The 243,274-nt window shown below is 41.0% G+C and overlaps 6 protein-coding genes, 1 long non-coding RNA gene, 2 other non-coding genes and 1 pseudogene across 15 annotated transcripts; 3 read left to right on the top strand and 7 right to left on the bottom strand.

Moving 5' to 3' along the window:
- Positions 1-26,903: 26,903 nt before the first annotated feature.
- On the top strand, positions 26,904-93,033 carry RPGRIP1 (RPGR interacting protein 1). Its single transcript, XM_087859037.1, is given in 25 exon segments — positions 26,904-26,922; positions 36,515-36,647; positions 39,271-39,536; positions 40,679-40,769; positions 41,297-41,410; positions 43,286-43,391; positions 46,138-46,161; positions 47,216-47,362; positions 47,849-47,922; positions 49,910-50,055; positions 52,196-52,356; positions 52,784-52,927; positions 53,392-53,509; positions 56,248-56,700; positions 56,863-57,014; positions 57,469-57,811; positions 59,698-59,912; positions 59,915-59,941; positions 60,159-60,362; positions 62,349-62,487; positions 72,797-72,894; positions 80,973-81,165; positions 87,813-87,897; positions 89,846-89,976; positions 92,902-93,033. Coding segments are annotated over 25 exon segments (3,696 nt in total). The 3' UTR covers positions 93,015-93,033.
- Positions 61,149-61,529, bottom strand: LOC123783935 (splicing factor 3B subunit 6 pseudogene; annotated as a pseudogene).
- A 260-nt stretch (positions 93,034-93,293) lies between the features above and the next one.
- Positions 93,294-129,892, bottom strand: SUPT16H (SPT16 homolog, facilitates chromatin remodeling subunit). Its single transcript, XM_045784938.2, has 26 exons — positions 129,714-129,892; positions 116,219-116,311; positions 114,794-114,964; positions 113,610-113,762; positions 112,921-113,067; positions 112,129-112,280; positions 111,131-111,303; positions 109,567-109,657; positions 108,527-108,600; positions 108,279-108,391; positions 107,306-107,371; positions 107,097-107,192; positions 106,872-106,987; positions 106,631-106,784; positions 106,037-106,164; positions 105,393-105,528; positions 105,163-105,289; positions 104,813-104,931; positions 104,056-104,181; positions 103,611-103,723; positions 103,017-103,092; positions 102,020-102,189; positions 96,243-96,372; positions 95,477-95,606; positions 95,269-95,346; positions 93,294-94,605 (listed from the first exon to the last, which is right to left on the bottom strand). The coding sequence occupies exons 1-26, from the start codon at positions 129,777-129,779 to the stop codon at positions 94,460-94,462; spliced, it is 3,144 nt and encodes a 1,047-aa protein (XP_045640894.1). The 5' UTR covers positions 129,780-129,892; the 3' UTR covers positions 93,294-94,459.
- An 83-nt stretch (positions 129,893-129,975) lies between these two features.
- LOC123783936 (uncharacterized) lies at positions 129,976-135,124 on the top strand. The gene is made up of 3 exons (XR_006777340.2): positions 129,976-130,306; positions 134,344-134,438; positions 134,989-135,124. It is a non-coding gene; the product is annotated as an uncharacterized LOC123783936 (long non-coding RNA).
- On the bottom strand, positions 130,954-189,642 carry CHD8 (chromodomain helicase DNA binding protein 8). Of its 6 annotated transcripts, none has more exons than XM_045784929.2 (38): positions 189,540-189,642; positions 168,771-169,828; positions 167,528-167,899; positions 166,442-166,827; positions 164,981-165,095; positions 159,020-159,202; positions 158,871-158,939; positions 158,452-158,507; positions 157,830-157,947; positions 154,817-154,900; positions 151,898-152,035; positions 150,538-150,659; positions 150,150-150,393; positions 149,072-149,248; positions 147,923-148,066; positions 147,443-147,698; positions 146,173-146,383; positions 145,513-145,708; positions 144,882-145,049; positions 144,512-144,691; positions 144,263-144,373; positions 143,719-143,915; positions 143,321-143,520; positions 143,060-143,240; positions 142,880-142,969; positions 142,491-142,594; positions 141,230-141,359; positions 139,946-140,021; positions 139,421-139,475; positions 139,035-139,242; positions 138,366-138,574; positions 137,555-138,274; positions 137,176-137,327; positions 136,574-136,876; positions 135,407-135,520; positions 135,042-135,221; positions 134,532-134,648; positions 130,954-131,931 (listed from the first exon to the last, which is right to left on the bottom strand). In XM_045784929.2, exons 2-38 carry the CDS (start codon positions 169,611-169,613, stop codon positions 131,368-131,370), a joined length of 7,773 nt encoding a protein of 2,590 aa, XP_045640885.2. In that variant the 5' UTR covers positions 169,614-169,828; positions 189,540-189,642; the 3' UTR covers positions 130,954-131,367. The 6 variants fall into 6 exon arrangements, with proteins under 6 accessions (XP_045640885.2, XP_045640887.2, XP_045640890.2 ...); XM_045784931.2 differs by having other exon boundaries at positions 143,060-143,216; XM_045784934.2 differs by having other exon boundaries at positions 169,781-169,828.
- On the bottom strand, positions 135,721-135,809 carry LOC123783944 (small nucleolar RNA U6-53/MBII-28). Its single transcript, XR_006777345.1, has one exon. It is a non-coding gene; the product is annotated as a small nucleolar RNA U6-53/MBII-28 (small nucleolar RNA).
- Positions 140,556-140,665, bottom strand: LOC123783943 (small nucleolar RNA U6-53/MBII-28). Its single transcript, XR_006777344.1, has one exon. It is a non-coding gene; the product is annotated as a small nucleolar RNA U6-53/MBII-28 (small nucleolar RNA).
- Positions 189,643-192,395: 2,753 nt separating the features above from the next.
- Positions 192,396-210,095, bottom strand: RAB2B (RAB2B, member RAS oncogene family). 2 transcript variants are annotated; one of them, XM_045784845.2, is made up of 8 exons: positions 209,786-210,057; positions 209,488-209,559; positions 206,613-206,680; positions 199,534-199,616; positions 199,224-199,316; positions 195,591-195,702; positions 194,897-194,965; positions 192,396-194,023 (listed from the first exon to the last, which is right to left on the bottom strand). In XM_045784845.2, exons 1-8 carry the CDS (start codon positions 209,829-209,831, stop codon positions 193,916-193,918), a joined length of 651 nt encoding a protein of 216 aa, XP_045640801.1. In that variant the 5' UTR covers positions 209,832-210,057; the 3' UTR covers positions 192,396-193,915. The 2 variants fall into 2 exon arrangements, with proteins under 2 accessions (XP_045640801.1, XP_087715164.1); XM_087859038.1 differs by lacking the exons at positions 192,396-194,023; positions 194,897-194,965; positions 195,591-195,702 and adding an exon at positions 195,711-199,026 and having other exon boundaries at positions 209,786-210,095.
- A 7-nt stretch (positions 210,096-210,102) lies between these two features.
- On the top strand, positions 210,103-227,813 carry TOX4 (TOX high mobility group box family member 4). Its single transcript, XM_045784843.2, has 9 exons — positions 210,103-210,233; positions 210,445-210,513; positions 216,321-216,563; positions 217,436-217,696; positions 218,046-218,276; positions 219,775-219,855; positions 220,172-220,915; positions 221,872-222,035; positions 222,711-227,813. Exons 1-9 carry the CDS (start codon positions 210,228-210,230, stop codon positions 222,769-222,771), a joined length of 1,860 nt encoding a protein of 619 aa, XP_045640799.1. The 5' UTR covers positions 210,103-210,227; the 3' UTR covers positions 222,772-227,813.
- Positions 223,959-240,665, bottom strand: METTL3 (methyltransferase 3, N6-adenosine-methyltransferase complex catalytic subunit). The gene is made up of 11 exons (XM_045784844.2): positions 240,369-240,665; positions 229,189-229,406; positions 228,690-229,094; positions 227,180-227,355; positions 226,369-226,585; positions 225,959-226,146; positions 225,545-225,583; positions 225,260-225,368; positions 225,072-225,137; positions 224,817-224,929; positions 223,959-224,183 (listed from the first exon to the last, which is right to left on the bottom strand). The coding sequence occupies exons 1-11, from the start codon at positions 240,466-240,468 to the stop codon at positions 224,072-224,074; spliced, it is 1,743 nt and encodes a 580-aa protein (XP_045640800.1). The 5' UTR covers positions 240,469-240,665; the 3' UTR covers positions 223,959-224,071.
- Positions 240,666-243,274: the final 2,609 nt, after the last annotated feature.

The following is a 243,274-nucleotide window of genomic DNA, read 5'->3' as shown; positions in this document are numbered from 1 at the left end:
CTCATTTTTATCCATTTAACTATTGATGAACACTTAAGTTGCTTCCATATCTTGGCCATTATAAATAATGCTGCAATAAATATAGGAGTGCATATATCTTTTCCGATTAGTGTTTTCATTTTCTCTGGGTAAATAGCCAGTGGTGGAATCCCTGGATCATAAGGTATTTCTATTTTTAATTTTTTAAGGTACAGGCATACTCTTTTCCACAGTGATTGCACCAAAAATTTACATTCCCTGCCCTCCCCAAATTTACATTTCCCCCATCAGGCCACAAGGGTTCCTTTTTCTTCACATTCCCACCAACATTTCTTTATTTATGGTGTTTTTTATTTTAGTCATTCTGACAGGTGTGAGGTGATCTCTCATTGTGGTTTTGATTTGTTTCCTTGATGATTAGTGATGTTGGGCATCTTTTCATGTCTGTTGGCCATCTGTATGTCTTTGGAAAAATGTCTATTTAGGTCCCACTTTTAATAGGATTATTTGTTTTTTAGTGTTGAGCTGTATAAGTGTTTTTTGTTTGTTAATTATGTAGGCTCCGTGACCAATAAGGGGCTTGAATTCATTAACCTGAGATCAAGAGTCACGTGCTCTACCGCCTGAGCCAGCAAGGCATGCTGCTGTATTCTTTATGTATTTTGAATATCAACTCCTTATTGGATATATGTTTTGCAAATGTCTCCTCCCATTCAGTAGGTTGCCTTTTCCTTTTGTTGATGGTTTCCTTTGCTGTGGAAAAGTTTTTTTATTTTGGTGTAGTTTCAATAGTTTATTTTTGCTTTTGTTTCCCTTGTCTGAGGAGACATTATCCATAAATATTTTGCTCAAACTGATGTCAAAGAGATTACTGTCTGTATTTTCTTTTAGGAGTTTTACGGTTCCAGGTCTCACATTTATGTCATTAATCCATTTTAGTTTGTTTTTGTGTAAGTAAAGTGTAAGTGGTCCCATTTCATTCTTTTGCATGTAGCTGTCCAGTTTTCCTAATACCATTTATTGAAGAGACTGTTTTTTCCCCATTATATGTTCTTGCCTCCTTTGTCATAGACTAATTGACCATGAAAGTGTGGAATTACTGCTGGGTTTTCTATTCTGTTCAATTTTTCTATGCGTCTATAACATATTTTTTCAATTGCTATATCTTTGTAGTATATCTTGAAATCTCAAATAGTGATACCTAGTTTTGTTCTTCTTTCTCCAGATTGCCTTGGCTCCTTAGGATCTCTTATGGATTATTTGTTCTAGTTCTGTGAAAAATACTAATAGTATTTTGACAGGGATTGCATTAAATCTGTAGATTGCTTTAGCTAGTATGAACATTTTAGTAATAGTAATTCTTCCAATCCATGATCATGGCATAAATTTCCATTTGTTTATGTCTTCAATTTCTTTCATCAGTCTCATAGTTTTCAGAGTATAGGTCTTTCACCTCCTTGGGTAACTTTATTCCTAGGTATTTTATTCTTTTTGATGTAATTGTAAATAAGATTGTTAATTTCCCTTTCGGCTAGTTCATTATTAGTGCACAGAAACGCAACAGATTTCTGTATATTAATTTAGTGTCCTGAAGTTTTACTGAATTTATTTATTCTAACAGGGTTTTTTTTTTGTTTTGTTTTTTGTTTTTGGTGAAGTCTTTAGGGTTTTCTCTATGTACTCTGCATATGTCATCTGCAAATAGTGACAGTTTTATTTTTTCCTTACAAATTTGGATGCCTTTTGTTTCTTGTCTGATTATTGCAGCTAGGACTTCCAGTACAATGTTGAACAAAAATGGCAAGAATTGACATTCTTGTCTTGTTCTAATCTTAGGGGAAAATTTTTCAGTTTTTCAGCATTGAGTATGATGTTAACTGTGGTTTTGTCAAATATGGCCTTTATTATTTTTAGGTATGTTCCCTCTAAATCCACTTTGTTGAGAGTTTTTTTTTTTTGTCATGAATGGATGCTGAATTTTTTTTTTTTTAAAGGAATTTATTTATTTATTTGACAGATAGAGGCAGCCAGCGAGAGAGGGAACACAAGCAGGGGGAGTGGGAGAGGAAGAAGCAGGCTCCCAGAGGAGGAGCCTGATGTGGGGCTCGATCCCAGAACGTTGGGATCACGCCCTGAGACGAAGGCAGACGCTTAATGACTGCGCCACCCAGGCGCCCCTGGATGCTGAAGTTTGTCAAATGTTTTTTGTACATCTATTGAGATCATCCTATTGTTTTTATCCTTCATTTTGTTGTGATGTATCATGTTGATTTGTGGATTTTTTAAAAATATTTATTTTAGTGAGGGGATGCACATGGCTAGGTGGGGGAGGGGAGGCGAGGCGCAGAGAGAGAGAGAGAGAAACTTAAGCAGATTCCTCATTGAGCACAGAGCCCCACATGGGGCTAGATCTCAGGGCCCTGAGATCATGACTTGAGCCAAAACGAAGTCTGACGCTTAACCAACTATGCCACCCAGGTGCTCCCCGATTTGTGGATATTGAACCATCCTTGTATCCCTGGAATAAATCCCGCTTGATTGTGGTGAATGATTTTTTTTTAATGTATTGTTGAATTTGGTTGCTAATATTTTGTGGATAGTTTTTGCGTGTATGTTCATCGGGGATATTGGCCTGTAATTTTTTCTCTTGTGATGTCTTTCTCTGGTTTTGGTCTCAGGGTAATGCTGGCCTCATAGAATGAATCTGGACATTTTTCTTCCTCTTCTATTTTTTGGGGATAGTTTGAGAAGAATAGGTATTAACTCTTCTTTAAATGTTTGGTAGAGTTCACCTGTGAAGCCATCTGGTCCTGGACTTTTGGTTTGGGGGAGGTTTTTGACTACTGATTCAATTTCATTGCTAGTAATCCATCTGTTCAGATTTTCTATTTTTTTTTTCCTGATTCAGTTTTGCAAAATTTATGTTTCAAGGAATTTATCCATTTCTTCTAGGTTGTGCAGTTTTTCGCATATAAGTTTTTGTAGTTGTTGCTTGTAATCCTTTGTAATTCTGTGGTGTCAGTTGTTGCTTCTCCTCTTTAAAACCTGATTTTATTTATTTGAGTCCTACCTCTTTTTTTCTTGATGAGTCTGGCTAAGTGTTCATCAATTTTGTTTATCTTTTCAAAGAACCAGCTATTGGTTTCAGTCTCTATTTCATTTATTTCCACCTTGATCTTTACTATTTTCTTCCTTGTACTAACTCTGGGCTTTGTTTGCTTTGGATGATAAGTTTTTTGATGGCAGAGTTTAATTCTTTTTTTTTTTTTAATATTTTATTTATCTGAGAGACAGCATACTAGAGAGAGAGAGAGAGAGACCGAATGAGCCACCCAGGCACCCCGAAGGATTTAATTCTTATTACTCTCTCTATTCCCCTTGCTTACTACATATCCCAGGGCCTTACACGGAGTGTTTAAAATTTGTATTAATCAGTAACTTTTATTTATCAGGAGAAATTGTTATTTTTCTCAGGACACACAAGTAAACTGTCCTTTCTTTATTATATATTTTATATAGCACTTACTCAGGGGGACCAGAGGCTTGGTTGACCTGTAATTCATGTAACTATTGACTTAAGCAGAAATAATCACTGTTTAAAAGAGAACGTGGGGTCCCTGCGTGGCTCAGTTGGTTAAGGCTCTGTCTGCCTTCGGCTCAGGTCATGATCCCAGGGTCCTATAGGGCTCCTTGCTCAGCAGGAGCATGCTTCTCCCTCTGCCTGCTGCTCCCTCTGTTTGTGCGCATGCCGGCGTGCTCTCTCTCTCTCTCTCTGACAAATAAATAAAATCTTAAAAAAAGAGAGAGAGAGAGAGAGAGAGAGAGAGAGAGAGAGACAGCAGGCCCCAAATGGAATCACCTGTGCTGAGCCCGCATTACCAAACTGAAACTTAATACTTAATCTAATTGCAGTTTCATTCTCCCCCAGGAGTGTAATCTTAACCAGTAAGTCTGAAATTTCCTGATCAGCACCAGTGAGGTAATCCCCCTAATAGATCCTTTTGTCCTCCACAGGAAGGTGACCTTGCCTGAAATAATCCTTTTTCCCCACCATTTATGTCTTCCTTATGTCACCCCTTCTCTGCCTTTGAAAACCTTTCCTTCCTGTAACTCTTCAGAGCTCCTTTCTATTTGCTAGACAGGATGCTGCCCAATTCATGAATCGTTGAATGAAGTCAATTAGATCTTCAAATTTATTCAGTTGAACTTTGTTTTTTAACAATACTAACATGTTTTATTACTCATTGTTCTCGTAGAATAAAAATATCCATAAAATGTTAATGAAACCTACTTACTTTCATTTTACCAGAAATCTGTTTTACCACATGATCTTTGTCACGACCTACTGATTAACCAGCGCCGTATTTGATGCAAGAGAAGCACTTAAGAGACCATTTATGTTTTCAAGGAGTTCGTTCCTTAGCTAGGTGGGGTAGAAGTAGAAGATACAGGAAGAATTAACAATCAGGCCCTCTGTCAAGTAACTTAGAATTTACTAAGGATGGGAAAACAAGTGGAAAAAATAGCATAATACAAGGCAGAATGCTAAGCACCATGTTGATGACAAATCTTTATGATTCCGGTTTTAAGGCTTTGTAAACCTAGGTGGGCGAGATGAAAAGTAGGAAGTGCCCTTGATCTCTACTGCTTACTCTAACACCTTACAGTTCTAAAGTTGAACGCTTCTATTGGAGAAAGAAAGTCATGAGCCAGACCCCAGTAGTGGAGGTGGAGTGGGAGAAGAGGTAAGGAACAGAGAAGCAGTAACTCCTTACCTTGCACTAAAGAAAAAACAGAACAAAACTGAACTTTGGTTTTTAACTCAAGAAGTAATTATCTTTGAAGAAGGCTTTATGTGGCTTGGAGTTATTACCAGGGTAATGTATCCCCTGCTACCTTCCCTCCTCTCAGTTCCAAGCCACCTGCCAAGAAGAAGAAAGGAAAAGCAGCAACAGCTATGAAATGCCTGATGTACCTTTTCCCTAAGTTATTAGTTGAATGTTGTACTTGGTATCTGTCATCCTACATGCCCTTGTTGTACTTAATTATCTACCTTATTCCATTCAACAAGTCAAATGCGACTGTATTAGTCAATTGTCGTTGCCTCTCCTCCTCTGCATCCTCCATCAGCCAAGGATGTCCTATTGGAGAGTGAGGAGGTGGTCTCTGATGAATCCAGATGAAGCACTTAATTTAAACTTCACGGTGGGGCGCCTGGGTGGCACAGCGGTTAAGCGTCTGCCTTCGGCTCAGGGCGTGATCCCGGCGTTCTGGGATCGAGCCCCACATCAGGCTCCTCCGCTATGAGCCTGCTTCTTCCTCTCCCACTCCCCCTGCTTGTGTTCCCTCTCTCGCTGGCTGTCTCTCTCTCTCTGACGAATAAATAAATAAAATATTTAAAAAATAAAAAATAAAAAAAATGATAAACTTCACGGTGCTCTCTGATTTACCCAATAGTACTTTATAATTGTTTGCATTCATTTGGAAACCTTTCCGAATGTTTGCAATCTGTCTTCTACAGGCAATTTTATTCTGTCTGAAAAATAACACGATAAAGATATTGCACATCACTTTCAAGACCCTTCCTCTCTTACTGCATTCTGTTTCTCCCACACTGAGTCTGTCCCCCAAGCTGATTCTGTAAATTACTGCCATGGTAATCATCTGAAAGTATTCACTTTTTCATGTGTGACTCCCACACTAAAATCCTATAATAGCTCTATTTGCAGTCCTACATTTTCATTGTTTCATTCACAGCTCTTCTGTGCCTGGCCCTACCTTACCTATCAATGTTATCCCCTCCACAAGACCCTGAGCCTAGGCAAGCCTGCCGTCCTTGGACTCTAACAGGCCACACTGCAATTCTCTTTCCCCACAGTCTAACTATTCTTTAAAACCCAACTCAAGGGGCGCCTGGGTGGTGCAGTCGTTAAGTGTCTGCCTTTAGCTAAGGGCGTGATCCCAGTGTTCTGGGATCGAGCCCCACATCAGGCTCTTCTTCTAGGAGCCTGCTGCTTCCTCTCCCTCTCCCCCTGCTTGTGTTCCCTCTCTCACTGGCTGTCTTTCTATGTCAAATTAATAAATAAAATCTTTAAAAAAATAAATAAAAATAAAACCCAACTCAAGTCCCAATTAACGCTTTTAAAGAATATTGATGCTTCAACTGCTTATTCAATCAACCAATACTCCATGTGTTTTTTTTAACTTTAAGTGTTTTCTATATTCACAAAACTAGATATAAAGTAGTTCCAGGGGTGCCTGGGTGGCTCAGTCGTGGGGCATCAGCCTTCGGCTCAGGGCGTGATCCCGGCATTATGGGATCGAGCCCCACATCAGGCTTCTCCGCTGGGAGCCTGCTTCTTCCTCTCCCACTCCCCCTGCTTGTGTTCCCTCTCTCCCTGGCTGTCTCTCTCTCTGTCAAATAAATAAAAATAAATCTTTAAAAAAAAAATAAAGTAGTTCCAGTACTTAAGCCTTGTACCCCTTCTCAGACTCATTTCATAGTTATTGTTTACCCTATAACAAGATAGTACTGTTTTTTTCTGTAATCCTTTTATTTATGGACCCCATTCTGTGCTTGGTGTATGTGTGTGAATCATAAAATTTAATAGATTGATGATTTGACTCACTATCTGACATAGCATTTCATTATACCTATTTCTGTTTTCATTCTAAATGCCTTTGGCAGTGGGTAAAATCATACTAGGGGGATTTAGAATATAGACTCCAGTGAGTAGATTATTGATGATCTGGCTTCTAGAGTACAGATTCTACAAAAAAGACCTTATACACTGCTAATAAAATTATTGGTCACTTTGGTTGGATATATACCTTCTTAAGTCTTCCAGTGGTCTCCCCCCCCCATTATTTTAAAGCTTTCCATATGAAAATAAACTGTGTTCTTTTTTCTAATACTATGTGATTTTTGTAAAAATTTGAAATACAGATAAAGTGAAAGTTTCTATTTGACCCATCCTCCTAAAGCATTCATTCTTTACTACTTGGTGTACATCCGTACAGATCTTTAAAAAATATACGTATGGATTTATTTTTACCTAAATATTATCATAATCTGTAATCAGGGGCTTTTTCTTAATCTTTTTTTTTAAAGATTTTATTTATTTATTTGACAGAGAGAGAGACAGCCAGAGAGAGAGGATCACAAGCAGGGGGAGTGGGAGAGGAAGAAGCAGGCTCATAGCGGAGGAGCCTGATGTGGGGCTCGATCCCAGAACGCCGGGATCAGGCCCTGAGCCAAAGGCAGACGCTTAATGACCAGGCGCCCCTTAATCTCTTTTTTTTAAAAAAAGATTTTATTATAGAGTGTGTGCACATGTACAAGCAGCGGGTAGGGGCAGAGGGAGAAGCAGACTCCCCCCTGAGCAGAGAACCCGCCACTGGGCTCAAGGGGCTCAAGGGGCTCGATCTGAGGACCCCAGGATCATGACCTGAGCCAAAGGCAGGCACCTAATCAACTGAGCCACCCAGACACCCTCATCTATTTTTCTAAATAAACAAAACCCTGAGCTTAAAAAATTTTTAAGTAATAAAAAAAATGTTTACCCACAAAGCTTGAAAAACTTAGAGATTAAAGAAGTTTTGAATCCTGACATCCACTTAGTGGTTTTGAAATGGAGTAGTATTTGATTTTGAGTATTACTAGCCACCTTCAGATTAAAACTAACAATAATAGGTCTTTATCTCTGAGCGTTGACCCCTTTGCCTTCTCCTCTCTTTCACAGCAAAGTTTGGAGTAATCTGTCATCCATTACACAGGGATTGCTGGCCATTCCCAGCAAGTGGTGACCCCAACGTGACCATCTTGCAACGGACACTGTATGGATCGCCCAAAAACAAAAAGTCTGCACGCAGTAAGTTGGCATCGGCTCACAGCTGAGTTCGGGGAGATTTCAGGCTTTGGGTGTTTTTATGGAATTAAAAGGTCTCTAAGAACTCCAGATATGAGGAAAAACCTCTCTCTTGAACAGAGGCAGTATATTAAAGTCTTAAAGCAACTTTTGAAGGTTAATGGGGCTACTATAAATGAGAAACCGCTCCTTAAGGTGAGCGGGGACTCTGTAATGGAGGATCAACTTCAGGGTTTGTTAGAGGTTGTTATTGAACAGGACCCATGGTTCCTTGACTGGGGAACTTCAGAAGAATGGGAGAGAATTGGAAAGAGCTTGAAATGTCACCATAAACAAGGTAAAAAGGTGTCTCTTGCTTCCCTTACTATGTGGGGTCTAGTCAGGTCCACCCTGGCCCCTTTACATACTGAGGACACCTCAAACATCTTTAAAGAAAAAGAAGGGGAACCTAGGACTCCTTTGGCTCCCCAAATTAGCCCTTTAAGTTCTCAAGTTAGATCCAGCAAAGAGGAAGAGCTCCTTCCCTCCCCCACTAGGAAATTCCACCACCTTCCCCCCTTCATACCCACTTAGTCAATCCTTATTGGGGGCTACATCTGGGAAGCGATACTTACAGAGGACCATTTCCTAGGGAAGCTGGCTATAAAGACTACATGTGTTGGAATGTTGCTTAGACCATGATGGATTTCTATCTCTACTGTTTTCCATCAAGCCCTTTACTAACTACTTAAGCTACAAAATTGGATAATTTACCCTTGTAAAACTTCTGGTGTTTTCCATGGGTTAAAAATGGCGGGTTCTTCAAGGCAAGGTAAAATAAGGCATGACCTTCACAGCGTGACCTTCAAGGCACAGTATTTCAGTCCATACACTGGCACCCATCTTAGTCTAGAATGTGATGGGGAAGGTGGGGGTGGAGGGCAGGCCTCCCTCCTACAGGGGCCTATATCAGTGGAGGTGGTCATAGCGATTTTGTTCAGGGGATGCCTCGGGTCATTTGACACCAGGAACCTCTGACATATCCTGTGTGGAACGCCACCCAGCAGTGGGGGATTTCCTGGGTAATGGACCTTCTCTTTTCTTCAGTTTCCAAGGACTCACCCTTGGGGCGCCTTTTAACGCATTGGAAACAATTCAGATTGCAAAATTTAGGAAAGGATTGATCTCCTGTAACACTGCATGGCCTCAATGGGATCTGTCAGATCTCTTCAGTAGGAAAAGCTAAATGTGCCTATGGTACCCATTGCTAGTACATAGGCCTTCATTGCTCTACACCAGGACCCCAACCTAAGAGCCTTGCAGAATGTGTTTGCCCAAATGTGTTTGGCTAGTAAACTCCCTCCTGACATATTGGATGATAATTAGCCAAATAGGCCTCCTCGGAGTAAACCTAGGTTGCTGGAGGAAACCTAGGTTGCCAGAGGAAGGGGACTGTCAACTCTCTCTCCCTCCCTCCCTTCCCCTCTCTGTGTTCTTAATAGATGTGGGGGCTTCTCCCTCACTCTTTTCCCCAGTTAATGGCTATAATTGGAGGCAGCCATGGTTAAGTCCACCTCAGGGCGGGGACTTTAAGGAATATTCCCAAGCAGCTGCCAAAATTCCCTTTGTTTCAGGGAAATTCCCTGTCTTCTCTGGGCCAACACGGACTACCTGTTCCCCCTTGTTGGTGAGAAAACATGGCATTTGCTCCTTTGTTGGAGCTGATGAGCTCTAGAACCAGGAACCCTTTCTCTGCCTTCTGGAAGCACTTCACCTCTTCTGCCTCCCTCTCTCCCTGCCCCTCCTCCTGTTTCTGCACCACCTTGGGTGCAGCCTTTATAACTGGCTTCTAGACCGTCCTTGGTGCCTCAGGCACCATGGCTTCTTGTTCCTTCACTGTCAAGGAGCAAAGAAGAGCACCCCCTGGACCTAACATCACCCACTCTAGATTTCCCCAACAGTGTCTCAGGTAAAAATTGACAATGGGGAGGATCCAGGTGAAACATAAATCAGTATCTAAACTAAGTTAAGTTTGTCAGTTTAATTAAAATAGACATGTCCCTGAGCATTGACCCCCCCATTGCCTCCTCTCTTTCACAGCGAAGTTTGGAGTAATCTTTCATCCCTCAGTAAGGGGGTTGCTGGCCATTCTCGGTACTATGAGTCTCAGGACTGAAACCCACCCTCCCTAACACATTCACTCCAAGACTGTTCAGTGGGAAGGTTTAAAACCCCAGGGATCAAAAGAGGATTCTAATCACTTGAGGAAAGTATAGAATGGGTAACCATTCAAAAAGAATAGGAGCATTCAAATATTGATGAAGGATAGTTGGAAGGCAGGCAGGCAGGCACAAGGGACATCTGCCCTAGGAGGAAACCACCCTTAAAAGGATTTTACATCACCCTGAAGGAACCGTCCACCCTTTCCCATGTGATAGACGGGTGACAAAAAACATGATTGGATAACAGCCCAATGAGGGTAAATCAGATTAAAACAGCCTGCTAACGAGCCCCTAGACTTAGAAACTCCCGGTGGCAGCCCTCTCAGGTCGCCTCCCTCCTCAGGAGTTTTGTACTGCATCACTCAATAAACTTTACTCTTGCTTAATAAAGCTTGCTTTGCTGCCCACCAAAAAATAAAAATAAAATAATAACAGTGATAGATAACTTTTATTTGAAGTTACTATGTGTCAGGCACTTTTTTTCTTTTTTTTTTTTTTTAAAGATTTTATTTATTTATTCGACAGAGATAGAGACAGCCAGCGAGAGAGGGAACACAAGCAAGGGGAATGGGAGAGGAAGAAGCAGGCTCATAGTGGAGGAGCCTGATGTGGGGCTCGATCCTAGAACGCTGGGATCACGCCCTGAGCCGAAGGCAGACGCTTAACCGCTGTGCCACCCAGACGCTTAACCGCTGTGCCACCCAGGCGCCCCATTTTTCTAAGTGTTTTACACAAATTAGTTTATCTGGTGATTCTATTATCCCCATTTTAAAGATGAGGAAACTAAACCACAGGGAGATTAGGTAATTTGCCTAAGGTGGCACAGTTTTTGATGGAGCTAAGATTCTGATGCTAGGAAGTGTGATTCTAGAGTTGTGTGCATATAACCATTGTACAGCTATTAATAGTTTGCCAAGATGGAAAATCCTATCTATTTATTCAACAAATGTTTATGAAGTACATGCTATGTAAAAAGTATTGTGCCAAGTACTATGCAGGTCATAAGGACATAGAAGTAACCAAATAGTTGTGGTCCCTGACCTTCAGAACAGTCAAGTATTAAATGAATAATTAATTGCTCATAGTAAATTGTATTTAGTGCTACAAAATGTGAGTATGGGGTGCTGTGGAACCTGTAGTATAGGCCCTTAGCCCCTTCAAGGAGATATTGTGAAAATTTATGACTTAGGTTTTTTTTTTCCTGAAGGTTTTTAAAATTTTCTTTCTTATTTCCTTAATTTCTTTTCCCCCCTTCCTGCTAAATGTTTCTGCATCTTTTCCTTTGTCTTCTTTGCTCCTCTTCTAATTCTCATCCCATCAGTGACCCAAATCTGGTTTCTTGTAGGTTAAGCCTTCTTAACACACTTGCCATCTGTTCTCCTTCTGGCTCTGAAGCACAAGATTTTATCCTCTGGTAATTTTTCACTAGGCTAATCTTTATACAGCTTACAGAGTGCTTTTCAGTTGACAAGCCTTACATTTCACCATTAGAACTTACTTTACTATTATGGTAGAAATTGACCTTTTGAGCACACAGCTACATGTTATAAAAATGCTATGTGAACTGGTTCAGAACCTTTCAAATATGAAATTATATTTTATGTAGTAATTATCTTTCACATGACCCGTTATAAAGTTTACCCAGGTTTGTTTTTTGGTTTTTGTTTTTTTTTTTAAGATTCTATTTATTTATTAGAGCGGGAGCACAAGCAAAGGGAGCAGCAGGCAGAGGGAGGAACAGGCTCCCTGCTGAGCAAGGAGCCGGATGCAGCTCAATCCCAGGACCCTGGGATCATGACCTGAGCTGAAAGCAGAGAGATGCTTAACTGACTGAGCCCCCCAGGCATCCCTACCCAAGTATTTTTGAAACACAATTTTAGAGACCTATCTTAATGTCTCAGGAAGATTTCCAATAGAATGATTCTTTTTTTTTTTTTAAGGTTTTATTTATTCACTTGACAGAGAGAGAGACAGCCAGTGAGAGGGAACACAAGCAGGGGGAATAGGAGAGGAAGAAGCAGGCTCTTAGCGGAGGAGCCTGATGCGGGGCTCAATCCAGAATGTCGGGATCACGGGATTACGCCCTGAGCCAAGGCAGACGCTTAAGGACTGAGCCACCCAGGCGCCCCCAACAGAATGATTCTTATCCTATTCTTATCCTCGTCCACAACTCCACCCCCAGGATCCTGCCTTTTTGTCATTTCAATTTATATTCAGATACTAAAATTCAGAGCATACTCCCCTGCTCACTTCATTGTCCAAAGAATCCTGGGTACTGTTCGCTTCTAAAGAGTGGTGAAAATAGAATAGTAGGAGTTTAAAAAGAGTAAATTTTGAGAATGAAAAGAAATGCTGAATTGGGGATAACAATATCACAAAGAAAGGTAGCATGCATTTGAATTGGCAGATTTGAGCAATGGAGGACAGATCATTAAAATCCCTTCCCTGTTTTTAAAAATTTATTTTAATTCCAGTGTAGTTAACATACAGTGTTATATTAGCTTCAGATGTGCAAATAGTGAGTCAACAGTTCCATATATTAGTGCTCATCAAGATAAGTGTACACATAATCCCCATCACCTATTTCACTCATCCTCCCCAGCTACCTCCCCTCTGGTAACCATCCCTTTTGTTCTCTACAGTTAAGAATCTGTTTTTGGTTTGTCTTTTTCCCCCCATTTGTTTGCTGTTTTCTTTCTTAAATCCCACATATGCGTGAAATCATATGGTATCATACGGTATTTGTAATCATTTGGTATTCTAAAATACCTAGGAATAAACTAAACCAAAGAGGTGAAAGACCTGTACTCTGATAGCTATAAAACACTGATGAAAGAAATTGAAGACAACACAAAGAAATGGAAAGACATTCCATGCTCATGGTTTGGAAGAAGAAATATCATCAAAATGTATACTACTCAAAGCAATATACAAATTTAATGCAATCCCTATCAAAATACCACCAGCATTATTCACAGAACTAGAACAATCCTAAAATCTGTATGGACCCACGAAAGACCCCAAATAGCCAAAGCAATCTTGAAAAAGGAAAACAAAGCTGGCAGTATCACAGTTTCGACTTCAAGTTGTATTAAAAAGCTGTAGTGATCAAAACAGTATGCCACAAAATTAGATGCATAGATCAATGGAACAGAATAGCCCAGAAATAAACCCATAATTATATGCTCACTTAATCTTTGAGAAAGGAGGCAAGAATATGCTATGAGAAAAAGACACTCTCTTCAACAAATGGTGTTAGGAAAACTGGACAGCAACATGCAAAAGAATGAAATGGGACCACTTTCTTACACCATACACAAAAATAAACAGAATGGATGAAAGACCTACATGTGATACCTGAAATCATAAAAATGTTAGAGGAGAACACAGGCAGTAACTTCTTTGACATTGGCCCTAGCGATTTCTTTCTAGATATGTCTGCTGGGACAAGGGAAACAAAAGCAAAAGTAAACTATTGGGACTACATCAAAACAAAAAGCTTCTGCAGAGCAAAGAAAACAAGCAAAAAAACTAAGAGGCAACTGACAGAATGGGAGAAGATACTTGCAAATGACCTATCCAGTACAGTGTTAGTATCCAAAATAGATAAACAACTTACACAATTCAACACCAGAAGGAAAAAAAAAACCCAAATAATCCAATTTAAAATTGGGAAAAGTCCCTTTCCTTTTATTTAAGTCCTCAAAAGCAAAAGATAGCATAGTTAAGCTTGTCTGAGAAGGTTCCCAATAACTGAATCAAGTATCAGTTTTCAAATTTAAATTTAATCTTTGTTTAATCTCTACACCTAATGTGGGGCTTGAGCTCATGATCCCCATCCCAAGATCAAGAGTCCCATACTCTTCTGACCGAGCCAGCCAGGTACCCCTCACATTTAAATTTTTTTTTTTTTAAAGATTGTGTATATTTATTTGACAGAGCACAAGCAAGGGGAGTGAAAGGCAGAGGCAGAGGGAAAAACATTCTCCCTGCTGAGCAAGGAGCCCAGTGTGGGGCTCAATCCCAGGACCCTGGGATCATGACCTGAGCAGAAGGCAGATGCTTAATGCTTAACCTACTGAGCGACCAATTTAAATTTAAATTTAAAGTAAATAAACCTAAGGGGCGCCTGGGTGGCACAGCGGTTAAGCATCTGCCTTCGGCTCAGGGCGTGATCCCGGCGTTCTGGGATCGAGCACCACATCAGGCTCCTCCGCTGGGAGCCTGCTTCTTCCTCTCCCACTCCCCCTGCTTGTGTTTCCTCTCTGGCTGGCTGTCTCTCTCTCTGTCGAATAAATAAATAAAATCTTAAAAAAAAAAAAAAGTAAATAAACCTAAAACCGATCTATGGTGATGGCTGCATTAGTCAGTGAAGTTACCAAAAAACATTGTATTTCACACCTGAAATGGCCATGTGTAAAATACACCTCAATAAAGTTATTTTTTGAAACTGGAAGGAAAGGGGCGCTGAGGTGGCTCAGTTGGTTAAGCCTTTGCCTTCGGCTCAGATCATGATCCCAGGGTCCAGGACTGAGCCCAGCGGCAGGGTCTCTGCTCAGAGGAGGGTAGCCTCTTTTCCTTCTGCCACTCCCCCTGCCGCTCTGTCAAATAAATAAATGAAGTCTTTTAAAAAAAACGAAAAAGAAACTGGAAGGAAAAAAGGAAGTAACATTTAAAAATTTAGTCCCTTAGTCACATTAGCTACATTTCAGGTACCTAATAACCTCATGTGGCTAGTCAGTACCATTTTGAACAGCATAGGTCTACTACATAAAACTTTCCCATGCTGTTAAGAAATACTTTCTTAAATCTGTTTGAAAATACTGACAACAGATATATATACTAACCAAAATAGAAAACATGCAAAAATTTAGTATCCTTAACCTATCAGGGACTCTTTAAAGAAATATATAATGGGGGGGGGGTGGGAGAAACAGGCTTCCAGCTATGGAATGAATAAGTCACAGAAGTAGAAGGTACAGCGTAGGGAAGGTAGTCAATGGAATTGCAATAGCCTTGCATGATGACAGATGGAAGCTAGACTTGTGACCATAGCATAAGGTATAGAGGTGTTGAATCACCATGTTGTACACTTGAAACTAATGTAACATTGTGTGTCACTATACTCAAAAAATGTTTAAAAGATGAAATATACAGTGATAATATTTTTAACGTTCAAGTCAAATCGCAAAGAAATGCAAATTAAAACAGTGAATTCATATTTTCATTTATAAAGTAGATATTTTTTTAAAAGATATTTCTAATATTAAGAGAAGAAACAGATGCTGCTGATAGGCATGTAAAGGGTATGACCTTTCTGAAAGTTGGTTGGACAATTTGGCAATAAGTACCAAAGACCTTAAAAATAGGCATTGTCTTTAACTTCGTGATTCTAATTTTAGTAGTTCATCTTAGAAAAATAATTATGGTTGTAAGCAAGGTTTTATTTATGAGAGTTTTTAATGTGATATGGTTATATAATGACAAAAAAGTCAAAATGATTAAATAAGGTATGTATTTATAAAATAATAAGCAGGCTTTTAAAATCATATAATAGACCACTTAATACTTATAAATGTCTCTTGTTCATTACATATTGGTATTGAAAAATAATGACTTTTTTTTTTTTAAGATTTTATTTATTTATTTGACAGAGAGACAGCCAGCCAGATAGGGAACACAAGCAGGGGGAGTGGGAGAGGAAGAAGCAGGCTTCCAGCGGAGGAGCCTGATGTGGGGCTCGATCCCATAACGCTGGGATCACGCCCTGAGCTGAAGGCAGACGCTTAATGACTGCGCTGCCCAGGCGCCCCTGAAAAATAATGACTTTTTAAAAATAAAAGATGAGCAATTATATAGAGTAATCAAACCTATAGAAACAGAAAGTAGAAGCGTGGTTGCCAAGGGCTAGAGAGAGGGGAAAATGGGGAGTTGTTTAATGGGTAATGAGTTTCAGTTTTGCAAGATGGAAAAGTTCTGGAGATTGGTTGTACAACAGTGTGAATATACTGTTAAAAACAAAACAGGCCCCAAATGGAGCCACTTAGGCTAAGCCCCATGTCACCAAACTTGAGACTTGACTTAATTACAGTTTTGGCTTTCTCAGAAATGCAATCTTAAACCAATCAGGAATCCCCTAATTAGCACTAGCTTGTTAATCTGCCTGGTAGACCCCTACTGTCCCCAGTAGGAAAGCGACCTTACAATAACCAACCAGCTTTTTTTGTCTAGTATAACTTCCTTGTTCCTGCTTTCTTCTGCCTATAAAGGTCTTTCATTTTGCACAGCTTCTTGGAGCTCCTTTCTGTCTTTTAGATTGGATGCAGCCTGGGATGCCTGGGTGGCTCAGTCAGTTAAGTATCTGAGTCTTGATCTCAGCTCAGGTCTTGATCTCAGGGTCATGAGTTCAAGCACCAACTTGGGCTCCATGCTGGGCATGGAAGCTACCTAAAAAAAAAAAAAAAAAAAAAAGCAAAAAGACTGGACATGGCCTGATTTGTGACTTGTTGAAAAAAGCCAGTAAGATCTTTAAAATTTACTCAGTTGAGTTTTGTTTTTTAATAATACTTAACACTACTGAACTGTATACTTAAAAACGGTCAAGATAGTAAATTTTGTTATGTGTGTTTTACTACAATTAGAATTTTTTTAATATCAAAAAGATAAATGATCTTGTTTTTATTTTAAATATTATATATACTTTTATGCATACACAAATCAAAATAATAGCATTAGCTTTCTCTGTGTGATACGATTAGTACATCTCATTTTCTTCTTTTTATTTTTCTGTTCAAGTCTACCATCAACATGTATTACTTCTGTAATTAGAAAAATGTTATATCTCCCAACTCCTTTGTATGACTGAGGTTCCTTTAACATGGAGCAAGGCCTTACATTCCACATTTAAAAAGTAGATTAAGCTGGGGCGCCTGGGGGGCTCAGTTGGTTAAGCAGCTGCCTTCTGCTCAGGTCATGACCTCAGGGTCATGGGATGGAGCCTGTGTCAGGCTCGCTGCTTAGCAGGGAGTCTGCTTGTCCTTCTGCCTCTCCTTCCCCCTTTTTTAAATAAATAAAATCTTTAAAAAAAAATAAAGTACATTAAGCCTAGTGAAAAAAATATCAAATGGTCTAAATTCACTCTAAGATGTAACAAGAATAGCAAGGAGAAAAGCAGGAGGTACCTGGTTGCCTGAAAGGGGCAGGACTAAATGTTTAAAAAATTAACAAAAATCAGAGATACAGAAAAGAGAGAGCAAGATCACCAAACACAAACTTGGCCTACTTCAAAATTTTGCCCAGCACTATCTCTGGTTAGGTCATCCAAAAAAGGAGAGAAGACCTAAAATTTCTTCTGAAATAGCTTGAGCAAGAAGCAATTTCAGGTGCAGGAAAGGCCTCTGTCACTTAAACCTGGGAAAACATTGATTATCTTATTTTCACTGGGAAATTTATATGTTCTAGGTCATTTCTATACTTGCTACTTGTCTCCCTCAATTTTATTTTATTTTACTTTATTTTAGTTAAGTTTATTTCATAGGCTATAGGGGAAGTCACCTGAGGCCCATTAAACCTGTGTTCACCCTCTTGGGAACCTCTGCACTTCATGGCAGTAACCAGAATGGAGTTTCCCAAAGCGCACACCGAGTGTGCACAAAGGAGAGAATTTTAGATGACAGTCAAGACCATCTGCCACTTAATATATGGTATGAATGGAGTGACCACGCATGCAGAATTTTTAAGAACATCTAATTTTCAAATATCAAGTTCTGTTGCATAATTACAGCCCAGTGTTCAGTTTGGAAACTATGGTCACAGTGAATCGGGAGATAGACATTCTTTTACTTTCTGTCACATGTGGATTGAGCAGGCACTTTGATTCCTGGAGCAGGGTTTGTTTTCTTCAGAGAGATCTCCGGGCTCCCACTGTTGTTGCCCTTCGGGAAGAAATCTAAAGATCATTCTTCCAATACCAACAAATGTTATTAATCTCAAATCAAATAAATACGTTTTCAGCTTTGGTTTTAGTTGAGAAACTGGTATGTTAAGGGGTCATGTAGCTGCACTTCCTTCAACTACAGCGTGCGTAGAGAAAAAGCACAGCCTTCAAGCTCTGATCTACAAAGAGTTAATATCTTAAGAGCTAAACAGAACTGTATTAATTCCTCTCTTAATGAGCCAGGAGGACAAGAGGATTCTACAAGACCAGAGGACACCAGAACAGTCAGAAAAGAATTAGAGTGATCTCTCTGGAGGAAGCAAGAACTGTAAGTTTATATGTAACACACATAGTCCCCCCATTTCTTCGCCTAGGGTGTTTTTGAGAAGAGTGAAATAAGCGTATTAATTTTGTGTTGTATTGCCTGTCTCCCTGGCATCCAGGCATCACACCACTAGGTCACCTTTAATCCTGTCACCCTCTTGACTCCATATTTACCTAGTTGGCAAGTCTTTTCATTCTCCTTCCTCAATGTCTCTGTGATCTATCCCACTCTTCCATCCCCCTGCCACCCTCCTTCCTAGCTCAAGGCCACTTGCCTGAACCACAGCAATACCCTTACATTCCTCCTTTCTGCCGGTCTCTCTCACTCACTAATGCCAGATCAATCTTCCCTAAAGCTCTTCTGCCGCTCTAACTCTATTGCTCTTGTTCTCAAAATTTGAGATAATAATAATAATCGCTGCATATTATCTACAGAATGAATAACACTCCTCTGACTTATATACAAGGTCTTCCAAAATATGCCTCCTTTCACTTAAATTCCCACAGCTCTCTTTCTCAAACTCAGCATGCCTACCTGCTACTGTCCAAGACCACCCTGCTCTCTGCACACCCCTGACTCCATTCGGACAGCCCTCTCTGTGGAATATTCTGTATCTCCACCTGCCAAAATCCCTGCCAGACCCCAACGATCCCCCCTCCATTAAGCTTTACCTGGTCCTTCAAGTGAATGTGAATCTTCCTTTACACTCTTATTTTGCTTTGTCCTCTGATTGACTTTTTGTATCTTACCTGACAGTTAAGAATGTGTTTTTCTCATTTCCCCTCTTAATTATTCACTTCCTGAGAGCAAGGGCTCTATTTTTCCTCTCCCTGAAGCAACTGCACAAAATGGGCACACAGAAATACTTGTCAAATTTAGTTCAGTCCAAATTCCAGGGATTCCTGTGATTCTTTCTGAACATTCCTACAACCGATGCTACAATTACAGAGCCTGCACTTTTCTCCACAGCCTGTTTTTACCTCTGCTCCAAGTTTCTTTCTCAGTACTTACATCTCATTTGCTTCTATCCTCTTAACCATAAGATCAGCTCCTCCTGGGTTCTCTTGCTCACTATCAAAATATTTTTTAAAGGTCTATTCATAATTCGTCCCTTTCTGCCCCCAGACCTTCAATTCAAAGTAGCCCCACTGCAGCCCCCGTTTCAGGGACTTGACTCTTTTGGGGACCTGCTAAAGTTAATTCCTTGTAGTGGGAAGACTTGAATTCCCAATCCATATTCAATTGGAAATAGTTAAAACCCTACTTCTATATTTTGTCACGCAGGCATACTTAATGCATAAATTTTTAAAAGGGGAATATTTTTGCAGTATCATTTCCTGTGCAGTACTGAAATGCTACTGGCATTCCTTTGAGCAGATTTTCCACTTGATTTTTGAAATTTTCTTATTCCTCCTCTCTCCCACTCCAATCAGTGACACCACTATGGCTTTCATTTCACTGTGCTCTTGGATATAGAGGGGAATTAATACAAAACTTTGTAAAATCATTAAAGGCAATTCCAAAAAGGAAAACAATTTCTGCTACAGTCCAGTGTCATAATAATGCATCTGCTGAAAAATTATTATGCATCTGCAGGTACCGGGCACTGTGCTAAGCACTCTGTATACAAAGATGTCCTCAAAAAAAAAGCTTATGGACTAGTGAGGAGACATGATATGTAAGCACTATAGAGAACGGACTCATATTCACCAACACACAAGAAAATCATATATAGCATAATACAAATCAGTACCTTATACAGATAAATACAATGTGGACTTATCAATTGGCCAGAAACTAGCTCAGTGAACACAACAAAAACAACTAGCATTTACCTAATTTGAAGCCTGTACTAAATACCAACCAATATGCTTAGCTTTTTATAGGCATTATCCTAATTGATCCTCATCGTAACCATATGAGGTTAGTATTTCATCCCTGTTTTATAGATCAAGAAGCTAAGGAAAGTGGTTAAGTAACCTGTCCACGGTCACACGTGATGGAAAGATATGAATCCGTGTCTTTCTTATTCTTAGGCTCTTGATTATAGCCATGATTTACAATTTATTCTCTCCAAATTTAATCAGAGGTGAGTATAAAATCAGAGGTAGAGGAGCTGGCTGTATAATTTTAATTGCTAGTGTCATCAAGCCGTCTTTATGCACTATCACTATCAAAGGGTTGTTCCTTGTTCTCCCTCACCCGACCTTTGCCCCAGCGCACTGCAATTCTGAATATCACCTCAAGGGAATTCTTCTAGTTTTTCATTCCATTGAGTTCAAAACAATTGATAAACCCTCCTTACTTACATCTACTCTCCAGTCCTTTTTTCCTGAGAGATTAAATCTGGCTACTTGGCTGGATGTGGCTGTTCCTTTAATCATGCCTCCACTGACTCTCCTGGGTTTTCTTTTCTGGTATTTTGAGAGCCTACATGTCTTTATTCGAGCTTCTTTGACTTTGGTTTTAGTACTTTTCAGTTGCTCCATAGTGCCACACAGCTTTGGTGGTGTATTTTGGAATGGCCAGAAATGAGGACAGTCCTCTCTGGGCTCAAATAGTAAGGAACCACAGGATCTCTTCTGCTATAGTTCTATTTTTACAAATGGCTTCAGGTCCTGAGGACAAGGCCTGTAATGCAGTCACCTCTCCTTTTCCTTCACGTTGCTTCTCTACAATAGGAGGCTGGGAAGACTGGATAATTTAGCAAACTTGCAAAAGCCACCTTAAGGGGCGCCTGGGTGGCTCAGTCGTTAAGCGTCTGCCTTCAGCTCAGGGCCTGATCCCGGTGTCCTGGGATCGAGCCCCACATCAGGCTCCTCCGCTATGAGCCTGCTTCTTCCTCTCCCACTCCCCCTGCTTGTGTTCCCTCTCTTGCTGGCTGTCTCTCTCTCTGTCAGATAAATAAATAAAATCTTTAAAAATTTAAAATTAAAAAATTTAAAAAAAGATAAATTTAAAAAGCCACCTTAAATGTGAGATTTACTTTAAAACAGAATGGTTTGCTTGTTTGCTTCCATTCTAGACTAATCTTTTCTTTTTTTTTTTTTTAAAGCTCTGAGGGAATTTTTTTTTTTAAAGATTTTATTTATTTATTTAACAGAGATAGAGACAGCCAGCGAGAGAGGGAACACAAGCAGGGGGAGTGGGAGAGGAAGAAGCAGGCTCATAGCAGAGGAGCCTGATGTGGGGCTCAAACCCAGAATGCCGGGATCACACCGTGAGCTGAAGGCAGACGCTTAACCGCTGTGCCACCCAGGCGCCCCTGGACTAATCTTAGGACTATTGTCCAACGTGTGTAAAGACATCCACTTTTGGGTGATTGTTTAGTTTCTTTAAAATAGGTATGCTATAAAATTATGTCATTAGAAAGATCTACTTATTATGGTTTTAAAAAATGAAACGTTACAGAATGGCATACGAATGATCCAACTGAAGTTAAATTGTCTGGAAAGCAGATCAACAAGCGTTAATATTCTCTTCCAGTGATAGAATTTCTCTGTTTGTTCAAAGTAAGCTTGTAAACAAGCCTCTTCAGTTGACACGTCAAGCTAGCTTCTGCAGAAAGGGGTATTTGTTATACAGGACATAGGACTCTCCTACAGCACTTAAGAGCAGGAACAGAGACAGGCCTTGGAAAAGACTAGAGTCAAGAACAGAAAGCTTCAGGACTTTTTGACTCATCTCAGCCACTCAGTGTCATTCTCTCTCTTGATTTGTTTATTCAGTCACCTATTTATTCAGCATATGTTTATTAGAAGGCTTCTATGTTCCAGGAGCTGTTTGAGCACTGGGAAATAGAGGCAAACAAAATTAACTAATTTTCTGCCTTCAGAGTCCTTCTGCTTTAGTGAGAGAAGACAGAAAACAAATATAAATAAAAGAAGTTTTGAGTATAGTAAGTGTTACAAGGGAGATAAACAGGGCACCATGACAGTGTAACTGAGGAAGTGCTCACTTTAGTTATGAAGGTCAAAGAAAGTCCTCTTGGCAAATGAAAAGATGCTGAGAGACGGAAGGATAAGATGGAAACAGCCATGTAAGAAGCAAGAGAAAGAGTATTCCTGTAAAGGATGAAGGCTTTATTTTATTTATTTTTTATTTTTTTAAAGATTTTATTTATTTATTTGACGGAGAGCACAGGCAGGGAGAGTGGCAGGCAGAGGGAGAGGGAGAAGGAGGCCGCCGCTGAGCAGGGAGCCCAATGCGGGGCTAGATTCCAGGACCCTGGGATCATGACCTGAGCCAAAGGCAGCTGCTTAACCAACTAAGCCACCCAGACGCCCCAGGACGAAGGCTTTAGGGCAAGGAGCTTGATGGTTGGGGGAGCAAAGAGGAGGCTGGTGTCCAGGAGTGTTGTTTGCTAGAGGAGGAGATGTTCAAGGTGTGGATCTGAGAAATAGGAAAAAGGTCTGATCATGGAAGGCTTTGTCAGCCATTATAAGGAGTTTAGATTTGATTTGATTTGATTTGATTTGATTTGATTTGATTTGATTTGATTGAGAGAGCACATGAGCAGGTGGGAGGGGCAGAGGAGGAGAGAATCTTAAGCAGGCTTCATGCCCAGCACGGAGCCTGACATGGAGCTTGACCTCACAACACTGAGATCATGACCTGAGCCAAGATCAAGAGTCAGATGCTTCACTGACTGGGCCACCCAGGCACCCCAGATTTTATTTTAAATAAAGTAAAGCCATTAGGGAATTTTAGGCAGGAAATGCTGTGACCTGGGTTGTCTCACAAAGATCACTCTGGATGTTTCAGGGAGAATTGGGAGAGGAAAATGGGGCGAGCATTAGGAAAACATGGTAGTCAAGGTCAGAGGAATAGGTGGCTTGAATTGTACTGGTAACTGTGGAGACAGAGTAATATACTTTTTGGGAAATACCTGGATGACAAAAAGGGAAGAATCAAGACTTTAGGAACTAGTAGGATGGTAATGCCACTTATGGGGATGAAGACTGGGAGATCAGGTTTGAGAGAGAAATCAAAATTCCCGTGTGAGGGGCGCCTGGGTGGCACAGCGGTTAAGCATCTGCCTTCAGCTCAGGGCGTGATCCCGGCGTTATGGGATCGAGCCCCACATCAGGCTCCTCCGCTATGAGCCTGCTTCTTCCTCTCCCACTCCCCCTGCTTGTGTTCCCTCTCTCGCTGGCTGTCTCTATCTCTGTCAAATAAATAAATAAATAAAATCTTTAAAAAAAAAAAAAAAATTCCCGTGTGAGACAAGTGAGTTTGAGATAGAAACTCAGACAAGTGGGAATGTTTAAGAGACAGGAAGATGGGGCGCCTGGGTGGCACAGCGGTTAAGCGTCTGCCTTCGGCTCAGGGCGTGATCCCGGCGTTATGGGATCGAGCCCCACATCAGGCTCCTCCGCTATGAGCCTGCTTCTTCCTCTCCCACTTCCCCTGCTTGTGTTCCCTCTCTCGCTGGCTGTCTCTCTCTCTGTCGAATAAATAAATAAAATCTTTAAAAAAAAAAAATAAAAGACAGGAAGATGTACAAATCTGAAAGTCAAAGCTGGAGACAAAAATTCTGGAAGCAACAGTGTTTATTTATTTTCTCAAAATTTTATTAAAGTTCTAGTTAGTAAACATACAGTGCAATATTGGCTTCAGGAGTAGAATTCAGTGGTTCATTGCTTAGCTACAACACCCAGTGCTCATCATAACAAGTCCCCACCTTAATACCCATCACCCATCTAGCCCATTCCCCACCCACCTCCCTCCATCAACCCTCAGTTCTCTATCATTAAGAGGCTCTTATGGTTTGTTTCCTTCTCTCTTTTTTCCCCCTCCCATGTGTTCATCTGTTTTGTTTCTTAAATTCCACACATGAGTGAAATCGTATGGTAGTAGCCTTTCTCTGACTTATTTCACTTAGCATAGTACACTCTAGCTCCATCCATGTTGTTGCACATGGCAAGATTTCATTTTTTTGATGGCTAATATTCCATTGTACATACATGCGCCACCTCTTCTTTATCCATTTACCAGTTGGTGGACACTTGGGCTGCTTACACAATTTAGCTATTGTTGATAATGCTGCTGTAAACATGGGGGTGCATGTACCGCTTTGAATCTGTATTTTTTTTTAAGATTATTTCTTTCTTTATTTATTTATTTATTTATTTATTTGACAGAGACAGCCAGTGAGAGAGGGAACACAAGCAGGGGGAGTAGGAGAGGAAGAAGCAGGCTCCCAGCAGAGGAGCCTGATGTGGGGCTCGATCCCAGAACGCTGGGATCACGCCCTGAGCCGAAGGCAGACGCTTAACGACTGAACCACCCAGGCGCCCCTGAATCTGTATTTTTGTATCCTTTGGGTAAATACTTGGTAGTTCAATTGCTGGAGTGTAGGGTAGTTCTATTTTTAACTTTTTGAGGAACCACCTCCATAGTGTTTTCCAGAGTGGCTACACCAGTTTGCATTCCTGCATCAACAGAAGAGGGTTCCCCTTTCTTGGCATCCTTGCCAACACCTGTTGTTTCTTGTGGTGTTCATTTTAACCATTCCGACAGGTGTGAGGTGGTATATCATCATGGTTTTGATTTGAATTTCCCTGATGCTGAGTGACGTTGAGAATCTTTTCATGTGTCTGTTATCCATCTGGATGTCTTCTTTGGAGAAATGCTTATTCAGGTCTTCTGCCCACTTCTTAACTGAATTATTTGTTTTTTGGGTGTTGAGTTTGGTAAGTTCATTATAAATTTTGGATACTAACCCTTTATCAGATAGGTCATTTACAAATATCTTCTCCCATTCTGTAGGCTGACTTTTAGTTTGTTGATTGTTTCCTTTGCTCCACAGAAGCTTTTTTTTTTTTTTTTAAAGATTTTATTTATTTATTCAACAGAGATAGAGACAGCCAGCGAGAGAGGGAACACAAGCAGGGGGAGTGGGAGAGGAAGAAGCAGGCTCACAGCAGAGGAGCCTGATGTGGGGCTCGATCCCACAACTCCGGGATCACGCCCTGAGCCGAAGGCAGACGCTTAACCGCTGTGCCACCCAGGCGCCCCTCCACAGAAGCTTTTAATCTTGATGAAGTCCCAAAAGTTCATTTTTGCTTTTGTTTCCCTCATCCCCGGCGACATGTCTAATAAGTTGCTATGACCAAGGTCAAAGAGGTTGCTGCCTGTGTTCTCTTCTAGGATTTTGATGGTTTCCTGTCTCACATTTAGGTCTTTTATCCATTTTGAGTTTATTTTTTGTATATGGTGTAAGAAAGTGGTCATTTCATTCTTCTGCATGTTGCTGTCCAGTTTTCCCAACACCATTTGTTGAAGAGACTGTCTTTTTTCTATTGAATATTCTTTCCTGCTTTGTTGAAGAGTAGTTGACCATGAAGCAACAGTACTTAAAGCCAAAAGAGTGGATACTATATTCCAGGAAAAGAGTGTTGACCAAGGTGTGAGGCAATTCTACAGATAGGATTTCCCCAGTTATTCAGGCTATAGAGCAGAACATGGCCATACCAGAACTTCCAAGTATACATGATAGTTCTACCCATCCAAAGAGGCTAATTGAACTTTCTCAGTCCCATTTCCAACCATCTGAGGAAGAGAATCTGATTGGCCCAGCTTGGGTCAGTTGTCTACCCCTGGTCCAATGAACAATGACTGTGGGTCTCCTGGATCACAGACTATACACTGGTTACTGAAGGGTCAGTCCCTATAAATGGAGTAGGGAGACGGGGATCAGAGGATTCTTTCTTAGGGAAAGCGGGTGGTCACTGGCTTCCAGGATGAGCGGACACTTAAATATGACCCAAAATGATATGCATCAATTCTAAGATCAGAAAAACTGATTTCATTTTAAATAAGTAGGGTCAATAAATAAATAAATAAATAAATAAATAAATAAATAAAGGTCATTACTGAATACTTAGTCTTACCCCCCCCCTTTTTAAAGATTTTATTTATTTATTTGACAGAGAGAAAGAGACAGCCAGAGAGAGAGGGAACACAAGCAGAGAGAGTAGGAGAGGAAGAAGCAGGCTCCCAGCAGAGCAGGGAGCCCGATGCGGGCCTCAATCCTAGGACCCTGGGATCAGGCCCTGAGCCGAAGGCAGATGCTTAACAAATGAGCCATCCAGGCGCCCCTGTCTTACCCTTTTTTTAAAGTACCCTCCACACTTAATGTAGGGCTTGAACTCACAACCCTGAGATCAAGAGTCACATGCTCTATGAACTGAGCCAGCCAGGTACCCCAAAGTATTTTTTTTTTCATTTTATTTTAAGTAATCTCTACCCATAATGTGGGGCTTGAACTCACAACCCGAGAGCAAGGACCACATGCTCTACTGACTGAGCAGGCCAGGCACTCCTTAGTCTTACTCTTTAGTAAAGAGTGGTCAACACCACCACAAAAAAATGCTAGTGTATCATGTACAATCAAGAAAGTGTTGATAAATTCATACGTACAACTTAAGTACAGCCTGCAGAGGATATCCTAAAGTTGCATGTGATTGACTGGACTTGCCTTTATTTCAGTGTCCTCTGGGATCTCCTATAGCTTGGGAACGGATAGGACATCACCTCTCCGGCGGACAGCACATCGAAGGACCTATTTGAGAGATAGACAATTACCTCTGATGGTACCAGTGTCAAAAGGTAAATTGTGCCTGAAGATGGAAGTCTTTTAAAATCAAAACAAGGTTCAGTCTGTCATTGTGGGGCATCTTGCCAGCCTTCAGAGTGACTGCTTTGCTCTCGGCTCTTTTCCTCGATCTTCTCGACATTTTATTTCTAAATTCTTTTTTTTTTTTTTAATGATTTTTTATTATATTATGTTAGTCACCATACAGTACGTCCCCGGTTTCCGATGTAAGGCTTGATGATTCATTAGTTGTGTATAACACCCAGTGCACCATGCAATATGTGCCCTCCTTACTACCCATCACCGGTCTATCCCATTCCCCCACCCCCCTATTTCTAAATTCTTACAACAAAAGTTTTCCTATGCGAATTTAGGAGGTAAAGCTAAACACCACCACAAGGAAAGCTGAGAACAAATGAGTGGTCCATTCCTCTACCCACGTGATTAGGCAATTTAAGGTAAAAGAGCACAGCCCCACAAGACCTTCTTCCACGCTTACCTTAAGATAATTTAACTTTGTTCCTACTCTCCCACCCCTCAACCATAGTTACTGTTGAGTCTATTTTTACTTGATGTCACTTCTATAAAATTTTTTCAAGGGTAGGGTGCTTTATGCACTGCCCATGGGTGTATAAATGGGGAGGTCACTTTGGAAAAAAAACTTGACATTATCTAGTAAAGTTGAATATGCAATTTTACTTCAGGGTAAAAAATTTGCAGAAATTTTTGCGTATGTGTCCTAGGAAACATCTACCAGAATGGTCCTAGCAGTGTTATTCATAAGACAAAAAATGGAAACAACATAAATGTCCATAGTTCAGGAAATGAAATCACATTGATATATATTCATACAATGAAATAACAAATGTTTTCTCTTTATAATAAAATAAATCTAATTTTCTTTATAAAATTATAAAGAAATATAAGGCAGTTAGTAGTAATAGAACATTTAAGATAGTGGTCATTTCTGGGGGGAAAAGGGAATAGTTGGGTGGGAACTTAGAGATGGTTCTTTGTGTACTAGTAATGTTCTGTTTCTTAAGCTAATATGTATGTTTGTGTATACTTTGTTATTCTTCTTCAACTGCCCATATATGTTTTATTTCATTTATGTGTGAGATGTATGTGCTAACATTTTTATAATAATGTACGTAATGTATATTGTATACATTATATTATACGTAACAGTTTTATTGGGACATCACTTACATGCCATAAAATTCACTCTTTTAAAGCATATAATTCAGCAATTTTTACTATATTCACAGTTCTTTGCATTTATCCCACTCCTTTCAGAACATTTAATTACCCCAAAAAGAAGCCCTGTAGCAGACATTTCCCTTGTGCCCACATTCTGTCCCTGATAATCATTTATCTGTTTTCAGACTCCATCAGTTTGCCTATTCTGGACATTCTTTGTAAATGAAGTCATATCACATATGCTTTTTTTGTGAGTCTGGCTTCTTTCACTTGTCATAGTGTTTTCAAAGTTCATCCAATATTATAGCATTTATCGATACCTTCATTCCTTTTTATTGATGAATAATATCTCATTGTATGGGTATATCACATTTTGTTTATATATTCATCAGGTGGTGGACATTTGGGTTGTTTTCACTTTGGGGCTATTAAGAATAATGCTGCTGTGAATGTTCGTGTACAAGTGTTTTGTGTGGATATGTTTTCTTTTGTCTTGGGTATATACCTAGAAGTGGAATTGTTGCGTCATATGGTAGCTCTATGTTTAACATTTTGGGGAATGGCCAAACTATGTTTACAGCAGTTGTACCCTTTTATGTTCCTACCAACAATGTATGAGAGTCCCCGTGTTTTCATGTCCTCATTTCTTATTGAAGTGATATCTTGTGTGGTTTTTAGAAATTTGCTATTTCTCTTGTGGTTTTGATTTGCACTTCCCTAATGAATAATCACACTGAACATCTTTCATGTCTTTATCAGCCACTTGTATAGCTTCTTTGGAAAAAAGTCTCTTTAGATCCTTTGTCTGTTTTTAAATTGAGTTATTTGTCTTTATATTGTTGGTTGTAGGAGTTCTTTATGTATTTTGGATACAAATCTCTTTTCAGATATATGATTTGCAAATATTTTTCCCATTCTGTGGGTTGTCTTTTCACTTTCGTGATAGTGTTCTCTGAATCACAAAAATTAATTCTGATGAAGTCCAGTTTATACATTTTTTCTTTTGTCACTTGTGCTTTTGGGTTCATGTCTAATTTCACAGTGTCATATTTAACACTGCCTAATCCAAGGTCACAAAGGTTTACTTCTATGTTTTCTTCTAAGAATCTTGTAGTTTTAGCTTTTACATTTAAGTCTGTGATCCATTTTGAGTTAATTTTTTAAATGTTATGAGATAAGGATCCAACTTCATTCTTTTTTTTTTTAAGATTTTATTTATTTGAGAGAGAATGTAAGCAAGGGAGGGAGAGCACGAGCAATGCCGGGGAGAAGCAGAGAGAGAGGGAGAAGCAGGCTCCCTGCTGAGCAGGGAGCCCAACATGGGGCTCGATCCCAGGACCTCGGGATCATGACCTGAGCTGAAGGGAGACGCTTAACCGACTAAGCCACCCAGGTGCCCCGGATCCAACTTCATTCTTTTGCGTGTGTATATCTAGTATCCCAGCACCATTTGTTGAAAGAACGATTCTTTCCCTACTGAATTTTCCTGGCATGCTTGTTGGAAAGCATTTAACTGTAAATGTGAGGGTTTACTTCTAGACTCTCAGTTTTATTCCATTGATCTGTATATGTATCCTTTATCAATACTATGCTGTCTTGATTATTGTAGCTTTGTAGTAAGTTTTGAAATCAGGACGTATGGATCCTCCTACTTTGTTCTTTGTCAGGGTTATTTTAGCTATTCTGGGTTCCTTGCATTTCCAAATGAACTTTAGGGATCAGCTTGTCAGTGTATGGGGGGGAAAAGCCAACTGGAATTTTGATAGGGACTGCATTGAATCTGTACATGAATTGTGGAAACCTTGGCATCTTATCAATATTAAGTTTTGAAATCCATGAACATGGGATGTCTTCCTTTTTTTTCTTTTTTCTTTTTTTTAAGATTTTACTTATTTCAGGGCACCTGGGTGACTCTGTCAGTTAAGTGTCTGCCTTCAGCTCAGGTCATGATCTCAGGTCCTGGGATGGAGTCCTGCCTCAGGCTCCCTGCTCAACGGGGAGTCTGCTTCGCCCTCTCCCTCTGCCCCTCCCCCTACTCATGTGCAATCTCTCTCTCTCTCTCTCAAATAAATAGATTTTGTTTATTTGAGAGAGAGAGTGAGCATTGGGTGGTGGGACAAGCAGACTCTGTGTTGAGCACGGAACCTGGGCTGGGGCTCAGTCTCACAACCCTGAGATCATGACCTGAGCAGAAATCAAGTCAGGCACTTAACTGACTAAGCCATTCGGGCATCCCACATTGGTTGATTTTCATATATTAAACCAAGGTGTATTCTGGGGATAATTTCCATTTGATTATAGTTAAAAACCTTTTTATTTGTTGTTCAATTCAGTTTGCTATTATTTTGTTGAGAATTTTTTATCTATAGTTATAAGAGATAGTGATCTATAGTTTATTGTGGTATCTTTGGTGTTGGCCTCATGTAATAAGTTGGGAAGTGTTGCCTCTATTTTTTTGGAAGATTTTGTGAAAGATTGCTGTTATTCTTTAAATATTTGGTAGAATTCATCAGTGAAGTCATCTGGGCTTGGGATTTTCTTTGTGAGATATTGTTTTATTACAAATTCAGTCTCATAAATCTGTTAAGATTTTCCATTTCCTCTTGAGTCAGTCTTAGTAATTTGTGTCTTTCTAGGAAATTGTCTTTTCCACCTAGGTTACCTAATTTGTTGACATACAGTTGTTTTTTTTTGTTTTGTTTTGTTTTGTTTTAAGATTTTATTTTTTTATTATTTATTTGAAAGAGATAGAGACAGCCAGAGAGAGAGGGAACACAAGCAGGGGGAGTGGGAGAGGAAGAAGCAGGCTCATAGCGGAGGAGCCTGATGTGGGGCTCGATCCCACAATGCCGGGATCACGCCCTGAGCCGAAGGCAGACGCTTAACCGCTGCGCCACCCAGGCGCCCCTACAGCTGTTTTTTGTATTCCCATATACTTCTTTTTATTTAAGGTTGGTAGTGATGTCACCTCGTTCATTTCTGATTTTAGTAATTTGAGTCTTCTCTCTTTTATCTCAGTCAATCTAGCTTAAGTTTTGTCAATTTTGTTGATCTTTCAAAGAACCAGTTTTAGTTTTGCTAATTTTCACTATCGTTTTCCTGCTTCCTGTTTCATTTATTCCTGCTCTAATCTTTGTTATTTCCTTCCTTCTGCTTGCTTTGGGTTTAGTTTTCTCTTCTTTTTCTAATTTCTCAGGGTGAAAGTTAGTTGTTGATTTGAGATCTTCTTTTTTAAGGTAGGCATTTGTAGCTATAAATTTCCCTGTTATCTCTGTGTTAACTACATCCAATAAGTTTTGGATTGTGTTTTCATTTGCATAAGACATTAGCAATAAAACATGTTTTTTAAAAAAAAAAAGGGACCCATGGTGGGACCTAGTCAAACTGGGAGGTAATGAAAGCCACATGTCTAGAACTTGTTCAATGGTGCTGATGCTAAATGGATCATAATATTTTAATAAATGAAAAATCTAGGGGCACCTGGCTGGCTGAGTTGGCAGAGACTGCAGCTCTTGACCATGGGGTCATGAGTTGAGGCCCCAAATTGGATGTAGAGTTTACTTACTTAAAAAGAAGGGAAAAACCAAAAAAGAAAAATCTGTGTCCAGTATGCTCTTCAGCAGTGCGCAGCTTGGGATTTTGTGCTTCTCAAAGCTTTACCTGTTCCATGAAATGTGAGCTGGCTGAGATAATTTTCAAAGTCAGAAAAGTCATAGTACTAGTGACAGAAAACCCTGTGCAGGAACTAACCACCTAGAGAGTCTAGTCCCTTTTGAGGCCATCCACATGACCAAAACCCCAAAATAACTTAATATTTCTTCAGAAGAAGTGGCCAAAATGAAGGATGTACATATTTACTTTGTGGGGGGAAAAAAACTTGTGTAGGTTTTATTACAAACTGTGTCATATTTTCTTCCTATTACTTATGAAATAGCTAAAAGTAAATGGCTTATTATAAATGAAGATTTTCATAAAGGTTTATGGTCATGTTAAAAATTGTATTTCTAGTGATCATACTTTCTTTCCTGTTAAGCTAAGTGTGTCTGGCAATTAGCTGCATTATTTTATAAGTTCATTGGTTTGGAAGTTATAGCTTTTTTATTCCTCCCATTCTAAGCCATCTTGAATTTATTTTGGAAATTTTGCTTTGGGAGAAGAGAAGCTTTTTTTTTTTTTAATTGAAGTATAGTTGACATACAATGTTACATTAGTTTCAGGTGTACAACATAGTGATTCATGAACTCTTATGCTATTCCAAGTGTAGCTACCATCTGTCACTATACAACACCATTGACTATATTCACTATGTCGTAACTTTCATCCCTGTGGCTTATTCATTCCATAACTGGAAACCTGTTTCTCCCCTGCCCTTCCCCTATTTTGCCCATCCTTCTATCCCTTCCCCTCTGGTAACCACCAATTCGTTCTCTGTATTTATGGGCTTGTTTCTGCTTTTTGTTTGTTTTTTAATTTTTTATCTATTTTTCTATGATTATTTGAGAATGAGAGAGCATGAGCAGGGGGAGGGGCAGAGGGAGAGGGAGAGAATCTTAAGCAGACTCCTCACTGAGCATGGAGCCCAATGTGGAGCTCAGTCTCATGATCCCGAGATCATAACCTGAGCCAAAACCAAGAGTGAGAGGCTTAACTGACTGAGCCACCCAGGTGCCCCTTATTTGTTTTTTAGATTGCACATATAAGTGAAATCCTATTATATTTGTCTTTATCTGACTTATTTCAGCTACCATAATGCTCTCTAGGCCCACCCATGTTGTCACACATGGAAAGATCTTATTTTTTATGGCTGAGTAATATTCCATCATATATATATACACCACATCTTTTTTTAATGTTAATTTTTTTTTCAAATTTTTATTTAAATTCCAGTTAGTTAACATACAGTGCAGTGTTGGTTTCAGGACTAGAACTGAGCAATTCACCACTTACATATAATACCCAGTGCTTATCATATCAAGTGCTCTCCTTAATACCCATCACCCCTCTAGCCCATCCCCCACTCACCTCCCTCCATCACCCCTGAGTTTGTTCTCTATCTGTAAGAGTCTCTGTGGTTCATTTCCCTCTCTCTTTTTTCTTTTTTCATACCACACCGTCTTTATCTATTCACCTATCTTGGCTTGCTTCCATATCTTGGCTCTTCTAAATAATGCCAAAGTAAACATATGGGTGCATATATCTTTGCAAATTAGTGTTTTGGGGTTTTTAGGATAAATACCCAGTAGTTGAATTACTGGACCATATGCTAATTCCATTTTTAATTTTTTTGAGGAAACTCCATACTGTTTTCCACAGTGGCTGCACCAATTTACGTTCCTACCAATAGTGCACGAGGGTTCCTTTTTCTCCACATCTGCGCCAACACTTGGTATTGTCTTTTTTGATATTAGCCATCCTGACAGTTGTGAGTTGATATTTCATTGTGGTTTTGATTTGCATTTCCCTGATTATTAGTGATGTTGAATATCTTTTCATTAGTGATGTTGAATATTGTTGTTGTTGTTTTTAATTCAGCTTTATACCTAATGTGGGACTTGAACTCAAGACCCCAAAATCAAGAGTGGCATGCTCTACTGACTGAGCCAGCTAGGCAACCTTATAGTTTTTTGGTTTGGGTTTTGGTTTTTTCTTTAAGTAGGCTTCATGCCCAACATTGGGCTTGAACTCACAACCCTGAGATCAACAGCTGCATGATTTACCCACCGAGCCAGCCAGGTGCCCCACACACATCTTAGTTTTAAATATAATTCTCAACTAAAAGGAACCAGCCATTTGGGCAAGAAAAGTACAAGGTGAGCCTAGAACATCTTATTGTGTCAAAAAATATGGAAGATCTCCGGCCACCTGGGTGGCTCAGTTGGCTAAGTATCTGCCTTTGGCTCAGGTCATGATCCCAGGGTCCTAAGATCAAGCCCCATGTCAGGCTCTCTGCTCAGCGGGGAGCCTCCTTACCCCTCTGCCTGCTGCTCCCCCTCCTTGTGCTCTTTCTGTCAAATAAATAAATAAATAAATAAAATACTTTTTAAAATGTGGAAGTTCTCAAAAACTCATAGAGATATTTTAAAAAGACACCAGAACCAGCTGAAAAGGCTCCCACTGGCTGAATCTGGGACAATTTGGGACTCAAAATGAATAACGATATTGATGGATTATAACCCATTGAATAAAATAGGAATCCATGAGATTGCATAGATGTAAATAAATATATTAACAAATAAGTGTAGTAAACAGAAATCTTTACCTTATAGTATAATTCCAACTAATAAGCATAGAAGGAGTAATGGAATTAGAATTATACTGTGTGGGAGCGCCTGGGTGGCACAGCGGTTAAGCGTCTGCCTTCGGCTCAGGGCGTGATCCCGGCGTTATGGGATCGAGCCCCGCATCAGGCTCCTCCGCTGTGAGCCTGCTTCTTCCTCTCCCACTCCCCCTGCTTGTGTTCCCTCTCTCGCTGGCTGTCTCTATCTCTGTCGAATAAATAAATAAAATCTTTAAAAAAAAAAAAAAGAATTATACTGTGGTTATGTCCTTGTTTTTAGGAAATATACAATGAAGTGTTTAGAAGTAATGTGACATGTGTACAATTTACTTTCAAGTGGTTCCAAGAAATAATAGAGAATACATGTAATATTATATATTGTGAGATATATATATTTGGAAAACAGTTCGACAGATTTTAAAAAGTTAAACATATACCTATCTTATGACCCAGCTATTTCACTCCTGTGTATTTACCCAAGAAAAATTAAAACATGTCCACACAAAGACTTATACACAGATTTTCATAGCTGTTCTATTTGTAACAGACAAAACCTGGCAACAATTCAAATACCCACCAACAGTAAATGAATAAATAAACTATGGTATATCCATACAGTGAAACGCTACCAGCAATCAAAAGGAACTATTGATATAAGAAACACCATGAATGAATCTCAAAATAATTATACTGAGTGAAAGAAGCCAAACCACCCCCCCAAATAAAAAATAAAAGGAGTACATAATGGATGATTTGATCTATATAAAATTCTAGAAAATCAAAACTATAGCCACATAATGCCATATTGGTGGTTGCCTGGGGACTAAAGTGGGATTGGGGTTAGGATGGGGTGGAGAGGAATGGATCACAAAGGGGCACAAGGAAACTTGGCAATGATGGATATGTTAAATCTTAATTGTGATGGTTTCACTGTTATATACATATGTCAAAGTTAACCAAATTTTATACTTTAAATATATTCAGTGCCAATTATATACCAATTATACTTCAATAAAGCTGTTTTTTAAAAAAAACTTATCATTTCCAAAGGCTAGACCGGAGAGGTGATAGTGGTGACTGCTTCTGAGATTAAAGTTTTGAGCTCTTTCTTCCAGAAAAGCAGCTATATATTTTTTAAAGATTTTATTTATTTATTTATTTGACATAGATAGAAACAGCCAGTGAGAGAGGAAACACAAGTAGGGGGAGTGGGAGAGGAAGAAGCAGGCTCACAGCGGAAGAGCCTGATGTGGGGCTCAATCCCATAACGCCGGGATCACGCCCTGAGCTGAAGGCAGACGCTTAACCGCTGTGCCACCCAGGCGCCCCAGAAAAGGAGCTATATTTTGAGTGCTGGAGTTTTAGGATCTTTCCCATGAGATCAGAGCTGACTCTGGGCCAGTGAACACTCACACCCTTAGACCAAGCAGATGCTCTATGTCCAGGAGGCAACTTTGGGGACACTTTCCCAGACCACAAAAACAAATGAGATGACTCTTGGTAATCAAGCAAGCTTTCTATCCTTTTTCCTTAGCAAGAGTTTGAAGATGGTTTTGGGCACAGTCTTTGTCTAGGTCCACATTATTTGGTAAGGAGAAAAAACAGAAGAGTAATTAAAAAGAAAAATTAAGTAGACAGCTCTATTTGATATTTTTATAAAGGGAATGTACTTTCTAAGACTCTTAATCATAGGAAACAGACTGAGGGTTGCTGGAGGGGAGGGGGGTGGAGGGATGGGGTAACTGGGTGGTGGACATTGAGGGCATGTGATGTAATGAGCACTGGGTATTATACAAGACTGATGAATCATAGACCTGTACCTCTGAAACCAGTAATATATGTTAATTAATCAAATTTAAATTAAAACAAGAGAGAATGTACTTTCTAGATAGGACGTTGAGTCATACCTTATGCTGGAACAATATGGAATGATATTCCATATCCAGGAATGATATGTAAGATAAAGAGATCCATTAGCACACATTTCACATCCTTCCTGAATTTTCTCTCGAACACTTGAATCAAGATAGATTGAAGCCTTTTGGACAAGATGCGATGAGAGACCTGATGGGTTAAAAAAAAAATTACATGGAAAAATAATCCCTATTTACCCTTTCCTGGGACTTTAGGTAAGAATATAAAAGCTCAACCACCCTTGAGCAGAATGAGCCGGGAAGAGTTGGAGGACAGCTTGTTTCGTCTTCGCGAAGAACACATGTTGGTGAAGGAGCTTTCTTGGAGGCAACAGGATGAGATCAAAAGGTACCTCGTGTTCTCCTTAAGTCTTTAAAAGCTCGGAAGCAAAGGGGAACAGGGGCAAGTAAGAGAAGGATTAAGTAATTTTCCTAAAGTCACAGCTAGCAAGCAAGTGGCAGCGCTGAAAGCTCTTAACTCTGAAATCATACCATGTACAGTGACTTTACAACATTGGCTTTCAAAAGTGGGTCTCTCGGGTGGGGACCTGGAGTGTGGATAGATAATCAGATGGGAAGAAAGAGAGTTCTGAAAGTTCAGATTTTATCTCTAAGACATGTGTTGAGGATATTGGTGTCAATGTCTTCCAGCCAAAGACTAGCAGGAACATAGCTGTAGTTTGAGCAAGTTCGGTTTGTTATTCATTACAGCTAGAGAAATGCACATCATGGGGAACTACAGTCATCTCAGTGAGAATGTTGAAAAAATCTATTACAGGATTTGAGTTTCAGTTGGGTGATTTGTGGGAGGGTCTAAGGTAACAGGAGTTTGCTCCAGATTTGATATCATTAGAAAGCAGGGAAAATTCTGCGTTTGGATATCTCAGTAATTTTTTTTTTTTGTAAGATTCCATTTATTTATTGTCTGGGGGTGGGGGCGAGTGCATGCGCAAGTTGGGGGAGGGGCAGAGGGAGAGGGAGAAGCAGACTCCCTGCTGAGTCCAGGCCCCCTCAAGTTCATGACCTGAGCCTAAGTCAGACACCTAACCAACTGAGCTGCCCAGGTGCCCTGATCTCTCAGTAAATCTTATCTATAGGGGAGGTAGACTAGAGTGAGGCTAAAGCTGTAATTGGTTAGAATAGCAGTCACTCATTTACCAGGAAAAGAAAATATTTGGTATTTTGTGTGTGGCATAGTGACTTTGTTTTTGTCTTTGTTTAGACAAAATTATGCAGCGGCCTTGTTCAGTATCACTCTATCATGGTCTCAGTGGCCTTGCCTGATAGTGTTGTCCTGTGAGATTATGTCCAACAGGATAATAACATAGCCTAGCCATAAGCACCAGGCTCGCTTCGAACAACACTGGGAACTAGTTATGTCAGATCAATTCCCCAATGTCAAGACCAACTTTTTCCTTTCTCACTGGTAATCCCCAGGAGTGGTTCAGAGGTTCATTTAGAATCTACAGGATATAGGGGCACCTGGGTGGCTCAGTTGGTTAAGCGTCCGACTCTTCATCTTAGCTTGGGTCTTGGTCTTGGGGTTTGAGTTCAGGCCCTGCATTGGGTTCCAGGCCCAGCATGGAGCCCACTTAAAAAAAAATACAGATACAGGCTTCCATTGTATGCCAGCACTCTTCAGAGTGGTTTTGCATCGCGGAGAACTCGAGAATCTGGTGAAAGCAGAAGGTCACATAGGCCAAAAAATCTTGCTTCTTGATTGATAACCAAAAAATACTTGAGATTATAGATATTAAGTGGCTAAATTAGATTCCATCCCCCTGACCCCCCTGGCTTTGGGCAAATTACCTGGCTATATTTCATGACTTGATTTCTCTATCTGGATATAATGTTATATAGTAATAGCTAACTCCTACAGTGCTTACAACACACAGCACTGCTCTAAACACTTTACGTATATTAATTTATTTTATTTTTTTTTTTTTTAAAGATTTTATTTATTTATTCGACAGAGATAGAGACAGCCAGCGAGAGAGGGAACACAAGCAGGGGGAGTGGGAGAGGAAGAAGCAGGCTCATAGCGGAGGAGCCTGACGTGGGGCTCGATCCCATAACGCCGGGATCACGCCCTGAGCTGAAGGCAGACGCTTAACCGCTGTGCCACCCAGGCGCCCCTACGTATATTAATTTATTTAATCCTCATAACAATCTAATGAGGCGAGTGCTATTTTTATCTTTATTCATAGATGAGGAAACTGAGCACGAAAGGTTAATGCCATGCCAAAAGCTACATAGATAGTATGTCAGAACAGGCAGGGGGACCACAGAATGTGATGGCAAAGATTGAAAGCATGATTTTAGGTCAAGATGACAAGTAGTGGGGGTGCCTGGTTGGCTCAGTCTGTAGAGCATGCAATTCTTGATCTTGGGGTTGTGAGTTCAAACCCCACCTTGGATGTAGAGATTACTTAAAAAAAAAAAAAAAAGAAAAGATGACAGACTGATTGATTATCCACTATAAGTAAGGCTGGGTGTATACTAAGGGCTATAGAGGAGTAATCCTTAAAATTGGGCACATATACAGGGGTGTGCAGACAAGTGGGATGGGAGAAGTAAATATTAAAATTTCTTCTTATATTTAATTATCTCCCCTTTAAAAATCAGTCTTTTTATGTTGTAACATGACCACAGTTTATTAGGACAGAAGTAAATGCATATAATTTAAAAATAAATGTACAAATAAATATATTGAGGAGTGCCCCAATATTTTTTACTAAGACGGTGTAATCATTGCAATAGAATGGACAAAGATGGACACCACAATGTCCCTGCCCTCCAAGAGTTAATTGGACATAGAAAATTAATGTTTTAAAGTGCAAATAATAGACCACAGTAGATAATTTGTATCACAGATCAGTTCATGATTGTGTGCCACCAAATCAACTGTAGAAATGGTAACACAAGTTGACAGAAGGAGGAGCTGTTCCCACCGTCTCTACTTTTGCTCCTAGGATGAGAACAGCATTGCTCCGGCTGAGGGCGGCGGGCCGGGACCCGAGGGCGGAGGCGGCCGAGGCAGAGCAGCCGGCAAGGCGGCGGCGGAATGCCGGGTGGTGGCAGGCCCCCGCTAAGCACCAGCGCCCCCTGATGCATGGGCTGCAACCGCAGTTCCAGCGTGTCGGCCCCCCTGCTCCCCGATGCTGCCAGCCCCGGCTCCGCGCGGGACACAGACAGCTCCGCACCGCCGGTGCACCATCCCCCGAGAAACGCAAGAGGGGTGAGGTTCAGAACCAAGCTTCCAACAGCGCTGAAACAGTGGGAAAGATTTATGTGTCAGCCACATTTTCCTCTTCGCTGCTTTGTTTCACCCACCGCCCCATTTTGTCCTTTTGTTCCCGGTGCTTTCTACCTCCCTAGAATCTTTTTGTCCTTGGGTGGTTTGTCAGGTTCAAAATTCTCAGTTCAGCGTGAAGTACAGTGGAGGAAGAATCAGACAAGCGAAACAGGGATTTTGCTGGTCCGGTTCTGCAGTAGGCCTAGAAAGTAGATTAAAAGTGACGTTCATGTCCCACTCCAGTGTGAGTGGCAGTGACCTAAGACAGGTTCCTCTACAGGGACTATGGGAGCCTGGGCTAAGTGGCAGGGTCTCTAAAACTGGGGTTCTTCGCTTTTTGGGGGGAAGTGGACTCCTTTGAAGCCATGATCAAAGCTAGGTCTCCTTCCAAGAAAAGTGCACATACACGCAGTCAAAACTTTGCATACAATTCCACCAGTTCAGGGATGTCTAAAGCCCATGCCTGAAGTCCAGGCCTAGAAGTCCAGCTGTAAGTGAGCAGTTGCAATTTCTCTTCTTCCTGTATTCCAAATGGCTCAGTCTCTGGCTGCTGGAAACCCAACAGTGAATTTAATAAAATGGTTTGTGTAAATTTCCTTCACCTAGCCTACCCACCCCATGCGAATGGGGTGTGTTTACCCTGGGGATTCAATGTTAGATTTGTTTCATATGGTTCTGTATTTTCAAACTCCCTCCTGGAGCCAAATGAATCTTTGCAAAAACAGCTAAAAGTAGAAAAATTAAGTAAGTCTTAAGTTTCAGTTCAGTTTGACTTCAGCATTATTGAGTACCAGTTCCATACCAGGCACCAGAGATAAAGATGCCTTAGAGTTAGACATGCAGTCCCTTTCTTCTTTGCACTTTTCTTCTTCCCATTTATACTCCTGTACTTGGCAGATTGTAGTCCCGCTGGCTTAGTGAGTCTATAGTTGTACGTCTGTGCAAGCGTAAAGGCTGAGAACCTCTCCTCCGGCATCAGCGGTCTTTATGAGGATTTCCCCCAGGTCTCAAGGCTCCCTAGGTTTGGCACTTGGTGTTCTGGAGAAATCTGTTGCAGAGTCTGCATCTTCTGTCTGAACTTTCAGGGCCCAGTGACAGGCCGAGCTACACAGCCCCTCCCACATTCAAGGACCATGTGACAGATGGGAAGACCAGAGGTGAAACGCCCAGTGAACTGTGAGTTCTTCTCATTTATCCTGCACCGTTCCTCTTTCAGCTTTAATTGGAAGTACATCATTTAGGCAACAAGTGAATTGTTGGCATTTTCAAGTCTTCCCAGCATAATCGGAGAAGATGAAAGTCAGCTGTAGGTCAAATTTCAACTTCGTTGCTTAAAAATGGAAAATAAGCATCTCTCTGTCTTTGAAGGAAAGACAAATAAAGGCCCTTTCTTCATTGAAGGTATTCCCTCTCTTTCCCTTCTATTTTTCTCCTTCAGGTCATAATTCATTTATATTTCTGTTTGACACTTGAAAGCTGTATTTTGTAAGATTGTCCATCGCACATATCAAAATTATTAACTCCTCTCACTTCTCTTCATACATGTGAGAAGTCGGTTCTAAACCTCTGTAAGAGCAGTTTCTTTTTCTTCTTTTTGTGTGTAATATTCCTAATTCTAAGAGTCTAATGTCTTTCAGCAAAGTCATGATTCTGACTAAACTCGTTGGTCTGTGCATGCCTAACAGTGCTCATGTTATGACCAGCAATACTATGCGAGTGGAAGATCCACCCAAGTCTCCTGAGAAAATGTGGTCCAAAGATGAAGATTTTGAACAGAGGAGCTCTTTGGAGTGTGCTCAGAAGGCCACAGAACTTCGGTAAGAGAGTGGCATTCCGTGCCTCAAGCCATATGAACTAAAAAAGTAAGAGATTCTTATTTGTAGTTTTCCTCTGCCAGAGGAAAGGAGAATTCTTGGGATTAAATTCAATCTTAAATTTAATCTGAGAACTAGCCGTGAATTCCCATGTGGGTTAAGAAATGGATTCACCTAAAGAGAGTGTTTGTGTATATTAGGTTTGTTGTTTCACATCACAGAAGGAAGACTTTTTCATCCTCATCACCAGATAGGGGCTCTCAGCGCTCACTGCGCATCAGTTTTAGAGAACTTTTTTAAAAAGTAGACTTTATTTTTTAGAGAAGTTTTAGATTCACAGCAAAATTGAGCAGAAATTAGAGATTTCCCATATACCGCTCATCACCGTGCATCCACAGCCTCCCACACTATCAACATCCCATACCACAGTTGTATTTTTTGACCGTGGGTGAACCCATACTTACACATCATTATCATCCAAAGTCTATAGTTTACCGTGGGGTTCATTCTTGGTGTTGCACATTCCGTGGGTTTGGACAGATGGAGAAACATGTATCCACCATTGTAGTATCATAGAGAGTAGGTTCATTGCCCTAAACATCCTCTGTGCTCTGCCTGTTTATCCTTCCCTACCCCCTTACCTCTGGCAGCACTGATCTTTTTACTGTCTTTATGATTTTGCCTTGGCCAGAATGTCCTGTAATTGGACAAATACACTATACGGTCTTTTCAGATTGGCTTCACTTAGCAATATGCATTTAAGTTTCCCCCACGTCTTTCCATGGCTTGATAGCTTATTTCCTTTAGCACTGAATAACGTTCCATTGTCTGGATGGACCATAGTTTATCTGTTCACCTACAAATGATGTCTCGGTTGCTTCCACATTTTGGCCATCATGAATGAAACTGCTGGAAACATCCATATTCAAAGATAGTTTTCAATCTGGATACCTTTTAAAACCACAGAAGCCTGGAGGGGTGGTAGGTGAGTGGGGATGGGTTAAATGGGTGATGGGTATTAAGGAGGGCACTGTTGTGATGAGCACTGGCTGACGTATGTAAGATGAATCACTAAATTCTACACCTGAAACCAGTACTACTCTGTATGTTAATTGGAATTTAGATAAAAATTTGGAGGAAAAAAGAAATGTTCTATTCCAAAAAAGACAATAGTACGAAAATAAGAAATGATACATGAGGGAATACAATATAGAACATACACAAAAATAAATAAATAACATCAAAAGCTTGTATATCTTATAATTTATTTCATATGAACAGATCCTGAAAATTAAAAAAACAAACAAACCCACAGAAACTGGGCCCCACCCCAGAGCTTCCCTTTCAATTATTTGGCGGTGGACTTCAGGCAGTATAGGTGTAAAGATTTCCCCAGAAGATTCTAACAAGCAGCTAAGACTGGGAATCACTGAGATAGAGCCTAATGAACCCAAATCCACCTCAATACCTTAGAAATAATAAAGAAAATATGTTCTCCTAGGTTGAGAAATAATAATTTCCCCGGTGTTCCCCTCCATATCCATACCATTCTGGTTTCTCTGAGGAAACAGGACTCAGACTCAGCTGGACTTTACAAGGTTTATGGGAAATCGTGAGCACCATAATTTTAAAAATAGTTATTATGTTTTCTCAAACACAGAGTTTAGGGTTGGTGGTGTCTTTATTGAATCCCAGCTGATATGAGGGGAAATGGGAGAGAGATTATTTATTGGAGTGGACATTTGCTTCCTCCTTCTGGTATGCTGTGGGTGAGATAGGGCAAGAGGCAAGAGGAAGGTATTCTTGTACAATATTGAGGGAAAAGGTGTTTAATTCTGTCTATTCACAGAATGTCTTAGCACTGTCTTCTTTCTGCAGAGCTTCCATTAAGGAGAATATAGAGCTGATTCGGCTTAAGAAGCTCTTGCATGAAAGGAATACCTCACTGGTCGCAACAAAAGCACAGTTAACAGAAGTTCAGGAGGTGAGCTGCCAGGGCAGGGCAGTGTGGGATGGTCTGGGGTACCCTCAAATCTCAGACCCCCTGGCTTCCTTGGCTATTTGAGAAGCCCTGCTGGGCCTAATCAGGCATCCAGTTCCAATGGGGACTGCCTGTTGCCAATTTTGGGGGAAAAGAGTCAGTATTATTTTTTCCATTATATACATGGAAGACCACAGCTGAGAGAAATTAAATTATTTGTCACACAACTTATAGGGGATATTCAAATCCAAGCCTGCAATTCTAAGTCCATTCTTTTTCCAATACTTCCATTATCTCTCTATTATGAAGAAGGCTCAAGCCTTGCCTTCTAAGGTGGAATTAAGTGGGGTTAACTTGTACCAGAGTTAAGGTCCCAGCCAAGGCCCACACCAGAATGTAATTAAGTTGGGAAGCCAAGAGCAGTCACAGGGGAAGGGAAGGAGACGAGTCTCTCCTGAGGACTCTCCATGTGCTGGACTCTGTCCCAGCTGCTTACAGTCATGATCTCATTTAAGCCTGACAACACCCTCAATGTAAGTACATTTAATGAATGAGGGAACTGAGACTCAAAGAAGTAACTTGCATAAGTCATTAAAAATACTAAGGGGCAGAGCAGGCTTTGAGTCCGGGTTTATCTGGCACCAAGGCTCATGCTCTTTTCTCATTACCATACAAGAGAAATTCATAAATGAATGGTGTAAATAGGCATCAAGGGTCTAAGTGATAGATCAGCACCATTTTTTTATTGTATAAATATTTATTGAGTACCAGGGACTGTGCAAAGCACTGAGACACAAATATTACAAAGTAAGACAGCTCCTGCCTTCAAGGAACTTACCAGAGTGAGAGAACAAGTTGTGAACAAATACAGCTATCCACGTACAGGGTATTGGCAGGAACACAAGGACACAGAGTCAGATCTCCCAGAGATTGGGGTGCGGGATCCAGAAAGGATTCATAAAGGGGTATATTCATGAGCCAAATATTGGGATACTGAAAGATTAGCAGGTGTTAATGAGTATTCAAGAGAGGGGAGGGTTTTCCAGGGGAGGAGAGGTGTAGGCCAGGGCACAGAGGTGAGAAACATCAGGGACTGGATCATGGAAGCCTGATCAGGATTTTAGACTTTATCCCATAGACAGTAGGGAGCTGTAGAAAGGTTTTGAGTAAGTTGACAACATGGTCAGTTTTTTCCCCAAAGTGATCACTTTGCCTTTTTTTTTTTAATGTTTGAAATTTTTTGAAATACGTTTTAATAAAGATACTTTTAAAAAACTATTATAAAGCAATAATAATGATTAACTCTGAGTAGTAGAATTATAGAGGACTGGTATTATCTTTATATTTTTCTGAAATTTTCAACTTATCACAAAACCAGAAGGAAAGATCATCTGGCAGTGGAGTGAATGATACAGGTGCCTGGTACAAGTAAAGTGATCAGGTAAAAAATAGACTGCAGTGGTCCAAGAGACGTAGATGAGGGTCCCAACCAGGGCAGTGAGAGGGGCCCACAGAGAAAGGGCTGTATTGGGAACTTCCAGGAGATAGAAGAATGGACTTCATCACCAAAAGGGAATGGGTGGAGGAGAAGGGGAAGCGGAAGACGATTCCTGGGTCTCCGGCGTGGGCAAGAAGATGACGGTGGTGTCATTCTTCTAGATTGGGTACTTCTGAGGGGATGAAAGGCATCTTCACAAGGTCAGCCCCCAAACCTGTGTGTCGTAGAGAACTATGCATATGCTTGTATTCTTTTGGTTAATTTGGTAGCACTTACAGAATGTAGGAACATGGGAAGGAAGATATTTTAAAATTGTATGGGTAAATAGCAATATCTGTAGGATTACATTTTTTTTTTTAAAACCCCATCTATTCCTCCATTGCGTTAAAGGAAAAAAGGAAGCAAGCTGTTCTAAATCCTTACCCATGTTAGTGGTGGTAGTAGAGATGACCTAAAATGGTGAGTAATCACCCACCATTGTTTAAAATGCGGGGTTTCCAATTTGTTTTTCTCCAGCAGTTTGCCTTTCTAGTCATCCTTTCTTACACACGCACGTAAAAAAGTTTGCCTTCTCTTAATCCCTTAGCAGTACATATGGTGGTTGGTAGCACAGACTCCGGAGTCAGAAGGGCTGACTTGATGGCCCTGTGGCCCTGTGTCTCTGAGCAGGTGGCTTAGCTCTCTGAGCTCTGGGCTTCTCATTTTTAAGATTTCAGTAATAATAACTACCTCGCAGATATGCTGTGAGGATTAAATGAGATAATATATGTGAAATAATTATAATGATCTTAGTGTAACAGATAATGAAATACACAGTACTGCTCAATCAATAACAGCTGTTGCAGTTAGTTTGCTTAGTGTTGCCTTTTCTGTTTCTAACACTGGAAAGAAAACTTTCTGAAGCATGCTGAGTAAGAGATAGCAAGATTTTTCTTGGATATCCCACCAAATGCAATACAAATACGAATAAATGACACTTCATGCTTCTTAAAGAAATTGTGTTATCTGTTGCATTCACAGACCTCCTGGCAAGCTAGAGCAAGGGAAAAGTAGCAGCAATTAGTAAACAAGTACACAAATTGACTTGATTTATGAGAATTTTATTTTAGTGTTTAATGATTCATTAGTTGCGTATGAGAATTTTTAAATATCTCTTAAACTAACCATTTATACATTTGTATTACAGTGTAAATACCAAAACAAATATCGAGTTGATAAATCAGTAGAATAATATGTATTTCTTTCTTTCAGGCATATGAAACTCTGCTCCAGAAAGTACTTAATAAAGATTTTTATTTATTTTTTTTTTTAATGATTTTTTATTATATTATGTTAGTCACCATACAGTACATCCCCGGTTTCCGATGTAAGGCTCGATGATTCATTAGTTGTGTATAACACCCAGTGCACCATGCAATACGTGCCCTCCTTACTACCCATCACCGGTCTATCCCATTCCCCCACCCCATTAATAAAGATTTTTTGAAACTCTGTTTCTTAGTATAAGAGTAATAAAACCCAAAGAAATTCGTATTAATCTTCAAGTAACATAACACCAGAATTTAGCCAAGTAAATCGAAGTTATTATGACCTGTAATTTCTATTACGACAAATGCCCTATTACTGTGATCAGAAGATATTTATTGTGCCATTTTCATTAAACTGAAATATGAGATCTGAAATATGTAGAATAGTATTTTTCAGCCTATTGCTAGAGAGAATTATATAGCATTTGTTCAGAAATTTCTAAGTATTCCTCTAGCATGTATAAGGTGATGAAATATAACAAAGTTGTTGCATACCTTCTCTAATGTTCTTAAATGTTCAGCACCCTTCACTGCTGTGAGTGGGATGCGGGTAAAGCCAGGTGCGGGCAGAGTTCCCAGCATGAATAGCCACAGCTGTTCCTCACCAGAGATGTCCACCAGAACAAACGCACACTTACCTTCTAGAGTTAACATGTCACTTTGCTAGGTGCAAAGGGAAGAATGAATCACCCTAAGAAGCACTCAGATAGCTTAGAACATAAAGGCAGCTATGAAAATTGTCACTTCACTTAGAGCCAGGGTTTAATTTGAACCTCGGGAAAATTAATGCTCCAATTATGCATTATAGTTTCCTGCAGCAGAAAATCCTCACTAACAGGGAGACAATAATTCCTGAGAAACACTAGAGTGATAAACAAGGCCAGTTTACAGTACAAAGGCACCATGCTATTAATCAAAACCATTCTTGACATCCACTAGGGAATGCTAGGGTTGCTGGTATCTTGAGACCATTTCTGCTGAGTGATATGATCATTCCCAGAGCAACTTTCCTTTTGCCCCAGAATCAGGGAATCCTGAGTGCGGCCCATGATGCCCTCCTCGGGCAAGTGAATGAGCTCAGGGCAGAACTGAAGGAGCAGAGCAAGAAGGCTGTGAGCTTGAAGAGCCAACTGGAAGACGTGTCCATCCTGCAGATAACACTGAAGGAGGTAAATAACAATAATAATTGCAAGGTCTCAGTTGTAAGCATCAGTTGTAAGTTACATTTCAGTTTCAGAGATGTTAAAAAGTGTATCTTAGCAACACTATGGCTATTTCATTTTTTCAAATGAGAAAAATGAGGCTCCAAGTGGTTAAATAAGTTGCTCAAGATTACAACATTAGGAGGAAAACTGGGTTTTATACTCGTGTCTGTTCTCCAAAGTTTTTGCTCTATTATAATGTTCTGCTGCTTCCTTAACAGTAGAAACCGAGACACTATGAAAATTTGCTTCAGAGTATCCTCATTGTTTCTAATAAAAGTTTCTATTACACCAGTTGGTTCAAGTCTTTCTGGTTGAATAGCTCCTCATAGACATGAGACATGAACATAGAAAGCCTCCTACCCAAACCCCACTCTGCCACAGAAGAAGGGAGACAGGTGCAAGGCGATAGGTGTTACGACTTTATCTCAGGCACTCTACTGTCATTCTTAGTTTCAGGAGAGAGTTGAAGATTTGGAAAAAGAACGAAACTTGCTGAATGACAATTATGACAAACTTTTAGAAAAGTGAGTATCAAGTTTGGGTCCCAGAGCACTGTTTGTTATAAAAGACAATTATAGAAAAGTACCCTCACATTCTAAAACAATGTCTAGTGTGGATAAGGGGAAGCTGGTACTTGACACTGTTAGTGAGAATATAAATTGCTACAGTCTTTTTGGAAGGGAATTCGATGCTATCAAAATGTTAAACATGCATATACATGTATTTGCAAAGATAATGTATAATAAGAATGTTAATTACTACATTGTTACTAATAGTTTAAAAAAAGGTGGAAACATCCAAATTTCCTTTGATAGAAATTTTAAATAATGTTGCATCCCCACAATAAACTACTATGAAGCTGTTAAAAGTGAGGTAGACTTATATGTCTAAGATATATTATTAAAAGAAAAGTCAAGTTGTAACAGAATATGTTAATTCTGACTTCATTTATGGGGGATGTGTGTGTGTGAGAGAGGGAGAGAGAGAGAGAGAATCAGCAAACCTCTCATGAGATGAAAGGATTGGAGTAGGGCAGAGAGGCACCTTCACTTTTAATCTATATATTTCTGTATCATTTTAATTTTTTTACAACAAACATATTCATTTATTAATTTGAAATTTAAAATATCTGAAAGTTTAGGGGCATCTGGGTAGTGCAGTTGGTTAAGTGTCCAACTCTTGATTTCAGCTCAGCTCATGATCTCAGGGTCATGAGACTGAGCCCCACAGTGGACTCCGAGCACAGCGTGGAGTCTGCTTAAGACTCTCTCCTTCTGTCCTCCCCGCCCCACCCCCTGCTCTCTCTCTCTCTTAAATAAATAAATCTTTAAAAATAAAATAAATACCTGGAGGTTTAAAAAAAAAGTTAAACACGGCTTCTGCCTCAGTTAAAGTCAGTAGGGGATAGATTGGGGAGATGGTATGGGAGCATCGTGGGAATATCTGATGCTCTTCGACTCAGTGAAACAGAGTGGTGTGGGGATTATCCACTTTGAAGAGTCTGTGTAGCAAACATTACTATTAGCCTCTTCCCTTCATCACTCAGAATGTTACCTGCTTGGATCATCATGTAATGTATGGCTAGGAAGTGTCAAGAACATTTTTTTTTTTTAAGTAGGCTCCATGCCCAGCGTGGAGCCCAACGCAGGGCTTGAACTCATGACATTGAGATCAAGAGTCGGACACTTAACTGACTGAGCCACCCAGGCACCCCAAGAACTCTTAATACTAGCTTAAGCAAGCTGTTTTTAGACCACATTTATTCAAATGAAAAAAATAGGAAAAAGACATCTGCAGAAATAATAGCTTATCAATGTCACTTCACTTATGTAAATAAAGACAGACCTTGTGTGTTTTACACTCAAAATGGGTCTGCCCTGACAGCTAGTTACAGTGGTGTGCAGGGTACAGTCATTTAAAGGTTAGCTCCTGCCCTTCAGTATAGTAATTTATAATTTAGCTCAAAGGCAAGTATTCTCTAAACCAGCCATCGGTGAAGGTAGATAGAGGAATGGAGTAAGGAAAAGAGGAATATTTTGTTCCTCATTTCTTTGAAAGTTTATTTAACCTCTGCACCCAACATGGGGCTTGAACTTACATCCCCACAATCAAGAGTCGCATGCTCTTTGGACTGAGGCACCCAGGTGCCCCTGTTCCTTGTTTTTAATTCAGCAGACCTGAGAGTGTCTCGGTATACAGTACCTGAAGAAAGCTATCATGCTGGAGAAGTTCTTGGGAAATAGATGTGACTTGGGTTGTTTCCTCCCGTGTGATATCTGAGACCTAAACAGAAGTGATACTAAGGAGCTCCTCAGTAGGGCCCAGAAGTTCCAAGGCAGTTGGAAATGACAGTTACAGAGAAAGCAGGGACAGAAAAGAACATGTAAGGGAATGAATGATGTGCTAGGCCCAGGAGATGCTGAAACTGTGTAATAAAGACGTCACATCACATACCTTTGAGTGTTTATCCGACAGCTCTCTCCTTGCTCCTTACTTGCGTCCCATTTTCAGCATGCTGGACAGCAGTAATCAGCCTCACTGGAGCTCTCAGCTCGGAGGAGAACAGCTCCAGCAGCAAGTCTCTCAGTTGCAGGACCAGCTGGATGCTGAGCTGGAGGAGAGGAGAAAAGTCTTACTTCAGCTGTCCAGAGAGAAAGGTAGGTCAGGCTGTGAAGACCTTTCTCAAGGGAGGCATCCTCTACGTCTGGTGTGGGTGAGGGGAACTTGGGCCATCCATTTTTGTGTGGATCAGGATTAACTAGAATAAGAACACTGGCAATCAGATCAGATTTACAATCAAGAAAGCATGGCACCTACCTCACATGCAGAGGTTTTTATAAGTGATGAGCTTTCATTTGAGAGGATGGCAACTCTTAAATTTATTGTTTTTATTTATTTATTTGCTTTTTGAGAGAGAGAGAGAGCCAAGGCAGAGGGAGAGAGAGAGAATCTTAAGCAGGCTGCATGTCCAGCATGGAGCCCGAGGTGGGGCTCAATCTCACGACCCTGAGATCATGACCTGAGCCAAAATCAAGAGTTGAACAGTTGTTCAACCAACTGAGCCACCCAGGTGCCCCTTAAATTTGTTGTTTTTAAACATTCACTTTATTTATCGAAAGTGCTTTTTATTCTTACCAGTCATTCTAGAGGCGACTGGGAGTCTTGGCGTTTTGTTTTGTTTTGTTTTGTTTTGTTTTGTTTTGTTTTGTTTTAGCGCCTGATACCTCAAACTTCGAAGCAAATCACTGCTCTGGGTTACCACTTCCATTTTCCCCTGTCTTAACTCTGAGATCATAGTAGGTAGTTATTCTGAAGATTAATTAAATACTGTCGAAGAGACCTTTGTCTCACTTCTTTTTGCTAGGCTGGGCCTTAACATTTAGTCATGTCAAGGTTAGATTTCATTAGATTCCAGTATATTCACATAGAAGAGTGAAGGAAAAGAAGTATGATATCAAGGAAAATAGAGATAGGAACCATAAAGGGATAAAACTCAGGAGCACATGCTAAGGACCTTGTAGTATGTATGAGATACAAGTGAAGTATTGTACAGACCTTGGGATAATCTAGTCTAAAGTCCCCTCCCCTAATGCATGATAATGAAATGATCACACCAAATACTGATCACCTTCCTTCCCTGAAACACCCATACCCCCCCCCCCAAAATACATGCACGCAGAAATGGCCAAACGCCCATTCTCCCCCTGTCTAGGTTAGGATGGGACTGGGAGGTACCACAGGGAACCAATAGCATGGAAGTCAGAATGGAGTTGGGGAGGAGTTGGGAAGATACTGGTTTGGCTGGTGCTATCAAAAAGTTTGCACTGTAGGGGCACCTGAGTGGCTCATTCAGCGAAGCATCTGCCTTTGGCTCAGGTCATGATCTCTCAGGGTCCTGGATCAAGCCCTGTGTCAGGCTTCCTGCTCAGTGAGGAGTTTGCTTCTCTCTCCCCCTCTCCTACACCCTCCCACCTCATGTACTCTCTCTCTCTTATAACTAACTAACTAACTAACTAACTAACTAACTAACTAACTAACTAACTAACTAACATCTTTTTAAAAAAGAAAAGTTTGCACTGTAGAGGTGCCTGGCTGGCTCAGTTGGTAGAGCATACAACTCTTAATCTCACAGTTTTGAGTTCAAGCCCCACATTGGTTGTGGAGCCTACTTAAAGTAAAAATTAAAAACAAAACAAAACTTCATACTATCCCAGTCAGCCAAGTGGCTCTGTTTGCTGCTGGTGGTGGTTGTGGTGTTTTTGTTTTTGTTTTTGTTTTTGTTTTTGTTTTTGTTTTTGTTTTTGTTTTTACAGTGCCACAGGTGTTTTTTGTTTTGTTTTTGGAGTCCTAGTGTCAGGTCAGTTTACTGGGTCAATAAGCCAGAACCCCTTTGTAGAAATAAGACAGGATTGCTTCCCTAAGGATAATTTATAAAATGAGTTAAACATTAGTGGGAAAATTTGGGGCGCCTGGGTGGCTCAGTCGTTAAGCGTCTTCCTTTGGCTCAGGGCGTGATCCTGGAGTCCTGGGATCGAGCCCCACATCGGGCTCCCTGCTCCGCTGGGAGCCTGCTTCTTCCTCTCCCACTCCCCCTGCTTGTGTTCCCTCTCTCGTTGGCTGTCTCTGTCAAATAAATAAATGAAGTCTTTAAAAAAAAAAAAAAAGAAAAAAGAAGCTTCTTTAAAAAAAAAAAAACATTAGTGGGAAAATTTAATTTGCACTCGGTCCAACTTTAAGCATGGTTACTGATAACTACAGAGTTTCAACTTTCTGGATGATCCCCCCCCCCACCCCCAGCTCAGAACAAGGATCTGCAGCTTGAAGTCACCAATCTGCTTCAGAAGCATAAGCAGGAAGTAGAGATCCTCCAAAAGCAAGAGACAGTTTCCCAGTCTCCTGACAGACAATACAAACCAGCCTCTCAGCCAGCTCTGTCCCAAGACACTGATCCGACAGAGGTAAGAGCATGTGTAATCAAGCAAGTCCCCTGAACAGAGGGATCCCCCGTGAGGGATGTCTGGCAGAAATCCCTGGAAGAAATGATGGTTGAGGGCAGTCTTCAGAAGGCTGGGAGAAGGCAGAGAATACAGATAGCTTCATGAGCTCCACACATTTTCCCCACCCTTTCCAGCTCACAGCATTTAGAAAGCTTTTTCAGACGAGGACTTGAAATGATCTGCTGAGGAGCGAACAGCCATTAGAGGCTGTGTAACCTACTGGTGGACTGAACATGAGCAAGTAGGGGAGAGAGCCCTTGTGAAGTGATACAGTCCCCTTTCACTCCTGCTGCTGCTGTTTTACTGTTACCAACAACTGCTTTGAGAACAGTTATCATAGTGCCTCTCCAATTTCTATTCCCTCTTTCCTGTGCTTTTCTCACGATAGCCCTGTGAACCAAAAAACCAAGAAGAAAAGAAACTGTCCCAGATGTTAAGTGAGTTGCAAGTATCGCACGCAGAGACCACGCTGGAACTAGAAAAGACCAGAGACATGCTCATTCTGCAGCGCAAAATCAACGTGTGCTATCAGGTGCAAGAAAAGGTGGTACAGGAAGGGGGTAGATAAATGGGCGCTCGGGGACCACTTCCACACTGGGAATGAAGCGAGGCTCGGGTTTCCAGGGCTGTTGCGAGGCAATATGCTGCTCCGTGCAACACAGAACGTGCCATCCTTTGACGCACTTGAGGCCTCATACATGCCCGTGGCACCTTGGCAGTAGAAGCCAGTGAAGGGGCCAGCTAATGAAAACGGCGGATATGAAGCTTCTGGGTTCCAGTTTTCCCAGAATCAGGAAACTATTATCCTATGGCACCAATAGCATAACTGGTCCCAGAGGAGTCTGTGATGACCCCAGGATTTTTTTCCAGTGGGTCAGTCTCCCCTGTAAAGGAGAGAGTGGAGTCTCCTTTACCTGAACAAATGCCACCTTTTTATCTGGGCCCTTTGGTTCTGGGCCACTGAGATAGAAAAGTTCAGACATTATTTTGTTTCAGGAGGAACTGGAGGCGATGATGACAAAAGCCGATAATGAAAATAAAGATCACAAGGAAAAACTGGAGAGGTTGAATCAACTGCTAGACCTCAAGAATAATCGTATCAATCAGCTGGAAGGTATTTTGAGAAGCCATGGCCTTCCGATATCCGGCAAGTCTTAGTCCTTTGTTCTCATCTTGGACCCGTCACGTAGTTAATGCCTGTGTGGCCTCTGTGCACCTGCCTGGAAGGCGGACTTTTGCGTCTCCACGTGAGACATGTCCCTCGTGTTCTTTGTCCTATCATCTTTGGTGTTTTCAGACATAGTTAGCGGCTTCTTTTCCTCTTGCATGTCAGTGTCTTCCTCTGATTCCTCTTCCTTCAAGAGTTTCAACAGGGCCCAGCAATTACTGAATCTGTTTTGAGAATTGAGAGCATATCGCTGTCGGCCCCCAGGGTGGGTGTAACACACTCCCTTCTCTCAAGATTGTTTCCTCAACTCAGGCCAATATAGAGCTTTATCACTCATCTCTCATCATTCTTTTCTGTGACTTCTCTCTAAAAGTCTCTAAATTCTTTGTTGTAGTTTGAGGATGTCGACATGACAGGGTAACTGGCCAGACACTTATTGCAAATTTCATAGTGTGGTACTTCCTATATTTAGTACAGCCACTGCTGGTCAGGAGCTGGTCTCAGTCTCGCCTGTCAAGAATATCGGCTTTGTTATTAGACTCAGTTTTGAGAAACCTGACTCAAAATAACCAAATTCACCAAAGATGGATATCTATCTATCTATCTATCTATCTATCTATCTATCTATCTATCTATTTTTAAGATTTTATTTATTTATTTGACAGAGAGACAGCCAGCGAGAGGGGAACACAAACAGGGCGGGGGGAGAGGAAGAAGCAGGCTCCCAGTGGAGGAGTCTAATGCGGGGCTCGATCCCAGAACGCCGGGATCACGCCCTGAGCCGAAGGCAGACGCTTAACGACTGAGCCACCCAGGCACCCCCAAAGATTGATATTTAAATCAGAATGTTCATTTATTATTTTATGATAGTGGCTGTTTCATTGCTGCCGTGAAAATATCTGGAACTATTGTTCAGGGCAGCCCTCTCTCTGGAAAGCAGAATCAGTAAGCAGCTTACTTAGTGAGCGTGGAAATAGGGTAAAGGGAGGTGGGTCATGCTGGGGCATGATTTATCCATGCCAGGGCGAGTCTGTTAAAAAGTCACTGCCATGTAACAAAGGAAATCCTTCCTTGGATTGAAATTCTCATGTCTTTCAGATTCAGGGTCTTTCTGCTGGGACAGTGCAGGGTAAATACTCTTATCTACTTCTGAAGACTCAGTTGCTTTAATTTAACTTAGAGTTCTTTCATTCCTGGTAGGTAAGATTGAAGAGTTTTTCATATGTTTACCACTTAATTGTATTGTGTCTTTTGAGAATTGCCTGTTTCTGCCCTTTACCTGTTTCTTGATAGCATTTTATTCATTTGTAGAATTTGTTTATATGCTAAGATTATTAGCCCTGGGTCAGGTAATGCAAAACTTTAAATCTATTTTAGTTATGTTAATCTTTTTTTTTTTAAGATTTTGTTTATTTATTTGACAGAGATAGAGACAGCCAGCGAGAGAGGGAACACAAGCAGGGGGAGTGGGAGAGGAAGAAGCAGGCTCACAGCGGAGGAGCCTGATGTGGGGCTCGATCCCGGAACGCAGGGATCACACCCTAAGCGGAAGGCAGACGCTTTAACCGCTGTGCCACCCAGGCGCCCCTAGTTATGTTAATCTTATCAGTTAAGAAACATTAATCTAATCTTTGTATTCCATTTATTTTGGGCAGGAAGACATTCTGATGTGTTCAAATATTTTTATTCTATTACATTAACTCTTAATATAGAACTTTCATTATCGACACATTGTGATGATTCAAATACTCCCCAGTTTGAAGCAGACTATATATCCAAATTTCTGATTGGGTGGACATGGGAGGTAATGCACAGGTTTGGTAGACTGTCTTACATATCTTTTCATCCCTTTGCCAATATTTTCAGCCTATTTGCCGTAAGTTTTCTCTCCAAATTTTTACTCCATTACTCTTTGACTTACAGTGGATTTTTTTTTTTTTTTTTTTTTTGCCTTCTTATGTTGAAACCAAATTCTTAACAGAATGAAGATTCTTATGACTGATCTGGCTGGAAGGGAAATCACTTCTTGGTGGAGGCCGATGTCTTGTAATAGGCACTATGACTATAACTTGGTATTCTCTCAATGGCACACATCCCAAATTTTTGGAAATACTCCTATTTTGTGTTTCTAGTGCTTCTCTAACAATTTATTTATAGGACCCTGCTGTAAGATAAAACAACGATATCTGTAGATGAAATTGTGCTTCCAGTGTTTTCCTGAGCTTAGCATTTACTTTCCAGTCATTCATTTTGTATCTTCTCTCTAAAGCAGGCCCTGGGTTAGTTAACCATCAGAATTCAAAGCTCCTGCTTGTCATTCTTTTGCTTTTCCTTTTGAAGTACATGGTGTCTCAAAATCATCAACAATTTGGATTTTCTTCTTTTTTTTTTTTTTAAGATTTTATTTATTTGACAGAGAGACAGGCAGCGAGAGAGGGAACACAGGCAGGGGGAGTGGGAGAGGAAGAAGCAGGCTCCCAGCAGAGGAGCCTGATGTGGGGCTTGATCCCAGATTGCCAGGATCACACTCTGAGTGGAAGGCAGACGCTTAACGACTGAGCCACCCAGGCGCCCCAACAATTTGGATTTTCACATGATTTTTATTCTCCTTCTGTCCAACTTATTTTATCCTAAGGAAGAGCTCTCTATGCTTTAATGGATAGGCAGTTTTCTTTTCCCTCTAGAACAGCTCAAAGATGTGGCTTATGGCACCCGACAGTTGTCCTTATGTCTGGAAACACTGCCAACTCGTGGCGATGAGGAGGAAGTGGACATTTCCCTGCTGCATCAGAGTGAAAATCTTTTTGAACTACACATCCACCAGGCCTTCCTGACATCTGCTGCCCTGGCTCAGGCTGGAGACACTCAACCTACCACTTTCTGCACCTATTCATTCTATGATTTTGAAACTCACTGTACCCCACTAGCTGTGGGGCCACAGCCCCTCTATGACTTCACTTCCCAGTATGTGGTGGAAACAGATTCCCTTTTTTTGAACTACCTTCATGGGGCTTCAGCCCGGTTTGATCTGCACCAGGCTGTAGCCAGTGAGCACCACACCCTTGCCGCTGGATGGATTTGCTTTGAGAGGGTGCTGGAGACTGTGGAGAAGGTCCATGGTTCTACCATACTTACTGGTAAGTGCTGTCAGCTTCCCACAGCTCCCAGGACTGATGTGGAATTTCCCAGAGTCTCTAGTTGCTCTTCTGGTGGTTGTTCATTTTCTTCCTCTGCCTTTATTCTTAATCCCCGCCACACCATCCATATCCTCCATGCCTTTCATACTTTCTGCTATCCAGGAGCTGGTGGAGAAGACTTCGGGGTGCTAGAATACTGGATGAGGCTGCGCTTTCCCATAGGACCCAGCCTACAAGCAGGCAATAAGCGCAAGAAAGCTCAGGCCTACCTGTCAGCCAGTGTGTTTGGAACCTGGGAGGCCCAGGAGGATCAGGTGAGAAAAAAAGGATGTGCCCAAGCATCTCAAAGGAGCCACAGCCAAGCAGGTCACAAGAACAGCTCAATCTTCCACTCTCAATAAGTATCGGCTGAATGTGAATGAAGGAGAAAAACTGTCGTGCCACAACCAATCCAGATTCTTCCCTTGGTCAAGTTTGGGTTTGAAATGAAATCATACCCTTGGAGCTAGCTGCCTCCCCCTGCTGTGAACAAAATAGCTTCTCTGTTCCATTCTCTAAGATAAGGCTTGAGGGCCAGCACCCCTCTCAAAGAACTATCTGCCAGAGCCAGTTCGCAGGCAAGTGAAAGTCATTAGGTTTCTCTGTGACCCTGTCAGAAATCAGCAGTTCATTAGGTCATAGCTCTCCCTCATCAAGGATGCTGGGTTTCAGCTACAGCAACTCTCTCAGGCTGCCCTTTTCCTTCATCCAAGACCAACCTCTTTCCAGTCCAGATCGGAGACTTGGAAGCATCAGAATGAGCTGCGGGTGGAAATCACCAGATGCTACGGCCTCCAGAGTCGACGGCTGGGAACCCAGCCCAGTCCGTACGTCATGTACCGCTTCTTCACCTTTTCTGACCACGACACCGCCATCATTCCAGCCAGTAACAATCCGTACTTTAGAGACCAAGCTCGATTCCCATTGCTTGTGACTTCTGACCTGGATAGATATCTGAGGCGGGAGGCCCTGTCTGTGTACGTTTTTGATGATGAAGACTCAGAGCCTGGCTCGTACCTTGGCCGAGTCCAAGTGCCCTTGCTTCCCCTTGCACAAAACAAATCCATTAAAGGTGGGAGTTCAAGATTATTATATCTTTATGCTCTCCGCCCAGTGTTGTCTTCCTGTCTTACTTTTCTTTGCTTACTTGCTTGAAACAGTCTCTCTTAAAAAAACTTGCGGAGAGGGTTTTAGAATATGGTCAAGAGCAACAGCGCAGAAGACTTGGTGCCTCACTAATCCTATGGAAACATTGGTTGCTTCTGCTTTCTTTTCTTTCTTTCTTTCTTTTTTTTTTTTTTAGCAACAAAGCAAGATTCTTTTTTTTTTACAGTACATCCCCGGTTTTCGATGTAAGGCTCGATGATTCATTAGTTGTGTATAACACCCAGTGCACCATGCAATATGTGCCCTCCTTACTACCCATCACCGGTCTATCCCATTCCCCCACCCCCCTCCCCTCTGTAGCCCTCAGTTTGTTTCTCATAGTCCATAGTCTCTCATGTTTCATTCCCCCTTCTGATTACCCCCCCTTTCTTTATCCCTTTCTTCCCCTACTGATCATTCTAGTTCTTATGTTCCATAGATGAGAGAAATCATATGATAGTTGTCTTTCTCTGCTTGACTTATTTCACTTAGCATTATCTCCTCCAGTGCCGTCCATGTTGTAGCAAATGTTGAGAACTCGTTCTTTCTGATTGCTGAGTAATATTCCATTGTATATATGGACCACAGCTTCTTAATCAAGTCATCTGTTGAAGGGCATCTTTGTTCCTTCCGCAATTTAGCTATTGTGGATAATGCTGCTATGAACATTGGGGTGCATATGGCCCTTCTCTTCACTATGTCTGTATCTTTGGGGTAAACACCCAGTAGTGCAATGGCTGGATCATAGGGTAGCTCAATTTTTAACTTTTTAAGGGACCTCCACACTGTTTTCCAGAGTGGCTGTAACAAAGCAAGATTCTTAAGTGGGTAGACCCATCAACCTGAAGTCCATACATCCATCTCTGAACAAACCTTTTCTGACTCTGCAGTGCTTCCCAGTGTTTGTGTTTACTTAAGGCCTATTGTTTCTTAGCACATTACTAGATACAGACTATAAGCTGTGTCTGCAATAACTCTCCCATAATTCTCTTGCTTCTTCTAAGCACAAGTTAGACTTTCATGCCACATCATGACAAAGGCAAATTTCTTGGATCTTTTTTTCCCCAATATGGAGCTGACGTGAACTTAGGAAGAGTCAACTCTGGTTCCAGTATTGGGAGGGTGAGGCAGGGGTGTCTGTGCTCTCATTACCCAGTATGGATGGGTATAGCCAGTACCAACTATGTTTAACAAGCTTCTGGATGTTTCAGAAAGTATGTGAGGCCTCCCTCCTTCCAATACCACAAGAGCTTAAAAAAAAAAAAAAAAAGCCAACACGTTTGCTCACAACTCATTCTTTGCCAAAAAGAAGAGGCAGTATGGGCCATCTGTTAAATTAATCAGTGTTACAAATCAGAAGTCTGGCATTTAGAAGAAGCCGTTTTGCTGAGGTTTTTTTGGCTTTTGTTATTTTAGAAATAAGGACCACTTGAGTGTGGTCCTTATTTTTTTGGGAGGGTCTACAAGGTTTAGCAAGCATTAGGTAATAGTAATAATGCAATCATGTTTATTGGCTGGATGACTGAAGACAAGCAAGGTTTACCTTTCCATACGTCTTTGACTACCCCTTCCTGAAACCTGGAGATACCCATCTTCCCCTACAAATATTCTAAGTGAATATTAATATTCACTGCTATTTTATGTTACTTCTAAGTAACATAAAGTATGGTAACATCATACTTACGTAATGAATGTTAATTAATGACAAACAAAATACGGTAAAATTCAACATTGGGGAATAGATAAGGTGCTGGCTGGTAAATTCTTGCCTATTTCATGTGATCAGATCTTATGTGTCTGTGTGTTTCTCAGGTGATTTTAACCTCACTGACCCTGCGGGGAACCCTAATGGATTTGTTGAGGCGCAACTGGATTGGAAGTCTGTCTACCTACCCCCAGAGAGCTTCCTGAAACCAGAAGCTCAGCCTGAGGAGAAGGACACCAAAGACAGTTTAGAGCTCTCATCTGAAGAGGAAAAGGCTTCCTTTTCTCCCCAGGTAGCAGATCTCCACCAATCCTGTGGAGCATATTTGAGGAAAACAGTATTAAAATGGTAGTATAAGAAATGCCTTCTGTGAATGTCACGTGTTCGGCAGTCTTATTCTGCATCCCTCGTAGGGCCATGAGCCTACCGAGGAAGCAGAACCCTGGGTTTTATCGTTGGGAGGAGAGAGAGATGGCACCTCTCAGCTCTGTGGCAGGAGAGGCATAAAGTCTCATGCGAGGCTGTTAAACTCTCATCTTGTAAGGCTGTCTCTGATCCTTCTATTTAGGACCAGATGGCATTTGCTGAGATTCCCATTGAAGCTGGCCAGTATCAAGCTAAGCGAAAACCTCCGCAGGTAGGAGAAAGAAAGGAAAGGGAACACCAGGTTGCAAGCTACTCGAGAAGAAAACATGGCAAAAGAACAGGCATCCAAGGGAAGAACAGAATGGAATATCTTAGTCGTAACATCTTAACCGGAAATACACTACAAGTAAGGCCTTAGACACCCTGCAGGGTTAAAATATGGGTTGTAGTGTCCCCAGATATGTTATTCTCAGGTAGAAGCAGACACCCAAGATAAGCAGTAATCATGGTTTTTTGTGGCCAACATGTGTTTCCTCAAACACAACTAGTTTAATAAAACTCTGAACTGTTCACTTCATTTCAATGTAATTTAATTCAATAGCTTTTGGATTCTGCAATTTATACTAAGAATTTTACCAGTCTACCTCAAAGGTAGTCAAAATAAGTTAAAGAACAAGTATTTACTAAACATCTACTATATGCTTGATACTATCTTTTCTTCATAGGAAGCTGGATTAAAGTTACTATGTAGCACCTAAAAATATGTGAGATTGTAGATATTATATGATTAAATAACATGATTATATGTTATAATCATTTATATTGGTTGTATAATTATATTAATATATAATTGTTAATTTTATGAAATTATTATAATTATACAATATATATACAGTTAACCCTTGAACAACATGGATTTGAGCTACATATATCCACTTATACATGAAGGTTTTTTTCAATAAATACAGTATTATGAATATATTTTCACTTCCTTATGAATTTTTTTCTAATCTTTTTTTTTTTTTTTTACAAAAAGTTACAAGTTTATTCACATAACATATTCTAACACATATCAAAAGTTTCAAGCAGGTTCTTTTGAATAAAAAATTACAACATTCAGCATTAATTAAAAATAAAAGGGTGATGGTGATCATTTATGGGTTTTAGTCTAAAATGAAAATGCAGAAAACATTTATTTCGGTGGATCTGTGTTAATGCCATATTTCTCCCTGAGAAGCTTCAACTGCTGCTCTTCCTTCTTTTTTGTGTCCGTCTTCTGAAATGCGCTGTTGGCATTATAGCACAAACCCACCAGGTATCTGTTCCAAAAATGGAGTCCTGCAAGTTGATCATGTGTGTTCTTGGAGTTAAAGATGTCTTCAAAGACCACATAAGCTGTTCCTCTAGTTTTGGGTGTGTTTCCCACTCGGATTTGACGAATAGGTCCATATTTCCCAAATATATCATACATTTCTTCAGCTGTGATTTTGTATGGTAAATTTCTTATATATAAAATCCAATTTACTTCAGGTGGACATCGAACGTTCCACCTCTTGGCCGCTTGCACTGCCATCTTGGTGGGCTGATAAGGTTACTGCAGCAAACACTAGAATTCCTCTGGATAGCTCTGGAGCTCGCTCTACTTTTTTTTTTTCTTTTCAAATTTTTATTTAAATTCTAGTTAATTAACATATAGTGTAATATTGGTTTCAGGAGTAGAATTTAGTGATTTATCACTTACATCTAACACCCAGCAGTGCTCATCTCCACAAATGACCTTCTTTACACCCATCACCCATCACATCCCCCTCCCTCCCTCAGCCCTCATTGTTTCTCTATCATTTATTCTCTATTGTTAAGAGTCTCTTATGGTTTCTTTCCCTCTCTTTTTTTTTCCTTCCCATATGTTCATCTTTTTGTTTCTTAAATTCCACATATGAGTGAAATCATATGGTATTTATCTTCCTCTGACTGACTTACTTCACTTAGCATAATACACTCTAGCTCCATCTACATTGTGGCAAATGGCAAGATTTCGTTCTTTTTGATGGCTGAGTAATATTCCATTGTATATATATACCACATCTTCTTTATCTATTCACCAGTCAATGAATATTTGGGCTCTTTCCATAGTTTGGCTATTGCTGATAATCCTTATGATTTTCTTAATAACATTTTCTTTTCTCTAGCTTCCTTTATTGTAAAGATATATAATATATATACAGAATGTGTTAATCAACTGTTTATGTTATTGGTAAGGTTTCTGGTCAACAGTAAGTTAGTAGTTCAGTTTGGGGTGGGGGCCAGAAATTATACACAGATTTTCGGTGTCCCTAACCCCCATGTTGTTCAAGGGCCAACTGTAATTATATTTGTTGTCCTTATTCTGAAGCAGGTGAACTACACTGAATGGAAGCTCTCAGGGCTTAAGAGCTCCATAGATGATGGTTTAAAAAATCAGCAAAAGGAAGAGGAAATGACATCATCCCACTCAGCAGTGATGGAGAAGGAAGCCCTAAATCCTGTAAATGGTATTGTCTTTTTAAAATCTAATCTCCTGTTTAACATTAGATTACTTTATCAAGTCAGTTATTTACTTTTTTTTTTTCATCTTGCATTGCTAAACTTTTCATGGAAAATGAGTACCGAAGACCCTAGACTTAGTTTTATGTTACAAGTGTGCCAGTTAGGCCAACCGAGGCTGGAATTCTCAAAGTAGCTTTCTATGTATTTAAAGCTAGTTAGCTTGCCAGTTTAGTTACCTAGCAAGTATATCTTGTGAATTATAGTTAACAAAGAAATAGGAAGAGGAGTGTGATTGGTTTATTTGTGATGTTGATCCAAATTTTTTAAATTAAGGCAAAGCTTTTTGTGTTACAGTGAAAGTTAAACATGGTTTCAGGTTATAATATGGGCAAACTACATAATTCAGACCAACTCCCTCATTGATGACAACTAAAGAGGTAAAGTTAATATATTTTTTAAAGATCTAATATTTCTTAAAAGCATTAAATAGTCAGCAAGAGAGGGAAGAATTACATATCCTCGATCAGGGAAATGATTGAAGCCCAGAGAAGTGAGCTGAAACTGCTTCCGCCCTGAGACCTTACCAGTCTGGAAGAAGTGGTGGAGAGACAGAACCTTGCTTTTGGTGGACTTTCAGGGTAGGGAAACAGGATGCAGTCTGAGTCTGGTGTCTGCCCAGCATAGGGAGATGTCTGCCCTGGGCAGAACTGCCCACTTTGCTCTAGAACCCAGAAGGCAGCCCCATTCTGAGTCTCTTATGTTCTGAGAGGTAGCACTCTGCTTTCAGCATTTGCAGGGCTAGAGAGACAAGGGCTGACGCAGTGCCCACCAGAACTCCAGATACCGGAATTATCAGACACAGCCTTTGTAACAGCTGTGCTTACTAGCTTCGTGGAGATAAAAGCTGAACTTTAAAATGTCAACAAAGAACTGGAGCTATGAAAAAATTAAGACCTAAATTTAAAAAAACATTTTGTCTTAAAATAATTTCAAACTTACATAAGAGCTGCATGAGTAGGACAGAAAAATTCATATACACACAAATTCACCAACTTTTAGCATTTTTCCACTTTCTGCTTTATCATTTATTCTGAAGCATTTGAGAATAGGTTGTACGTCTCATGCCCCATTACTGCTATATATTTTAGTAAGGAAAAGAAAATTATATGACCACAGTCAAGTTATCAAGTTTGCAAACTTGTTGTGGATACATGGTACCTAATGTCCAGTCCATTCTCAGAATTTGCCAGTTGTCCCAGTAATGTCCATTATTAGCAGTCTTTTTCCCCTTATCTAATCCAGGATCGTACAGTGCATTGGGTCATGTCTCTTTAGTTTCCTTTAATCTGGAATAGTTCTTCATCTTTGTCTTTCCTGACAGTTGACATTTTTGAAGAGTATAGGTGAGCTGTTCTGTAGAGTGTTCCTCAATTTGGATTTGTCTGATGTTTCTTTGTGATTAGATTCCGGTTATGAGTTTTTTACAGGAATACCACAAAAGTGATACTGTGTCCTCCTCACTGCGTCACAGTAGGGGGTACATGATGTCAGTTTGTCCCATTATTGGCGATGTTAACTTTTATCACTTGGTTAAGAAAGCATCTTCCAGGTTTTCTCAAAAGTTATCATTATGCTTTGTAATTATTAAGTAAAGAAGATATTTTGAGACTATATAAATATCTTGTTCCTCATCAAATCTTGCTTGATAATTTTGGCATTCATTTATGGGCTTTTTGCCCGAATCACAAAGTCTTTACAAAATACATTGCAAATTTGGAAATGAATCAATAGAAATTATAGAACTGTTCAATACAGAAATTTATCAGAGGAATAGATGGGTCAAAAATAGATTAGATATGGGGCGCCTGGGTGGCTCAGTTGTTAAGTGTCTGCCTTCGGCTCAGGGCGTGATCCCGGCGTTCTGGGATCGAGCCCCACATCAGGCTCCTCCGCTGGGAGCCTGCTTCTTCCTCTCCCACTCCCCCTGCTTGTGTTCCCTCTCTTGCTGGATGTCTCTCTCTCTGTCAAATAAATAGATAAAATCTAAAAAAAAAAAAAACAGATTAGACACAAGTGAAGTGAGAATTGTTAAAAATATTCAGAATAAAGCAAGGAGGGACAACAAGATGGAAAATACAAAAGAGGAGAGACAAACATAAAGGATAAAAAGAAGAGGTCTTGGGGCGCCTGGGTAGCGCAGTCGTTAAAGCGTCTGCCTTCGGCTCAGGGCGTGATCCCGGCGTTCCGGGATCGAGTCCCACATCGGGCTCCTCGGCTGGGAGCCTGCTTCTTCCTCTCCCACTCCCCTTGCTGTGTTCCCTCTCTCACTGGCTGTCTCTCTGTCACATAAATAAAATAAAATCTTTAAAAAAAAAAAAAAGAAGAGGTCTAAACTACATTTAATTAAATGTAAAGAGAAAGAAGGGGACAGAGGCAATATTTAAAACGATAATGACTTTGATTTTTTAGAACTAATAGGAGCTATTAAGAGTCAATGAAATGAAATTCAATGAAAGTCATTTTTTATTTTTATTTTATTTTATTTATTTGACAGAGAGGGAGCACAAGAAGGGGGAGCAGCAGGCAGAGAGAGGGGGAGAAGCAGGCTCCCCACTGAACAGGGAGACCAATGCAGGGCTTGATCTCAGGACCCGGGGATCATGACCTGAGCCAAAGGCAGACGCTTCACTGACTGAGCCATGCAGGTGCCCCAAAAGTCAATGAAAGTTAAAAAAATTCCAGATATAAGGGTGCCTGACTGGCTCAGATGGTGGAGCATGTGATTCTTGATCTAGGAGTTGTGGGTTCAAGACCCATTTTGGGTGTAGGGCTTAGTTAAAAATATTAAAATTTAAATTAAAAATTTCAGATCTAAACATAAATGCATCCATCTAAAAGAAAACAATAAGGGCACCTGGGTGGCTCCGCCAGTTAAGTGTCCATTTCTTGATCTCAGCTCTGGTCTTGATCTCAGGGTTGTGAGTTCAACCCCTGTGATGGGCTCCACCTCCACGCTGGGTGGAGCCTACTTAAAAATTTTTTTTAAATAAAAAATAAAAGAAAGAGATAGCCATGGGTCCATTGGTAAGATGGATAACCGGCTTGTCCAATAGCTACAACTGTAGCCAGAAATCAACAGTAAGATACCTTCAGTATGCCAAAAGAAAATAATTAGCTGCCAGCAAAGAATTCTCTACACAACAAAAATATTCTTCCAGAGTGAAAACAGAACAAACATTTACAGACAAACCAAAATGGAAAGTTTGCTTCCAAGCTACATTTTGTTTTAATTTAATTTAATTTAATTTAATTTAATTTTAGTTTTTTTAAGATTTTATTTATTTATTAGAGAGAGAGACAGCCCGCAAGAGAGGGAACAGAAGCAGGGGGAGTGGGAGAGGAAAAAGCAGGCTCCTAGCAGAGGAGCCTGATATGGGGCTCGATCCCAGAATGCCAGGATCACACCCCAAGCCGAAGGCAGACACTTAACGACTGAGCCACCCAGGAGCCCCCCCAAGCTACATTTTAAGGTTCTTTAGGCTGAAGGAAAGTTATTCCAGAAGGAAACACAAAGATACAACGAGGAATGAAAAGCAAAGAATATGGGTTAGTTTAAATGACTGCATAAAGCAAAAATACAGCTTGTGGGTTTTAAAATATGTTTAAAATTAAATAATGTAGTGTGTTCAATGATAACCCTCAAAAAGTTATGTCCATCTCCTAAACCCCAGAGTTTGTAAATGTTACCCTAGTTGAAAAAAGATTTTTTTGCAGATGTAACTGAGCTAAAGATCTTGAGTGTAGAGATCACCCGGGATTATCTGAGTAAAAACACAAACACATGCAGAAAAGGAGGCAGTATAACCACAGAGGCAGAGTTTGGCTGGGGCCAGAAGCCAGAGAATGCCTGGAGCTACCAGAAGCTGGAAAAGGCAGGTTGTCCCGAGAGCCTTTAGAGTGAGCATAGACTTCCCAACACTGTGACTCTGGATCTCTGACCTCCAGAACTGTGAGAGAATAAATTTCCAGGTTTTTTTTTGTTTTGTTTTGTTTTCTCATGGATCTTTTCACCTTTACTTCTCTTAATATACTGGAGATACAGACATTTCATCCGGAACAAGTTTAAGTGACTTGTACATGTTTTATGTAAGCTGGAGGCAAACCAAGGCTAAAATAACATCTGGCCCAGCAACTAACGTCACTGAAAAGGCTCTTAGAAAGTTCACTATCACCTTACAGATCCATTGCTTTATTGTACAATGAATGACTCTACAGAAAAGAGACAAAAAGGGTAAGACAAGGAGATCTAAGCTACGTGTCACTACCTGTAGGAGAAGAGAAAGAAGGGAGACAGAGGTAGTGTTTAAGGTGATAAAGAAGTACTTTGCACCAGCATTCAGAAAATGAAATCTTGAGGGGAGCTGTTTTTTCTGGGCTCTCGGTTGTTACCCTCATTAGTTAGTTGTGGATTGCTTGTGGATTGATGATTTTCAGGAGCTTCTGGATTTGAGCATTAGATTCATCTGTCTTCATCCTAAGTGTCCAGAGGGGGCAGTTTTGAAGTTTCAAGGCTTCACACAGCATCTTTACTATATCACCAAGGAATTCTGCCCAGGTCCAGCGTGATCAGGTCCTGCTGCTGCTGAGGGCAGATGAGAGGTTTACACAACTAAAAGAAGTGATGGCACATCCCCACAATCACACACATCTCAGGTTACACAGTGGTTTCTTCAAAACCTTGCAAAGAACTGTAGTAATTCCTATGTGCGTCAGCCCCAGGTGCAAGTGTACCAGCTTGTTTTGTGTTGGAAACACTCTGATCGATGATGGCGGCCATCACTGGTTACGTTGCAGCATCCTAGCACCAGACCATGTAACTTACAGTGGGAGTAAGTCAAGCCCTCACACAGAAGTTCCATGCTGCCATCCTGTAAAGCATTCTTTGCAAAGAACAGGTGTGCCAGCTTCTGGTTGATGACCAAAGCTGAAGAGAGCTTCTTGCCACAGTTTACTGTGAGGTAATATTCTCCAGTGACAGCCTCTGACAGAAAAATCAAACCCAAAGAAAGAAATAATAAAGATCAGAGCAGAAATCAATGAAACAGGAAAGGAATAGAGAAAATCAATGAAGCCAACTCTGTTTGAAAAGATCAACAGACTTGATACGCCTTAAAAACAAAGCAAAACAACAAAAAAAACTTGATAAGCCTTTATCTAGAATGACTATACCAATTAAGATCCAACCAGAAATTGCTTAGTAATTAGGAGAAGTTTAAAGAGTTATTAATTATAACAGGAGATAGAACTGGGTGGGGGTGGGTGAGGACTGATGAGAAAGAAGTAAAAAGAATTCTAAAAAATATAGGAAGAGCAGATTTAAAGAGCATGCATTAATCCCCAGAGCTGAGACAGAGTACCGAAAGAAGAAATAGGTCTGGTAGACAACCCCTTTCAGGGCTGAAATCCAGACCTCACTGGAGGGAGTGAAGTCATATTTTATTGAATGGCACAGAAGTTTGCTGTGCCTGTACACCAAAACTCCAAGAAACTGAGAAGCTGACCTCTGGAACACTGCAAGTAAACCATTCACAGAGAGGTACCATGCCAGTGGCACTTCACTGCAAGGCTACTCTGGCTGGGTGGGTGGAGGGGAGAGGGGAGGATGTACCAGGGGAGCTGCCGACAGGGATGTGCCATGTACTACAGATGCCTGGAAACTGCTACAATTGGATGGTGCAGAAACCATGTGCTACTAGAAATGTGTTCTGCAGGAAACTGTGAGCTGTTGAAGCCAGGCACTAAGTCGCAGAAGCCTGTTGTAGGAGCCCGGTCTGCAAAGTGCTTCTCTTTTGCGGGAGTCTGCCTGTACACTGGAACCAGGAAGAGAAACCTTTTCCTCCTCCAGTGATCCTTCTGTGCTCTCTACTGACAAAACTTAACATGGTGCCATCTGGCAAAGAAGAGGTATTTACAGGGTCCAACTCTATCATTGCAAAGCAGACGATGAAGTTTTTATTTTGAGCTGAGAAACAGTTAATTGATAATTGGCCTGCTGATCAAGGGGAAAAAAAGAGCAAAGACACAAATTAGCAAAATCAGGAATGAATGTAAGGCCATTACAGACTCCACAATTAAAAGAACTATAAAATAATATTATGAACAGCTTTATGCAATTTAGATGGAAAAGACAAATTCCTAGAAAGATACAAATTACCAGAACTGACTCAGAAGAAATAGAAGATCAGTATTGACATATAAAAAGTACAGCCAAGAATTAGTCATTTAAAATCTTCCCAAATAAAAAAACCCAGTTCCAGATGACTTCACTGATGAATTCTATCAATATTTAAGGAAGAAAAAATGCTGATCCTTCATAGTCTCTTTCTGAGAGTAGTAGAGCAAGGGAAACTTTCTAACTGATTTGGTTATAAAGTGTTATTGTCTTGATACCAAAGCAAGCCTAAGACATAAAAAAAAAAAAAAAGCCAACTATAGACCACTATTCAACATGACTATAGATGCAAATCCTAAATGAAATATTAGCAAACTAATCCAGCAAAATATAAAAATATTAAAAGGGTTGCTCACCATGATCAACTGAGATTTATTCCTGGAGTGCCAGTTTAGTTTAATAGCAGAAAATTGATTTAACACACTCTATTAATAGAATAAAAGCTTTATTATCATCTCAATAGAGAAAAAAAGCATTTCACAAAATCCAACTCCTGTTCTTTTTGTTTTGTTTTGTTTTAGATTTTTAAAAATTTATTTATTTAGAGAAAGAGTGTGAGCATGGGGAAGGGCAGAAGGAGAGGAGGAGAGAGAATCTTAAGCAGACTCTGCACTGAGGGCAGAGCCTGATGCCAGGCTCAATTCCACAACCCCTGAGCTGAAACCAAGAGTTGGTCGCTCAACTGACTGAGCCACCCACGCGCCCCCCCAACTCCCAATTTTTTTTTTTTTTTTTTTAAAGATTTTATTTATTTATTTGACAGAGATAGAGACAGCCAGCGAGAGAGGGAACACAGCAAGGGAAGTGGGAGAGGAAGAAGCAGGCTCATAGCGGAGGAGCCTGATGTGGGGCTCGATCCCATAACGCCGGGATCACGCCCCGAGCTGAAGGCAGACGCTTAACCGCTGTGCCACCCAGGCGCCCCCCAACTCCCAATTTTTGATAAGAACTCTCACCAAACAAGGTAGAAGGAAATTGCTTCAAACTAATAAATGATAATAAAACCTGTAGCTAACATCTTACCACGTCGTAAAAGACTGAATGCTTTTCCCTTAAAATTGAGAACAAAGAAAGGATGTTTGCTTTAACTACCCCGTTTGAACATTGTAATAGAGATTTCAATCATTGTAATAAGGCAAGAAAAAGAAATTAAAGTCATACCAATTGGAAAGAAAGAAGTAGTGCTGCCTTTATTTGCAATTGACATGATTTTGTATTTAGAAAAAAAAAATCCACAAAGATTTTTTTAAAAACTAAAAGCAAGTGAACGATACTGCAGGATATAAATCAAGATACTAAAATCAATTATATTTCCATATTGTATCAGTGCACACTCTAAAATGAAATAAGAAACCAGTATCATTTCAGGATGCCTGGGTAGCTCAGTCGGTTAGGCGACTACCTTCGGCTCAGGTCATGTTCCCAGGGTCCTGGGATCGAGCCCCAAATCTTGCTCCTTGCTCAGTGGGGAACCTGCTTTTCCCTCTCCTCCTACCTGCTACTCTGCCTGTTTGTACTCTCTCTCTGTCAAATAAATAAATAAAAATTCTTTTAAAAAAACTTATTAAAAAAACAGTATCATTCCAAAAGAATAAAATATTTAAGAATAAATTTAACAAAAGAAATGCAGGACCTATATACAGAGAAGTACAAAAGTTCCTGAGAGAAATTTAAGAAGTTTAAAATAAATGAAGAAATATACCATGTGTATTGATTGGACCACTCATAATTGTTAAGATGACAGTTCTCCCCCAAATTTATATAGAAATGCAAAGAATTTAGAATAACCAAATAACCTTTGTAAAGAAACAAAGTTGAAATTTTTATATTACCTGATTTCAAAACTTACTGTAAATATAGAGTAATTCAGGCAGTGTAGTATTAGCGTAAAGATAGACTTACAAATCAGTGGAACAGAATTGTGATTCCAGAAATAAACTTTTACATTTATGGTCAATTGATTTTCCACAAAGGTCCCAGGGCAATTCAATATCTAACCTTTCCATAAATGGTACTAGGACAATTAGATATCAACATAGAGGGGAAAAAAAAATTAGACGACTACTTCACATCATACACAAAAATTAACCAAGATACATCATAAATCTAAATATTAGAACCAAAACTATAGCATTTTTAAAAGAAAACATAGGATAATAAACTATTTGACCTTATTAGACAAGACTATCTTAGCTATGACATCAGAAGCATGTTCCATAAAATTAAAAATTGATAAATTGGACTTCAGCAAAATAAAAAATGCATGCTCTTCAAAGGACACCATTAAGAAAATGAAAAGATCAGCTACAGTAGGAGAAAATATTTGCAAATCACATTTATGGTAAATGACTTGTATCCATAGTCTGTAAGGAATTCTTTTTTTTTTTTTTTTTTTTTTTTTTTTAGATTTTATTTATTTGGCAGAGAGAGAGACAGCCAGCGAGAGAGGGAACACAAGCAGGGGGAGTGGGAGAGGAAGAAGCAGGCTCCCCGCAGAGGAGCCCAATGTGGGGCTCAGTCCCAGGACTCCGAGATCACACCCTGAGCCGAAGGCAGATGCTTAATGACTGAGCCACCCAGGCGCCCCATGTAGTCTGTAAGGAATTCTTACAACTCAGTAAAAAAATAGCTAAACTTAAAATGGTCAATAGAAGGGCACCTGGGTGGCTCAGTCGGTTAAATGTCTGGCTCTTGATCTCAGCTCAGGTTTTGATCTCAGGGTTGTGAGTTTAAGCCCTACATTTGGGCTCCATGCTAAAAAATAAATTTTTAAATAAATTTGAACAGACATTCACTAAAGAACATACACAAATGGCTAATAAGCATACAAAAAGGTGCTCAGCAGCATTAGTCATTAGGAAAACGCAAAATAATATCACAATGAGATACCAGTACACCAGCCAGAATTGATATATTCCAGAGGTTGTACCACGTGTTAGGGAAGATGTGGAAAAACTGGAACCTTATACATTACTGGTAGGAATGTAAAACAGTACAACTACTTCGAAAAATATTTGGCTGTTTCTTGAAAAGTTAAACACATAGTTTACAATCCAGCAGTTCTCTTAAATGTCTATCCAAGAGAGCTGGAAACCTGTGTCCATCCAAAGACTTGTACACAAATCCTCATAGCAGCATTATTCATCATTCAGAATAAGGAAAGATGTCTTAAATAAAAAACAAAATGTACTAGTCATAAAGAAAATATTGATAAAGTTGACTACTTTAAGACTTTATTTATTTGAGACAGAGAGCAGGTTGAGCAGAGGGGATGGGCAGAGGGAGAGGGAACCCGAGGCAGGGCTGGATCCCAGGACCCGGGATCATGGCCTGAGCCAAAGGCAGCCACTTAACCGACTGAGCCACCCGGGTACCCCAAAGTTGACTACTTTAAAAGTAAGAATTTCTGTTTAGCAAGAGATTAAACAGGCAAGCTACAGAGTGGAAATGGTATTTGCAACACATGTAACAATCAATAGGCTCAAATTCAAAAAATATTCAGAACCCCAAATCAATTAGAAAAAGACAATCCAATAGAAACATGACCGAAAGATATGAAAGGCATCCTACAAAAAGGAATTCCAAATGTTAATAAAAAATATTAGGAGTGTCAAGGTCACATTACAAGAGAGCATGTGGGAGGGTAAGTATTGTTTGAGGCTGCCTTTGGAATGTACAGTCTGCCACACCCTGATTACACTGCTTTTTCTTGGCTTGGTCATTTTCTCCAGCCCCTACAAAAGGACCAACTTTCTATTTTCCTTCCTTCCATTCTTCCTTCTTTCCCTCTCTCCCTCCCTCCCCCCTCCCTCCCTTCCTCCCTCCCTTTCTCCCTCTCTCTCTCTCTTTCTCTCTTTCCTTCTCTTTCTTTCTTTCCTTCCCCCCCCACCCCCAAAGCACAGTCCTTATTTGACAAGCTTCTGAATAAGTGAATCTTTGGAAAAGAGGATTTGATTCTCAGTAAATGAACCCAAAACCTAGGTACTCAGAACTAGTGGCCGGATTGTAGACTGAAGGTGTAGGTACTGGGCTAGATGGGGTGCTTGGAAATAGTTCTGTAAGTGCGGCCTTTTCTCTGGCAGAGAAGGAATCCTGTGAACAAGCTTCTGAAGTCAGTGAAGCACCAACGACAGACAGTGATGACATAGTGACACCAGTATCTCTGAAATGTCCTAAGGCAGTAAGTACACCGGGAGATCACTGCGTATGAGACAAGGTTGTAAATAATGACATTGTGCTTAATGGCCGTGGAGGTGAAAATAATCCAGTTTTATTTTTTTTTAAAGATTCTATCTATCTATCTATCTATCTATCTATCTATCTATCTATCTATCTATCTAACTATCTATCAGAAAGAGAGAGAGCCCAAGTGGGGGAAGCGGCAGGCAGAGGGAGAAGCAGGCTCTCCACTGAGCAAGGAGCCTGACTCGGGAATCGATCCCTACACCCTGGGATCATGACCCAAGCTGAAGGCAGACGCTTAACCAACTGAGCCACCCAGGTGTCCCAATAATCCAGTTTTAATGGACCCGATGGGAAACTGAAGTTATTTAGTTATACGTACATGGTGAATGAACGGAGGTCTCTTGATACAGTCTCTGGTGAAAGGATCGCTTTCTTGATTTGGTAGAAACGAGGATGTGCTTCACTGCTTCTCTCCTTTCCTTGGGTCCCTTGCCTGCCTCACTCATTGTGTACTGTGATTTATCTCCAGCCTGAGGGATGCCCACTTCCTCAGTCCACCTAAGGAGAGCGGGTTTACTTTGAGAGGTCGAGGCTAGAAAAGAGGAAAGGATTCTTTGTGGGAAAGCTCAGAAAGATCATTCAGTTTCTGAAGTTTTTGACCTAACCTGTAAAACCTGAAATTGCAACTATTTATTAAACATTATCGCCTCAGATCTCTTATGGAACTAACTGGGGATCCCTACACGCTGAGTATCCATAGATGTATTTAACAGTCGTTGTATTAGACTCTTGTGGGGTTATAAGTGAGGTAGGAAACAATCTCTCTTGAGCGACTAGAATGCTCCCTGCACTTTTGCAGGTGCTCAGTAAATATTTGTTGAATGAGTGGCTGAATGAAAGATTGAAATCTAATTGAAGATTATGAACTTCATTAGAAACAATAGAAGTATGTGTAACCTGGAATCAAATGGTTAGATTATGTGATAGAAACTCTTAAGGTTTGTAAGAATTCAGAAAAGTGAAAGTATTGCTGCTTTTGTAGAGGTCAGAAAACTCTTCTTTGAAAGTCAGAACTTGTACTGAGGATTTGCAGGCAACTAAAGGTATTGGAGTGGGGAGAAACCACTCAAAATCAGGAGACTTAAACAGTTAAGATAACGAATACTTAAGTGTGTTTTCTTCTGAACTTTCATCTGTCATATCTTTCTTTAGCCATTACATAATTTAATATCTTGAGACATGCTTGTAAGACGGATCAGAGCCATAGGATGTTGGAACTGGACTATGACACCTTAGAGATCATAAAGGAAAAGAAGATTAACTAATCTAATGTGTCCAGGATATAGAGCTAGTTAGCAGAAGAGCTGATCTCCAACGTTTCTAAACCAAGCGACCTCTCAGATCAAATTAAAAAGCAGTCAGCTGGTCAGCAAATTTTTTTTTAAAAGATTTTATTTATTTATTTGACAGAGACAACAAGAGAGGGAACACAAGCAAGGGGAGTGTGAGAGAGAGAAGTAGGCTTCCCGCTGAGCAGGAAGCCTGATGCGGGGCTTGATCCCAGGATCCTGGGATCATGACCTGAGCCGAAGGCAGACGTTTAATGGCTGAGCTACACAGGCGCCCCAAGTTTTTGAACTACAGATCAGACATACTACATTTAAAATATTATTCAAAATTAAAGGCTCCTAAATAAGGTATCTTTCTGGAAAACCTTTGTGGACCCAAAAATGCTATTTGAGAAACTAAATATGAAAACTGAGCTTACTGGGGTGCCTGGGTGGCTCAGTCGGTAAGGCATCCAACTCTTGGTTTTGGCTCAGGTCATGATCTCAGGGTCTTGAGATAGAGCCTGCATCAGGCTCTGTGCTCAGCATGGAGTCCACTTAAGATTCTCTCCCTCTGCCCCTCCCCTGCTTGCACTTGCTCTCTCTCGTTCTCTCTTTTAAAAACAAAAAGAAAGAAAACTGAGCTTACTTAGCAAAAACTTAGTGTTATTATCAAATTAAATTCACAGCACAGACACATACAGTTGACCTTTGAACAACGTGGGGGTTAGGGACGTGACCCCCCTGAACAGTTGAGAATCCACATGTAACTTTTGACTTCCCCAAAACTTAACTACCTGTTGACCAGAAGGCTTACCCATTACATAAACTACCGATTAACACTTATCTTTTATGTTATGTGTATTGTATACTGTATTCTTATGATAATGTAAACTATAGAAAAGAAAATGTCATTAAGATCATAAAGAAAGATTTATAGTACTATACTGTATTTCTTAAAGGTTTTATTTATTTGAGAGAGAGCACGTGCACATGCGAGCTGGGAGAGGAGCAGAGGGAGAGGGGCAAGCAGACTGGTGCTGAGTGCAGAGCCCAGTGTGGGGCTCAATCTCACGACCCTGAGATCACAACCTGAGCTGAAATCAAGAGTCTGACACTTAACCGACAGAGCCACCCAGGTGCCCCTGTACTGTATTTATAAAAAAAAAAAAAAAATCAGGAGCACCTGGATGGCTCCGTCAGTTAAGTGTCAGACTCTTGATTTCAGCTCAGGTCTTGTTCTCAGGGTCCTGGGTCAAGCTCCCTGCTCAATGGGGAGTGTGCTTATCCCTCTGCCTCTGCCCCTCCCCCCAGCTTGTATGCTCGCGTGCTCTCTCTCTGTCTCTAATAAATAAATTTTTAAAAATTAAAACAGTCCACATATAAGAGGACCCAGGTCGTTCAAACCTCTGCTGTTTGAGAGTGGACTATACGCAATCATTATTGTATTTCAGAATAGAGGGGCATAAAAGATCAAAGGGGTTGAAGGACCAGAGATAACACTTGAGCTTTTTTTTTTTTGCTTTGTTATGAATAACATTAAACGGTACATGTTTTTCTTTTTAAAAGCTTCTTATTTTGAACTATAGATTTGTAAACAGTTGCACAAAAACGTACAGGCAGGTGCCAGGTACGATTCACATAGTTGTTTGCATTTTTTTCTTTTTTGAAACGAAAACATTTCTTTTTTGAAAAGAAAACATTTCACTGTTCTGAAATGTGCATTATCTTCAGTAACATTTTGGGAGTCCGTCCATGCTGATGTATTTGGTTTTTTCTACTTTATTTCTCATAACTGCTGATCAGTATCTTGTTAAAATAATATGTGACCTTTTATTTAGACAGACCTCAGTGGGCAATGCTGGTTGAAATTTTATGCTTTGTACTTGATACTCATTAACTCACTAAAGCTTCACAGCAGCGCTCTGAGTTAACTCCTTCAACAAGTAATTATGGAGTTACCTGTCTTAATATTTGCCAGGCTCTGTGGACACAAAATGGTGAATAAGACAGACTTTGTTTCCTTCCCTCTTGAATCCTACATTCTACAGAGGGAAAACAGATATCAATCAGTGAGCAAATAAATAAGATTATTTGTTGATTTTAAATACTATGAAGAAAATAATTTGAGGGGCGCCTGGGTGGCACAACGGTTGGGCGTCTGCCTTCGGCTCAGGGCGTGATCCCGGCGTTACGGGATCGAGCCCCACATCGGGCTCCTCCGCTATGAGCCTGCTGCTTCCTCTCCCACTCCCCCTGCTTGTGTTCCCTCTCTCGCTGGCTGTCTCTGTCTCTGTCAAATAAATAAAATCTTTAAAAAAAAAATAATTTGAGGGGTGCCTGGGTGGCTCAGTTAAGCATCTGCCTTCATTGGGCTCCCTGATCGTTGGGGAGTCTGCTTCTCCCTCAGCAACCCCCCTGCGCTCTCTCTCTCTCTCTCAAATAAAATCTTAAAAAAGAAAAAAGCATTTGAATAATAGTAATGGGAGGGGTTGAGGCACGTGGCTGGCTCAGTCACTAGAGTGTGCAACTCTTGATCCTGGGGTTGTGAGTTTGAGCCCCATGTTGGGTGTAGAGATTACTTAAAAGTAAAATCTTGAAAAAAAGATGGCAGTGGGAGGGGTTGAGTTAGGTAAAGTGTAAGGAAAGGCTTCTCGGAGGAGGGGATGTTTAGATTTTTTTTTTTTTTATTTGACAGAGAGAGACAGCCAGCGAGAGAGGGAACACAAGCAGGGGGAGTGGGAGAGGAAGAAGCAGGCTCATAGCGGAGGAACCTGACATGGGGCTCGATCCCAGAACCCTGGGATCACACCCTGAGCCGAAGGCAGACGCTTAACTACTGAGCCACCCAGGCGCCCCTTAGGAGGGGACATTTAAACTGAAATTTGAAGTATGAGAAGGGAAGAGATGGAGGGAAATTGTCTCAGACAGAGGAACTGGCAGATGGGAGGGCCCTGACATAGAAGAGAATTTGGTTTATCTGAGGTACTGGAGATCAAGAGAGGGTTATATGTCAATAAAACTGGGAAGGAAGAAAGGAAGGGAAGGGGAGGGAAGGGAAGAAGGAAGGGAAGGGAAGAAGGAAGGAAGGAAAGGGAAAGGAAGAACACTGCACAATAAACTTTCTTAGCCAGACTTTGTAAATGAGCCCTGACAGGAACAAATGTTTGATGACCACACCTCGTCACTTTTGTTATTATACAACCAGGTTAACTACAAGAAAAGTGGGAAAAGAGAAAAAAAATAATGTCACAGTGAACATCTCTGTTCAACATGTATCTTTGTGTATTTGGCCAATGTTTTTGTGAGATAGATTCCTAGAAGTGAAACTGCTGGTTTTAAAAGGAATGTACGCTTGAACTTTTGATGCCTGCCGCCAAATGATCAGCCCCCAAATGATACCACTGTCACCCTACAGTGGCCTCCCCCCCCCCCCCGAGAATTCTCAGTTCCTGATTTTAATGGAATGAGAGTGTTTGTAAGGGAAGGAGTCAAAAGTAATTTTGAAAAATTTATGTCCAGGTGGCTGGGAGAGGTAACGAAACAACGGAGGGGTATGCCAAATGCCAGGACCACGGGGGCTGGTGAGGCCAACTTGTGGTCCTAGAACGTAGGGAACTTACAGCCTGGGAAGTGCTATCCCCAGAAGTAGAATGTGACACAAATGTAAACTAAAATTTCCTAGTGTCCACATGAAAACTGTGAAAAGAAACAAGTTACTTTTAATAATATATTTTATTTAACCTAGTATATCTAAGATATTATGTCAGTATGAAATCAATATAAACAATTATTGAGACAGCTTACATTTGTTTTTTTCCTGCAAAGTCTCCAAAATCCTGTGAATTTTACACTGACAGCACATCCCAGTTCAGAGTAGCTACATTGCAAGTACTCAGTAGCCGCGTGTGGCTACTGGCTGTTGCATCATAGAGCATAACTGTGGGGCCATATTTTCCGACTGGAAATTGACATCCCTAGGCAATGGAATCAAAATAGCGGGTCCCGGCCAGCACTCAAAACAAACAAAAAGCAGGAAAAAATAAAATACAAAATAATAGTTTGCATCACACCTATTAAGATTGTTTAAGGAGACTTTTATTTCAGTGAATTCTTTTTATACACACATATAAATACGCATAGGCTGAGTTTTACAGTTTGAAGCTCACTGGTCTGGTGGTGGTTCATTTTTAACTATGGGGGAAAAAATGTCCATCCGCATTAAGCATTGGAGGCTCTTCTTTCCTCTTTTTTTTTTTTTTTGTAAGATGTTGCTGGAGATCGTTCAGGTACTTTTATAGCTGTGAACACTTTTCTCTTTCTTCCAGACCTCAGTGTTTCCTAAAGTGTGTTCTTTGGAAAATTAAGCCCAACCGTGTCCAGGAAAAAACAGAAGTGGTTGTATAGTCAAATATGTTTGGAAAAAACTACCTTTGTACCATCCTCTAGAAGTGTCCTGAGGCATATTAGCATGTTAAAGCCCATAAGTCAAGTTAGAGAAAGCTGATGACTTTGTTAATCTTGATTTTCCAAAATATGTTTTTTTAAAAAGATTTACTGATTTATTTTCGAGAGAAAGAGTGAGCGGGAGGAGGGGCAAAGGGAGAGGGAGAGAATCTCAAGCACACTCAGTCCCCGCTAAGCAGGGAGCCTGATGCAGGGCTCGATCCTGTGACCCTAATATCGTGACGTGAGCCAAAACCAAGAGTCAGACACTGGTGACTGAGCCACCCAGGCAGCGCCTCCAAAATGTATTTGATCACAGAACCACTCATTTGCGAAACACCTATATTTCAGACACACCTTTGAGAAGTTCTGCTTCATTTTTATTGAAACTATAGGGCATAGGGTTCTCAGCTTAAAAATAATTGCAACAGGGGCGTCTGAGTAGCTCAGTTGGTCAGCCGTCTTGGTTTTGGCTCAGGTTATTTTCTCGAGGTTGTGAGATTGAGCCCGCATCAGGCTCTGTACTCAGCGCAGAGTCTGTCTGCCTGAGATTCTCTCTCTCCCTCCGCTCTGACCCCCACTCACACGTTCTCTCTCTAAAATACATAAATAAATAAAATCTTTTTAAAAATGAAAAAAAATTGCAACAGTGGCATTAGAGAACTTTCTAGGGTGATGGTTCTGTATCTTGACTAGGGAGTTGATTACACACTTGTATATATTTGTCAAAACTGCACATTAGGTTTTGTATTTTACTGTGCATGTATTATACATAAATGTTAAAGAGTTAAGCAGAGGGACCCCTGGGTGGCTTAGTCGGTTAAGCGTCTGCTTCTGGCTCAGGTCATTGTCCCAGGGTCCTGGGATTGAGCTCCGCACTGGACTCCCTGCTTCTCCCTCTGCCCCTGCCCCTCCCCCTCTTGCCTCATGCTCTCTATCTCAAATAAATAAACTCTTTTTTTTTTTTAAGATTTTATTTATTTATTTGACAGAGAGAGAGAGAGACAGCCAGCGAGAGAGGGAACACAAGCAGGAGGAGTAAGAGAGGAAGAAACAGGCTCATAGCGGAGGAGCCTGATGCGGGGCTCGATCCCAGAACGCCGGGATCACGCCCTGAGCCGAAGGCAGATGCTCAACCGCTGTGCCACCCAGGCGCCCCAAATAAACTCTTCTTGAAAATTAGAAAATAAAAGTTAGGTTGTCAGCAGCCTCCCTAGGCAGCATGATTTAAGAGTGGTTTTACACTTTTTTAATGACAGTCACTGTAAGAAATACATTTCTACCTTGTGCCCAGTACAGTCATATATTAAAAAAAGCCTTAAGAAACAGGGCTTACTTTTACCATTTGCCCTGAACTCTCATATTTTCTGTTCTATTCCATCCCATTCTGTCCTAGTCTTATTCTGTTCATTTAAAAAAAGTGCTAGTGAAACCCACCTAGCTGACCCGTAAGTGTCAAAACCCACATTTTGGAAAACACAATAGTTTTCATGATGGGGACTGTAGGAGGGTTGTGCGAGCGCTGTTGAGAGGGCAACACCAAGTAGCTTTATTTTCACCCAGGTTGTTCCGATGTAGATTTGTTGAAGATTCCTGCCTTCTGGGGTTCCTAGGAGGAGACCCAGGAACTCCGCCTGCTTCCTAAGAGAAGCAAAGATGGGGGTGGGGGGTAGATCTTCGGAGAAGTGAGGGTGTCGGCCTGGCAACCTAGGGGACAGGAGAGTACGCCACGTGACAAGGGAGAACTGCGGCTGGTTGGGGCCATCCCAGATGGACTCCCTACTAGTGTCATGACAGCACTTGCGGCCACACCGTGGAAGGGGAGGACTTCACGTTGCCCTTAGCTTCTGTCTTGAAACTAGAGAGATGTCGGCCATCCCCCTGGTGTCCCTGACGCAAAAATGGACACAGGGACAGTGCAAAGAGAGGACGGAGGCTGTGGCAGCAACTCTGAAGTGGGGCTGGGAGGACTGGTGTTGCCGTGAGGGCCGGGCCGGTCGGCGGCCTGCTCTGTGGCGGGCACTTAGTGGGCGCCGGAAGCTCTGGGTGGCGGCTTTGCCTGCACACTGATTCTTAAGGATATGCGAGAGGGGGGCAACCCTCTAGGGTCCCCTCCCTCTTCGGGAGCTCTGTGCTATCGCTCGATAAACTTTGCTGCCCGCCGAATTAAAAATAAAAAAGGATATGCTAGATGGACTATGGCTGCGATTGCTGAGGGAGTAATGTGTTCACTGGATGGGGTCGAAATACTTGCAGCGTCGCTAACCTGCAGGAGACAAATAAGTGTTTTCCTTGTCAGGGTGCGGACAAGATGTGCATTGAAATCGTCTCCCTGGCCTTCTACCCAGAGGCCGAAGTGATGTGTGACGAGAGCGTAAAGCAGGTGTACGTAGAGTACAAGTTCTTCGATCTACCCTTGTCGGAGACGGAGACCCCGGTGTCCCTGAGGAAGCCCCAGGCGGGGGAAGAGATCCACTTCCACTTCAGCAAAGGTGAGGCGACCCTTGCGCTTCCAGTGGGGTGGAAGCAATCGTTTTATTGATCAAAGTGATATATGCATATGGTTTTACTTGTTTTTTGTTTTTTATTATTTTTAATTGTTTTTGATGTTCATTCCAGGGTAGTTAACATACAGTGTTACATTAGTTTTAGGTACGACATGGTGCTTCAGCAATTGTATGCATTATGCCGTGCTCCTTAAATCCCCAATGCCTATTTCCCCCGCCCCCCACCCACCTCCCCTCCAGTAACCCTCTGTTCTCCATACCTAAGAGTCTGATTTCTTGATTTGTCTCTTTTTTTTCCTTTGTTCGTTTGTTTTGCTTCTTAAATTCCGCACATAAGTGAAATCATATGGTATTTGTCTTTTTCTGACTGACTTATTTCGCTTAGTCTTACACTCTCTAGATCCATCCACAGGGGCTGCACCCGTTTGCATTCCCACCAACAGGGCAAGAGGGTTTCTTTTTCTCCACATCCTCGCCAACACTTGATGTTTCTTGTTTTTGATTTTGGCCACTCTGACAGGTGTGAGGTGATATCTCACTGTGGTTTTGATTTGCGTTTCCCTGGTGAGGAGTGATTTTGAACATCTTTTTCATGTGTCTGTTGGCCGTCTGTGTGTCTACTCTGGAGAATGTTCATGTCTTCTGCCCCATTTTTTAATTAGATTATTTCTTTTTTGAGTGTTGAGTTGTTCAGTTCTTTATGTATTTTGGATACAAACCCTGTACCGGGTATGTCATTTGCAAATATCATCTTCCATTCAATAGGTTGCCTTTTAGTTTTGTTGATTATTTCCTTCACTGTGCAGAAGCTTTTTATTTTGATGTAGTTCCAATAATTTATTTTTGCTTTTATTTCAAGTGGAGGGGCAGAGGGAGAGGAAGAGAGAAACCCAAGCAGACTCCATGCTGAGTGCCGAGCCCGACTCAGGGCTCGATCCCACAACCCCAAGATCATGACCTAAGCTGAATCAAGAGTTGGATGCCCAACCAATTGTGCCACCCAGGCACCCCACCATGTATCTCTTCTCATCACAATGCTATGAAACTAGAAATCAACCATAAGAAAAAAACTTAGAGCACAAATACATGGAGGTTAAATAACATTTACTAAATGATGAATGGGTCGACCCAGAAATCAAAGAGGAAATAAAAAAAATACTTGGGGACAAATGAAAATACAATGGTTCAAAACATAGGAGACATATCTAGAAAGTTGCTACGGCTGATATCTGAGAAATTACTGCCTGTGCTCTCTTCTAGGATTTTTATAGTTTCAGGTCTCACATTTAAGTCCTTAATCTATTTTGAGTTTGTTTTTGTGTATGATGTAAGAAAGTGGTCCAGATTCACTCTTTTGCATGTAGCTGTCCTGTTTTCCCAGCACCATTTGTTGATGAGACTGTCTTTTTCTTGTTGCATATTTTTGCTTCCTTTGTCAAAAAGTAATCGGCCATATAATCATGGGTTTTTTTTCTGAGCTTTCTATTCTGTTCCATCGATCTATGTGTCTGTTTTTGTGCCAGTCCCGTACTGTTTGGATTACTACAGCTTTGTAGTATAGCTTGAAATCTGGGAGATTGTGATACCTCCAGCTTTGTTATTCTTTTTCAAGATCATTCTGCCTATTTGGGGTCTTTTGTGGTTCCATACAAATTTCAGGAATATTTGTTCTAATTCTGTGAAGAATGCTGTTGGTATTTTGGTAAGGATTACATTAAATCTGTAGATTGCTTTGGTTAGCATAGACATTTTAACAATATTTGTTCTTCCAATGAATGAACATAGAATATCTTTCCATGTGTTTCTCTCATCTTCAATTTCTTTCATCTTCAATTTCTTTCATCATTGTTTTATATTTTCAGAATACAGGTTTTCACCTCCTTGGTTAAGTTGATTCCTAGGTATTTTATTGTTTTTGGTGCAATTGTAAATGGGATTGCTTTCTTAATTTCTTTTTCTGTTGCTTCATTATTAGTGTATAGAAATGCAACGAGGTGTGCCTGGGTCACTCAGTCAGTCAAGTGTCTGACTCTTAATCTCAGCTCAGGTCTTAATCTCAGGGTTGTGAGTTCAAGCCCAGTATTGAGCCTACTTAAATAATAATAATAATAGTAATAATAATAACAGTAAAGAAATGGAACAGATTTCTGTATATTGATTTTGTATCCTGTGACCTTACTAAATCCATTTATCAGTTCTAATAGTTTTTTGGTGGCGTATTTAGGGTTTTCTATATATAGTATCATGCCGTCTACAAATAGTGAAAGTTTTACTTCTTCCTTACCAATTTGGATGATTTTTATTCCTTTTTCCTATCTGATTGCTGTGGCTAGGACTTCCAGTACTGTGTTGAATAAAAGTGGTGAGAGTGGACATCTTTGTCTTATTCCTGGTCTGAGGGGCAAAGCTCTTAGTTTTTCACCATTGGGTATGATGTTAGCTGTGGGTTTTTCATATATGGCCTTTATTATGTTGAGGAACGTTCCCCTTAAACCTACTTTGTTGAGGGGTTTTATGAATAGATATTGTACTTTGTCAAATGCTTTTTCTCCATTTATTGAAATGATCTTTTATTGATGTGATATATCACATTGATTGATTTACAAATATTGAAACACCCTTGTATCCTGGAAATAAATCCCACTTGGTCACGGTGAATGATTTTGTTAATGGATTGTTGGAGTTGGTTTGCTAATATTTTGTTGAGGATTTTTGCATCTATGTTCATTAGAGACATTGGCCTGTAGTTCTCTTTCTTTGTAGTGTCTTTATCTGGTTTTGAAATCAGGATAATGCTGGCCTCACAGAATGAATTTTTAAGTTTTCCTACCTCTTCTATTTTTTTGGAATAGTTTGAGAAGAATAGGAATTAATGCTTCTTTAAATGTTTGATATAATCCACCTGTGAAGCCATCTGGTCCTGGACTTGGGTTTTTTTTTTTTTTTTTTTTAACTGATTCAATTTCATTGCTGGTAATTGGTCTGTTCGAATTTTCTGTTTCTTCCTGAATCAGTTTTGGGAGGTAATATGTTTCTAGGAATTTGTTTCTTCTAGGTTGTCCAATTTGTTGGTGTATAATTTTCCCTAATAGTCTCTACAATCCTTCGTATTTCTGTGGTGTCAGTTGTTTTTTCTCCTCTTTCATTTCTGATTTTGTTTATTTGAGTCCCCCTGCTTTTTGATGAGTCTAGCTAAAGGCTTATCAATTTTGTTCATCTTTTCAAAGAACCAGTTCCTGGTTTCATTGATCTGTTCTATTGGTTTTTAAAGTTTCTATTTCTTTAATTTCTGCTCTAATCTTTATTATTTCCTTCCTTCTACTGTTTTTGGATTTTGTTTATTCTTTTTTTAGTTGCTTTAGGTATAATGTTAGGTTGTTTTTTTGAAATTTTTCTTGCTTCTTGAGTTAGGTCTGTATTCTTATAAACTTCCCTCTTAGAACAGCTTTTGCTGCATCCCAAAGTTTTTGAACCATTTTGTTTTCATTCGTCCCCATGTATTTTTTAAATTCCTCTTAGATTTCTGAGTTGACCCATTCATCATTTACTAGCATGTTATTTAACCTCCATGTATTTGTGCTCTTTCCAGATTTTTTCTTGTGGTTGATTTCTAGTTTCATAGCATTGTCAGAAAAGATACATGGTGGGGTGCCTGGGTGGCACAATTGGTTGGGCATCCAACTCTTGATTCAGCTTAGGTCATGATCTTGGGGTTGTGGGATCGAGCCCTGAGTTGGGCTCTGCACTCAGCATGGAGTCTGCTTGGGTTTCTCTCTTCCTCTCCCTCTGCCCCTCCCACTTGTGCACTCAATCTCTCTCTCTCTCTCTCAAATAAATACATCTTAAAAAAAGAAAGAAAAGTTACATGGTATGACTGATATTTTTGAATTTGTTAAGACTCATTTTGTGGCCTAATATGTGATCTATTCTGGAGACTGTTCCATGTACACTTGAAAAGAATGTGTATTCTGCTGTTTTGGGATGGAATGTTCTGAACATATCTGTTAAATCCATCTGGTCCAATGTGTCATTCAAAGCCACTGTTTCCTTGTTGATTTTTCTGTTTGGATAATCTGTCCACTGATGTAAGTGGGGTTATGCATATGGTTTTAAAATATCAAATAGGCCTAGAAAGATTTTTAATTAAAATTAAACAGTCCCTTTTTCCATCCCTTCTCCACAAATGACTCCCTGTTGTCCGCCCTGTCCTCCTCAGTCCACTACACCTCTTTTCACTTTTTCCTATTTCTTGTTATTTAACTCCATGTTTCTGAGTAATATTTCTGTTGCAATTTCCTGACTCACCAAGTTTAGCTATTATCTGCTGCTTCCTATCATGACACATCAAATTTATCTCTTACACTATACCCATGTTCCCTTCCTCCCATATAGTTGGATCATAACTTTCATTTAATCCAATCTTGTTTCATTATGGATATTAAATATTAATTCTTACAGAACCAAGTAGTATGCCATGTTTGTAATACTTTTTTTATTATTTTGTCTCAATTTTTCATTTGCTCTATCTTCATAATGCCCATGGTAATTCTTCTCATACCCTCCAACAGCCTTCCCAAGTTTTCAAGTAATCAAACCTGTCAAATGTACCGGTTGTTTTCCTTGAAGACCTCTCTTCAGCCCACCGCTCAGCTAGTATCTTACTGCTGCCATTTGGAGAATTTGATTTATTTCTCTCCTGTACTGGATTTCTTGTCTCCTGGGTCCTCTGTCATCCTCTGATTCACTTTTATATTTTAATGGGTCATATTTTCCAGTAGCTTTTAAAGAAAGAGTACATTGGAAGGAAACATTTTGAGACCATCATGTATGAAATCTCTTTATTCTACTCACATATTTAATTGATAATTAGACCAAGTATAGAAATCTATTTGGAAAACATTTTTATTCAGAACTGCAAAGGAGTTGGTCCATGGTTTTTGCCAGGAGTCTAACCTTTGTATGGAAACTACCTCTGCCTGTCCAGAAGACTTGAACATTTATTTAGCTTTGTCTGTAGTGTTCTTCAATTTTAGAATAATGTGTACATTTTTCCTGTAATTGTTCTAGCTATTCAGGGGACTCTTTCAATCCAATCTGGAAGCTCATGGCTTTTAGTTCTGGGAAATTTTATTGCATTTCTTTGATAATTTTGTCCCCAGGATTTTCTCATTTTCTTAGAGTTCTTGATCTTCCAAATTCATTGTCTAATTTTCTCATTTTCTTCCTATGATCCTACCTCTACTTTTTATTTCTATTTTGGGGAAATTTCCTTAATTTGTTTTAAGATTTTATTTTTAAGTATGGCTCAGTAGGTTAAGCAACTGACTCTTGATTTTGGCTGAGGGACATCCTCAGGGTTGTGAGACTGAACTCCGCATCAGGCTCCATGCCCAGTGTGGATTCTCTCTCTCTCTCCCCTCCCCGCCCCGCCCCTTCCCCCTAGTCCTCTCTAAAAAAAAAAAAAAAAAAAAAAAAAAGATTTTATTTTTAAGTAATCCCAAGTAATCTGTACATCCAATGTGAGGCTCAAACTTACAACCCCAAGATCAAGAGTTGCACGCTCTACCAACCGAGCCAGCCAGTTGCCCCTTAAATAGGTGTAGTCTTTTTCTCTTTTAAGTAAACTCTACCCCCAACCTGGGCTCAAACTCACAAGCCTTGATCAAGAGTCTCTGCCAACTGACCCAGCCAGGGGCCCCCTCAATTTTCCTTAATTTTATCTTCCAGTCATTTAAAATTTATCTTAAATTTCTAAGAGCTGTTTGTTGTTGTCTATTCTTTCTTCCCCTCCCCTTAATTATATCCTGTCCTTATATGAGGTAGAAGTTTATTTCTCGTATAGAATAAATTCTGAGGGGGGCAGTCCAGGGCTGAGGATACGCGATCCTGGCAGGGTCCCAACTCCTGTCCTGCCTTCTGATCAACCTGGTGCCTGTCTTCCATCCTTTTGGTGACCCTGTCACCCTTAAGGGCTGCCGGGGAAGGGGAGGATGCCTCCTGGTTGGGCCTGTTAATCGTGTTTCACGGAACACACTAGCCAGAGCTCCGTCGTGTAGCCAGAGCTAGCTGACATAGAGGCTGGAACACAAGCTAGTGTATTGGGGCTGCAGCATTCCCGTATAAGAACGAGGAGGAAGGGGCGGGTGGGTGTGGAGACAGGCACCCTGAGTTGAACCTGCCGTGTAGAACTCAAACCTGTAGGTGGCCCTAAGATATCTGTCTCCCGGGATTCTTCCAGCTGTAGGGGGTGGGGGGGCACGTTTTTCTTGGGACAATGACAGAACAGCTTTCAGTGCAGATCGGAAAGCTTCCTTTTTATCAGGGTCAACAAAGTTTTTCTTAAAGGGCCAGATAGCAAATATTTTAGGCTTTGTGGACCAAATGGTGTCTGTCACAGCTGTTCAGCTCCGTCGCTGTAGTTGGAAAGCAACCACGGATAATAGGTAAACACATAGGCGTTGGCTGTATTCAGTAAGAACTTTATTTACCAAAACAGGTGGCCCAGCCATGAGCCCTAGCTTGCCAGCCTCTTTTCTGTCACGGTTTTACATATATCACTTACGAAAGTCTTCGTGCCCAAAGAGCAACAGCGTATGATTCTTTGCTCTCCTCCTCTCTCATCCTTCATACAGTGATAGACCTGGACCCACTGGAACAAAAAGGCCGAAGGCAGTTTCTGTTCGCCATGCTGAACAGACAAGATCCTGAGCAGGGACGGTAAGCACCTGCTTTCCGCTTGGGAAGGAGGGAGATACTATCCACACAGGAATTCATTCGGAGTTTAAGTTTGGTTTTGTGCTGATATTGAATATTCTGATACTTCTTTCATAGTGATTTACTGAAGGGATTTCTCATCTCCGTGAGTCTAATTCATGTTTGCAACTACCTGATAAACTCATCAGTGTAGTTCCTCTCTCACCCACGCCAGCCCCTGAGAAGCACTGTTTTTGTGGCAAGTACTTGAATACCAACAGTGCTCTGTGAGGAATGGACAAAACCCTTTGACATTCTCAGATCATTTCTCACAAACACGGTACCGTTGTTAGCTTACCAAATATTACTTCTTTATAATATTAATTTCCTGTTTAGTTTCTAAGTAGTCTCCATGCCCAGCATGGAGCCCAACGTGGGGCTTAAACTCACGACCCACAGGTCAAGACCAGAGCGGAGATTAAGTGTTGGACGCTTCATCGACCAAGCTACCCAGGCACCCCCATATTTAGATTTTTAAAATTATTTCTCTACAGGAGTACTTTGATGTAACTGAAGTAAATTCGAGGCGTACTATCAATTTTAGGAAAGTGTCCTTGTTATTCCTGAGGAGGCCTCCGCTTAGAAGTTCCCGATGAAATGCACAGAACATAGTTAAACTGAGAAAATTATTTGCTGTTTAGCTGAAATTTGAAATTCACATTGAAGTGGGCATCTGTTTGGGGTTTTTTGGTTTTGGCAAGATCTAGCAATGTTGCCTCCTTTTCAAGTGTGTGGGTGAGAAGTAATACAGGGCTGGTGTTTTAGCCCAATAAATTTAATTTGCATTTACTTTGTCTCCAGTTAGTCATAGAGAGGACTGAGAAAGGAGCCACGGAAATAAACAGTGACTGACTCCAGTGTCACCGTGTACTTAAGCAGATAGCAGCTTACTGGTAACTTTTGGGAATGGAAAGCGTTTTGGTCGTTTCCCTTCTGCATCAATGTTAAATTTAGTTATCTTTTTTTTCTCTCAGCATTCCTAGAATACTCTCTTCCTTTATTCCCCTACAGTGGTAGCTTTTTTTTCTTTTTGTACCTTCTATTCGATTTTAGATTTCGATTGATCTTAACTTTCTTTTTGCCGGTGTCATACAGTACACAGAACATTGGCTTTGTAATCAGAGACCTGGTTTGGAATCCTGACTCTTCCACTTACTAGCTCTGCGATCTCTGAATATTACTTTACTTGAAGGCTTCTGTGAGGATACAACTGAAATAATGTAGTTTATCTAAAGCATATGGGGGCGCCTGGGTGGCTCAGTCAGACGTCTGACACTTGACCTCAGCTTGGGTCTTGACCTCAGGGTCGTGAGGGAATGAGTAATTAATGAAGAATGAATGCATGCATGCATGTAGGTATTTGGAATTGTGCCCTGTACCTGGAAAAGGGAAAATTGGGGTCAGGGAGTCAGCATTATCCCTTTGGATTGCTGAAGTTCTCAGTAAGGATACAGAAGAATCATCACAAATGAATATTGCTTTGTGAGCTAAGAATGTATCTCAGAAGAATTTCTTTTTATTTTATTTTTTTAAAGATTTTATTTATTTATTTGACAGAGATAGAGACAGCCAGCGAGAGAGGGAACACAAGCAGGGGGAGTGGGAGAGGAAGAAGCAGGCTCCCAGCGGAGGAGCCTGATGCGGGGCTCGATCCCGGAACGCTGGGATCACGCCCTGAGCCGAAGGCAGGCGCTTAACCGCTGTGCCACCCAGGCGCCCCGAAAATTTCTTTTTAGCTTCATCCTTTAAATGCACCAAGTCCTTACTCTGTCGCCATTATAGTCGTGTACAATGGAGGCAAGGGAAGTGATTCAGGGAAAACACTGAGTAGTGTATTACTTTTCTCTTTACGTGTGTATTTAAGCCTTAGAGTATCAACAGTACTGAGTTAAATGGAATTTCCCCCCTTCAGTTTAAAGTTTACAGTGGTAAGTGATCCTATGGACGAGGAAAAGAAAGAATGTCAAGAAGTAGGATACGCGTTTCTGGAACTGTGGCAGAACATGGAATCAGGAAAAGACGGCGTAGAGCAAGAGCTAGACAGTGAGTAATACATTTTTCTGCTTCTCAGTTTCACTTATTTCTAGGGAAGTCAGCCTAAGCACGAATACTTTCCCTGTTTTACCTTCAGTATGTAATTACCACTGTGAAGTTGATGATACGAACTGGATCCACATCCTTACAGCTGTATTTACTTCTGGATCGAGCATGAGAGTGGTCAGTGGTGTGTTTTAGCCCACGTACCTCATGACAACTAGAATACAATCTTTTATGAATCTCCAGTGTTTGAAATAGGGGGATTTTGAAAAGACCAATTCTTTTAATTTCAGTCATATTTAAAGATCAGAATTCCTGATTTCTCTTAAGCATATAAGATTTGTAAAGTCAGCGAACATCCTCTTTTAACGTGTGACCCTTCACCCAGTCTCTTCTACAGACACCCACTCTCCTGCCCCCTCACACCCCGCGGTATTTCTCAGAGTTGTTTGGAGGCTGTTGTTTCTCTGGCTACCAAATCTTAACCATCCTGCTTCAGAAGTGTCTTGACCGCATCCTCACCTCCACCCCATTTCCATCTGCTAGTGTTTCTCTACAAAGTCTGATCATCACATTCTTTTTAAATCCAGTTCTAACAGTGTTTGCTGCGAGACTGGCAGGCTTTAAAAATATCTGCCTTTGAATGCCTTTAGGTGGGTCTGTTCTGCCAGCCCCACTGCTCTTACCCTGCGTGCCTGGGATTTCACGTTCACCTTGTCTGGGAGGCTGTAAGGCCCCGAAGAGTACCCACTAGACCAGTGGTTTTCAAACTGCCGGTCCTAACCAACCAATGGGTGGTGAAATAAAATTAGTAAGTCATGACCAGAACGGGGGGAGGGGGGCTGTAGAAAGTATCAGAGTATCTGAGGTACATGGGTATTGAGTCACAATATAAAATTATAGTAAGATTTGAGGAATGCTCTTCAGACCAGGGCCTCAGAGTTCCATCTAGCTGGTAGACAAGATTCTTCATTTTATTCCTCCAGTGACTCCAAGTGAGGTGCTAGGGCAAGTTGTGTAACCTGTGTCCGCCTCAACTGCAAGATGAGAATAGCAGTTGCTCCCTCACAGGCACGTCCCGAGGATTGAGGGAATGCTGAAGGGAAGGCTTGCGGGAGAGGAGTGTTTAGGAGGGCGCTGGCTCGCTGGCACATGGCCGGGGGGTGGGTGGGGGTGGGGTCTGTCACCTGTTTTCCAGCTCACACTCCCCAATTCGATTCCTGAACCCATTCCTGACATGCTGCGCCCTTCCTGGCTTCTGGGCACTTGGTACAGAAGGAACATCCCCTGAAGCCTTTTCTAGTCACTACCTTAACATTACTAAAGCCGATGAATAATGTCTCAATTATTTTGATTTTTTTAAACATCAAAAGAAAAATTTATAGTAATTTATTATGGCTGCCCTTCCTTCCGCTCAGGCTTTAATCATGTTGGTCTGATTTGAAAAACAAAACACTGCTTTCTAGCCCTTCAGCTACCTTCTCTCTGAGCACTTTCAAACTCCGCTCCTTGAAATATTTGCTGAATGGTCGGTCAGTGCGGTGCTATTCTGGCACCTCCTACACTGTTAAGATCAAGTTTTCATCCAAATGCTTTTTGACTCCGTTCTTACCAATTTTCCTAATTGTCCAATCCAATTGGTTTTATTCATCCTACTTGACCTTTTAAAATCTCTAATATTATTGCTCATTCTTCTTTTTAAATGCCATTCTCCCTTTTTTATACCATCTGACTTTCCATATCGCTCTGTGGGGGATCCTCCTGTTTCTTTACAGGGTCTTCTTCCCGGGTTTGAACGTTGGGGTTCTCCTGGTTCACTTCTTGGCCTTTTTCTCTCTCCATATACCCTCTTCCTGGGTGTTTGCATTCGCTCCCAGGATTTTAATTCTAATCTAAAAATGATCACAAATCTAGGTTTCCAGTCCGGATTTTTAATAAAATCTAGACTTACAGTAGACCAACATTCACTACTTCTATGTTCCCTTAGTACCTAAAACGTGACTATAACTTTGTACCTTGTGTTCCCTCTTACCCACCATCCAGGTATCTAAATTAGAATGGTCATCCTTGATTCTAGCCTACTCCTCACTCCCAACATTTAATCACATTATTTTTAGCTCTCGAATGTTCTGAATCTGTCCTTACCTCTCCATCCCATTATACTTCAGACCCCTTCAACTCTCCTGAATTACTGCAACCGCCTCATAACTACCCTCCCGGATCTACTCGTGCCCCCAATTATATTCTCTAAATAATGGGCCATTTTTCTAGAACCCAATAAAAATCACCACTTCTACACTTCAGCTAAAACCAGATCCCTTAGAAGACAATCAAGGCCCTTTATGATCTGGCCCCTGCTTATCTATACAGATTCACTTTTTTTATTTTTTAAGATTTATTTATGAGAGAGCGTGCACGCACATGCATATGTAAGTCGGGGGAGAGTCAGAGGGACGACGTCCCAAGCCAGTTCGCCGTTGAGCAAGGAGCCCGACGCAGGACTCGATCTCACAACCCTGAGACCACATCCTGAGCCAAAATCAAGATTTGGATAATTAACTGACTGAGCCACCCAAGGCGCCCCACATACACGGCTTCACTTCTGCCACTCCTTGCAGCTTTCTCAACTTGTCGGGTTCTCATGTCTTGGCCTGTGCTTAGAATACCTTAAAGCCTTAGCTCAGGGATTGTCTCCTGCAGGCCTTTTCCAACTCCTCCACCCTGGGTGAGGGGCCACTTTTGCATGTTCCCAAAGCCCCTCGCATACTGTACTGACTGTGCTCCCCCTTCTTTCCGCTAGACTGCGCCCCCTACGAAATGAGGCTGTGACTTCAGTATCACCACCCCTCACACAGTACATGGCAGTTATTTAAGGGTTTTCTGACTGAATAATGCTGCTGCCTGACCTGTTCACCTTTCCTCTCCCAACAGTTGTCAGCCCTGAAGATCAGGCCACCAAAATAGGACGGCTGAAGGTGTCCCTTCGAGCTGCTGCCGCCCTCCATGCTATTTACAAGGAGATGACGGAAGAGGTGTTTTCGTGATGGAGCAAGTACCATTCCATTCTAAACTCTCTGAGGGAACCATAGTAAAAAGTCTCTTATAAAGTAACTTGCTATACCGTGAATTTGGTTTACTGTGATGTCTGGTATCGCTCAATCTAATGACGAAAGCTTAGGAGGACGGAAGCGAATTTCTGTGATCCTCCCTGGACAAAGGCGTTCTCTAACGTCTCAGCACTCTCCCAGTGAGAAGCAGGCCTGCTATCAGGAACTGCAAAAGAACGGTCACAAAAGGTAAATTTACAAAAACAAAACAACAACAACAAAAAAAAACCACAGTTTATTTATCTTTTAGTTCTTCCAAAATTGAAAATATCAAGTCCTACTGCTAAGGAGAAAAAAAACAAATAAAATCTGAGACCCCTCCCCCCCCTTCTCATAAAGTCACAGAACACAGAAGGAACTGCAGTGGGACAGGTGGGTGCAGAGAACCAGGAGGGGGAGGATGGCGAGATAAACTCCCCAAATACTTAAAAAGCTGTTCAACAGAAACTGTGATAAATACAGGACAATGCAAGACAAGTAAAAATAAGGAGCAGCAGTGACGAGAGGCTGTGTTGTAGACGTGGCCTCCCTTCCTCTTCTCTTTTCTCATCAGGGTATTCTAGGCCCCAGGCATGACCTGCCCCTTCCAGATCTAAATGTTGATTCCTCTGAGCCTCCTTCTAGGTTTCACTAGAAGCAGTGCGTGAGGCACAACCATTCTTCCTCAGATACATCAGAAAAGAAACAGTGGTACTTCTGCTTCTACCACGGTACCATGTGTGAGGAGGATGAAACCGAGCCCGGGAGTGCCACTGCTTCTCAGGTCGTCCAAGGCAGCACAGATACCTCTATCTGCGTGAGCAAGAAAGCAGGAAAACTCAGACGGAGGTACCAGCCCGATCTGCCTCACTAGCTCGGCTTGTATGGTTTATCACAACTATGAGCAAATTCCAAGAACCTTTTCTTGAGTACTGCAAAGATGGGACGTAAAGAGGTGTGAGGAAGGTCATGGCAGTAGGGTAGGATGGAGGCTCGGACCTGTTGGTCAAGAACCATGGTACAGGTAGTTAGGGGTCACCTCGTACCAATGTCTTGGAAATACAGCTTTGAGACATCAAAGAATAAGATGTCAGAAGCCGTCGATGTCCTGGCAGAAGGTGGTAGGAAGAGAGAGGAATGCAACGGTACTTATTAACAGCGGAAGCCTCTGCCCTTCTTCAAGACACCTCCTCCCTCGCCATCTGGATGGGGCCACCGGCACGTGTCCTGGTGGGCCTGGAATTCCCCGAGTAGATTGGTCCACACAAATGGCCCCCTAAACCCATTAACACAAATGGCAAAACTTCAAAAGGAAAAACAAGGAAAAATACAGTTTCTATGTCATGTAAAATTTGTAGGGGTTGGCTGGATAAAGAATGGAGCGGAGGACCAAAGTTCAGAAGTTACTTCCTCTTTTTCTTGGGGGGTGCAGAGCTGTGTCTGGAACCACGGTTAGAGCCACGGCCTGAACTGTGCACAGATGCCTTCCTCTTCCGGCTCATACTTCGACTCTGTTCTTCTTCTTCCTCGTAACGACTTTCACGGTCCGCTACACACGAGAAAGAGGCATTACTAGTTAGTGACAGGTTAGCTTTGACACCTACTAGTACGCACTACTAGAGTGCGTAATCTGGCGTCAAACTTAGGTTTGAATCTGTTCATCTCAGTCGCTTCTTGGTTGTGTGATTTTGGGCACGTACTTAACCTTTCTGAGCCTTGGTTTATGTATTCATACGATGGAAAACTTTTTTACGATTAAATAAGGTAATCTATGCAAAGTAGCTATCCCAATGCTTGGGGTCCAGTAGATAATATTTCCCTTTCACCTTTTACTTGTATCTGGCGTTTGGTTTCAGAGTAATTCAACTAGTATTATAAAAACAGTCCTAACCCAGAAGAAGCCTAGGAAGTCAGACTATTATAGGACTTACATTTGGAAACGGGCCTAATTCCGGAGCCTTCCAAGACTACGTGACTATCCCTGCTATGGGCCCAGATGAAGAAAGCGTCAGTTCGACAGAGTCACGCCACTTGGAAGAGTGGGACGCATTCCAGAGCTTATCTGCTCCTCTGACGAAGCTATAGCTAAACTCCGCAGGAGTTGTACAGTATTCTTTTGTTACTTGTATTAGGCAAAAAAAAAATCTCAAAATACTAAAATCTGCTAGAAATTTGTGCCTCAAAAATAAACAACAAACAACAAAAAGTTTACCTTTTCGGGCTTCTTCCTCCAGTTCATCCCAATCCTTTCCACTCTCTTCTTCACTGCCCAGTGATTCCTTGGAATAGTCTAAAACACGATGGATTAAGCATTATTCTTTAGACAGGAACTGAATGCCAGAATTCTTCCCTCCTTTGTAAGTTTCCAGAAATGACATTAGATTGGAAAGCCATGAACAATTTTCCCTATAAAGACGAACCTGATTCTTCAGCTTCTGACGAATAGTCTTCATCGCTGTCCTCCTCCTCCTCTTCATAGTCGTCCTCTGAAGGATTGAAAGTCTCATCTTCAATTTCAGACTCTGAATCCCCTTCCTCAGCATCACTCCCCTGGTGAGTCAGAGAGCATAATACTCTTTACTGGGTCCTTTTTGGCACTCACTTGATTAATGAATTAATTCAGGCCACTTAGCACACCAGCGATATTTCTTATTTACATGAAAAAAGTAAAACAAAACCCCAAAACCCCGAGTGACCAAGGGATAAAAGGACTAATTTAAAATATACTAGTAAAGTGCAATTACTAAATAAATATCTAATTCACATTTCTTAAAGATTCACTTTACCCTTCCTTACCCAGGAAAAGTAACCACAGAAATACTCTTGGTAATAATGCATTATGCAGTGGTGGAGGAACCTTCTTAGAAAACAATTTTTGCAAAATGCCCTAAAGTTACACCTGAAACTGATAATATGCTGTATGTTAATTATACCTCAAATAATAACAATTAAAAAAAAGTAAAAATGCCCTGAAGAATTTTTTCCCCAGTACTAAGAAAGAAATCTGAGTGGCTACCAGTCCCCAATTTATCATCTACCTGTGAAACTCACCTGGGGAAGCAGTGTAGTAAGACTGAGCTCCCACTCGGTCTGCTCCCTTATGTGCTACTTACATGGCATTTCCTAGCTGCCCATATGGTCATGGGCACCACCATGTACCAGAAAAGAAACCCCACACTCACGCACCTCACCCTCAGGCTCTAGGAAAGACCAGCCACCTTGTTCGAAGAAGCCCTCGGGGTCGTCGACAATGGTCTTCATGATTTTAGTCCAGTTGAGGGACTGCACTCCTTCTGTGTACTTTAGGTCACAGGAACTGAGAGACAGGACATTACGAAGTCAAAATCAATTCTCTGTATTTTCTGAGAACGTACTGTGTCATCTTGCTCATAAGCATCTCTGAATGTAGATAACCTTTTCCTAAATATAGGAAAGCAGATATTCCTTGCACTCTGCCACCAGAAGAGACCCAAACGGCTGATATTTGGTCTCCCAGACACCAGCGCCCGTGACAGAGCAGCATTCCAACTGAAGCAAGCCTTGTCTCTTGGACAAAGCTTATCGTGTTTTTGTTTTCCATTTTCTTTCTTAAGCACCCACCTCCCTGTTCCTCCTTTAGCCTTCTGTCCTCCTCACCTATGCTTCCCCCTCTCCGAATCACTCTTGTTTGCAAGTAGTTTCAACTTATAACCATTTCTAGGATTCTTACTCTTCAGCTCTGACCATGCACGCCACTGCAGTTCAGAAAGGGCGACCAGCCCTGGCTTTCCCTCCCCGATCTTCCACTGCTTTCTTATGTATTGCTTATCTGATGCAAGGTCTATTTGAAGGTAGGGATAAGTTGTTTGTTTAGTACCGAAAGCACCCTGTATTAAGATGTTCAAATGACTTTCTTTTACCCGCTTCCGTTGAGGAGAGCTCAATCAATTCAAGTGGGCGGGAAGGAAGACAAAAGGAAACCAAAGAAATGACAATAGTGAGGGTCACAGCAAGAAACCTTTGGCACAAAATCTATCTGCGAACCACTGCCGCAAGTCCGTTACAGGCACTGTGTCAGACACACCTGCGCTGCTAGCCGCGGGGCTAACCGGGACTAGATTTACCTTGTCACTCTGAACAACTGGAAAACCAAACGAGCTACGAAGCAGCTTTCAAGCACTGGATAAAAAGCAGCACAGACTATAATCCCCTAAAGGAGGAAACATACAGGGTTCTGTTTTACAACTGCCCAAGTTTTCTGCCTGGAGGCAGTTCCCCCTCCCATGCAGGGAAGGGGAACCCAATCGGAACTTGAGAGAGGGGATTTCAGGAGGCTGAGACAGCTAGAATTTGTGGGGCGGGAGTACTAGAGGAGAGAGTGATAGAAAAAGCTCTGGAAATGTGCAGAGGGATCCCCTCCAATCTTTGGCCGAGAACGTACCTCCACACACATGAGAGGAAGCTAAGAAGAGCTGGGCAAAACAGCACTGGAAAGCAGAGGCCAGACAATTCCCAGATCTCACACTAAGCTGCAGATAGTTCCTGTTCCCACCAGCTTCGGTGGGAAGACCTTAGAACACAGTGAATCAGAGCCCTCAAAGAGTACTGCCTCAGCGATGGGGTACATGAGTCCTAGACGAAAGCTGTTCTGACCAGCAACAGTGGCATTTGCGAACAAGTTCTGAAAGATCAAGTGGTATTCGGGTCACTCAGCTATACCAAGAATGAAAGCCATGACAAGTTTTAAAAGCGTACCACATAAAAATGTGTAGTCACACTGTTTGGCAGTTGATCACAAATTACCAGACATGCAAAAAGGCAGAAGAAAAATCAACCAATAGAAACACACCCAGAAAATACAAAGATAGTGGATGCAAATATCAGATATAATGATGTTAAAAAAGCTATTATAAATATGCTCCATATGTTCGAGAGGGAAGAGAGGAACTCGAAGATGTTGAGAAGTGAAGAAATATGTGTAATTAGTCTCAGAAAGACAAAGGGGGGGCGACTGAGCAAAAATTTGAATAATGGCCAAAACATTCCGAGATGTGATGAAAACTACACAACCCACAGATCTGAGAAGCCCAGTGCACACTAAGGAGAATAATCATTAAAAATGAACAAAACACAGCAAAGCACCTAATAAACTGCTAAAAACCAATGATACAAATAGAAAAATATCCTGAGGGAAAAAAGTCAATCTGTACAGGGTACAAAGAATGACAGCAGACATCTCAGCAGAAACCCAGGAAGTTGGAAGACAATGGAGCAACATCTTGTAAATATTAAAAAACACTATCAACTTGCACTTCTACATCCAGCAAAAAACATCTTTCTGAAATGAAAAGGAAATAAAGACTTTCAAGAAAAAAGCTGAGAGAATTTGTCACCAGAAAACCTACACCTCAAATGCTAAGGAAGGTTTATGAGGCAAAGAAAAATTAAAGCAGACAGAAGGTTGGAACCACACAATGGCGTGAAGAGCACCAGGAATGATAAATACATTAGTAAATACCCAAGACCCCCCCCCCCATTTTATAAATCAAGAGATAACTGCCTGGGAACATGCGGCTGGCTCAGTCAGAAGAGCATGCAACTCTTGATCTCGGGGTCATGAGTCTGAGCGCCATGTCGGGTGTAGCGATTACAAAAAAATGAAAACAAACACACAAACAAAACCAACCAAAAAAAAACACCAAACCAAAAACAAAACCCCAAAAAGACCTTAATATACAATCATAAAATTAATCCAAAAGGAGGCATAAAAATGAGAAAAGAAACAACAGAGGAGACAGACAAAGAGCAAGGTGGTAGATTTAAACCCAACCACAGTGACAGTTAATAAATGTAAATGGTCTGTTTCACCAACCCAATTAAAAGTAGAAGAGTAGATTAAAACAGGTGAGACCCAAACATATGTTGTCTCCAAGGAGCTACTTTAAAGTTAAAAGTAAAAGGACAAAAAAGACACGTATACAAACAGTAATCAAACTAAAGCTAGGAGTCCGTAATAATGACACACCAAGTAGATTCTGAAACAAGGACTATTATTAGGAATAAGGAAGGACACTTCATCATGCTGGAAAAAAAATAAAATTAAACCTCTAGGCAGACTTACCAAGAAAAAGAGGAAACAAATGATCCGTATTAGGGATGAAAGGAAACACCATGATAATCGTACAAATACGAAAACTGATCACGTATATTAGGGAGACCAGTTGTTCAAAGACAGAAGATGATTCTAAAATTTACATAGACTAGTCAATGTAACATAGCCAGTTTTTTTAAGGATTTTATTTATTTGAGAGAGAGAGAGAGAACATGAGCAGGGGAGAGCAGCAGGCAGACGGAGAAGCAGGCTCCTCACTGAGCAGAGAGCCTGATGCGGGGCTCAATCCCAGGACCCTAGGATCACGACCTGAGCCAAAGGTAGACGCTTAACCAACAGAGCCCCCCAGGCGTCCCTAAATTGGCCAATTTGAAAAGGAACATGTTTGGAAGACGGACACTACCTGATTTCAAGACTTACTATAAAGCTGTAATCATGACAGTGGCGTAAGGACACACAGACGCCAATGCAACAGAACAGACCCTCTCCTACATGGTTGATTTCTTTTTTTTTTTTTTTTTACAAAGATGCCAAGATAATTCAGTAACTAGGGGATAATCTCATCACAAATGGTACAAAATAGACCCTCTCCTACATGGTTCATTTCTTTTTCTTACAAAGATGCCAAAATAATTCAGTAACTAGGAGATGATCTCATCACGAATGGTACTAGAATTGCTGTATGTAGGTGAAGTATGAACCTTGACCCTTACGCTACAGTAAGAAATCAGCTCCAAACAGATCGCAGACCTAAATATGAGACCTACACCTATAAAATCCTAGGAGAAAACAGGAAATGTTTATGACTTTGGGTTAGTCCCCAAGTCCCCTTATTAGGTAAGGCATAAAAAGCAAAAATTACAAAAGAAAGAGTAGATCTAACAGATTTCAGGAGAATTTTCCACTTCTAGTCTTTAAAAGACACTCGAGAAAATGAAGAGGCATAGAAACTACTGAAAGGGGCGCCTGGGTGGCTCAGTCGGTTAAGTGGCTGACTCTTGATTTCAGCTCAAGTCCTGATCTCAAGGTCCTAGGACTGAGCCCCACATCAGGCTCGGCGCTCAGGGGGTGGTCTGCTCGAACATTCGCTCACTCACGTCTCTCTAAAATAAATAAGTCTTTAAGAAAAAGAAAGAAAACATATATAAAACCTGTATTTGATGAAGGATTTACATCCAGTCTAAAGAATTTTTAAATTTATTTTTATTTTTTTAAAAGACTTTACTTATTTTAGAGAGAGAGAGAGCACGAGTGGGGGGAGGAGCATAGGGAAAGAGAATCTCAAGCAGACTCCACACTGACCACAGAGGCCGACACAGGGCACGACCTCACGACCCTGAGATCATGACCTGAGTGGAAATCAAGAGTCGGGTGCTTAACTGAGTGAGCCACCCAGGTGCCTCTGTCCAGTCTAAAGAATTCTTACAACTCAGACAAGCAATCTCTTTTGCAACATGGGCAAAAAAACCAGTTACTTCCTCGAAGACACAGAATGACACGTAAGCATATGAAAAGATGTTCCACATCATGGGTCATCACGGAAATGTAAACTGAAAGCACCACGAGCCCGCACCACACGTTACATGGCCAACATCAGACAGACGGTCAAAAGGAAGCGTTGATTAGGACGCACAGCAACACCTCTCACATACTCCCAGGTTTTCTGGAAAGCGATTTGCTAGTTTCTTACAAAGCTGAACACAGACTTAACCAACTATACAACCTAGCAGTGCCACACTGAGGTCATCTACCCACGTAGATGGGTACGTACACATTTTAAAGAACCGTGTGTAACGTTTATAGCGGCTATTCATAAAGCCCCCACAGGGAAACAACTCCAACGTCTACGAAGCGGTAAATGAAGGAGGGAACACCCGTGCGCTGGGACACTCCTCAGTAATGAAAGGGCGCGCTCGACAACTTTCAAAGTTTCCAAAGCGCTAAGCTAAGTGAAGGATGCAAGATACAAAAGATGACATACTGTAGGCTTCCATTTACGTGAAATCCTAGAAGCAGCAAACTGTATAGTGACAGAAACCAGGGATAAGGTTGTGGGAAGGGGAATGACTATAAAGGAACTTTGAGCAGTGAAGAAGTATTCTGTATCCTGATGATGATGGTAGATTTGAGACTGTATACGTTTGTCAGAACTCATGACATCAGTACATAAATTGGTGAATTTTATTACGTGTAAGTTTTCCTTCAATAAAACTTGTTTTTTTAAAAAGTCCTATACATTTACACATAATATGTGTGACACTACACCACCTGTCTGCATGTTTCTTAGGAAAATACTCCGGGACACCATAAATTTGTATCTTTCTCATAACGTATTTCTACATTCTCTCAACCCACTTCTTCAGAGGAGGTTTACATTTATAGCATTTCCCCTTCCCAGGTAATGGGGGGTGCAGGAGGAGGGCAGAACAACTACAGTCATGGCTACCCAAGCCTCAGCCTTCACACCTAGAAAATACCATCTCCTGAATACAGAGCTCTCGTACTTCCGCGAGAAATTCTTTTACCTGAAGTGTATAGATCTGGATGTCAAAGGCTAAAATAAAAAGAATTTCTACCTCCTCTTTCAATAAAAATAAGAGACCTAGTAAGAAATATGCCTCCCTTTTTATAACTAAATTATTACACACGTGTTTAGATTTTTTTATGCACCTATCAAGGAGAGTAAAAAACAAATCTTTATCTAAAAACAAGTCTTTATCTAACAGATTCCGAATTTTTAAGTCCCGGGCTGTAACTCAACCCAAAGGCAGTTTTACCCTTAAGTACACCAGCAGATTTCACACACACCACACTTGCACTCTGCGATACGGGCTCACAGGGTGACCGGGAGACTGCCGGCCAATGTACTTACTTCAGCCACTCCTTGATGGGGTCTAGGGAGGCTACAGGAATGGCGTTGATCATGGTCACTTTCTTGCTGTAGTCCTTGTACACTATCACCATATCGAAGTTCTTCAGGTGAAACTGAACCCGCTCAAAGTGAATCAGCTCCACTTCATCCAAGGTCACCACAAAAGGAGGCTGTTAGGAAGAAACTGGATCACTACCACATACACCCCCTAAAGCACCAGCATTTTCAAATTCTGTCAGAATCTTTTTTTTTTTTTTTTTTTTTTTAAGATTCTGGTTGAGAAAGAATGAGCACTACTGTGTTTTTGGGAGAGACTAAAAGCAATACGACGTACTGAGGAGCTCCAGTAAAAGGATTTGTAAGATCAAAATCTTTCCTCAAGGAGAAAAAATTTAAGGAAAACTATGAAGAAACTATTTTTTAAAATATTTAAAGAGACTTTTAAAGAATCTTTTGTTCAGGGGCGCCTGGGTGGCTCAGTGGTTGAGCGTCTGCCTTCGGCTCAGGGCGTGATCCCGGCGTTCTGGGATCGAGCCCCACATCAGGCTCTTCCGCTATGAGCCTGCTTCTTCCTCTCCCACTCCCCCTGCTTGTGTTCCCTCTCTCGCTGGCTGTCTCTATCTCTGTCAAATAAATAAATAAATAAAATCTTTAAAAAAAAAAAAAAGAATCTTTTGTTCAGTAAGTTACGTCTCAGAAAAGTAATTATCGGGGCACCCAGGGTGGCTCAGTCAGCGAAGCGTCCGCCTGACTTGGTTTCGGCTCAGGTCGTGATCTCGGGGTTGTGAGATCAAGCCTGGTGTCGCACTGGGTGTGGGGCCTGCTTAGTTTCCTCTCTCCCTCTGCCCCTCCCCCCCTAAAGTTAGAAAAAAAAAAAAAAAAGTAACTATCAAAAATGAAAATCACCAGAAATAAGGACCTAGTTTTCAAAACACCTATTCTTCTGCTTTCTCTTCTCTACCAATTTTCTTACTGGAAGGAGGGAAGAAGTACTCACCCACTCGGTAGCATTTACCAGCGCACTACTAGTGGGCTGAAGGAGGCAAGTACTCCTGTAAGGAGCTCCATTAAATCTGAAAAAGAGTAAGAAAAAAGACTCGCATAAGATCGGGCCCATTGCAAGGGAAATTTGCTGCCACAATACACTTTTCTCCTTTTCCCATTCCAAACCCAGCTCCCACATGCGTACCGGAGAGTCATTTACAGGGGAAGCCTCTCAGTCTGAGCCACTTAACCCCAGCCCTAAAATGTTCAAGAGGGAATAGATGTCTCAAAGCTTTTCAATCAAAGGAAAAAGGGAACGATCTATTGAGTTATTATAAAGGAAGAATAACTAATATTTTAAAAAAAATTTTTTTTAAAGATTTTATTTATTTGACAGAGCAGGAGAGCACAAACAGGGCGAGCAGCAGAGGGGGAAGCAGGCTGCCCGCTGAGCAGGGAGCACGACTCGGGGCTCGATCCCAGGACCCTGGGGTCATGACCCGAGGCAAAGACAGATGCCCAACCGACTGAGCCACCCAGGCACCCCTAATTTTTCTAAGAGGCAGACAACAACATTTCCGGCCAAAAAGATGAGGAGATATGTTACCCCAAGTCCCTAAAAGGCACTTCAAACTCCAGTTCCTCCTTAGTTAGAGCCTCTACTTTCTCAATGAAATTTTTAAAAGCTGTTTTCAGTTTGTGCCTCATTTCTCGTTCCATCTGCAGAAGAAAAAAACACCAATTAACCACAGCCATCACTTTGTTAATAGTACATCCCTTCAAAAAGTCCAAAGTGCTTCTACAGTCCTTAATTCTCATACCCACGATGCCGATGCGGATACTGTCCTAGAGGCCACTACATTGTATGTGCACGGCCGAGGCTGCAGCTGACGTCTAATCCACATGCCGCTGCACTGGGCCACCCCGCACACACTCGAGTGGTTCCACGGAAAGATTCAGGGCTTGTTCATAAAATACAACGACTACTGAACTCAGATCTGAACCACAAGCTACCTCAGTACCCTGCAAATGAAACAGGAAATCTCACAGACCTGCTCAGCATAGAGGTCATCTCGGTCATGCATGTGCTGATGTTTGCCCAAGTCCGTGGTGATCTCTCCCACTTCCGTGTAGAACTGCACATCTGTGTGCCGCTTCTTCCCAAACATGATGGCATTCTGGGGGCAGAGCAGAAAGCACAAGAAAGAAATCAGAAACCTCAAAGAAGGGGCGCCTGGGTGGCACAGCAGTTAGGCGTCTGCCTTCGGCTCAGGGCGTGATCCCAGTGTTATGGGATCGAGCCCCACATCGGGCTCCTCCGCTGGGAGCCTGCTTCTTCCTCTCCCACTCCCCCTGCTTGTGTTCCCTCTCTCGCTGGCTGTCTGTCAAATAAATAAATAAAATCTTAAAAAAAAAAAAAAAAAAAGAAACCTCAAAGAAGCAGATAATGACAAAAAGCAACTTGGAAACAGAATACCTACGCTGGAAACCATAGCATTTATGTAAAGATGGTTAAATCAACCCCCCTGGGTCAACATAATGACATTTGGGAATGTGACAGCATATGAATTTTAAAAAGTACTCCTATTTATTAGAATGGAGTTGAGAAACAGGAATCTGTCTGGCGGTCATTAGGCACCACAGCAGAGAGACGCACATGCGAGCACCCTCTATGTTTCCGACACGGTGGGCCTCCCAGACATTACCGCGTTCAATCCTCGTAATCGTCTACGTGACAGGTGACACCATTCGTCACTATTTTAAAGGATCTTGCCCAAGACCCGACAGCTGGGAAGGAGACAGGCGTACCTTGAGGTGGAAGTGCAAGACGATGATCATCTCGCCGTCGCACGGCTGAAACAAAGCGTGCTTGATGTTGTTGTACAGGATGTCCACTTTGTCTCCTCGGACGGACGTGAAGCGGAAGCCTGGGGACAGATGGACGGAGCTGCTAAGCATCAAGCAGCAGCACGGGGGGAGGCCAGAAGATGCTGCATCTTTTCTGGTGGATCCAAACGGGGTCAGAGCAGGTGCCAACCGCTACACGGGGCCTGCCTTTCCTCGTGCGCGCAGAGCAGCGTCAGCACAGCCCCCAGCGTCTCCCCGACGTACTGCATTGCCCGCTCATCTACAAGCGTGCCCCAAGAGATCACCCATACCATTGACGTGGGCCTCCAGCGAACCCTGCATCCTCTTTTGGGCAATGTTTGGGCGAATGTACAGATCTTTCAGTTTGGGATTACTGCGGTTGAGGTTGATCACCAGGGAGTCCTGTTTCACGATGCCCTAAGCAGAACGAGAATTAACGTGAATCCTCACGCATCTCTGCTGTGTCCAAACCCACACGGATCGCGCTGCAGGAAGGTGCTTTGTTGGTGTTCAAGCTCACCTCCTTCTCCTTCTCTTCTGCTTCCCGGGTCTTATAGCGCTTCTGCACTTCTTTTATAATTCGGAAAGCATTCTGGAGGTTCAAGGCTGGTACTGTCTGTTCTCCAGGTGCCTTCATATTTGAAGCTCGGTACGTACTGTTCAAAAGGGGAAGCCGGGACTTATATAAGTAACTTGCACTCTTTATTTTTAACTGACTTAGTATCTTTCAGGAGAAAAAGGTACCAGTGAATGGTAGACAATGTCTGGAAAGCTGAAAAACACCTCCCTTTCTTGTCTCTTGAACAGAGAATATTATAAATGGCTAATCCATTGGGTGGGAAATCACACTTATTTTTCAAATCTGGCATACTCAATTATCCCATTCCATACCATGAAGGAACGGGGCCAATGAGGCACACATTTCCTTATTTATGATTCTACTGCAAAACATATGTAATCAGTTTAACATATTTTCATGAGGATTCCAAATTGGGTTCCAGCCTCAAAACCATATAAAGCTAGCAGGACGACCCCGAACGGGTGCCGCCGAGGGAGGCTTCACCATTCAACAGATGACGGAGGACACAGCACAGACAACGAAATGTCTGAGAGTACCACTCCCACCAGCAGGGGTTTGGGGATGGTTTTTTCCTGGGGACTCACATTTCCTTGACAAAAGTGGCTTCTGGGTTAGGAAAGATGTTGCCCTCATTCCTGCCCAGAGCACTGCCTGGGCAATAGAAGTTGATTCGCAAGTAAGTATAATCTCCTTCCACGGACATGCTTATATTCTGCTCAAAGAAAGGAAAAGCATTAACAAAATAAACAGGTTTCTTTCCAAATTAAAGATTAGTAGCTATGGGGACACAAAGTGAAGTTGCGGGTTACAAGCTGACTGCTAAACCTAGCTTGTAGACCTCGATCTAGCTCTAATCGACTGTTCTTATTTTTTTCTATGACCCAAGTGTGTGCTTCCAAAAGAACCACTGACTTCTCAGAGCACCTGAAGCCACATGTCCAACTACATGTTAAAAAACGCTTAGTGCAAATGATACTTCTAGACTAGATCGCTGAGCTTTCTAACCAAGTGAAAACTGGGAAGGAAGGAGAGTGACAGCAAGAGGCAGGGAGAGGGGAGAAGGGCGGAGTCCAAAAGAGCAGAGGGTGGGAGAGACGGGGCAGTCCGAGAAAGAATCGGGGCATAGCACAATGACTAGTTTCAGAAAGTCTGGATGGAGCCTGACTCCATGTTCATACCTTGATTGTGGCAATGTGAAAAGGCGTCGCGATACCGAACACAGGCATTATCACGGTTTCGTATTTCTTATCAATATAGATCTTCATTTCCCGAATATGTGGTTCCTTAGGCATCAAAGACGGGTTTTTATAGGACACGTTAGATTTGCGAGCTCTGGAGTAGGGATAAAAAACTTTTTTGAGAAATTTCTACAAATCACACGAACCTAACACAACCTCACCGCCCAATGCAAACTCTTACTTCTGAATCTGTTGTTCTCCTTTCTGTTCTGTCAGTCGCCTCTTTGCTTCCTCATTGAGTTGAGCTGCCAGTTCTTTTTGATGTGCTCTTCGTTTCTCTTCTGCAGTCATCTCGTTCTGGAGAAAGACAAACCCATGTCAGCACAAGTGTCATTCCTACCAATGTGCCCCAGATATGAACCATAGGACCAGCAGAGCTCAATGTAGACTGAAACCGTAAACTCACTCGTGTTCTTTCTGTAAGTAATGCTGCCCGAGAACCTCTTCCCAACAGGTCCTCGGCCTCATCTTTCTCCTCCTCCTCCTCCTCTTCATCCTCATTCTATGGGGAAAAAATCATACTCAGAAATTTCGGTTTTAATCTTCTTAGCCAATAAAATTTTCGCCTTTTCACAGTACCAAACTTCCTGCACCACTCCTCTTCCTTCTTCCTACCTTTAGAAAAATCCCCACGTTCTTCACTTTCTTCTTCACAGAAGTGAGAACAGTAGCTGGGCCATCCTGGAATAAAAGGAAGAAGTCAGACATTTAGAAGAGCATTTAAATGAGACACTTTCACTTTCTAGCCTAGTACAGAGGAGGGCAGTGCTTTGAAGCTTCTGGATATTAAAATCTTTGACAATGACTACATACAGATTTTATCCTCCCGACCTCATGAGGAACTCTAACTTGGGAGACAACACTGAGATAATTTGATTTGAAACCTGGCTCAATCACTTCCTAGTGGTGACATCTGGCTACTTACTGCTACTACTCTGTGTCCTGGTTTTTTTATCTCAGGATAGAGTATCTACTTCATAGGGTGTTATAATTCAATGAATTACTGCATGAAAGTCCTTATATAGTAAGAATACATAAGTATTTGCTATTAACATTAAGAATCAGTTCTGCTAAGTGGAGGGGAAAAAACAAAACAAAACAAAACAAAACCAGTTACAAAAGTCTACAAAGGCCCAGAACAAGCAAATCCTTAGAAAGTGGTTTAGTCATTACCTAGGTTTGGGGGACTAGGGTACCAGGTTTCTTTCTGAGGTGATAAAAATGTTCTAAAATTAGATTGTGGTAATGGCTGCACAACTGAAAATCACTAAAAATCACTAATTATATATTTTCAGTGGGTGAATTGTATGGTATATAAACTGTAGGTCAATAAAGCTGTCGTTAAAGTAAAAAAGAAGATCCAGTTCCCGTTATTATCATTATCAGGGTTCAAGCCACAAAGTAATGAACAGCTTGGTTCAAATCATTCCCTGTCAATCTCTGTTCCTAGCTTTATTGGGTCACTGTCACGGATCTCTTCCTTCAGCTAGCATTTGACAAACACTTCCAAGAAAAAACCCCACAGAATACCAAATGTACCTCAAATGTCAGTTCACACACACTCAAAAGTTGCAGAAACGGTACACACCTCATCTACAAGCACCGTGTCACCGATGAAGAGAGCATAGGTTTTCTCTTCTGGTTTCTTCCCTTCCTTGTTTGTCAGATCTGAGAATCCCAAATTGATGCTGAAAACCATCCCTACAAAAGCAAACAGGAATCAGTGTCTAACTGTGAGAGAATGGAGAAGGGTAGATTTTTCACAAAAAAGGAGATATAAAGCTACGAGAAACTATTCAAAAAAGTATTTTCCTACTGCACGCCTGTAAAACTCACCTTTTTTCAGTTTGTACTGATTTTTACTATTAATCACTAAAGAGCCTTCACGGAATTCAATTCCCATTCCGAACCTAAAAAAGAAATGAAGAGAAACTTCAGCAATAGGCTAAAAGATCTCTAAGATGGGTCAAGTACAATATATTCTATTTCAATTTTCAGGATAAGGCAGGCAAACATGTTGAGTGATCTGCCTCTGCTTAACAGTCAGTTAAGGAGCAGGATTTGAGGACAGTCTTTGGGCTAATAATATGCTGAAAAGAATTTCCTAATTAAGTACCTCACGTAACACTTATTACATCGAGCCTTCTTTACTTCAGCTTACTCATCCATATCTAAATTTTAATATTCTATCATGAAATCAAATTAAGAGTTTTCCTATAAGCAACATGGCAGACTGTTAATGGGTATGATACCAAGACTGTAATAAGTGGATTAAGCAAGGCGATTGTTAGTGGAATGTTGATAACTAGGATTCCTTAAGTCGCCTGGGCCAGGACTTGGTACAGGTTGATATATTTCCTCTTGTCCATCAGAGAAATCTAGAAAGCAACTATATATCCCAGACTAGTTTCCATCTAAGGAAACTGACCAGAGACTTTGTTTCCCAAAATGTCTTTGGTTCTGTAAGATGTTCTTAAGTATTTCGAAGTGTTCAATGGTCAAATACATCCGAGAAATGCTGAATTAAATAAAAATTGAAAAAAAAATGTAAATAGTAGGACATCTAGAGTACGTCATTTGCAAACGTGAGCTGAGGTATTCTAAGAAAGGAAATATAGTGAGTAATGTGTCCTAACACTAGTAATTTAAGTCTAGAACACCTATTGGTATCTACTACATCGGTCTGGAAAAATCTCCACCCCATCCCTGGGAGTAGAAATGAAATCTTTCTCACATTCTCTGATAACACTATGTGTCTGGCATATAAGTTTAATATTTAATAGTCCATAAATATTGGGTAATCAATCTAAGAATATTTTGCCTGACCATGGCCAGAAAATTGTCTCAGAGTGACAATGGACACCATCACATCTTACCCTAGATTTTTGGTAATTTTGTTCAGCAGCTCTGGCTTCTGCTTTTTAACCACATCCATGACAGCATTATACACGTCACATATCTTCACACCTAATGACAAGACAGAGAGGAAACTTATCCTTCAGAATAAAAAAAAAAGGTTTGATTTGGTTTGGTTTATCAACATTTTTTCACCTGTCCCCTAAAGCAGAGTTTCTCAAAGTGTGAACTAAGAAATTCAGCCGTGGGGCACCTGAGTGGCTCGGTACACTGAGTGTCTGGCTCTTGATTTAGGCTCGGGTCATGGGATCAAGCCCCATGCAGGGCCCCGTGCTCGGAGTGGAGTCAGCTTGTCCCTCCCCCTCCCCACTCGCCCCTCCCTGCGTGTGCACATGCATGCTCTCTCTCAAACAAATACATTTTAGATTTATTTATCCGAGAGAGAGTGCATGTGTGCGCACGAGCAGGAAGAGCAGAGGGAGAGGGAGAGAGAATCTCAAGCAGACTCTGCACGGAGCGTGGAGTCCGACTTGGGCTTATGACCCCGAGGTCACGACTGAACCGAAACCAAGAGTTGCATGCTTAACTGACTGCATCCTCCAGGTGCCCCTAAATAAAAATCTTAAAAAAAAAAAAGCAGCTGCAGGAGTGGTATTAGAAATTTGCATTTTTATTTTTATTTATTATTTTTCAGAAATTTACATTTTTAAAAACAATTCATCTAGTCACCCAGTCATTACACTGCTGAGAATCACTGACTCGGGAGAACTATGGGATGCTAGGTAGTCTCATGAGATAATTTGAGTTGATAAATGGCATAACATTAAAGTTACACATTTTGAAAAACAGGACTACTGAATGGGTGACTTACTATTAGAAGACTCTGGCCTTAATTTTTCATGATCTAGGATATGAAGACATTTCAAGCCAGAATAGTCTAGATATGGCGGCCTCAAAGGGGTCTGTAACCTCACCAGGCTACCTGTGACTATGATTTCCAATAGGATTTCTCAAGAGCGTCCTGAGATGGTGAGGAGGAATGGTGTCTAGAAGCGATGGGCACATGGATGGGCTTAGAGAGTGGCTTGAAGGTAGAACACAGAAAGTCCCATTTAGCCAACTGGGAGTGTGGAGCTTCAAGACGGAAGACGTGGTGTCAAGCACTATGCTGCCTTCCGATATAGGCAATTGCCTGCTTAGCAGAGTTGTTATTGGTTCTGCTCTTAGACTAGGATTCCTTGTATCCATTTGACGTAGAATTAGCAATACATGTTCTGTTGCCAGATACTAGTTCTCAGAACCTTCTAAAGAAAAGTAATAAGGCCAAGGTATTTTATGAAGATCTGGACACAGAGGCCTAGCCAGTCACAGAAGTTTTCTGTAAACACCAATGTAAAACCGAAGTAACTACTCACGCCTCAAAGAAGCCTGGAGAATTAAATGTGCTAGGATGGCTCAAGGTTAGTAAGACCTGAGTCTACTGCTACCAGAGCAGCACAAGAGCCTCAGGGCTAGAAACGCACATGAACACTAAAAACATTTTCGTTACGTCATTTCCACACCTTCTTTTCTAAGGCACCTCACCATGTCTTAATTCCTTCAGCAGTTCCTCTTGAAGCTGGAGCAAAAAGTTGTAATTTTCTTGAACTTCCTGAGAAGGGTCAACCATCAAAGTGCGAACAAGGTTGGAGCAGTAAGATTTGAAGCGAATCCCCATGGCACAAGTGATGGCCCCAAAATGCATGTGATTCTTGTCACTAGAGACCAAAGGAAGAAAGCATTTCATTACGCAAACTAGCGAAGTCCTTAGTATCACTGACATATGACATCTGTCATCACCACCTTTCCCTGTTCTACCCCAAAGCTGAAGCAGAAGGACCTAAACTTTTTTTTAAATAAACAAACCAGGTTATAAGGGAGTAAAATTAGTGACCAAGCTCATAGGATAAAAATTCAGTGAGAAGCTGAGCTGTGGTATCCTAAATAGACAAAGAATATACCAAATTCTATTCATTATAGTTTACTAGTGCAGGGGTGAGGCATCACTTATCCACCAGCCCCTATGAACAGTAGTATTCATGATGAATTAGTCCCTTCAGCCTGACAAGGAAAAATCGCATTCTCTACAGTATTTTTAAAAATTAGAAGAATTACATTATGGCATATTTAGTAATATCTTAATGGTTTTTCTCAACATGTTTTGCATTTTTTTCTTGGTATTTTTAATCACTAGAAAAGCAAAATCAAATAAATGCTCAAGTAAGAAATGAGTCCCAATGTGAAATAAAACAGAAATAAGCAAGGGCGCCTGGCTGGCTCAGTCTGTGGAGCGCGGGACTCTCGATCTCCCGGTTGTGAGTTTGAGCCCCACACTGGGTATAGCGATTACTTAAAAATAAAATCTTATTAAAAAGAAAGACAGAAAGAAATACACATAGAATAATACAAGAAGATAATGTAGAAGGCCGACTAATGGTTACTCTGTCTCTTCCCACTTTTCTGAATTCCAGAATGAGTCTAAGAAAAAACAGGCTGAAAGCTGAAACGCTCTGGTTGTTGTATTTTGAAGTTCTCATACTTACCTCACCACACTGAACTTGAGATTATAGTTGCCACCACTCTGAATGATAGGAGGATAACACATTTCCACAGTAGAAGGGTCTGCCCCAGCTAGGTATTTTTTCTCTTCAATGGCCTTCTCCACAGACTCAGCCAGTTTGCTGTGTCGAACTTTCTGTAAGCACGCCCAGAAATAAAACAGTATTTACAATATTCATGAAACAGGGGCAAAGAGTTTTGGGGTTTTGGACATTATTGTTTAAAGACAACATATATCCTGATATCACTTAGGATGCTACAAAAGTCTTGTGAAATGGTTTACGTGTCAGATAACACAGTGGTAAACCTACAAAGCCGATTTTGAGAACAATATGTGAAATTCACAGCTACGCAAGAAATTCTCCAATAAAATACCGAACCACCACAAGAAACTACAGCACAGGTTTATAGTTACTGTGCAACAGAGCTGGCAGGGCGCCTGGGTGGCTCAGTTGAGTGTCCAACTCTTGGTTTCAACTCAGGTCATGATCTCCAGTTGTGAGACTTGAGGCTGCAAAAGGCTCCCCGCTCACTGGGGAGACTGCTTGGGATTCTCTCCCCCCCGGCCCTCCCCCACTGCATGCACAGGCACGTATGAGCGGTCTCTCTCTCAAATAAATCTTTAAAAACAAACAAACAAACAAAGAGAGAGAGAGCCGGCACAATGACACACCACCAATTTATGTATCAAAGGCCTAATTTCAAAGGAAACTGAACGTACACCATGCACAGTAGGGACTTACTAAAATAGTAAAGACTCGCCCCTCTCCACTTACCTCATCTGCATCAACTATTTCCATGACTCTTTCCTTGAAGAACTTGTTGAAGACCTCCGAGGTGATGCTAGCTGCTTTCTTCATGAGGTTGAGCTCCCCATCCTCCTTTACGGCAATGGTATAGGCCACAACCGCACTGATGTCTACCTGCAGCCAAAGTGGTAAGAGTTTCGGACGTGTGAACAGAATTGCTAGAGAAATGCATCGCTCCCAATTTGAATGTTATCAGTGAAGATATCTGGTTATTTAGCAAACTGCTCATCAGTAGTCTACAGAACACTGACATACTCTTTTCTTGGACCGAATAAACATTTAAAATCGTTCTTTACCAGGACCCCGTGTGTATTTTAATAGGCGTCACATTAACAAATGATGTAAACGTACGTGTAAGTGCCCCTCTCTGAAGGACTTTGTAAGCACTGAAGAAGGAAGACAGGCAGGAGAGCAGGGGGAAAAATATGTACATGTTTTCTGGATAAGAGACTTTTCTGTTTCCCTCTGAAATCGCGGAATTATCTTCCCAATGCCTGATCCCTGACTGAAAAGTCAACCCGGCTTACTGCTCAGCCAAACAGAATGAAAAATGGAAATGTGAAGGAATATACGATTTTCCCAGGATCTGTTATGGAAACCTGTCACACTTTTGTCTTCCCAACTCCCAGTTCACTCGTTCCCAGGAGTACTCTTACCTTGTCAAAGCCCTCTTTGCTGAGGCAGTCACTCCAGTTCTTCATGAACTCTCCAGGGAACTTGTCCTTGCTGAACACGCCGATCTTCTTGCCGTTCTTGCTCTCTTTAATGGCTTCAATCATTTTGTCAAAGCTGCTCTTATTGCTTTCATTCTATCAGTGCCACAATGAAAAAAAGGAGTTAATTAGAATTAGACATCTATATTCTACTAGGAACACGGAGAGACCAATATTTGGAACCACAGAAAGAATAAGTTCTCTCCTCATGCCCCGTATACTTCCCTGGAACAGACTACAACACACTAAAAGTTAACACAAACTTTCTTTGGGTATTTTTATATACCGAAGTGCCACATAAGTTGACAAGACTATTCTTTTTCTTCAGGAACAGCTAAAACACTCACACAGGGTGAACAACATTCTGAGAAAAAGTGCCAGACAGAAAGTATGACAAAAAAGATCACATGTGGGGCACCTGGGTGGCGCAGTCGGTTAAGCATCCGTCCCTTAGTTTCGGCTCAGGTCATGGTCTCTGGGTCGTGAGATCGAGCCCAGTGGCAGGCTCTGCACTCAGCTCGGAGTCTGTCTAAGACTCTCTCCCCCACTCCCTCTGCCCCTCCCCTAGTACAGCACACATGTGCACACACATGCCTATGTGCACACTCACGTGCTCTCTCTCAAATAAATCTTAAAAAAATAATCACATGTGATGAAAACTGAAAAGGAGGTAAATTTCAGTTTCCTTAAGGATATTTGAAGCTATTTATTCTAGGGACACCCAGCTGGCTGAGTCAGTAGAGCATGCGACTCTTAATCTTGGGGTTGTGAGTTCGACCCCACATTGGAGGCAGAGATTACTTAAAAAAAAAAAAAAACAAACGAACAGTTATTTATTCTACTGAAGGTACTAAGATGAAAACAAACAAGCTGACAGTATCCTCGAGAATGGACAAAGTGAGTGTTCAGCAGCCTCTCACAGCCTGTATGTTTTGCTGCAGAACTGACAGGGTTATTAAACTTTTTTCTTCCTAACAAACACAACAAAGATGTGACAGAACTTTTTAATTACAATCACGGTCAGCTAAAATCTTCCTCTGCATTCCCTTAAATTCCTAGAGGGCATTTCTGTCCATCACCTTTAAACATTCCCCCACATTCATGACACGTTCCTTCTTAGTTCTGACCTTTTCCCGTATCAGCAGTGTGATGGCAGGGGCTCCATTAGCATTCTCGTTGCCCTTAGTGTTGGCAATCTGTTTTAAAAACTCCACTTTCTTCTTACTGGCCATAAAGATGATTTTGTCGTCACAGAAGACCATGATAGTATCAGTTAGTTCATAACCAAAGAGCCATGTCTATAGGAAAAGACAATATGTGATAGCAGTATTTACAGATAAAAAAAACTGATGTATTCAGAAGTAGTTATAAAATAAGGTATCCGGAATTAGCTTCCAAATAATGTAGATGTGGATACAGATGAAATCAAACTGGCCAAGAGCTGGCAATTTATTGGATAACGGGTATGTGGGAGTTCAATTTATTAATTTACCTACTTGATGTCTGAAATAGTCCATAATAAAGACCATCAATTCATTTGGATAATTTGTGTTTATGGGAACCATACTGTTGTTCAGTAGGACAGAAATGCGTAAAACAAGGGACAAAGTAGCACATCAGGGAACTGCACATTCCAGCTCCCCCAAAAGACTGCCAGCTGCCTACCAATTATTCATTTCTTCTTCCTCAGAAAAACGGGATTGTTAGCTGGGCACACTACTCCACAGGAAGACTATTTCCCATCCTTTCCTGCAGCTCAGTATGGCCGTTAAGTTCTGGCCAATAAGTTTTAAGTAGGAGTATTCTGTGGGACTTCAAGCAAGTCTCCTTACAAAGGGAAGGAGGTCTCCATTTCCCTTTCTCCATTCTTTCTGCTTGGAATGCAGATGTAATGGCTGGAGCGCTAGCAACTTGTGCACCATGCGCTAGACTCTATGTACGGCAGAGACCTCAAAAGCCCTGCATCCCTGAAGACTAAATAAAGAGAAAGAACTGGGCCGCTTGGGTGGCTCAGTCGGTTAGGCGTCTGACTTCAGTTTAGATCATGGTCTCGGGGTCCTCAGATCAAGCCACATATCCGGCTCCACACTCAGCGGGGAGTCTGCTTCTCCCTCTCTCTCTGCCCCTCCCCCTGCTCATTCTCCCTCCTTCTCTCGAATAAATAAAATCTTTAAAAAAATAAAAGAGAAAGAACTGTTTTGCTTAATTCACTGTTGATTTTTTTCTTATATCTCAACTTACCACTCTTCCCTTATGTTCTAAGCACTCCCCAGTAAACTTTAATGTGTCTTTCTTTAGTTGCAGTAATTTCTTTTTATGTAAGAATGTGTTCATTTTTTCAAATTTTTCCTTTCTTTTTTTTTTTTTTGGTCCACTCAGCTTTTAGCGATGATGGAAATATCCCCTACCTGCTCTAATACGGTAACCAGTACCAAGGACTTGAGGCTTGGGGTTGAGGAATGAAACTTTTAACGTGGCTCGTGACTATCACGCTGAACGGTGCAGTCGCCGACTCAATGACCCTCGGGCCAAGACTGCCAGAAACCTCTCACCTGCAAGGCAGTTGATTTGGCATAAACGGTTTCTTCATCAACACCCACTGATACAACAATGGCATCGACGCTGGCATATTCATCTTCTCCTTTCTGAAAAGTAAAGAGTGGGTAATTTGGTCATTTTCTTTTTATCTTCGTAAAACTTGAATACAGACTTCAGGATTTTCTCAGGGTACAGATAATTTTTTTCCTAACAGAAATGCCAACTTCAAGGTACATGTTTGCTTGGCAGCCTCACAGTCGTTAGTTACTCTATTTGTTAAACAGCTTTATGGAGACAGAATTCACACACAATACAATTCATCCATTTGAAGTGTGCAATTCAACGGTTTTAGTATTCAGAGTTATGCAGCCATCAGTCTAATTTTAGAACACTTTCATCTCCCCAAAAAGAAATCCATGAGCAATCACTATACATCCTCCTCCAGCCGTATGCAACCATTAATCTAATCTGTTTCCACAGATTTGTCTACTCTGGACGTGTCATATACATGGCCTTTGTGTCTGGCTTGTTTCACTTAATGTGCTTCAAGGTTCACCCATGCCGTAGCATGTGTCAGAACTTTGTCCTTTCTGTCGCTGAGTAACAATCCACTGTATGGGCCTACCACATGGTATCTACTGAACTGCTGGACATTTGGGTTGTTGCCATTTTTTGGCTCTTGTGAATAATGGTGCTACGAACACTCATACGAGTTTCTGTGTAGACATACGTGAGTATACACCTAGGTGAAGAATTGCTAGGTCATGTGTTTAACTCTATGTTTAACTTTTTGAGGGTAACAGTTGAACCAGACTGTTTTCCAAAGTGACTGTAACCATTTTATATTGTTAACAGCAATCTATCGGGGTTCCAAATTCCCCATATTGTGACCAACACTTGATTTTTTTTACTAGAGCCATCCACTGGGTGTGAAGTAACCGTAGTTGTGATTTGCATTTCCCCGACAGCCAATGACGCTGAGCACCTTTTCCCGTGATCACAGACCATCTATCTACCTCAAGTGCCTATTCTGCTTCCTTACCCGTTCTGCAACGGAAGCCGCTTTATCATTAAGTCGTAAGAGTTCCTTTTATATTCCAGATCTAGGTCTCTTGTCAGATAGGACTTGCAAATTTTTCGCCATTCAGTGGGTTCTTTTCACTTTCACAATGATACTATCCTTAGAAACACAAAAATTTTTAATTTTGAAGGGGTCAAATTATTTTCTTGTGCTTTTTCATCTCAGACCTAAGAAGGCTTTGTCTAATCCAAGGACATAAAGATTTACCTGTATTTCCATAGCAGTTTTATAGTTTTAGCTCTGCTATTTACATCTAATGATTAATTTTGAGTTAATTTTTGTGAATGCTGTGGGGAAGGGGCCTCAGTTTATTTTTTTTCATAGGGATATCCAGTTTGAAAAGACTGTTCTTTCCCCTTGAACTGTCCTGGCCAAAAACCAAATTATGTATTTTTAAAAAAGCAAATGATACTGGGGCGCGTGGGTGGCTCAGTCGGTTAAACGTCTGACTCTTGGTTTTGGCTCAAGTCATGATATCAAGCCCCGAGTCAGGCCCCATGCTCAGCAGGGAGTCTGCTTGAGGTTCTCTCCCTCTGCCCCCCTCACTTGCATGCACTCTCTTTCTAATACATACATAAATCTAAAAAAAAAAAAAATCAAGTGATATAAATGTGAAGGTTTGTTTCTGGATTCTCAGTTCTATTCCATTATCTATGTATCTATCTATCCTTACACTAATAGCATGTCGTTTTAATTACTGCAGCTTTGTAACCAGTTTTGAAATTGAGCAGTCTGAGTCCTCCAACCATTGGCTACTCTTGAATAATTCTACAAGACCAGAAGACTGGTAATTATAGGCTAGAAGGTCAAATCTCTAACTTCCCCTATAAAGTCAAGAAAAACATCTGTAGAAGACTTCTTCACATGTCAAGGCTTCTGGTTGCCAGTAAGAATCCAAAAATAATACAACTGAGGTTTCTGTTGAATTTCTCTACCACAACAAAATACATAAGACAAAGAAATTACCACAGAGAAACCGTAGGCATTCTCCCACTGATTTTCAGTGAGAAAATGTTTTCCTTCGGGTTGGTAAAGTTTTATCATTAGTTCTCACTGATGATGCAAAAGCAATGGGAGTTAAAACACCTAGTGCCTTAGCATGAATCAAGGCAGCAGCACCAAAGTCATTCTTCACTACCGCACATTCGTGGAAAGCGGGGGAGGGGCAGTTTCTCTAAGAATGCCCTTGATGCAGCAAAAATGATTAATAGTAAGAAATCCCAATCTTTTCAATATTCTGTGTAAAGAAATGGGAAGTATACGCAGAGCACTTCTACGTGTAAAGTGAAGTACAATGGTTGTCTTAAGGAAAACTTTACAAGTAATAACAAGCTGAAGGAGCCATTTAAGCAGACCTGGGTATCTAGCATACATTTTCTTGAAAACGAGTGCAGTGAGCCTGTTGCTTCAAGGAAAATGAATGATGTCTTATGTAGTCAATGATAAAATTTGAATTTTCAAGCAAAAATGAGAATTCTGAAATAGCTGACTTGCCACTGTGAATTTAGACAACTTCCCTACTTAAGACTTTTCTGATAAAATTAGTGGTAACATTAACAAACATGATTCTTTGATATCATATAATGAAATGTGTAACATTTAGAAGATCTGCACAACTGAGAGAACCAACCCATGATGTTACAAAGTCATCCATGGGTAAAGGGCCGAAGGTACAATAACCTGAGTATAAGAAGTAGAACGGTGTGGTTTCAAATCCTAAATTACAACTATCTTTTAAAAGATTACCACTTCTCGAGTTTTAATGTAGTAACAAAGTATCCCCATAATTATCTAAAAAGGTTATTAAAATACCCCCCCATACAGCTTCATGTATGTATGAGGCCAGATTTCTCTCTCTATACTTGATGCAACCAGTACAAAGAAAGGCTTTTTGCGGTCCTGAACAAAATGTAAAGGGTACTGCTATCTGAGTTTGAGAACCCCTGTGCTGTATGACCCCTACGCCACAGCACACTGACACACTATTCTTGGCATTAAACATGCTCTCCTCTCAATTTTTGCTACATATGCTCCAATTCTTCAATAAACATGGATTTTGTGGCAATAATATTGCCACGACCCTGATAACCTCCCAAAATTAGCATCAGGCACTTGCCTATATTTAATGCTTATGGGTTCTATAAGACATCATTCATTTTCCTTGAAGCAACAGGCTCACTGCATTTACACAGATCAATGTAAGCCCCCCCCCCATATCTGTCTGCAAAAAACACCACTGAAATTAGTCTAAAAGTCCATTGTATTTTTTTTTTTTTTGATACTTGAAGTCTTGGATCGGTCAAAATTTTTCAAGAAAGAGGTATCAACATGTATAAAAATTCAAAATACATAGTAATACATTTCTTAAGAGTATATAAAGAGTGTAATCATATAACTTAATCACTATAATATGGGAAAATCATCTAACGGGATCTCAATAAAAATGAAAATAGGGAGAGAGAGAAAAAGGCCTACATATTCAGCTTTTTCAAGCAGATGTGGAAACAAACTCAACCATTCCAAGGATTTCAATTGGTTTAAAATACCTAGTTTTCCACTGCCAATTACCAAGGTGAGAGAATGAATCCTAATTTCTCTTGGGACCCAGCTACTCTGACCATTTCATACAAAGTTCTTCATTGATTCTTCACAAAAACCAGTGGGCTCTAACCCAGGAAAGAAACGTAGAAACAGGAGAATTTCAGACCTTTAAAGATAATTTTAGATATTTAAAGATAAGGAATTTAGAGAAAAATTTTCTTTTCTTTCTTTCTTTTTTTTTTTTAAAGATTTTATTTATTTATTTGACAGAGATAGAGACAGCCAGTGAGAGAGGGAACACAAGCAGGGGGAGTGGGAGAGGAAGAAGCAGGCTCACAGCAGAGGAGCCTGATGTGGGGCTCGATCCCAGAACGCCGGGATCACGCCCTGAGCCGAAGGCAGACGCTTAACTGCTGTGCCACCCAGGCGCCCCTAGAGAAAAATTTTCTTAAAATGTGATTCAATGAAAAGGATTACAATAAAACCAAACAGCAAAATCTGGGGTGCTGTTTTGTATTTTCAGACCTTATGAGGAATACAAATGCTTTATACAGATCACATCTGAAGAGTCTGAAACTATGGGAGATTTTTAGTTATTTGCTTATAAAACTTGCATAAGTTACCCGAAGTAATATAACACATAATAATATAAGATTTATATATTACATATATAAAATATTTTCAGATTAATTTATGTTTGGAGGGGTGCCTGGGTGGCTCAGTCGGGTAAGCGTCTACCTTTGGCTCAGGTCATGATCCCAGGGTCCTGGGATCGAGCCCGACAATGGGCTCCCTGCTCAGCAAGAAGCCCACTTCTCCCCCTCCCTCTGCCTCTCCCCCTGCTTGTGCTCACTTGCTCTGTCAAATAAATAAAATCTTGAAAAAAAAAAAAAGAAAGTCTGGAATTTGTTTTAAAATATTAGAATAGAATGGGGTGCTTAAAAAAGGAAAAAGAAAGAAAAATGCTACAAGGCTAACAGCCCTTGTCCCAGGACCAGTCTTACACCGAAGTCTGAGCGCCAGCCTGGCTACTGGAGGCAGCTGGGGCTCAACTCTGTGCTGCTTCAACGGCCCCAGATTCCTACCTGATCTCTTCTGCTTGGTCTGATCTTCAGAACTCGGACTTGAGCCCTTGTCAAATCTGGACTTGTGATCCCTGTGCTCCCCTTTCTAGATGAATCATCTTGCAGCAGTGACCCCTGGTGTGCACAGATTCTCAACACCCACCAAACCCTTTCTGTCTCCAAATTCTGCCACCTTCCAGTCTGTTTGGTCCACTTGACATCCAAACCTTGCTGAAATGGGTGTTTCAGATGGGAATAGTAGTTACCGAGCAGCCACTTTTTCTATGTGCCTTGCATTTATTTATTATCTGTAACCCTCATGATAGAACTTGACGCGCAGTATGCATCACCATACTCAAAACCCCAATCAACATGTAGCAACACTTCCCACACAGATACATAAGCAGTCCTTACACTCATGAGGATTTAGACTTTTTAAAAAGTGCTAAAAGCCTAATTAAAATACACATATTAAATGTAAAATACATACTTCCTATTAGCATACAGTTATAGAGTATCAGGTAAAGTTATACTTTTCCTATCATCTCTCTATCTTTCAGGTAACAAATCAGATGAGGATTTCATCAGGATCCTAAAGATAAAAAGGAATCCCTCTGGAAGGTTTCTGATTTGGATCTATAAAGAGACTGAGGGTTACTTGACAAGCTTTTCGGGTAAGATGTTAGTATTGCTGACTTCTTCAATCGAGCAGAAATCTCTTCAGCAACTGCAAGCGGTAAGTATCAAGGTCTGCCTGCTGTATTTAGACAGACACTAACGCCTATTGGTAAGGGCTCGCTCTGAACACGGACTGCCTGGGTTCGAATCCCTAATCCCACCGCTTATTGTGATCTAACCTACGTTCCACTCTCCTCAATCATAAATACTGCTGTGAGAATTAAATGCTTAGCTCAAAGGAACTACTATGTATTTGTCATCATTATTTCCGACCAAAAGGCTACTTGTTACAAATGTTACTGCGTACCACACCACTGCAGTCACTGGTGTCAAAGACCAGCGGCCAGCTGCACTGTCAGTACAGAATATGTGCAGCAGGACAGACTTTCTAGAAGTCTGTATACAACTCCTACAGAAGATGATTTCAGGTGATCACAGCTATGGCTTTAAATGTTCAATTACCTAGCAAAAAAAGTGACCTACTTTTCTCTTTAAATCTACTTGATCATATCAAGGCTCTACCTGTTTAAGAAGATACTTAAATATGACATATCTGGTACAGCGTTAATATCCAAAATATATAAAGAACTTATTCAACTCAACACACAAAAACAGATAATCTGATTAAAAAATGGGCAGAAGACATGAACTGACATTTCTCTAGACATACAGATGGCTAACAGACACACATGAAAAGACGGTCCACATCACTGATCATCAGGGAAATGCGACCCAAAACCACAATGAGATATCACCTCACACCTGCCAGAATGACTAAAATCAAAATTACAAGAAACAACACGTGCTGGCGGATGTGGAGAAAAAGGAGCACCGTGCACTGTTGGTGGGAAAGCAAACTGGTGCAGCCGCTGCGGAAAACAGTATGGAGGCCCTCAAAAAGCTAAAAATAGAGGGGTGCCTGGGTGGCTCAGCCGTTAAGCGACTGCCTTCGGCTCAAGTCATGATCCCAGGGTCCTGGGATGGAGCCCCGCATCGGACTCCCTGCTTGGCGGGAAGCCTGCTTCTCCCTCTCACACTCTGCTTGCTTCTGCTCCCTCTCGCTGTCTCTCTCTTCAAATAAATAAATAAAATCTTAAAAAAAAAAAAAAAAGAACTATAACCTATGATTCAGTAATCGTACTAGTGGGTATCTACCCCCAAGAAAAATACAAAAACACTAATTTGAAAGGATATATGCACCCCTATGTTTATTGCACCATTATTTACAATAACCGAATTATGGAAGCAGCCCAAGTGTCCATCAACAGATGAATAAAGAAAATGTGGTGTACATATATACAACAGAATATTATGCAGCTATATAGAATGAAATCTTGCCATTTGCAATGACATGGACAGAGCTAGAGAGTATAATGTTAAGTGAAGTAAGTCAGGGAAAGACAAATACCACATGATTTCACTCATATGTGGAATATAAGAAACAAAAAAGCAAAGGAAAAAAGACAAACCCAGATACAGACTCTTTTTTTTTTTTTTTTAAGATTTTATTTATTTATCTGACAGAGAAAGAGACCATGAGAGAACACAAGCAGGGGAAGTGCGAGGGGGAGAAGCAGGCTCCCCACTGAGCAGGGAACCTGATGTGGGGCTTGATCCCAAGACCCTGAGATCATGACTTAAGCGGAAGGCAGCCGCTTAACTGACTGAGCCACAAAGGTGCCCCAATTAACTACAGAGAAAAACTGATGGTTACCAGAGGGGAGGTGGGAGGAGGGATGGGTAAAATAGGTGAGGAGGATGAAGAGTGCACTTGTCTTGAAGAGCATGCAGTAACATATAGAAGCACTGAGTACTATATTATACACCCGAAACTAATATAATGCTGTACGTTAACTATACTGGAGTTAAAATAAAAACTTAATAAATTAAAAAAAAAAAAGATTATATCTGTTTAATGCTAGTCCTTAACACCTGCTACAATTTAATAATGCTGTTGTGCTTACATTATCTTTACTTTTTAACAGCTACTTTTTATTTTTGGAAAGTGACCCGATTTTCCATTCATAGTGATGTAAAGTATCCTTTCTGAATGTATTTAGGCTTAAAGAGATCAACAGGTTTTTGTAAGATGAAAAGAAGACAAAGAATGGGAAATGACTAAGCAGAGCTGTGGTAGCTACACCCCAAGAATGCTTGACAAACATTCTCACTGGGAAGGTATCAGTAGGTATGCGTATCTTGAAGAGCGCCAATGAGCTCAGAACTTAAGAGGCGCCAAGTTTCAGGGAAAGGGAAGAGGGTACATTATACTTGGATGAGTTCAGGACTAAAAACAGAAGGTCTGGTCAGTAAGCTTAAGACAGCAACAACCCCCCCCCATACCCCCTCCCCCCCAGTTCTTTGGAAGTCCTGAGACAACACCTAATCCCTATGCAAAAAGACTTTATTCTCTGGAAAAATGAACTCAAAAAGGCTATAGACTCAAATATTAGGCCCAGCAGAAGGCAAGTACTAATTTTTAGAAAATTAAATGAAAGGGGCGCCCGGGTGGCTCAGTCGTTAAGCATCTGCCTTCCGCCCAGGGCGTGATCCCAGGGTCCTGGGATTGAGCCCCACATCGGGCTCCCTGCTCCGCTGGGAGCCTGCTTCTTCCTCTCCCACTCCCCCTGCTTGTGTTCCCTCTCGCTGGCTGTCTCTCTCTCTGTCAAATAAATAAATAAATAAAATCTTAAAAAAAAAAAAAGAAAATTAAATGAATGTTTGTATTTTGAATGACTGTAATTGGGAACAAATGTCCCAAAGAAAAGAACTGAGAGGATTTTTCTTTGCACATCCTCACCGAATTCAGAGAGAACACTTCAGATACTGACATTTGGGAGTCCTTCATGGAATAAGCAAGCCTATTCACTCTACAGTTACCCCTAACTAGTTGAGAGGCCCCATTCATGCAGAGCTGCCAACCAGTCTGTTATGGTCTTATTCTTAACACAGATGGGTAGCCAAGCCTTATTTTGGTTTCTGTGAAGTCTCCAATATGTAAGAGAGAAAGCGAGGAAACTCAGAGGAAACAGACAAGACAGAGGACAGAAGATAAAAATTAAATTAAAACACCTCCTAAAAAATAAATAAATATAGCACATCCATGAAACAACAAAAGAATAGAGGACAAGGAACTCCTAGAAATTAAAAATAGCTGAAAATTTTTAAAAATTCAATAAAAAGTAGGAAAATGAAGTTAAGAAACAATACTGGAAATAGACAAAGAAATAGGAAATAAAACCGAAAAATAACCAATAAACTTAAGCCAACAGACCTCAACCTCCCGAATGGGAATTTCGGGGGAAAACAAGAGACCACTGAGGAAACAAAGCAAGAAAGTAACCAACAATGAACAATTCTACCAGAGAAGAGCACTGGGTCCTGAGACTAAACGGCCCACCTACTTCCCAACTTAATGCAAGGAGAAAAAAAAAAAGACTCCTACCAAGGCAGTGAAACTTCAAAACCCAAGGGATAAAGAGATGATTCTAAATGTTTCAGAGAGAACAGGCCATATATATTGGATCAGGAAAGAGACCCATTTGCCTTCTGAAAGTAATACTGAAGTCTGAAGACTGACAAGAGCTTCAAAATTCTGAGAGATTTTCAACCTTGAATTTTATTCCCACTGAGCTATTATTACTAACCAAAAGTGAAGATAGAGTAAAACTTCTTAAGACACACAACAGCTCAGGAAACATATATTCTCTATATCCTTTCTTAAGAAGCTCTTAGAGGAAATGCTCTAACAAAGAAAAAAATCAAGACAAGGGTTGTAGGACATAGGGGACCCGACACTGGGAAGTCCCAAGTTCAACGGGCCTGGAGTACAACCTGCACAGACAGGACAATATAATGTAAGGCTGGGGGAGGGGAATGGTGTTGGGGGCTAAAAAACCAAACACAGAATTAATAAAATACCTGACAAATGTGAGAATTTTAAAAGAAACGATTGATAAGATTAAGACAGAACTGCAGGAAAAATTGGGGGTAGGGATTTTTTAAAAAGGAGAAAAATTTAGGCAATCATTAGTATCAGGAAAAATGAAAAACTGTAGAGAAAAGGAAATTGCTCTCTAGTACTTCATCTATGTGAGCATAAAAATGTAAACTGACTACTGATTTCAATAAAAATTGTGAAAAAAACGTTTCAAGAGGGCTGGATATGTGATAAAGCAAGTATAATAAAATGTTAATTGTTAATCTAGGTGGTAGGTACGCAGGTGTTCACTACAAAATTCTTTCACTTTTCTGTATGTTGGAAGCTTTTCATAACTGATGTGTGAAGAAGAGATTTAAAAAGTATTAGGAGGTAGAGAAGTTAGACTAAGTGTGATGGTATACAAAAATCAAACTTAAATCTTCAACTACTAAAACAACTGTTAGTATTTAAAATTGACAACCAAAGAAGTAACAGTATTGCAAAATATGAAGCAGAAGAACTAAAAGTTGTTGCTTCTGGGGCAGGTGACTGGCTTTCAAGGTTTTGAGAACTATCTGGTTTTTAAAAGCTTATACATGTATTACCTTTTTTTTTTTTTTTTTTAAGTAGATTCCATGCCCAGCACAGAGCCCAATGCGGGGCTTGAACTCATGAGCCTGAGATCAAGACCTGAGCCAAAATCAAGAGTCAGGATGCTTAACTGAGCCACCCAGAGGCCACACTGTATATGTATTACTTGATTAAAAACAATTTGAAACAGCAAGGTACAGGGGTGCTGGGGTGGCTCAGTCAGTTAAGCGTCTGTCTTCAGCTCAGGTCACGATCCCAGGGTCCTGGGATAAAGCCCCATGTCCGGCTCCCTGCTCAGCGGGGAGTCTGCTTCTCCTGCTCCTTCTGCCCTTCCCCCTACTTGTGCTATCAAATTAAAAAAAAAAAAAAAAGAATCTTAGGGGGGAAAAAAAGCTGAAACTGCAGAATGGTGACTAACCTCCTTCACCTCATACCCCATGTGGTACTAATCATAATACCTGGTTAAAAATTATCACGATGCTGAAAAGGCTGGGAGCCCTGAATAAGGATCCAGTTAAGGGACCAGAGAGGCCCACAGCCCACTCTCATGGCCCACTACCACCTGGAGTTTCCTACCACAGAAATAGACAGGTGCTGCAAACCCTTTCGGCTCAGTTCTAATTTAAAAAATTAGAGGCAGGAATGGACCAGACTCAAACATCCAAGTACAGTCATAAAACAGTAATAAGTTCTAGTCACTTCGGAGATCTGATTTTTGACTGAGCCTTTTTTCCCATCTCTCAAATGACACTACTTCTCGTTGATGTTTCAGAAATTTCTACTCAAACAGAAGTATGTGATGCTACAGCTATTTGAAGGCCGCAAGTTATGAAAATTGTAATTAAGAAATAATATTTTACTGGGACGCCTGGCGGCTCAGTCAGGTAAGCGTCCCACTTAGTTCTGGCTCAGGTCATCATCTCAGGGTTGTGAGACTGAGCCAGGAGGTGGGCTCCACGCTGGGCATGGAGTCTGAGATTCTCTCTCCCCTCTCCCCTCATTCATGCCCATGTGCGCTCTCTCAAATAAGTAAAATCTTTAAAAAAAAAAAAAAAAGAAAGAAAGAAAAAGAAAAAAGAAATATCTTACTGGTAATAGTCTCACAATGTGTGTCTAACCCAAACTCAATTTGCAGATAAGTGAGATTAGGAGTCACATTAACTCCTGTTTGTATTTTAAAAACAAAACCAGGTTAGCTTTCTTCTACTCTATGTGGCTGAAGAGCTGGAGCTACCACACACGGCCACACAGTTCTGAAACCTTCTGCGTGAAGGCATCTAAAACTAAAAAGTAGATATGGCACGCAACTAATTTTCTAGTTTGTCAATTTTTGTCATAATGGATAGCTCTCTGAAGATGGGTGCTGACAATACAAAGCTTGGGACTTACATAGTTAACTTCAAGTAACTCCCTCATCTCAATGTTAGTTTTCTTTTTCTTTTTCTTTTTTTTTTTTGACTTTATTTATTTGACAGAGATAGAGACAGCCAGCGAGAGAGGGAACACAAGCAGGGGGAGTGGGAGAGGAAGAAGCAGGCTCCTAGCGGAGGAGCCCGATGTGGGACTCGATCCCATAACGCCGGGATCACGCCCTGAGCCGAAGGCAGACGCTTAACCGCTATGCCACCCAGGAGCCCCTCAATGTTAGTTTTCTTATTAAAAAAAAAAGGGGAAAAAGTGTAAAAAATAACTGTATTATGCACCTATATATTTCACTATCTTTCTGTTACAGCTAAGAGAATTAAGCAAACAGAATTTACCCCACACCCCAGACAACCATGATCTATGCTTAAGCAGATGAGAATGAAAGTACTCTAACCTGGAAAGGCTGTGCGTGCAGAAAGGAATCCTACAGGTAGGTTCTGGGCATAGTTATTAAAATTTACAGTTACAAGAAAGCAGAAAGTTTACTCAAGTAAGATTTCATAATTATTAGCCACAAATTTTGCTAGTGAGTACATTTTATATGGATCTCGCTCATAACTCAAACATCATTAACATCTAACATACTTCTTCAAATGATGTAAGCAGGAGGGCCAAGATAAATTTTAATGATTTTTGAGAAACAAAAAATTAGGGCCAATAATTTAACTTTCCTGGATTTAAAGATTGTCATTTAATATTAAGTTTGCTAATCTGTCTTTGGGCCTCAAGTTTTTCCTAGTCTCATGTTTTGCATTCGTCTATCATGTAACGGAACTCTGAGCTCTAAATTAATCTTAGCTTTTGTGAATGGTCTAGAGAAGATGAAGAATAACTTGATAAACTCTGAATCACCGTGACTAGAAATAACCTCCACATCAAGGGTGTGTAATTTCGGGGTCGAGGGGTGGAAGAGAGGGCTTCTGATGACTGCACATTTCTACTTCCTAACCTCTAGAAAATACTGCGGCTTTTAGAAAGAGTTTTTGTAACGTGGACTGTGTTAATATTTAAAAATGTAACAGTGAAAGCAACTGTGAAACATTCGTTAGAAATTAACCAATACAAAATTTTTAAATTAAAACTTACGTTCGGTATTTGTCTCATAAAACGTCATTTTTCCCTTTCATAAAACGCAAAAAAGAATCCATTTTATTTTCAATTATCTAATGCATTTATCTTCAAAAGATGAAACAGACACATGAGCCTTTAATATGAATCGCAGGGAACTCACCAATTTTAATAGCTTGGTTTTTAGTAGAGGATCTCTTTGAAAGGCAATTTACAGTGCTGAAATCAGAACTGATCATTTTTGTCAGGACGTTTTTCAGGTTTTAAAAAGTCTTTATTAGTTTTAGTTTCCCTGGATGACAGAGTTCAGAGGCCAGACTTAAGCTAGACAGCTCAGCTTGCACCACAGGATGCAATCAAATATATGAATTGATAAATTACTATCATAAAAATAAATTTTAACTGTGAACGTTTTTCAAGCGGCAAAATTACCCAATCTTTAAAACACTGGGGACTGCAACAGCTCTTTTTCTCAACACGTGCCCCGGATACTCTACCAAGGAGGAAAACTAATGCGGTTTTAGGATCGTTTTTGCATTACTAAAGCTTGCAGGTTTTCAGCATTAGGTTTCTGTGTTACCCATGGCAGGGCCTAGAACATGAGACGGTTGCGCGTGATTAGTACTTCTTTTTTTTAACTCCAGCAAAAGCCCCGCAAACGATAAACACGAAAAGCCCGATTCACATCCTACCAGCCCCTCCGTCCACCCTTTACGAAGAAGGTTGTAATTCTGGCGGGACCTGGGGCGCAATACTCTGGTTCTGGAAGGACAGAGCGAGTGCGTGGGTGTGTATGAACACTGCAGGAGGGGGACAGCAAGACGTGATCACGGAGTGGGAGGGAAGGAAGATGCCTCTTCTAGGGCGGGAAGAGACTATGAGAGGAGGCTGTTATGCATGACGGGGGCCAGCACGCGGAGAAGATGGTGGTGGCCGCAGGGCAGGGTGATTGCGGGGGATTCCCTGTTCCGGGGCGGCGCTGGGGGCGGCCTGCGGTGAACGGTGCTGCAGCAACTGAAGGGGCGCGACACTGAACCCGGGAATTCCCGACGGAAAAGGAAAAAAGGGCGCCGAGAAAAGGGGTTATTATGGGATGGCAGAGGGGGGCTCCCTAGGGAAAATTACGGGATCTATCTCACCCGCCAATTGCTGTACAGTCTCTTCACTCGCCGGTAATAAGCGTCTTTGTCCAGAGTCACAGCCATAGCCACAGACGCTGCTTCTGCTCGGGTTCCGAGAATCACGCGAGGTCCCGGATCCGCCACCCGCTCTCGGCCCCGGAATCCCGCACTCTCCCAGTGACCCGGAAGTATCGACCTCAAAGATGCCCTTTCCGCTTCCGGGTGCAGACAGCGCTTGGAATTTTTTTTTTTTTAACTCTTTCTCCGGAGGTTAGGGAGAGGAGGGGAAGAAAGACAGTGGGGAAATCAACAAAATGTGCAACACAAAAGGAGTCTAGATTTTCGCGGGGTTTTCTTGTCAACTTAGCAACAGCCGCACGCGGGGCGACGTCATCACGTGACGCTCCGCCCCGCCCTTAGTCTCAGCCCCGCTGCGGTTTCCAGGAGCTCAGGCAGGGGCGGCTGGGCACCGCGAAGGAGGCGGGAGGCCTGCCGTGCCTGCCCCGCCCCACACAAGCTGCCGCGCGCCGCTGCAACGGCCCCACCCACCGACAGATGAAGGGGAAGCGGAAAGAGCGGGATCTCGCGTGGGATGCGAGTGGGAACTTTGGGTGCGTACCCCTCCTAAATGGTGGGGAGGTAAAAGCCTCCGCTGCTCCAGGACTGGAAGGATCCTTGGTAGAGAGGATAGAGAGAGCACTAACCAGGGAGAAAAAGTCCCCCCTCCCGACAAAACTCTGCCTTAGAAAGGGAACTAAAATGCCCAGGCTTCATCTGAGCGCTGGGATGGCAGGGGAAGTCTTAGGAAACAAACGGCTTGAGGGGCTTCACACAACCCAATCTGCACCCCCCCCACACACCCGGCCCAAGTCTTGACAACGTTCCTTCCAGTCAGCCTCTTCCCTTGTCACAGTTCATGAAGTGATACCATTCTTACGGCTTCAGTTAATTCCAAACAAAATGTACATGGTTCCTTGAATAAATTCTTCGTTGTCATTTCTTCCAAGAACTTGGGAGTTTGAACCTGGAGTATTTGCCTACCCAACAATTATTAAACAATTCCTTTGCCTTTAGCAAGCTGGATCGACTACACTTACGTATACCCTTTAATGGAGTACAGATGACTTGTCTGTCCTATCCAAGGTGACTGCATTTACAATAATGAACTTTAGGAAAGTGGTACTGAAATTACCCATCATGAATCCAAAATTAACATTTATATTGGGTTTTAGCAAATATAGAACAAGGGAAGAGTGGAAAAGGATTAACTTAAATTTATTAATGCCAAGGGGAAGGAAGGTAACAGTTCCTGACCCTCCAGCTGTATCCACAGTTCGGCCAGGAACAGGCTCTGCCAGAGGCTAGGGCCAGCGCTACATAGTCTGTGGTTAATGGAGGGGTTTAGGGAGGGGTGAGCACATCAGCTGCTCTAGTCTCCTTTCCTTCCCCAGAAATGAGGAAGTGGTCATGTATTATTTTAGGAGTTCCCCCTGCCCACCCAAACCTCTCAAATTTGGAAGCAATCAGGTACAAGTTTTCTTTTTTCCTTTTCACCTCCTGGAGTCCTGGGTTTCCCCACATCTCCCCTGCCCCTCCCACTTTTCCATAGTCCAAGGGCCAGAGTAATTGAAAATACAGCAGCCACCCAAGCAATGCGGACCATGCTGGGGCTTCAGTCATCAGCATCTTCGCTTGAGTCTGAGTTGGCTGGCATCATAGGATCATCAATGAGTGAGAAGTCCCTTTCTGAGCTATCGTAGCCCTGAGATAAATCATCATCATCATCTTCATCCTCATCGTCCTCGTCCTCCTCAGGTTGCAGTGGTGGCAACCTCAAGGCAGTACCAGAGGTGGTAGTGGCTGGTGAAGAAGGGTAGCCAGTGGCTCTCAGGCCTGGATGGTGATGGTGGTGATGGTGGGGGTGGGGGTGGTGGTGGTGATGAAGCATGGTGCTGGAGTCTACATGAGGGGACGATGCCGCACCACCCATCACAAACGGCATAAAAGGCAAAGCAGCAGAAGCGGCACTGCTGTGACCCAGGGAAGACACAGACTGCAGGCCACTACTGCTGTGCTGGAAGGTACTATGCAGAGAAAGGGACCCAGTGCCTCCACCCTGCATCAGGGCCATCATCTTTGAAAGGTCTGGCCGCATCCTACGGGCCCGCTTCTTGCTGCTGTCTGGTGTAATAGGCCCTGGCAAAACCCGGTTGAACACAGTTTCAGCATGGTGACCCTGGGAGGAAGGAGAAGATAGTAAAAACAAAGAAAGGAAAAAAGCAAACTAGAAGTCAACAGAGTCCTAGCTTGCAAGTGCTTTTACTGAATATCTTTAGGAGGGACAAAGCAAGCATAGTCAGATGAGGCTAGATGGTAACAGGAGGAGATGCTGGACGTAGCTACTGGAAGCATTCCAGTGCTAAAGCTAAAATGGAGAAATTGATACTGACACTTACGTGAACCAGAGTTTTGCTTTTTTCCATGACTACATTGTACCTTTACTCCATCCAGCCATTTCACAGATGCTTACCTTTGTTAACGAGGAGACTGAGTAAGCTAGTGAATGAGTCAGTATTTGCACAGTATACTTTACTGATGGCAGGCTGTTCACATGATCTTACCATGTGAAGTGCAGCACAACTATATTGACATTTACAAAACTATTACTCGTTAGCACAGGAGAGTATGAGAAACTAAAGACAGGTCAGGTTAAGACTTCTTTCTGGATGTCTAGAAAAACGGAAAGATTGTGGGTAGCTCCTCACAAAACTTAATAAAGTGTTTTCACATTGATAAAAAAACATCTGCTGAATTTTAAGTTGCTTCTTCTAGATGTTCTAACTGTAAATTTTTTTATTTTTATTTTTTAGAGACAGAGAGAATCCAAATGGGCAGGGAGGGGCAAAGGGAGAGAGAGAGAATCTCAAGCAGGCTCCACATCCAGTGTGAGCACAATACAGGGCTTGATCTCATGACCCTGAGATCATGACCTGAGCTGAAATCAAGGACATTTAACCAACTGAGCCAGCCAGACACCGCTGGATATTCTGACTATAAATTTTGACTAAATACACTGAAGCTGGAACTTATTACTTCTAGTGCCTCTGCTTTGCTGGACCTAAGTATAATACTGGGTACACTGGCATTAAACTCAGACATTTGGTATCTGTGTCTCTGGACTGTATTTACCAATCTGAGCCTAACACCTGACAGGGGAATATACCTTTCTGATTTGGAAAAATAAACATCTCAATACACTGTATTTGTGTAGACTTTTAAAACATAACAGTAATAGCACCTAAACTTCTGCATGTACCAGTAATAATACACCATTAATTCTGTCTGCATTAAGAATTCTATACTGGGGCGCCTGGGTGGCACAGTCAGTCAAGTATCCGACTCTCAGTTTTGGCTCAGGCTGTGATCTCGGGGACGTGAGATCGAGCCCCACAATGAGTCTGCTTGAGATGCTTTCCCCCTCTGTTCCTCCTCCAGCTACCAGGCTCCCTCTCTCCCAAACAAATAAATTCTTAAAAAAAAAAAGAAGAAGAAGAATTCTGTACTAGTCATATTATGATTTTCTGAGACCCCCTAGGATCTTTCCTTTCTTAGATTTATCAACTAACTATAAAGAAGTTGCAAAATACTTGAAGGAAAAATAGGTAATACTAGAGGAAAAGCCTTTTTTATAGGCTGCTCTATAATGTTAAATTCAAGACATAGAAGGTACCAGCCTTCCAGCCATCAGCCTCCCATATCAACCACTCTGCTTATTATACTCTTGGTCCCATGGAGGCTATGAGGAAAAGTTAAAATATTCTTCTATGGTAACAATTTTATATGAAACCACTTTCACCAATGTAAAAACAATAAATAAGCATCATAAATGCACCTCACAAATAACTATAATGTGCAAAGTAACAATCTCAATTTGTTAAATGCAGAAGATATATACTGTTTATTTGGAAATTAATTTTGTTAAAAGACACACCATGTGCTTTTATATACATATTACATACATGTATAAAGATGTATATAAAATTTTAAAAAAGATGTACATAAAAGATCCAATGGGGGATGATTAGATAAGTGCTAATCATTTTAAATGACTGCTTACCAAACAAGCCATGATGTAATATGTTTAAAAAAGACAACTACTGACCAAACTATGGCAAACATAGCAAAGAGAAACTTTTAGTCAGATTTTGGTGCACAGGATTATGGGTACCTCATCTACCAAATGGCCTATAACTGGGATAAAAGCCTTAGTACATTTAAAAATAATGGAATAACCAAAGTTGCTATTATAAAACATGTTTTCCTGTCCTTTAGCTGTTACTGGTGTTATTATCAGTGATTCTCAACTTCCTCCATGTTGGGAAACACTATGACTATTGTCCTTGGTAGGCCCCATGTCACTTCCAAAATGTACAGAATCATAAAACTTTTAAGCGATTATCCGCTCCTATACCCTTAACTTTTCAGGATGTGCAAACTGAAAAGGTTAAAGGATTTGCCAAAAATCCCTTAGTCAGTCAGAAGAAGAGCAGAAGGCCTTGATTGCTCCAACACATCTTACTAATCCTTATGTTTTAATATGCTTAAAGTGCTAAAGTTACTTTTTTTAGAATTTTATGCTCCTCTACAGATGACGATGCCAAGGACTATAAAAATACCAATAAAATTACTCCAGTGTCCTGATTGGTGGACTGAAGATACATTTTTTCATACACTGGAAAAAAGGTAAGTAACAGAACACGAAATTACATTTCCAGTAATTTAATGGAATTCACAGTTAATGTGGGATCAGAGTGGTAATGCCTCAGTCTAACTCACCTTTTTCCCATTCCTAGAGTTAGCCGTTGGTACTGGTTCCATTCCCAAACAGTTCAATTCTGCCTTATTATTTTTTTTACATCTCTGCCACTTCTGTTTTCTGCGATCCTCCATATACTGAAATAGAAAAGTATCAGTTATCCTAGAGGAATAAAAATCTCTCTGGAGTAATTATTAAGGTACTAGTGTCTAGTCTGACAACAAATGCTTATTGCATGGATAAATAAAGGATTAGTCCTGGTGGAAAACTGTCATTCCCCTCCCACAATTAGGTCATTATATAATAGTTTCATAATAAATTTTTACCTAGTATTTAGTTTAGTAAGTGCTTTAACATTATTTTATTTTGATCCTCACAACAACTCTGTGAGTTATTAAGCCTGGGTATTATTATACAGGCACATACAAAAAAAAAAAAAAAAAACATACTATGGCATGCTTCCTCCCTCTCACGCAGCTTAAATACCAAGGGAATGACTTTAAATCTTGCTAGATGGAACTGCCACTCACCGCTAGAAATCGGGGATCGACAGCAAACTCTGGATGACCCTGTAACCACATCTCCAGTTCAGCCCGGCGAGGGGCATCCTCACCCACCAGCAAAGTACCATCCACCTTATTGATGACAGGGATCCGGGTCTCCAGGTCCACATCAAGGTGATTAGGCTCTTCCATGCACTCCACCTCCAGCTGCAAACCCAGAATCCACCCCCATGAGCACATACTCTTCTTTGGGGCAGGGAGGGAGGGGGAGCAGAGCCAATGGTAGCCATAAAATAATTCTAATATCTTCTAGTCCCTTAATCCCAACTGCCTTCATCAATTAGTAAGAATAAAAAACCTAATCATCATGTTAAAGACTCTCTCCCACTCACCTCGACTAGCTTCTTTCTGTTTCCCTTCTTCTTATGAAACAGAGGATGTCCATCTCCCATTACTCCATTAGCCATCAACTTGTGCTTCTGGAATGTTAACTTCAATCCTTCCTCCTAAGAAGACAACCCACCCACCCAAGATGTCATATGGTACACATTTTTAAAGTAAATATTAAGCTTTGGGGATCTTAGGGTAAGGGTCATCCTCTGGCTCAATGATGAGAAGGAAGGCCATCTGACTAAAGGGTAGAAATTAGAAATGCATCTAAACTTATATACTTTTTCCACAGAAAGATTTCGTTTCTTGACCTAGTGCCCCACAGGTAGATGTAAGAGAAGAATTTATCTCAACAACACCCCATACCTGGTGTCTCAATATTAGCATGGCAACTCATCACAGGGGCAAAATCCTGATAATTCCTATCACACACTAGTTTAAGAAATTTTTCTTGGGTGGCTCAGTCAGTTAAGTATCCAACTCTTGATCTCAGATCAGGTCTTGATCTCAGGGTTGTGAGATCAAGTCCTGTGCTGGGCTCCATGCTGGGTGTGGAGCCTACTTTAAAAAAAAAAAAAAAGAGGGAGAGAGAGAGAAAGAAAAAGCAAATTCTCCTGTTGAGTACTTAAGGACCAGCTGATAGGATTTCAATAGGGAAGATGATCAGGAAAAATAAAATTTCCCATCTATAAAATAAACAACACTGATTTAATTTCACCAAGAATGACTTCTTATTTTTAACTTAATAAGGCCCATAACACTTAGGCGTTATTTTAACAGCTTTCCCACAATTTGATTTCAATCTTTAAAAATTAGGTTTCTAGGATCTAGAAACAAGCCACCCAAAAGAAGCCTTATATCAATTAAATTCCTTTCAAAAATATTTTTCCCTCAATGGAGCTTTGTGAACTCTAATTTTGCTCCCCTCTCATTTTTATTTTTACTTATTTATTTTAAAAAGATTTTACGTCATCTCTACACCCAACGGGGGCTCAAACTTACAACCCTGAGATCAAGGGTTGCATGCTCTACTGAGCCAGCCAGGCACCCCAATTCCCCTCCGATTTTTAAAGTTAGCTAACCAAACAAGTTTACTATCCCCTTAGTGAAGTAGTTAGCAAAACTCCAGTCTCCCTCCCCACTTCCCAGTGCCTAAATGCTGAGCTTACATCTTTGATCTGAACTGTAAACTCCTTTTCATCCATGCCTCTGCGAAGTTTCGTGAACTGAGCTGCTGCTGTGGTGACTGCGGACACTTCCTCCTCTGCCATGGAAGCTGCGCTGCTACTTCGTGGTGTGGGGACTGGAGAGTCACCATATTCTCCTGGAGTCAATGAAGGACTATCTAGCAAGTGGTTGCCTGGCCCCAAAATTCCTCCTGTTACCATTTCCTGGCTCCGGCGGCTAGAAGGCCACTTCCCTGAGAGTACAGCCTGGCAGACGAGGTCAATACGGTTTATAAGGATACGATCCTGAGTGGGGGGAAAAGAAATCAATACTGGTTTTAGGGCCTGAGTACCAGCTATGTGATTCTGTGACAAACAGAAGCGCCATCATTAGCACGATGGGTAAAAATCATAAGGCAGAAGGAGGTAGGTAATAGTATCAGATCCCTAAGTCACCTGGGAAGAGTTTCATGAAAATACATGTAGCACTAAATATAATTAAAAAAAAAAAAAAAAAAAACCAAAAAACAGAACCATCTGTTCCTTGTTCCTGGCTTTTGTTCCAATATATTTTTAGAATATATGTCCAGGAATGAGGCTATTACCTTGGGCCACTCAGAAGCTCTTTGTCTTTCTTGTAGCAGCAGCAGCTCAGGGGTCATTTGTTCTCCATCTTCATTTGGAAATCCATCTTGGGACATAGTGAGGGACAGAAGGCTCTCTTCATCATAGAGCTTCGAGCGGGGACGGTCAGCAGCTAGAGATCATACAGGATGTGAGCAAAGACGGAAGAATGAAGTTATACATAAACGGAATTATATGGGCTTTAAATAAAGGCCCAAAGAATAACAGGTCTCTTTCAGTTTTATCAAATCGAAATCCATATCTCTCCCAGAGGATGCATTTAGAAAAGAAGGGAAAGAGCTGGGGGGGGGGGGGGCTGGAAATAGGGAAAAGGGCCAACAGCCTGTCACATGCACTCACTTAGCTTTTCTTCCTTCTCGTCCTCACTCTCATCAGTGCTGGAGCTGGAGCTGGATGAGGATGAGGAAGAAGAAGATGATGGTGACAGCTTGCTCAAGTCCAGTTCAGAGTCTGAATCATCCTCATCCTCCAGTTTGACTGGTGGAACATTCCGGGATACCAGAGGGGTAGTATCAGGGGGGGCTACTCGCATCTCATAGTCTTGTGGGGTTGGTCGGCTCCTGGCCACCACCTCATGCTCTAGTTTTAAAGTCAGACTCTCCAGACTGGGGACCTGGGCAGCTGTCTCCTCGGGTGGCTTTTCAACAGGAGCATCTGGGCGCAGGGGCAGTGGTGAGGCAGTGCGCGAGGTATACTGCTGGTGTAGCAGTGGCGTAGAGCAGCGTGACAGGGATGGAGCTGGTGCTCCTGCCTGATGGTTCTGCATATAATTCATACGGGCAGCCAGAAAAGAGAAGTCTGGGTCCTGCATGATGTTGCAGTCTGTTTGGCTCACCCCATGGCGGGCTGCCCCTCGCAGAAGCTCCCCATCATGCCGAACTGGCTCCCACCATTTAGGCAATTCAGGACCTGGAGGCTGACATAAGGCCAGCCGATCTTCTAGAAGGGGATGGCATAAAACTTGTTCCCGTAAGCGCCGAAGCAATTCAATACGGTAGAGAGTCCGAGAGGCCCTCTCCTCAGTGATGGGCTCAATGAACAGATTAGGGTCCGGGGGCTCTACAAGAGATAGGGGTGGGAGGAGAAATGAACCACGTTAGTTCCGCTGCCATCCATGCCCACTCATCCAAGACTCTCCAGTCTTGCTTACCATCTCCAGCTGCTGGGGGAAGGCGGCACACTTGGCGACACATGGCCACAAAGCCATGGAAGTACTTGGTAAGGCTTTCGTCTGTTTTTTTGTCTAGTCGGGCAAAAGTACGGAAGCGATCCCAATGGAACTGCATGGTATCAGGGTCATACTCCACACCAAAGGTAGACACTACGCGATAGAAATCAGTTTGTTCACGCCTTGTCCATCTAAAGGGAAAAGGAATCAGGCAGCGGTGATCAGAAAAACACAGGGAAACTGGTTACTTCTTATTGTGGTTTACTATACCTGAATAAACAAAAAAATTGAAAGTAGGGGCAAAAAACCCAAAACAAAACAAAACAAAAAATGCCCAGAAGACAGCAGAAGAGGTAGTTAAGAGGTAACCTATAACATGTAAGAATTTAAGAATAGCAAGCTAAGGGAAAAAATATGTGAGCAAATAACTCAATGAGAATGGCCACAGGAGAGACCTTCCCAGGAGTTGTGGTTATGCACACAAGTGAAGTTTCTTGTCGTAGAGGAGTAACAACTAAAGGCAAAAAGATGGTCCCTCTGTAGGAAATTCCAAATAAATCCTGCCTAAGACGCTTTTCAATATAAGACACACACCCTTCAATATAGGAAGGCAAGCTTACAGCTCAGCCCAAATTCCCAGCCACACTTTACCGTTGCTGTTTCTCCCGCCGTGCAATTTCTTTTAGCTTGAAGGCTGCCTCACAACGCCGCCGTCTCCGGTCCCCTCGTTCTGCAGCCTCTATCTTCATCTGTTCTCTCTTGTAGCTGCGCTGATAAGCTGTTACTAGGCGGCGAAGCCTAGCTGTCAGAGCAGAGCCTGGAGGCCAGAAGAGATGGCCTGGCTGCTGGGTCACCTGGGCTATGGGAAGCAAAGCAGAATGAATAGGAAGTACAGGAAAGGTAGTAGAGAGAACACCAGTATTTCAACCCACCCAAAAGCAAAGGTCTCAGAAATCCCAGGATAGGACAGAATTCAGTTAATAATTGCCCAACCCACCACCCCACACAAAACTGTGCTAGTTGACCTAGAAATTTACCTTCATCTCCATCAATCACTGAGATCTCCTCATCCATCATCATCAAGGGATCACCCTAGAGAAGGAGATCCACCCCAACGGATGGAGGCGGGGGGAGAGAAAGGGGGAAAAGTTGGCACTCTGAAATCACTCTTACGTGTGACCTTCTATGGCACCAAAAGGATCAAGAAAAATTTCTAATGAACCCTTACAAAAAAATGGAAGCAACCAACAAAAGGAATAAGAAAGTAGAACCCGAAAAAAAATCACTTGCTGTTAATGGCTTGAAAATGAAGGGACTCAGGAATTTAGCAGTCAAATAATATACTTCAATATCCAGCTTGGTCCCACCTCCTCCACAAAGCCATCCCTGGTCTCCCCCAGCTGGTGTTACAATCCTTTCCATTAATACTTTATATTCTCAAGTAGTAGTTACTTTCTGTTTTGTATTATGAAGTGATCAATATACCTCAGAATCCAGGGAATGGGAACATACTTAACTATTTAGTAATAGAGAAAAGCTACACTCAAATGAGAATTCCTCACCTCATCATCTTGGTCCTTCGGGGGACCCTGGAGTGGTTTATATTCAGGATCTTCACAATCCTTATCAAAGTCAACCCTAAAATTATCCAAAGGCATGAAAAAAAACACAAGAATGTATCTTCTTTCACTAAGAGGAATTTAGGATGAAGACCTGGCCAAACATACAATCCAGCATGGAACCGGGGTTTTCCTTCATGCTCAAACGAATGGCAGGCCAGGTGCTAAGCTCCAAGCAAGTTAGGTAGCGTATCCAACAGGATGAAGAATGGGGAGAAACCGACAAAGTGCCATTCTAAATTGTTTGAATCTGAAACGAAATACTTTGGCCAACATACGTCTTTTCTCTTGATAGCCCTTTTCATTGTTTACCCATTCTTCTCCTCCTTCCTATTTACTTTTATTGTTACATTTAAATAGTCCATGTTTGCTTGTTTTACTTTGCTCTCTTGAGTAGAAGGGTAACAAAATAAATGATTTGTGATGAATTAACTGACCCAATCTCCTTTGAGGGTCCTGCACTGAGCAAACTAAGGTTGTGATCATCAAAGAGAAATCTCTCGACTGCAGAAGAGTGCATGGGTATTCATGAATTAAGCCAAATATTTCACATGCCCCTCAGGTCTCCATGTGAGAAGTTTTGTTAAACTCACTGGCACCCAAACTAGGGCAACACTGCCCTACCTGGTGACTCAGTATTAGCATGGCAACTCATCATCGAGGCATGTATCCAGACAGAGTATATGCCTGTATGTGTCAGGCACCATTAGGAGACGATAAACCAGGGCTAAAATCTCCTGAGGCTCTACCACTTAAGTGGCATAGGAGAGCTGCATGGCTATTATCTTTCAAGACAACCAGTTAAGTTGTCCTTTCAGCTACTGTGGCTGTACAGAAAAGCATTGAAAGAAAGAAAAGAAAAGGAAAGGAAAGGAAAAGTGATCAAAAAGAAAAGAAAAGAAAAGAAAAAGAAAAGAAAGGAAAGAAAGAAAAGAAAGAAAGAAAGAAAGACCAAAAACAACTGAATAGAACATCAAAGAAGCCATTTGGGAGTAACATTAATTTTCACCCTTGGTTGCATCTTATGGCAAATGTGTGGTTTTAGCCTATTTATGGAGTCCTTTCTGCTGGTTCCACTCTTTGTTAAGAATTTATCGAGTATAACCACCATTAGGAATACCAATGGGTTCAGTCAAGGCCAGAATTATGTTTTCTCTTTGCACAAGCAACTAAGAGCTTTCAAGGGGTAGAGCCAGAACTTCAAGAGAACTAAACACCAATGCTTACCCTTCTACTATGTCAGAGAAATTATCCAACACTCGATGTTCTGCTGCAATGGCTTTGTCATCTGGTCGACCAGCCTTTTCCAGAAAGCATAGGGCTGGGTCCGCCCTCATAGTATTATATTTCTCATAGCCTAGAAGAAAAAGGACCATAAGCCAAAGAAAAGAAGAGATTTAACTTTGCCTAACGTGTACTGGAATAACTGAAATACATGAGCTACTTCACTCATAATGCAAAACATCAACTTGGACAGCTGTTGCGTTATATTTCTGTTTTGAATAGTTCTACAGCAATTACAAAGAGTTTTATCACTAGTTATGAAAGATAGGAATTTCATCAGAATATTCACAGAATGGTGACACTTACATAGCCATTTAACTGGTAATTTTTCTATTATCATTCTTACTACACTGATGGGGAAATGAAAAAAAGTAAAATAATTTACAGCTAGGTCATACATTTTCAAAGGGTAAGAAACACCTGCAAACAAACAGGCACTGAATATCTGATGAACAGAGAATGAATGAATGACTGAATGAACATGATTCAGGATGTCTGGACTCTTCTAAACCTCCTTGTCTCAAAGGTAAATTTAAGACTAGAAAATGTTCACAGTTTTTCTTATCCATTAAAGTTCTCGAAAACATGTCATTTAAGAGCCATTATTTTTATTTTATAGAAATAAACAGAAAAGTATTTTTAAAAAGAAATGATATTCTAATTTACTAAGTCATTGGGCTGGAAGTTAGTAAGCACTCACTGCTTTTAATACCTAGGAATTGTTATTAGGCTAGACTGAAAAGGGTACCTCTCCCTTTTGGTACTTTATTTTTATTTCACTGTAGCTCACACTTCCATCAGAATGACTGCTGAATATTTAGACAAATGGGATGCTACATAAGTAGAACACTTTCACACAAATTAAGCATGGTTATTATTAATAAGAGTGGGCATATATTACCTCCCCTGATTTGTGGAACCTTAACTGAGATGCGTAGCATACAGATTGGTAACACAGATTAGAGAACAGATGGGAGACTGTCCCCACGTTAGGATTTAACTATCCATCTGGCCTTTTTGAACATCTATTTATAGGAACTAATTCCTTTGCTCTGGATATTTAAGAACTAGCTTCCTATTCAAACCTAATGTTATTGAGATCAATCAGAGAACTCAGTTATTGGCCATGAGCATTTTGCTACGTGTTCCATCTGTGGAAGTAAGTCTACAATAGGAAAGGAATAAATGAAGAAAAGGTACCTACCATGCTTAAAGACTCCAATGAGCAGGGACTTGTCAGCTTCACTGTCCCACCATGTTGTTGGAACCTCCAGCTGATCCACTACTGGGAACCATATGTCAATCTCACTAAAGGTGTAAGAGAGCAGAGTCAGCACAGCAATGAAGGGAATTAAAACGGCAATCCTTGGAAAGATTATTATAAGTATCTTCTTTTATCCATTCATTTAAATGCTGATGGATCTGCCTATTTCCTTCCACTGGTATCAAGCATAAGATCAAAGACCTGATATACAGATCTTAATTACCAGTTATCCCAAAGATAGTACAGAATTAAATAAGTAAAACAATCTTTTCTGGAATAAGGCAGGGCATAAAGAGAAATACATAAAGAAAAACACAGCATAACTGTACCTGGCAATGGCACCCCCTAACACCTTCTCTGCCTGGTCTCCAATAACCTCCTGCCTCAGATAATATAGCATTCGTACCCGCAATAACACCCTAAAAGGGAGGGAAGAAGAGCTGGCTCAGTAATAATGCAGAAACTTTGAGGTGGAAAATGCTTTGATCTTTGCTAATTTCCACCCTTACTTGTTACACTGATGTTTTAAATGCTTCTTATAACTCTCATCTTGGAACAGAGTATCAGGATTATATTTCCGGATCCAATCTGCCTTATGGATATCAAAAGTGCTTTGTGACTTTACTTTTTTCCCCTTGCGTCCGCGGGGCACAGGGATAGACAGACCTGGGAAAGGGGAGACATTGAAGACTTGGATTGAGAAAAACCCTTGGACCTGAAAAAGATTAGGTAACCTACAGAAATATGAAAAGTAAAGAGTTGATAATTACCTGAATGATTCTGCAATTCTTTTGTCTTGCCATTTTCAGCAGGGCTAATCAAGTCCCAAATGAAGCCTTTGATATTTTCATCCCCACGATAGTGCAAAAGACAGTATACAAGGATGGCCCGGCAAATTGTCTCCACATCTCGTTCAGTCATACGTCGCTTGAAGCGTCCATGAGACAATATATCTCGCCACCGTCCCCAACTAGAAAAACAGAAAACTGTATTAATGTTTTCCTGGGGACTCCCAAAACGTAGGAGACAAAACATCTGGGGAAAACATGGTACCAGAATAAAATTTTCCCATTATCCCCTCTTTGGCCAGAGCCTTCAATTCGAAGGGCAAACAGAACGTCCATCAGGATGGAAATACACTACCTCTAATGGCAAAGTGGGTTCTTACCCATACACCAAAAGGTGCTTTTCCACCCGAAAGCAGTCAGTGCGCCCATAGGTATGATGACGGTCATGTCGGCGAGAGCGTGGCCGCTCATCATCTTCACTTTCCAAATCAGAGAATTCCACTAGGTCATCATCTTTCAGAGTGCTGAAGTGGCGGGTCTGTTTTCGTACTCTAGGTGTGTCAATCACCAAGTTATTCTATACAGAGAACAGAAGTAGAAGAGTAACTCTCTTTGTGACAAGGCCGTGGGAAAGGAATTAAGACAATTATGGATTGAAATAGCCTTGGATATAACATTTGTAGATACTCAAAGAGAGATTTTTTTAGGACATGCAAAATAATCTCTAGGGACTCAGAAGCAAAGTTAAGTGGTAGATATCTAAGTTTTCTGGGGCTTCCCATGCAGAAAGTTTTTATAATGGCTCTTATATAAATATATCATCATAAACCAAGGTCAGCATCAAAGAATCAGAGCAGCTACAAAGGCTCCTGAAAGTAACGTGTCTTCTGTAATACTTCCTCCCTAAAAGAAAAGGAAGCTTACCTTGCTATTAAGTAGATCCATGTCCAGGTCAGCCTTTTTGGCCCACTTCTGCCAAAAGTTGGGGTCATCCAGAGAAATATCAGTCCTATTTTCAGAAGCAACAAAGCTTGCCTAGTGAGAACAAAGAACAAAGTAAAGTTGACAACACCACTTTTTTGAGCAATGGGAAACCAGTAAATACATTTTAAATTCTGGTAGATTCCGGTCTCTACCTCTGTCTCCTTAGCATTTGGCACAGACAGAACATACCTTGGCAAACGTCGAACCCTTTCCTTCAGACTCGATGGTGATGGTTGTGGTTCGTCTTAACAAGATCTGGTCAATGTCTTCTTCACAAAACTTGGAGCCCTCATCATCTTCTTCCATAATGGCTGCGTATGCCCCTTTTCGTAAGAGATCTTCAATCTCCTTCTTAGAGAACTGTTGGATCTGCAAAATCCAATAGTAAAATGAAAAAACTAACAAGAGAATATAATCTAACCATATCATAATAATTTAGTTCATTATGTTTTAAGAAATATTTTAAGAAATCCAAACAAGGTGGTCAGATTCCTGTACAAAAAAAAAAACCTGTGCCTTCCTCTATCACTATGACCTGCTACAGATTAAGAGGACTCACTCCGGTAATGTTGCCATCCCGACCACTCATGGACTGAAGCACAGCCTTATCCAATCCCAACTTGAGGCTAGCCTTATCAAACATCTCTCTCTCATAAGAATTACGAGTGATGAGACGGTACACCTTCACAGCTTTGCTCTGCCCAATTCGATGACACCGTGCCTGGGCCTGGTTAAAAAGAAATGGAAAGAAAAGGCAAAGATAACATAAAATTGGGGCGGGGGGGTGCAATTCAAAATACCAATTCACATCTATAAAGGAGCCATGAGATCAACTCAAAACCAAAACACCAGGGGTCAGCAAGCTATGGTCTGCACAGCCAACTGATTCTATGACATTTTACTGAAACGCAACCCCATCCATTCATTTATGTATTGTCTACGGCTGCTTTTGTGCTACAAGAGCAGAGATGAGTAGTTACAACAGAGACCGTATAGTCCCCAAAGCCTAAAATATTTACTAACTGGCCCTCTATGGAAAAAGTTTGCTGACCTCTCATGGAGACTGCCACCCTTAAACTAAGTAAATAATTCCATACTCTTTGAAGTACAAGTCTTTCTAAGAGATCCTGATCCTTCTGAAAAACTTCTTAGGTTAGGTAGTTAGCCCCTAAGACAATGATTTCCTCTACCTGCAGGTCATTTTGTGGATTCCAATCTGAATCAAAGATGATGCAGGTATCAGCAGCTGTGAGATTAATACCAAGTCCACCCGCCCGGGTACACAGCAAGAAGACAAAGCGGTCTGAGTCAGGCTTGCTGAAGCGGTCAATAGCTGCCTGTCGAAGGTTACCTCTGACTCGCCCATCAATACGCTCGTATAGGTACCTGTATGGCAGTTACAGAAAAAAGTTTAATTGGTTAAGCAGATAAAGAAACCAAAAAAGCAGATTAGGATCAATACCAGCAATTCCATATCTCTAGTTGACCAAAAATCTTATCAGAGGGGCGCCTGGGTGGCACAGCGGTTAAGCGTCTGCCTTCGGCTCAGGGCGTGATCCCAGAGTCCTGGGATCGAGCCCCACATCAGGCTCCTCCGCTATGAGCCTGCTTCTTCCTCTCCCACTCCCCCTGCTTGTGTTCCCTCTCTCGCTGGCTGTCTCTATCTCTGTCGAATAAATAAATAAAATCTTTAAAAAAAATAAAAATCTTCTCAGAAAGTTGAGAGTGAGAATCTTAAATACTTCTTTTATCCCAGTTCTGGCCAACTTAAATTAAACCCAGGCCCTCCTACTTTTTACAGTTTTATGAATCTACAGTAAATTCAAGGCAAGGGATGACTGTTTTCTCACCTCCTCTGGATTAGATAATCCTCTAGGATATCTAGGCAGCGTACCATCTGGGAGAAGATCAGAACCTTATGGCCACCAGCTTTAAGTTTTGGAAGTAACTTGTCAATAAGAACCAATTTGCCAGCTGAACGAACCATGGCCTGCAAGTGGAAGTCATGAGGTATAATATGGCAAGCTTCTCGAAATTCTGTTAGGATTTTTTCTTCTGCACCTGCCAAAAGAAAAATCAAACTTGATGGTGAGATCCGGAGAAACATACTAAGGCTGTAGTTTACTTAGCTGAGATAAGGAAGCAAAAAAAAGTAATCTGACCTGAGATAAACATCTTTCTCACACAGAATTTCAGCACCCAAAAAATCCTAAATCATCTTCAACTGTGTTATACAAAATACTGCAAGCAAGTCAGACTTAAGATTGTAATTGGATAAAACATCTGTAACAACGAGAACTAGGACATTACTGCAAACAACTATTACCACCCTACTGGCATCCAAAACAGAAACTACAAAATGGAGTACAGATGAGGACATTTAACCAGAGAACAGAATGACCTGAGTTCTTGTTCATGAAATTCTACACAGCAAATCCCATATGATATTGAAGATTACGCAGGATCAAGGGGGAAGAACTAGAGAAAGACATTCCACGTAAGAATTGTTTTGAATTCAAGAACTGCCTGAGGGCGCCTGGGTGGCTCAGTCCGATAAGCGTCTGCTTCCGGGTGAGGTCATGATCCCAGGGTCCCAGGATCGAAAGCCCCACTCACATCGGGTTCCCTACTCGTCGGGGAGTCTGCTTCTCCCTCTCCCCTTCCCACCTCTTCCTCCACCCTTCCCATGCTCTCTCTCTCTCTCTCTCTCTCAAATGAATAAAGTCATGAATGAATGAATGAATGAATGAATGAATGAATGAATAAATAAGGGGTGCCTGGGTGGCTCAGTCGGTTAAATGTCCAACTCTTGATTTTGCCTTAGGTCATGACCTCAGGGTCATTAAGACCAAGCTGCACAGTGGGCTCAGCACTCAGCGGGGAGTCTCCTACTCTCCCTCTCCCTCTGCCCCCACGCAGGTGCACTCTCTCTCTCTCTCGAAAATAAATAAATCTTAAAAAAATAAAAAAATAAACATAATAATTATTTTAAAAGAAGAATCCCCTTCCCTCTCAAAATTAAGCTGGATCAGTCAATGTATCCACTGTTCCTAAAGAATATTATTAGCAAGTGAACACAGGCGACACAGAAATGCAGGCGCTGTCCGGGAACTCTCTCACCATTGATGAGGTATGGGTGGTTGCAGCATTTGCGCAACTCCATCATAGTATTGAGTAGATTGGGCATGTTTGTATGACCTGCCCCTTTGGAAAGGAAGGAGAAATTCTTCTCCAAAATAGCCCGGTAATATTTCTTCTGGATGTTGGTCAACTCTACTTCAATGATAGTTTCCTGTTTGGGTGCCAGGTTTTTTTCAACATCCTCTTTGAGTCTTCTTAGCATCATTGGCTTGAGAATAGCCTGTAGCTTTTGAACCTGTGCCCAATACAGGAGAGAAAAGAAATAGAAACTATGAGGACAAACATTCTCACATTACATGGAAACATGAAGAAATAAAATGAGAGCTTTTCATCATCCGAAAAATGTGGATTTTGTACAATGCCACAAACGACGTAGGCTCAAGAGAGGTCCTTGCGGCCCACGGCAACAGATGCGTGCCTAGTACAAACTTTACCTTTTTGTCTAGATAGACTTCCTACCTGTTCCTCTGTCTTGAGATCCCCAAAATCCTTGAGGAACTCTGATTCTGAAGGAAACTGTGAAGGTTCCAAGAAATGAAGCAAGCTGAACAGCTCCTCCACAGTATTCTGCAATGGCGTTCCTGTGAGTAGCACTTTGTGTTCCTAAAAATGGAGAAAGCAAAAAAATGGTAAAACGCAAAAATACAAAGGACTTCTGGGGTTTTCTATCAATTATATAACTTTAGCTTTAATTTTGTGATCTATAAAATCATGGGAATGGACCAGATTACTATCTTTTCTTTCACTTGCTCCCTCTTCTGATGAACACAAAACATTAAAACAAAACAAAACAAAAACCTTGATATTATTTAACAAGAATTTAAATATTAGATTATAAGCAAATAAAGAAATATTCAAAAATATGGGTTTTTTTTGCCATTACATACGCCTTTCCGCACTCAACTCCCCACAGATATCCTAATATATCCCCCTCTAGGGAATGTACCTGTGCTGGATTAAATATGGCCATTAATTCTTTGTAGTTCCTCCTATCAAGGTTCACCCCTTGAATCTGGGCTTGCCTTGTGGCTTGCTCTGACAAAGAGAATGTAGCAGAAGTGATATTGTGTGAGTTTCAGAGCCCATACCTCAAAGGCCTTGCAACTTCTGCCTTTGCCCTCTCTGGATACTGCCCTGATTCTACCATGTCAAGAAGCAAAGTCTGGCCTATTGGAGGATGACAGGTCATGTGGAAGATGACCCAGGAGCCCACCAATTGCCAGCTGCAGCCACATTACTGACTACAGGCAAGACGACCGAAGGGATGGCCTAGCTGTGCCCAGCCCAAGGTGCTGAACTCGAGAATCATAAAAAACAGTATTTGTTGTTTTAAACCACCAAGTTTTAGGATATTCGTTACGTAGCAATAGGTAACTAATACAGTATCCCACCTCTCCACCTGGTTAAGAACAACTAACACACAACTATCTCACAATTCTAAAATTTATAGGACTTTTATATGACTTTCAGGTGTCCATTCCCACAGGCCATACCCACCACCCAATACTAAAATCCTGATTTTTTCTCTTAGTTATATTAATTCCACAGGGAATTAGGGTTCTTTTAATTCCAGGTGTTTCCGCCTATAAGTCAATGTGAGGAACTCACCAGGTCCATGTGCTTGAGGCTATCAAGCAGCTTGCAATTACGGTTCTTTAGCCGATGGGCCTCATCAATGATGACACAACGCCATTCAATCTCACGAAGCTCAGGACAGTCTGACAAAATCATCTCAAAAGTGGTGATCAGGGCATCAAACTTGTATGCGCCTGGGATGAGGCGCCCCTAAGCATAAAGGCAATAAAGTTAAGAAAAGGCCTAATATGTACCTAAATGGGGACCTCTTCCGCACTACACATTCTCTTTTCTATATTCAGGCAGTGTCAGTAGGAAATACAAACAACATCACCACCAATCTCTGCTGCTGTGTATTTTCCTGAAAAACAGTGCCAAATCACTGAATGTAAGATACAACGCCTCTTCAAGAAATTCAGTTTTTCGGGAAAATGACAGACCTCACTGAATGAAGCTGAACACTTTTAACTCTACTGTATGCCTAGCTCATGTATCTCAGACCTAGATCTTTTGGTAGTTAACACTGAAATCCACAAATGTTGAGCACTGTTGAAATATACAAGACAAAACTGAAAGTGAAATAGGTAGTATCTGTTACTGTCTAAAAAGAATTGGATCAGTTTAACAAAATTAAAAGCAGCAAAATATGACTAAGAAAGGATGAACGATTCAAATTTTTATTTTCAAAATTTGTATGGAACAAAGGAACTAATCTGGATGAAAATTTTAGTAGACTTAAGAGAGGAAGTGGCTTAAGTTGATGAACTTAAGTACCGATGAACCTCAATACTTTCTTGATGAAAACTCATCAATGCTGATAAAATTCTATTTAAAAGGCATGTATTCATAGTCAGAACTTCCATTGATCAAATGTCCTTTTGATCAAATGCATCAATGGATCAATGGATCAAACTTCCATGGATCAAAATGTCCACTGGATAAAAAGAACAAAAGTTAAAGAAAAAATTCCCTGTGCACTTTAGGACAAAATGCCATAAATCACCTCAAAAAATCTTAATAAAAGTCTTTTATTCATATAAAAGCCTCTAAAATACCAGGTATCTTGGCCTACTCTCTCTAAACCATTATATTCCCATGATCTGCAACTCACCCGTGAATCTTTGCAGTACATTTCATATTGCTGAATCATCTGACGGCTGGCCAGACTGCCATGGTACACAATAGTGTTCATTTCTGTCCATGTATTGAATTCTCGCTCCCAGTTAGTAATTGTGGACAGTGGGGCAATGACCAGGAAAGGGCCATGGATGCCCACATTATATACCTCCTGCAAGAAGGCAATGGACTGGATAGTTTTGCCCAGTCCCATCTCATCAGCCAGGATACAGTTCTGCCTGAAGATTCATCATGGAAAAAGAAAAGCATGTCAAAAGATAACGTCTTTTTAAACAGTACGTAAAAAGGAACTTTTCAACAGAAAGCAAATAAAAATAATTCCAGACCAAGCCTACATTTCATGGGTCTACTCTTTTCTGTACCTGTTATACCAATTAAAGAGCAGCCAGTTGACCCCTTCCAACTGATACTCCCGTAACTGGTTTCTGTTTTTATACTCATGTGACAGCTCCAACTTCTTCCAGGCACTTGCCTGTGGGCGATTCTACAAAAAAGAAAATTTGAATAAATGGAGTGAAAACACTAACAAAATTAGGCAAACTTACTAGGTAGTTCTAGTAGCTAATATTGATTCAAAAACATGGATTAAAAACATTTAAAATATATTCAAATTCATGAGTTCATAATAAAGTTTAAACTAAAATGAAGTTTAAAAAACTTAAAAAAAAAAAAAAAAAAAGAAAGAGGAAAACCAAGAGAGGAAAAACCCACTGGTCACTTTTGGAGGATGCTAGAGAACCACTTCATTATTTTGAAAACTGGGAAATAAAGAAAGAAAACAAAGCATCTATCCTTCTTTCCTATACCATCTGTACCTCAGAGTAACCAAATAGGAGATGAATCATATTTCTTTTTATAGTAGATTCTGGCTAATAAATGAAAAACATGATACAATTAAAATAACATCATTTTGAAATTCTTAAAGAATAGGCCGAGGCAATGATCACAAATGACTAATAATATCACAAAAGACAACCTGATTGAGTCACCTATGAAGCAGATTTAGTGGTCTCCCTTCCCCATTTGATGAAGCCTTTAGAAGAGGGATATCTAATGGAACTGTCTATGATGATAATGTTTTATATCTGCCACTAGCCACATGTGATTACTGAGCATGTGAAAGGTAGCTAGTGGCTACTATATTAAGCACAGTGCTAAAAAGTTCCAGGGGACAGCACTGTTCTACATCTAACCATTTATGAAAAAATATAAAGAATAGAGAACACGTTAGAAGTTTCTAAGGGGGATGCAATTGGTAAACTTCAGACTATGAAAAACCCTAGAGAACCAACCACCTGATTTCTTCAAGAGAAACTGCAAAGAAGGGGGAAACTAAAATTAAGAGACATTTGAGACACATTAACTGACAGCAATATATAGATCTTTATTCAAAATACAATCCAAACAATTTAACAAAAATCAGAAGACAATCAGGGAAACATATATATAGTAATTGGTTATTTGCTGATATTTAGAAATGGTTAAATTTTCTCAGGTATAAAAGTAGTATATACCTTTAGGCATAAACACTGAAATATTTACAGATAAATAAAGGAATCTGGGATTTGCTTTAAAATAATCTGGGAATTGGTACAATACACTATTTCTTTTACTTCTGTATATGTTTGAAAATTTCCATAATAAAAGGCTAAAACAACAACATAAATAAAAAATTAAGTCATTTCCTACAGGGGCTTTACAATCTAAATGCAATGTACTTACCACTCTTTTGAGTTCTGGGTGCCTTGACTGGATCCGTTTAAATTCTCGAATCTTGCCCTCATCAACATCCTCTTTCAGCTCCCACGTACTATCCTCGTAGGGCAGAGAGCACCATTTCACCAGATAGTAAATTACAGGCTAGGAGAGAAAAAGCTAAAGCCTTAATAAACTGATTCTGTGTTCTCTGCTGTGATTAAAAGGGTAAGAATTTGACTACAGAATCAGATCACAAAGTGTTAATACCTAAAAAGTGCTTAAAAAAAAAAAAAAAATGGCAGGCTGGGAAGACCAGCCACAGGCTCCCCTGCTGAGGCACTGTACTATTTGAGGCTTTGATCATCTTTCCAGGCAATTTATCAGAATCTGTTCTAAGAGGCAAGGTTATACCCAGTAGTTTCTAGAACACTAAGCACTGAAACATTATGCCAATCAACAAGCAAATGCAAAAAATAAAATAAAATAAAATAAAATAAACTCTTTTCCTATATTATGTCGAATTAGGTTGAAAGTAAAAGATAGGGCTCTGCGCCATACTATTATCCTGGCACCATATTTAATGCAGTGGAAGAGTGGAGGCCAGGCTACTTTTCTAAGTGAGGAACAGATTAAACCCATTAGAGCAAAGCAGGGCTGAAATCACCGGGCTTCTGAGCTTCTGCAGCTCTGAGTGCAGATGCTACTTCAAAGAGAGCAGTCATCTGGTGGAGAAGAGATCTCCTTCTGAGCTAGGAGATAACTAGGAGAGGTGTCACTGAAGACAGGGAACGAGAGAGAAGAGAGGAGGGCCAATGCTCCAACGCCTACTACAGTACTGTGCTCTAGACAGGTGCTCTGCTGCGAAGGGACGGCAGCGACCTCGGGCAAAACGGCTCCTGTTCTCACTACTCAGATTGATCACTGCCCTGACTGCATCTCTATTTTTGGTTTCTATGAAAAAAGGATTAGATGGGGCCTAGTATAATCAACAAGAATCTCTATTATCAATTCACAGAATACCCCTTACAACAGCCAGCAAGCAGTCTGAAGATACAAGCACCTCGACAGAATGACAGATCAAGGAATCCCTAGAATTAACCTAGTTGCTCTTCTCCTATTTTCTTTATTATAGTGACTCAGGTCATTTTCTACATAAAGCCATTTGTCCAGGTCACGCATTTCCAGCATCATAACTTACTTTTCCAAGGACTTTATTTTTATAATACTGATTTCCACTATTAGGTCATGTAAAAGGATGACGAACTAAACTTATTTTGGGGAGGGGGAAAAATGGGTACACAGAATGTTGTTACCCAATATTAGGAACAGAAGTTATAGTACCAGGAAACTAAAACATTTTCATCTATCTTGCTATTTCCAACACAGTCCAAAGATCAATTACTTCTGGAAGAGTAATAAGTATGTTGGTAGAGAGCATAAGATGTTTAAGGCTGAGAAGGCTGAGATCCTGAAAATGACAAGAATTTAATAGTAGCTAACGTGTCCCTTCTAATAACTGGTCCGTTTCCCACTCACCTCCCGCAAATGAACAATAAACAATAACTCCCACCCCAACCCATAAAAGCAGAATACATGTTTCTGACGCATGCTTGTCAGGATTTGAAGACACTGAATCGTAATAGGCCTTGGACGTCTAAGGTTCTGAGAAACCCTAAAGGCTTATAAAATAGAGTAAACGTAGAATTTTACAGAGGGAAGACTTTTGATTCTTAGGTCCTGTAAGGGTGATGTACGGAAACAGGCCACTTAGCCTGTGAGTGAGCCTAGCTCACCACCTGGCACTGACATTTTAACAAGGTTCTGTTGTTCTCTACTGGTCACTGGGTAAGCAGTAACTGTCAGATGTGATAAAAACTTGATGAAATGTGGCCCTACCAAGAACTGCTACTTGAAGTGAATAGAAAGTGATGAGTTCTAAGGGAATGGTGGTTCACAGTCTAAGTAAGTTTGAAATAAACTTAAGAGACAATGTTGAATTCACTGGTGGCTTAGATCTTTACAACTCTTATTTGGAAAATGAAAAAAGTGATTTATGAAACTCTATCAGCAGGTGTTTTAGCACATGTACAATCTGCTAAAAGAGCTTTAGTGCAGTGATTCCCAAATCAAGCTATGCCTGACAATCCCTTGGAGAACCAACTTAAAAATACAGACCTCTGGGTCCCACCCAGAGACCTACTGAATCTGAATCTGTATCTGTGGGAATGTGATCCCATAGTCTGCTTAAAAGTACAGATTCAAGGGGCGCCTGGGTGGCGCCAGAGGTTAAGCGTCTGCCTTCGGCTCAGGGCGTGATCCCGGCGTTATGGGATCGAGCCCCACATCAGGCTCCTCCGCTGGGAGCCTGCTTCTTCCTCTCCCACTCCCCCTGCTTGTGTTCCCTCTCTCGCTGGCTGTCTCTATCTCTGTCAAATAAATAAATAAAATCTTAAAAAAAAAAAAGTACAGATTCAAATGCAGTAGATTGGTTTTAATGATAAACGAAAATGCATTCAACTGATCGTTAAGTTCAAAAAATAATTCTCAATGACCTGGAGAAAGCTATGAGTCTGTGCAGGCATTTTTATATTTATAAATATGGAGATCTGTGAAGTATCCCTATTCCTCTCCCCTTCTGTCACCCTTAACTGAATGTCTGGGGTCTCCCATATAAAATCTAAGAGAAAAAAAGATCAAGGTAAAGGAGTACTTGTTCACATAGCTCCTGATACTTACAAATACAGCTTCTTTATGAGAAGCTTTCCTTTTAGCCTCTCTCTCTATTCCCTTATCTTCCCAATATCATTCTAAGGAGCCCTCAGAAAAACTCAAAAATACCTTTTTGTCCAAGAGATTTTTAGCCATACCTGCATAATAAAGGATGGGCAAGCAGAGCAGCAGAAATCTCTGAGACCTTTGATATTCCTCCATGCCCCAACTCACCTCCCCATTGTCCTTGTCAATACTGTGAGACTCATCCAATATCCTGTCCACCTCGACATAGTCTGGGTTGAAGGGTTCTTCATCCTAGAGGGGTTATGAAACAGGCAGTAAGACCAAAAGATCACTGTCCAGTAAACCCAGCCTTCCACCCCACCTTTACCTGATGATCTTACTTGAAATTTTTTTTAAAAAGACGCCTTCAGAAGGGAGTTCCCCATTTTCACAGTATCAAATCCTAACAACTTAATTGAATCTGCACCCATCTTCTCACCTATTACAAGAGCAAGTATCTCCTAACAGAGGCCATTCTCTCTGTATATGCTCTGGATTCCATCCCTTCTCACCATCTTAGGAATCCCTCCCCTGGATCATTCCCATAAACACACAGATGTACTTTACTATTTCACATCTTAAAAAGACCTCCTATACTCTTCATCTGCCTGCAACTATTTTTCTGTTCTGCTTCATACCCAAACTTTCCCAACAGTTTTAACCACAAGTTATCTCCATGTCACCACCTCCACTGTCCAGCCACTCCACTCTTCCTTCCACTTCCTTCACACAACTAAATTACTCTTGTCAAGGTCATTAATGATCTCCAAATTGCCAAATATAATGAAACTTTTCTGTCCTCATCTTACTTTACCTCTACAAAGTATTCCATAATTCCTAATTCTCTCCTTTAAGCACTGTCTTTCCTTGGCTTTTCTGAGACACTAGACTCTCGTCTGTATTTATTTTGGTTTTGGCCAATTCTTGATCACCTTCACTGGTTCTTTTTCTTCTAAATCACTGGTATCCAACTTTGGGTGGTATCTGAAAGTAAATAACCCAAGGCTCCAAAGAAAGGTCTTAAAGAAGCTAAGGAAAAAAACTCTTCCTTCTTAAGGCACTTTTCCCTCTTGCTTTTTATGACATATCTGCTTCCTAATCTTTCTCCTACCACTCTGGCATACAGTTCCTTCTCCTTCACCTGAACCTCTGAATTTGAGAGAATTCTTAAGCCTTGGTTCTGGGCTCATAGAAAGAACTATTACAGTAAGAAAATAAAGAACTATTAGAATATATAGAAATTCCCCCCCCCAGGTGCCTTTAATCATTATTAAGGTTTTAATAACTTTATATGCTGATAAAATCCAAATTTTAATTGCAGCCTGAAAAATCCAGATTTGTATATCTGTGCTTGCTAGAGATATGTCAAGGAATTTTAAGATTAACACAGTCTAAACTAAGTTCTTGATTTTCCCCAAATCGGCTACTTCTAACATCTTCCATATTTCAATGATCCCACCTCAACCCATTTGCTCAGACCACAAACCTGTCTATATAAGCCATCACAACCAAGCCCTGTCAATTCTAATCTATCCATTCTATCCACTTGAAACTACTCTACTCTAAGCCATGATATTGCCTATTTAGAAATCTTCAACTGCTTCCTTACTGCTCATACTTTCATGCTTACTATTCTTCAATCCATTCTCCAAAGTCTAGGTGATCTTTTAAAAGTGGACACTGGACTATGTCTCTGACCTGTTTTAAACAATGTAATGATTTTCCTTTGCACTTAGAATAAAAACAAAACTAAAACCAAACTGCTTAAAAGGTCTGTACACACTGCTTGCCTAAATATCTGATCTCATTTTGGGCCTTTCACTCTCTTTTGTTCATCAACTGCACTGTCTTTTCAGTTCCTTGGCCTGTCTCAGGGCCTTCATATATGCTGTTTCTCATGCCAGTGATATTATTTATGTGGGTTCGCGGCCTTGCTCCTTTCATAATTCAATTCTCAGGGAAGTCTTCCTTAATTATCCAAAGTAGGTGTTGCCATCCCCTCCCCTTATGTCTCCTTGTGCTCCTTCTTTTCTGGCACTTAACACAATTTGAATTATTTTTTAATATTTATCCCTCTTCAATTAGACAGTGAGCCATATGAGAACACAGACCATGTCTGGTTTGTTCTCCATAGAGACTAGCACATGATAAATCATGAATGAATGAATGATTGATTTGGTTAAATGGCCTACCTAAATATGGAGATTTAATTGGCATATGAGTTAGTAGAGACTGGTTCAACAGTCACAAATTGTACATCTAATATCTGCTGGAATGGGATTACAGTTTCGTTGTACATTTCACAAATTATGCTTTAAAAGAACATAAATGAAAAAACACAACCCAAGTATTACTTTCATATAAAAAGAAATTACAAAACTACATGGTCCTACTTGTCCTCTCTAGGTGATGTGAGAAATAATTCATTTATTTGCAAACCTGGTGGTATCAAGTTAGCTTTATCATATGTATTCAGACAGAACTGGGGGTTTTTTGCTAAAACTATGCATTTAGTTCGTTCCATCCCTCAATCTTTCTTACTAAGACCTTTTCTCCTTTAGCTCTAAGCAGCTTTGAAAAAGAATCTGTCTTCTCAAGGCACTTAGTTCTGTATATACGATAAAGATGAAAAATCCCAATTTGGCAAAGGCGTACGTACACAAAGCTTTCAAAGCAAAATGGACAGTTAAAATATGGCTCAAGAGACCCTTATGCACACTACAGTGTTTAACCAGTAATAAGAGTGGTTATGGGAAACTAACATTCCTTTATCACCATTTCTTGTTATATTGGATTAGAAATTTTAGAAAATAAATGTCCTTTCTAAATGATATGGTTGCTTATGCCTACAGATACCATGAACTGCTACAGACTGACATTAGAAGAAGAAGAATGCCTCAAGTGAATCAGAGGTCAGTTTAAAATCTGTCTTGAAAATACTTCATGAATACTGAGCAAGTCAATACCAAAATATCCTATTAACTGATAAAAAGACCACATTTAGACCTGGTAAAACAAAGCAAGGGGCAAATTAAGTAAGGAAAGTCCAATGATAAAAATTAAGACTTCATACCCATATATACAAAGCAACTATAAATTTTAAGTAATCGGTGAAGACTGATAACCCCAGTAATTTATGCTTCTGTGAAATAAATGATAGGCAATACCTATTCCTAATTACCTCATGAAAGAAGTGTCTCATCTGAGCCATTTTAGTTTTGAAGCGCTTTAGTTTTTGATGGATCCTTTTATCCTTCTCTAGTTGGGAGATGGTAGCCCATTCACAGTGTAGATAGGAGCTGAAGGGGATGGAAACAGCTGGTCATGCTGTGAGAAAGGGGAACTGGTAGGCTAGATTTGGGGATAACCCAGGAGCAGGCACAATGAGTACAACATACTTAAATGGGGAGACAGTGTCTTAGGTAAGTGCTTCTCAAGCTTGATTTTTGCACACAAACACCTGGTCTTGGGCAGGCTTGGAAGTTTGCATTTCTAACAAGCACCCAAATGATGCTAATTCTGTTGGTCCACTGACCACAGTCTGAGTAGCAAGGGCTTAATGTCAGACTAAGGTAGAGAGGATCACAAGGGATTTTATCAGGGACCACCCTTACCCCACCTTCCTGTTGGGAAATAGGAAGAGTCATGCCAATTCCCGAACTTCTCTTCCTCAATGAAAACAACAATTTGGGCTAGGAGACTATTAAAAGGGGACACATTCCCACCCAGGAGAGACTATACAGGAGAACTTTTTACAACCCTGTGGAGTTTAGGGTGAAAAGCTTTTTGCACAGATCACATACTAGTTCTTGTACTTGACAAAGAATTCTTCTGCCTCAGTATATTGTCCAGAAGGAAGCTGAGAAGAAAGAAATTATAGTTATTAATAACCTCATCTGTCAAAGAAAGAACCTTTAATTTTCACTACTCATGGTAGAGCTTCATACCAATGTTCCTAGAGTATATTACTGATGAGGGATTAAGGAACTAATCTAGTACTCCAATACAAGAGATCTGATAGCTGGAAAAAATAAGCCTTTATCATCCATTTGAAACAGATAAGCAAAGAAGAGGCAATAAGACAGTTCCTATTTTCTAGCTAACTTCCTCCACCATATCTCATAATTACACTGTAGTACCATACCCTGGCATCCAAAGGTGTTCATTAAATAAAGCCTGTGAATGCGGCATTACGGGATGACATGAAGGGTTAAGGCCTCACCTCCTTCTTCACAATCCGCATAGAAAGCACTTTGTCTACTATGGCTGCATCTTCTTCACTAGGATTCTCCTGTAGCAAAAAATGCAGTCGGTCAACGAAGACTGTGAGGAGCAGGACAACCTCCCATGTTGCTTAAGCTCTCAGCTTACCACAAAGAACTGCATGGAAGGCAAAGTCTCGCCATCTGGTTCCTGCACTGGTTCAGGGAGGATAGGCTCAGTTTTTATTGGACCAGTTACATCCACTTCTTCTTCTTCTTCATCATCTGTGATCTTTATATCCAGATCCTCTGTATATTTTTTTCGCTTAACTTGGCGGTTTGAGCGTCTTTTCTGTAGCGGCAAGAATGGTTAAAATAACTCAAAGAGAAACTCAAAGGTAACTCAAAGAGAAAACCTTTAAAACTATTTGCCTATAATCGTATACTGAGATTTTACTCCAAAATCCCTATGAAGAACCAAGCGAAAAAGATAAAGAGCTTATTTATCAAGTTATAAGATATCAAACCATATAATTTATGTACCAAATACGTATTACTTTGCCGAACTGTTTTATCAAAGAACCAGAATCCACCTGAAAATAACCTGGGTATTACTGGCAAGAAGCTCTGGTAAAATGAAACAGGACTCAACCGCAGGGTGCAACGTGCTTTCCATAAGGAGCAACCCTGAAGTGCAAAGGTGCAAGAATGCTTTGTTACTAATTTTGCTATTTGTTTTAGTTCTAAGGTTTTTTTGTCTTAATAAATAGAATCATACTACAGTATTGTTCTGCTACTTACCTTTCTATTAACATTTCTTAGAGATGTTGTCCATATCAAAACATTTTAGATTTATGTTATTCTTTCAAGTGGTTGAGCAAACATTTTTGTAAGATTTTATTTATTTATTTTAGAGAGAGAGAGCATGAGTGCACATGTGCATGCACAAGCCGGGGGAGGGAGAAAATGCCAAGCAGACTCCACACTGAGCATGGAGCTGGACTCGGGGCTCAATCTCAGAACACTGAGATCATGACCTGAGCTAAAACCAAGAGTCAGACGCTCAACTGACTGAGCCATCCAGGGGCCCTTAGTAAAACATTTTTTAATTAAGTAATTTAAGTAATACTTTGTAGCTCATGATAAAAAATTGGGAAGAATACAGAGATAAAATTATCATTTTTCAATCATGATTATATCATCTCTGAAAAACCCAAACAAACTAAATGAATTATTAGACACAGAACTACTGAAAATTAAGCAAACTTCCCTGGCATAAAATCAATTTTAACAAATCTCATTCTTATGTAGACTGAGCCATAAACTATAATGAAAGAGATTCAGGGCGCCTCAATGGTTCAGCAGGTTAAGTGTCTGCCTTCAGCTCTGGTCATGATCCCAGGGTCCTGGGTTCAAGCCCCGCATTGGGCTCCCTGCTCAGCAGAGAGCCTGCTTCTCCCTCTCTCTCTCTCTCTGTCAAATAAATACACAAAATCTTAAAAAAAAAAAAAAAAGAAAGAAAAAGAATTCTATATATGAAAACAAAAATATTACTTATCTGAAGAATTAAATTTAGTAAGAAGTACATAAAATCTGTATGAAGAAAACTTTAAAACACTCCAGGAAGACTTAAAGAAGACTTGAATAAATAATAAAATACATTGTCCTGCAATAAGATGACTTAATTCTAACTATATACATTACATAAGTATGACAAAATAAAATTAACACAACTTTTTAATTAGATAAGCTGATCGCAAAATTCAAAGAGAGAAATAAACACTTAAGAATAACCAGGAAAAACAGGAAAAGTGTGCTTGGCCTTACCAGATATTAAGGACACTAAAGAGCTATACTAATTAACAAATGTTGGTACCTCTCCAAGAAAAGATAAACAGGTCAATGTCCAAATATAGACTAAAATACTTATTTAAGTATTGGATATAGAACATGATAAAAATAGCAGTTCTAATCAGTGAGGGAAAAGTAGATTATTCTATAAATGGGTTTGGAAACAAATGGCTAGCCATCTAGAGGTTGAAAGAAACTAAATTACATAAAAATAAAAGATTTCAAAAATCTTTTTAAAAATCTTCAGAAAGGGACGCCTGGGTGGCTCAGTCGGTTAAGCGTACGCCTGGGACCAAGTCCCGCATCGGGGTCCTTGCTCAGTGGAAAGCCTGCTTCTCCTTCTGCCTGCCTCCCTCTGCTTGTGTGTTCTCTCTCTCTCTCTCTCTCTGACAAATAAATTAAATAAACCTTAAAAAAATTTTTTTAAAAAGACATAACATTTCTAAAAGAAAGGGTGGAAGAATTTTTTATAATCTCGAAGTAGGAAAGATATCTCTAATAAATTGATCAATTTTACCTTGCGAAAAATTTAAGATATTTACATATCATAACAAAGTTGAGACAAATAACAAAGTGAGGGGGAAAACAAATAATCCATTTCCTAAGCATAGAGTTCTTTTGAATAATTAAGAAAAAGATCCACAACACAACAGAAAGATGGGCAAATATCATGAATAGACAGTAGGAAAAAAACATAAATGGCTTTAAATGTAAAAAGATGCTCACACTCATAATAAAATCAGTAATTACAAATGAAAACTAAACTGAGATACTTTTTGTGTTTTTTTGCACCTCACAGGTAAAATTCAGAAAGTCTGATCAAATATTGAAATAGGAACTTGTACATACATTGTTGGTCAGAGTACACATGTGCATAACCTCTATAAAAGAAAAATTGACAAAACCCTTTGGTCCAGAAATTCCACTTCAAAGATATTATCCTACAGACAAATCTGCACATTTATGCAAATCTTTGTAGCATTACTTGTAGTAGTAGAAGACCAGAGATAACCTTAATGCCCATCAATACAGGACTAAACAAATTATGGTATAGTCAAAATATGGAATACTATAGAAATATTTAAAAAGAATAGGTAATTGACAAAACCAAATACTGAAGATGTGGAATTGGAACTCTCATTATCGCTGAAAGTGTAAAATGACACAATCACTTTGGAAGCTGACAGATTCTTACAGAGTTACAATGTTTATATGTGTAACTGCCCTATGGTCTAGCAATCCTATTCCTTAGCTAGGAGAAATGAAAACCCGTGTCCAAGAAGTACTAAGACTGTTCACTGCAGCCTTATTCATAATAGCTCCAAATGGGAAACAATCCATATGTCCATGAACAGAATACACTTGCAGTTACTTATTTTTTATTATTTTTAATTTTTATTTTTTTAGTAATCTCTTTTTTAGTAATTTTTTAGTAAATTAATTTAGTAATCTACACCCAATGTGGGGCTTGAACTCGTGATCCCAAGATCAAGAGTCACATACTCTCTGACTGAGCCTGCCAAGTGCCCCTCTACTTTGTTGTTTTTAATTGCCATGTAGTATTCTATTGCATGGATTTTCAGAATTTTATTAACTATTTCTCCCCTATGGACACTGAATTTTTGGACACTTCTGCTATTGCAAATACTGCTGCAATACGTATGCATCATTACATACTTTTGACAGTTTCCTAGGTGCAGAATCATTGAGTCCAAGGGCATTGACATTTTAAATTTTGTTACATATTGAAATATTGACTCACCAAAAAGATTGTCTCAACACTCCCCTCAACTGCATGAAAAGTGTCTGTTCCTTAACTCCACTGTCAATGCTGGCATTACCACTTATGGGCTGAATTATACCCCCCTTTTTTTTTTAAGATTTTTATTTATTTATTTGAGAGAGAGAGGGAGAGAGAGAGAGAGAGAGAGAATGAGCGGGGGGGGAGGGCAGAGGGATAGGGAGAAGCAGACTCCCCAGCAAGCAGGGAGCCCAACACAGGGCTCAATCCCAGAAGTCCCGGATCATGACCTGAGCCAAAGGCAGACGCTTTACAGACTGAGCCACCAAAGCGCCCCAATCCCCCAAAATTCTTATGTTGAAACCCTAATCCTCAGTACCTCAGAACGTGACTGTATTTGGAGACAGGGTTAGAGGTGATTAAGTTAAAATGAGGCTGGTAGGGTGAGCCCTAATTCAACTTGAATGGTATCCTTATAAGAGGAAATGTGGACACACAGAAAGACACCGGGGATGTATGCACTGAGAAAAGACCACGTAAGGACACAGTAAGAAAGCAGCCTTCTACAAGCCAAGGAGAGAGGTCTCAGAGGTAACCAAACCTGCTGACCCCTTGATCCTGGACTTCTAGCCTTCAGAATTGTGATACAACAAACTGCTGCTGTTTAAGCCACAGAACCCGTGGCATTTTATTATGGCGACCCTAGTAAACTAATACACCGCCTTTTAAAAATTTGTATTTTTTGTATTACAAAGACTTGCCTTCAATTTGTCTTTTAATTATTTAACACTTTATTTAACCCTTTATTTTAACATACACATATATAACTCTATGTTCTCTTACCATTAGCTAAGCACTGTCCTATGTGCTTTATAAATGCTTCCATTTAATTCTCCTAACCACCCTACTTGGTAGACATTATATGTATTTTAGAGATAAGGAAACTGGAGCACCAAGAGGTTAAACAAACTTGCCTGAAGTGAAAATGTTAGTAAATAGTAGAGTTAAGGCGAGAACCAAGGAATTCCTGCTCCAGAGTTTATGCTCTTAACCACTATGTTATTTGTAGAATTTTTCTTGTTATATGTGCATAATTTTTATAGTCAAACGTATCAATCTTTCCCTTTATGACTTCTGAATTTTATTTTTTTTTTAAAGATTTTATTTATTTATTTATTTGACAGAGATAGAGACAGCCAGCGAGAGAGGGAGCACAAGCAGGGGGAATGGGAGAGGAAGAAGCAGGCTCATAGCGGAGGAGCCTGATGTGGGGCTCGATCCCAGAACGCCAGGATCACGCCCTGAGCCGAAGGCAGACGCTTAACCGCTGTGCCACCCAGGCGCCCCTATGACTTCTGTATTTTAATACCCCCTTAGAAAGATCTACCCTACTTGATAATTATTTTAAAAATTCACCCATGTTTTACAGGAAGTTCATGATTTCAAGTTTTACATTTGGACCTTCGATTAAACTAGTATTTGTTTAAGGAGTGACACAAGAAATCCAGTTTTATTTTTTTCTTAGATGTTGTCCTAACATAATTTATTAAATATTCTTTCTTTCCATAGATTTAAAATGGCATTTTAATTCATATACTAAATTTTCACAACCATTTGAATATATTTCTAGACTCTCTTATCTTTATTGTTATTTCTTCTCTAATTCCACACTTCTAGTAATTATTATTTCATACTATCTCTAATGTCTGTTAAATCTAATTTTTGCCTCACTTTCCTTTTCAATTGTATTGTATCTTGTCTACTCTCATATGTTAATTTCCACAGAAAAACCCAAGTATCAGTTTGCCAATGTACTGAATGTATATCAAGCAAGAGGGGATGCATTTCTGAGTATTAATAGCTAGAGAAGCACTTAAGGCTTGTTTAGTACAAGCCTCCATTTACCAAGGAAAAATTCAGACACAGTAGGTAAGTAAATTGGCCAAGCCCATAGTGCTACTTAGAAGTACCATGGGTCTCCCAAATCTTAATACCAGATCCTCTGTATGGTTGGAAACCAGAGCCAAAAGTGGTACCGTAAAGCAACAATCAGAGACAGAGGACTAAACTTCTTCTGGTCCAGCTTCTTTTATTCTCTTCTAGTGTTTCTCATCTTCAAAAGGTAGGAAAAAACATTGTGCCTAAGCACCCAGTTCACAGAGTCGGAACCCTGAAGTGTAGAAAAGGTAAGGCAAAGGGACAGACGGACAGTTCCAAGAGAAACCAAAGTACGGACACAGCCATAACAACAACCATGAAGCATTAATTTCATACTTGCTTAGTTTTCGAAACACTGGAATTTCAGAAAAGGACTACTGCTATTGTATAGTATAGTATAGTAATATGTTTCTTGCCTAAAAAACCAAAAATTTAAAAGATACAACCATGACCAGGTGCCACCTCTTTTACCTTTTAGGCCTACCTCTCTTTTAGAAAAATTGTTGAAATGTGCATAGGCTTACAGTCTCTCGTATCTACTCCCGGGTTGTCTGTCAGAATTAAACTTGATTTTTCTAAGTTCTTTCAGGATCCTTTTACCTGAATGCTGCTTTCTTCATCTTCCCGGGGTGACTGGGCAGGCATGACTTCTACATCTGAATTATCAGATGAGGTATTACGTTTTCTCTTCTTACCCACCACAGGGGTGATGGTGCTAAAAAGGAAAAACCAAATTCATTTTCAGTGAGGGCCAAATTCATTTAGGAGAAGAAAAATATAATTAATCTAAGCCATCATATACGAAACTTCCTAATAGAAGTGTCTAGTTCTTCAGTCAGTAGGACACACGGCTATGGAATACGGTGTTTGAAAAAGAGAAGATATTCGGGTTTCTAAGCCACTGGCTGACCTTTACACCTGATCTGACAAATCCTTTCTACTACTGTGCTCACAAATACCTGACGGAAGGTGGCATAAGACAGCAGAATACTGGCCCAAGAATTACAAGGCCTCGCTTTAGTTCCAGTTCTGTCACTAGCTGGGCATTAGCTTCCTTATTTGTAATATAAACACCGATGATAATACCCGGCCTGAGAATTGCTGAGGATTAACTAAGATAGGCGATATGAATTTTTTTTTTTTTTTAAGCTGAAAAATCCTCTCCAAATATAAACCATTATTATAATTCCACCACAAAGCCTGAAGAATCCTAGGGGGTAGAAGCTAGAGAGAAAGGAGTGAGGCTATAAGACATGGAAGGCAAAGAGAAGACAACTGTGATAAGTCCTGGTTCTGCCAGCACTGCTCTAGGCCGGACAACGGTGGCTGCAATCTTCTCTAGTTCACAGACGAGATGCAAGAACAGGAGAGCCACACCTCCAACAGCTCTTTTACTGATGTGGGTGGTAGGGGGATAGTGAGAAATCTCTTTCACACTTTAGTGATACAAAATCAGGAAGACATATAAGAACAGTCATAACCCCCAACTCAATAATTAGCTATTTTTCCTGTGCCTTGTTGTTTCTCTTTCAAACTATGCTAATTTTGCACACTTCTGTTTAACAAATCATATAAGCATTGGGACAGAAAAAAAGAAAGGCCTTTCTATCTTCTGTGATAGACAGATCACCGTGAACTACATAGCTGCTAAATACAAGTAGATCCTTAGGGATGCCTGGGTGGCGCAGCCAGTCACGCATCTGATCTTGGTTTTGGCTCAGGTCATGATCTCAGAGTCGTGAGATCAAGCCCCACATCATGCTCTGCACCGAGCACGGAGTCAGCTTGAGACTCTCTCGCTCTGCCTCTCCCCCTGCTCTCTCTTGCTCTCTCTCAAATAAATACAACTTTAAAAAAAAATCCAAGTAGTTCCTCTCAATACTAATTTTTTTTTTAAGAGTTTATTTTCCTAAGTCATCTCTACATCCAGTGTGAGGCTCAAACTTAAAACCCCGAGATCAAGAGTCGCATGCTCTACCAACTGAGCCAGCCAGGTGGCCCTCAACACTAATTTAAAAACAAGTGCACTGTCCCAACAAATCAGCAAAGGATGGTACTCACTTCAGCTTACTCTTGCCCTTAGTTTTGGAGGTACCAGACGTTTTACTCTTCTTTGGCTTTTCTTCCTTGAGCCGCTCCCCACTGCTCTTCTTCCTGCGTTTCTTCTCACCTTCTTCCTCAGGCCGAACACTGGGCAACTCATCCTCATTTAGGACTCGAGGTATGTTCTGCTCACCCCGGGCACGGGCCCTAGCAATAGCTTCTGCTACAATCCGATTGGCTTTCTCTTGCTTCTTCTGGTGCTCCAGCCTGCGGTTTTCCTCCATTCCTATCTTGCCCCCAGTATGAGGAGCAGAGCTTGCTGGTGAAGACAGAGCTGCCACTTCACTGGCACTTAGAACTTTAACTACAGAGAGCCCAGAAGAGGCCCCTTGGGAAGAGCCAGCCTACAGAAATAAAGACACTAAAATTTCAACATGCTTGTAGCTAAATAGCCTACATAAAACCTAGCTCGAAAGCAGATAGGCTAGAAACTTTCCATCTCTAATTCCTCAAGAATTAGATTCAGATCAAGTCTTACTGAACTTAGACACGTCAGGAAAAAAAAAAAAAAAGTGTTTTGTTTTTTTTTTGTTTTTAGTGGGAAGGGGACGATAAAATGCAAGAATCGTGCCAAATCAAACTTCAATATCCTTTAGCCATGCTCCTAATGTCAATACACATCTTCATTATTCTATGGGCAATCCTGATCTCAAGGCCAAAAGTAAATAAATTCAAATTCTACTCTTGGCCTACCTTTATCTCGGCGAGGGGTGGGAAGGGTGGGAGGAGTGATAATCACTTGACCTCTTTAGGACTTCTTTATCTTTCAAATGAAAGAATATTGCCAATCACTTTTACTCCACAACATTTGGAAAAAGATTGTAAATGAAACAGCTCAAAGACAAATATTAAATAAATCACCTCTTATCCCAAACCTAACAATGACCCTCAAATCTTTTCATATAATTAAAACAAGGTTTCCACGGGTAAAAGAAATAAAAACCTGTATTTCACTCAGTCCAGAGGCATGACTCCAGTGATCCCACACTCCACAATGAGCGGTTGCTGAGGGGGACAACAGGGGGCTACCTGTGGAAGTCTTACCTGTGGCTGCAGCACCACCTTGAGTGGTACTGAAAGTCTCTGTCCTGGGCTTTGTGCTGGCCCCATTATCTGAGCCTGCTGCACAGAGGAGAGAGCCACTGGCTGGGTTGAGGGCGGTGGCGGCGGCTGCGGCTGCGATGCTGGCGGCTGTGGTACGATCTGGATTTTCTGCTGTGGCTGTTGCACCTGCAGCTGGATAGTTACTACTTTGGCGGGCTGCCCCTGAGCATTCTTGGCTTGGGTCAGGGCTGCCAGCTGGTTGCCCTGTAATACTATCTTGCCTGGTAGACTCCCTAGAACGACATGCCGGTGTCCTTGGGGACCTCCAGACTGTGGCTGCTGGAGGACCAGGGTGATGCGTTTCGATTCACCCTAGAGTGAAGAAAGGAAATTGCGAGAGAGGTGCAACATTAAAGAATGATATACTCTTAAATATTTACACCAGTTTTCCTCATCCTAGAACCATCAAAACTGAGTGTCAGAAGATATAGTACAATTTATTTTGTTTAACCACCTATCTGCCCTGATTGAGTCTTCTCCGTAACACCTCTGCCCAGCGGCTATCAGGCCTATTACTGACAAACTCCTGATGGAAGGCTATCTTCTAAGGTAGTCATTCCATTTTCTGGCAGTCTATGAGAACGAAAGTCTATAATCCACCTCCTTGCAGCTTCTTTCCACTGGCCCTCCTTATTTTAATACCACCCCTCCGCCACGAACTCTTTTGGCCCTTTATTCAGAGGCTAGAACCCCTACTCTCTTAAAATAGAAACTAGCCTTTACACTGGATAGAGGAGGAGGACAATCTCAGTAATAAGAACAGGGAAAATAAACACATAGCTTCTGTAAGTCTTGCAAATATAAATAAATAATGACTCTTTGTTCCTATAGCATCCAGTATTTCTCATAAAACTTTATATCGTACAGTACTGTGAATTCTTGTTTACTGTCTGCCTTCCTGGAAGACCATGAGCTCTGTGAGGACAGGGACTGTGTCTGTCTTGTTCACCACCAGCTAGGCACAGTGTAAACACGTAACAAGAGCTCAAAAAATATGTCAACTTAGCGCCTCCACCTAGAAAGTAGTAAGTACACAGCTGTCAATGCTAGTAACTGATTTTTTAAAGAAGCAAAGGTAGAATTTAAACAGGATTTCCTAGACATAGGTCTCGTGCTCTCTTCTCACACAGTTGCTGGGCCCTCTACTAAACCAAAATTCACCTCCCCCTTTCACTCAAGTCACCTGGGTAGGTGTAGAGGTCAGTGTAACTGCAGGCTTCAGTGGGGGCCCTGTGGCCCCAGGGTTTCCAGCAGGAGCTGAACCCTTAACTGGCTGTAGGACCAGCTGCTTTACTGGTCGGCTGGGCTGGACAATGCGCTGAACAGTAGCCTGGTTCCCAGGGACCTTGGCGGCCAACACTGTATTACCAGAGACAATGGAAACACCTGGTCGAAGGGGAGTGCCGGTTAGCACTTTGGTAAAAGTAACTTTTCCACCATTGGCTGTGCCAGCCACCAGGGGCTGGGCTGTGCTGGTGATACCTTGGGCCTGAATTTGTGCCACATGGGCACCAGTGACTGAGGAGCTTGGTGGGGCCTTAAGGATAACAATCTTAGGGGCTGACTGAGGTGGTTGTCCTCCAGCACTACTGGAGGAGACAGCTGTGGCAGAGACACCCATGAAAGGATTCCCTTGGCTCAGGATCTCCTGGCTCTTGGAGACCTGCAAAAGTCCTGATGTTGGCGTCGGTGTCTGTAAGACAGGTTGGGCTGGCTGCTCCTGGCTGACGGGCTGAGTGGTATAATCATGCAAAGTTAAAGATTCTGGAGCTGGAGCTGTTGATTCTTTGGGAAGTTCTGTGGGGGCTGTCTCGTCTGGTGGGGGGACCAGGTCACTTGCTGATGAATTCCCCACATCACCACCTCCACCATCCTGGTTCATCTGATCCAAGGAGTCCAGAGAGCTTGGCAGTCCAAGGGCTTCCTCAATGGGGTCTTGTGTGACCTGGTTGAAGCTGTCATCAGTCAGAGAGTCCAGGCCAAATAAATTTGGGTCATCAAACAGATCCATGATGGGGTCTGCCATCTTGGGAAAGCAATGGAGGGTACTTTCCCAAGGTCTAGGGAGGGAAGGGGAGGGGGGGTACTGGCTCTCCCCTCCCCTCCCCTATTAAGAAAAAAATGTACACAATGGAAGAGGACTACTCTTCAGGTAAAGAGGCAAGAAACAAGTGCATGTCAGATTGTCCTGACCTTCATGGAGCAAGATGGCTAGGTCTTCAGAGGAAGATGGTGAAACTCCTGTTGTGAGAAGACAAATGAAAAATAAGCAAAGTTGGTGACCTCAAGGAAGACTTCTCCTTCTTAGGTACTAACTTAGTATCAACTGGCATCAAAATAATGAGAAGACGGAAATGTGAGGTAATCTGAGGACAGAGACACAGCAGCAAAAACACCCACATTTTTGCTTCAAACTTAAACTATAAAAGAAATAAACCAAACCCCTTTTTGGGCTCTTACACCTACACACTTTGAAGTCTGTCTGTCAAGATCTCTTGGCTGTCTCTGTCCATTTCTTTTTACAATTATCATTCTTAGTAGAGATCAGGGAGTTTAACATTCACTCACCTTCTATTTCAGGTTAAGCTGACAGAACTTAACAATATACCAGTAGCATTTCAATGACTGCAGATAAAGGTTTCTGAATACATTGCATTTCATAAATTTCCCTTGTATTTTAGATGCTTTCACTTACTACGGGCAAAAATAACCATTTTTAACCAAGCACACAGTACAATCCTTGCTACACCTTTAGTGTAATTTTAGCCAGGAAGTTTCCCAAACTTTATTCAAGCTAACATATCAACCCATACATACTATTTCTGTTAAGTCCCCTCCCCCTTTCTCATATTTGAGATCAAAAACTTCCTTTGCACGAAATTCAAAGACTTGTACATTTTAGTTCCACTTATATTCCCAACCTTCTTTCTCATCATTTCCTATATATACCCTACATACCAGGCGAACTAGACTACACAGTTCCCCTAATGTGATTCCTATCTGCATGACTTTGCCTATTATGCTGTAGCTTCTGCCTAGAACACACCCACCCCCACTTCCAAACATCTCTCCCAGCTGAACTCTTTCCTACTCTTTCAAAGGTCTTCCTTCTATTCCAAAATGTGAGCCCTGAACCTCTGCCCTTTCACGGCAAAGCAATTTGTGATGACTTGGTCCTCTCATAAATACTCACAGTGTTGTCTGCACCTTTTTTAAAGCACTTATACTTAATATTTTACTAAAATGACCAGTCTCTTGTCCATACTCTCTGAAGGCCCAAATGGTTCCTTTGTACAATTATAAAAAGCTGCCTGCTACTTAAGATGCTTGTCTGCCATCTGCTGGAAAATTGTCATACTAAACATATTATCGATGATGATAATGAGTATGTGCAATGCACACTCTGCACAACCCTGCATGGTGGCCCAGCTGCTCCCTCCCCAAGAGACAAAAAGTTCCTGGATGGTAGCAACCATGTCCTAGTTATTTGTGGATCCCTAAAGAACCAGGAGGATATCACATACACAGTAGCTACTCAAAAAAATACTTAATGAATTAATGTATTTGCTTGCAGTATATGGAATGAACCATTCAGTCCTTATAAAAACTAAATGGTACTCCCTGATTTTAAGATGAGACAGTAGTTTCCCATCTTCAAAAACTGTCCTACAAATAACTGAAAGCATGTTTACTAAAACCACATCTGAGGATTTAACTTCATGAAAATGTCGGAAAAAGGAAAAACTAAAACAAGGAATTATGAGTACGCCACCATATAACTAAACTATACGAAAATATGAAAGTTCTTTGTATATGATGTCTATACTTGACAATTCAGGAAAGCCCTGCTTGATAAGACCTTTTCTCTTAACTTTTAGAAGACACCACAGAAGAAATTTGTCAGTGACAGAGTACAGACTTTACTGAAGACTTTTCCATACAACCCATAAATTACTTTTTCCCTTCCTTAACTTATTCCAGTTATCCTTATGAAACAATAAAATGTGGGTAAATAGCCCAGAAACTCAGATATAAAGAGAACAGACTAATCAGTAGTTGGCACAACAAAATTACAAAATACACACGGCATCTCCACCAATGCTAAACAAGATCTTCCTTGCTTCAGTAATTGTATACCCTTCACATCTCCCCCAGGATCCATGTGGCTTCCCACGTTTGGCTAAATTATTCCACCAGCTCATTCCAGCCTCTTTATCTAATTCCTGCCCCAAAGTTGCTCCAAATGACAATGAGTAAAGTTATACATATTTCTTGCTTTAACAAAAATCTACTCAATAATTGTATGAATTTCCTCAACACTACCATCAGCTTTTTTCTAGCTATGCCCTACTTGGCTACCTATTATCTTTCATCTCATACTTACCGCCACAGAAGTTACATTAAATAGATCTCATTAGGTGTCATACAAAACTACAATAAAAGTTTCCACTAACTGGAAATTTATGCTGATAATAGTTTATAACCTGCCTCTTCTTCCATGGGGGGTTTTGTCCTTTCCACTACCTGCTATTTATTCCTAGCAGCCTGATATCACAGAGAAATTTCAATTTTTTCATGGGAGAAACAAGGCTAACAGTTTCTGGAATATTTCCTTACCCTCACACAACTCAAGAGTAGTTTTTAAAGGTCAATCAATGCATTTATCATTTATCTCCCTTCCCAATTTTTGGGCCAAATTTCTACTTTTCCGGTTCAGTCTGGGCCTGATAATTTAAAAACATCACCAGTGACTTAATGCTACACCACCAAGTTTCACCACTTCTTAGTCCCCTCGCATCAACTCACCTCTACTGATCTAATTCATTTTGTACATATTTTTTTAATCCTAGTCACCTGATTCTTTTCTAACTCCCATATTTAAGTTGTCCTTGACTCTCAAAGATGAAACCTTCTCCCATCATACCTCTTTCTTCAATACTATTTTGTGGGTCATCCTGGCTATATCCACATCTGGCCTATTCTATCAAGCTCATCTATCACATGAATTATCTTTCTATGGTTCGAATGCTGGTAGTAACAATAAACAGATGTTAAGGGACGCCTGGGTAGCTCAGTCGGTTAAGTGTCTGCCTTCAGCTCTGGTCATGATCTCGGAATCCTGGGATCAAGCCAGCGTCCAGCTCCCTGCCCGGCTCCCTCCCTGCTCAGTGTGGACTCTGCTTCTCTCTGTCCCTTTGCCCCTCCCCCCACCCCCACCCCCACTCATGCGCTCTCTCAAATAAATAAAATCTTTAAAAAAATAAATAAATAGGGGCGCCTGGGTGGCGCAGTCGCAGTCCTTAAGCGTCTGCCTTCAGCTCAGGGCGTGATCCCAGGGTCCTGGGATCGAGCCCCGCATCAGGCTCCTCCGCTGGGAGCCTGCTTCTTCTACTCCCACTCCCCCTGCTTGTGGTTCCCTCTCTCGTTGGCGGTCTCTCTCTCTGTCAAAAAAATAAAATCTTTAAAATAAATAAATAGATAGATAGATATTAAGCCTTCAAATACATGAAGCACTTAGATATCCCCAAGTAAAACAATTGCCTAAAGAACTCATACCAGACTTCTTTCATAATGAGAATGAAAAGCCAGTCATGACCTACCACTACCCCAAAGAGAAATACATTTATATGCTCAAAAGGAAAGACAGAGTTTGATGACTGCACTTATTCACTTTCCATAATTTTAAATGACAGAAACCTTGGGGGGAGGGAGTTGGGGAGAAATGAAACATAGCAGCCAGTTAAGGTTAGAATCCAAGGCCACCTATCTATAATTTCCGAATAACAAGCCAGTTAATGCTAAACAATTTATGTAACAGACTTTCATCTCACGTTTTAAAGGGGGAACTACTCCTTCTCCGTGAAGTAAGTGTAAACTGATGTTCTTCTGCAGATTTACAACCTTTGATATACTTCCTTTTTTTTTTTTAAAGGAATCTATTAAATCCCAACTCTCCTGTTTTTATTTTACCAGTCTCCTTTCCCTTGCCCATTTCAATAACAATATGTCTGTCTTATCATAAAGGACTTTGTTTTCATTCTACACTATACTTTCCATTGCAATCTCCCCATATCTTTCAACAAAGCAGTGATTCTCAACTGGGGGATGAAAGGTATGTGTAGTTTGAAAGTGCATACTAAAAAAAAAAAAAAAGAAAAAGAAAAAGAAAAAAGTGCATACTCAATGTCATAATTTTATATTTATCAAATGGAAAAGGAAGACACAGCTCATTGTTTAGGGTATTTATATTCAGTAAAACTAAACAAAATCTTTGTGGCCAGTGAGGACCTGCAAAAGACAACTGAGGAAAGGGGGTGGAGAAGCATGCCTGGATTGGAAGGGTTATCAACATCTCTATTGAAGGGTAAGATTTCTTATGGTCTCTCAAAAGGGAGTTTATCATAGTTTATTGTTTATGATGGACAAGAAACACGGCAACAGAGATTAGTCCAGCTGTCCAATAGATGAAATTATATAAACTGAACTACAGACATCCGTTTTCCAGACTTCTCTGTACTGTTCACCCTCTTAGAAGATAATGAACTAATGCCATATTGACAAATACTGACTTTTTTTTTTGTAATATGCACTTCCAGAAAGTACCACCCATGCCCACTTAACCTCTAACTGCTCAAAGATTCAGAAAAGAACAAACTATTTTACTTCAAAGTATAAATCTTGTTATTGGAAACTGTATCCTTTCAAGAGGCTCAGTTGAAGACAGACAAAAACACATGTTGTTGAAACACAAGATGGTTAGAAGCAGCTTAATCTAAATGATAAATCCCTTGAAAATAAAATCATCAGAAGGCCTAAAATGAAAATCACCAACATAATTTTTAAAAAGAATAATTTAAAAACTGTACCATGGAGACATTTGTAAGACCCAAAGTGTCTCAGATCTTATAAAGAAATGGGAAATAAACATCCAAGGTGAATGTAATCACAATATAGGGTCAGCAAGGGATCAGGATGGAAGGACATAGAGCATAAGAAATGGAGCTATTAACTTGGAGCCACTCAAGAGATTTCCTCAAGAAGATCAAGATCCTAGGCCATTTTCTCTATCTTCACCATTCTCACTGCCAAATATGTGGCTACTCTGTTTTTGTTTTCCCAATTACTAGAGGAAAAAGCACTCACACCTCAGTCGGGAGTATGGACATTTGGGGGCAAACATGGCTGGTAAAGTGAGCCTTTCTGAATAAACAGAGAAAGTAAAAAGGCAACTGTGAAAGCTAAAAGCATGTACGTATATTCAGGGACCAAAGGGGAAACTACAGAAATTATGTACTCATATGAAAGAAGATAAGGGGAAAGGTAAGGAAGTGAGGGGTTGATTGAGAGGGAAACGCTACTGGGGGTGGGGGTGGCGGGGACCCGGGTACATTACCTGCTCATACTGCCGGGGTTGGTGCCAGTAAGGCCCATACAGCAGAGGGGGGAGATTTCAGGCAACTGGTGCCCCCAAAATGGAAATGAGGTACATGCACTTGACGGAGGGAGCTACCAGGGTGCCCTCCTGGGTGGGGATGGCCAAGACGGGAAGATGCGGGGGGGGGGGGGGGAAGGGGGGGTGTGGATGCCCGGGTGGGAGCAATTTTAGGGCGGAAGCTACAGGCTGGAAGGCCCGACAAAAACCTGAAGGAGAAAAGGAGCTGTGCCTCACCCGAGCGGGCTAAGAGAGGTGCCTTTACCTGCAGCGGCCGTGGGGGGCCGGTTCGCCCCTCTCGCTGTCTCTCCAGCACCAGTTTCCCCCCCCCTCCTGCGCAACCTAACTTGATGCTCCCGCCCGCCCCACGTCTTCATTGGCTGAACTCTACTGCCATTCACCAGAAGCGCAAGGACGCAAAACAGCGCAAAGGGCGGGACTAGCAAGAGCTTCCCCCTCCCCCGCCACCGCAGGTTAGGTTGAGAGCGCACGGAGAGGCCTATCCGGTTTCTAGGGCCGAGGCGAAGCCTGAAGCTTGCTTGAAAAAAAGGGGCCTGGCCAGAGGCACAGTCTCCTACTGCAGGAAACTAGTCCTGGGGATTAAATTCCCTACCACCTACACTGTATTCTGCACACTAAAGAGCGTAAACCCGGGAGGGAGGGTTCCACACTATGCCAACTCCGCCTCCCAATGAATCCCCCACCTTCTAGCTGTCCTGTCTATAACCTTCTCCTGTAGTGACTATACCGGATTCCACTCCCCATTAAAAGGGGACAAATCTTCCCTCCATCATGGGAGTGAGTCAGCCCAGTTGCTGTTATATGGGGCCTTTTACTCTTTAAAGATAAGCACTCTTTCAGCCATCATCACAGTGCTGGTTTGTATTCTTGATACTCCAACCTTTGGGCAGCAGTATCACTTTCTAGAAAGTAATCCCAGGTGCCCTCTAGCAATTCCCAGAACCCTCCCCTCCAAAACACACATCCACTCCTCACCCCTAAACCTGATCTCCGACTCACATCACTTCTCTTGAAACTCAGCCTGTTTGACATATTGGCCAGTATCCACTTTGCAATGCCACTTGAGACACTCTGATTCCCAATGCAACTAGTCAACCCCAGAATGATGGTACCCAAGCTTAAATCCCTCAAAGTAAACAAATACTAAAATCAGTTGCTTAGCTCCTGACCACTAGTTTCCCCTGAAATGTAACTAGCCTCAACCCTGAAATTCTGTTTTCTGTACTCTAGGACACAACTGAGGAAGGTCAACTTGGTCTTAGCTCTCCTATTTTTAAAGATCCTAGCATTACCACTATTATTAGGAACACCAATACCACTCCTTTAAACAATACTGTTTTCCCATTCACTCAGACTTAAAACCTCAAAGGCATCTCTGAAACCTCCTCTTGTATCCACCATCCAATCATTTGTCAAGTCCCACGGACTCTCCCAAAATATGTCTCAGACAGATTTTGGAGCTGGCAAGGACTTTGGTAATCGTATCAAGTCAACCCTCTTGTACAGATGAGAAAACTGAGGCTTAGAGAGATGAGTGATTCAACTATGAAACTAAGAGGAAAGTTAGGATTCATTTATCTCTCTTATTTCTGCTGCCACCTCTTTATTTATGCAGTTACCTACGTTAAAAAAAGAAACCTCATAACTGATCCCTTCCCCTACAAATCCATTCTGCTACCAGATTAATTTCTTAAAACACAGTGAGTTCAGATCAGTCTCCTCCTCAAAAACTTTCAAAGGTTCCCTGTTACTTAAGATATAAATCTCAAGACTACATCTTGCCTTTCCAGTCTTATTTCCCACTATCCTCCTACATACATACTTATATGCTAGCCAAAAAAGCCCAACTTTCTACTGTCATATATTTTTCTTATAGCCTAGCTAATTGCTACTGTCTTCAAATTATACTCCATCCTTATTTCATTTCTCTGCCTCATCAAAATCTTATTTCTCTCCTAAGATCTACATCAAATGCCTCTTCATTGTGTCCACATTTGTTGAGCATATAATACACTAATGTTGTGGAAATATTAGAGAACCAAAGGTGAACAAGACAATCTCTACCCTCAAAGAACTCACAACAGGTAGGAGTATATTTGGGTATATATGTGGGGAGAGGTTGGAAAATGGGACTATGACAATAATGACAAATGTAAATAATCATAATACCAGATGATAAATGCAACAAAATAAGCAGGGGGCTATTACAGGAATACAGATGAGAGGGCCTTATTAACTTAGAAGGAAAAGGTTATCAAGAAAGTCATTTCTTGGTGCGCTTGGGTGGCTCAGTCGTTAAGGGTCTGCCTTCAGCTCAGCTCGGGTCATGATCCCAGCATTCTGGGATCGAGCCCCACATAGGGCTCCCTGCTCAGGGGGAAGCCTGCTTCTCCCTCTCCCACTCCCCCTGCTTGTGTTCCCTCTCTCGCTGCCTCTCTCTGCCAAATAAATAAATAAAATCTTTAAAAGAAAGAAAGCCATTTCTTGGGCGCCTGAGTGGCTCAGTTGGTTAAGCAACTGCCTTCAGCTCAGGTCATGATCCCGGGGTCCTGGGATGGAACCCAGCATCATCAGGCTCTGTGGGGAGCCTGCTTCTCCCTCTCCCTCTGCCTGCAGCTCCCCGTTTGTGCTCTCTCTCAAATAAATAAATAAAATCTTAAAAAAAAAAAAAAGGTCATTTCTTAAAAGATGAGGAGGAGTTAACTAAGGAAGGTAAAGTGGGCCACAAGAAAGGAGTATTCAGGCAGTAGGGATAATAAGAGCAAAGTCAAAACAAGCACAGCAATGGCAAACAGCAGGAGACACGTAGAGGAAACTTTAAGGAACTCTGTAGTTCAATGTTGCCAAAGTGTAAATCACAAAAAGAACCTAGATGAGACTGACAGGGTAAGTTAAGGCCAGACCCTTCAACGAAGGCCTTGCACTTTCTGATAGGCGGATGAGGAGCCACTGAAACACAGAATGACACAGTCAGACCTGCGCTTGGTTAGCTAACTTTGGCTACTGAATAGCGAATACACCTGCGAAATGAAGGGTCAGAGAACACAGAAGCAGTCAGGAGGCTGCTGTGGTAGTCCAGAAAAGAGCTGTATAGAAATCTGATTTTTTTTCCCTGCTCAACAACAAAACCCCTTTCCTATATTGGGGGAATAGCTCAAGATGTAAGTCTCACTGGAAGGCTGGTTCTTACCTCCCACTATAGACTGTTAAAGGAGATGGGAAATCAGAGCAGGGGCTGGAGGGAGGGGTCCCAGTTACTCTTCCTGGCAAAGACAAAGTACACACATGACCTAGACTAGTTTAAGTGGACAGTCCTTCAGAGAAATTTGACTTTGCAGATGTAATACAAAGACCCAGAAGCAACCAGTTAAACCATACTCAGCAGTGCCGGACACTAGAGTTCTACTACAGCATCCTAAACAGACTATTCAGTGGTATGACCTTGGTCATGTTCTCTGTCTCTAACCTCCCTTAGTTTCAGGTCATTGTCTAAACCAGATTGCCTAGGATTCATATTGATTTTGTGAGCCACACAATAACTTTCCAATAAATCCCCTTTCTGCGTAAGCTAGCCAAAAGACGATTTCTGCTGTTTGTAACCAAGAACCCTAACAAGGCGATTAATGTCTGAATCACAGCAATGTGGGTCAAAGGTAATGATAAGGAAGGGACAGAGCCGAGTAACAAACACTTAATAAGGGGATAAAAATGCATAGAACCTAGAGCTTAGAGAGAAAGATGAGTTCAGCCATGTTGAGTCCAGCCCCATTGAGTCTGAGTTGCCTAGAGCAGGCCAAGTAGTGATATTTGATAGGAGATTGGATGTATAAATATAAAAGTTGGCTTGGTGATAATTTAGAATTCTCAGGATCTAAAGAGTAGTTTTAACAGTGGAGTGTACCCAGGGAATATGTAGAACAGAGCAAGTATACAAAAAACTGTACCAGTACTGTTGGGGAGACAACAGAGAATGTTGGGCTCTATGAAGGACTGAAGAATCCATGACCATTCCAAAGAGAGTAGGTGCTAGGCAGCTCTAGTTAAGTGTTGCCATATGGAAATGCACATTCAAGGTTGAGCGAGAACTTCAGATTCTTCAAATGCCAGAAATAGAGCTTTATGTAAATCTAGGTTTTAAATGTAGACAACTAATTTAAAAAAAAAAAAACATTTTGAACACTCTGCAGGCTAAACAAAACACTTAGCTGGAAACCCAAGTGTTGAGATTTTTGAGGTAGAATGAGAAAGTTAAGGAGGAACTCAGGAAAACATCAGGATTGAAGAATCAGGGGCACCTGGCTGGTTCAGTCGGAAGAGCGTGAGGCTCTTTTTGGGGGGTGGGGGAGAGAGAGAGAAAGAATCTTAAGCGGGCTCCGTGTGCAGTGCAGAACCTGACGCGGGACTCGATCTCATGACCCTGAGATCATGACCTGAGTGGAAATCAAGAGTTGGATGCTTAGGGGCGCCTGGGTGGCACAGCGGTTAAGCGTCTGCCTTCGGCTCAGGGCGTGATCCCGGCGTTATGGGATCGAGCCCCACATCAGGCTCCTCCGCTATGAGCCTGCTTCTTCCTCTCCCACTCCCCCTGCCTGTGTTCCCTCTCTCACTGGCTGTCTCTATCTCTGTCAAATAAATAAATAAAAATCTTAAAAAAAAAAAAAAAAAAAGAGTTGGATGCTTAATTGAGTGAGGCACCCAGGCACCCCAGAGCAAGCAACTCTTGATCTTGGGGTAGTGACTTTGAGCCCCATGTTGGGGGTAGAGATTACTTAAATAAATAAAACTTAAAATTAAAAAAAAGGATTTAAGAATCAGAATAAGCGGGCACTGGGCTGGCTCAGTCGGTAGAGCATCCAACTCTTGATCTCAGGGTTGTGAGTTCAAGCTCCAAGGTGGGCATGGAGCTTACTGAAGGGGAGGGGGATAAAACAGGTGCTGGGATTAAGGAGTACACTTGCAGTGATGAGCACCGGGTGTTGTATGAAGTGTTGAATCACTATATTGTACACCTGAAACTAATACTACACTGTATGCCAACTAACTGGAATTTAAATAAAAACTTTAAAAAGTTAAATAAAAAATCAGAATAAGCTACACCTAAGTAGGTAGAGAAGGAAAAGCTAGAGAAGTAAACAGTGCAATGTCACGGAAGCAGAGTGGAGAACTGCAGGGGAAAAGAGTGATCAATTATATCCAACAAAAGCAAAAATGTCTGACAATGTAATTTAAAATGTCCACTGGATGTAATAATTGAAAGCCTTCTAATCCCCACTTTTCATTGTCAAGCCCAAAGTAATCAGTTCCTTTTGAGCTTTCATGGCATTTTGCTAAGTACTCTTTAGGATAAGTATCTTCTACTTTATATTTTAGTTGTACTTGTACATGGAGGTAAAATGAGCTTTGAAATCAGAGGGACCTGGGTTCAAATTTCTGTCCCACCAAGGAAATTAACCTTTCTGAGTCTAGTTCATTCTTCTGTACAAAGGGAAATCAAGTTACAGGGCCATTAATGAAGCTTAATGAAACACCTAACACAGTATTTGGCATATAAACACTATGTCCTAGGAGATACTCAACAAATGTTGCTGGATAGATCTTTGGGGAAAAAATTTGGTTTTGCCAGTGTCTCTATGTACCTAGGAGATGCTAGTCAGCCTTCAAGGGAATCACCAAAATATTTTGTTAATTTCAGCAGGCTGGTACCTATGTACTTGAATACGCACTCAGGCTCTCTTCCTCTACCTCTAAGACAAACAGGGATAACTAACTACACTTTAGATTCTAAAGTCTGAAGATTATGTTCAACTAACGGGCTTCAGTCAGCCTAAACCTGTCATAGACAGACGTTCTAAGTCAAGAGTATCCAACCTGGGGGCGCCTGGGTGGCACAGCGGTTAAGCCTCTGCCTTCGGCTCAGGGCGTGATCCCGGCGTTATGGGATCGAGCCCCACATCAGGCTCCTCCGCTAGGAGCCTGTTTCTTCCTCTCCCACTCCCCCTGCTTGTGTTCCCTCTCTCGCTGGCTGTCTCTGTCGAATAAATAAATAAAAAATCTTTAAAAAAAAAAAAAAAAAGAGTATCCAACCTTGAGTGGTAAGAGACCTAAATGAATACTCTCAGGGATCCAAAGAAGGGTCACAAAGATTTTAGAAAAACCACTCCCACTCTCAAACACTTTTTTCGGATTGCTTCCAGGATGTCAGGATGACTTTTCTGGTTTTTCTTCTACCTCTCTGGCCACTTCTGCTTTGCTACTCTCCTCCTCTACCAGCCTTTCCTGTTGAAGTTCACCAAGGTTTGGTCCTAGGCCCTCTTTATTTATTTATTTATTTATTTTATTTTTATTTTTTTAAGATTTTATTTATTTATTCGACAGAGATAGAGACAGCCAGCGAGAGAGGGAACACAAGCAGGGGGAGTGGGAGAGGAAGAAGCAGGCTCCCAGCGGAGCAGGGAGACCAACGTGCGGCTCGATCCCAGAACCCTGGGATCACGAGCCCAGGGCCGAAGGCAGACGCTTTATGACTGAGCCACTCAGGCGCCCCCTAGGCCTTCTTTAATTTTCATTCTACACTTTTCTCCAAGAATGTCTAACTTACATACATGGCCTCAACTATTATTATTTCCTTCAACAAATTATCTATGTACTTACATCTCTCGGCAAGAGGTCAACCCTGAATCCCCCACCTGTACATCTACTTGCTTACTCCATGCCTTTTCTTAGTTGTCTCCAGTCTCCTTAGCTGACCCACCTGTCCCACTCTTCCTATAACAGGCTTATTTTTTTTTTAAAGATTTATTTACTTGAGAGAGAGAGAGAAAGCAAGCTTGTGCGAGTAGGGGGAGGGGCTGAGGGAGAAGGAGAATCTCAAGCAAACTCAGCACTGAGCGCTGGACTTGATGTCATGACCCTGAGATCATGACCTGAGGTGAAATCAAGAGTCCATGGCTTAACCGACTGAGCCACCCAGGTGCCCCTCCCTGTAACAGGCTTAGTACCTCAAGGAGACCGATTCCTTGGTAGTCCATCTAGTCACCTCCATCCCCACCATCACACGTGCACGTACACAAGGAGGGTAACCATTGTCCAGCACCTCCCATTTAGCCTTGGCTGCAGAGACCAGAAAACCTCTTCTTCATATTCATTATTTTAAAATCCTACCTTTACCTCCTAAATATCTCTCAAATGCTTTCACTCCTGTCTCTACTGCCATTCTGGATCAATTTACCATTCACTTCCCTGAAGTACAGCAAGCACCTTCTAACTGATTCCCCTCCATTCTGCCTATTTAACTCTTCCGTACCCTTCAAAGTTCACTTCAACATCATCATTGCAAAGAAAAGCTTTCCCTGATGTTGCAGACAAAAAACAGCCAAATTTATTGAGTATACATTACGTGCCCAGCACTCTTCTAAACAATGAAAATGCATTAACATATTTAATTTAATTAAGCCTGAAATAACTTTTTTTTTTTTTTACAGATAAGGAAACGGAGGCACTAAGAGCTTAAGTAATTTGCCCAATATCTCATAACTAGTGAAAAGTGGTCCCAGATTCAAATTTAGGCAGTGTGGCTTCAGAAGTCACATTCTTAAATATCTTACTATACTATGCTTTAGGTTATATGCCCCTATTATAAATTCCCCTGTACTATCCATAGCTTTTTGTAGTAGAGATTGAATAACTGATTATATAATTGATTCCCCCCCCATTAGAATATAAGTTCCACAAACACAAGAGCTGTGTATGATTTGTTCATTACAATATTCCCTTTGCTTATCAGGTGGACATTTAATGTACTTTTCTTGAAGGAGTATATTTTCAACATCCAGCCAAAGGTGTGGGGCTGTGAAGAGCTAATGGGGAGTTTCAGAGCAACAGCAAGGGCTTCTCTCAGACTCTAGAGATAGTAAACGGGCAGAGGCATGTTTCCTACCAGAAACATTCAGAAGAGGCATTATAAAATCATAAGCATCTTCACTTTTTAGAACCTGGACTACGTGCAATATACATAAGACTATTTTCTGTAGTGTGATAATTACTGTTAAAAGTAATGAAATTTTAGTGATTTTCTTTAGGCGCGAGACCATAAAGCCTCAGTGATGGCCAATTTAAAGCCTGGCAAGAGACAAACAGATGATACTAAAGCCATATGACCCAAAACTAGGGCACGGGTTCATTTTCAAGTCAGCCTCATTGTACATTTTTTTCCAGTAAAACTCTGGAGTTTTGGCCTAAGTCTGAAGATAGAAAATAAGAGCCTTATCTTTTTTTTTTTTTTTAAGATTTTATTTATTTATTTGACAGAGATAGAGACAGCCAGCGAGAGAGGGAACACAAGCAGGGGGAGTGGGAGAGGAAGAAGCAGGCTCCTAGCGGAGGAGCCTGATGTGGGGCTCGATCCCGTAACGCCGGGATCACGCCCTGAGCCGAAGGCAGACGCTTAACTGCTGTGCCACCCAGGCGCCCCAAGAGCCTTATCTTTAAGGATCACTGCCCTTAGGCCAAATTAGCTGGAAAAGTTCTTCACTGGCACATAGTCACCAAGGTGAAAATAATATTCTGGGTTCCAGCTGAGGAATGTCTAACTGGATCAATATATCCACCTTGTGTGATGCCACTTGTGGGCATCGAGCATAAGTAACAATATATATAAATTTAGGTAACAAAGTCCTGGTCCAATTTATGGTCCCCCACCACACACACACACACACACACACACACACACACACACATACACCACTCTTACATGCCCCATTTTAACTGAGCCAAGTATATGTACGTTTGTTCAGCCTAACAGAAAAATATAAATATTTACTTAATTATTTATGAGGTATTGTTTCATTGCAACATTTATGTTAAAAGAAGTGTATATGGTGAAGGGAGGAGAAACATTATAAAGCGCTGTTATTACCACACTCGTGCCTCCAGGCACAAAAAATGACCTCAGTGACATGGGACTGATGAAAATTTAAATTTAGTGTACTAGTTTGATTTGCATTGGCTAATAAATAGTTATCTGCAAGACTGACCAAGTGAATTTCCTCTGTAGAGCTGAAAGTATTTCACATAATCTTATCTTCAAAATAAGTTAAATAAAGGAAACAAATTATTATCCTTTTTTTTTTCCTTTTAACAGAGATACAAAGACAAAAATAAATTTTACATTCTCAAGGTTCTTCAACTGCAAAAGGTACAGCTTTAATAGGCTACCGAATGCCTACTTGTCTCATGTGGTCAAAGACGGTTCCTCCCACAGAGGTCAGCACTGAGCTTTTCAATGGGGGGAGGCTGGACCATGAATGGGGTTTTGAAGTCCGACAGACCAGAGTCCCACTCCTGGCTAAGTTACCTAACCTCACTAAGTCTTATTTTTTCTCTTCAGTAAAATGAAGGTAACATCACATATATTTCAGGGTTACTCTGAAGACTAAAAGATAATGCACAACGTCTGGCACATAGTAGGCAAATGAAAAGGAGCTTATTATTCCCTATCCAATAATTTCAAAGTGTACTATTAAAGGTTTCTCTCAAAGCAGAATCACTCCTTAGAGACTTGGCTGTGCTGGTCCGCTAAGCAGAATGGTGGGATACTGAAATAGATGTAAAAGTTTCACAATTAGAACAGCAGGACTGCTGGGCAGGATGAAAAGACTCTGAGAAAGCAGTACAGCCCTTTAACCTTAAAACCATGGATAAGACTTCAACTAGCCCTGGTGTCTAGGGCAACATCCGGGTAATTCAATTAATCATTATTTTGTGTTTGTAGGAATGAAGCCAGTGTCTATCTCACAGTACTCCATCTACTTCACAATGCCTGCGGTGGGAACATACAGGTCTCCACCTGACTGGCTGCCCCTTGATAGGTTCACGTGCCCAGATCCAACTGCCTCGACTCTTGACTCCCATGATGTTCAGGACAGCCGTAAATGGAAGTGACCATTACCTATACATATTTAAGGCCTCGTGAAGAAGATGCCCCCCCCCCACAACAGGAAGCATTCCTGAAAAACAGGCAAAAGCACTACATTTTACAGGAGAATTGATGTGTAAATAAACGAAGAGCTGACTAATGTGCTCCACTTCCCAGACAAGGGGAAAAAAGAAGTATAAATACTGAGTAGAAGCAATGAAGAAGAAAAAACACTGAGTGAAAGGTCCATGCTCATGGAACTTGGTGTAGCCCCTGTTTAAAAATCCAGAAAAATCTTCCCATTCAGCTTACTTAGATAGATATCTGCTGTATATCTGCTGTATATCTGATATCTGTAACAGAAAATGAAAATTATGTTCTATTAAGAAATTCTGGATGATTTGGGCTCTAAATAGGCAGCTCAATTACTGAAATCACTGGTTTCTTCTAGAACCAACCAAAATGAAATTCCCATGTCGCTAATGGGACAATGTACCTCTGAATATGTCCCAAAGGAATAATCCCCAAAGGCATAGTGTATTCCCAAAGTAGGCAGTGGAAGAAAAAATGAAAGCAGGCTATTCCAAAGGTTTCTATAACGAACACAAGAGACAATTTGAGAAACCGGTAAGACTTTACAGCTCCTGAACGTCCTTCCTCCCAGATGAAATTAAGAATTCAGTTAATATATAACCTTTCTCAGAAAGATACTGACATAGGTTTAGGAGAATTACAGACTCTCAAAACAAAAAGGTGTTATTACAGAATTACAAATTACTAGAATATTGGGACATTACCAAAAGAATTATAACTATTACATTTAAGTTGCTGACATACAGGGGAGAAAAAAAGCACAGTCCCATTATTACCTAGTAACTTCAATACTATGTCATTTAATTACCTTTTTAAAATGAAATAAACACTGAAAATACCAAATGAAATGAAACCATACACAATAAATTTCTCTGGGAACGTACAGAGGGGATAATTCAGGGGTGTTTCATTCTTTTTTTTTTTTCCCTTAAAGATTTATATACTTTTTTCAGAAAGAGAGCGCAGGGGAAGGCATAGAGGGAGAGAATACTAAAGCAAATTCCCTGCTGAGCATGCAGCCCGACTCAGGGCTCAATCCCTTGACCCATGATCAGGACCTGAGCAGAAACCAAGAGTCAGACGCTTAACCAACTGAGCCACCCAGGTGCCCCAGGGATATTTCATTCTTTCAATGATAAAACCAATCTTTTCCTAATAATTATGCATAAGAATAAGGAATTTTTAAAATTTTGGGGGGTTTTTTGTACTTTCATTTGATTATGAGTGAATCTGATGTTCTGGAAACTTATCAAACAAACTAATGAGAATATACTTGGATAGTCTGAATTTGAAGGGGTTAGAACATTGTCTAGATTCCCTATATCACTCTACCACTTGGAATATATTCCAATATATCCCTCCCTGCTGAAGATAAATGTAAAGCAATTATCTTTGCCAGTCTACTTTCTGTTTATGTCTGCTGGATTTTTTTTTATTATATCGTAACATACATTGGTAAGTAGAAATTAATTGTTTTATTTTTAAAAGCTCCTGCTACAATCTGAAGACAAGAATTAAGATATTTTAAAATTAGTCTTTAAAAAAACTGAATAAAAGGCATAGAATTATCAGTCTAAAAAAAAGATATTTTAAAGTTGACCGTTTTGAGCCTAATGAAGGACAGAAAGTAATGGATAATAAAGAGGGCAAAAGAAGTGTTACCTACAGAAGAGCTTCATGAGACATCTCAGAGACGAACGTACTTTGTAGTTTAAATTGAAAACATCCAGTCAACTACAAAGAGGCAGACTTATTTTGCAACACAAATACAATGAAAATTTAAAGGCCGTATGAAAGAGTGAGAAAATACAAAAAAGAGCCCAATTACAACTTGATACACTTGTACACACAAAACAGAGGTTAAGGTGGGGAAAGGTTATCCAGGATAAAATTTAGAACGTAATAAATGATAAAAAAAAAAAAAAAAAAAAAAACCTTTAGGCAATAGTAAACGGTGGATACGACAGCTTTGTTATATAAAAATACAACTGTCACTTGCGTACCAGATACCAAAAGAACACATCTTGAAAACCAGGGTCTCTCTGCATCTCTTAAAAGGCCTCAACAAGACAGAAGCAAAAAAGGCACAATATCAGTGAATTAAAACAAAAAGCAAAGTGAACAAAACTGTAACAGAAGTTTGAAAGGAAGACCATCAACTCTGTGAGAAAAAGAATAAAAAATTAATTAAAGGGGAGACACAAAAAGTTAAACCAAGTAAAATCTGAATTGATGCTATATCAGTGAATCAACTGCTAATGGTAAAACAGTAAAAATTAGGTTGGTCACCACAGTGCACGGCGGGTCACGCAAAGACCTGCACATCAGGGACTTGCCCAAATGCAACTCCAGAAGTGGAGTGACTTTTAGGGGGAAGGATGAGGGGCCAGAAAATATGTTTGTTTATTCCCCAGGTACCAGGCTCAATGTAGGCTCAGAAAACAACTCTTGCAGGGCAGTGGACAAACAGTATCTTCAAAGCATTAACATTCATCTCAATGCTCAAAAAATGTTACAGTCCTTCCACAGGTGACAATATCAAATCTCATTCTTTCAGTAAGCAAGTACAGTTCTTGGAACCCACAAATTAAGTGGTAGTTTAGCTTAAAAAAAAAAAAAAAACCCTTTTCAAAGGAGATGGGTACAATAGTTTCTTTTAAAGACTGATGCCCCCTCACCATCCTACCTTACCTATGGGAAACTCTATCTTACCTATCAGACCCTTCATATAAAATGTCAGATTTTTTTCCTCTCATAGTCAAAACTCTGCAGTGGTGGTAACCACAATGCCAAGATTCTTCCACCCCATCACCTGGTGGTGCTGCAGAGAAGACTATCCCAGAAAATACACGATCTACGTTTCCTGGTGATTCACAACCAGTTCAACAGACTTCTACTGTTTCAATCATTTTCGACCCACGTCTAAATAAATGGATTTTGTCAATTTGGGAACTGACAAAAACAAAAGGACAGATGCACAGGATAGATCAAACATGGGGAAGGTGTGAACTGTGCAAGTACCCATACACTGCTCCATCAAATTCCTCATCCCAATCCATTACACCTTGGCTACTTCAGTTTTAGACCTTCCCCGAGGCCTGTCTCTTCACAAGGCCAATGTCCTTCATCATGCCTTGCAGACCCACTGGCATTGCCACTCTTGCAACCCAGGTCTTCTTAAATAGAAAATGTTTTCTTTATAACTCTCTTTAAGGGGTGGGATAAGTCCAAAATACCACAATTTGTTCTGAAGCCTATTTGGTGAGCACTACCAAAGAAATTCCTAAGCATAAGACATTATCTAATTAACTAACAGAGGAACTTATTCAAATCCCAAACTCACCTTCTAGCATCTAAAGTGTCCCACACTGGATAGGACCTCAGCCGACTCTAAGGATAACCCAGTCAGAGAATCCCCGACTGAACTGACAGGATCAGAACAACATGAAGAGGAAATAATTTGTGGATGCTGGTGTGAGAGTACGATGCAATGGACACTGATAACGCAGCTCCTCTGGCTGGAATTTGGGGCAATTCCATTAGGACAAGACATCGAGTTCTTAAGTCTTCGACTCCTAGCTCACTACGCTCAGTCATTGAAAAAAGATTGGTCCGCTAAACATATATACGCCCGTACACCTCCACTATACACTTCTTTAAAGACCTTAATCACTTCAGGACTGCCCCTAAAGGGCAGGAGCTGCTGCACTTGCACAGCTGCTGCAATGGCTGGAAAATTTCCTGCGACACCAGAGACAGGTAAATAAAGAAACTGCATTCGCTCGGAGGCAGGGGGAGGGGTCTTCTGCTAGTGAAGAGTTTACATAATGCAACAGAAGACCAGTAAGCTCTGCAGACCTGTCAATGGAGATGCAAAGCTTGAGCGCCTCTCTTCCCACCATCTCTAGACACTCTCCAAAAGCCTGATATTCCCTCCCAAAGACCCACAGAAATTACACCTATTAATGTATAACAATGTGCACACGCTCACGCCAAGCTTTCCTACCCACCCTTATTATTAAAATACAGAAGAAAGAAAGAAAGAAAGAAAGAAAGAAAGAAAGAAAAAGAAAAAGAAGAAAAAAAACCCTAACCTCCTACTTCTGAGACCAAAGTATGGAGTAACCAAACGCAGCCGGGGAGTTTTCTCTCCGCTGAAGGGGCAAGGAGAACAAGAAGCTGCCTCAAATCTACACCACGCCCAGTAATGCAATGACAAGCCCTAAAAACCCCACAGCGGCGGGGCAGGCCCCTTCGCGGCTTGCCCCGACTCGGGCCCCGCGGCCCAGCAGCCGCCCTCTCCCCCGGCCTTTCACAAAGGAGAATGGTTCAGTCCAGAGCATCACCCAGCACCTGATCCCTCACAACTGGGGGACCGGTAAGGAGCGGGGGAGCAAGGAGGAGGATGAGTTACTGAAACCAATTCTAAGAGCTTTAGTTTTGCAAAGACTCTTGGACCAGCACTGATGAGCAGGCGTGAGCGGGAAGCCTACCTGAACAAGTCCTGGTGCTTCCTTTCCAGCCAGCGTTTCAACTCACCCTTTCGGAGAACAAGGCGCCTTCCGGCGGAGCATGGCCAGCCCTCGCCTCAATCTAGCTTGCTGGTAGTCCATTCTCCCTCGGCTCCGCCCACCTACGCTGCCACCCACCAATGGCAGGGCTGACGCCCGGCCTCTTCCAGCAAGGTAGTGTGAGTGCCATCCAGGAAGTCTCCCGAGGGTGGGAGGTCCTAAAAGGCTGAGAAGGGTACGTAGGCAACCACGGATATGCCTGATTGAAAATAAAATCTGGCGGCAGCTTGCCTTTGACTGCTCAGCTCACAGGCGTTCAGGCCTCTCGGCATCTTTTTTTTTGACCCCCGCCGGTGGGGGCGCTCTAAACTAAAACACTTAATTACCTGTTTGGGGAAGCCATCTTGGATCCGGCCGGTGCCTTGGGGACGGGGAAGAGGAAGGAGCATTTAAGGAATTTGAAGCCCTTTTCGGAGTTCTGTCGAACTACTTAGGTCCAGGCCCAATATGCTTTATGTAATCAGAATGTCCCCAATTACGATGGTCAGGAATAGAGCTTAATGCGGTTAGAGGCAACCCCCCCCCAATATGAGTGAAGAGATCTTACCAAATCAAAGCAGCAACAAAAATCAATTTTTTGGAATGAGAGTGGATTTTCACAGTCCTAGGATAATCCGTTATAGACACCTCACCCCTCAGAATGTCAGCATAAGAGCAACGTAGGTTATGTATCTATTCTAGGTGATTCTAATCCTAATGCTTCGCTTGCCAAGTTTTCCAGTGTTGGGTTTGGCAGTACAGAAGACTGCGAGTCTCTTATAAATGAACAGGATTTAGGGAAGAATTTTTTCTTAAAGACCCAAATTCATCAACAGACCCAAATTATGTGTGACTACCGATAGAGCACATGCTAGAAGCCTTGGAGGAGAGATTTGTAAAGAGAGCCCTCAGGGGACAGCCTTAGAAACATAGGCTGCAGAGAATAATTTCCTGGTAACAGCATTTAAATTAAAAAGGAAATAATTTTATTGTAGGTGGGGGGCGCCTGGGTGGCTCAATCGGTTAAGGTCTGCCTTCCGCTCAAGGTCATCATTCCAGGGTCCAGGGATCCATCCCCACGTCCAGCTCCCTGCTCAGCGGGGAGCCTGCTTCTCTCCCTCGGTCTACCGCTCCCCCTGCTTGTGCTGTCAAATAAAATCTTTTTAAAAAATTTTTATTGTAGGTGAAATTCTCTTGTGCTCAATGAGACTTCCCTGTATTTCCTAGTATAAATTTCTACTGTTATTACAACTTGCTACAGGAAGGTTTTGCTTTTTTAACTTGTGAATGAAGGGAGTCCTTTCAGATCATTAAAGGAATTTCTCAAGGAATAACATATATGCATAGTCACACAAAATAAGAACTCAGAGACGGAAAGGAATCATAGGAAGCAATACTTTATCACAGAAGTGGTAAGACTTGGCCAAATACATTTCCCTGTATATGGAGCAAAACCTGTTGCCCAAACTTCCCTGGGGCTACTGCTATCATCTTTAACAATTTGAGGTTAGAATTAGAATTTACCAAAACAATTTACCAGCTGTGCCTTTGGAGTTTGTCTGTAGATGCGTATACAGCAATGATCTTACTTATGTTTATGGAATGAAAACCAATAGGTTCTTTTTGCTTAAAAATAAACCTATCAAAGGAACCAGTCACAGGCATTTATGGAAAAGGGAAAGGCTGTGGCCTGCTCTACTAATTTTTACTATCTGCAATGACCAAAAGTAGTAGGATTTAGACTGCTTGCTATAAATAGGATTTCCAGGGGTCCTGCTACCCCCTTTTTATAAGGTAGGCTCTACTCCCAAGGTGGGGCTTGAACTTAGGACCCTAAGATCAAGAGTCACTTCCTCTATCAACTGAGCCAGAAAGGTGCCCATGGTGCAGGCCTTTAAAAGCCAAACATCCTTATTACTTCATAACTACCATTCTTCACATGGGGGTTGGGAATTTACTTCCTATAATTTTTCATGACCATTTCACTCCAAACACCAGCAATGATCAATACAGGTCATGAATGTGCCCAAGCAGGCTTCCCGCTGAGCCCGGAGCCCGATGTGGGGCTCAATCCCAGAATGCTGGGATCATGACCTGAGCCGAAGGCACACGCTTAACTACTGAGCCACCCAGGCACCCCTCATGGTTTCCTTACATTGGTGAAATACCCAAGTATAGAAGGTTATGAGTGTTTGGGACTTTTTTTAAGTTTAATTTTTTTTAGTAATCTCTACACCCAACATGGAGATTGAACTCACAATCTCGAGATCAAGTCCAATGCTCTTCTGACTGATCCAGCCAGGTACCCCTCACTTTCCATAATTTTAAACCAATGACAGAATCCTTGGGGGTTGTGAGTTTCTGTACAGAAACTACAAAGTTATATTTAGTTTTGTCTCAGGCGTTGAGGGGACAGGCTAACCCCAAATCAACAGCCTCAAATCCTTTTTGGAATGAGGTAAAAAAGCATAATCAAAGCACTACCCCAAATGTCCTCCAACTTCCTGTATGGTAGTATTAACTATTATTACTACTACAGGGTGGCAAAATCTAGTATAAAATGAATGTATCTGCACTTGTGATGAGCACCGGGTGATGTATGAAGTGCCGAACTGCTATATTGTACACCTAAAACTAATACTACACTGTATGTTAAATGGAATTTAAATAACAACTTGAAAAAAAAATGAGTGTATCTCAAGGAGGCTTCTTCCAATACTTTTGATACAATTTCCTAGAAGGAAAGTATCTACACATAGTTGGGATAAAATAAGAAAGAACACATGAACTATGAGCAGCTTGGATACATGCATATATTTAATAATGAAACAATTCATCAACAACAAAAAAATTAGAAAAATTCATGAGACCTCAATGCTGTGGAAGAGAACAGGACATCAAGGCAAAAGATACAAAACTGACCCAGAAGGCTGCCTGCTGAGTGAAGCAAAGGCGAATTTGCTTAGGATAGTAGTATATGCTCTTTAACAGAAAAATGGTTGGAGAGGTACCCACTTATTTGACTGTTTGAAGCTGACAGCCTTACTGTATACTGTATGCTGCATGGAACAGAGGCAAAGAGCCAGGAAGGGAGAGAGGGGCGGGGTGAGAGCAATATGGAATCCAGTGTAAGCAGATGGAAGAGACTGAGTTCCAAAGAGATGACTCTAAGGCCTTTTGTCTCCTCTGCAGTCTACAAGAAACCTGTTCCAAGTCTTTACGTATGTCAGCCAAGTCCAACGATCACATAATGAGTAGCACTCGGCACTGTGAAGGAATAGTGGAGGGAGTGGCTTACAAAAGTAAAGGGATAACACAGTTCCTGCTCTCAAGGAGCTTACAGCCTATATGGGAGACAGAGTCCACGCACAAAACAAATTTACAAAGTAACATAAATATAAATAAATATACATATGAATAAACATATGAAAGCTTAAGGGATACTGGGTCAATAATTATTTAGAAGTTCCTAGGTCAAAGAAGGCTTTCTGAAGGAAAAGTTTGGGGACTGAGTATAATGTTAGCAGAGAGTAGGGCATATGCAAAGGCCTAGAAGTGCAAGTAAATATGTCATGTCCAGTAAGCAGATTAGCTTGATTAGAGTAGAAAGTCTACATAGGTCTCGTTGAGAAGTGTGAAACAGTAGGGGGTTAACTTGGTGAAAGACACTGCAGTGTTAGGTCTGGTCCCTAAAACAAACAGGGAAAGAGGTTTTCTTTAGGTAATGATGATAAGTAGCCACAGGTCCAGGAGCAACTCCACTGCTCTCAGAAGTTTTATAGTTACTCTGAGACAAAGAAACTAGCAATGGGATGGTAGAGAATTATTCAGCATCCTTGAGCAGTTCAAGTAGAAGCGACTGCCTTCTGCAAGAACTCTTACAAAGCGGCAAGTGAAAACAATCAATGAAATTCCTAGATACAGGATCCACCATCCAAAGGCCAGCCAGCCAGATCCCAGTAAAATCAAGTGCTCCAGAAAAACGTCCTAGACCCTTGTTACTAATTCTTGGTGGGAAGCCAATTGTGTATGCTTACAAAAGGATTTATTTTTCAGCTACCATGACAATCAACTTTGATCCTAACATTTTAGAAATTAAAATAGGAGGATGAGAAGAGCCCTAATCTATAGGGAAAGCTCACGTCCCTGAAGGAGGACAGGTCAGTAAGGGCCCAAATTCTTCCCTGGTCTTTAAGAGGAAAGGCAAAACATCACACCTTGAAAAGAGGCTTTTCTCAGCCAAAGCAAGTAAGACCTCTTTCTTTAAGCCTATTGATCTGAAGCTGTTCCAGGAAGGAAAAAGAGTCCAGGCCAGATATTCAGCAGCAGCCGGAGTTGGACCCTATTTCACTAGAGCTCCGCTGGGAGGCGCTGGGTCCTACTGATGTTGAAATACACTGCTGAGGACCAATCTTGATGCCATTTGCCTGTAAAAGAAAAGAGGCAAGAGTTCCCACCTCAGTGCTAAAGTAATTGGGATAAAAGAGAGGGATAAAAAGAGAAATCAGAAATTACATTTTCTAGAAGCAGATATGGCTTTGGCAGGTAACCATGTGCCCTAGCCAAACTATTACAGAACAATAATCTTCAACAATAAAGATGAGATGACTAGCTCAGATATAAGTATTATGGATGAATACAAGTGACTCGTGTGCCCTTTTTTTTAAGAGCGGGAGGAGGGGAAGGGGGAGAGGGAGAATCTTTAAGCAGCCTCCAAGCCCAGTGAGGAGCCCAACGCAGGGCTCAATCTCACAACCCTGAGATGCTGACCTGAGTGGAAATCAAAAGTCCGATGTTTAACTGACTGAATCACCCAGGCACCTGTCTTTTGTGCCCATTTTTAAGGTGACTGTTATATTTAGGTTTCATAGCTATGTGCAGAATCAGGATGAGATTAGGTAAGAGCGGGAGGAGGTAAGAGGGTAGATGTTAGCATATAATTCTTTTTTGTTTTGCCACAAAATCTGCTTTATAGAAACGGCCCTGTTGAGAAATTAGGAATTACATCACCCCTAAGCACTGGGATAATAAAAACTGAGGTTGCAAAGAAAACTTCCCATACTGTATAAACATTTTAGATTAACAACTAATCATCTCTTTAAGCATTCTGGACCCCAGAGTTGAGGAAAAAAACAGAAACTGATGACAGATTTCTGTGTCCCTACATAAAAAAATCAAGTATGAATTGGCATAGCTTCAAATAGCATGATGTTAGAAAGGAAATGCTTACATTCTAGAGGATTTCTTATCCTCTCTAACACAAAGCAAAGTTAACTGTCAGCCCCCTCACCCTTTCTCACCTCATTGTGGACATCAAATAAACCCTGCTGGATCTTCCTATATATTTCTTTGGCTGTGTTAATGAAGGCCTAAAGGAGACATAAATCATATTATTAGGCTCAAGTTTAGATAGAAAAATTAGAAAAAGGTGTTACAAATATTATTCCTACTTGGATATCTAAGGTGAATTAGGAACCATTAAGAGACCAGAGTAAAAATACAGAAGGTCCCCCCAAAAGTCTCTGTTTCAAAAAAAAAAAAAGGGGGGGGATTACATGGTATTTTGATACTGACCCAACACGTTCCTAGAGTGGCACCTTTTCCAAATAAAACCACCATGTTCTGTTCTCAATTAATTACTCATGATATAGTCAGTAGCAGACTTCAGAACGACTACAGTAGAACCTATGAGACCCCCCAACCAAAATATTTACAAGTAACACTGATGTCTAATCCACACTTACCAATTCATGTCACACAAGGTAAAAGTAAAACTCCAATGTAGGAATCAAGGACAAAAAAAAAAAAAAAAAAAAAGACAATTCCCTTAAAGGGAGACATACGGTCAATGTGACCACAAGACATCCTTTCCTTACCTTTGGTCTTACAGAAGAAAATTCTGAATAAAAGAATAAAGATCAACAAAAAAAAGAAAAAGAATAAAGATATGGTATCATCTCTCAGAAGCTCTCCCTACTTTTTCCCAAGTGGTACCTCTTCAACATTGCAGGCTGTTTTGGCTGAAGTTTCCATGAAGATAAGTCCATGCTCCCGGGCAAAGGCCTCTCCTTCTTCTCTCTTCACGTCCCTACGGGACTCTAAGTCACTGCAAGAGATTAATTGGGGAGAAAACTAAAAAAAGATCCAAGTGAAAGAAGAAACTCTTATTCTAAAAGAATCCCATGGCTGTTTCAACCACTAGTTAATACATAAAGAATGCAGACCCTGCACGACATTCTCTTGTACAGGGTTACTGATTTCTGTAGCTTCTTGGAAAATGGTTCTTCAAATTCACGACAGGTGCTGCGTGGTTGAGGATACTACTTTACTTTTTTTTTTTTTAAGATTTTATTTATTTATTTATTTGACCCAGAGAGAGGGAGAGGGAGAGAGAGAGAGAACAAGCAGGGGGAGTGGCAGGCAAGGGAGAGGGAGAAACAGGCTCCCTGCAGATCAGGGAGCCCAATGTGGGGCTCGATCCCAGGACCCTGGGATCATGACCTGAGCTGAAGGCAGACGCTTAACTGACTGAGCCACCCAGGTGCCCCAATACCTTACTGTCTTATAGAGAAAAAGGTTTATAAAGAGTTAGGCAAGCCCCATAGTTACTCAAGTCTCACTGTGCCCCATGCTTCTTTTTGGAATGAGATCCAAGTGAGAGTTAAGGAAAGAAGATGAAAGGGAAATTCCATGTGTTAGAAGGCAGAAAAGTCAGAGATGCCCCATCCCACAGTGGTAAGTGTCCTCCTCTTTTACTGAAACAACCTGTAAGAATAGAGAGTGCCAGGAATAAGGAGAACACAGCTGCCTAAACTCATTAACATGATAGCAGCTTGCCACCAGGGAAATAAAAGACTCAAGACGAAAATGATATGTATAAAGTTAGGTGATAAGAGGGGAAAAAAGAGCTACAGACTGAGAAAGAGAATCAGGTGGCATGGAAAGACTTTATGACAAGACAGGATAAAAGGCTGCAGACAAAGGTAAGGATGGACTGGTTTTCATTTTTCTAACTGCAAATGTGCATTTCAGAGATTTCCAGTTTTCCAACCACGAAATGAAATCAAAGAGTTAGCCCACTGAAAAAGAACAAATCTAGAAAATGTGTATTTATCATTTACCAGCTGGGTGAAAACCAGGGAAGACTACCCATCTAAATGTCTACCTCTAGCCCAGCTGCTCCTTTAAGCTCCAGATCTCTTGTCCCTTCGTCTGTTCATTTCCAGTCTGACGTGTAAAAGGCACCTCACACATACATCAAAATAGAACTTGATCTTTTCCCGCAAAACTGTTTCTGCCCCAGGCTTCCGCATCGCCAAAGAGGACTGAAGCTAGATCCAGGACATCATTTTTTTTTTAGGACGTCGTTATTTTAACAGCTTTTCCTTCTTCACTCCAAATACTCAGTTCATCCCAAAGCGAGGTATTTCCAAAATGCACCTTACCACCATCATTTTCCCCTCTCTCTGGTGTCATCACCCGAGCCCACACCACCATTCAGACTACTGAAATGAACAGCCCACTTCAACCCCTGCTCCCCTCCACAGTGATCTTTTAAAATCTAAGCAAGCCACATCTCTGCTTAAAACTCTTATTTAAAAGCTTCCTACTGTATTTAGAATAAAATCCACATCTCTTCCTAAGGCCTGAAAGTGCTACAATTTCTGGCCCCTGCCTACCTTCCCAACCTCATCTGGTACCATTCCCCCTTGACTCAGCCCAACCATACTGATTTCTTTCAATACCATGACCTTGCCAAGGTTCTTCCCAGTTCAAGACTTTCCATTTGTTCCCCATCAGATACTTTTTTTTAAACTGTGCCCACTGAACTCTTACCTATCCTTCAAATTCCAGAGTAACTATCACCCTCAATTAAAAATAGGTACCGTTACTCTCTTTTATAGCACCCTTTCTTTCCTTCACTGCATTTTTCACAATTTGTAATTAGATATATACCCTTTTATATTTAATATTTATATCTCCAATAAACTATAAGCTCCAAAGAAGCAGGGGCATGACTCTTTTTCTCACCTTGTACACTCAGGGTCTGGCAGATAGACATTTAAAACAGTTCGAACAAATGAGTACAATAAATTTGTGCCCACAGTTCTCAAATGGTGCACTCTAGGCACTGCTACAAACCCACAAGGGTGCCACAGGATGCCTTTTTTTTTTTTTTTGCCACAGGATAAATTTCCGAGAGAAACACTGTTAACACTCAACATCAGAACACCACATGAATCATAAGCTTAAGACAGTTCACAAGGTCACTGTCAGATCAAAATATTCAATATATTCAAAATATTCAATATTTGCATATGTTATGTGTAACCTGAGTTTTTGGCAACTGCTGTGATAAAAAGCAAGTACAAAATCGGGAAGCCTGGGTGGTTCAGCCAGTCAAGCATTCAACTCTTGATTTTGGCTCAGGTCATGATTTCAGGGTCGTGAGATCAAGCCCCACGTCGGGCTCCGCACTGGGTGTGGAGTCTGCTTAAGATTCTCACCCTCTACTACTGGTGATACTCAGCACCATGGAGGACAAAGGCTGGGAATCCCCTCTGTTTTCCGGGGCATGGGGATGGTCCATGGAGCCCTGTTATGTGGCTGCTGCAGGAAACCTGCAACAGGAAACCATTAGTTCCACACATTTCTGGAGGGAGGAATTGTGGGGAGAGGGACAGATGAGCACCTTTTTTAGAGCTCAGCCTTCAATTCACTCTTTACTCTAGAAGGAAGGAGTGAAACTGTGTAAGATATTAACAGATAAATTTTCCATCCTAAATTATTTTTAATTTTTTTTAAGATTCTATTTATTTATTTGACAGAGAGATAGAGCCAGAGAGCACAAGCGGGGGGGAAGAGGCAGAGGGAGGAGAAGCAGGCTCCCCGCTGAGCAGGGAGCCTGATAAAGGGCTGGATCCCAGGATCCTGAGATCATGACCTGAGCCAAAGGCAGACACTTAAACGACTGAGTCACCCAGGCGCCCCAGACCCTAAATTTTTTTTAAGGCTTCTTGTAACAATTGGTACAATATTTAGTGTTTACCTATTTTATTTCATTCTTTAGTTGTAGGTTGGTATAGAGTGAGCTGCCCTCTCAGGCAGAATTGGCACTGGGGGCAGAGGAGTAGACCTGTAAATTACAAAGTTTATGCCTTAACACTTTGAATTTGTTTTTTTAAATATATTCCCTCAGTAAATTCAAGAGTTTTTAAAATGTAAATCTAAAGCAATTAAAAGTTTCTTTGGGGTGCCTGGGTGGTTCAGTGTGTTAAGAGTCTGACTTCGGGTCCTGGGATCCAGCCCCACGTGGGCTTCCTGCTCAGTGAGGAGTCTGCTTGTCCTTCTCCTTCTGCCTGCCGCTCCTCTTGCTTGTGCTCTGTTTCTCTCTCTCCTCCTGCCCCCCAGCCTGGTGCATGTGTTTTCTCTAAGTAAATAAAATTTTTAAAAAATGGTTAAAATGGTAAATTCTACATTATGCATATTTTACCACAATTATTTTTTTATTTTTATTTTTTACGAAGAGCACCATAAACTAAAAAAGTTTAGGGACCAAGTAAGTCAATGTCCATAGAGCATGTACATGACTTCTGGTCCTTATTATTCCTACAAATAAAATTTTACCTCTTATTCCCAATCAGCATGATAACCATGTTGGAGCTGGAGTGTTGCCGGGCATCCTCTAACCAAGAGGTCAGGTGGTTGAAGGTTTCACGCCTACAGCAGAAAAGTTTAGAAAGTGGGTCAGAGATCCGTTTCAAAATGCCGAAGTAATTCCAAATGCATGGGAAAAGGGGGAAAGCTACATGTGTAGAACAAAATATTAGAGAAGCCTTTCCTCTTTAGCATTCTTACCAGAACCAGAAGACAGAAAAGAAAAAGATTTAAAGGACATGGGGAAAAGGCTCCCTCCTGCCCACCTGATCTGACTCACCTTGTGATGTCATACACTAGCAGTGCTCCAGCTGCTCCCCTGTAGTAGGAACGGGTGATAGAGCGGAAGGATTCTTGCCCAGCCTTTCCCACCAACATGGCAACAAAAAAATCCCAACAAAACCAGGTTATTTCCAGAAAAAGGACTTGATCACATGCCACTCTAACAAAAAGGACTTAACTTTAAAAAAGAACTTCTAATAAGAGAATTAGAGAAAGAAAACTGACCACCCAGAGAGATGTCCAGGCGGGAAATTAACATGTTTAAATGGAAGCACAGTTGACATTGGGAGTGGGACAATTGTTCCTGTGAGACTGTCCATCAAATTGCTGAGTGTTTAGCATACTTGGCTCCCAGTCACTAAATGCCAGTAGCACTCCACTGTCAGTGCGACAATTGAAGACATTCTCATACATTTTCCAATATCCCCTAGGAAAGAACAACTTGAAATAGGACTAGAAACTCAAGAGCATTTTCAATCCCCACATGATGCCGAACACATCACATTAACCTGTTTGAATTCTTTTATCTGTAAAAAGGAAACTTATCTTAGAATGTTAATACCCTGGCTAATGGCAGTTTCATTCCAATGGGTCAATGCAGAAAAGCAGTGAGATACAAAGGACTTAAATTGGGCATATGCTAACTGACATTTAGTGCTCCACTACTAAAGGCAGGACTACCAAGAGATCTTGTATAGCAAATAAAAATAAGGAACAGGGCCCAGCACAGACTCTTCCTTAAAAAAAAAAAAAAAAAAAAAAAACAAAACCACAATATTCACACTCTAATCTCATTTCCAAATGGGGCCAAGATATTTATAACTGAGCTATCTATTTATTAATGCCCCCACATACTGGGTACTTTTGCTTTCTTAATGGAATAGTTGTCGTTTTTTTCCCTCCTTACAAGAAGCAAAAACATCTTTTAAATAATAATAGTATATTATTACTAATAATATTCTAGGCACTGAATCTGTCCCATTAGAGAAGTTTTCACATTCTTGAACTGACTCAGTAGGTGGAGTATCCGACTCTTGATCTCGGGGTCCTCAGTACAAGCCCCACAAATAAATAAATCTTAAAATTAAAAAAAGAAAAAGAAAGGAAAAAAAGTTTTCACATTCTTGAAATCATTTATCCTCATATCCCTACATAAAGGTTAGGAAGGAAAACTACTATTCATATTTTAAAGATGGGGGGAGAATGGCTTTCTCATAGTAAAATAACAGTAACAGTGAATACTAATAATAATACAAATGGGAAAACTGAAGCTCAAAGGGGTAACTGGCCAAAAATTATAAAATCTATAAGTGCTGAATCCATAATTAAACTTAGGATCTTAGTGCAACCTGGCACAAAGGTTTGTTCTATTGGCCACTACATCACATAATCTAAACCTGGGTTTGAAGGTGAGAAGAGAATTCCAGTACATTAATCCTAACAACATGAGACTCTCTTTCTACAAGAGTCACACAAATGTTTTAGTGTGTTGTGTACCTCTTAGAACATCAAAATCACAAATAATTCTAAAGAACTTTGTTGGTAGGGGCCCCTGGGTGGCTCAGTTGTTAAGCATCTGCCTTTGGCTCAGGTCATGATCCCATGGTCCTGGGATCCAGCCCCGCATCAGGCTCCCTGCTCAGCGGGATGCCTGCTTCTCCCTTTCCCACTCCCCCTGCTTGTGTTTCCTCTCTCATTGTCTCTCTCTCTCAAATAAATAAATAAAATCTTGAAAAAAAAAAAAAGAACTTTGTTGGTAATATTAATGATACTTTAAGATTTAAAACATACTTTTCCCCTCTAAGAGTTCACTTAACGTTTTATTTAGTCCCTAACAGTTTTAGGTCTTAAATGATTTGATTCCCATTTTGCTTTTACCTTACTTTTTCTCCTCTTATGCTACTGTTGAAAGGCCCCTCTCTCCCTGTGGCCTTGTAGGAACTAAAGGGAAATCTTGAGGTAGGCCTATGTGATGGTTGAAGCACATGGCAGCATTTAACTTTAGCAGCTAAAAATACTACCAGAGGCTCATCAGAAAATGCCTTTTAAAACCAAATCCCTTGGGTGCCTGGGTGGTGGCTCAGTTGGTTGAGTGCACCATTTTTTAAAAAATATTTTATTTATTTATCTGACAGAGAGAGAGAAAGCACAAGCAGGGAGGGCAGTAGGCAGAGGGAAAGGGAGAAGCAGGCTCTCTACCGAGCAATGAGCCCGATGTGAGGCTCAATCCCAGGACCCTCTGATCAGGACCTGAGGGAAGGCAGATGCTTAACCGACTGAGCCACCCAGGTGCACCAAGTGTCCAACTCTTGATTTCAGCTCGGGTCATGATCTCAGGGTCAAGGGGCAAGCCCATGTTGGGCTCCCCACTGAGTGGGGCATCTGCTTGTCTCCTTCTCCCTCTCCCTCTGCCCCCTCCCCCTACTTGCATACATATGCTTCCTTTCTCTAAGATGAATAAATCAATATTAAAAAAAATCCTTGGGACGCCTGGGTGGCTCAGTCAGTTAAGCATCTGCCATAGGCTCAGGTCATGATCCCAGAGTCCTGGGAACAAGCCCCACCTTGGGCTCCCTGCTTGGTGGGTAGTCTGCTTCTTCCTCTCCCTCTGCTCCACCCCCACTCATTTTCTCTCTCAAAATAAATAAATAAAATGTATTTTTTTAATTAAAAAACAAAAACAAACAAATAAAAAAAAATCCCTTTACTTCTTCATCTCAGTCCAGTTCATGAACCTTTGTTGAAGCAATAGCCTAGGAAGAGTGAGTGGTTCAATCTGCGTTGGTTTGAGGTATCTTTGTCCAACCCCATTAAACAAATCTGAAGCAGCAAAGAATTAAGATAGAGGTATGATAAAGAGAATTAATACCTTTTGAATTTCTCCCAAGTGGAAGAATCGTGTTTATGGTTTCAAGATATATACAATCAACCCTCACACAACATGGGTTTGAACAGCTCAGGTCCACTTACAGATTTTTTTTACAGCACAGGACTAGAAATGCATTTTCTCTCCATTATGGCTTTATTTAAAAAAAAAAAAAAATTTTTTTTTTAAGCCCCAATGCAGGGTTTGAACTCACAACCCTGAGATCAAGACCTGAGCTGAGATCAAGAGTCAGATGCTTAACTGACTGAGCCACCCAGGCACCCCTCTCCCTTATGTTTTTTTTTTCTTTTGAAGATTTTCATTCATTTATTTGACAGAGAGAGAGAGAGAGAGAGAGAGACCACTAGAGGGGGGAGGGTCAGAGGAGCAGCAGACTCCCAGCTGAGCAGGTAGCCTGATGTGGGACTCGATCCTGGAACTCCAGGATCATGACCTAAGCCAAAGGCAGACACTTAACCAACTGAGCCACTCAGGGACCCCTCTATTGTGGTTTTCTTAATAACATTTTCTTTTCTCTAGCTTACCTTAATATATACATAAAATATACATAACATATATATACCTATAACATACAAAATATGTATTAATCCATTTCTTATGTTATGAGTAAGCCTTCTGGTCAACAGTAGGTTATTAGTAGTTAAGTTTTTGGGGGTGCCTGGCTAGCTTAGTTAGAAGTGCATGTGACCCTTGATCTCAGGGTCATGAGTTCAAGCCCAAGCCCCACGTTGGGTGTAGAGATTACTTAAAATAAATAAATTAAGTAAAAAAAAAAAAAAAAGTAGTTAATCTTTTGGGGAGTCAAAAATCATATGCAGACTTTTGACCGTACAGAGGTTGATACCCCTAATCCCCACATTGTTTAAGGGTCAACTGTAGTCTGAAGTATCAATTCCTACAAAGCCAGAAAGGCTCATTTTCTAAGACTCAAAATGCATTCTAAAGTAAAATACAAAGGAATTTGGGATTGACCAGTATTTTATACTAACTACAGTATAATGCCTATTCATTTAGCATGGGTTATTTGGGCAATTACATGTACAGAATGAAAAGAGATAATAATGTGGCTGTCTAGGGGCATCTAGCTGGCTTATTGGGTGGAACTTGCGACTCTTGACCTCAGGGTTGTGAGTTCAAGCCCAACATTGGGCATGGAGCCTACTAAAAAGAAAAAAAACCCAAAAAGTAATATGGCTCTCTAAATCCTTATCAATAACCAGAACCAGTGACAACAAAAAACTTTGGGTAACTTGATCTCTTTAAAAATTTCCTTCATGGTAATCCCTAAATATTTTCACGTAGGATGACTTTGGGAGTATGTGAGAGAATGGGGTCAACAAAATGGGAAGCCAAGGTGGGTAAGCAATGAGTAGATCAGAGCTGACAAGGAAAAAATGATCAGGCTTGCCCAGAGAGTGGCAGACAAGAAACACACTACATTATAGGCCGGAATCGCTTAAAAATTTCAAATACAGGGGCGCCTGGGTGGCACAGCGGTTAAGCGTCTGCCTTTGGCTCAGGGCGTGATCCCTGCGTTATGGGATCGAGCCCCACATCAGGCTCCTCTGCTATGAGCCTGCTTCTTCCACTCCCACTCCCCCTGCTTGTGTTCCCTCTCTCTCTGGCTGTCTCTATCTCTGTCGAATAAATAAATAAAATCTTTAAAAAAATTTTTTTTTCAAATAGAAAACTTAATATTCTGAAACCTCGTATCTTTTTATGATTCAACAGAGATTAGTATAATTGCAAAACAATTATTAAAAGGGAACAGAAAAGAACTAGGCCAGTTGCATCACAAGTGCCTATCAGGCCATATGGTCCTTCAGGATCTTGTCAAAAGAGCAGTGGCTCTCAACTTTCTTATTTTATGATCCACTGTCTCATGTTACCATGTAAGGAAAAAAAACACGGAAGCCAGAAAACCAATGCTCAGACACTCTCATAACTGTGGCCATACAACTAACTGGCAGCAATTGGGTCTCCTGGCATGAAAACACCCATTTTTAGAAATGGTAGCGGTTTAAGTTAAAAAGGCAGAACTAGATACTACCAGTCTTGACATCTATAGGCCTCACTCTGTCATCTGCTCAGAATTTGTCCTGTGGCCTCTTTAGGGAGACAAATCTATCTATGTGGGAAATATAAAAACCAGGAGATAATAAAAGTAGAGTTGCAATATACATACCTGGGTTAACAGTGACAAAGAACCCTTGGGCCTAAACAATAAAAGGAGAAGGGAACGAGTGACAGCTGTCTAAGAAATATATGAACTTAACCTTGGCAACAGACATAGAATAATACCTATTGGGCTTAGTTGGGAGGAAAAGGCTAGAGACAAAACTAGTCAACAGAACAAGTTTGGAAGATTTAGAGGTATGTGGTTAGTGCTTCCACTATTAAGGATGTAAAGTCTAATCAGAAGGGCAAAAGGTTATTAAAATAATTGCAAATACAACCACATAATGTACAAGAGAATATGATCCTAGCTAAAAGCACTTAATGAATCAGTGCACCCAAAAATGTTAACAACCTTAGAGGCCACCAGAAAAAGACTCTGCAAAAAGGGCTTAGAGCAGCAAGTTAACTTACAGTTGACTCCGGAACAAGAGGGGAGTTAGGGAGTCTGGCTGCCATAAAGTCGAAATTCCTTGTATAACTTCGACTCCTTCAAACCTTAACTACTAATAACCTACTGTTGACCAGAAGCCTTACCCATAACATACCATGTTCGTCAGTAAGTTTTGTATATTATTTCCTTAAATACTGTATTTTTACAGTAAAATATGCTAGAGAATAAAAACGTTAAGAAAATACATTACAGTACTGTAGTACATTTATTGAAAAAAATTCACACGGGCGGACCTGTGCAATTCAAACACATATTGTTCAAGGATCAACTGTACTTTTAAGACTAAGACAGATACCTGCATGTGTAGGGAGACAGAGGATGGGAGGATGGGAGGAGGGGGAAGGGAGGAAAAAAAGGAAATATCACTGTGTACTGCTTACAGTTATGAGGGCTTCAGCTCTGAGTTTTGAAAAAAAAAAAGAATCAAATAATAAGTAAAGAAAAACAGATTTTAGCTGAATATTAAGAACTCTGCGCTTCCTTCCTTTAACTTCAAATAAAGACAGGGTATTGTTTTCCTTAGAGAAAAGAAAGATACAAATCAAATGAGATAATACACATAAAAGCAATTTATCTGGATAAAACAAAATTATACTAAGTCAAGCTAAATTTTGGAAGGACTACATTTGTCAAATTTTAAAATATGCATAACCTTTGACCCAGAATTTCCATTTCTGGGCAGGCATTCCACAGAAATTCTCAAACATTTGCATAAAGATGCGGTAACCAAGGACATTCAATGAAAATTTGCAAAGGTGAAAACTGGAAACCCGAATTTCCATCATTGGGAGAATAGTTAAATAAATGACGATACAGACTTTTTATGAGTCTATATAGTGGTTAACAGGAATGAGGTAGAGATATATGTATCAACATGGAAGTATCCAAAACAGAAATTATTAAAGAAAAAACTTAATTCACATAGTTAGGTCTACTCTACCATGATTCTTTGCATGTAAAACTAACAAGAACAAAACCATTACCATCTATTTGTACATGTGTATGTATCTGAACACAAAGAAAAAGTCTGAAAGTGTAAGCACTGAAACATTCACACCGGTTAGGCAGAAACCAGGAATGGAAGGAAGAAGAAGTTTATGTATGTGAAAGGGGACATTCACATTTTACTCTATATACTTAATACTGTTTGCTTTTATTTTTACTAGGACAAACTCATATATTACTTGGGTAATTTAAAATAAAAATACAGGGCGCCTGGGTAATTCAGTTGGTTAAATGACTGCCTTCAGCTCAGGTCATGATCCTGGAGTCCCAGGATAGAGTCCCGCATTGGGCCCCCTGCTCAGCAGGGAATCTGCTTCTCTCTCTGACCCTCCCCCCCTCTAGTGCTCTCAAATAAATAAAATCTTAAAAAATAAATAAATAAAAACTACAAAGATACGGTATTCAGAATTTTAACTGTAACAGATGAAAGTGAAAATTCTTCCCTTACTCTCATCTCCACCGTCAGCCCCACCCTCATAGCCCCTTGCCCCCACAACAGCCTTTACTGTTCTGTTTGGATCTTGGTCAGGGACTAAGTTATCCTGTTCTCTCTCACCGTATCCCAGATTTGCAGTTTGATTTGTTTTCCGTCAATGTTGACCATACGGGCCCCAAACTCCACACCTGTCAAGGAAGAGCAAAAGAAAGGATGTGATTCTCACGAACATCACCCATGTTGAGAGGTTCATGTTTTTCCCCAATGTGCCAACTGACTCCTCTGTCTGCACTCAGTACCACTAAGCCCATTGCTGCTATTCACTACAATTAATTTTGTGTTTCTTAAATTTTCATTTTCGTCCTAGCAGTAAGAATTGTAATCTAGGTGATAATGACCTCAGGAATGTAACCAAAAAGCAGATTATGGAGATGAAACTAATTAAGAAGTAGAAAAGGTAGGGGCGCCTGGGTAGCGCAGTCCTTAAGCATCTGCCTTCAGCTCAGGGCGTGATCCCGGCGTTCCGGGATCGAGTCCCACATCGGGCTCCTCTGCTAGGAGCCTGCTTCTTCCTCTCCCACTCCCCCTGCTTGTGTTCCTTCTCTTGCTGGCTGCCTCTCTCTCTGTCAAATAAACAAATAAAATCTTTAAAAAAATTTTAAAAAAGTAGAAAAGGTAAATAAATTTTTAGTAATGTTAATGCTTAAATTTCATTAGGTAATTAATGTTTAATTTTGTAACTTTTTTTTTTGTTTAAGATTTTATTTATTTATTCGACAGAGATAGAGACAGCCAGCAAGAGAGGGAACACAAGCAGGGGGAGTGGGAGAGGAAGAAGCAGGCTCATAGCGGAAGAGCCTGATGTGGGGCTCGATCCCATAACGCTGGGATCACGCCCTGAGCCGAAGGCAGACGCTCAAACGCTGTGCCACCCAGGCGCCCCTAATTTTGTAACTTCTTAAAAGATCTAAAAATTTTGAAATATTTCCTAACATTTTCTCAAGGTCATGCTCTAGTCCAATATTTGTTTTTTGCAATTCCGTAATTTTTTTGTTTGAGAAAAGAGCCTACCTAAGAAATAGCTTCTCAAGAATGATACATTGCAGATCTCTACTGAGTCCCACAGTTCACCAGAAAATAGCCTTCCTCATAGAGTATGGAAACTGATAGTCTGAATAAAGGTTTTGGTTTACCTGGCATTCATCTTCTTTCAAGTAATGTCAGGACAAAATTTAAAACTGAAGGTCGCTCAAACTGAAAATACTTCATCCTAAGTCAGACAATTTGTCCGATGTTCTATGTTTATATAGTACCTTAGTAGAGGAATTCTGATTTCCAAATAAGAAAGAGCACTAATGTAGCTTCTGCTAAAGGGCTGATAGGTGCCTATTCAGTGGTCCCACACATTATCTGGACTATCTCTCTCAACTCTAAGATGCTGCAGTTATTAAGATATAAAAAATATTTCTTACTATTCTAGACTATTTCATCAAGAACAGTGATAGCTATTGAAAAAAAGTCACTAGATTTTTTTTTTCCTTTCTGGACAATAGAAATGGAATTTCAATGGCGAATTAAGAAATAAAATTGTCTTTTATGCAACTTCCCCCAGTTATGCATTCAGAGATCCTTATATTTTGCACATATTTTCTATCCAACTATCTTATCTTGGTACATTACTCTGAATTCAGAAAGAAACACAGCCTATACAGGACTCTGGCAAAAACCTGATCACTCATCTCTCCAGTTTAAAATTTGTCATTTGCTCATTACCTTCAGCTGTTTCATAACTTGGTCCTTAATTTATTCTTAGCTTTATTTTTTGCCACTCTCCACTTGAAATTTCATGCTCCAGCCATATTAAATTATTTTGTTTTCCAAAGGTAGCCTGATCTGTCATTCCTGAGCATTTGCAAATATTATTCTCTCTTGCCCTGAGCACTTTTCCATCTCTGCCACCCCTGTGCCTGGGTAACTCCTGTTCATTCAATTTTCAGCCTTTCCAGATAGAGGTTGCAGTCTCTCCTCCCCTTTTACCATAGGAATTTACTTATCAGTATTGCCCCAGCCCCACCTCCTACATTGGAAGACTGTAAGCTACTTATGGACAGGCACAATGTTTGCCTGGTAAAGTACTATGTATCATTAGCACCTATTACACTGTGGTTACTTCATATTAACTTACAAAGATTTACCTGTAGATGTTATTCTCTAACTCCTTTTTAATTAACCCCATTAGCTATTTGGCTCTGAATAAGGTGTTTGGGAGAAGTAGCTTCAGATTTCAATAAAGTGGGATTTGGGATGATATGAATGGGAGTTAGGGATTTTACCCAGAAACTGCATTTCCATGGCTGGAAAGCTGGTTCCATATACATTATTCATTTGGAGTAGGGTTATGGAGATTAGAAGGAAGGGGTTGCTAAAGTCCTAGCAGGCCCTGCCTCAACACAAATGTGCAGTAAATGTTTACGCCTTCCATGGTCATGAATGTGATTTTGAAATTCTACTACACTCTTTTCTTTAAAAGTCATTTGTTTCATCTACCTTCCAACTCTAAGTCTGGCAGGGCTCTTTAAATTTACTTTTTCCTCTTCAACACACACAAAAATCTGCATGTTGGTGATCACTCTGAAAAACATACGTGAGGTTTGCACTAACCGCAAAACAAGGTGAGTTTTTGAATAAATAATTAAGCTTTCGTGGAGTTTTCCATAAACACACAAATTATATTTAAGGAGGAAAAAAAAAAAAACCCACGACAATGAATCCATACCTCACGCCCATCTCTGAACTTACCTTTAAATGATTTACTCCCCTTTACACCACTCCCCATTTATCACCATTTAGTTCGTCACTCTTTATTTAACGTAACTTTGGACTAGCTTAAAAATAGGAAAAGGGAACTTTTTACTTCCAATACCGAAGCCTGCTAACTTTCCACTTCAGCTAGTCAGGTTTCATTCTCTCTTCTGGGACAGGTAGATGGACTTACCTATTGTGAGGTCGTGGACAGGCTGGAACCGCTTGTCTGTAAACTGCAGGAGGAGACATGACTTCCCCACACCTAAAAGAGGAAGACGCACGTTCTAAGAGTCACGCGGCCCAAGAACAATCTCTAGTCCGGGAGTCCGGGGCTGGGGAAGGGGAGCCCCGAGCCCCGCCCCCGGCCGCCCCGCCCCCGCCCGCTCTTCACTTAATCGCCCAGCCCACTAAATGAGCCCCGCCCCACTCCCCGATTTGTGAACTTCGGATCCCCGCCCCAGCCGTGAGGGCAGTCGCCCGCAGGTTACCTGTGTCCCCGATGATGATGTACTTGAAGAGATAAGCATAAGTCATGGTCCCGTTTCCTCTGGATTCCGGGTCCGCCCGACTTCTTACAGCCACTTACCTCCGGCCTCTCTAGCCGCGCAATCTACCGATCTCTGGCCCCTCTAGCCCAGATCATGTCTCTATTGCTCTCCCCTGAACTCCCCTCTCGGTCGGAGCGACTGCAATACTCGCACAGCACCTCCCTGGACGTCTCCAACACTTCTATTTGCCATTATCCCACCAAGCTCCAGGGGGCGGTAGCTACACTTTCCGTCCGCTCGGCCTTCCCGGCAACAGCCCCGCGGCTCTCCTTCCAATCAGCGGAGAGCGACGCGCGTCCTTGCGGAAGTGACGGCAGTTCGAGTCCGGTGGGGGCGGTGGGAGCGATGAGGGAACTGAGACGGTGGTAGCCGTTGTGTGAAGATGGAGGTAGGAACCTGAGCGTTAAGAAGGCTGGCGAGAGAGCGCGGCCTACCGAGTGGAAGCAGAGACGGGAAGCCGGGCGGAGAGGCGGCTGAGGGGAGGGGAGAAGAGAGCGGGGTTTGGGAGTGTTGTCAGAATGTCGGGGACAGAATCCGTCGCTCCTTGCTAACTCCCTACTCCCCCTAACTTATCCCCGCGGCTTTCTTTTGGTTTCCAGTTTCCCGGAGGAAATGACAATTACCTGACGATCACAGGGCCCTCGCACCCCTTCCTGTCAGGGGCCGAGGTGAGCACGAGTTGCCGACGCTGTGGGGGGGAGGGCGGTGGGGAGGAGAGCGCGGACGCCCGGGCCGGGGACTGGGAACCAGGGGCCACGGTTGGTGTTTAGAGAACAGTGGCAGCTGCTTCCAGAGCCTGTGCAGACTAAGGGGAAGGCCCGGGAAGCTGCTGTCATCAGAAAAGCAGGACTTTGGAAATAACTAACCCATTTCAGAGTGATTCTGGACTGGAAGACAGGGTGGAATTGTTTCCTTTCATTGGGGAGAAATAACTACAACAATCTATGGGCATCACAGCGGGAAGGAAATACTATAGCTAAAGAAATTGGGGTAAGGGAGGAGTACTTAAGGGGTTAACTGTAAACGTGTTCATTCTTGGAACTAGCTCTGTTGTAGGGTCTTTGTTTCACTTAAACTTCCTACTCGAGGATTAAAAAAAAAAATAGTAGTTATGTTTACCTACAAGCTTGTTTTGCTAGTGACAGGATGAAAGGAAATAGTTGCCAGAAAACATGGAGTTGAGTACAACATGTGTTTCTGTTTGCCAGTGACTCAGAGTTTGGGCAGGTTACTTCACTTTTATATGTCACAGATTCCCTCGCTGTCAAATGGCTGTAATAATAGTTTCTTATGATGTTGTGAAGTAGAAGTAATGGTTATGATGAGGTGCTTTAGTATTTGTGAAAAAGCTTTCCTTAAAATATTGTCATAATATAGATACATATCACTTGTTTAGATTTTAGATTTAGATAGATTGCAGGGCAAAATAGAAAGATTTGGAACAGAAAAAAAATAAATTTCCCGATCTTTGAAAAACTAGTCTTGAGCCTAGGATGTCTTTTTTTGAGAATTTTAGTACTCCCCCCGCCCAAAACTGATGTTAACCACTTGCATTAGTGGGTTTTTTGTTTGTTTGGTTTGTTTGTTTTGGCCTGAGAATTATCAGTTGCTGTTGAGTAGGCTTATCCTGTATTAAACCTTAATATTTTCGTGAATGAGAATTAGATTGAAAAGGGACAGTTGCTAGTTTGATTTCTTTATTGCCATTATTGGTTATTGTTATTCTCTTAAGGAGGGGAAAGTGTGGCTCAAATGAACAACAGATTTAGAAATGATATAAAACTAAATCTCTTTGCTTTCCAGTCTCATTGCCAGTTTCTTCTGAATATCTCCATGGTTTAATTTCATTGTTTGGAGTGTTGTAAATCTCACATTGGCCTCATCCACATGAATGTGCTTCATTGCCAATTTCTTCTGAATCAGATTTAAATTTAGAGTGTGGTAAATTTCACACTGGTCTCATCAAGAAACTTTCCAGGTTTGAGTTATCCTTTGTTTTTTTATGACTTGAAGAAATTTTTAAAAAAACAAAACTATTTTGCCAAGAAGCTCACAATTAAATTTCAGTGTCTTCCTTTAGCTTAGGTCTTTGTCGTTGCTAACAGTTCTTCTCATTACAACTTCATCTTCCCTTCCCATCTTTTTTTTTTTTTTTTTTTTGACCTTTATTTCAGTTGGTTTGTGGTTTTTGTTGCACCTGGTCTTATTGTGAACCACCCCCAATATAACTTAGAACTAGGTAAAGGTGATATTTTTTAACTTTTTCTTTTAGAAAAAGAGTGACATTTAGAGATTTCTTGCAAGAAAAAAGATAGTTGTCCAAAAAGTACTAATCATAAAAAAAAATCAAAAAATTGGACTTCATTGAAATTAGGAACGGCTTTTCATCAAAAGACATCAGTAAAAAATTAAATAGGTACACCACAGACTGGGAGAAAATATTTTAACACATATCTGACACATATTCAGGATATATCAAATATTTATGTAGAGTAAAAGAATCCAGTTTAAAAATGGGCAAAAGATTTGAACACACACTTCACAAAAGAGGGTATCCAGATTGCCATTAGGCATATGAAAGAGTGTCATAATCACTCATTGGGGAAATGCCAGTTAAAATTAATGAGCATGACTGTATACCCACTAGAATGGTTAAAATTAAAAACACTGACAATCACAAGATTTTGCAAGGAAGTAGATAACTCTTAATCATTGTTGATTAAAGTGTAAACTGATTCAATCACTTTGGAAAACTGGCAGTATCTGCTACAGATGAACATATACCTACCTACCCTATGACCCAGCAGTTCTACTCCTTGATGTACACTTGAGAGAAATGAGTTTATATATTCACCAAAAACATGTATGTTCACAGCAATTTTACTCATAATAGCTAAGCACTGGAAATAACCCAAATGTCTATAAACTGGTACTTTTGTAAAAAGGGATACTACACAGCAATAAAAAAAGACCTCAACTACTAATAAATGTACCTTGGGTGATCTCCAAAATATATCGTTGAGTAAAAAGCCTGACATAAAAGAGTAGACACTATTTAAGTTCATTTTTTTAAATGAATATAAGGAATGTGAAACTATGGTAATAGAAATCACAATAGTGATACTTGTTATCGAAAGGAGAGTACTGACTGGGAAGGAATATGACAAATTATTTTACAGTGATAGAAATGTTCTGTATCTTTGATCTGGGTAATGGTTAATTGGATGCTTACAGATATAAAATTCTTTGAGCTATATACTTTAAATTTGTGCACTTAAGTTATACCTAAGTAAGAAATAATACTAAAAATTTCTAAGGAGTAAGTATCCAGAGAGGAGGGCTTAGGATCTGTTAGAGCATTACTTGAGACAGGGAAGTTCTATTTGAAGACAGTTTAATCTTTCTGCTTTCCTCATTCTTGTTGGCTCTTATACAATGATACTGTGCTTTGAGCACTTTCAGGAAATAATATAAAGATGCCTATTTTTTATTAGAAAAAGTACTTTTTATATTAGAACCAGTTAATTATTTCAGGCTGAATAGTTAAAATTTTTCACTCATAGCATTTTTTAAGAACAATGAATTATCTTAAGGATCCATTGTACCAGTGTACTGTGAGTAAATAAGTGTTGGTTTAAAATAAATTTTTTTAAAATGAGTAATCTACACAAACTATTTAAAGAAATACCGGGTTATATGTTTTGGCATGGGGAAATCTCAGGAGAAGAGAGAAACATGTTTTTTTTTTTTTTTTAAATTTTTTGGTTCTCTAAATAGTTGAGCATCCTTGTTTATAAACTGTAATTCCCAAATTGTTTCCTCCTTCAAAATGGCCCATGAATTTAACAGAGAAGGAAAAGAAGACTGAATGAGAGGGTAGCTACATCATGTTCCTGTTTTCTCCTTCTCGGTTGAAATCACTTATTTTTACCTGAATATTTGCTACAGTTTTATCTTGGTTTTATATGTGGTAGAGTATGATCTAGTTATGTAGTAGATCCACTAAAATAACTAGATATTCATTATTGGTTTTTCCCCATAATTAATGTTATCGATTATTTGTGGTAGGAAAAGAGCTTTAGAGTGAATCTCTTGTGTTTATTCTAGCCTGTAGTTTATCCCTCTGTATTCTTGATCATTGCTATTATTTTACTTTTTTTACTTAGGGAAGAGACAAATAAACAAAACAACCCCCCCCCAAAAAAACAACATGAAAGCTATGGATACTGAATAACAAAGCTGTTTCCACATTCCCAGGGGGTGGTGCACAGAAAGAATGCCTTGTTAATGCGATACAATGGAATCTCTGCATGTCTCGTTTTTTAGTGTAGTCCATGAGAGCACTCCAGATGGTTTATGAGGGGTAGTCCTTTACAGAACACTGGTCGCTTGTTTGGGATATGAATTTTTACTCTTTTTCCGTTCTCTTTAACAAATAGTATCATTTTCATATCTTGGCAGAGCTGTCTTTTATTAAGCAGAAAAGGATAGGCATCTTTTGCTTTGTCAAAACAATCTGTATCTTGTAAAAAATTGAAAACTATCATACAACTGTTGATCTAGTACAGTAAATGTTTCCCCTGATCCTTTTTCCCATCCCCATAACTTTATTTGCTTGAAAATTTGGTAGAAGTCTTTGTACTCTTCTTCTTGAAAAATCTCACATGAACCTAAACTCAAATTTCAGAAAGAGTCATGGACCTGAAGTTCAGAACTTTCATGCAAGAATTATGAGCTGTGTACTGAGAAAAGTTCAGTTGTTGGGAGATTTTTAGTTTTTCCCATCAAGAACTGCTTGTTCTTATGTTCCTTGTGCCACTCTCATGTTTACATCTCAGATAACTACCAAATTTTTACCATGTTAAGGATCTTGGAGGAGGAAAATGTAGAAAGGAAGCTAAGTACATATCTTTTTTTCTTCTGGGAAACTTTTTTTCAGTTTGCCAAAGTGATTCAGAGAGACTAGGCATTTCACAGACATACTTTCTTTTTCTCCCTAGTTTCTACTAGCTGGAAATTTCTTTCTAGCAATGTCTTCTTTAAAATAAAAATGGTGGGGCAGCTGGCTGGCTCAGTCAGAAGAGTGAGTGAATCTCGGGGTTGTGAGTTCAAGCCCCACGTTGGGTAGAGAGGTTACTTAAATAAAACAAACAGAAAAAAATAAAAATGATATTAACAAGACCCTTTCTGGGTCTATAATAACCTTGAGGAACTCTTAATGCATCGTTTAATCATGGGGGGAAAATGTGGGTACCTATTGAATTTGATCTTCAATCAGTTGATATTTACTCTGCAATGTGATAGTTTGGTTGAATTTAAAGTTTCTAAAATTCCAATTATCTATAATTATAGATTATCGGGTCACAAGTTAATAATAATTAGGATATTATCATTAATAGTAATGATTAATAGTTATTAAACAAAATAACAATATAAGGAGAGTACTGTTAGAACTCTCATTTTATAAATGAGGAAAACCCCTTCAGAGTCCTTTAGTAAGTGGCAGAGCTGGAACTTGAATCCAGACCTGACACCAAAGTCTCTTGCAAGTATTTATAATGCTTTTGCTGCAGATGTCACCATTTTAGTTTTTTAGTGTCAAAAAGGAACCACAGCATTTAATGTATCTTAGCTCAGACATTGGTCTGTTAGCTCCATTAATGGTAGACCCATTCAGTATAGTAAGAGTCTGTTACTGTAGTTGAATTCAGAGGAAGGAATTGGGTTTTATAGCAAGCTAATCTTTTTCTTCCTCTCTTGCAGAAAAGGCTCTGTTAGAGCAAGACTAGGAATGTTAGAGAATCAGTTTGCCTTTTGGCTGTAGCTCTTATGAAGGTTTTTCTCCTCGGTATTAACCTTATCTTGGCATTGTTGGGCTTTCCAAAAATGCTGTACAAATCGTAATCTTAATTGTTGTTAACATCATGATTTCTAAGCTGGAATTCTTAAGTGTAGATGTCTTAGAAGAGGATATCATTCCCGTGACAGTACTTTTTAGGATTTGCTTCAAAGGAACCTAAAAACAGTAGTCAAAAGTATGATTGTCTGGTTGACAGTGAATTTCTATGGTCTGATAGTTCAGGTGTATTGCAAAATAACTGCTGTCTATTAGAATCTTCGGAGAGTTTTTAAGCGTCATAGGCAAAACAGTTTATAAAGACTGGGTCCTTACTAACAGTGCTGAAAGAGTCACTCATTAGAACAATAAGCATGATAGGACAACTGAGATGGCAAAGATAAGAAACTGAAAACTGTGATTGATTTTGGCAGCCTTGTATATGCCATATGACCAAGGGTATGAGGAAGAGAGGTTTATCTGTAAAATTAAATAGGTCCTAAGAAATTGATAACAAAAAGAGGATCCAGGCTGAAAAAAGGTACGCTGAGAAACTCCAGTACCCAGCCATGTTCTTCACTTAGCAGTATGCGGTTCCTCCTCTTCCCACTAACTTTTTTTCCCTTTTTCCCCCTACAGACATTCCATACACCAAGCTTGGGAGATGAGGAATTTGAAATCCCACCTATCTCCTTGGATTCTGATCCCTCACTGGCTGTCTCAGATGTGGTTGGCCACTTTGATGACCTGGCAGACCCCTCCTCCTCTCAGGATGGCAGCTTTTCAGCCCAATATGGGGTCCAGACATTGGACATGCCTGTGGGCATGACCCATGGCTTGATGGAGCAGGGCGGGGGGCTCCTGAGTGGGGGCTTGACCATGGTAAGGGGCAAAACATTATCAAGCTTACCCAAGCTCGTGAGCTTGGTGGTGTTAGGGGAGATAAAATGACTCTCTCTTCTCTGCTACACTTGAATATTACTTGGTTCTCATTCTGTGTTTAGAGGCTCACCAACAAAGACTTAATTTCCCCTGACGGAAATTTATCATTTGAATCAATTTTACTTGAAAATGATTTAAAATTATAAAATGTCCAGTGTTCACCCGGATATGAAAATGATTATGATTTGGGGGGGTTCCCCTTCTATAATTGCCATCACATCCTAGGATTAAAATGTGAGTGTGAAAAAAAATGTGAGTGTGATAGCTGGCATGTTGAGAGATTTATTCAAAACCAGTCTGAACCAAATGTATTAATTGTGGATTAGTATGTTATAAATTGGTGTATTGGGCTTCCAGCACATTTTCATCAGTAGCACATCTTCACACTATATTTGATGCCAAACATCTCTAACATTGGCATTATTTACTCTTGATTGCCTGTGTGTTGCAACTTTAAAAACCATTATTGTAGGAGAGTACAGGAAGTTTTTCTTTACCCTATGTGTCATCACTACCTCCAGATTACTGAATAATTTATTTGTTCTTTAAATTAACTTGTCCAAAATTAAGACTTCTCTGGTTATTTTTCATTATTTTAGAACAGGCTTTTGAATACAAAGAAGTGACTTTAATAATTTCTGTACTTTATTAAAAAGCTTAATATACTTTATATATAAATTACTTGATGTTTAGTCTTTAAACAATGATACAATCTGGATAAGCAAGGGTTATAAACTGTCCTGAATTCAGTGGGGGGAAAGAGTGGTGTTTTTTTATATTTAGTGTTTAATTAGTCCTTCTGCTTCTCTCAGGACTTGGACCATTCTATAGGAACTCAGTATAGTGCCAACCCACCTGTTACAATTGATGTACCAATGACAGACATGACATCTGGCTTGATGGGGCATAGCCAGTTGACCACCATTGATCAGTCAGAACTGAGTTCTCAACTTGGTTTGAGCTTAGGGGGTGGCACCATCCTGCCACCTGCCCAGTCACCTGAGGATCGTCTTTCAACCACCCCTTCACCTACTAGTTCACTTCATGAGGATGGTGTTGAGGATTTCCGGAGGGTGAGGCATTCCCTGCCAAAATCAAATCTGCCATGATATTCTGGGATAAAACTCTTGGCATACAGAGCCTACTCAGTATTATTTGCTCCTGCCCTGCCATCTCCTCTGCTCTTTTCTGGGTATGGGGTCCTGCCTCTCAATCTACAGTTTATAATGCTTTTCCCAATCCCCATTCTAATTGGTCCTCACATACTTTACTAATGTCTTAAACCTATTGCCTCTTTTTAGCATTTCTGAAAATTCCATCCATGTGCCTAGTTAGTTCCCCCATATAAAAGTCCTTTTCTTACAGTTCTCCAGACATGATACTTCCTTCTTCCCTTTTGTAATTCTCTTTTCTCCCCTGCAGCAACTTCCCAGCCAGAAGACAGTTGTGGTGGAAGCAGGAAAAAAGCAGAAGGCCCCAAAGAAGAGAAAAAAGAAAGATCCTAATGAACCTCAGAAGCCAGTTTCAGCATATGCTTTATTCTTTCGTGATACACAGGCTGCCATCAAGGGACAGAATCCCAATGCCACTTTTGGGGAGGTTTCAAAAATTGTGGCCTCCATGTGGGATAGTCTTGGAGAGGAGCAAAAACAGGTGAACAAAACATGGAGGGACTAGTGGGTAGTGAATGTCCTAGAAAGTTTTAAGGGGATAAAAAACTAAGTTTTAACTTTTTAAAGTTGTTCTTATTTAATATCGACTATTTGTTAATAGCATTCACAGATCATACTTTGTCTTAGAAGTTACAGCCATCCACTGAATCTAAACCCCATTTTTTTTCCAATTTGTAAAATTAGGCCATTCCTTTGTAAATTGCATCTCTAAAATCCACTAGCCTAAGTTTGAATTTAGAGTTTAGTTTATGGTTTTCTCACTGGCCTAGTATAAACTTGAAAACTATAGTTAATCTCTCTAAATTTAATATGGATTTAAAAAATAGTGGTGCCTGGGTGGCTCAGTTGGTTAAGTATCCAAATCTTGGTTTCAGCTCAGGTCATGATCTCAGGATCATGAGACTGAGTCCCACATTAGGCTCTGCACTGGGTGTGGAGCTTGCTTAAGATTCCCTCTCTCTCTCTCTCTCTCTGCCCCTCCTCCACTTCTACCCCCACCTCGCTTGCTCTCAAAAAATAAATGAAAATTGTAATATTATGTAAATATACGATAGTTAGCATTGAAGATGGCTAGAATTATCATTGCCCTAGACTCACTAGGTCTTGTGTCAAAGTGAGTCTGCTACTTTAATATATGAAACAAAAAACTGAAATTTATAACTTATAGCAGCTGTCTGTTGCACTCAACAAACCACAAATTCAATAGCTCTAAATAGTGGCAGTTTATTATTTCTCATGATAATGCGAATTGGTTAGATGGTTTTTCTGATGTTCTTGCCTGGGCTCATTCTTGTGGCTGTAGTCAAATGATAGCTGGTATGGCTGGCCAAGGTGACCTGTTCCCATGTCTGACTTTGGGTGCTACTTGTTGGCTTAGATTCCTGCCCATCACATGGCCTCTCATCCTTCAAAAGGCTAGACTGGCTTCCTTATAGTATAGCAGACTTAGAACAAGATCTCTGTCACTTCAGCCACCTCCTTATGGTCAAAGCAATTCATAGAGCTATCTCAGATTCAAAGGAAGGGGAAAGAGGTTTCAGCTGTCGATGGAAGAAAAAGTATGCAACATGGGAGGAATTCTTGTGGCCATCATTGCAAATAATTTGCCACATTCCTTAAGGGAGAGTATACCCATCAGACACAATCCCAGACTAAGCAGACTATTGATCTTATATAATGTTTGGATCTGGATTTTTTGTTGTTGTTTTGTTTTATTATAAAAGTGGGCATGGGTTGGTGCTAGCTTTAGAAGTGTAGTTGTTCTGGCAAGTCTTGCTGATTGGCTGACTTTCAGATGCATGGTCACTGGAAAGTCTGCCATGGAGGCTGTCTTCATTACTAGCTTCCAGAGGTGTATTCACTAAAAAGTTGTCCGTATTTAACTGAGATGAATTGTCATTCACTGATAAATAATACAGAATTATTAGTCTTTTCTAGGACTATCGGGACTTTTTCAACAGTCTCTCCCTTTCCTGTAGGTGTATAAGAGGAAAACTGAAGCTGCCAAGAAAGAGTATCTGAAGGCTCTGGCTGCATATAAAGACAATCAAGAGTGTCAGGTGAGCGCTATTTACAGCAATAAAAAGATTTTTGGTGCTACTTATTAGCAGTTATAAGAAGTAAATACCACCAAAAACCTGTGGGACCTATTAATACTATGTTGTATTAAAATCTTAAAAGTATATAACAGGTTTCCTATTGTTTCCAACATAAACCTTGCCACAGTCTTTTACAGGGACTTATTTACTCCCACAGCTCTTTTCTTTCTTTTTTCCACTCTGTGTATCTTTTCTTGGGAGGTGATTAGAGTGACTATGTTCTGGGGAAGAGAGTACATTTCCCAATGACTTTTTTTTGGGGGGGGGTGTCTTTTAGGCCACTGTGGAAGCAGTAGAATTGGATCCAGTGCCACCGTCACAGACTCCTTCTCCACCTCCTATGGCTACTGTTGACCCAGCATCTCCAGCACCAGCCTCAACAGAGCCCCCTGCCCTGTCCCCTTCCATTGTTGTTAACTCCACTCTTTCCTCCTATGTGGCAAACCAGGCATCTTCTGGGGCTGGCGGTCAGCCCAATATCACCAAGTTGATTATTACCAAACAGATGTTGCCCTCTTCTATTACTATGTCTCAAGGAGGGATGGTTACCGTTATCCCAGCCACAGTGGTGACCTCCCGGGGGATCCAACTAGGCCAAACCAGTACAGCCACTATCCAGCCCAGTCAACAAGCCCAAATTGTCACTCGCTCGGTGTTGCAGGCAGCGGCAGCAGCTGCTGCTTCCATGCAACTACCACCACCCCGACTACAACCCCCTCCACTGCAACAGATGCCTCAGCCCCCCACTCAGCAGCAAGTGACCATTCTGCAGCAGCCTCCCCCACTTCAGGCCATGCAACAGCCTCCACCTCAGAAGGTTCGAATCAATTTACAGCAACAGCCACCTCCTCTGCAGATCAAGATTGTCCCCCCACCCACTCTGAAAATGCAGACGACCTTAGTCCCACCAGCTGTGGAAAGTAGTCCTGAGCGGCCTGTGAACAACAGCCCTGAGGCCCATACAGTGGAGGAGACCTCTCCTGAGACAATCTGTGAGATGATCACAGATGTAGTTCCTGAGGTGAGCCTGTTTTCAAGTCTTTCTCCATACCAGTAGCTAGGTAGAATTATTTTGGTTGACCCAATAAAAGTGGAGGTTGCTACAAGCATTTAATGTCTGGCAACCAGGAGTTCCTGCAGGAGTTCCCTGTGACTGTGACTTGTCCTACCCAAGATAATCTGTAGCGTTCTTGGTGAGAAACATTGGTGGTCTGGGACAGACCACCCCTTAATTAGGCAAAAGTCATACCGCAGTTCTATGCGAGAGGATACAGCCTAAGCATAGAGTTGTTTTTCAGAGGTATCTATCCAAGGATCCTGAACTTTGGAGATACAAGTTCTTCCATTTCTCCTACATCTCTGCCGCTTGGCTTGATGTTTTAAGTGGGGGATGGATAGCTTGAAAAAAATGGATTCATATCATTGAATCTTTCCAAAGAGACATAAACAGATGCCAATTACCCTCGTTTTAATCTGTACATCACCAGTACTCATTTTAAATAAATTATGGGTCTGTTTTGAGACTCCAGGTCCACAATTAATGAAGCCATCATTTAAAGAAAAATAACCCCCCTTCAGCAGGAAACTATGAAATCTCCAAGGTCTTTCCCTTTTTCTAATGGCATATTTTGTCTCTCTTGGCCCTCCCAGTCCTAGTTGAGGTAAACCAGACTCTACTCACACTGTACTTTTGACCTTTTCAGAGGAGTATTATTCAAGTGTGGAATAAAGTCAGTGATAAGATTGAAGAGTACTAGCATGTGGCCAGCATTCCGCTAATTGGAAGAATCTTCATGTCAGTGCTTGGCAAAGTTCTAAAGCTGCATATAGAGGGGGACACCAAGGACACTTTTAGAACTCTGTCCCTGTATGTGAAGGATTGTAATACCCGGTACTGCATTGGCTCCCAGTTAATTTGACTAGCAGGCTAGTTAAGTAGCAATCTAATTCGTCTTTGGTGCTCTCTTCCTCTCATAGGTTGAGTCTCCTTCTCAAATGGACGTTGAATTGGTGAGTGGGTCTCCTGTGACACTCTCACCCCAGCCTCGATGTGTGAGGTCCGGCTGCGAGAACCCTCCTGTTGTGAGTAAGGACTGGGACAATGAGTACTGCAGCAATGAATGTGTGGTGAAGCACTGCAGGTGAGCTTACAGTTTCCCTTCTTGTAATTCATGTATTGCTCAGTTAACTGCAGGAAAACCGGGTAACCCTGAGCATATGTAATCAGCATCCCCTGACCTTAGGTAGACTAGACTGCCGTATGTATGTCTGATTATAGAGGCTACTAGAAAAGCTTCCCCTGCTTAAAAAGAGCTTACATTTGCCACATAGACAAAGATGATACCATTAGCAGTTTTTGCTTTTTGGTTACATTATGTTCAGTTACATATGCTCTTTCAAAAAATTGTAACACCTTAAGCTGTTAGTGACTATGGATATGAGTTTAGCTTCTCTCCTTAGCGCAAATCCAGCTACTCAGGGATTAGAATTTGAGGAGAATCATTATGCTAAGTGGTAAGTAGCATAAGAAGGTGCTAAGTGTGGCAGGAGAAGGGGTGGGTGGTTGGGGCAAGATAAGTTCTGAAGATTTTGCCCATCTCCCCAATTTTCCTGGGATTTACCTCTATCTATGAAAGTGTTGGTATTTCCTACATCAAATCTGCTTCAGTGAATCAGGATTGCTTAAGCTTAATTAAGGCCCACCGCCCTTATATCTGTATTGGGTGACATCATTTCATCTTAACGAAGCTATTTAAGACACAAGTCAGAAAGACTAGGCTGTAACTCTAAGTTTATGTGTCTCTCTTCTCTCTTAGGGACGTCTTCTTGGCCTGGGTGGCCTCTAGAAATTCAAACACAGTGGTGTTTGTGAAGTAGTCCTTCCTGTCCTCCAAGCCAGTCAAGACTTATCTGCGGGGAACCTAAGAGCCTCTTTTTAAAAAACAAGCTGGGCTTCTGGTAGTGCCTGATTTCAACCCATGATGGTCCTTCGTGCTTCTCCCCTTTTCTATCTCTTCAGTAGGGGCCATACCGTGGAGCAAGGCCGCTGAGTTTGCTGTAATCTGGAATTGCTTTTTACTTTCAAGTACAGGCAGAGATACCAGTGATAATAGCAGAGGAAAGGGTGAAGGGAATATGAATAAGCAGAACATGGGGGTGGTGCTGGTGGGGGGTTGTTTGAGGAAACTCAGGATAATGGTCATAGGACATGCCTAAACAATTATTAAAATGATGGGAAAATATTCAGCTTTGAGCCTAGGCTAAAACACCGTGTGCATCCATTTTAAAGGGGATAAAAAGTTGCATTAAAGGTTATCTCTTAAACAGGAACGATTGCTATCACACCTATACATTGCTTTGAGAACAAAAGTTTTCAACAGAGCAGGCACCCTGGGCTATAGGGAAAATACCATCACGTGGGAGTTTCTTATTTATTTCTCTTTACAAATAATGTTATTTCTGTAGTCGGTGATTCTCATCCTTGCACTTACCACAGTTTATAAGTGTAAAAGGCAGGACTCTATATCCTTAATATAAGAGGTTTTACCAAAGTCTAAAGAAGTTGTGTTCACTTGTGTTTGATAAAATATCTTTTAAAAATAGGCTAGAGGTGTTTTCACTTACATAATATATAGGCTAATTCTTTGTACACCCTAGGCATTTATTTAAATTTAATCTAAGATGTGCTTATCTCATTTTTCTTGGAAATACGCTAAACAGACAAGCAAAGCCACATAGCTGTAAAAGAGTAAACAAATATTTAGAGCATGTTAGTCCTAATGATGATAACCTGAAGTGAACTCAAACCTTACCTTCAGAAATAGCTGTCCCAGAGACCCCTCTTGATTACGATGTTCACGTAGTACTGATAGCTAATCATTGTGGTCCTATACAGTATAATCAACATTGTAGTGCTTTCCATGCACTCATTTAGTTTGAACCTTAACACCCAGTGAGGTAGGTAGCATTCCCAGCTTACATACAAGAAATCCTACTGAGAGATAAGTTATACAAGATCACACACTGTTAAGTGGCAGAGCCAGATTTGACCTTGAAATCCCAACTACGATACAAACTTTTATTTAAATAAGGAAGAAAACTAGTGTACAAATATTACTCTTCAGGTGCAGCCTGCAGAGCCATGGCTGTGGGTGCTTAGCTCTGTAAGGAAATGCTTCTATAGGTTTTTAGGTTTAGAGATGATACCATCTGGATACCTTTGCTTGAACCTGGCAACCACATCTGGGTCTAGCAGGTGGATCCCATCCAGTTGATTTCCAAGGGTGATCCTGAAGTAAGGATAAAGAAGGGGCAAACCAAAAAATCCTGGAATTAAAAGGCTTAATATTGTTAAAAGATGCATACCTTTTATTAAGGCTGCCTATCATCTCACCTAAAATTCATGCCAATTTTTTAAGAAGACCTGAATATTAGAGGAGTAGTATGACTGGTTAGGGATTGGGCACAGATTTTTGTGTTAGAACGGGCTGGATTTGTACCACTTAAGGGTTAATAAAGAGACACCTAACCAGGCATACTTCACAAGTTGCTGCCAATTAGTATTCTTTGGATAAACAGAATCCTAGCAACATGTCTTTCAAAGCTCTACTAACAGTATGAAAGATGCTAAAACTGTTGAGAGTAAATGGATTCTTCACCACCAGGGGGCAGATTCAATACATCCGATAGAATAACTGAGGCAGATCTTCAGTAGAGACCCTTTGGAGAGCAGTGGTTGGAGTCTTAAAACCTGTTGGGTCTCCAGTGAATGTTGCAGAGGCCCATCAAACATTAAATACCAGCTTGGATGGCTTATGAATCCTCTCAAGCCCATTTTTAGACTATTGAAATACAAGGTAAAGCTCTACTAACATCCATCCTTGACCATAAACAGGAGGGCTACTATGTCCTGGTCGCCTTACCAGTTGGGCTGCACATTGTGTGGTCGTCCAAATAACTCAATCTTGCGAGTGCCAGGGGATAGTCTCTCAATCATGCCATAGATTTCATCTGGTTTATGACTGGTAGAACGAACCTAGGAAAGCAAGGCTCCAGTTACTTTTAAGTTACCAAAAATTGCAAGTCTAGCCCTTTCCATTTATATTTATGATCAAATGAACCTGGAACACACCTGACCTAATAATGTGGAAGGTTTGGATGCCTGGGGAAGCACATACCTCAGCTACGATCACATCGCAATCCAGACCCTGGTTGAAGCCTTGGGGATTTCCTTTGACACCAACCTGCTCACCACAGAGAACAGATTACCTTACGGAACCCCCAGCATTTGAACTTTTTCTCAATAAGAAGTCTAACAATTCCTCTTTCTCCTCCACCTATTGAACTGGGCCCCACTGCTGCTCACCAAGCAGTGTTCCTTCCCATGGTTCAACCAGTGACCTGTACGGCCTGTCCGAATGATGCGCTGCAGTTGATTTGTCTTCACCCAGATAATTTCATCTACCCGCTCGTAACTGTGGGACATAAGAAAGAGAACTAGGGCTTTGATCAGGCCTTCAGTTTTGGGGGTAGTACCATCTACAGAGGAAAGGACTCACAGGGAATACTCTGGGAGAAGAGAATACATCTAACTACAGCAATCACGCTTCTATTTCCTTCAAAAGAAAGCAACACAATGATCGCTACTTACCCCCAGAGATTCAGACATTCTCTGCCCAACTCCATGGCCCTAAAAAGAAAAGGGTTAAACAGCTACTTTCATGTCCGTATTTTTTATCCCTTCAAGATACCGAAGTGTTTTCAGTAGACATTCAGTGAACATTTACATGCAAGACACCATTAGGGCAACAGGATGGATCTAAGAATGAAAACATAAAACAGTATCTATTCTCAATGGCCTTACCTTTCACAAGGAACAAATGTGAAGTTAAATAGAAATCAGGTATCATTTGTGTTATAAATAGGCATTATGTCTCAGTAGCAAAAAAGGCTGACTTAGTCTTACATTTAATAGCAGAGCTACGAAAACCCCAGATTTCATTCCCACCCAGTACTCACTCTGTACTATATCTGCCCATACCTACATATCTTTGAACTGCATTACCTGCCTGTGACCCAGAGGAAGAGAAAGCCATCATCCTGCAGTACTGGTATGTTGAGCCTGCGCATCTCATCATCTGTCAGGGTCCCATAAGGCAGCTCCATGTGAATATCCCAGGGTGGGTCAGCCATCACAACTGCAAACTTGCCCAAGATACTGACGTCCAGGTAGCGGATATCACAACAGATCCACTGCATGAGGTGGTATTTGGTCATCTTTCCTTCCTTCACTCTCAGATTCATGGCCCCAGTCCCTTTTTTCCATTTGATTTTCCTAATCCCTTATAAATATGTATATCCCACACCATTCCCAATCAGCAAGACAGATTGCTGATGATGCCTGCTTTCCTACATGTACGGCGGCCCTACTCAGAAGTCCCTGAGCTGAAATAAGTTTTCTGAGCAGACAGGTACCTGAGGAGGGAAAAGTCGATCTGCACTGGAGTCACCTCCAACACTCTGTGTAAGAGCAAGCTCCTGGCTGGGTGTATGGTCTTTGCTCCCAGGAGCCTCAGAATCCATGCAGGCATCGATTTCATAGTGAACATATTTGCAGGTATCCATGTGGAAGCATGTGTTAAGGAAAGAGCAGTCACCTAATGACTCATCAGTGTGTTTATTGATGATTCGTCTGGGAAAATAAAAAGGGAGAATGAGAATCAAATGGTGTTCCAGAGTTAGAGCCCATAGTTCAAGTTCCAAACTGTTTCAAAATTTTGTCTTTTATTACCCTCTCCTAATTTTACCTTGAGAGCTTCCTCCAAGAGTTTTCAAAGAAAGGAAGCAGGTGACATGGAAATCCATAATTCACACTAAAGAAGAATCTAATTCCTCTCTGAGCAAAGACAACTTTCTTAGGACAGGAAAGAAAGGCTTGCTGGTTAGGGCTGAACAGAACACTGACCTAAGAGCCCAGGTTCCTATTTCTACTAAGATCATCCTTCCAGAGAACTTTAACTTCTACTAGGCTTCAGAGACAGAGATGCCTTGCTAATGCAAGAAGAAAGGCGCATTATTTTTTAAAAATCTCTCATCTATTTGGGAGCACCGTCTATATTCCCTCCCACAAAACACTACTACTGAAAATACATCTTCAGAATCTGGAGGTCTAAGACAAATCATTAAAACCATTTAGTAACAGGATGAAAGACAGAACCCCAGTGACTAGAAGGAATGAGTGCTTCTGGGAGCCCTACACACCCCACCTCTCTCCCTCCCAAGACACCTGAAGTGCAGCTTGCGGCAGGGCCGATCAGCATCACTGGCTTTCATGCACTCCTCCTTGGTTCCATAGTCACAGAACTCTTGTACTTGGGCCCGACCTCGTGAGCGAAACTTTTCAACAATGGACTGTTCCTTGGCTGTTGTTGTATTTAATAACTCTAGGATCTCCTGACTGACCTGTGACAAAAGAAGCCTTAGACTTAAAAGGGTTTACAGATAAAATGAGCCCTAAACCACCTCCTTAAATTCTATTTGACAATGTCCTGTTCTAAGAGGTGAATGAGCTAACCTAATATGGGAAAATTGGAGTCCTAGGAGAAGCGATCTGTCATGGGTTCAGTCCTTTCTTACAGATCTGCATTTGGGGTGGAATTAAAATATAAGAAGCCTGGTTCCTACTGCTAAGCATTAAATTAACTTCCCCTCCCCAGGAAAGCAATCCTTCAGGGGCGCCTGGGTGGCTCAGTTGTTAAGGGTCTGCCTTCGGCTCGACACCCTCCTGGGATCGAGCCCCACATCAGGCTCCTCTGCTATGAGCCTGCTTCTTCCTCTCGCACTCCCCCTGCTTGTGTTCCCTCTCTCGCTGGCTGTCTCTCTATCAAATAAATAAATTAAATCTTAAAAAAAAAAAAAAAGCAAGCAATCCTTCCCACCAAAACCACTTACATTTACATAACTAAGTACTAAGCACTTTACTCTTTAGCTGAGTCTATGCAACAGTTCTGTAAGGGACGGTACTCTGGTTATCTGGATATCCTCTGGTTATCCTCCTCCTCACAGATGAGAAGACTAAGGCTGAAGAGAAGTAAATTAACTTGTTCATATTTGCACATCTAGAAATACCAAATGGATAAGAATTTATGAGTCCATTATTTATATTCAGAATCACAGTTAACTGCCAATTCACAGTTTCCATAATTAATGGTCCATGTAACTACCTTCCAGTATTCATCTTCATTCATCTCCCTCTGTTCCTATATTTGGGTTCCTCTTCCGTTTACCTGATGATTCTTCCAACGCCAAACACTCAAAATCGCAGTTTTCTCAACATTGGCATTATTGACATTGGGGGTGAAGTAATTCTTTGTTGTATGGGGACTATCCTACTATTATTGTAGGATGCTTAACAGCATTGCTTGCCTCTACCCACCAGACGCCTGTAGCACTCCTGTGTGTCGTGACAACCACAATGTCTTCAGACATTGCCAAATGTTCTCTGGGGGATGGAAGGGGGAAAAAAATCCCCAGTTGAGAACCACTTTTCTAAATCTTCAACCCTAAGAACTGCTCCTCGCCCTAGGGATAAATCCCTCCCGATCAAAGCTGTAATTCAAAGTGTCTATGTGAGGAGCGCCGGGTTGGCTCACTTGGTAGAGCATTCAACTCTTGATCTTGGGGTTGTAAGTCTGAGCCCCACAACGGGTGTAGAGATTACTTAAATAAAATCTTAAAAAAAAAAAAAAAGAAAAGAAACAAAGTATATGTGTGAAAGCATTTCCATGTACCCCTACCTTCTTACTCTGTTGTTCCTTAGTAGATTGTTGGTTCAGAAGGCTCTCTATCTCCAGATCAACATCCGAGGCAGCATGTTTCCTTGATTTCTTGGTTGGCTCCTTGGCTGCTTCTGATGCTGAAGAGGCCAGGCCAGAGGCCAAAGAGCTAGCAAAGGCAGCTACTGTGGCTGAGTCCTGCTCTGCACGCCGCTTCTGCCCCACGATAGTCCCTGTTACCTCCCCAGGGCCCTTCTTTTCTGCCACAGCGCCCATCATGGCAGAGAGCTTGGAATGATCCGCATAGGTCACAAGAGTGGGATGTGCATCATCTTGTAAGAGACCTCGCTTTACCTCAATCAACTCCTGAGCTGCAAACTTCTGTAGGAGGCTTTCTACCCCATCTTGAGTGGCAGGGGCATCTGGCTAGGGAAAGAGGGGAGGAGAAGGAAATAAGACACTGACCATGAACTAAAGCAAAGAAGTGGTATATCCCAACCCTGCCTTATCAGATCGTTACCGTGGAGATGGCAAGACGGATGGACACAGCGTCAGTGGGCAATGTTAAGGCCAGATCAGAGAGATGGTGTAGCAATTTCTTCTCTAACTCAGGGTCTGTGGCTAGTTCAGGAACTGCTGAAGCTGTGCTGGGCTTAGGGCCACCAGAAGTGGGTGCAGTAGGCACTGGGCTGTCACTGCGGAACGTGGGAGACAGTGCTGCCTCTGGATTTCGTAGATCTACGAGTAAAGAAAAGTGAAGAAAATGACAAAGGGCAACCGCTGTAGGTCTGTCTATACACTCCTCAGGAGTCAAATTCTCCAACGTTCACAGCATGTACTTTCATTTCATGCAGAGAATTCTCTGACCAAATTTAGCACTAGATCACCTTTCCTCAATCATACTCAAGCATTCACTGCTTTGCTGAGATAATCCTGGATTTTCTGGGAACCACTTAGCTTTTTTCTACTGACTAAGAGGTATTTTCCTAATTCCTGTCCCCACTGTGCTTCAAAGGAAATCAGCAGCACGGTAGATTTAAATGTCCATACCACCTCCCTTCAGCCACCCTAATGACACCTGAAAAAATCAACCCAAATTTAGGGGCACCTGGGTGGCACAGTCAGGTAAGCATCCCAACTCTTAATTTCACCTCAGGTCCTGATCTCCGGATCCTGAGTTTGAGCCCCATGGTGGGCTCTGAGCTCAGCGGCAAATCTACTGAGAGTTTCTCCCTCTCCCTCTGCCCCTCCCCCAGCCTGCTAGTGCATATGCACACGCACTGTCTCTCTCGAGTAAATAAGTAAACCTTTAAAACAAGTTTTTTAAATAATAACCCAAATTCTAAAGCCAGAAATATTTCTAACAACCTAAGCTGTGTTCAGCTCTTCTGAGGAATGGAGTTCGAATTTTAATGAATTAAGGCCACTGGACATCAGAGGGTATGTAAAATGACAGTATTGAGGATTAGAATAGGACCTTTTTTTTTCTTTTTAAAGACTTTATTTTTTTTAAGATTTTATTTATGTGGGGGCGCCTGGGTGGCACAGCAGTTAAGCATCTGCCTTCGGCTCAGGGCATGATCCCGGCGTTCTGGGATCGAGCCCCACATCAGGCTCTTCCGCTATGAGCCTGCTTCTTCCTCTCCCACTCCCCTGCTTGTGTTCCCTCTCTCGCTGGCTGTCTCTATCTCTGTCGAATAAATAAATAAAATCTTTAAAAAAAAAAAAAAGATTGTATTTATTTGACAGAGAGAGAGCCAGCGAGAGAGGGAACACAAGCAGGGGGAGTGGGAGAGGAGGAAGCAGACTCCTAGGCAGAGCAGGGAGCCCATGCAGGGCTCGATCCCACGCCCTGAGCCGAAGGCAGACGCTTCACGACTGAGCCACCCAGGCGCCCCTAGAATGTGACCTTGAACACTCAAACACAAAAGTAATACTTTCTATAAAACTTTGCAGAAGCCCTGGTCACCAAATGATACTTCTTGACTGTATTTTTATCACTTACCCTATTACTTCACAAACAGGTAGCCATCATAACCTTAATAAGACTTAAGAACTCAAATTAGGATAACATATTACCTTTTAGAAAGCTTAATATATATGATTATTTAGTTAAAATACAGATGGGGACATCTGGCTGGCTCAGTGAGTAGAGCATGCAACTCTCGATCTTGGGGTTGTGAATTTGAGCCCCATGGTGGGTGTAGAGATTACCTAAAAATAAAATCTTTAGGGGTACCTGGGTGGCTCTGTCAATTAAACGTCTGCCTCCAGCTCAGATTACCATCCTGGGGTCCTGGGATCGAGCCCCTTGTGGGGCTCCCTGCTTAGTGAGGAGTCTGCTTCTTCCTCCATCCCTCCTCCCGCTTGTGCTCTCTCTCGCTCACTCTCTCTCTCAAATAAGATCTTTAAAAAATAATAAAATACAAATGAAATATTAAACTTAGGACCTGTATCAGAATTCTGTTAAATATTATAAAATATAAGTGAGTCCTTAGTTTACATTTAGAAATATTTTGGTTACTTAAACATTTTTACTCTAATGGAATTGACCAGTAAAATTTGACTCACAAATTCCAAGGAAAATAGATCTGAACTATATCAAACACCTTGCTGGAACAGTTAAATTTTATGAAAATAAGTTATACCCTACTTGGAAAATAGACTCCACAATTCCATACTAGCTGGAAATGTTAAATAACTGACCGAACTTTCTTCACTTTGCTTACGACTGGATTCCTTTATGTTCTGCTGAATCTTAGAGTAGAACATTTGCCAGATAAACTGATACAAGTTCTTTGTTTTGTTTGGCAAAGAGGTACTGTGTATGTGGAAAGTTCCCTGAAGCACTTTCAAGGTCGGGACAAGAAAGAATTCAAGAGCAACAGACCCAAGCTAAAAACATGTAAGAAAAAGGGGCGCCTGGGTGGCACAGCGGTTAAGCGTCTGCCTTCGGCTCAGGGCGTGATCCCGGCGTTATGGGATCGAGCCCCACATCGGGCTCCTCTGCTATAAGCCTGCTTCTTCCTCTCCCACTCCCCCTGCTTGTGTTCCCTCTCTCGATGGCTGTCTCTGTCTGTGTTAAATAAATAAATAAAATCTTTAAAAAAAAAAAAAAAACATGTAAGAAACATAAGTGACAATTATTATTTTAGCTTACTTGGAAGACTACAGGCAAAATTTCTGCACTGAACAGGATTGAATGATGACTACTGAAGTCCTTGCAATTCAGAGATTCTAGGAGTCTAATAAACTTGAGCTAAAATACCCCAATTACAATTTACACTGGGATAAAACTCTGAACTGTTTTTTTTTAAGCAGTCAAGTTTTAAAATTTTTTGAAGTAACCAAAAATTTCTTTCATTAAGCAATTTAAGCACAATCAATAGTAAATATCATTATTAAGGCAGAAGAAACAAGGTATTTTAAAATTAGGATTTCAGGGACGCCTGGGTGGCTCAGTCTGTTAAGTGTCTACCTTTGGCTCAGGTTATGATCCCAGGGTCCTGGGATCAAGTCCTGCATTAGGCTCCTTGCTCGGCAGGGGAGCCTGCTTCTCCCTCTGCCTGCTGCTCCCCCTGCTTGTGTGCGTGCTCTGACAAATAAATAAATAAAATCTTAAAAAAAAAAAATTAGGATTTCAGGGGCCCCTGAGTGGCTCAGTCAGTTAAGCATCTGCCTTTGGCTCCTGCCTTTGGCTCAGGTCATGATCTCAGGGTCCTGGGATGGAGCCCCACCTCGGGCTCCCCACTAAGCAGGGAGTCTGCTTCTCTCTCTCCATCTGCCCCTCCCCCAGCACGTGCCCACATGCTCTCTCTCAAATAAATAAACAAAATCTTTAAAAATTAGGATTTCAGGCATTACATCCACAAATTGTTCTACATGTTATATACTGATTTAACTCATTATACACTGATATAACTCATTATACATCTATTTGTTTTATACATTATATTCTGATATAACTCGTTATAGATCTTTAATTCCTACAGTATGACAAAGAGAGTAAATCATATTAGCTACTAAACCAAAGATAATGATAACAGAAAATGGGGCTAAAGGAAGATGTGGGTAAGTTTTAAGTCAATACCCAGGATACAGGTCCTTTGTTATGCAGCTCTGAAATTTTTAATATTTTAGGGTAAGCCATAAATTATCCATTACCTTTCCCCCTTAATTCATGTTCAAACTTTGTGCCAGGTACCTTACATATGCTGCTGCCATTAATATGAGCTTTATTTTGTTTTTTAAAAAACAGCTACAGCATCTGGGTGGCTCAGTCAGTTAAGCATCTAGCTCTTGGTTCTGGCTCAGGTCATGATCTTATGGGTCATGAGATCAAGCCCCACTTCAGGCTACGTGCTTAGTGGGGAGTCTGCTAGAAGATTCTCTCCCTCTGCCCCTCCCCACACTCACTGGCTGGCCCTCTCTCTCTAAATACATCTTTAAAAAGTAAAGGCCTAGGGGTGCCTGGGTGGCTCAGTCGTTAAGCGTCTGCCTTTGGCTCAGGGCGTGATCCCGGCGTTCTGGGATCGAGCCCCACATCAGGCTCCTCCGCTGGGAGCCTGCTTCTTCCTCTCCCACTCCCCCTGCTTGTGTTCCCTCTCTCGCTGGCTGTCTCTATCCCTGTCAAATAAATTAAAAATCTTTAAAAAAAATAAAATAAATAAAAATAAAAATAAATAAAGGCCTAAAAAAGTAATAATAAAAATTATCTAAATAAAAATTTTAAAAGGCCTAAGCTCCCTATAGATAATACCCACTACACTTTTTTTTTAAACCACCTTAAGGGAAAATAAATTAATTAAATAAATCAACCAACCAACCAACCAAGCACTTTAAGGTATGACTGACCTGTAAAATGCTGAACATATTTAACAGATATAACTTGATGAGTTTGGAAATAAGGATACACACCTATGAAACCATCACTACTGTGAAGGCCATAAACCTATCTATCACCTCCCAAAGTTTCATTCCACAGCCTTTTTTATTATTTTTGTTTCTGTTAAGACCACATAATGTAAGATCTACCCTCTTAGAAAAAAAATTACTTATTACCTTTTAATTTTTTTTTTTTTAAGTAATCTCTACACCCAACACGGGGCGGGAGCTCACAACCCCAAGGATCAAAAGTCACACGCTCTGAGGCTGAGCCAGCCTGGTGCCCCCTATCATCTTAGAAAATTTAAAGTATACAATGCGGTATAGTTAGCTATAGGCACTATGCTGTATAGCAGATCTCTACAGCTTATCTACCTCGCATAACTGAAAGTTTGTACCCTATGACCATCACCTCCCCATTTCCCCTCACTCCAGCCCCCAGCAATCAGCATTCTACTCTCTACTTCTACGACTTTACTATTTCAGAGTCTGTGTCTCAAATATGATCTAAGTAAGATTATACGGTATTTGTCTTTCTGTGCCTGACTTATTTCATTTAGCGTAATGTCCTCCAGGTCTATCCGTATTGTCATAAGCAACAGGATTTCCTTTATTTATGGCTGAATAATATTTCATGGTATGCATATTCCATTACCTTTATCCAATCATGCAATGATGGACAGTTAGGCTGTTTCCGTATCTTGGCTATTGTAAGCATCACAATGAACACCTGTGTGCAGGTAGAGACCCAGACTTCAATTCCTTTCGATACCTAGAAGTGAGAGTGCTGGAAAATATGGTAGTTCTATTTTTTATTTTTTGAGGAACCACCACACTATTTTCCATAATGGCTATACCAATTTACATTCCCAAGAAACAGTGAATCAGGGTTCCCTTTCCTCCTTGCCAACACTTACATTTTGATTTTTTAATAACATCCTAACAATTGTGAGGTGTATCTCATATCTCATTATGGTTTTAATTTGCACTGCCTTGATGATTAGTGATGCTGAAGAGCTTTTCATATACCTGTTGGCCATTTGTGTGCCTTCTTTGGAGACCTATTATTATATCTTGATTTTGCCTATTTTGCTTGTTTTTTGCCCATGTGACTTAAAAGAAAATGAGAACATTGTCACTGATTAAAAATAATTGTCAAGGGGGGCACCTGGGTGGCTCAGTTGTTAAGCGTCTGCCTTCGGCTCAGGACCTGATCCCAGGGTCCTGGGATCGAGCCCCACATCAGGCTCCTCTGCTGGGGGCCTGCTTCTTCCTCTCCCACTCCCCCTGCCTGTGTTCCCTCTCTCGCTGGGTGTCTCTCTCTCTCTCTGTCCAATAAATAAATAAAAAATATTTTAAAATAAATAAATAAATAAATAAATAAATAAATAAATAAATAAATAAATGTCAAGGGGCACCTGGGTGGCTCAGTCAGTCAAGGGTCCAACTCTTGATATCAGCTCGGGTCTTAATCTTAGAGTCATTAAGTTCAAGCCCTGTGTTGGGCTCCACACTGGGCGTGGAGCCTACTTCAAAATAAATACATAAATAAAATAAAAGTCAAAATACAAAGCATTTTCCATGATTTCAAATTTTCAATCAGTGCTTTAGAAACATTCTTGATGTAATCAAATGTAATCAAATGCAATCAAATGCAATCAAACCTAAATTCTGTTTGGGAACATAACTTATTCATTGCCACGCTACTTTTCATTACTACCATAAATAATGGTTGTTGAGATACTTAGCTTAAATATGTAATAATATCACATTATTTCTTTGATAAATATTTTCTCTATTACGTTTATTTGAAATGAAACCCAGAATCTAACAGTTCAAAGAAAAAAAGCAATCTACTTGACATTGTTATATCTGCTTTTACATTTAAAATAACAATATATAACTTTGGTTAAATGTTAATGCTTTGGTTTTCTTTCCTACCATGTGAACATACTACCCACCTTCTCATGCAACTGTTACTTGCTATTTCTAAAATAGACTTTTCTTTTTAAAGATTTTATTTATTTATTTGAGAGAGAGAGCGCGCGCATGCAGAAGCAGGGGTAGCAGCGGAGGGAGAGCGAAAAGCAAGCTCCTCAGGGAGCAGGGAGCCCAATGCAGGGCTCGGTCCCAGGACCCCGAGACCATAACAGAGCCAAAGGCAGATGCTTAACCAACTGAGCCACCCAGGTGCCCCTTAACATATATTTTCAATCCCTAGAACTGGACCCTAACATTTTTTTTTCTCTTTGGTAATTTTACTATAATCACTTGTTTTAAAACTTGTTCTTTTAAAAAATAATCTGCTGATGTGATTCTGGTTACGAATCCCTGCGTTAATAACACCTCCTGGCAGTATCCTTTTCATGACATTCAAGACACTACAGCTGAAAATACCTCTTTTAAGGTTACTGGGAAGAGGGGCTCACATTTAAATACTGAATTTCCTGAAGTCACATGCAAATTTTTACATGTATATAGCATTTGGGGAAAAGACTCTACTATTTTATTATTCTTTTTTTTTTTTTTAAGATTTTATTCATTTATTTGACAGAGAGACAGCCAGTGAGAGGGAACACAAGCAGGGAGAGTGGGAGAGAAGCAGGCTCCCAGCGGAGGAGCCTGATGTGGGGCTCGATCCCAGGGACTTGGGATCACGCCCTGAGCCAAAGGCAGACGCCCAACGACTGAGCCACCCAGGCGCCCCTGTTTTATTATTCTTAAAATGCATTACTAGCAAAAAATGATTAAGAACCTCTGGATTCCAACTCCTTCAGAAAGTATTTGTTCAGTTATTATTTCAATACATTTACTGAGTGCTTCCACTATGCTGGCAACTATACTGATACTATATTTATAATCCCATGAAAAATTCTCTGTGTTGGGTTCAACAAAGTAATACATAATATTTGAGCTTATTCTTTGGTTAAAAGTTCTGCTAAAGATAAAATAGTAGCTCAAAGACATAAAAATATGGCCGGTCTATTAATATAAAACTGTAGGGTGGCTCAATTGGATAAGTGTCTGCCTTTGGCTCAGGTCACGATTTCCAGGTTCTGGGATCAAGTCCCGCATCAGGCTCCCTGCTCAGTAGGGAGTCTGCTTGTCTCCCTTACCCTCTGCTCCTTCCCCCATTTGTGCTCTCTCTGTCTCTCTCTCTCTCTCAAATAAATAAATAATCTTAAAAAAAAAAAAGCTGTACTTTATCTCTATGGAAAAGAGTTTGGTGGGGGCGGCTGGGTGGCACACTCGGTTGGGTATCTGACTTTTGGTTTCAGCTCAGATCATGGTCTCAAAGTCATTAGATGGAGCCCTGTGATGGGCTCTGCATTCAGTGCCAAGTCTGCCTCAGACTCTCTGTGCCACTTGCCCCCCCCACCCGTGTGCATGATGCATGCTCTCGATCTCTCTCTAAAATAAATAAGTTTTTAATTAATTTATTTATTCAGAGAGACAGAGAGAGAGATGCAGAGAGGGAGCCCTTCGCGGGACTCAATCCCAGGACCCCAGGATCATGACCTGAGCCTAAGGCAGACGTTTAACTGACTTAGCCACCCAGGCACCTCTAAATAAATAAATCTTAAAAAAAAAACAAAAAAAGGAAAAAAGAAAACAGTATGGTGGTTCCCCAAAAAACTGAAAATAGGGGGTACCTGGGTGGCTCAGTTGGTTAAGGGACTGACTCTTGGTTTTGGTTCAGGTCATGATCTCAGGGTCCTGAGATCGAGCCTTGTGCCGAGCTCTGTGAACACGGAGTCTGCTGGAGATTCTTTCCCCCTCCCTCTCCCTCTGCCTCCTCCCAAGCCCATGCCAACTCACAGGTGCTCTCTCTAAAATAAATAAATTAAGTCTTTTTAAAAAATTGAAAATAGAATTACCATATGATCCAGCAATTTCACTTCTGGATATACATCCAAAAAATTTGAAGCTGGATCTTGAAGAGATATTTGTAAACTGATGCTTATAGCTGCATTATTCACAATAGCCAAAAGCTGGAAGCAACCCAAGTGTCCACCAACAGATAAATGAATAAACAAAATGTGGTATAAACATACAATGGAATCTTCCTCGGCCTTAAAAAGCAAAGAAATTCTGACACAGGGATGCCTGGGTGGCTCAGTCGGTTGGGCACTTGCCTTCGGCTCAGGTCACAATCTCAGGGTCCTGGGATCCAGCCCCGCATCGGGCTCCTTGCTCAGTGGGGAGCCTGCTTCTCCCTCTGCCTACTGCTCTCCCTGCTTGTGCTCTCTCTCTCTGACAAATAAAATCTTTTAAAAAAAGGAAAGAAAGAATTTCTGACACATGCTACAACAGGATGAACCTTGAGGACATTATGCTAGAGGGAAATAAGCCACAAAAAGATATGAGATATCTAAAATAGTCAAACTCATAGAAACAAAAAGTAGGGGCGCCTGGGTGGCACAGCGGTTAAGCGTCTGTCTTCGGCTCGGGGCGTGATCCCGGCGTTGTAGGATCGAGCCCCACATCGGGCTCCTCTGCTGTGAGCCTGCTTCTTCCTCTCCCACTCCCCCTGCTTGTGTTCCCTCTCTCGCTGGCTGTCTCTATCTCTGTCGAATAAATAAATAAAATCTTTAAAAAAAAAAAAAGAAACAAAAAGTAGAACGGTGGTTGCCAGGGACTGCACAGGAAAGGAAAATAGGGAGTTACTGTTTAATGTATAGAATTTCAGTTTTGCAAGATGAAAAAGTTCTGGAGATTGGCACACAACAATGTGAATATACTTCAAGTTACTGAGCTATACACTTAAAAATAGTTAAGATGGTAAATTTTTTGTGTATTTTGCCAAAACTGAAAAAAAAGTTGTACTTTAAAAATGCCAAACTAAGGAAGGTCTCCCAATGATTCTTTGTCCATGGTATTTGCATTCATTAATGATATGGATACGTTTTAGTTCATTTAATATCCTTGTCTTTTCTCACTGAGCTTTATAGTAAACAATTAAGTATCAGATTTCAGTAGTGCTATAAAAATCAAGAGGTAGTAAGAAAATGTTTATTTCCTGAGAGAAAAGAATGGAATGATCTAAATTTTTAGCAAGCCTTTGGTTATATCTTACATGAAAACTTGATTAATAAACTAATAGAGTGTGTCCCATGTTTTCCCAAGAATCCTAATGCTCGAAGAAATAGATTCTTTGGAATAACCAAAATAATTCAAAGAAAGAACAGTGATAGGCTGGTTTATTTTGCATTTTATCTTTATCTATTCCCACAGTACCAGATGGGCCAGCCAAAGCTCTGGGCCAAAAGACAATACATGTTTAAATACAACCTTAAAAATATTTTTATAGAAGTCTTAACCATATTACTCAGGCAGAAGTACTAGGAATCAACCATATATTATTAAGTGGGTCAAGAAATTAAGTCAAGAGATATTTATAAGCCCCCCCCCAAAAGAATATTTACATTCAAGGGAGAACACAATCTTGTCAAAATTATTAAACATGCTTATCAAGAAACTGTATGAAGTATCAACACTCTAGTAGTTAGGTTTGCCCATGGCACAAAGTTTGGTTAATACCAAAGTGTAGTTATTACCATGGAAAAGTGAAATGGACCTTAAAATTGACACTAATTAATCTGTGATCATAGGATTTATATTTCTTCCTCCTCTACCTGCCCTGCCCTTTTTAACTTCTCTTTAATTATCTAAGTACTATGCAGCCATCAAGATCAAATCACAAGTGCTAACTCATGATACCAACTAAAGCCAACTCTTGTTGCTTTTCTCTTCCTTGTCTATACTTATCGCGGATTCATTCATTCAGCATTTTACATATATCATATTGTAGTATTGCATTTTTATAAGCATCAATCCTTTACACCAAATAAATTTTAAACTCCCTGAGATCAGGAACAATGTGTTACTTATGTTTGTCCATCTAGACTTATGCACACTGTAAATACCCAATAGATGTTTGTTTATTATGGTGTCAAAGTCCTGACAGAACATCTAGGTTCTAGGGGCCAGAATATGAGCACATGGACCTGATATGTACCAAGACAAGATTCAGAGATGGACTCCAGTATACTAATAAACATTGGAACAAACTACCACAGGATGGTATGGCTTCACTGTCTTGTAGATCTTTATAACTGATTTGCCTTAAATAATCCAGGGCTTGTGATGGGGATAGGGGTAGATAAAACTAAACAATTATTTGAGGTTCCTTCAAGTTTTATGACTGGCACAGGGGGCAACGGGAGGGGAGATAAAGTTTAAAAACATAAAACAAATATTTTCAGATTTCTGCTTGGGACATAAACGGCTAAGACAATGCCAGTTCTACTCCTTTAGCAACTCTGTGAGGGTCAATGAGCTGGGCACTGTGGATATAAAGGTACGGTCCTTGCTCTCATGGTGGTTACAGTGGCAAAGAAACGACCACTACAAGGAGTCGCTATAACAGAAGAACACAGCGCCACAGGAGGAAAAAAGGGGGGGGTAACTTACTGCTTCAAGGGATGGGGGGCTGAGAGGCCTAGCAAAGGCAATGCTCTCGCAAACTTAAGAGGAGTCAGCCAAGCGGACGCGAGTGGGGTGGGGTGGTGATGCCAGGCTCTGTCCCAAGAAAGTGAACTGGAGGAACCAAGGCCTGCCTTGGTGGAACGGAACTGCCACTACGTACAGGAGAACGAAGCGTCTGTGTGCTGAGGGTGAAGAGGAGAATATTGATGCACCAGGCTTTAAAGTAATGGCCGCTTGGGAAAGGTTGCTGACTGGGGAGCTCTTTTTCTCCAGGGTTCCCTCCCGCCCTCCCTGGCTAAACATCGGCCCGGACGCCCCGCGCCTCACCCAAGTGCCCCGAGTCCTGCTTCCGCCTCCGCTGCAGCCTCTCTCGCAGCGAGTCCAGCTGCTTTTTGTGGGCCTGGATAGAGCTCCACGTGTCCGACATCTTTAGTCTCTCAGCGGAGACCCGTCTCGAATCAGGCGCGGTGGACTAGCACCTCCCAGCCCCACCAGCAGGAAATCTCCAATTCTCACGCGGACACCCCCAGGCTGACCGGAAAGAGATCCGGGGAATGCGCTAGCCGGGAAGTCATTTTCCGTTTCCCTCTCGCTTTGAAGCTGAAATGACAGCCACCTTAGGTGTTGGCAGGATGGCGGAAATATTTTCAATGGGAGCTCTCTCGTTCTTCTGGGTGCAGTGAAGCTGTGGTTGCCATATTAGTGCCTGGCAGAACAACCATGTTGCTTATAGAGGCGCATGCGGCCATGTTGAATATAAGGGGATGAGTGACTCCTGTGAGTTGACCCAGGGTGTTAAGACAGCGCTAATGGAGCAGCAAGTGTAGTACAGATTTTTTTTTTTTTTTAAGATTTTATTTTTAAGTAATCTCTACACCCTGTATGGGGCTTGAACTCAACATCTGGAGATCAAGAGTTGTATGCTTCACTGACTCAGCCAGTCAGGTGCCCTGGTAGTACAGATTTTTAAAATGAAAGACAACTAATTCATTTTGCCAGTTAGATACTAACATACCTTTTCCGCTGTATTGCAGGTTTATGTTTTCATGCATTCATTTATAAAGATTCAGCTATTACATTGGTTTACAGTCTATGGGTGGGTGCCTGAAAGTGACCTTCTTTGAAAGAGAAGGAGGACTGGGGCACCTGGGTGGCTCAGCTGGTTAAGCATCTGCCTTAGGTTCAGGTCATGATGCCAGGGTCCTGGGGCCTAGCCCCATGACTGGCTCCCTGTTCAGCAGGGTGTCTGTTTCTCCCTCTCCTTCCCTACCCACCCCCACCCGTGATCTCTCTCTCTCAAATAAAATTTTTTAAAAAATCACATTTATTTTTAAAAAGAAAGAGGAGGACTGAGGATGCAGAGTTTTTGTTTTTGTTTTTGTTTTTGTTGAGATTTTATTCGGGGACGCCTGGGTGGCTCAGTCAGTTGAGCGTCTGCCTTCTGCTGGGGTCATGGTCCCGGAGTCCTGGGATCCAGGCGTGGAACCTACTTAAAAAATGTTCAGGCTTGAAATGACAGCTAGGGCTTCAACAGGTGAAGCTATAGGAGGAAATTGGAGGCTGAGGACATGATAAAAAGCAAAGATCTAGAGTTAGGAAAGCATGATGTATGTCCTGACAATCCAGATTGGTTTGCTAGAACAAAGAGAATTACATTAAAGATTTAGGAGGATATTTTTGTTGCCATATTTGAGGCCAGATGGCAAAGGGTACGTGTTACCTTGGTAAAGAAGTTGCAATTTATTCAGAATACAGCAGGGAACACTTTAGGGTTTGTGAATAGGCAGCTCTTTAAAGATTAATCTAGTGTTCTAGTTGGATTGAGATGGTGAGGAAGGAGAGTTTAGAGGTGGGAAAATAGTAGCCTTTTTTTTTTAAAGTAGGCCCTATGCCCAACATGGGGCTTGGACCCACGATCCCTATAAAAGAGTCACATGCTCTACCAGTGAAGCCAGCAAAGCACCTCAGTTAGTAGTTTATTTCAATTAGTGTTTGGTGATAGGGCCTTTAATTAACTCAGAAGCTGGTTACGGATAGTAATGGAAAGGAACAGGTGAAAATGAGGGGGGAGGCTATTGAGAAGAAAGATGTGTCTTGGAATGTAGCAGTTTCATCCAGTTATTCAGCAAATATTTGTTGAGTGACTACTATGTGCTAGGAACTGTGCAGATTTTGTAGTGATCAAAATATTCATTTCCAACCTTTTTTCTCAATTTAATATACTTACTAGGCAATTTACACCATCTTTTGAGATGTATAACTTTGTGTGTTTGGTGTTTGTTTGTTTGTTTGTTTGTTTGTTTGTTTGTGATGCATGACTTTATATGTGAGCCCTCAAGCAGAGGACACAGAAATGTATATGGGCTCACTTGAGTTATCTCTGGACATTTAATTCTCAGGATTGGGGCGCCTGGGTGGCACAGCAGTTAAGCGTCTGCTTTCGGCTCAGGGCGTGATCCCGGCGTTATAGGATCGAGCCCCACATCAGGCTCCTATATGCTGGGAGCCTGCTTCTTCCTCTCCCACTCCCCCTGCTTGTGTTCCCTCTCTCGCTGGCTGTCTCTCTCTCTGTCAAATAAATAAATAAAATCTTTAAAAAATAATAATAATAATAATTCTCAGGATTACACTTAATTAAAATGAAAATGCTGTCTTTCTCAACTGAAATACTCTTAGAAATTTGGCTGATGTGAGATCACGGAAGACTACTCAAGGGGACTGCTCTATCTAAGAGTTTTGGCTTCCTTTAACTACCTGGGTCTAGCAACTGCCAAGAAAGTGGACAAGGGATGCTTTTGTACTTTCATTTGGGATGTATCCTGTGTGGCCCTATGTTTAGACACATGTATCATTCCTGAAGTAAGATGATACCATTAATGCTATATTATAGATTTTTTTCCTTTATTTGACACAGAGAGACCAGGGGCAGTGGCAGGCAGAGGGAGAGGAAGAAGCAGGCTTCCCGCTAAGCAGGGAGCCCGATGTGGGGCTCAGTCCCAGGACTCTGGGATCATGAGCTGAGCTGAAGGCAGACACTTAACCAACTAAGCCACCCAGGTACCCCTAAATTATAGAATTGTTAAGAGTTCATTGTTCACAAATCTGAATCCCTCACTTATTATAAGAGCACTTTTTTTTTCAAGATTCTTAACACATAGAAATAAAATATATAGAAATTATATAGCAGTGAAGTTAAATAGTCTTGGGGGAGAAAAGAGTATTGGACATATCCT

Source organism: Ursus americanus, chromosome 35 (genome assembly GCF_024610735.1).
Source record: "Ursus americanus isolate L20-20 chromosome 35, mUrsAme1.1.p, whole genome shotgun sequence".
Taxonomy (NCBI): domain Eukaryota; kingdom Metazoa; phylum Chordata; class Mammalia; order Carnivora; family Ursidae; genus Ursus; species Ursus americanus.
This window is presented reverse-complemented; position numbering and strand designations above follow the sequence as displayed.

What these genes read in the sequence shown, in the direction of transcription:
- RAB2B (XM_045784845.2), bottom strand. Translation starts at nt 209,831, where the DNA reads ATGACTTATGCTTATCTCTTCAAGTACATCATCATCGGGGACACAG. An exon ending in TGTCCACGACCTCACAATAG is followed by an intron (nt 206,681 to 209,487) that starts GTAAGTCCATCT and finishes CTTCCTTGACAG; the next exon opens with GTGTGGAGTTTGGGGCCCGT. An exon ending in TATTTGATGTCCACAATGAG is followed by an intron (nt 194,024 to 194,896) that starts GTGAGAAAGGGT and finishes TTTCTTTTACAG; the next exon opens with GCAAATGGCATCAAGATTGG.
- TOX4 (XM_045784843.2), top strand. An exon ending in CCTTCCTGTCAGGGGCCGAG is followed by an intron (nt 210,514 to 216,320) that starts GTGAGCACGAGT and finishes TTCCCCCTACAG; the next exon opens with ACATTCCATACACCAAGCTT. An exon ending in TGTGTGGTGAAGCACTGCAG is followed by an intron (nt 222,036 to 222,710) that starts GTGAGCTTACAG and finishes CTTCTCTCTTAG; the next exon opens with GGACGTCTTCTTGGCCTGGG.
- CHD8 (XM_045784929.2), bottom strand. Translation starts at nt 169,613, where the DNA reads ATGGCAGACCCCATCATGGATCTGTTTGATGACCCAAATTTATTTGGC. An exon ending in ACCCAGAACTCAAAAGAGTG is followed by an intron (nt 150,660 to 151,897) that starts GTAAGTACATTG and finishes TCTTTTTTGTAG; the next exon opens with AATCGCCCACAGGCAAGTGC. An exon ending in TTCTCTGACATAGTAGAAGG is followed by an intron (nt 140,022 to 141,229) that starts GTAAGCATTGGT and finishes GGATAATTTTAG; the next exon opens with GGTTGACTTTGATAAGGATT.
- METTL3 (XM_045784844.2), bottom strand. Translation starts at nt 240,468, where the DNA reads ATGTCGGACACGTGGAGCTCTATCCAGGCCCACAAAAAGCAGCTGGAC. An exon ending in GCAGGACTCGGGGCACTTGG is followed by an intron (nt 229,407 to 240,368) that starts GTGAGGCGCGGG and finishes CTTTACTCGTAG; the next exon opens with ATCTACGAAATCCAGAGGCA. An exon ending in ATGGGAAGGAACACTGCTTG is followed by an intron (nt 225,138 to 225,259) that starts GTGAGCAGCAGT and finishes TGTGGTGAGCAG; the next exon opens with GTTGGTGTCAAAGGAAATCC.
- SUPT16H (XM_045784938.2), bottom strand. Translation starts at nt 129,779, where the DNA reads ATGGCTGTGACTCTGGACAAAGACGCTTATTACCGGCGAGTGAAGAGA. An exon ending in CACTGCTGATACGGGAAAAG is followed by an intron (nt 113,763 to 114,793) that starts GTCAGAACTAAG and finishes TGGCACTGATAG; the next exon opens with AATGAAAGCAATAAGAGCAG. An exon ending in AAAATTACCAAAAATCTAGG is followed by an intron (nt 108,601 to 109,566) that starts GTAAGATGTGAT and finishes TTTCTTTTTTAG; the next exon opens with GTTCGGAATGGGAATTGAAT.